Here is a 288,358-nt window from a genome sequence, read left to right as displayed (position 1 = left end):
GATTTTACTTAAGTCTTTTTTTTTTCAAGTGGGCATCACCAGCATTGAAATCCTTATGAACACTGAACATTGAAAACAACAGCTTTGTTGGGTTGGCCATGTTGCCCTGATATCAGACTTACATATCCCAAAGTTGGTCGTCTTGTCCCAGTTTAGCCAAACCAGCCACACCAAATGTGGGTAGACTTATTGTAGAAGCACACATAAAGAACATCAATATATTATATTATAATATATTACCACCCTTGACCAGACCAGAAAGAGGAAGAATATCTGGCATGAAGCTGAGTACTTTGAGACCTAAAGATTTCAGAATGAGGAAGCAAACAAAGATATTGAAAGAGTGTTCACCATGACCTAACTGCACCGTAAATGACAAAATATCTTCTAAGACAACATCCACTCACCCTAACAGGGAGTGTGTGCATCTTGTAGTTATTGGTGAAATGTCTTTACATATAAGGTTCTTAAATTTGATTATTGAAATTTAAGGATTTTTAAAGACTGAGATCTACTGTATGTTTAACATGGTGTTATATTAACACAGCAGATCTACACAAGTGTACTCTTATGTAGCAGAAAGTCCATAGTGATGTGAATGTCCATGAATCATTTTTAAAACATATTTACACCTGTTGAATAACTATTATACTAAGTATTGTCATACTGAAAATAACTACAGTCCTCATCAAGAAACAAAGAGAGTGTGAGATACAGTATACTGTAAATATTTCAAAAACATTCCAACATTCCAAGCTGATATTGCAGCTTGTAGAAGCTAAGCACATTATTTGATGGAGGCTACTGTACTATTTTGGCCAGTGAGTATAAATTCAATAGTTTTCCTTGCTTGAGTTCTTCAGACTTGTTAAAATATCACCTTTTCAGATGTTACAGTTTCTGCTAACCAAACTCATCTGAGTGATATTTAAACTTTTGCAAGATGGCCTTACACTAACTAACTAACTCCTTCTTGGAACACTGATTAGAAAACTAGTCAGCTATAAAACACCGGCTTTGTTCTTTCTTTTCTAAACAACCAAACCTAACCAAAAGTCTTCCTGATCCCAAAGGAGTATTCCTTTCTGTTCCTATCTTTCAAACTGTCTTTGAAGCCTTTAATTTTTCTCCCCACTGAGGGAAACGTTCTCTCTCACTTTTTTTCTGCCTCGCCAACATGCTTTGAGCTCCCAAAAGCCAGCATGGTTCTTCTTTCAACTGTATTCTTGCTTTCCATTTTGACAGTATGAGCCTTCCTCAGTCTAGGAAGGCAGAGGTCTTTTTCTTCCTGTTTTATAATGCAGTAATGACCTTCCACCTCCGTTGTCACATCAGGTGACTGGGTAAGATTCTGTAGCAACTATTGCCCACTCAATGTAGCAACTATTGCCCACTCAGCCACTCACTGTAAAAGCTGTAAAAGCTTTGTCTATGATATATGATATATGATATATGATATCCAGTATGATATATAATACAAGCTGTAAGAGCTTTGCCTATAATATGAACAAATATATATATATATATTACCCTCTCTTAATTAAACATACTGTACTATTTCGAATCTCAAGTGTTTTGTAAAAAATATTCAGATCTATTCCTCTTTATTGTGTCAGCTATCCTTCTGTAACTTGCTAAATAAACGGAATGGGTTGTTAACAAGTTGGAAGCTCTTTAAACCTGTTATGGATATCAGCTTTTCAGATGCTACAGTTTCAAAAGATGCCAGCTCCTCTCAGTGCTTGACCTAGGATGTTCAATCTGGTCCTATTGGCCTTACACCTCGTTACTTCATGTGTTTTCTTGGCAGCTTAGATGAAAGCTTTTTGAGACACAGCAGAGGATCATGTGCGGCAAGCGTGATTGGACTTCACGTCCAAAAAACATCACTTCCAGGGTAATTAGTGAAAGTTCCATGCTTTGAATAGGAGGTCACTGTTAATTTTTCAAAATCAGCTCAGCCTGTGATGACAAGGGCACAGGGGGAGGGTAGAAGGAATCTGCCTGGTGCCGCCAAGCGGAAACACTCACGAGCCGAGAATGCGTAAGCTCCTTTGTTACCCCTTGCGGAAGCCCCAGGATCATGTTTTTTAGAAGGACGCAAGCTGAACATAACATTTCCTTTCCAGTAGCCGGATGGAGAGGAAGCTCCATGTGCTTCCTGGTTTCAGAGGTGGCACAGCTGTCACGGGGTAGCCAGTGAAAGCAAATCATCAAAGCCTCACAGGATCTGCTGACCCTGCAGAAAGGAGTGGGGTTCATCCTGTATTGAAGCTATCTCTAATCCGGCACAGTCAAAATCCAGAACATGCACTGTTCAAAAAACCTTTGGACCTGATTGATGGGCATAAGATAAAACAACAAGGTGTTATAAAAGAGATTTTTTGCCCTGTTTTACTTCTGCAATACAGATGCCAGACATTACAGTTTTATAATACCATGGAGGCAAGTCATAAAGTCATCTAGTCAGCACGGTCATAGGTACAGTTTTTTTTTTCCTGAAAGGACATTAATGCTAGTTAAAGATACAAGATACGAGCTAAGAGATAAGAGTATTTGAAGTGCCTTTAAGAAACATTTTGATAATTTGTAGTACTGACTAACAATAATTTGTTTATTTTAATGTTGTGAATATAATACATACATGAGACATGTCTATATGTGGTGGTTGTACAGTTTTTGAGTATCCATTGAGATGAGGAACTACAGTACAGTACGTACTGCATCCCATGGCCGAACTCAATAGTTTCACATAGATAACTCATTGTTTCTCAGAGTTAACAAGGAATGTTTTTTGGTATTATGGATTAAATATGCTGTTTAGTCCTCTTAATGTCAGTGGTATATGCCTTACCTTCTACAATGTGCCATGGAAAAAAGTAGCAAAAATATAAGCACAGTACAGTATGTTTCAAGTTCTGTAGTCTCAACTGGAAATTACCGTGTTACCCTGTCTATTTAACAAAGGAAATATCATCCATTCTAGGCTACCTAGAATACCTAGAGAATATATAGTTTTGCAATAAGTAAGATGAGGCTAATAATAATAATAATAATAATAATAATAATAATAATAATTCATCAACAGAACACTGACGCACATTTCATTTATTCCACAAAGATCCACTGAAGCATTCAGAAACATTTAAAATTGACTGTAAGGGGAGAGAGCCCCCAGAATCTTACAGGAAGATACAGTACACAGGGTCTAGAGTCAAGGGAATAATTCCACATCAAAACATCATGTGGTTTAGTTTTGATGTCTTAAATTCTAGGGGGAAATGGTTTAACACTTCAATTAAGAAAATGGAGATAGAAAGCACTTTGTGAAATGATTAAAAATAACAGGACACAGTTAAAAAGAAGGAATATAATGAATTTCATGGACAGCTGAAACATATTAGAAAAAACAAGAGTGAAATACAGATTAATAAAGGATAAATGCTATGATTTTTGCAGTATTATTAAAGGAAAACAAAAGGATGATGTAAAATGTATTGGACATAATAATGGGAAATTTCTGGACAATGAAAGGGAAATGACTGACGTATTAAATGAATATTTCACTTAGGTGTTTACCAGAGAAGAAATCAACAACATGCCTCAGGCTGAGGAAGGGCAACGTTCTATATTAAATAGCACAGAAAAGGGAAATCTCTAGGGCCTGGTGGTATACTACCAATTGTACTTAAGAAAACAAGCAATGCTAATCATGGGCCGTTCACATAACTCTTCAGACAGTCTTTTAAGACAGGGTAGTACCCACATACTGGAAAATTAGTTAAGTAGTGTTCATTCATGAAAAATAGAACCAGGTAATTTGATGAATAAGATTGATCACTAAGCCTTAATTCTATTATGTGCAAAGTTAGTAAAATAATCATTGTAAGTACACAATAGAATCATCTTTATGGAAATAGGATACTAGGCAGAAAATTAGAAGGGGTTTAGAACATAGTATATGATATATGTATAGAGAAGACTTTTGGTAGCATTCCTCATGAAAGATTAATTCTAAAACTGCAGACAATAAGCATCCAAAGTAGTGTACTTGTACTGAGAAGTGGTTAATGGACAGAAAACACACAGTAAAGATAAGGGACAGATGCTCTGATTGAGGTGATGTAATTAGTGAGGTACTGTAATTAGTGGAGAAGTGGAGTCAATGATCTAGCTACTGGTACTAGGAGTCAAGTTTGCAGATGATGTCAAATTATCATGTTTAATCAAGACTGAAGCAGCAAATGCAGTTAAAACATATTGAGATAGAAATCAACACTGGTCAAAGACTTGGCAGATGACATTTAATGTAGACAAGTTTAATGTAACAAGTGCATGCTATTGGAGGCCATGGTGGTACAGTGGTTAGCATTCCTGACAGGGTTGGCCCTCTCAGTTCAATTCCTAGGTTATTATTTGTATGGAGCATGTTCTTCATGTGGGTTTCTTTTGGGTGCTATGCTCACATACAGTTGGTCATTGCAATTATGTACAGTGTTTTTAGTATGTATTCACTTACAGTGGTGTGAAAAAGTGTTTACCCCCTTCCTGATTTCTTTTTTTTTTGCATGTTTGTCACACTGAAATGTTTCAGATCATCAAACAAATTGAAATATTAGACAAAGATAACAAAAGTAAACACAAAATGCAGTTTTTAAATGAAGGTTTTTATTATTAAGGGAAAAAAAATCCAAACCTACATGGCCCTGTGTGAAAAAGTGATTGCCCCCCCCGTTAAAACATAAATCAACTGTGGTTTATCACATCTTTGGAAAGCTGAGTTCAATTTCTCTAGCCACACCCAGGCCTGATTACTGCCACACCTGTTCTCAATCAACAAATCACTTAAATAGGACCTGCCTGACAAAGTGAAGTGGACCAAAAGATCCTCAAAAGCTAGACATCATGCTGCGATCCAAAGAAATTTAGGAACAAATGAGAAACAGAGTAATTGAGATTTATCAGTCTGGAAAAGGTTATAAAGCAATTTCTAAAGCTTTGGGACTGCAGCGAACCACAGTGAAAGTCATTATCCACAAATGGCGAAAACATGGAACAGTGGTGAACCTTCCCAGGAGTGGCCGGCCGACCAAAATTACCCCAAGAGCGCAGCGATGACTCATCCAAGAGGTCACAAAAAACCCCACAACAACATCCAAAGAACTGCAGGCTTCACTTGCCTCAGTTAAGGTCAGTGTTCATGACTCCACCATAAGAAAGAGACTGGGCAAAAATGGCCTGCATGGCAGAGTTCCAAGACGAAAACCACTGCTGAGCAAAAAGAACATAAAGGCTCGTCTCAGTTTTGCCAGAAAACATCTTGATGATCCCCAAGACTTTTGGGGAAAATACTCTGTGGACTGACAAGACAAAAGTTGAACTTTTTGGAAGGTGTGTGTCCCATTACATCTGGCGTAAAAGTAACGCAGCATTTCAGAAAAGGAACATCATACCAACAGTAAAATATGGTGGGGGTAGTGTGATGGTCTGGGGCTGTTTTGCTGCTTCAGGACCTGGAAGACTTGCTGTGGTAAATGGAACCATGAATTCTGCGGTCTACCAAAAAATCCTGAAGGAGAATGTCCGGCCATCTGTTCGTGACCTCAAGCTGAAGCGCACTTGGGTTCTGCAGCAGGACAATGATCCAAAACACACCAGCAAGTCCACCTCTGAATGGCTTAAGAAAAACAAAATGAAGACTTTGGAGTGGCCTAGTCAAAGTCCTGACCTGAATCCGATTGAGATGTTGTGGCATGACCTTAAAAAAGCGGTTAAGGCTCGAAAACCCTCCAATGTGGCTGAATTACAACAATTCTGCAAAGATGAGTAGGCCAAAATTCCTCCACAGCGCTCATTGCCAGTTATCGCAAACGCTTGATTGCAGTTGTTACTGCTAAGGGTGGTCCAACCAGTTATTAGGTTTAGGGGGCAATCACTTTTTCACACAGGGCCATGTAGGTTTGGATTTTTTTTTCCCTTAATAATAAAAACCTTCATTTAAAAACTGCATTTTGTGTTTACTTGTGTTATCTTTGTCTAATATTTCAATTTGTTTGATGATCTGAAACATTTCAGTGTGACAAACATGCAAAAAATAAGAAATCAGGAAGGGGGCAAACACTTTTTCACACCACTGTATATAGTGACTGATTGTACAAATTATGGGATGTTTTTTTGTCAGCCAGGCTGGCTGAGGCATTGAATTTAAGATCCGATAGGTACAACCTCCTATGGATTTGAACCCACTTCTAGTACAGCATGTCTGAGTGTGGAACAAGTTCCCCAGCCATTTTGTTAAAAATGATACCCTGGCTTTCTATAAGAAAAGGCTGGAAGAGACTCTCAGATCAGTTACTAGAAACCCAAAGCTCTCTGACAAATGTGTCAGTCAGTTGTAATGTTTTATGTTCTGATGTAAAATGAAGACTCAAGACACTCACATAATGGCCTTTAAAGTTCTGACAATGATTCACATTCTTGCAAGTTAAACTGAAGATAAAACAGTCCATCTATGTCTAACAAGAAGACATGTGAAGATGTTAATTTCACATTCATAAAATAATACTGAATTTATATTATTATCATACAGTGCATCACACTGATCGAAATGAGCATCAGCATTCATTGACTGTGCAAAACTTTTGAAAGAATGGGTTTTTCTTTTTTTGTATTGTTTTGTATGCTTATAAAATGCTACCAAATTGCTCAAGCTCAATGCAATTATTTTCTATTCTGCATTTGCTTACATATCAACTTATGTTACAAATGATGTTAAGGGGGGCAGGTATGTTGACCAGGATGGCCAAGTGGTTAAGGCATTGGACCTAAAATCTACTGCATAAGTGCCCTTGTGGGATCAAACCCCACTCCTAGTATTTTGCCTTTGTGGGAATATTGGACAAGCTCCTCAGTCATGTGTGTCAATTCTGTCTTGATTTTTAAATGAACACACACTGCAAGTTAATCAAAACTGCAAAAATATGATATAACTTCATATGTTGTACTTGTTCAATGAACACTGGCATTTACTGACTGTATAAGACTTTTTAAACAACAATGTATTGTTTTTTGTCTCATTTTGCATGCTTATATAGCTCAATGATACTGTACGTTCACTTATATATCTACTGATGTTACAAAATAGGACTTGCTGTGTTGACCATGATGGCAGAGTGGTTAAGGTATTGAGCTTAAAATCCAGTGGATGAACGTCTGTGTGGGTTTGAACCCCACTCCTGGTATGCCTGTTTTCTGGGAGTATGGAGCAAATTTCTCAGCCATCTTGTTGAAAACAGATGGATGAGATTCTCAGATCAATTAGTACCAACCAAATGTGCATGATGTGTCTTTAATTCTTAAACTATCTTATCCATCCATCTGTTTTCTGCTTCTTCCAATTCTGGGTCACGGGGGAGCAGGACCCTATCCCAGCAAGCAATGGGTGCAAGGCAGGGTACACCATGGACAGGACTTCAGTCCATCATAGGGCAGACACACAGATACAAACACAAGCGGGCATATACTCACACCTAGAGCCAATTTTCCTAACAGCCAATTAACCTTCTTGGGTGCATTTCCCAAAAGCTTTGTAATGCTAAGTACTTTGTTAACTTCATCTTAAGATTCTTCTTTAATTAACGAGTGTTTCCCGAAACCCTTCTTAACTAAAGTAGTACGTAAACTCGCTCTTAAATTAATGACTAACCTGACCAATTCTTTACTCAAAAAGTGCTTCTTTATTTGGATCTTGCTTGACTCTTGGCCCCAAAAAGCCAGAGGCTGCTAATTTCGGTATGAATACTCACTGATGCGTTTGTTCTAGGCATGAAAACTGAGGGCAAATTATTATCATTATTATTATTGTTGTTATTACAGTATATTCATATATTTATTTTTAATGAATTTGTAGCCTATAATCTCTGTTATGCTTTTAAATGTAATAATAATAATTTAATTAATTGCTAATTATTAAGTCTGTAGCCCAATCGGCCACATTATGACTTAACCAATCAAACTCGCATGTTGAACTTTCAAATAAATAAATATGGGAAGATAAGTGATGATGATCATGTACCGCAGTGAAGATGGCGGCTGTCCAAAGAATACTGTTCTTGAATCACAGGCAACGTTTGAGATGACTGCGCTGTCCATGAAGTCGAGCCGTATGTCTTAATGCTGCTGTGCGGTCAAATATGAACCCCCTAGACCATCTCAGTGACGACGTGTTAATAGAGAGATACAGGCTGCCCAGGGGTGAAATAATGACCCTCCTTGGTGTGGTGCAGGAGGATTTGGCAAGAGGATCCAGCAGAAATTTTGTCCTTAATCCACCAGTGGTCCTCTATGCCACTGGTGGATTCCTGCAGACCGCTGGTGATGCCCATAGGCTTAGCAAGGCTGCTGTCTCCAAATCCATGCATTCAGTGACCACAGTACTGCTGCACCATGCACGCACCTACATAACATTTCCAATGAGTTGGGAAACCTTGCATGAAACCAAAATCGGTTTTCATGCCATTAGAATTCTGCCTGGTGTTGTAGGTGCAATGGTAGGTGTGCGCTCTGGGCATATGGAAGATGCCTACCGAAATCATCGGGGCACTTTAGTTTTCACCTGAACGCTGCTGTGCTGTTAATGATGTGTGTGCTATACTGCACAATATTGCAGTGCACGCTGACATACTGTACGTCTACCCCATGATGTATAGGAAGATGACAACGAGGAGACAGAGGAAGAAAACATTGCTATTGGGTTACCAGGAGAGTGGAGAGAGGGACTTCACCAGGCGGGTTTGGATGCACGAAGGCATATTATCACAAAACAATTTTTGCTTGATCTGTGTAGTGTTTTTATTTATGTTTGTAATATGTGCATTGTGTTTGTTATTTGACATTGCGTTAGTTCGGTTTTATTTGTTACATCATTAAATACACTGCATACCGATATGTTTCTTGAGTCGTCTCATGTTTCCACTCAATTCAAACTTTATTGTCTTTATGTCAGAGATGCAAAAGACTGCGAGGCAAAACAAGAAAAAGGACAACTGGGGTGTGGAATTATATTTCACGAGGGAGGCTCCATTTGATCTGTTGTGCCTGTGTCTGGAAACAGAGTACTAAATTAATGACACAGCCACAACATGTCATGCTATTGTTTTATGGATCTGTCAAACAGAAATCGATGTGAAGCCTATACATTTTTCATTTTTACTTGATTAAATAACTCACCTTGTTCTGAGGGCAATATATTTGGCACTGAAACGGAGGGCCTGTTGAATTGTGCCTCTGCCAATGTGAGCTGTTAAGCCAGAATGTCAAATTTTGCCTTTAGCAGAACCATCTCCTGATGGTGCTTCTCCTGCTGCTGGAGCTTTTCTCGTTCAGCTGGAGCTTGTCATGATCGTCATCCCTCCTTTAGAGGGTGCTCCGACCCACTTTGTATTTTAGTTTTATGACGTACAGTACACCTGTCCATGGTTTTTCCCCGTATTATTTAAACCCCGTGCCTCCAAAGCTCTGCGCTCAGCATTTTGAAGACAGAAGCCCGGAAGCCTAGGAGAGACCCGACGGCATAGGCTTCAGAACAGTGTTCTGACCATCTGAGTCCAGGGCTCGGAGCGCCTGTCTCCGATATGATTTTATCTTCTGTGTTCCTGGTTTCCTGTTCCCTGTGTTTGTCTTTGGCTTTGGATCTCCCGGTATTTGAATTTTGGAATGCGCACTGTTTTTACCCATTTGGACTCCCCTTGGACTCGTTTGCCTTCGCCACGCCCACCAAGTACCAGATCACTGCCATCACCTGTCTGTAATCCCATCCTGTTCCAGCTGTGTTTTCCCTGTTGCCCTTTTCCAGTCACTTCCGGATTATACAGTCTGCATAGGGTCCTAAACAACGCATTTTATGGGAGTCAGGACCAGCTCCCATGACAGAGCTGTTCTTTCTCTAGCTGAAGCCTATCTTTTTCCAGTGCTATCAGCTCTTGATTCTTGACCCACAAGCATTAGATTCTCTGTCCTTCTCAGGTGGAGCCCTTTGACTGGGCCCTGAGTGTGAGGGCCCTGGAGAGCCTGTACTGGGGGAAAGATGCACGGGAGAGGCAGGTTGTGGTGAGGTAGGTGGAAATCAATTCAAACACATATCTACCCTGTTGGCCCCAGTATACCCAGGACCCTCTCCTCCTCTGGGGTGAGGCACTGTCAGTAATTGCCCTCCACCAGGGTCTTAGACCTCTCTCTCCTGAACTCTGCCCCCTTCTTTTCGCCAAACTTGAACAGTCATGCCATTTTATTCTGACTTCTGTGCCAAATCTTCTAAAAGCACTGCAGCCACTTATGCTGTTTGCAATGTCGTCCCATTTCTTTTTTTTCTCTGCGTTTGTGAGACTTCCTCAAGCTTTTGGAAAACAGTACGTTTTTTTCTACCTCTTTCAATGGATTATTTAATTCTTCTTTTGAAAAGTGTTGTTTTCTTTTACAGCCATTGACATTCTTATTTATTTATGCAGGGAACGAACGTTTAATTTTGAGCCTATTTGTACAGTAGATATGTGACTGATTGATTGACTAAAGGATTTTGTGTGTGTGTGCACGCGTGTGTGTAGTTATTGCTTTTCTAATACTGGTATTAAAATGTTTATACTTTTCAGTTGTAACAGTGAGGACATATATTGAAGTGAAATCGATGGTTCAGTTTTCGACTGGCAATGCTTTTTCCCACACTGATGCAGGGGAGGAGTGAACAAAGACGTACTTTAAACTCAGTTGTTAAATTTCAAATTACGAAACCCTTCAGGAAACACTCAAAACCAGAGCAGCGAGAAGAAATCCTCATGAACTTATGAAGAAAATCCAAACTCCATGCTGATATACAGTAGCTCCCCAGGAATTGCACCTAGTGGCCCAGGCTATGAGGTAGCAATGCTAACCACTGCACCACTATGCCACCCATATTATCTTCACCTTCACAAAATAATATTGAACTGATGTCATTAGTTTTTTTTTGTAACAACAATAAAGTGTAGATTTTGTCTTGATTTTTAAATGAATACACACTGCAAGTTAAAGAAAAGTGCAAAAAAATAGTGACCTTACTTCATACAGTTTACAGTATCACACTTATCTGGTGAACATATGCATCGATTGACTGTACAAGACCAGATTAGTTTTTGTGCATCATTTTCATGCTTACATACTTTACCTCACTGCCTCGCAGAGCTGGGGCTCTGGGTTGGGTTCTGGACCTGGTGTGCTATTTGAGTAGAGCTTGTATGTTCTCCCTGTTTTCATTTGGGTTTCGACCAGGTTCTCCTGTTTCCTCCCGCAGTCCAATGACATACTGGTAGGTCAACTGGGAATATTGGCTCTGGTATGAAATTGTGAGAGTTAATGTCTGTGTGTGCCATGCATTTGACCGCCGTCCCATCCAGCTTGTGTCCTGCCTTGTGCCAGTTAATTGCTGGGATAAGCTCTAGCATTCCATTGACCCAGTATTCGATAAAGCAGTTATAAAATGAGTGGATGATTAGAAATTATCTTTTGTACAGTTCATCTCTGTTGCACTTCTCTGTTGGTTTACCTGTCTGACTTTTTTATCTTAGTGGTTTAGTCTTCATTTTAAATCTGAACATACTGTTTGACAGGTTACAAACGACTGACGCGTTGGTTGCTAGTAACTGATCTGAAAATATCATCCAGCCGTTTCTTGATGTAAAGCAAGGGTATAGTTTTCAATAAGATGGTTGTGGAGTTTGTATGATACTCCCCAAAAATACATATACTAGGAGTGGAGTTCAAACCCACATGGATTTTCATCCAATGGGTTTTAACTCCAACAGCTTACTCTGCCATCATGTTTCACACAGCAAGCAATATTTTGTAACTTCAGATGATATGTAAGTAAATACAAAATGGTAATACACAATTTTTTGCATTATTGATTAACTTGCAGTGTGCCTTCATTTAAAAATCAAGGCATAATTTATTCTACATCTTCTTGTTGTTTTTTTAAAAAAAACCTATAATATCAATCTCATTTGATGAATGTGAAGTTAAAATTTGCACAGTTCTTCTTTGTTGGACATCGTTGGATATCTGACTTCTTTATCTCCAGTTTTGCTAGTAAGAATGTAAAACATTGTCAATACTTAGACAAGTGTCTGAGTCTTTAATATCAGAACACAAGACAGGTTACAAACTACTGACATATCGAGGGGGTTAAGCAGCTGGTAACTAATTGATATGAGAATCTCATCCAGCCATTTCTTGAAGAAAGCCAGGGTATCATTTTCAACTGCATGGCGGAGAAGCTTGTCAAATACTCCTCCAAAAACAGACATATCAGAAGTGGGATTTAAACCCATGCAGATACAGTATTCATCTATTGGATCTTAGGTCCAATGCCTTAACCACTCAGCCACCCTGGTTAAAATGGCATGTTGGCACGTTGTAGCTTTAGACTATATGTAAGTGAATATAAGTAATATAACTTATATATATATATGTAATATAACTTATATTATGTAAGTTATTACATGACTGCACTGAAAGTAGCATGGTGGTGCAGGGGCTAGCATTGCTGTCTCACACTGCAGGGGTTCTGTGTTCAGTTCTGGACACAAGCTTCTTTCTATGTGGAGCCTGGAATTTCATCCTGGGTGCTCTGGTTTTCTCACACAGTCCAAAGACATACCAGTAGGTTAACTGGCTTCTGGGAAAATTGGCCGTGGTGTGAGTGTGTGTGCCCCACAATGAACTGATGTTCTGTCCAGGGTGAATCTTGCCTTATGCTTAATGTTTTCCAGGATATGTTCTGGGCCACCATGACCCTGCATTGGATAAGTGGTTGTTGAAAGTGATGATGATATTGTGATATTGTCAAGTGGCCTTCATGTGTTTATGTGTCTATGTTCAAAAGCGTTGTGCAGGTGAAAAGGTGTTTTTTTAGTGCAGTATATTCTGACAGGAACTATTGTATTATTTATTATACAGTATTATTTATTCTCTTTGTTCACTAAATCTAATGAAAGTTTCAAGTCATTCTTTTACTGACCGCAGCTGTCGACTGCTGGGTTCTTTGTATAACCAAATATGCTGTCTTCTGGAGCTCAGAACCAACAGAATCAAAGAAACAACAGTCAACACAGGAAACTGAAGTCTGCACAGTAGGGCTGATCCTTTAGGATCAGAAAGTCAGAAGTGCCCTTTTACTTGCTAGCTTCACAAACCAGTGGAAAGAGGCTTGCTTGCCAATTTATATAACCTTTTTCACTTTCACTTCAGACTTGACTTGGCTACTGTACAGTATGTTTTCTCCTCTGTGTGTGTTCACTGCAGGGAATCTGAGAAAAAGGATACCACTATCTGTTGTTGAATGGTATATTAAGTTACAAAGACATTCAAACTTTTAAAGAACATCAGTTCCTTAGCACTTTTTTCTTCACCTGTCTTTTCTAATGAAAATAAGATCTCCAGGTCACCTCTATAGGGTTTAGTATGCTGATTCTCTTGTTTTCCTCAATACTTCATACAGTATATAGCTTTTAAAAGCTGTTCTTGGTGGAAAATGAAATCCAATAACATAGAACTCACTTTGAATATATGAGAACAGTATTTTCTTGATAATGGTTCTGTTATAGCCACTGCGGTCGCCCTGGGAACCGAGAATATTCTCATGGCTCATGGTTTTCCAGGGCTCGCTGCTGTGACCAGGCCTTATTTCAGCCCGTCCTGCTAATTACCAAGCAGGACTCCAATTATTCCATCATCCCTTCTTCCCTTTAAATTCCAGGAGCCCCTCTGTTGTGATGCTTCATCATTCTACTTCATCATTACTACAGTTCACTGGCAGTACTGCCAACACACATCCCATCCCTCTCTCTGAAGCAGTTTTCACTATGAGCAGTCCACTTTTGCCCAGAACCCCGGACCTTTCTCCAGCTGTCTCACTCTCGCCGTAAACCTGTCTGCATCTCCGAGCAGCTCCATCCTTCCGGGGCTGCAGAGTTCTTTGCAGACTGCCTTCACTCAGTGCGGAAGCAACCTTCATTCTTCAAACTCCTCTCCACCTGCGCCGTTCTCACCACCCCCCTTGGCTCCATTCCGGAGCAGCTTTTCTCACTCCATCTGTATTCCAGAGCTTGTCCCTTGACTGTCTCTGCCATGCTGCCAGAGCAGCTATCACTCAAGCGGTCCTACCCAGCTCTCACTACCAACTGTCTTCGTTCCACCTGTAGTTCCTACCTAGCATCCGGGGCTCAACTCAGGCTGTCCCCTGCCCCATCGCTGGGTTAGCCTTCAGTGCAGGCTGTCCTATCCTGAGCTCACTGTAGAGTGCCTTCACTCCATCTGGCATCAGGGGTTCATCTCTAGCTGCCTTGGCCTCGCTCCAACCCACTTCCAGTGCACGGCTTACCATTTCTTTCTCTTTCCAGGGCTGCCTTCCAGGGTCCCAGTGGAGCCTTCCCTGTTTCCGGAATTCCGTTCCCCGGGCTCTGTTCTGGGAGCTCTGTCCGAGACTGTGTTGGCGCAATGAGGTGCAGTGAGCCAGCCTTTGCCTCTGCTGTTGTGCCTTAGCCTATTTAATTCCTTTCTGACAATCTGGGCTCCACCGGCCAGTATGGAATTATATAATGATTGCCTCTTCTCCTTTCACTTTCCCGCCCGTGTTCCGAAGTGCTCGATCCCCATACAGTCGGGTCTCTTCGGGCTTCTCCGGAACTCTCCAGTCTCTTGCACTTGGATTCTGACCAATCACACCCTCAGCTGTACGTTTGTGTGCAGCCGCAGCCGCAACATTAGCATCTCATGCTTTCATTTTAAAATAAATCACCACAAGGAGGCTTTTTCTCAGAGCAATCCTTAGGGCAAACTTAAGGTGTATTGTACCATACTGACACTTCCTGTGGCAGGTTTTCCCACCAAACTAAGCTGCTGAGCTTGGAGAAAACTGGTTAGGCATGTCACCATGTGATCAAGGGTGACTTTAAAAAGAGCTACAGAGTTAAATGTCTGACATGGAAGAAAATGACCCATCAAAGCCAAGACAAAGCTGCTGGCCAGTATGGCAGAGTGGAAAGAAAGAAGCCATTGCTGGAAAAAAAATGTCACAGAGTGAAAAAAATATTGTGGGACCAATAAGGTGTCTGGGGCTGCATTGATCTTCACTTTGCAAAGCATGGCTAGTGGCTCGGTTAAGGTAGTACACTTGTATTCCCATTGTTCAAAGGTTCTTGCTCAGACCCAAAACTGGACTCAGCGGGGGACATCAGGGTTCACTCTGTTCATAACAGTAGGACTGGAGAACATGCTTCAGAACCACCAAAGGAGCTACACAGTGAATAGTGTTCCTGGGCTTTTCCTTTTTTGATATGGAGTTCGGTACCTGGCATTCATGGGGTACTTGTGCTGGTCTAGAATGTGTGTCCCTTGGAGTTTAGTTTGTCATGGACTCTGGATGTTAGGTAAACAGAATTAATTGCTGTAACTGCTAAAGAATAAAAAGTGGTGTTATGTGAGTGCACTAATGATTCTGTAAGATAAAAAAACTGTTGTGGGGGTAAAAGGGTTGTAGCACCTAGTAGATTGTGCAGTTAGCACCAAAAAGCAAAAATTATTATTAAAATTGAAATGATGCATTTTGGGATCACCATTCAATGACAAAACATCATCTCAGATCCTGCATGGAGTTGGCAACAAAGCATATAAGTAATACTGCAAACGTGTAATGAAAACATTTTGGAATCAGACAGGACAAAACTGGAGCTTTTTATTCTCACTGCAAACCACAAACCCATAACTGTGCATCACCCAGTGCAAACCGTCCCTATTGTCAAACATGCTGGCAGCATTAATTCACTAAAAAAGTGAATATACATAAATGGCTCAGTTAAAATTCTGACTGGAATCTAGAAATTGTTTTTGTCCTTTAGCAATCCTCAACCAATTTGACAGTGCTTGAGTGCAAGATATACAGTACCAAAAAGAAAGATGGAAAGGTGCCATTATATTATACACATTATTTGGCCCTTTATACAATATGTTGTCTCAGAATCATTAGCAACACAGGACATGTTTGTTTTAGGTATTTGCTCAAACTAAAATGCACTACAATTATCTCAAGCTTTTTCAAAGGAGAGTTTTTCTAATGATGGAAGTATTCAGCAAAACTAAGTTTTGATGACTGTACATTTGCAGCACAGTGACCAGTATAACTACACTTGGAGAGTTGAGATGGAATTTTTCAGCTCCGCAGGGAAAAGCGTAACCTTTGATGATGGTCCAGGAACGCCACTTCCTGTCAGCCGTTTTCCTTAAAGGTTAAACCTGCTCTCTTGGGAATGCAGAAGGTTGACATGTACACCCCACACTTTTTTTTGTCTAATTGCATTTAGAGGTTTTATCCTGTTTTGTGACCACACATATCAGTACTAACATTTTCCCGTCATTTTTATGTCAGTGCATTTATATGATGATTTATAGACAGAATATATATACATCATATATATTATATATACCGTACATTATATTTACACAGTACGTTATATATACAGTACATACTGTATATACTGTACATTATATATACAGTACATTATAGTTTAAAAAGGCCAGAAATTCACTATTGTATTTCATCAAAAAAGAAAAACTCAACTAGAGCCATATATTTTTATCCTGTCTTGCACTTGGTCTACTGATTAACTTCAGAAATGGTGAAAGGGTCTATTAGGCTGTAAGTGCTGTAAACAACGGAACATTGTCAGTGGTACGATGCTCTTTTTGTTCTGTTTTGCACCACAGAAAAGTGAACCTGAAATTATTTTTATTATTATCACAACTTGAATGTTTTATGTTTCCTCTCTTGGACTCTCACTATCATTCTCATTTCTACTGTTTGTGTTGCTGTTGAATAACTCTAAAAATGTCTCCTAGCAGAAAGCTGCTGCACTGAGGCCTTCATAGTGTTTGCCTCAGCTCTGCTACAGTACGTGACTCTTGGTATGCAGCGAAAGCTTTCCCTTTAACTTGCTCACATGTCCCCGCTGAAGAATAAGCAGGCATATTTATTTTAAGACCTTGAAATTCCACCTCCCCCCTCCATCTACCCTCCACCCTTTCAAAAGGAACAGTATTCTGACACTTGAGGCTGTTTGTGTGTGTGTGTTTATGGTTTGCAGCTGAAACAAGCCTGGGAAGAGAGAGAGAGAAAGCCATTGAGAGGGCAAATACATTCTGTGTGATGTGAAAGTGACGTCAATTGGTTGGCTCACAGCCAAGAAAGAAAAAACTCCATTGTGGTGCAGGCAATTAGTATTACCCTACATGTTTCTGCACAAGCATGCTGCTTTAAAGTACACTTGGCCTCGCTATAGGAATAAAAAAAAAACACCCACTCCTGTTCTTGCTGTGTTGAGTTTAAGAACAACAGGGGACCTGATCGCTGTTGCTTGTGTAGGAGAGTTCTGGCACTTCAGCATTGTATTCAAAGTGTGTGGATGTGTGTGTCTGGTCTTGCAGCTGAACTCAAGCACAACAGAGCTCTGCCTTGCCGGTGAATTTCATATGAAAAGGAGGGCAGCCCAGGTACTTTGTCTTCTGTGTCCAGACTGTCGTAAACAAAAGTTTTTATATCGATTTCCTGACATCTCCTCACATCCAAGGAAAAAAAAATATTTTTTATGTTCTTTTGAATGTTTCATTTATCTTTCATTTCAAGAATGAGGTAAATCTAATTACATGTCATTCTAGACCTCATGTTTGGATTAAAATAGTGACCTTTGCCTGATTGGACAACATTTTTAATAAGAAATGAGGCTTCGGATCTGAGTATCCTGACTGGAAGAAGCATTATCATTCACAACATTATTCTGGTGAGAAGAACATTTACAAAACCCTGAAACACATAATGTTTGAGTCCCAAATAATAAAAAGGAAATAAATAAATAAAAAAAAATTTTTAGCCACTATAATATACAGTACTTACTGTATAAGCCACTGGCAGTAAAGCTGGTAACACATACTGTAGGTAAGTGGGCTGTCAGGGGAGGACAAAATACCCCACTGAGATTACCTGCAGACAACAATGTCCAGCCTCATTTCAGAGTTGTCTTCTTGTACTTTATTGTGTTCTTCGTGACACATTACCTCATCGTCTTTCACATGGTAGTGTTTTTAATTTTTTGTGTTGTTTGTCACACACTGTTCTGTCTGTTCTTTCACTTATGACCGTCATTCCTTGTTAAGGATAAAAGCAGTTCTGGAGATAATTGAGATAGATCAGGAATGTGGATAACTTGTGCCCTGGGTGAAATTGAACTTTTGCACACTTTAGACTCATGAAACAAGTGCACTAGGTTTTCTGTGTAGGAGGGCCATGATGTGCCTCATCTGTTGTTTTCAATGACAATATTGCGTGTGTGTTGAAAGCACGAGTTTGCTTGCCTCTCTTTGAAGAGAGTCATATTGTGATTTGTTAACTGTAATCTCCTCAGGCTTAATGTCAGGCCAGTGATGATGACTTTTCTCCCAAGTCAATCAGAGGTCATTCTTTTGCAAGTGCATGTGACTTAATCTAGTTTCCTTCTGAGGAAAATATTATTTGCAGTGACTATCTTTTATTAGATGTTTTTGGATTGAGAATCCTATGGCTTCAAAAGAAACCTTCCCCATAATAAATATGCATTGAAATACATTGTAATATATTATTCTTCAATAATAAACTATGCATCATTCTTATCACACTTTGTGATTTGCTTCATTCATAATTAAACACCATCTGTGCTGTTTGAGCACCTCTTTTCTATACAAGGTCGCATAAAAAGGTTAAAAGAATGTCTCCCCTTCTGTCAACAATGACCATGTAGTGTCAATGTTTCACAGCAAAAATCTGACATTGGGTAATGACATTCAATGTCGTGATTCGCTCAAGCTCAAAGTCTGCTGGCCTTTGAAGAGCACAAGCCCAGTAATAAAAAATAAGGGGATATTTAAAAATGGAAACAGGCATTTTTATTGTATATCTACCCAATTTCAAATTACTTGGAGAAACATCAATTACATTTTAAGACTCATCTCATATCTATAACTCCTGTATAACATGAGAATGAATGAGAACCAGCAGGTACTGTTCTCTGATATGCAACTCTTCCAAACAATCCATCCTAGATGACATTCCACCTTCCCTCACAGGAGGGATGATACCAATTAGAAGAGAGAAGCCTCTCTCTTTGCAAGTGCGAATAGTGCAGCACTGCTGTTCCACTGCCAGGATTCGATCATGCTTGCCACAGGATCAGAGCCACACTGCTCCACTGCATAGAGAGAAGCAACACCAGATGAATACATCTTCTGCCATGGGAGAATTCTACACTGTCTAGGTGTCGTAGAGGAACTGATATTACTCCTATAATTTACTCGGTGCCACTGAGCAATGTCCCCTCCTTCTCCTCAGCAGAAACCTCTGCAACTGGAGTGTATACAATATTGTGTTGCCAACTGAATGTGCTTTTTTCTACGAATATTTCCCTAGACAGATCAGGGGAACTGGTGTCCTTGATTAGAAAATAGCTATGGAATTTGAGGGGCTATATGAGGGCACCTCCGAGTATTTTTTTCTAATTGCTTGTGTTCTGTGCTAATAGCAAATGTATTCATTCATATTAAATTCAAATTTTACTTTATCATTGCTTTGTTTAACCACAGCAGTCCTGTAAGAATGATATTAAACGTCACACGGAATGTTACTGGAAATTCTGTCATTGATTCAATTATTGTAACATGAAAAATTATTTAACTCGTTAAATGCATTTAACTAGCTGCTATGTTTTTAAAAAAAAGAAAAGGAGAAAAAAAGCAAACTTGTAGGAGTCAGGTTTTACATATTTTAACTGAATGTAAGCATTTTGGAGATTCCTTCATCCATTGTTAGAGAATGTGATCTGGTTAGTTGTCAATTTTATTTTGCATTTTCCATCAAACATCTGATTCTGGTTTTACTTTGTAGAGTTACTTTGTAGAGCTAATAGTGATAATTCTGTATTATTTTCATCAAGAACCTACACTACCTGTAGGTTCGTAAAAGCTTTTGACAGTTTTCAACATTTTTACCTTTAAAACTGGATAGAAATAATTGCCTTTGTTCTTTGAAATGTAGAATGACCATCTGGATGGTTTGGTATCATGATTCCTGACTGCAAAAAAAGTGTCAGGATGAGGACAAAACTAAATGGAAACAGTAAGAGGCACACATTGGAAAGTCATTGGCCTAAAAATCAAATCAAACAATAAACCAAACAATATTTTGCTTGAATAACACAGGAAAACACCAGTAATCATATCACCTTGCAACTCACAACTGGCAACCCCCTGAAGCTCATCAGGTGTGGTCAGTACCTGGATGAGAGACCCCCTGGGAAAAACTAAGGTTACTGCTGGAAGAGGTGTTAGTGGGGCCAGCAGGGGGCGCTCACCCTGTGGTCTATGTGGGTCCTAATGCCCCAGTATAGTGATGGGGACACTACACTGTAGAAAGGCGCCATCCTTCAGATCAGACGTAAAACCAAGGTCCTGACTCTCCCAGGGTGTTACTTGAAAAGAGTAGGGGTGTAACCCCAGCGTCCTGGCCAAATTTCCAATCCGGGCCTCCTAATAATCCCTGTCTATAAAAATTGGCTTCATTACTCTGTTCTGCTCCCCACTGATATCTGATGTGTGGTGAGCATTCTGGCACACTATGGCTGCCATCACATCATCCAGGTGGGGCTACACATTGGTGGAGGTGGAGGGGAGTCCCTATTACCTGTAAAGTGCTTTGAGCAGAGTGTCCAGAAAAGCGCTATATAGTGTAAGTGTAAGGAATTATTATTATTTAAACAGAAATCCACCAGTAGTAGGTCACTGGCAGGAGGAGAGCTGTAAAAGGATACATGTAACCACTTTTTCTTGTTATTCAGGACACTAGGTGACCTTTCGGAATGTTAGTGCAGAGTTGGCATGATGCTTTCTTACGCCACTTTCTGTGAAAAAAAAAGAACATTTTGTTGAATTTGAAATGCATATTTGCAAACTCAGTTAATAAGAAGTAATATATCATGGTCTTAATCACAACTTTCTAGGTAATCTGCTCAAGACATCTTGAGAACATAAATGCTTATATTCTGAAAAATAATTCTGAGAAGAAGTCAAAATCTAGGAGATAAAGCATGAAACTCTTAGCTAATGCACTAAGTGTCCAATCCTGAAGGGCTACATATTAACAGGTTTCATGGTTTTCCCACATTTCTTTTAGTCAAAAGCATGTGAAGAAATCAGATGAGTTATTAATCTTTTCCTTTCTAAGCAATTCACAGAAATAGAAATTAAGATGTTGGTTAGGTAGTGTTTAGACTTTGCTCTTTGCCCTAATTTATTGCAACTCACTTGGTGTTACTCAATCTTCGTACTTGCCCTAAAGTTATAGCGAATACAACAAGAATTATGGAGTTTATCTTATAAATGTCTACTGTAAATACCCTGTCGAATTCAGTGATGCCCACCTTTTATTATTAAAAAATCAGAGCTTCAAATAATCACAAAATAATGTAATTATAATTATTTTTTTCCCTTTACATAAATGTGCATCGGTTTCCTAAAATATAGTTACTGTATATATGGTACTGTCATACAACAGCAAAGTTGCAAATTTTCAACTATGACTCACTTGTCCAATTATCTTTAAAAATAATTCTTTTGGGGCAAAAAACTCTGGATTTTATAAATTAAACAATGAACACTTAAGACAGTTAGGACTAATTTTACCTTTAATCAACAGAAATTAACATTTGAGAAAGTGTAAATATCTGCAGAACACAATTTCAGTCTTCATCACCTACCACACAATTTGCATTTTCTTTACTTAATAGATGGGTAATGCAAATAAATGTACAATTGATCAGCATCACACTTTTCACCAGAACAGTCTAAATTCTTTTACTCAAGCTGGAAAACATGGGTGCCTTTTTTCCAGTTAGCTATAAATTCAGTGTTGTGTTAAAAACAATTTATAAAAGTTCCTTGAAAGTATGCTGGTTGTTAAAATCCATCTCAAGGTTAGATCTCATAGTGGTCATGGAATGCATGTTCTAAAAGAAACAAAAGGGTTGATATGTCCATGCTATTTCAAAACTTACATGCTTTTCCTGATGTTTTTTGTTGTGGTCAAGAAAAGAAATATGTGTTTGCTCTCTCAGCAACACATTAATTAATTAAACCACTTTGCGCTCTTATAGTTGGAAACAGCGTTTCTAATGTGCTTTTGCAATAGGCTTTGTAAAGAAGCACCCAGTGACAGGTTTTTCCAGTCACAGTAACCTAAACATGTCCAAACTGATCTTTTTGTGGACATACTGTAAGCAAACAGCCAATAATACAATTTGTTACTTACAGCACTCCCTGTCAGCCATGTACAGTATGTGTAATGTGCCAAGATATCTGAAATCACAGCATCTTTTCTTCCTATCTTTCTAATAAGCAGTGCTGTTTTTTTTCCCTCCTGCACAATTAGGTGACTTCCCAAATCAGATTTTTTGGGGGGATTATTTACAATGTCATCCTTTATCAATGCCAATTTGGTGGGAAAAGTCTAATCTAAACATTATATTGTACACTATGAACTGAACTAAGGACTGTCAATCAAGCTCAATTCTGTATTTCTGTTGCTCTCCAAGTTATTAAATTGCACAGCAGGGTTTACTACATACATCACGATATTCTGAGGCACACTGTGGTGTAAGAGACCTTGGTTAACATGGTGTAACTCTCTTATTCCTAGCTCCTCTTTTTCCTCTTCCTCTGTCACAGCTCTAGTGGGTGCTCTTCCTCTGCAACTGGCCGTGAAACGCGATATTCATCCTCGGTCTCTGGCCTTGTTGGCTGTCAGGCCTCATTCCTGTCCCCTCTTGCTAATAGCAGTGGGTGATTTATTTCTTCCATCTCTGTCAGCGCTGGGAAAGGCTTCAGTTTCTAGGTCTCTGATTTTCTTCCTGCTGTAATACAGTGGCTTTTTGTAACAAAGTGGTGCTTCTATGCAACCCCTTCAATAACTACTGTACTGTGAGTTCTTTGGCTTCTTTCATGAAGAAACCCTGGAGGTATGTCTATACTCTCCACCATGTGTGATATCCTAGAGTTCCTAGTCACCACAGCCAGGCTCATTTCCACTCATCCTATGTTGTGTCAGATCCCATCTTCCACGCTAAATGGCAAGCAGAAAATAGCTCATCTGTGGTGCCTAGCAATAGTGAGTTGTCACAATATATATTTGTTTTAATCTTTTAACCTGAAAGAATCAATCTTTCATACAGCATTAAAAATTATTTTAAAGATTATGACTCTATGTTTGTGTTTTACTATGTTAAATAAAATTCTTCATGGTTTAAAATAATCCAGAAAAGACCACCCAATAAGATGAATCTGGGCCCAGTTTGGCTTGGCATGTACTGAAATACACAGAAATAAATGGAGCTGTCAAATAAATATTTATTGGAAGGTTTTCAATGCCTCATTTTTCATTGTGTTGACCTGTCAGAGATTTTCAGCTCCATATTTTAAAATTATAGTTGGAGTTTATTAATAAGTAGGAGTTTAGATTTTTGTAGTTCACTTGATTTCATCTGATTTCCTCTGCATTCATGAAAGCATTTCAGATGAACATAAGAAGAAGGCAAAGCAAAAGCAGGGATTCAGTGCAAAAGATTCAGTAAAGAACTGATGGTGAGGAAGAATAAACCAGACTAAGTACAGAGTTAGCTGCATTTGTTGTATGGAGTCTTTTATTAAAACTCCTGCACCAAAAAAGGTACATTTTAAGTGTACCTTAAGGTCCAATCTGTGCAATCTAGCAATGCTGTATATCCTATAAAATACTACAATCTATCTTTTTCCTCTAGATTGCCTCTTGGCCTGTTGTTATCTATGTCACTTTCTTATTTTTTTTTGCTCTGTGACACACAGTAAAGTCAGAATTTGGATTCTGATTTTACAGTATCTTGAGTAGCTAAGTTTGAAAATTAATGTTGCTACTCTGTGAATGTTTGATTCCACATGTTTTACATTTTTGTCATTTTTGTATGCTTTTTTCCTCCCTCCATTGCAATTGCACCCTTGGTTGTGATGGCTCTGAACTTTGACTGGGCTGTCATTTCCTCAGTCAGCAAGTTAATACCAAAGTATTAGGTACACTATCTCTTTATATTCAACATGTTCCATTGTTGTAGTACAAATTTGATTGATCTATTAAATTTTCATTATTCTATGTTATCTCTAATTACATTCAATATACTGTAAGAATGTAATTTTAACCTCCACAATGGTACTGATCGTACTGTAAATTCCTTATTGTGTGTATGTCATGGAAGAATTGATCTTTCATAATAGATTGAACTGCTTCAAGTGGAATATACGAAGGCAAGGGGATGAGAAATTTTCAATGCTACTAAAAGTTGATTCATGTTTGAACCTGCAAATAAGCAATCTGAAAAAAAAATACTGCCAGTTAAAAACAGAAAAATGACCAAATCCCCAGTTTGTTAATTCATACATTTAAAGGAACAGTGCAAATTCATTCCGTATACCTAGTAAGTTCTAAACCCTGAGAGACCTTCCTGTTCTTTTGTTTCAAGGATATGTAATTATCTCCTAGCCCATAGTAGGTCTTGCAATTCAGCCAGCACTTTTAAGCCCTGTCTTAAAACTAATGTTTGCACTTCCAATTATAATTTTACTGAACTAATTTATTATATTTAAATGTATACTGATGAATGTGCATCCAAGGATATTGCTTTTGTTTTGCTTCATCGTAAAGTGTCTTAAAATGATATACTGTATCATAAACGATGCTGTATAATTTGAAGCTTGGGTAACGATTATTTTTCTTATTATGACTACTATAATTTACTGTATTAAAAACGTGTAGTAAACACATTGGCAGCCTTCTGCGTTCCCATAGTACGGTTTTTAGTTGTTTAAGTTAAAAAGGTTACAGTACTGTACATGTTGAGTAATTTCGAAATGATCATCATGTACCGAATTTACACTAATCTGTAACCAGTGGGGGCGGTACAGTGGCGCAGTGATTAGTATCACTGCCTCGAGGCACTGGAGCCCTGTTCAGTTCCTGAGATGCTATCTTTCTGGAGTTTGTATGTTCTCCTCATGTTTGCGTCAGCCTCCTCTAGGTGCGCCGTTTTCCATTTCCTCCCACAGTCCACAGACACGCTGGTGGGTTAATCGGCTTCTGCGAACATTGACCCTGATGTGAGCGTTGTTTGTGTCAGTGTGTCCTGCAATGGACTGGAATTCTGTCTAGGGTGTATCCCGCCTTGCACCTTTTGCTTGCTGGGATAGGCTTGGGCTCCCCCACGAGCCTGTATTGAACAAATGAGTTAGAAAATGGATGGATGAATGCAACCAGTTTATTACTAATGTGTGGTTAAAGGGTCTGTTGAGAGCTAGAATTAAAATCTTTACAACCCCTGACCACAGATACTGTACATTGCAATGAATTCCTCCTACAACTAACAGATATACTGTATTAGATTTTATTATCTAACAATGTGACTGCTGGGAAGAATTTAGCAAGGAAACCTGAATTATAAAGCACCAAAATGCTATACAGAAATACATGATAAATGATTTAGTCACCTAAGTAACGATGTTTTCAGAATATGATCCTGTGCAATAGGAGATCCCATCCCAGGGCATGTTTAACTTATCATATTTTTAATTTATCATATTTTCTATTTGGAGCTTATTTATATTCAAAGTGGGCAATATGATTATATCCCCTATTAGAGCTCTTGAAGCTTTGTTATGTGTAGGCGATTGAAGACTATTTCTGAGTTTCCTCTGTGTTTTACTAAAACACAATATTTCCTTTTCTGATGTCTTTATATCGGCACTGTTTGTTCCTGCAGTGATTTTGAGATAGACAGAATCATGGAAAAAAAATGCAGACTGCTGGCAATTTGTCATCACTGCCAATTAATAACAATCTCCCCAGAATGTTAAGATAGGAGGAGATTGCTGACAGAAGGCTTTGAGACTATCTAATTACACCTAATCAGATACTTCCTGTTTTGGAAAAAAATAATGGAAAATGTGCCGCTTTGCCGATTCAAGTGGGAATTGGGAATCTGAACTGTGCCAAGTCCTGGCCTTAGGTTCAGGGTGTCTAGAAAGAGTGTTGTAAATTATATGCTTCACATCAAAAGAACTAATAAATCTAATTCTCTTGATATGAAATAGAACAGAAGGTTTGGGAACTTTTTAAATATGCATATGGTTGTGTAGAGCTGTGGTGTTACCTCAGAGGCATTAAACTCAATATATTTATATTGTAATTTCCTTAGTCTTTTAGATTATTGGATTTAAAATAAAACTTTCTCAAACTTTTCTGTCAGGTAAGCTGGCTATGCCAGTGCACACAGCATGGCAGTATTTTATCAAATACTAAGGATTTGTAAGCCTGGAAAGATAATAAGATACTGTATATTCAAATACATTTTTAGGTTTTATGTAACTTTTTGTCACTTATTTGAAACTTGCTTCATAAATGCATTGGAGAAATTCAAACTTTTGACAACCTACAGGAAAGAATGTGTATTTTAGTTTCTTGGGACATCATCTGCAACTTGTACAGTGCACAATTTAGTCAGAAATAATTTCCTAATACAGACATGGAGAAGCAGATGTATGACCTATGGGCCAGTTGGACTAATAGGATCCCAGCTCAGATCTTGATCTTGTGCCCAGTTGTGTTGTATTTCTGATCAGAGTTCGATGTACGTAAATACAAATCTGTTAATTTTCACTTTACTCTCAGACAAGAGTAGCCTTATTCCACTTTTTCATAGTCAAAAATCTCCATGTAACGAATGTACTGTACTTTGTTTACTTTGGAAGAGTAGGAAAGATGTTATATTATCATGATTTCTCTCATCAGATAATTAATAATGTCAGAGGATATTAAAATTATTGCTGGGGATCTTTTGATATGAAGCCACTCTATATTTTCACTTTAAAAACATTTTAAAGTGAATTTTCATTTGTGGATGGAAAAATTAATTGCCTGCAAAGTGTTCAGATCAGGCTTTATGTCAGAAATTCATGGACACCTTTTTGTCATAAAATAAAATGACCTCCTGGTTTGCCATAAGTGTAGAATAACTTATTTTGAAGATAACTTATTAGATATTTAAAGCTATTTACACCAGCCATAAGAAAAGGCTGGTGTAAATATACGGTATACTAGAATATAGAATAATACCACTATTGCACAGATAGGTATGATTCGAGCAACATGAAAATGCTTTAGTGTAGCCAAAGTTTTTACAGAATCATTTCAATATTAACCATTCAGTATAATTATTATATATAGTATAATTCTTATATTCAGTATTATTATATAAGCATCCATACACAGCAAAATAATAAATACTATAGGATAACAGTCTAATATTAATTAATAAAAGAGGAGGAGTATATACTGTACAAACATACAGTATTACAGATTACTATATCACTGAAAATGATTAAAATTAATCAATGAGTTCTTAACATTTTATTGCATTATTGGATTTTGAGTAGTGTATTTCCAGTTTCTGTTCAGCAAAGCAGGAGCATTACAGCCCCTTCAATATTTATTCTCACTGAACCCAGAAGTTGAACCGGCAGGGCATAGCATCTAGGCTTTTGCGAACTAGTTACAGCAAAAAAACATTTATGTAGCAGATCAAAATGTCCAGGCTTGTCCTGATCTGCTTATTAAAACACTCTTCTATAATCCGTCTCCCTGGAGTTATCCAATCTTGTTTTCTAGCCTTTTTATAGAACCGATTTGCTGCTTGTTTACTATAAAATCAGCATGTGAGCCTGGAATTATAATCAGGTCCAAGTCTGAATCATGTCACTTGCCTGCTGTGACCAGGATTCCGAAGGCTGTGATGTACAGTACCACTAGTGGAATGCTGCAGCAGGGGCAGGATGGGTATCATTCAGGTTTCTCTCGGCTCTCTAAAAAATGTATTCTAGAATCCAGAGGACTCCAGGTGCCAGTGAACAATATGCCACTCATCCATTCTACTCCAACTCTCCTGCAAGGCGCTGTGGACTGTGCAGAATGTCAAACGATGATAGGCTTTGCGAGTGTTGGAAGAGAACACCAACATGTCTCATTCTCTCTTGAGTGTGTTCAGGAGACTCGAACCAATTGGAGACTTCAAATTGGGTGAGTATGTAAAATAGAACACAAAAGAAAGGACAATTGTTCTGACATCTAATTCAAATTATACTGAATATTTTGTTACATAGCTTTAAATATTAACACCAACGGCCCTTGGCTTTGTTACTATGAAGGTGCTGTGATGTTTGTTTTCTTTGTCAGATTCAATTATGCCAGATACCTGAGAGAGTACTTCCAATTCCAAAGTTTGTCTTCACTGGTTTGTCTTTGTTCAAAGTTTGTCTCCTAGTGTAGCGTCACTTTTAGGAAGCTGCAAAGAAATCTTTTTAGATTTGTTTTTTTCATTACTTCAATATTCAGTTTTGATTCATAAAATACATTAACAATAATACAGTATGATTTCAGTGAAGAACAGCACTTCAGGCAGCAGCTCTGACCCTCTTCAGTGTTGTGTGTGCAGTAAGCATGGGAGACTGGCAATGTACAAGCAAAATGATTAACAATTAACAATTAAACAAGTTTTAAATTTACTGGTACACTTTTTCAAACTTTGCAGTTCAATTGATGGCATTCCTTCCTCTTTGCTGATTATGTCTGCTCCTCTATAAAGCTTTTTTGCCACTCCATCCATTTTCTAACCATTTCATCCAATTCAGCGTCTACAGTGTCACAGAGCCTGTCACAACAAGCAAAGATGGGTAAACTCTAGAAGGAATTGCAGGGTGCACAGACACACACAGACTCACACAAGGGCCAAATTTCCCAGAAGACAAATAACAAACAGCAGGATTATGTTTTGAAATTATGTGAGGAAACTGGCACACCTGAATTAAACCCACATGAACATGAATAAACAGCACATCCATGCAGATAACCTTCCAGATCATTAAAAAGATGCAGAATTGAAAGATGCAGGGCCAAGAGCATCTAAAAGGTAGCCTTTACATACTGTATTCATATTCTTGAAAAACTGGGCTCCATTATATGATAAAATGATAGTATTCATATTTAAAGTTTTAAGATATAGAATTCAGTAAACCTTAAATAAAAATAATAAAATAATATTACAAATCTTTGAGCAATGAAACACGACCAGATGTTCAGAAAAATAATAACATCACTTTATTAACCCTATACAATTTCTTGCATTAGGAATTTGTCTTTTCACATACCCCAGCTTGCTCTCCTTGAGACACACAGACAGGGAGAGAGCCTGGGGTCAGAGTGTACAGCACCCCTGGAGCAGTTGGGGTTAAGGGCCTTGCTCAGGGGCCCAACGGAGTAGGATTCCTCTGCTAGCTGCGGGATTTGAACCGGCAACCTAAAAAGCACATAATTATTTTATATAGGTTTATTCCATGCTGAAAACACCTGAAGAAGGCTCTGTGGCCAAAATGTTGTGTTTTCTTTCTTCTTTTTTTTAGCATGGAATAAACCTCTAACTTGTTCCTGACACAGCTACCCACCTGAATTATTTTATATAGCTTGCATGCACTATATTTTAAAAAATAGTTTTTTTGTTTTCCTGCTACAAGTTTTTCAGAAAGACTTTTTGATTATCATTTCACATGATTAGCCATACAAGTAATATTCTAAGCATCAAATGAAACTTATCACAATGAAGTAGTTCAGGTGGGAGTCCAAAGAAGGCTCAACAGCTGAAACGCTGTGTTTTCTTTCTTCTCTTTTCAGTATGGAATAAACCTATTACTTGTTTCTTATCACAATGAATGCATGTGTATTTTTTAAATATAATTGTAATTTCAATTTAATTAAATGTATAATAGATCACTTTTAACTGACTTATACGATTGAGTGACTTCAGTTATCAGTAAGCTCTACTGTATATCAAATCATTTGTGGGAGAACTGTGTAATGACAAGGCATGTTATTTCACTTAGAATTAAGTGTTGTTAAAGATTTATAATATTTTTTGTGTGCTTTGACCAAGCAGTCTGGTGTCTCTCTCTAAATGCACAGGAATGTAGCTTAATATGCCACTCTTTGTGATCTCAGCCACAGAATGACCTATTGGTCTTTGCACTTGAAAAAGTAAGGGAGGTGAGTTTGTCTTTGGAATAATGGTCTCTTCCCCAGAACAGTGACAATCAAAACTCCTGTGATGGATATCTGCTGCTGGCACCTGGGTGTCTAGCAGAGAGCATATCTGTACCTGATCTTAAAATCACAGGGCATCGTCAATCACCCAGAGGAAAATCTACCAATCAGTGATTAGCAGGGCGGGTACCAGAACCAAACCTGATGGCCTCTCGGCCAATCACCAACTGGTGATGTTGCCTCATATAAATTGTAACCCAACACATTCTGGATGGTTAACACAGACATGAAATCTCTCTCTCTAAACTAGCAAACTGGGTTTTTTTCAACCATGTGACCGCAAGCAGTCCAAGTCAGGACTTTTTCTCGAAAAAGCCAGATTTAGAGAGTGAGTCAGAAGAAATCTTGCGTTCGCAAACCCAGTATTTTTTCACCTGATCAACAGAATTAGACAGTTGGACTCTTTCTCGTAATTCTACATGATGTCACTTCCTCTTGTTCACATTTGTCTTTCTTCTCATTTGCAGTTACCCCTTTTTTCATTTCTCTCTCCATACAGTATGCAGGTCCTGTTTAATCGTCATATGCCCAGGTGGTTGTCCCTCAGGCAAGCAGGTTAAACCAAAGTCTTTTATGCACAGATCTTCAGTAAACTTTCCTAAAGTTAGGAGATGTTATTGCTTGTAACACCTTTTTTCTTTGCTTTCACATGGGAGGCTGAGGGCTGATAATAGAACAGACCAGCCAAATCCCCTGCTGTACAGATGCCAGCACAATGATCAAGGAGAAACAGGTGTCTCTGGCATGGTGTTGACAGTTTCTATTGTATTGGTCACTCTAGCAAATCCCCTGCTTCATCACAGTACAAATACAGTACATGTCAGCTATCCAGATCTATTATTATCTGAATGTTGTTGAATATCATGTTTTCTATGGGGTCTACTCATATGATAGCATTTAAAAACACTTCTGTGATATTCAATGGATTTGGCTATAAAATATAACAACAGACATCTGTTTTATAGATTGTAAAGAGAGTCATTAAAAAGGCAACAAATGATCTTAGTTTCAATACTCATTTGTAGTATTTTTAATGCCTTTGAGTACATAAATGTCAAATTACAATGTGAATCATATGCTTTTCTCATTTGATGTTTGGGATACCTATATCATATTATATACAGTATGCTTCTGAAACAAAAAATCTTCTAAGGATATCCAGCTGTTCATTTTAAAGGTACAATGCGCATGAAAGCTGTGGGAACAAAAGTCCTCAAGTATGCACAGTAGTTTAATTTTTCCCTTTTCTAAAACATATTTCATAACTACAAAACACATAACTAATGAACTGGTGAACCAAAGCATTCCAGTTTTTCTAAAAGGTTTGAAGTTAAGATAAATGGAAAGTGTCATCAGCAGTATTTATTGTATAACTTCTGTTCATATTGGAGGAAAAATAAAGTAAAATTTTAGTGAAAAATGAAAAGTGAAAAATGTATCAGCATTAAAATTATACTTAAACTTTAACTATTCAAGATAATGTGTGTGACTTAATTAAATACGTTTTTTTTTATTTTATGTGGTTTATTGAATGCCATTTCTTGGGAATTGTTCCTATAAAGGTATCAGGGTGAGTACTGTGTTTTGATATTTTCAAACAAATATCTATTTGCACTTTTGTTTTGCTATGCCCACCTAATTTGGAATTTTCTGTTATTCACGTATTTGAAATTGTGTGTTATTCACGTAGTTCAGAGCTGTGAACCCTGCAACCCCACACAGGGGAGAATGAGAAAGTTCAGACAGACTCTTCTGACTAACCCACTGTTGAGCCACTCGTCTTTTGACACAACACAGGCAACACTGCCTCCTACCAGAGGGTCAGCTCTGACTGGAGGCAAGCACACCCATCACCAAGAGCACTGAATGCCTACAAGTGCCTGGAAGGTGATGGGGGTCACTGTTTGCTATGAGCCCAAGACAGCCCTGTCACTCATTATTCCCATCCCTACCCTTAGTACTTTCAGGGAGTGTAATGTAGGAAGTTTAACCCTAAACATAACTTTAGTTTTCACCTATCTAAAGAAACTGTACTTCGTATAATACTGAAATGCATTTCAAGCTGGAATTTCTTGAGCAATTGATTAAAAACCTCTTTGGGTGCAGGTGTCATAGGTAATAATCATTCTGTATATAAAGTGGTTTTTAGAGGAATTTTTTAAAATTTTGTTAATACCTGGGATTACTGTTTCAATTGGTTTTAAATCAGCACTTAATCTACAGTAGGGTTATAGAAAGTGACTAGTTAGGGTTAGGGTTAGAAAAAACGTAAAGCTTTGACTTCACTCAACATGATTGGTTTCTTCCTCGTGGTTTAAAAAAGATAGAGTGTTGTAAGATTCAAGTATAACTTTTAATTTTTATGGTAGTGGAATGTAGGGTTTTGTCGTATATTAAATGTTTTTTAGAAGCATTTTTATAACTTTTGCTAACATCTTTGTCACTGGTGTTGTGTAGAATTCTCCTGTGGTGGACGATCTGGGCTTTTGGCACCTTGGAGTTACCCACTGTCTAGAGAGTGTTGCTGTATGTGTTCAGTGCCTGTGAGCAACCGGAATTGAATCCCAGCAGGAGAATTGAATCCCAGCAGGAGAACTTCACTTGTCATCTGAAGATGTCTGAAAGAATCAAATTTCCCTCTGCCATTACATTGAGGACAAGCTCCAGGTCTACAGTATAATTACCATCAGCCAAGAGAATCATTTTTTTTTAAATGAAGGTAAACAATCTATTGTTTAGTATGACCACATTTAAACATGATAAAGGAGTAATCCAAGAACTGAGGTTTCAATTTGTTTGATCAGTTTGCAATAATTCCTTAACACACTATACAAACTCTTTTTCATTCTTTCTGAGCAAGTAATGTATAGGGTATTTAGCACAAAATCAGTATACAGTAACAGAATTTGTTTCTATTTGAGATTTGGTTTGTAAAAGCTGTAGTCTGAGATTTTTTTTCTTATCCTTGTACTCTTTTAGGTAAAATGTTGTTTTTTTTCATCTCCAGGGCATTATGTTTGAAAGTCTTTTACAGACATGTTTCACTCTACATAACTGAGTGTGGTACATATTTTTAATGGCAGTTTATGAAACCCATAATAATAATAATAATTGCTTACACTTATATAGTGCTTTTCTGGACACTGCACTCAAAGCGCTTTACAGGTAATGGGGACTCCCCTCCACCACCACCAATGTGCAGCATCCACCTGGAGGATGCGATGGCAGACATAATGCGCCAGAACGCTCACCACACAGCAGCTATCAGTGGGAAGGAGAGCAGAGTAATGATGCCAATTCATAGATGGGGATTATTAGGAGGCCATGGTTGGTAAAGGCCAAGGGGAAATTTGGCCAGGATGCCGGGACTATACCCCTACTCTTTTTGAGAAACGCCCTGGGATTTTTAATGACCACAGAGAGTCAGGACCTCGGTTTTACGTCTCATCTGAAGGACGCCACCTGTTTACAGTATAGTGTCCCTGTTACTATACTGGGGCATTAGGACCCACATGGACCACAGGGTGAGCGCCCCCTGCTGGCCCCACTAACACCTCTTCCAGCAGTAACCTTAGTTTTTCCCAGGAGGTCTGCCATCCAGGTACTGGCCAGGCTCACACCTGCTTAGCTTCAGTGGGCTGCCAGTTGTGAGTTGCAGGGTGATATGGCTGCTGGCTGAACCTTAAGAACCTAAAGAACGATAAACAGTATCTCTTCCAAATCATAATGCTGGAAAAGAATTTGGTGCCATTGGTTTACCCATATCATACCAAAAATATTATTTTTTAAAAACAAAAAATGTGTCACGATCACAAACCCCTCCTCTTAAGGGCACTCCAGACCTTCCTTGCTTGCTTCATTCCCCGCACCTGTTCCTTGTTCCAGCCCCTTTTCAGTTCCCCTTTAAAAGCCAGATGCTGACGCTTATCAGGGCTCTGCATTGGTTCCCGCATCATGCGAGCCCGGGACCTGGATGCGTCTGGCTCCGTTATGGTTTTAAGTTTCTGTTCCTGTTCCCGTTCCCCCTGCCGGTCCTGACCCAGCTCTGGTTTTTAATCTTCTGTCTCGGATGGATTGCCTGGCCTTGGACTGATGCCCTGTTTTTGGATTTCTCTTTGGACTCGTCCCTGGATTGTTTGCCTCGCTTACACCTCCCCCGACCACCAGCACTCCTTGGACACGCCCCCCTGTTTTTATTCCCGTATCCTGCATGCCTTTTTCCCCAGTGTTTCCTCACTCAACCCCGGATCCTGTCGACTGCATTGGGTCCGGAAAGAACTGTTCCTGACATTATGTGTAACAACAAATTCTGCCATAAAATATATAGATAAAGATTCTCCACAAGATTAGGCAGGTAGGTCCCTTGTCAGGCCATAAAGGCCCATGGGGAATGGGGGGCACTGGCCACCATTTTCCTTGGCCACCAAACACTAGAGCTGGAGGTGATGTGGTCCGCATCACACTACAGCCAGCCTATTATCCCCAGTAGGAATAACCCCCAGTACTCATTTGGAAAACAGTCTGAGTGGACCTGGAAGCTATCTAGAAGGAATTAGAGCAAGCTATATTGCTTGCCCCTACCTGGGATTGAACCCAAGACCTTCCAGTCAGGAGCTAGACACGCGTGCTGTCTGAGCTACCACAGTTACCTGTATTATTGAGCCAAAATGAAAAACTACATACATTTTTTAACCCATATATTTTACCAAAAAATGATCAACAACGAGTTTTATCGAAAAATTAGGAAATTAACAAATTGAGAAATTGAGAGAATCAATTATAGAATCAATTGGACTTTACAGTTGATTTTTATATTCAAAAGAAGATTTATTTCCATTTCTTATATCAGTAACTGACGTCAGAAAGTTTTATTTTCTAATGTGATCTCCATTATGTTTTACCACGGATACCTTCCTTTCTCCACTTCCTTAATGATGCATGAAAATTTGGGATATACAAACTATATTTTAAAAGTGAAATTAAAATTTTGTTCTATTTATTTCAAACTTCCTCTCCAAAATAAAACCAATTCATGATTAAAACAAGTTGTCTGATGAGGTGTTCAGGGATATATTCAACACACCAAATTAGTGCAAACAATGTTCCTCACATCAGCTCAGTCAAAGGCTCAGTCCTTCTAACTCTTGACAAGTAACAGAAAATGTGCCACTCTTAGGCACACATTTAATATTTTTAAAATAAATACATTTTACAGAACACTTGTGACAACAAGTAAATAATCCCATAACAATTCTTATTTTATTGTAAAAACAAGGGCCTTTCTCAATAAATATTTGACATAACTTTTACTAAAGGCCTATTGTAACTGGAGCAACTGGGATGTGTTTATTCTCTTTGGCAAGATTGTTCAAATAATTACTGTTAACCACGCATTTATTCAGTGAATTGCACTAGTGTTCTGCAAATGTATGTAATGTTAGTGAAGAGAAGGGGAAAAATAATTGTTTTTAAACAAATATTGTATTGTGCACTTCCATCTTTAGCTTATAGTACAGTAGCTTGATTCTATCCTTATTTACACACAGATCCTGAATGATTACTAAACTATAATGACCTTGAGGTCCACTTAGGTATCTTGTCTCTTGAAAACTCCACAAACACAAACCATTAGTACAGTACAGAAGAACTATACTGTGTCATTGCTGAAGAGAGTCTTTATTTCTATTCCACTTTGTCTCCCAAATGTTATGCATGCAAGGGCACTCAAATGTCTCCTGTAATGGGGAATGTATTGTGCACGAGAAAGGCAAACTCGCTCATTAAGGATCATTTAATTTCCATGTCAAATCTATTTTCAGCATTTAGTCTTTTCTCAAACCTAAAACTTCCTTGTCCATTTAATGAAATATATTGAATTTAATTATGTGTTTAGAACTCTTGTTGCATGTTTAGTGTCAGACTGTACCAAATCAATGTGACTCATTCAAGTAATAAGTTCCCCTACTCTTTCATAACCTTTCAGCTCAAATTCTTCACCATACAATATTTAGCACTAATTAATGCCTGTTGGTAAATGTCAAAGAGAACAATGTTACAACTTCTGGTATTCTGCTCACCTATAAGGCACTGAATGGTCCTGTTCCAGATATCTTAAGTGCTTATTGCAAAAGTATAGTAAAACACTTAATGTAAGATCTGCTTATTCAGAACTCCTTACTATACTGAAGTACGGGTTCAAGCCTGATAGAGCCTTCTGTTGTGTAGAACAACATTTGTGGAACTGATTGCCCCAATCCTTTTGACACTCATAAACTATAGACATTTTTCAAACTCACTTGAACACTATTTCTCCTTGGCTTATAAAGTATAATGTAATTTTATCTTGGTATTATTAGCTCAATTTTTATATGTATTACAGCACTGTGCAACTACCATATGCACGTGTGTTGTTTGAAAGGTGCCAACAATAAATCCAGGGTTGGTAATAGAAGATATACAAACACAGACATTGCAAAAATGTCTTTGTTAATTTGAAGTGCTGTGAACAGTAAAAATATTTACAAAAGGCGAAAAAGACACTCTACAACACTAAATGGCAATCTTTCAAGACAAATTCTAAATAACAGTTTAAAGAAGAATTAACTAGCAGCAGGCTGTGTACAGTACAGTATAAACACACAAACCAAGTACAACAAACAGGCCAGATTTAGACAAAGATGAAATACTTGCTGTACAATGACAGCCAGGTTCAATACCCTGAGATCCACCCCTGGCTCCAATTCATGGACAGGAAGCCTCCGTTTAAACCAGGGGTGAGACGAGCTCTACAGTCCCCACTCAACATGTTGGAACAGATAAGGACAAGTTGTGGATTCACAACAACCATTACATTAATTAACTGAGTTACAATTATTCGAACCATTCAAAACTACAATGAAAGAGAACTTGTTCCAGGATGATAAGAGCAACATGTGAGCATGTAGAAAAAGGCTCATACTAGACCTCAGCATTCATGTGATAAGGGTGTGCACCAGCCCTACATCACAGCTGCTAAAGCACATTATATAGTTGCATCTTAGCTTGAAATTATCGGACTGTGTACACAATTCTCTTGCTTAATTATTCAGATTCTTCTTGATAAGTAAACAATGTGTATTATTACATTGATCAAAATATGGTATTGAAATAAATGGTTTGAGTTGTTTTGACAACTAAATGCTGGAAGTGTGGTATCAGAGTGATAATAAAGGAACTCAGAAATGCCGAAAGCTTGGAGACATGCAGCAGTCACATACAGTACTGTAGGTTATCCTTGCAAGACCCCAACATCAAGCCTGGGCCCTGATATATAGTCCCATACAGCTTTTCTGGAGGTAGTGTAAAAATCTGACACTTGGGGTGTCTTGTGGCAAATTCTGGATGCCCAGTCTTCCACCACTAGAAACAGTCCATTTATTTTTTTATAGAAGATTATGCACAGAATACCAGCTTTAAAACTTCCCCATACCAAATGCCATGGCCGTGTGTCATGGCCTGAGTGCATTACTGCTACAATTTCAATATTTCATTTTGGATCTGAATCCTGCACCTACAGTACATACTACAATTTAAATTTGCCAAGCTTATTTTTGCGGAGTTTATTACCGTTAAAAGCTGTTTCTGCATTTCTACAATCAATGCTATGATTGCTGTTGAACACATTAATCACTCTTTTGTGTTTGTCTTTCAGATTGAACACTGCTGATTAAAGGCTTGTGGATCTTTTGTCAGGAGATTTTATCTGATAGTACCAAGAATTTCAATATTTGAACATTTTTCATTTTCTAGTTTACAGGTAAATGTCATACTTGAATCCCTTGTTCATAACTTTAATATTTTTTTTACATTTTAAGCATACCTCACTGTAATTGACCACTGTTGAAAATATTGATATTTTTCTCCTGTATGAATCAACATCTGTCTACTACTTTTGACTTTACTCTAACTCTTCCCTTCAACTTATGGACTTTGTAGCTTTTGATGTTTTTTACAAATTAATAAAAATTAAACGTCATTATTCATTCTGCTTTATATTGGCTTTATTGAATTCAAGCAAAATGGCTTGGAGTTTTTTTTTTGTGGATGAAATACAAATGCCAATACATGAACGATCTTTGAAATGTATAAAAAAGAAAAGTATCACCAAGAGCATAAATCTAATAAAATCTGAGATGTGACATCCCTGTCTCACTGAATGTCATTGGACTTTATAGGGAAGATGTGTATGCTTTATGTAAATATGGAATCTGAGGTATATTCTCTATGAACATTTTAGCTCATTCAAATAAGACATGAAAATATTCATTTGAATACAAAAAAGACATGATAAATCATGTCTCTTACCTACAGTCTGTACCACAAGCTTTGGGTCAACAAAGCCAAAACTTATATTTGCTTTACAGCAGTGTTTACAATTCTAAGATTTATAAGAATGATAAGTAAAATGTAATAACGTATGTGTATTTGTGGGTAAATCTATGCATACATTTGATCATAGTAGAAAAAAAACATACTTTTTGTTTAACCCACTAATGATAAATAACCAGAACTGCAACATACTGTATTCACTTTAAGTAAGTTTGAGTGTTTAAAAGTCATTTTTTGTTTGCATATTCCTTTGAGACAATATGTGTGTGAAGTTTGTGACCCATTGAACTTATCAAACTCTTATGTAATCATTTGAGATGTTTTACCAAGTCTTTTCTCAGACACTTTGAGTCTTTGCCTGCAGTTGAAGTGTTCTAACTTTTTAGTTTTTCTTCAGCATGCAAATTGCATGTTGAATTCTATTTAAATCTGAAGATCGAATTTTTCACTTTTCTCTGAACTCCTCATTTATTTTCCAGATACCTTTATACAAACCATACATTTACAATCACTTATACACTCATTTTATTTTAACACCCACTTAAAAAGCTGGGTATTTTATTGGAACAATTTTGGGTGACATACTTTGCTCAAGGATATAACAGTACAGTCTCACCAGTGATTGCAACACACAAACTTACAAATATGAGTCTAGAACCCTATCCTGAAGATCTACACTGATTGATGTATGTCTTGTGTGTTTTGGGACATGCTTCATGATGATGAACTGCCCCATAAGTATGATTGCATTTTCTTCTCCATAAGAAGACAAAATGTTTTTTTTCTAAACCTCTAAAATCGTTTGACTACTTACATCTTCAATAAACACAAGTGAATCATTTCTAGGGGTGGCCAAGACATTACTGTGCCTCCATTATGCTTCAGGAATACAAATATGAACCAGGAGAATTTTGGAATAAAGTTTTAAGTTCAAATTACCCCATAAGCTTTAAAGAAAATGATAGGAAGGTTAAGGTGTGGAGAAGGAAATAAACTACAGATAGGTAATACCCTTTTACTGGAAAATTGATAATAGTTTGCCCCTTCATAAAAAGGGTGACAGATGAGAACTACTGTATGTAATTATAGATCAAAATGCCTTACTTCTTTCAGTTGTAAGATTATTCCCCATTCCATCCATTATCAAAAGGTCATTTATTCATGCAAAATGTCACAACCAAGAACCTATACCAAAAGTCTCATGGGAAAATGGAACTACATTCTGGAAAATTATGTCAGTCACAAATAAATACAATTTAGGGACACTAGTAAATCTATTTAGTACAGGTATATCTTTGTGGGATGAAACAGAACACCCAGAGAAAACCTACAGGAAATGGGGAGAAAATACACATGTAATATGTACAGATCTCACTGAGCACGACTGCTTAGACAGCAGATAACTGCCACTCCAAAAGACCAGGACCACTGTGACAGCATTTTTACTTCTGTTTGGCTTTCATAGGGGAGTGACGTCAATGCTGCAACCGCATCAATGCGAGAGCACTGTTACATTCTCCCTTTGTAAATTGCTCCTACTCTCCTGTGCAGCAATCTCAACGACTGATAGATGTCAGCATGTCTCCAAAAACTCCATAAAGATGGCTTCCCAAGCTAGAAGTGGACCAAGCATCCAGGACGTGTGAAGTAGCAGAACTAATCTCTGCACCTCTGTACCATATTCCGAACGAGTAGTTATGAACCCTGTGCAGGTTGCTGAGAGAGTCCAATGGCTACGAGTCCAAGAGGAGCGAGGCAGCAGAGTGGTTGGTAGTTCCAGGCTAGGTTGAATCCGGGTCGAGAAGGCCGCAAGGCAAACAAATCCAAAAGGGGCGAGATGAAAGAATTGTCAAGAGGTCCAAAGCTAGAAAGGTCTGTGTGTCGGTGGCCACAGGTTTGAGGACGATGCAAGCTCAGGTGGCGGATAGATTCCTAATACCGAGCGAGGACTAGGAGTGAACAGAGGGTTTAAATAGTGAGGGAAGAGGAGATTGAATAATGAGGGTTAATTGATGCCGGCTGTGCTCGTAACATACCACACATGTTACATTATGGAAATATTCAATTGAACTACAGTAGGGTAGCTGTATGTCTAATTGTCCCCAGACAATTGCATATTTATCATCTGTCTTAGGTGTCCCAATTTTTTTAATGTAACTATTTGTTCCATAGTTTGGAAAACGATAAAGTTGCTGTTCCATAAATTGAATTTCAGTAGTTTGACTAAATTCTAATGCCAAAACAAGGTGATGGATATAAGACGATAGCCTGCTGAATACTTTAGCTTTAACTCACCTGTCTAAGAAAAGAATACTTTAAAGTGGAAGTGCAAGATTAGAATCTGACCTCCTTCCAAACTAGACTTCCTATACTAGAGGATCGCCTGTATGGCAGTAGAATTCTAGAGGATAATAATCATGGATTTAGAAAACATAGGTCTTGCTTAACTAATGTGTTAGAGCTATATGAATAAACACAAGCAGACATGGATACAAACATAATTTATGGTATGATATACGGTATTTAGATTTTGGGATGGATTTTGTAAAAAGCCTCAAAAAAGATTAACAAAATACATGCGTTAAGCATTCAAGGTACAGTAATCCATATCTTTGGACGTAGAACAAGTTAATGCATTGAAAACAGAGAGTACAAATAAGAGGAGAATTCTGAAAGTGGTGTGAAGTAATTAGCGGAGTAACACAGGAATCTACATTAGGATGACTGCTTTTCCTGACTTATGTGAAATTACTAGACTGGTGTACTTAATAAAATAGTCACATTTTTAGTGGATACCTAAAAAGGAAGATTAGGAAACACTATAAAAGAAAGGAAATCTAAAAAGATTGCATAAATAATTGTCAGATTACATTTAATGTAGACGTGCAAAGTATTGCATGTACCTTAGATAGCAGAAATAAACATTACGAATATAAGATTTTACAAGTTGTTTGGAACATGTAAAAAATTGACCTTTTATCTCATTAAACATTATTTTTATTCACTATACATCAGAAATTGCAAACCTTTAACAGATTGTAGTAATAAAAAAGTATATTCTCATAATCATTAGTATTACTACTAAAAAAACAGCAGACCAAATAATTGATAATGCTACATGGTGCAGCAAATCTAGACTCATGCAGAGATGCCTCCAGCTGAGAATATCCAGGGAATAACAAAGCATGAAAAGTGAACATGCTGTTTGTAAAATATAAAGACATTACCAGAGCAGTGTGGGGAAACAAGCCTTTCACAGCCCTCATACTCTAGCTATGATCAGAACCAAACAGACTAAAATAAAGAAACCTCTTAGGGATTTAGATTTCATTGTCATTCCACTGACTCATGTCAGCATGCTGTGTGAATGCTTTAATGTGCTGATGTCCTGTGGAGAAAATCTGGACTGAAAGTTACTATCGCAGACATTGTTTAATTTAAACTCATCAGTGTGGCTTTGGATATTGTACAGCTACTATGCCTTGTTGTAGAACACTACAACATAAAAAATAAATGTAAAACTGGAGTGGAATTTCCAAATCCACTTACAGCACTGAACTACAATGAATAGGGAATCGTATGCAGAATGAGAGTGGACTTTATAAAGACTGCATTCATCCTTAAACTTGATGACTTTCTTCTGAAGAATACTTTAGACATCTCACCACATTCTTGTTTTTTCTTACTGAAAGCACAGAACCTGACCCAGTTTAACCTCAATAGAACACAGGGATATATTTTTCTGCAATCCAGACTGGGCTGTCAAACATTTAATGTTTAATCAAATGAACCAGATGTTCTTTCTCATCATGTTTGTAACAAATTTACAGGTCAGGCTATATTGTACATCATGTTTTGGTCAGCACATCTGTTACAAAACAGGTCAGTATCAGAATGCTTAAGGGCATTAAATCTTCTGTAATCCCATTAAGAAGGTGTAACGAGTTTCACAGTTTTCAGCTGTTAAAAAAATAAATATTTGTGTGGTACAAAGAACTCTACGATTATTCTTTTTATGTGAATGCATGCAAAAGTGAAGAATGTTTTATGCTACTGATACTCAACATGCATGGTGGTGTAAACATGAATATATGATACAGTCTTTAAGGCACCCTGTTTTGAACCAATTATTTTTGCTGCTTGTAAAGTCTTCATTTGGTGTCTCGTCTCTTTAGCAGAACAAGGTGACACGTCCTCTGGACTATTGCCTCATTTTCATAGTGTCCTGGGCAGTTGCAGTTTCTCTCCTGGGATATTGTTGTTCCAAAACTCAGTCACTTGCTCACTCTTGGCAAATCTCTGACAGCTATCAGTGATCTCATCTCAACTGGGAGTGCTGTTCCTGGCTTGAAAGACTCGGCTTTCAGCCAAATTTGTACATCAAATATTTTATTTACTTATTTATTTTTAAATTAATGTGCTGCTGACAGAGATCACTACCTGTTATTCTGATGTATACATTTATGTGATATACTGTATATATATGTGATACATAAAAGGAAGTCTGGGGCTGGCAATGTGATGATGTTTAATGTCATCTGTTTTTCTTCACTGTTTGGCCTTATTATTTGTTATCCATCATCACTACTATGCTTAAGGTTATGAGGATTATAAGCGTGTGATGACTAACTTAATCATAGTCTAGTATTCCCCTTGGCTATCAGGATAAAGGCCAATGCTTCATCAAAAGGCAACAAGTGGTTTGTGCCACATGACTCAATTGAGGACTACATGCATTCACAGTGCATCAAAAATAAAAACATGCTATAAAGAGTTCATTATCTGATTTCTTTTGCTTTGTTCTTACAGATTTCTCAAAAAATGTAAGATTGAATATTGAACAACTAATGAAATGTGTAACATTTCTGAAAAATATATTTTAAGAAATTTGGATATTTCTTGATGAATCAGTCATTTATGACTGACCGTGATACTCTTAAGTGGCTTTTAACTTGCGCCTCCTCATTAGTGGAACACTAATGAACAAAAGAACTAAAGCTAACTAAAGAACACAGAAAGGAATAAATATACCGCACTAAATGCCCTTTGCCCTTCGTCAGTGGTGTTCACTGTCATCAGTTTCTGATTTGACAAGGTCTTGGAGTTAAACATGGCCAGTCAATGAAAGGTCACAATCTGGGAGGCCATGAATCTTCTCGTTAATATTGATGGGTTCCAAGTGTAAAGGTCTGGGAAGAAGTGTCTAGTCACTAACGTACTGTACTCCACTTGCTATGATAGATGGCAACCTGACTGCACAGTGCTACTATACATTGATCGACTCCTGAGACCTTACTTGGTGCACTTCACAGGGGCTTAACGTGACGTGACAACACTACAGAAGGACAATGTACTTTTTATGGTGCAATTGTAATCACGGATTTGTTGTCAAATGAGCATGTGACAGTTACTGGATATTATGCACTACTCGCCAGATGTGAACCCCATTGAACATTTGTTGGATGAACTGACAAGACATTTGGCATGACATTTGAGAACAATAAACAGGTACATGCTTGTTCAAAAGCTACTGTATGAGAGAAATGGAAACAAATCTCTTAAGACAGCACATGCAATCTTGAAAGCAGATGTAAAAAATGTACAACTTTATTGCTTCCAACAGTGGTCACAAATGCTATTAACCTATGAATTTCAAAGTAGACACCCTGTGGTTCAACAAATGTTAATCAGCATAATGCCTGTTCAATAAAATGTCAGTTCAACTGTTGGAAAAAGACATTTTTCAGATAATCACTCTGTACTTTTGTTGCTATGTTTCTATTGAGACCCAGTATAATCATAATATGAAGATTCGTACCTAACTACAGTGTTACGAAGCGTCTTTCAGGACCCTATGTAGACAGCCCAATCTGGAAGGGAGTGAACAGACACGGGGAGGAGATGAGGAACTGGGCTGGTAGATGAACAGGGGGGCGTGACGAAGGTGCTTGGAGGGGCATGGTCCAGGCAAACAGTCCGAAGAGAGTCCGAAGAGAAACCCAGTACAGGCAAAAGTCCAGAGCCAGGTGATCAATCCAAGATGAACAAGACAAAGTTAAAAGCCGGAGCGGGATCCAGCGAAGGGTCGGGGAAAAAAAGGGGGAACGGGACCAGGCACTCCAAGTCCCGGACTCAGCTGGTTGGGACGCCGATAGGAGGCGAATGCCAGCCGAGCCGCGGACGTAGGGCGACTCGGTGGTAGGCAGGCCTCCGGATGTCCGTGTTCCAATGCAGAGCCCGGAACAGAGTGAGCGTCTGGCTTTTAAAGGTGGGCTGGAACAGGGAGGATGTGCAGAAAATCAACAAAAATGTGAAAGAGCCGGAGCACCCTTAAGGAGGAGGGATTACAATCGTGACAGTACCTCCCTCCTTTCCAGGGCAGCTCCGAAGCCCCAAAAGAAAAAGTCCATGGGGAAAAAAAAGTGGGGTCCCAGACTTCCGGAGTGCTGTCCACGTAGTTGTTGTTGGCTCTGCATTCTGTCTGTGGAGTGCGTTATTAAAGACCCTATGCGGACGGTATAATCCGTTAAAGCCTAGTGTCTCTGCAGTTCCGGGCGCAGTATTGGAAGATGGACACCACAAGGCTTGCCTATTTTCCGGGTTGTCAAAAAGCAAGGCTTTTCTCTGGCATCCTGACCGCCAGGGTCCGGGATTCAGAGCACCTAGTCCCGTTATGTTTTTAGTTCCTGTTCCTGTGCCGGTTCCGACCTGGTTCCCGTTGTTAACGGTTTGTCTTAGATGGATCTACCGGCTCTTGGATTACGGACTGCACCATGACTTCCCTTTTGGATTTCCTTGGAATTGGTTGCATTTCCCCCATGCACCTGCTCACTATAGTCACCACCCCCTGTCCTGTCAACCCATCCTAACCCCGTTGTACCTTACTCCGTCGTCTTTTACGGATTATACCATCCGCATAGGGTCTTTAATAACGCACTCCACGGGAGTCAAAACCAACTCCTGTGACATACAGTACAGTGCATGTGATATAGTATTTTAACTTTTTCATAAGCATTTTGTCTTTATAGTTACTGTATTTTAAAGATCTTTCAATAACAAAAGAGCTTATAAAGTGCCTGTAGAAAGTCCCTACTCCCTTAACCTTTTTTTACATTCTGTTTCAGTTCACGAGTTTCAAAATGTAAATCATTTTTTTTCTCTTACACCATACTCCGTGCTTTTAAAGGGAAAATGTCTTTACTGGGAAATACTTCATTTTTTGGATTTTGTAAAATATTAATAATTGGATGTGTCGCCCCTACCAAGTTAATACTTGGTTAAAGCACCTTTGGCAGCAAGATTTGGTAGGGGTGGTGTTCTTTGGGTGATGTATAGAGTTGGGTTTGCATTAAACATAGCACTTTGCTTTGAGGCCAGAATTTTTCATTCTAGTTTCGTTAGACCACAAAATGTAATGGCCTCCTTCTTTCCACCCTGCCATACAGCTCAGATTTGTGGAGTGTTTGGGATATTGGTGTCACATGTATTTTAATGCATTTTAATTCCAAGCTGTAACACAACAAAAGGGGAGAATTTTGAAAGGAGGTGTAGTGTGGCCTTGACACAGATCACCGCTCAGTCAATATGTACACAAGAACGCATAGATATAGACCACAAATACTCATAAAAAAGACAGGTAGCCAACTCAATCTAAGGAAATTTAAGAAGGAAGAAATAATACAAGATGTGCAGAAAGATATTACACAGAAACTAGATAAAATAAACAATATAGAAATGACTCTGACAGACACACTCAGAAGGGTACGTGGAATAAAGAAAATAGGAAAAGGGCAGATAAAGCAGATGGCCTGGTGGAACAACACAGTGAAAGAAGCTGTCAGAAAAAAGAAGTTATCCAAAGAATAGGTGGTATCAAGACAGCATAGCAAAAGAATTTTGTAAACTGCCAAAGAATCATCATGAAAGGTGTATGGTAAAGAGCTGAGTGAAGTGTGTAAATGCTCAACCAGAAAATTTGACAAAAGCGTGAAAACCGTGAGATTAGAGATTAGAGATATTAGCCAAATAATCCAACAATGGTGATAAATGATAAAAATAGAAAATCCCCTCGATGATGAAGACAGCTTCAAGAAAAGGTGGCAGGAGAACATTAGTGGTCTTCTAAATCCAGCCAACAAAAGAATCAATTAGCATCATTTTCAATCTAGATATCCAGAATTTGAAGAGCCTACAAAATTAACATAATTAACAACAAAGCAGCCGGAGTGGGCAGAATTACAACAGAAGCCATTTTAACATTTGGAGAAATCAGGATCATGTGGCTAAAATATTCCAATGGGAATGGAAGGAGAGAAAGGTTCTATTGGCTATAGAATATTGACTGTATGTGTCATGGTCAACATCCCTCCCCTAGAGGCGCTCCACTACTTTCTTGTCCCTAGCTTCTTGTAATTGTTTGTCTTCCCGGTGTGTCTTGTTTGTCTCTCTATTTAATCCTAGCGCCTCTAATGCTCAGGGCTCAGCATTAGCATATGGATGTTGTGGGGCCCACCTAGCATCAGGTCTCCCCATGTCTGTGGCCTAAGGGCATAAGCTTCATCCCCGACATTTCCCGCTTCCTGAGCCCGGGGCTTGAAGGACCTCACCCCGTGATTCCAATGTCTTGTCATGTCTGTGTTTCCCCTTTTAACCTCAAGTCGTCACAGGATAGATTTCCCGGATTCGGACCCCTGGACTGTGCCCTGACTCTCCTATGGACCTGTTTGGATTTGGATACCTGTGTCTTTTCTCCCGTTACCCACTGCACAAACTGTCCCTGTTTGCTGCACAAATAAACCCTTGTTTGTTTATCTGTTGTAGTATATGTTGTTTGTAGCACGTCTCCCTTTCCTCCAGACTCTACCGCTCGCATAAGGTCTTATTACAAATCTGAGATCGAATGTGGAGCCATTCCGTGACAGAATCAGCGCTCATACCAATTTGAAAAAAGAAGGGAAGCAAGAAAGGGTGTGGCAGGTACAGAGGAATATCATTACTGAGCCACACTGCAAAAATGTATGCAATAATAGTGGAGCAGTGCACTAAGTATAACATGATGTAAAGATGGATTTTAGAAAAGGAAGAGGATGAACAGATGCCATCTTTTTTCTATGACTACTGAGTGAGAAGGCAATAGAGTATAACAGTGCACTTAATTTGGTATTTGTGGATCAAGAAAAAGCTTTCGACAGAATAAACAGAGAGAAATTGTGGAGAATATCAGAGAGGTACAATGTGACAAGACTTCTGGATAGTATCAGAGCTCTCTATGCCAACAGCATGAGCTCCATACATACTTTAAATGGATTCTCAGACTGGTTTTAAGTCAAATCTGGAGTGAAACATGAATATTTGTTGTCACCTCTTGTGTACAAGGACCAAATTATCACAGAGGCAAATCTGGAACCAGAAGCCTTGAATGCAATGCTGTTTGCTGATGACCAAAGCCTTATAAATGAAGATGAGGAGAAACTGCAGGTTTATATGACCAGACTGCAAAGCATTCGTGAAGAGTACAATATGAGGATGAGCAAAAACAAGACCAAGATGATGAAGGTGAGCAGAACACTTAACAGCCTCAATATCTTGGGAGCATCTTCACAGAAGACTGAAGACTCAACAGAGAGATAGAGACAAGAATACAGAAATCAAATGTCCACTATGTAGTGTTTCATAGCCGTTCAGGGACGCCAAATATGTAATCATAGTGGCTCTCTGAAGGCACCAGTTCTGTAGGGTTTGGGCATTTACTGAGACAATTATCAATTGTAGCAGTAAATCACAAAGTTGATTCTTTTGATGGCTTTAGAATCCAACCATGCGATATAACTCAAACAACGCACACACACAGGTACTAATACACGAGGATACATTTATTAATACATAGAATATGCATGTAAACCTAACAGATCTTATCGTGAGGGTTATCAGAATACAAAAGGTATATATTCAATCAGTTACGAAGTGTTACACATCAAGAGGACATACGTTCAGTATATCATTCATTAAGACCGTTTCGTAAAGTGAACTTGGTTACAACTTCTACATTAGATACTCAAAACAAGTACATAACTCTTAGGAATTAAATTGATATCAACTGGTTGGGATAACAATTGAATTCTCGAGCTGTAATGCATTGAAGTTGAATACTCATCCAATTTCTGGGGATTCAGATCTCCTGCAGGCACAAAGAAACAGTTGCAGGCTTGTTGCTGTCCAATCCGCGCTCTCTGGCTCCGTGCCAGGCTGTGCTGTGCGGCTTGCGACGGTGCGCTGCAGATGCTCACTGACCGGCTAGTTAGTGTTGGCTTTAACTAGCAAAGTTTGTGCACAGGAGAAAAGATGACTGTGGGTCCCAGCAAGTCAGGAAGAGGACTGGTTCGTTCCTGATGAAGAGCTAGTTCTGAATGGTGATTCAGCTGTCCACAGTTCTGACCTGTTCACGAGGCCTGCTGCTGGTTACTCTCTGGCAACCTCCACTCTAGACTCTTAGAACAAAGGAAAGTTCTGGCACTCGGACACACTGGCCGTTCCGTGGTTGTCCGGGCTGAGTCTCGGGATGGTCAGGAGGCGCGCTGCGAGAATGTCCTGCCCTTGGGAGCCTTCTGCTCCTGGGCCGTCCTGCCCTGGAATTCTCCTTTGAATTCCCTTTAGAACAGTCCACAGAATCCTCTCCAGAATCTTACTGAATCTCCCGAATCTGAATCTTGTTGAATCTGAATCTTGTTGAATCTCTCAGGCTCTCTGTGTTGCCTGTTTTTACCTGGAGGAACTTCAGCTCGTTGATTGGCTGAAAGTTCCATGGGCATCAGAGTCCCACGTGGGTTACTCAGCCCTACCAGTCCCTGATTGGTTGATCAAGGTGAGATATGAGTCACTTAGTCCTGACACTTAGTAATGCAGTCCAGATGTCCATCCGGCACTCCCTAGACTGATAGGCGCCAGTGGATGACCATTGATCATGATAGCCAGACTTAGCTAAGTGCATCCCCCTTTGGGAGCTGTCCTAGGAAACCTTAAATCATCTTGCATGAATAGTTTCTCTGTGGCTGCACCACAGAGATGAACAGAGAAATGGGGCCTCATTTGGGAAGCTCAGAAACACTTAATTCTGCCTTATTATTAAGCCTCGCCGCTACATATCCCCCCTTTTTGAAGGTCACGAGGTCCTGAGGCGTTGTTGCCTTCAAAACAAAACAGAGTTAAGTGATGTCCCTTGCCATTAGAACATTAATCTTAAATGTCTACATTACTCCTCGAGAATTCATACCGGAACCAGCATTGGATACAAACAGGATGAATAACATCTGGAGTATGTATAAACACGGTAGGAGACATTATCTAAGTCTAGGAATTACACATCAGGAAGTTCACTGTCAATATCTGATACCTCTGTGGTAGATATTTGGGGAGAAGTCACTTCCTTTCTTTTGGCATGCTACCTTTGACTCATTCATGCTACCCGGAGTACATCTTGATGTGAGAGTACATCATTCAGAGTACACTGTCAGTCATGATCCAGCTACCTGGCAGTAGTGTTACAATAACAACAGTTCCTGTTCCCAGCCCCCCGATAAACCACAACACCTGTGTTGGGTATCTGCTAGGGTGGTTTGGAGGTTTGTTCCATTAAAGCATAACTAACTACCTGTACCTCTTCAGGGCTTACTGTTTCTTGGATTTCTATCCAATTCCTTAGTGTGGCACCTGAAGGCATCCATGACCTCAAGTTTGGTCTTATGTTGTCTGGTTCTAGACCGTACAGTGTTAAGTTACCATGCTGTACTATGGCCTCCTCAGGAACTTAAAGGAACTGTTTTATTAGGTAGCTGCATCATGCCTGTCACAAGTCACAGTGTCAGTTAAACGTGGTGTGCTGACCAGCCATTTACGTCCCACCTGCTCTTCATGGGGTTCATTAACCTCCCTCTGCCCATTAGTAGCTTTACACCCTTCATTGGTGAATCGTTTAGACACAGCCAATGGATAGCTTTGGTAGCCATACCCATCTCAAGATTTGGAAACGAATTCAATCTTGGATTGCCTTCTGGGTGAGCTATGAGCAATGGGGTTAATGTCACATACTCCTCTACTGAGAAGAGTGGAATCAAGTGGGTTGGGATTTGTGCCGTGGCTAGACTGGCTACAGTGGCACTAAACTCCCTTAACAGGTCTTGTGTCAACATTCTGGCCTGTTGCACACAAGCATAAACCCACTGTATAACACCAACAATCATGTCCACTGGTTGGGGAATAAGGTTTAACCCTGTTGCATAGGAAATTGCCTGTAGGGTTTTCCCTAAGCTTTCCAACTTTTGCTGCTGTCGATACAGTCTGTCACTACCCTCTGGTATCTCTGACACCTGCCTTCTTGGGGCAGTCAGGGTGAGAGTGCCAGTAGCACACAAACCTACCAGAAAAAGCAAACGTGCAACAGTGGCGGCAGCGATCAGTCCTCCCAAAAGTCTTTTCGGGTGGCTGATCCCAGTCATCTCCTTCTGAGTGACTGTCGCCTTTCTAAGCTGGCGCAGCGTGTACATGGTGTCTTTCTCAGTATGCCATGTGGCATCTTGGGCACCAACATCCTGGAAATCTGAGGAGATCTGACGCAGCTGCTGATGCTGCTCCTCCTTTTCCAGGGCATCTGCTTTTTCGATTTGTTCATGCCTGTGCTCTAGGAACCCTGCAGGGGGCGGTGCAGCGGTGGACCATGCCTGACCCTCGGCTGAGTGGTCATCTGGAGCACCTGAGTGATCTGGGATTGTTACCCCATTCTCACTGTTCAGGTCCACCCTGCACCCTTCCTGATTGAGGAATCCCTCTATCGGCATGTTTACAATCGTTCGCTGGGGGTAGGTGTAGGACACCTGCTCGCTCCCCCCTTCCCTCGCTAGGGGTTCAGGGAGCTGCCCCAGCACTGGGATAGCTAGTTCATTGTCTTTGAACTTACTATCACCCACCAGGCCCATGTCAGTGCAGGCGGGGATTCTGACACCCCTCTTTGCGATGTCCTGCACTGGCAGGCGGGTGACTTGACCATCCAGCTCCAGTCTGGGTGAACCACTGTTGGTCAGACTCAGACTGACAGACTGAGCTGGTGGCTGTAAGAAAACCGGCTCGGCTTTCATTCCCTGTCCCTTCTGGGGGACTGGGTGTGTTGGCAACCCTGCTGTCGAGGCAGGAACAATCAGGTCAGTCTCACTCACTACCTGGTAGTTGTGAGAAATAATGTTACCTGACTGCAGGTTCCCTGGGTCACAGCAGAGGGAATCGGCATCTGGGATCAGGTGTGTCCACAGCGCAGTAGTCTCAGCGTCCAGCTGGACCTCCTGTCTAACCTGTGAATGTTGCACCAGGGGCACCTGGCGGTGGCCCTGTGACAGCTGCTCAAGCAGATCCTCACTAATAGAGGACCTCTCAGGGCTAAGGGCGAGGGCTACATCACCAACCTGCTCTCCTGCCATCTGGATCCCTTCCACCACTGCAGGGTGGTGGTCCTGACCCCTCTTGGGTGCCAGGGTGCACAGGGAAAGCTCCTTTTCATCGCCAGGTGGGGAGATCTGCTCCTCTTTAGGGATGTAAAAGGTGTGTGCTTTACCTGGTGGATCAGGCGGCTGCTCGGAGCACCGCTCCTGTGGCATGGAGGCTGTTGGGACCTTGGCCAGGGCACGACTTCCCTGTATATCCGGGGAACAAGAAAATATTTTTATTTCTTGTCCAGAGGGAACAGAAGGAATCTCCGCATAGGCTTCTGTGTTCGGTGGGCACTGTGTAAGCACAGTCTGCCTCTTGGCCCCCCTTTCCTTCTGTACAGAAGGCTTAGGAGCCTTGACCTGTTTCCACACTTTGCCTTTCTGGTGATCCACCAAAGGTTCCACTCTGAGTCGCATACCCTTTTCTTTTTCTACCCGTTTGAGCTTGCCGTGTGACATCAAACACCTTTCAACCTCAGTGTCAATCAGTGTCTCACTGGGTAAGACATCTCCCATGGCAGCCTTGAGGTAAAAGCTTCGTGCTTTTCCTCTGTGTTTTACTGCCTGCTCTGTGACTTCAGGGGTGGAGTCAGCACTCGCTTGGGAGTGGCCGACCTCATCCAGGAAGGAACCCTTCCGCTCAATCAGATAGACTGAGAGAGGGAGAGGGGGCGGGTCTCCGCCTCCTCCAGTGGAGAGTATCAGCTCATTCACGCTTCCGGCAGCCTTGGGGAGCGGTTGTCCCTGTCCTAATAAAGCTTGTTCAAGCCTGGCCAGGCGGGTGGCTACTGAATCCTTTTGTTCAGCTTTATCTAGCCCTTTTCCTCCCCCGGTGTTCTCATGGCACTTAGGACGCTGGGTGCGGTCCTGTGTGCATGCTTTGGAACGGGGCTTAGCCAGCTCAGGAGCCTGTGCTCCTTCGAGCAGGAGGGAATTAACCCTGCTGGCTCTGACGGCGAACACGGTCGCTTTAGCAGCTTTTTGCTCAGAGCGACTTTGGACATCATACTCCCAGGCTTTCTGCACGAATCTCTTAATATCAGTCATTTTCATGGTCTGTGCATCTGTATGCATTAAGATCATCTTTCTGACTGATGGGTGGAGATTCGCAATGAATAAACCCTTGAAATGTGTGTTTTCTTCGCAACCCTCATCATTTCGCCCTGCAAAATAAGTTCGTCTAAGTCTCTCGTAATATTCGCGAGGGGACTCTGCTCTCTCGTGCTTAATGTTAAGGGCGGCGGCTATCGCGGCAGTCGGGTCAATAAACGCACTGTATTCTTCGATAAGTGCTTGACATAGCTGCTCAAAGTCATTACAGACTTCTTTCATCTGCCTAGCCATCCACTCATGTACAGCTCTGCTGGTAGTTTTCCTGACCAGAAACACTTTCTCCTGTTTTGTGGCGTTTGGCAGGTACTGCAGGGTATACCTGAGGTCCTGAATATAACTCTCGATATTATTCTCTGACACTGCGGGGTCAAATCTCTCTATGTCCTTCGCTAGCTCTCTCAGAGAATGGAGATTTATCCTTCTAGCTTCTCCGCTGACGGAGATATGGAAGAGATCGTGGTCAGACTTGCCGCTGCTAGAGAGAGTGCTTAATAGCGACTCGAATTCAGACCTTTTAGCAACCATCGTTAAACTTAAAGAGTATTACTTTTAAGCACGAAATCACAGTTTTACCACAGAAAACCACAAGATCAAGTATGCAATCAACCCGGTAGATTGCAAAAGATCACAAAACAATCAAGCACTGCTTAAAGAGCAAGGGGAACTTTTTTCCTTTCGGCTTTCAGCACACTGTATTGTCGTGTATGAAACCCGCGGCGTTTTATATGAATTATTCCGCTTGGTTGATTCATTTCAGTCTTGCCACGCCCACCCAGGGACGCCATAAATGTAGTGTTTCATAGCCGTTCAGGGACGCCAAATATGTAATCATAGTGGCTCTCTGAAGGCACCAGTTCTGTAGGGTTTGGGCATTTACTGAGACAATTATCAATTGTAGCAGTAAATCACAAAGTTGATTCTTTTGATGGCTTTAGAATCCAACCATGCGATATAACTCAAACAACGCACACACACAGGTACTAATACACGAGGATACATTTATTAATACATAGAATATGCATGTAAACCTAACAGATCTTATCGTGAGGGTTATCAGAATACAAAAGGTATATATTCAATCAGTTACGAAGTGTTACACATCAAGAGGACATACGTTCAGTATATCATTCATTAAGACCGTTTCGTAAAGTGAACTTGGTTACAACTTCTACATTAGATACTCAAAACAAGTACATAACTCTTAGGAATTAAATTGATATCAACTGGTTGGGATAACAATTGAATTCTCGAGCTGTAATGCATTGAAGTTGAATACTCATCCAATTTCTGGGGATTCAGATCTCCTGCAGGCACAAACAATCAGCTGCAGGCTTGTTGCTGTCCAATCCGCGCTCTCTGGCTCCGTGCCAGGCTGTGCTGTGCGGCTTGCGACGGTGCGCTGCAGATGCTCACTGACCGGCTAGTTAGTGTTGGCTTTAACTAGCAAAGTTTGTGCACAGGAGAAAAGATGACTGTGGGTCCCAGCAAGTCAGGAAGAGGACTGGTTCGTTCCTGATGAAGAGCTAGTTCTGAATGGTGATTCAGCTGTCCACAGTTCTGACCTGTTCACGAGGCCTGCTGCTGGTTACTCTCTGGCAACCTCCACTCTAGACTCTTAGAACAAAGGAAAGTTCTGGCACTCGGACACACTGGCCGTTCCGTGGTTGTCCGGGCTGAGTCTCGGGATGGTCAGGAGGCGCGCTGCGAGAATGTCCTGCCCTTGGGAGCCTTCTGCTCCTGGGCCGTCCTGCCCTGGAATTCTCCTTTGAATTCCCTTTAGAACAGTCCACAGAATCCTCTCCAGAATCTTACTGAATCTCCCGAATCTGAATCTTGTTGAATCTGAATCTTGTTGAATCTCTCAGGCTCTCTGTGTTGCCTGTTTTTACCTGGAGGAACTTCAGCTCGTTGATTGGCTGAAAGTTCCATGGGCATCAGAGTCCCACGTGGGTTACTCAGCCCTACCAGTCCCTGATTGGTTGATCAAGGTGAGATATGAGTCACTTAGTCCTGACACTTAGTAATGCAGTCCAGATGTCCATCCGGCACTCCCTAGACTGATAGGCGCCAGTGGATGACCATTGATCATGATAGCCAGACTTAGCTAAGTGCATCCCCCTTTGGGAGCTGTCCTAGGAAACCTTAAATCATCTTGCATGAATAGTTTCTCTGTGGCTGCACCACAGAGATGAACAGAGAAATGGGGCCTCATTTGGGAAGCTCAGAAACACTTAATTCTGCCTTATTATTAAGCCTCGCCGCTACAACTATCAGTGCACAGCTCTCCTGAAACACCCGCACATCCCCATAGAGACCATGACAAAACGAATCAATTTCAGCTTCATTCCCACTCTGATGTACCAGTGCCAAACAACGCCTAAAACGTAAACTCACCACCTGTGTAATGAGACACCTGAGATGAGATCAGAAATGAAAGTAACAGAGAAATATTGGGAGGTACATGAATCCACCACTATATACAACAGCAGATGAGATGGTTTAATCATCTTGGTTGCGTGGCCACTAACCAACTGGCATATACGGGCATGTAACAATAGTATGTCAGATTACAAAGCGAGAGGCTGGGCAAGAAAAACCTGGATTAAGTAGGTCAAAGAGATACTGAGAACACATCACATTCCCCCTCACAGGGCCTTCCAGTAGGCAGCAGACTGACTGTTGTTTCTCCCCAGTATAAGCAGATGGTTAAAGTAAAGTAAGATTTATCACCTGCTTAACTCAACACACTGCAATTTGTCCACATCTTTAGAAATTTGTGATGTGGTAACCAACAAAACCACTGGACTGGCCTCTCCAGAGACTACTGCTCTAAACACTACACAGCTTCTTCAGAAGGAGGTATACTGAACAAAATGGCACTACTACTGAGGAAAAATATTGCAATACTGGTCACTTACTGTGAAAGCATTAATCACACACATACAGTATAACCTCAATGCTCTTGGTGACCTGATTGTTTTTAAAAAAAATCAGCTACACAGCCTTGACAGCTTTACATTTAGAGAACACAAAGAACATATAATTCAAGTTGTGAAATGAAGTACATTTCCTGTTTTGTTTACATGTGGATATAGTAGGTAAGAGATAAGTGAAACTCTTGTTACTTAGAAAGGGGTATTTACTGTAAATGCCAAGCTGCCATTCATCTGAACTACAGATCTGAGTGTCTCAAGAAATATTATCTGCAGTTAGATCAGATAATATTATCTGCATAGAACTTGGTTATATCAAGTATATCTTTGAATATACTGCAGTAACTATGAGAAAACAATTAGTATAATTTTGTTAATATCTTCTTACTGTGTCTTATTTTTCTATGGCAGACGTACCGTACTTACAGTGATGCAGTGTTTAGCATTGCTGCCTCACAGCACTGGACACCTGGAGTGCTATCTGCACGGAGTTTATATTTTTTCCGGTGTTTGCATGGATTTGGTCCCACAGTACAAAGACATACTAGAAGGTCAATTGGCTTCTGGGAAAACAGTGACAGTGTGTCTATGATTATGTGACTATGGCCCATCCAGGGTGTAACCTGCCTTGCACCCATAGCTTGTCAGGATAGACTCTGGCTCCCATGTAACCCTGAATTGGATGAAATGGTCAGATAATAGACTGAGACTGAGATTAATAATAATAATTAATAAATAATTACAAAGTGTTTTAGTGAGGCTGCATGATTTCCGTGTTGAATTTATCGAGGATAAAAGTAATCCCAAAAGAGTCCAAAGCGTTTCACATAAAACAGCGGACCAACTTCTCTGAATGGCAACCTGGGTGACACACAACAACTACTGTGTACCATCAGCTCCATTAGATCTTTGAGTTACCAGGTAGTTAAGATCCCTGGGGATCAGTGGTGCAAACTACAGGTCCACCAGCACCAAAAACAACTGTTTCTTCCTTGAAGATCATGCACTCTAGTGCTGTCCTTTTAGTCAGTATATGTTGTAAAACTCCAGAAGAAGGCTCCACAGCAAATATGCTGTTTGTATTCTTTCTTTTTACTTTTCAGTACCTAATAAGCCCCTTCTTGTTCCAGCATAGAAAAATGTACTTTTGAAGTGTTAAAAGAAAATTACCTTAATAAAGAACTTCACTGTTATTACCGATGCATATAACTAAATAAACAAAATGAAAGGTTTATAGCCCACATGCCTTTGTTGGCTGATCTTATCATAACCATGGAGGTTGTCAATGTCTTGCCACAGACTCAAAAAGAGACATATCAGCACTCAGTAGCATTGAAATGTGATTCTTTCCCCACCCCCTCGTCTTCCTGACAAGCAAATGTCACCAGGCAACTCTAAGGCAGAAGAAAATCTGCCTGAATCACTGGCAAATTCTTCTCATAGTAGCTCTTTTAAATTAATAGCACATGCTGGGAAAAATCTAAGCCGTGGCTTTGACGTCACTATTGAAATGAGGAAGCATAAACACAGAAGGCTTCACCCCAGAACAGCCGCACAGTGTTGAAGCTCATTGGTCTGCCTCCCCTTGCCTCTGGCTACTGACAACACCTCCCAGCCGTAGCCAGCCCACTGCGAGCTGCTCACAATCATTGAGCACAGCCAAGACAGGCAGGCATGCAGACTGCATTAAACTAACACAGCTCCATTCTGCTCACACAGCCCAAGAGAAAGTGCCCTCTCGGCTTGTTGCCTCTGCTTTTAAATTCCACTCATCCTGGATGCGGTTGCTGGATTCTGCAGATCACGTCTTCATGAGCAAGCAGCACCCGTCCAAGATTTCACAGCATTTACAGGTCACAGATCTGCCACTATGGTTAAATGTCTTGTTTAATGGTTGAGGTATGTACTCTAAATCTTAAGGCAGCTTTCCAAAAACAAAAAGGGGAACTCAAAATGAAAACCCTTGTTGTGTTACGTCTTGGTTTGTGTTACTGTTAACAGGAGATTTTTTAGTGTTGCTTTTGCTGGTAATGTATTGCAATTTGTTTTGCACTGTTTCGCTGTGTCCTCCCAGTAACATTTGCATTGAAGCTAGTGGGAGTTCTTCAGTATAGTATGCAACAATTTTTAATTTTATATAGTAAATGCACAAAATAAAAAGTGTGGGTGTCAAAGGAGTTGCTAACTATATAGCTAATGCGTACATCTTGTTGATGTGCTGTAATTAGAGGTGTTATTGAAACACACCTGTATAGTTATAAGCATCATACACCTACAAAAAGAAGTAAAGTGATTTATTGAGCTTGGTTTCTCTATAGGTTGCTACTGTAGATGGTTTAAAGTTTTAACAATTTAAAAGCAAATTCTGTCCAGTAGTTGCTTCAGCATTTCAAAATTTCTGATTTGTCATCTTTCGAAGTTTTTCTATTAATGTTTAATGTGTGTTTTGAGAAATTTGTTATGTTTTTATGGAAAGTATATTTTTAAAATTGATGCAGAGAAAATCACTGGTGGAAGCTTATGAAAGATGAAAAATGAAGTCATACAGATGACTTGAAATTGAGTGATAGAACCAACAAAAATGCAGAATTCATTACAGTTAGATTTAATGTGATTGATCCTTTTATATTGTTATAGGCATGTATTTATCTAAGATATATGTATTGCAACATTGTGTGTTAAAGCTATAATATTTCTTTAAGTTAATGCCATTTTTACTTTTAAAGACAGGTCATCTTTTGTTGCATCGTTTGTGTTCCTAGAGAAATAAAGTAATTGTGTTTGCTGCACAGCAGTTAGAAATAAGCATTTCCTGCTTTTGTCATCTGTTGCAGCTCTGAGCAAAATATATTTGTTTAGGTCTGAAGTTAAGACAAAACTTCTTATCATTCCCTGCCTTTATGCACTGTACGTTCACAAACATACTTCACATAACATTATTATGTGCTTAGGGGCCTTTGATGAACTAAGAATTGAACTGTTAAGAAGTTGAGAACCTCAGTTCAAAGTCAAAGCACTCTTGTCAGGACATATATATATTTTTTTAAAAACGAGGAACTGCTTCATTATCAGAGTGACAGAAGAAGGCCAGTTTGCAGAATTTAGTGTTCTTTGACAAGCTGGTATTTGAAAACAACAGATAACAAGATGCAGCTTTTAACAGTTTCATTGGTCAGCTGCACCAATTTTCATAGAGTGCATCTTGTGCATTACAAAAACCTTTGTTCAAGCCCCATTTTTACTTACTGACTAGGTGTAGATAATTATCTATAGTGAAGGAACAATTTTAGGACAGATTCTTGCTTTTGAAATAATAAAAACCTTTATTCTATAAGTTTTAGTTTAAGTTTCACAGTTTTACATTTAAGACTTTAAAATATCTAAATAGTTGATGGCATATGCAGAACACAGCCACGGAATATAAATACTGCTTAAGTCTACAGAAACAATTAACCTTTGTATATTATTTTGAATTGTAAATATTTTTTTTAATCAAACTCAGGATATTAAGGATATCATTTGTATCATTATTGTGTTTTAATTATAAACCCACTCACTCTCCCAAAATGGACAGAAAATATTTTCCTTTAAACTGGAAGCAAAGGAGCACAGCTATGCACTGAACTTGGTCACCACAAGCTGTGGTGTGAGTACTAAGAGACATGCTCCCAGTCAAGGTATTGATATGGGCTTGTGGGATGCTCATCTGCTAACACTGAGCATCTGCGGAATGATTGGAGGAGGGTGTTTGCAGAATGCAACATACGGTATCTTTCAACTGCAGTTGTTAGATAATGATTGTAGCTGAAATTAAGTAGCCATACAGGTCAAGTCGTCCTGCTAATCTGTTTCAGAAGAAATCTTCAATATGTATGCCTTAGTTAAAGGAAACATCAGGCACTAAAATAATTTAACAATAATTTAATAAAATGTTAATAAATCAAAAGGGTTAACATCTACAGCATCATATGTAGTCTCATAGGAGGTTGCTTCCTATTGTTTCAGAGTAGCTACTACACTGCTTCTATTGAACAGACATACTGTAGATGACTGTAACTTTCTATATACAATACCATAAAATGTTAATATGCCACTCTTCATACATACAAATGATAAATTATTTTGCAAGCTATATAAGAATTTGCTGGTGAGAACAAAGCTATGGTAGAGGCTGAAATGACAATAGACTATGCTTTCGAGCCTAAAAATGTGAGACACATGGTTATACTGCATTACCATATTTGTATGTCTGGTTCCTGTTTGTTTGAGTTAAAACAGAACTTCCAGTAGCTATTATGAGATTCTGACATAGTTCTACAGAACCCACTGATTGTTCTGTATTGAAGTTAAGACAACACACCAGTCATCTGGTGCTATGGTGGCTGGAGCAGACCTTTCCCTCAATGCCTGTTAACACATGCAGTCTTTTTGAAAATTGTCCAGAATCTTTGGTTCCTGTTTTGGCTCACAACAAGCTCACACACCAGAGATAGGTGGGAGAAGACTGTATGCAGCATACACTTTGTTGTTCACTATGAACACAATTGTGAAGTAAATAAAGTTCTTTCTGATTGGCTAGTTCTCAGGAGAAACATAGGGACCTTATTTCCCCTAAGCATTATCATATTTTACTGAACACTTTTCTGCATTAAGCATTATTAAATATTACTAGTTACAGAGGAAATCTTTGAACATGATCATTTTCAGCACCAAATTATCATTTGATTATATTTACCTCTATCTTGGAGCACATTTTGTTAGGCCATATAATCATAACCCTTTTTAATACTTGAACATTAATATAAAATATCATAGATTTAAATATTTTTTTCTAATATGACTAAAATATTCAAAATTTTCAAAAGCACTAACAAAGTACTTACGGGTTAGATGGGCCAAATGCCCTCCACTTACTTGTAACCTTCCTTAAGACCTCATAATTTTCTCCTGAATTGACTGTAAATGATGAACCAGAGGACATAAAATGGAAACTAAGGGGTAGTGTACGTAAAACTGAGAATAGAAGGCACTTAAGCACCTAGTGTTGTTGCTGAAGTTTGAATCAAAAGAACTGGATCAATGAACTATTATGAACTAAACAAACTACTGTAGACAAGTAGAAAAATTGTCTCCTTTTATTTGTAACCTTTTATGATTTGATTTAAAACATATGTTGTCTTCATTATTGTCTATAATTTCAAAAATACTTTGAATTAAAAAAAACACATTCTTTTTGAGCTACAATCAAAAGTATCTCTGGCAAGTTTCATGTAGATTTTAAAGAGAGATTTTAAACCTAACAATGAAAGGTGTTTAAAGCTTAATTGAAACAAATATTACACAGCAAAGCAATCTGAGTTCTTTTGATGATAACATGACAGTGAACTAGAAGTAGAATCACAACCTATTATCAGCATTACATTCATTAACCTCTATGGATCTTTTTAATATATTTTCCTTTTAGTGCCCAATGTCCATGTATGTGCCACACATCCTGAGGATATGTTTCTGCTGCAGGTTTTTATGTTGTAAAAGCATTATTTAACTTTTCACATACAGTAAGCATGTTTAATGTGGACATGCAGTTCAGAAAGACACTTACTAGTATAGGATGAATAATAAAACAGAGTGTGATACAGTATGTGTTAGGGATTAAAAATCACATCTTTGCTCTGTCAATTGGCAAAACAACAACCAAGTAAACTTCAAATACAAAACCTGAAAGAACCTTAATTTTAATTTCTTCAGCTTCTGTTTTGTGTTTCCAAAGCAATGAGAATTGCCAGTAATTGTGCTCCTGGCGAGTACAGCATGAATAAGTTACTATACGTTACTATAAATTCCTCCTGGATCTCTTAAATATCTCTTAAATACTATCTAGAGCCATTCTGAACTCCGAATTTGGACTTTTTTTAAATCATGATATGATGATTAGAGAAATTCCACTGCCTCAGCTTTTAGGTGAGGAGTATTTTTTTTCAGTTTTTGGTTTATCATTAAAATATTGAAATAGAGATTAGTAACTCTTAGGCTTGAAAGTTTTTTTTTTTCTCACAATGCAATAACACTATAGCTGAAGGTGAACAACAATACTTAGATTTTAGATACTGTTCATAAAGCAGAAATGTGTTTTTATCACCACGGGGACATAAGTGTATTTATAGTTGTATTTTGTTTTGCAAAGGTTTGTGCCAAATTGCAATTGTAGGTGTGCTTCCTCAAATTGTGAGAGTGGTTCATCAAAAGCCTTTTTTCTATTTAAGAAATGTATTAATTGTATTACAACAGAGCACGTAGTGTGCATGTGACACTGTAACACTCCATTAAACACATCTCCCTCAGGTCTGCACTATGACCAATATTAAGAAAGTTAAAAATGCAGTCTAATTTTGGTCATGCTTTTGTTTGTGATTACAGTTTAGTTTTTTAAAACAGCTTTCAAACTGAGCAGAAAATTAGAACATACAGAATATGAATTAGACTAAGGGCAATAAGAAATGTCATGATTAAAATTGAATTAATATGATCATATAAACATAACTTTTGGAAATTATTTGCAGTGTATGTGTTTAATTTTTAATTAGCTTGTGGTCACTAACATATAAAACACTTAATAATGTGACGTCGGTTTTGAAGAGGAATTTCCCCTTTGTTTTAATAACTATCGTAACTATTGCAAAGTTTCGCATTATAAAGTGAAATAATGAGTTATTTAAAAATATCACAGATATGTCTGTCTTTATCATTGTCCTATAATGTTGCAGTGTAGTACTGAATAGTTAGTGGAACTGACCTTGAGCTGCAACACTGAATCACAAGCAGTTCATATTTCTGGTATACAGTATCACCCCTGCTTTCTACAGTGATAATAATAAAATGGCATTAATAATGAAAGTCTGAGTAAGTTCTAATTTTTCAGTATCCTTATGACCAAGCAAAACCATCCTCTTCAAGTACTTATGATCCAAAAGGACAGATATAATGTATCTTAATATTTAAAATGTACCTTTTCATTTATCCTATTAAACAACCCATGGGAAAAGTCAGCCTAATTAATTCACAGTTAAAGACCTATGTATGTGAAGAGCCCTCCTTGCTTTCAAAAGAGACTCTTATCAAAACATAGTTTAGCCTTTCAAAGCTTGCATCATGTTGTTGAGGTTTAATGGCATTATTTGTTCTCTTCATGCTAAAGCGTATTAATTTTACCAATCATAATTATTCTTTAATTGACATTTTTGTGGGGCCTGAATCCTACTGACATGTGATTACTGCTCTCTGTGTTTAGCTGTTGTTTATTAACAGAACACTTGGCAACCCCCAGCCTCACACTGCTCTCCGTATTGAGACCATTTTTTTGTTTATCATGACAAAACCGGATGAAATTAAGTATTTTCTAATTTCCTGTTTAAAAGACAGGAAATGCCAGCTTCTCTAAGAAAAGAAAGCAAGTGACAGCTTCCCTGTACAGACACTTACAGTCCCTCTGTAAGCAGGATAATGAGGATAAATAATTTGGCAGGCTTTGCTGATCTCAGTGATACATATGTTCTGACTCATGATAAAGCACTTTGAGATGCTCCTTACATGGAAATGAAAAACCTTTGAAATGAAAAACCATTGAGATTGGCATGAAAGGATGGATTGTGTTTTAAACATGATTGATTTTACTTTGTGCGTTCTTTACCTTTGCCACCAGTCTATCAAGAAATACAATGGGAATTGTTCTGTTCTACAGTCTGGCTTTTATAATGAAGTTAAAATGTAGGTCATGATATAATACTCATTATTTAATCATTAATTTCTGAATTAATCATTTTCTGGTGCAAAATCCAAAGACCAATGAACCTACAGGTATACTAAAGTATGTTGTTGCTGCAGATTTTTCATCCTATTTACAGAACTTTTTTATTAATTGGGGTGCTGTTACTATTACTATTGTGAGAGAAAAGTATAGCCCTTCAGTTTGTTGCTACTTTTACAATTTTTATGAAGATGGTATCAAAGGGCTTTTTTAAAAATATGGGGAGTGTGCATACATTTTGATTTATGTGCATATATTGATTCCACACTTTCTAGTGTATTCTAAAATTCACTCCTGCAGCATGGAAAGCATGATGTTGACCTTCAAAGACTGCATTTGACATAACTCACTGTCATAGGGAAATGTAATCCACACTGATGACCTACCTTAATCCCAATATTGCATGTTTACCCCATTGTAAAGACTATCTTTAACATAGGCAGAACTAGTTGCTCCTTGAGCAGTCCCTGTGCAAAAAAAAACAGTTCAACCTAATGTGAATTGGCCATGTGAGTGTCTCCTTGGGAAACTGATTCTTTTCCTTGTCTCAAAAATATTAAAATTAAGTCTTCCTTAGGCAAAAATACATATGAGTGCACAACAAAAGGCATCCATAATACCTTGATGTCTTTAGGTAAAGGTAGCTCAGACAATAAATCAAATAAGTAAGATAAACACAAGGAAAGGGTAGAAGACAATTCATAGCAATGCTGAAGACATCCTGAATAAAAGTACATTGCCAACAGAAACAGCTTTGTAGTTTAGAATCTAATAAACATCCTGGTTCGTACTCATACAGACTTGCTTGCTCTGAAAAGGCCTTTAGCTCAACACGTCATCTTTTACGTATTGGACAGAAATAAACTAGGCCAGATTAATAAACAACTTTGACCAACAGTTTAATTTGCAGCACCTTTTGAAAAAGTTTTCAGAATCCAAAACAGATTGTTCTATTTTGTTCATTTATTTCATGTAATTTGCATTGCTGTGATCCTTTCGTTCCCTATGTACTGTACAGTGCCCCACCAGATTGGTACCATAATGCATACCACTGCTGAAATGGGAACAAAAACATCATAGAAATTTAACAGTTATTGTATTGTATTGTATGTAAGAAAATCTAAAAAAGTGTTGAAAATGCTAAAATTAAATATGATAGTCTACAGTCTATAGTCACTTCTGTAGTTAACGTTTTTGTAGAATCTCTTCCGACATAGATTACATTAACAAGACACCTGTTGTGTTTTATGTTCATGGTTTTTTTTACCATTCCAGGCAAAATTGCTCTAGGTTCTTCAGACCATTTGGTTTTCTTTTGTGAGTTTGAACTACAAATGCTGAATTGGATTGAGAACTGGGGATATTGCCAGTAAAGACTATTAATTATGTGTGCATATTCTGCATATTGCATACTGTATGTGTCTATTCTTTGTTGATTTGAATATACATTGTGGGTCATTGTCATGCAAGAATATCATGCAAGAAATTTCATCAAAATTGAGCTACATAGCACAGAACACCAAGTATTTGGTCAACATGTCCTGGCATATATATGAAAATTCATGATTTTCTTCTATGTTATCAACAGCTTTGGGATTCTCTGATGCAAACTAACCCCGAATCATAATAAAATCACCTCTATATTTTAGAGAGGGCATAACACTATGCTCAAAGTGAGCTTCACCTTTTTTTACATAACTTTTTACATAACCTCTTTTGACCTTAAGGCATGACTCAACCTGTCCAGTTTTCACTTACGTGTTGTCTGGCAAATTTGAAGCACTTGTGTTCACCTTCAGAAGAGGCTTGCAGGCAAATGGTAGTCAAATCGCAAACGATAGTTTTGTACACTTTGCATCCTGAAGACGCAAGTTTTTGTTGGAAATCTCCAACTTTTGTTTTGGATATGCAGTTGCCTCCCAAACCATTTATCTCACAGCCCACAGTGGCAAATACACTTGCTTCCAATTCTTGGCCAGGTTGCCACTACACCAGCAGTGGCTTTACATTTTTGCAACTACCCCTCAACTTGTGGAGGTCAATAACCATCTTCCTTGAATGGTCAAAGTGTTCTCTCACTTTATCTATGGAGATGCTTAGTACTATTGAATGGATGTTGTCTGTTACCTCATTTTATACAGTACCTCAGGCAACTGGGAATCTCTGTTGTAAGTGTAGATTTGGTTTTTTTTGGATCTTATTTAAAAGTAAAATCTTATTAAAAATCTTATTAAAAAGTACTTTTAATAACACAAGGAGATGTACATGTAAATAAATGTGACAGTATAATTTGGGAATTAATTTTTTTATGACATACAGTACTTACCGTATACATGGTTTTGCCAATGTTATGATTACAATGCAGAACTTTTCATTTTTTAAGAAGACACATCCAAATGTTATTCTGTTGTATGATCTGTTTTGTTCCTATTTCATTTGAGTGTCTGAATAAATCTGTACAGTTTATATAACACTGTACATGTTAAAGGAAAGACTAAAACAACAACAGTACTGCAGTACTTAGCATGTACCTTGACTTAAAAGCTAAACTCCTTTTGATGCTGCTTTTCAAAAGGATGGCACAGAGTTCCCTTTAAAACATATTCTGCCCATTTACTGGATTAAAAACACTATGTTTTTAAATGTTTATTGTGTAAACCTGTGTAAGATAAATCCATTTCAGATGTTTAAAATCTAATAGTAAAAAAATACAGAGGAACAAGTTTGAAATGTTTAGCATTGTCACAAAAGCTAACCTAAGTCTCAGTTAGAGACCCAGGGTTTTGGTTATCTCAATAGCTTAGCACTTGGTTTATTAATTAATTTATATTCACCACCAGCTCAATACCTGTATTGAGGAAATAGAGTTAATATTATTATTGACTTTTGATGCTCTAAAATGTAGAAAAGAATCTGTCTTTCTGAGTGATTCCCATGAAAAATAAAATCTGAAGAAGTATTATTTTATTAAAAACCTATTGTGAAGCATGAATCAAGACAACTTAAAAGCAAAAACAGCAGCCATTCCACTCTTTCAATAAAGAACATTATACTGGTAATTCAGATAGAGTACCCAAAATGTAAAACTATGAATCTAGTATTAGCATAACCATTTATTTACACTTTTGTTTGCATTATAATTCAAAAGAAAAATTCCTTTATGTGCATTTGTAATAGCAAGACCACAGTTTCTCCTTTTTAAACCAACAAGTTTGGCACAATTTTCCATGCTGGACAAACTACTTTTCTTTGCAATGGGCAGTTTGCCCAAAGTCTACCCACACAGGAAAATATGGTCCTTTCAATTTAAATGCAGAGGCAAATGAAAAGTGAAATAAAATTGCTCTTTTACATCTGTTCCTCAACTTGTGTGATTTGCTTTAGTCCATATGCTCTGTTTAATTCTTCCAGTCTTTTTTGTATGGGCATACCTGTACATGAATTGAACTTCTGTAGTAAATATCTATAGACTTTGTACATACAGTTCTTACATAGATACTGTATATGAGGTTTAGAATAAGAGATAATATCTTAACACATTCCTTCTTGAATTTATTTTTTCTTGGTGATATTCTAAAGGAATTTCACTTGGCATACCAGCACCCACGAATAAAGTGTCCTGAAAGGATTATGGAGTGTTTAGTGACATTTTGGCATAGGCCGCTTGGCTGAGGGCTGACCTCCTTGCCACAAGATGAGGAGGCCAGGATCCCCATGCAGAGTGAGGAGTGACCAAGGGGCAGCAGCAGAGAAGAGCAGGAGGCGGGATGCAAAAGACATACGCGAGGGAGGGGGAACACATATGGTATTTATAGTTTTAGAAGAGGAAATGAGTCAGGAGTGACTGCTAATTACTGACACCCGAAATCTAACATCATTACAAAGAAATAATGTACACCCACATAACATGTGCAAGGTACCTGCCACTCTGCAGATACCATAGACAATGTTCCACACAGTATTTTTAAAGGAGATAGGAGCATCTTCTCCTCACAGGTTGTTGAATCCCTCAGAGCCATCAGCACACCCATAGACCATCACAAAACAGATTGAGTATATAATTGTGTTTTTATTCCTGTAGCTGCTTGCAATTCACACAACCTTTCATTTTATTTTCATATCACATTTTTCTCTTCCCTGAACTCCTTGTAGTTACTTTATGGATTACTGGCTGGGAACTGCTGCATTAGGACAAAGTCTTAGCATCTGATTTTCAAACTCAAAATTGTGAGGAAGAGTTAGCTGAGTTGTTGAGAGATTTTGGAAGCTTCATTAACATTCCTTTGTGATTTTGTTTTAATAATGATGCAAAGTGCATTAGTATCTTGTCTTTGCATTCTGTTAGAGCTTCTCAGGGAGACCTTTCTCAGCATGATTTCATTGTAAAACTAGTAGTATTTTACTACTAAGTAAAAATACTGGTGCTGAGCATGAACTGAAAGACCATTAGAAGCAAATGGCAAAATATGGGATTATACAAACTGTTAGGTATGGATTGGTTGTTTGCATTTAGTTAATATTTAAATATACAATGATGTACAAAAGTCTTAGACAGGACCTTTTCTACTTTTGCACTTAAATATTTTCATTCTTTATGTAGAAATATAATGATATTGTACTATGCTACTAAGTTTATTGAAAACAGTTTTTTTAATGCAACAATTCATACTTAAAATGCGTATTTTGGAATATAAAATGTTGTTTTAGCATTATAGACTTCTAGTGTGTAACCAATGGTAGTAATGACAAGCAACCCCTGACAAGTTAATTCTATTTGGCTGGCACATGGATTCAATTCTACAACTTTTCACACTGAATGGTCATGTAGAATTTACCTTGAGTTATTGCTAAGTAAATGCAAATGCTGTTGATATTACAGCTATTTAGCAGAACAAATTCAAGGAACTCCTAACTGTTACACCGTGGAAAACCAGGGACTGAGGCAGACAGATTTCACAGACGTCTGCTTTTTATTGTGCATAACCCGTAACTGACACAGAACAGCAAAAACCCACCAAGGCACCCAAGTGCCATAAAGCGGTAACCCCCAAAACCCAAAGCGCAACAGCATCGTAAACCCCAAACGGACGCTGGGTGCTACATAACATCCCCCCCCCCCTTCAGAGAATGAAACAAACAAGTTCTTCGAGACAGCAAAAAGCACTGCAGAAAGTAGGGCTGGCAATTACAATAAAAGCAATCAAAAATCAGTTATAAAGTCTTTAAGCCAGGCTGGTCTGGACCGGACCCCGGCTGGCCATGGAGAAGGGCCTGTGGGCTGCTCTCCCTCAGGAACGGACAGCTCCACCAGGACATCGACCTCGCCTGGGAATCAAGCAGGGGCAGCCTTGGCCTCCACGTCAGGGTGTGTGAGACCAAAAAGACTGGAGCCTGTGCTCCCAACAGGGCCTTCAGATCCGGACCCAATCCTGGACAGCGATCCCAGGCAGATTCACCCTGTGCGGCCTGTCATACTACTTTTTCATGTGATGCTGGCGTTCGGCCACCCTGCTGTGGGTATGCCCAGAGCCTGTCCAGGGGCAGTTGTAACTCACAGCCAAGCATGAGGAAGGCTGGAGAGCTGCCAGTCATGGCATATTGTGTGGCCCTGCAGTGAAGGAGCATGTGGAGGAGCATGACTGAGAAGGAACAGCCCTCGGATAGGAGGGCTCTGGTGCCATTTTTGAGAGTCTGGTTCAGTCGTTCCACACCCCCTCTGCCTTTGGGTTGTAGAAAGCAATACGAATGTGTCGAATGCCTCGGTCACCCAAGAAAGACTCAAACTTTCCAGACACAAATTGTGGCCCATTGTTGGTGGTGATGATGGTTGGCAGCCCCCAGGAGGCAAAGAGGGATTCCAGGAAATCTATGACTGCTTGAGTAGTGACCGATCCTGTGAAGGCTACTTCTGGCCATTTTAAATGGAAGTCATAGGCCACTATGAGGAAGAGCTGATGGGGCAGGACACCGTGCTGCTCCCCAAAGATGTCCAGCTGGAGGTGATCCCATGGCTAGGTGCTGAAGGTGAGGCAGAAGAGGCCCCCGTGTTTTCCCGCTAAGGAGGCAGGCCTTGCAGTTTCTGACCAGTGCCTCTATGTCCCGGTCAATTCTTGGCCACCACACCAGATCCTCTCACCATTGTTTGACCTTAACAATGCCCAGGTGGCCTGCATGTGCCATCTGGAGAACATGTGCTTAGAGACTGGCTAGAACAACCATGTAGGTCCCCCGGGCAACACAGGAGTCGTTCAAGCAAAAAAGCTCATCTTTGATTTGAAGGAAGGGGCCCAGTTCGTCAGGACCTTTGGAGGGCCAGCCCAAGCATATAAAGGTGCGGAGCTGGGAGAGCACCAGATCCTGTTGTGAGGCCTTCTGTAGTTGCTGTAGAGAGACTGTGGCCTGAAGTGGAGTGTAGAACATTTGAATGAGGTCGGGCTCAAGTGTGTCTGAATCAGGACCTCCAGGTAGGTTAGGAAAGGAGCGGGACAGTAGATCTGCAACTACATTCTCAGATTCTGGAGAGAACTTCAGTGCAAAATTGTATTGCTGGAGCCTCTCAGAACATCGGTGGAGTCTGGGTGGTCGATGCCCTGTTCCTGAAGTGGCGAGCAGTGGCAAGCAGTGCAGTGAGGGCCTGGTGGTCCACCCGTAGTGTGAATGCATGACCATAAAAATACATGTGCCACCTCTCACATGCCCAGATGCAGGCTGGGGCCTCCCGCTCCCCCACAGAGTACTTCTGTTCAGTTGGACTGAGCGCCCGGGAGGAGAAGGCGATAGGTCACTACACCTCGTTGTGAAGCTGGAACAGTACAGCTCCCATGGAGATGCTGGAGGCATCCCAGGTGATAAAGGGGGGGCTCAAGAGGTCGAAGGGTGCCAGAACAGGTGTGAGGTTAGCTGAGCATTCAGGAGATGGAAGACTTCAGAGCAGGGCGGAGTCCAAACCGAATGGGCATCCTTCTGCAGCAGCTGACGCATAGGGGCTCTAGTGGCTGAGTAGTGTGGCAGAAACCGGAGATAGTAAGCAGTCATCCAAAGGAAGAAGGCAACCTGAGGTGGCATAGTAGGCTCTTGGATGCGCTGAATGGCCTCAATGTTGGAGTGCAGCGGGGTGAGGCTGGCAGCTGTGAGACAAAAACCCACAAACTCGATGGCATAAACGGCAAACACACATTTCTCTCCATTGAGGGTGAGGTGGTTGTGGTAAAGCAACTTGAAAACCCTGTGGAGGCGCTCATCACGGGTTGGGCCATGAACCACAATGTCATTGAGATAGAAGACTACTCCAGGGATTCCAGCAAAGATAGCGGACATCACTTTCTGGAAACAGCTGGGGGTGGAGCTCAATCCGAAAGGCACCCTTTGTGTAGCGGAAGACACCGATGTGTGTGACGACAGCTGTCAAGTTCTGGCTGTCAGGGTGGAAAGGAATCTGGAGGTAGCCCTGACAAAGATCCAGTTTCATAAATACAGTGGAACCGGAGAACTGTGAGGTAAGCTCCTCCACTGTAGGGAGGGGGTACTTATCTGGTATGACAGCTTTTTTCACTGCCTTCAGGTCCATGCAGACTTGCAAGCCCCGGACTTCTTCTTCGCAGCCACCAGATTGAACAGCCATGGAGAGGCGTCGACCAGTTCAATGATGCCTGCCTCCTGGAGTATCTGGAGTCTGGCAGTGACCTTATCGCGGAGGACCAGCGGGATTCTGTGCAGTGACTGGATGACTGAGCGCACAGTGGTGTCAATCAGGGCCTTGAGGTTAAAAGCAGTGATGCAGCCAAGGCCATAGAACACTGCAGGCCACTGGGTCTGCCACGGAGAGCTGACAGTGAGAATGGCTGAGCCACTGTTGTCAAGCAGGGAGAACCCAAGGCAAGTGAAAAGGAGGTTGGCGCCGTGGCGGGACACGTGGAAATTGAAGACAGAGATAAATCTGGAGCCATAATGCACTGGTAAGCTGAGAGAGCTATTTTAGAACTGCCATAACTGGAGTGGGTGGTGGATGGTGCTGAGAGATGCAGGTGAGAGAAAAACTACTCCACTGTTGAGAGATTGAGGATAGAGACAGCGGCCCTAGTATGTAGCAGCAGGGGAATACACACATCATTCAGCTCAACAGTGCACGTTTTGAAAGCTCTGGGCACTGCGTTCACTGTGTGAACTGTGGTAGGAGCAGAGGACAGCGAAGCTGAAGCTGAACACTGCGGGCTGGCCGGCGCTGAACAGCAGACCTTAGCAAAGTGATTATATTTGCCGCATCGTCGACACTGATACCCTCGGGCAGGGCAGTTCTGAGCCCTGGTGGCATGAGAAGGTGAACTGCAATTCCCTGTGCTGGTTCCCTGTTGCGTTACGTTGAAGACCCAGGTTTGTGCCCCAGGTGTTGCGGGACGAAACAGGTGACGGAGGGCACAAGCCCGCGCGGAACTGTAACGGTCACATCGGCAACATTCTGATGCACAGATTCTCCTGGCAGCTGTCCTTCCTGCGGTGAATGACACTCTGGGGGGCAGCGAAGTGCATTTTCAGAAGCTCCAGAGCTTCAGCGTAAGTTCCAGCGGGGCCGAGAGTGTGGAAAATGCGCTGTCCCTTGGTCCCTAGGCAGTGTACAAGGATCGCTTTTTCCTGGCGTCCGGCATGTTTCTGAGGTCAAGTGTAGCCCAGTAAGTTTCAAAAGCGTCCACCCAACAAGTACAGGGCACTGAAGGCACACCAGGTAAAGCGAGGAACGGTGGGGGTGGTGGGAGTGAAATCTCCATCCTCGTCGCCAATGTTACACCATGGAAAACCAGGGACTGGGGCGGACAGATTTCACAGACGTCTACTCTTTATTGTGCATAACTCGTAACTGACACAGAATGGCAAAAACCCGTCAAGGCACCCAAGTGCCGTAAAGTGGTAACCCCCAAACCCAAAGCGCAACAGCGTCGTAAACCCCCAAACAGACGCTGTGTGCGACATAACACTAACCATGCTGCATCAGACTTGACAAAGAAAGTACTGTATAGATAGATAGATAATACTTTATTAATCCCATAGGGAAATTGATGTGTTACAGCAGTCCAGCCCAAGACAAGCAAAACAGACATCAGAATAGTTATAAAACAAAGGACAACAAAATAAATAAAAATAAATAAATACATAGGTGTGTGCAAAATGTGCTGATCATAGTCACTGTAAAAACAATAAAATATGTGCAAAATGTGCATAGGTTTATACAGACTGATTGTCCAAAAAGTACAATGGAGTAAACATGCTGTCCATAGAGGAGCAAATGAAGGGCTAACAGTCCTAGGGCAGCGTTATACACCCTGACAGCCACCGGCAGGAAAGACCTGCGGAAACGTTCCCTTGAACACCGTAGCTGGAGCAGTCTATTGCTAAATGTGCTCCGCTGCCCAGTAACAGTCCCATGAAGCGGATGAGAGGTGTTATTCATGATGGCTGTGAGCTTGGTCAGCATTCTCCTCTCAGCCACCACCTCCATGGGGTCAAGGCTCATCCCCAACACAGTGCCAGCCTTCTTGATAAGTTTATTGAGCCTATTTACATCTTTTGTCATGATGCTGCTGCCCCAGCACACAACAGCGTAGAAGATGGCCGCTGCCACCACTGATTCATAAAAAATGTGTAGCAGTGTTCCACACACACCAAAGGACCTCAGTCTCCTAAGAAAGTAGAGTTGGCTCTGACCTTTCTTGTACAGGGCATCAGTGTTACCAGACCACTCCAGCTTATCATCCAGTATAGTCAATATCTGCTCAGTAGCACAGATACTAAGGAGACAAAGGACATCATATATGTTGTGTGTTCAAAAACACGTACTGTACTCATAAATGCTGCTGTGTTTACTGCTAAAAAAATAACATACTTCTTAACTCAGCATTAAATGTTTGTTTAAATACTGCACGCTGTTATCCAATTAGTATCATCAAATGGTAGTTGATGTTCAAAACATTTTAAAATGATGTAGATATAGAAATACTGCTAATACTGGAGACCTCTAAAGTGTAAAATAATGTAGTAGAGCCCTCATGGTGATTTTCATTTGTATCTGGTATCCATGTCTTACTCATTACACAGTAGGAGGTCATTTACATTATATGCACTGTAGGCATAGAGGTGTCATGGGAAAAGTAGCAATTGTCTTAAACTTTATTGATCACTGTTAAAAAAAATCTTTAAAAACTACAACTTTAAAGTTGTAGCCAACATTTCTATCCTGCTCATATTCTAATAAATAACCTTATAAAGATAAGATTAATGTTAATATTTATAAACATAGTATATGTACAAGAATGTTTTTCCAGAATGGAAAACTTAATCTAAAAAATTATCCTTAAAATTCCTATCAATGTGGTAAACAATATATGTTTTTGCCTTTAGTTCAACTGAACACATAAAATCCTGATGCTCATGAAGGCAGTCTGTGAGCACTGGTCTTGTGACTGTCCTGCAACATTAAAACATTTTGAGCAGATGATACTGTAGGTAATTCCTTTGTAGCAATATAAAATTTTATTTAATGTCTTGCTCAAATTCATTAAGTCCACTCATTTTGCAGCAATACTGTATATTGTCTGTTGTCATTGTTAACAATAGTTTAAGCCTTCATAATGCTCTAAGTTTATATAAATGCCATAAAGTAGGATCTTGCCTTTCATGGACAGACAAACATTAATAATGGCTACATTTCTTGGAACCAAGAGACCAGGACTGAATGTAAACATAATTCATTTTACATAGTGCACATGTCTCATGCTTCTGCTGTTGCCATAGTGGGGCCATCTTAATCTAGTCTTTAATCACATACTCCTGTTTGAAGACTTGCTTGTATCACTTTCGCCCAAGTGTGTAAATTTAACAAAAACAAATAGAATTATGTGGAGAAACAGCAATTTAACCGGAACAGACCTGTATATAGACCTCTTATATAACTTCAGCTTTAATTCTACATCTGCAGGTGGTTCAATATATTAGCCACTAAGTAATTAGCTTAGTAGAGTAAAAAAAACACCACTTTAATTAAGGAGTTAGCAATACAATCTTTTAACCACAATGGAACATTTTTAAAAAGATGTTCTCATAAATATCATAATGAGTGAGAAAGCAGCCTGCATTGAATACCTGAGGTGATCAAATCTATTGTTGTTTGCTTTATTCTTAAAATGTGGAAAATGTTAGCATTTTGATCGTTCAAAAATCAATACTAAAACAATAATTTTAAATAATACGTTATGGTGCAAAAAACCCAATCTTCTTTTTTGTGCAGAACAAGTTTGCAGAGATGTTCTTGGATTGGCAACATAGGCTTGGAGTGAGACTGATCTGATTCTTTTCATAGTTTTGGTGTTAAGCTCTGGTACCACAGAAACTCATGATAATAATTTAAAGCTGTGATCACTGTACTCTGGAACTTGCTCATTTGCATGAATGGTTGATAGAATCTGTGTTTGCCTGTTATTCACTTTTTTATGCTGCATTTCCTTCTTGGTGGAAGGGGAAATGGTTTGAGAGCAGAAACAAGAGATTTAATCAACACAGATACAGTTCCCTTTTTCCAGTCAAAAGAACTGAATCAATCCAAACATTTGACCTCTCTATTAATATCAAATGTGAATCCCACTGCTTGGTTGTGTCTTAATGTCATAGTCAAGTGGTACTTTTGGAAATTAGGTATGAGTATAGTTTCATTTTGTCTCTGTCTCCAAGTCATACTGTGTAAAATCTCTAACAAGTTTCTCACTTACCTCTTTTGTGGTGAAACATTTGAATCTCTTACACTTCTTGTTTTGGTCTCATGTATATCATCTGAGAATGTCAATGGAGTTTTACAAATTTGTGCCCCAAAGAGAGTTTTAGATTTTGTGGAAATTCGTTTTTACTTTGTTTTTTTTATTTGAAAAAACTTGCTATTTTGCTCCAGGTTAAATCTAAACTTCATGGCAGATTTTCAGTGGAAAGACACAAGATGCCTCTGGCAAAGAAAGAGCTACCACCAAGGGATGTGTTTGGAATTTGCTGGTAGCAGAACCTTATATAACTTTTGTTTTCCTTTTTTTTTTAAATATCTTCAGGGTATAATAGTTGTGTACTCCGTGACATGGGTTCTGATGAACCCACCCGGCTGATATGATTATGGTACCTCAATGGTTGCTAATTGATTGACGTCCATGATAATGTAGTTACATGCTTTTCATCTTTTTGCTTGGTCAGTCAGTGAACAAGCCACTTTGAAGTAAATACCAGTACTATGAAGAGAGTACAGATAGCATTTAAGAGGAGTTTTCTCCTGGAATTTGAACAGATAAAATTAATTAACTCTGTGACCAATCTAGTATTCTTGTTATTTGATTTATGAAGGTTTTGAGTGTTCTGCTTTTTTATAGTCTTGATCTGGTACTTTTCACACTGTATGTCTGCTCTGTGACACCCCACTGTTTCTGTTTCATGTCTCATCGTGCATTCAGGCTTCTAGGTGTGAAGTTACACCTGAGAGAACTACAGCATATGAAAAAAGAGCAATACCAATTTTATTACCCTTATTTCTCTTACTTATCTCCAATTTTTCTTCACTGCAACTACTAAATAGGATTGTAGCTTAACTTGTCACTCGAAGGCTAGCACTTTCTATGGGACAGTGTCCTTGGTCACCATTCTCAGGAATTGGTTTGGAAATTGTGGTTCAGAGAGATGAGTGCTACTAACTGGTCCACCACTTACAGCAGCAAACTGGTTTTCATTGGAGATCTCCCATCCCAGTACTAATGAGTCCTTTCTTGCTTAGTTTCAGGAATCATGCTAGGAAATAGTAACATTAAATATCCAAATCATAACCTGTCATAGACTGCAGAAGGATATTCAGAATATAAATTGCAGATTTTCAAAGCATGCAGAAACAAAAACACAGAATGATTGTCCACAAGAAAACTTACATATTAAGAATAATAATTTTAAATAGTGGGAAATTCATAATTAATCTTTAAAGTGTAACGTTAATGTAATTTCAGTGTTTTTACATATAAACTCAACCTTGAATGATTTTTACAAAATCTGATTATTAAATTAAAGATTATGTTTTCTTATAGACGAAAAGGCTACTATTATTTTTTTACTTTTCTACATAACAGACAACAGAATACAAGGCACAATTTTGTGTTGAATGGTATTCATTTTTATGAGATATGCCTTTTCCACCTTTAACTGCCAATCAGTTAATCTTCCCAAAGTTTAAAAATAAAGCATATCTGCTCACAGTGCTATTGTTCAGCATGTGGCAAATGGTATGGAAACATTGTGGCAGGATGTGGACAACATATACATAAAAAAACACAGAGGATTTCCCCGTTCATGCTAATTCTAACAATACACAAAGAGCTTCCGCAACATCAAAAAATATGTAAGAAAAAAAAAGGATGACTTTGAATGTATGGGGGATGGGGGTGGGGTACAGTCATGGAGTCAAGCTTCACTTAGAGTTATAGTAAGGCATTTCACTTTGGTTTAAGGGGGAGAATTGTTTTGCACATACATATGTCAATGAAGATAGATTTTAAAAATTTGGAACTTCATACCAGATTTTAAAACTGCTGTTGTGCTTTTTATTCCATGCACAAGCTTCTGTGATTCCAAATGCACAAGGCTGTTCAATCCTTGCTCCCCTGCTAATATTCTGTGAAATAAAATAACAAGCAAAATCTTCCACAGCCTCATAAGTTATCGACAAGTTTCCACATGATTTAAAATATTTTTACAAGTAGTCCTCCTGCCAGATTGGAATTAAATATGAATTCTCATTTGAATATTGAAAAGCCTATAAACTCAAATAGGCCTTCTTAAGAAAACAGTTCAATAGGTGTTAATATGATACTTGCTGTGCATACTGTTATGGTGCTACAATAGGATATCCATATGTCATACAAGATGCATGAGTTTATTAATTAATATCATACCTGTATTAATATCAGCTTTAAAGCAATCAAGCCTAAATACTGTCCAAGTATATTTCTGAAGATTGATTCCTCATTTTGTCATATAATGAATATAAAGAAATTTATTACAGAGATTAACGTGTTGTGTCAATTCAGTGTTGACATCAAATAATCTAGCATGGGATCTGCTCTTCATTAAATTCTAGGTGATAATGAATGTAATTGGTACTTAATCTATTTTTGAAGATGTACAGTACTTTAATTTTTGTCTCCATTGTTATGTGTCTGTTAACATTTGCACATTTTTTTATTTTTGATTATGTAAAACCTTCATAACAAGGTTTAATTTGCAGGTATTAATTTAGTTATTTTATCAGATATTGAGTGTCGGGTTTTTTGACTGTAAAAAAAACATGAGCAAACCTATGTCATCAGGTGTAGTTGGAAATTAATCCATATCATATTTATAATGTTTTAAGTTGATGGTTGTTGTCCTGACCAGTAGATGGAGTTCAAAAGCTCTATTTCAGACACACAGAAATAAACAGTAATTTATTAATAGCAGGACTACATGGCTCACAGTTGGGATTTTTTGTACCAAGACATAAGATTAAAGTAAATACTGTATCATGACCATATGAAAAGATAGAGATAGATATAGATAGAGATCACAACATGATTATTTTGAAAACAATAATATAATAGCTCATATAGTGTGTATAATGGTGAAAACGATTAGATAGAAGTTTAGTTTTTGATTTATTTTTGCAGTTTTTGCTGGCATTTAACTTTCTTTCACCCATAAAAGTGTTCTGTTTGAACACAGGTGCACGGGGCTGATTTAGAGACATTTATTAATCCTAACTGCCTGCCTTTGGAAGTTGGAAGGCAGCCAGAACACCTGCTGAAATCACATGCAAACTCAAGACGGCAGTGTTAACATCCACACAACCGTGCCTCCCAATACTGAACGTGTAAAACGCTATGTTCAGCATTGAGTGTAGTAAATTCTTTATGTAGCTGGGGATAATAAATAGTACAGGTGGATATTAAATCAGTATTCCAGTTCTCATGATCTTCTTCAGCATTTTAGTATAGGTTTGAAATAATCCTGCATAACCAAGCTTTCTGTCACAGGCTGTCATAAGCATGAGGCTCAATGTGGGTTACACCCAGGAAGGGACACCAGTCCATTGCATGGCACACACAGACATAACACACGCTCACACCAGGGCCAATATTACAGAATCCAATTAACTTATCAGTACATGTCTTTGGACTGTGGAAAGACAACGGATCACTTGGAGATAACCCACACAAACACTGGAAGAACATACAAACTCCATGCAGATAGCACCCCAGGAATAGACCCCAGGGCCCTAGCAATGCGAGGCACCAGTGCTAATCACTGTACCACCTTGTCACCCTTAATTATTATTAGTAGAAGTATTGATAATATTAATAATGAATCCTTCTGATTGTTTTTACAGAGGTGTGGAGCAATCTCATTTGAAAGTCCAGATCAGAATTCCTTATGTGTTCGCATGCTAGGTAAGAAACTACTTCTTTCTTATTTCCTGGATTCTGCTTTCTCTCTTTCTGGGTGGTGATTACTGTTAATGGCAGTAGTGCTTTCAAATGATCAATATTTGCTGCATTTGTAAGATCTCTCACTACTCTATTTAGTTATTTGTTTATTTATGAGCTTTTGGTTTTTAAGCGGAGGAAAAATGTCAAAAGTTGTTCAAGATGGCATATATTGCAATGGGAAACAATGAAAAAGTGTGGAGAAAAGCTGAAGAGAAAGGCAAAGGGTTTAGATTCAGGAACTATCTTTCAAAAAAGCGCATCACCTGCTACTGAGACTGGATGAAAGAATGAGAAAGAATGGATTTTTAATGTATGCTATGTGCTCACACAATTTTCTTTTGATGACATAAGACTGCTTGATATCTGATTAACAGAATTCACAAGGCATCAGTCCATTACCTGGATTGTATCAAAATACAAAGAATTTTAAAAAGTGTTAGTCAGATTTGAACATTGTTGTTAATAATTATTTTTACACACCGCAGTACACAAATTCAAAAATCAAACTGAATTATTTCCAGTATTTTCACTACCAACCAGTATCATAACAATTCTGTTTGGCATTTTATTAGTTAATAATGCTGCTGTGCTGGTGTTTATAACAGCCTTTGTGCTCTATTAATTTTAAATGTGGTTATATAAAGAAAGAACACAGCCATATTACTACTGTATCATATTTGATCTGCACACACAAAATAAAAAAATACACTTTCTACAAAAGATTTTTATGAAAATACATTTCATTATTAAGAATTCAGGAATTTTTATTTTTTATTTTTTTATGTTTAAAACTTGAAGTGGAGAATAACCTCGTACTACTACTACTCAAAACTTTCAGTACCATTCCCTACCTGAAGTAAAACTGAAGTAATGAAGCACATAACTCATCAAGTGCAATGACACAGCCTTGTTCATAATGTTGTCTTCCTTTAGACGGACAAGTACTTACTGCTATGTGTCTGTGTTATGAAGTCTCTAATATTTGACATACTGTACTAGAGACTTCATAAGAATGTGAATGTGTTACAATTTTTAATGGCAATGGTAGTCAGGAATCTGGGAGTCACGCTTGATCTTTCTCTGTCCTTTGAGCCCCATGTGAAAAATTTGAAAATGTCGTCTTTTTGCACCTTAGAAACACCAAGGCTTGATTTCTGCACCTCTTTTGATCTATGGGCTCACTAAAACTCTTCTCCTTAAGTTGCAATATGTCCAAAACTCTCCAGCACGTCTTCTAACTCACATCAGACCCTGGCAGCATTTTCAATCCTACACTTACATCTCTATAATTGTTGTCTGTTAAGTCACATATTTGTCTTGTAATTATATTACATATACCTTATATACATATAAGATCTTGTAATTGTCTTGTGAGGCATTAAAAAAGCTGGCTCCATTATACAACTCTGAACTCCTTCATGTTTACACTAGGCTCTGTTCCGTTGAGGCTGGTCCATTGACCAGTGTACTGTATATAGGACTAAATCACAGACCTTTGGAGACCTTGTTCTATCACGGCTCCAATGTTATGGAATGCCGTCCGTCAGACTTTACAAGAGACAAAGTCTCTGCCTCTCCTCAAATCCAAACTCAAAACTTTACTACAGCCTGTATCTGATTGACCTACATCTGAATAAACCTGTATGATCGTGTTTTGTCTTTTTCTTCATGGCATCTTATTATTATTGTTGTTGTTGTTATTATTATTTATTAAGACAATAAGAAATTATTTTCAGTGGCAGATAAAATGGTATTTTATTGCACAGTACTTACATAAGTAAATTAATCATGTTGATCAACATTTCTTATCAACAAGGTGTCTATAGTGCAAAAAACTAGGCTAGTACAGGATCAGATTGGGATCTGTATCATTCCACTCCTAGAGCAAGGACAAGCATGTGCCTGTTCACTGGTTTCTAAGCCCTTGATGAGCAGCATGTGGTAGACATTGTCCTGCTGGTGTGTGGTCATGTCTGGATAAGCTTGACAGATCAATGCAGCACCATGCAGTCAGGTTGAAATCAATCAGTAAGAGGGATATCCCAGATACAGGTATATACAGATATATCCCAGAACAGGGATATACTTTATCTTTTCGTGTGTGTGACAATATTTTTTATTCAGTGTCCAATAACATGTATTTGCAATCAATCTGAAGTAATGTGTGCTTTGTATTGTTTTCCAAGTTATAACTACCAAACTGAATTTCATATACAACTGATGTACTGGACTACTATTATACTATTATATACTATTAATTGCTACCATATGTACCATGAAATACTCTAGAAATTCAGAGAAAAATTGGGCCAATGCATGATATTGCTCCTAGTTTATTACAGAGCAATCTTTTCTTATTACCATGTTGAACAATTAAGATTACAGTGACGTTCAGATTCCCGTAATAGTTAGTGGAGTGCAGATCAGATTAATTCTACACAGTGAATTTACCTTGACAGCAATAAGACTCCTAACATTGGCATTAAGACCCACATAGTTTTGTTGTCCGTCGCTGTCCGTTTAAAAATGTTTTGAGTTTTCTCCAGCAATCTTGGACATAGCCAAATGAAACACAGTCTGGGGATCCATCAGAAAACTAACCTGTCTGCCACTATCGTTGAAGATGTCATTCATGCTGATGTGAAAATTGTAATGATGCAGCCTGGTGATGACCCATGATGATGTTGCTTTTATGATAACTTAATGACTAAACAGGATATATAGTCTTTCATGGCATCCATGGAATATGTTGCTTTAATGTTGAATGTTGTAGTTGGGTTTATTACTAATGACTGACTATGTCTAGGGCATCCTTAATGATTTATATTATTTGGTAGCATTGCTGGAAGCAGATATTTTTTGTATCATCAATGCTTTGTCCCTTTTACATGTGTACACTGGTCACCTTTATAGGTGAAAACTCTGCCGCACACATTTGTCATCACTAATGCATTGTTCCACTTCTAATTTCAGTCTCAAGAGTTACCGTGAGGTAGAAATGGAGGACACTAGAACTAACATTTTCTAAAAGCATGTCCAAATATCATACTCATACTCAGTGAAGGCAGTAATCTTGTGTCAATCCTTAATGCCTAAAGTCATCTTGTACATTTCTCTGGTACTGCTTTCTAGAAAGTACCCAAGCCATTAAATGTGTCACATCAATTTTTTACCTCTCTAAGAAAAAACACGATGAACAAAATGATAACATTTAAAAAAATACTCTGACCTTAGCTCCATCAGAACCATCTGGGAATATCTTGCAAAGAGTTTTGTTTGTCAGCCTTGTAAAATCTCTGAATTACAGTAGAGTAGTGCAGATGTTGTAAGAGCAAAGAAAGGAAACTAATTTGACAGACTGGAACCCTGAGGTAAAAGTGACGCACTCAGCTTACTGTCTCACATGTCAAGGTCGTTTGGATAGAGCTAAGTATCATCAAGGAAAAAATATTGCAATTATTAATTATGTTTTCCTGCTAGTCTGTGTTATTATGAATTAAGAACGTCACTGGAAATATTATTTCCTTTTGAAGCCAGACAGCACTTAAAACTTAATAAATTACAAAACTCAAGAAACAGGAATTTTCTTTCATCGTTTTCAGACTTTATTGTAACGTGTGACAGACATTCAGAGACAACAATATGGCTCATTTAAATTGCATAATAAAAATCCTACATCTAGAGCAAGTTTTTTTTGTCAAATTCAAACTGCAAAATCCTACATATTGTATATGTATTAATAAAATCACTGAACTACTACATGCACACACACATTGCAACACCTGTATTCATATATGAGTTCATCTACTTCAATTCAGATCCAATTCAGTTCAATTTCAATCCAATCCAATTCAATTCACCGGAACATATGCCCATACTCTAGCTAGTCTATACATAAGAAAGAACGTTGATGTGTATGCATAAAGAGATACTGTACATCACAGACCAGATTTTACAGATTGAAATATAAGGCTTTCCCTACCTCTCAGATGCTTAAAGGAATTATCTGGTCTAACATAAAAAGATCAAATGAACTACACCACACCGTAGATCATAATGCACTTTGTCATTGTATAATACCTGCATGCACCAAAATATCACAGTGCCACCCTGCCAACAGCAAAAAGCATTTTCTACATCATAATTCAGTACAGTGGTTTACAGATTTCTTTAAATATAAATTCACTTTTAGAATCTAAATGCAACAGAACATGAGCCCAAATGCTACTTTCTCACCAACCCAAAACTGTTTGCTATGTAAAACACTCAATAATTAGTGTGCTACCTGTGAATGCACACTGACATAGAGTGCAGTGAGGTCTAGGTCATAGTGTGAATAGGGTAGTCTCATACAAAGCATTAGATGAGTATCTGTAAGGCAAGAATGATATTTGAACTCAGTTTTGGATTAGTTCAGGTGGGTAGCTGTGTCAGCATGCGTAGGCTGCAAAGGAACAAGTAATAGGTTTATTCCATGCTGAAAACAGAAGAAAAGAAACATGTTGATACCCAAAGAAGGCTCTACAGCTGAAACATTGTGTTTCTTTTCTTCTCTTTTCCCACTGTTTTTAGCATGGAATAAACCTATTATTTGTTCCTCAATTTTGGATATCCATTTGAGAAAAAAGCCAAGTCACAGAGGTTTGTGGAACCAAAGTTTATCTTCACTTTGAGTGCATGGGATGTCAGAAGAACGTACAGTACTTATCTCTGTTTCCCAGAGTCTTTGTCCTTTAACCTAGCTTTGAATTTGCTCATTCCAAGTCAAGTCGTGTGGTGATTTTCTCCATGTCAAGTCCACCGTTTTGCTTAAACACCTGCTCATATTTTGCTCTCAGTTTTCTGCCTGAAGGAAACAGCTGAAATGACGATGACGATTTGTTACATTTTGTCCAACTTCTGAAATCACCTGCTGAATACCTTCTCCATTTTTTTCAGGTGGTCACAGAATTTTTTGGGATAAAACCTTTTCTCTTTGATGGTTTTTACAGATCTGGGTAAAGGGCTCGTTCATGTTTAGCATGTTTTTCTCTAAGTGTGAAGACCACAGCTCCAGTTTCAGCACAAATACATTCACTGCACTCAATACAGTATGTGTGACAAGTCTCTGCCCCTCTCCTGTAGTTTGCAATTTAAATGGCTCATATTTGACTTAATGTATGTATAATATCAGACAGCTAGCTACAGAACTCATTTCTTGACTTTCAAAAGGTGACAATTTCAGGCATCAGATCTAAAAATATCTAGAGAACTTTTACCTAACCACCTCACATCTGCATGAAGAAATAACTCAGCATAGGTAGCATTAAGTTATTGCTGGTTGTCGTTGGATGACAAATTGGTAATTAATAAAGGAGGGACATTCAGGAAATTCAGGATGATTTTTGCAAAGTTCAATAAAGCCGGAATTGACCACTAATATTACTGGTGTGCCGTAGGCAGTGATTGAAACCAGTTTCTCAATTAGAGTGTTTTTCTCAGTCACATAACTTTTGAATTCATTGCAGATTCACCTCTCATTCACTCTTTGAATGGTAAAAGAGTAAGAAAGTCCTTCACAGTCTGCTAAGTCTTGGTGTATTTTGCCAAGATGTTCTTGGATAACTTTTCCACTCTTCTTGCTACTGTGCCAAACAGCATGTTCTTGACAGCTGTAATTTGTTTGTATAATCTTTGAAACAAATGTCGACAGCAACTGTCTTTGCGCCAGGGGTGAGAGCTTTCTTATGTTCTACCAGCATATGGCTAAACCAAAAAGATTGATGAGCTCTCAATAAACTCCTCAACTTTTTTTTGTCTGAATCCCACTGTCTAAAGGATTTTTTCTCTTGACATTTTGCATTCATTGAGTTCTGAAACTGTCCTTAATTGGTTCTTTTACTTTATAAGTCTTCACTTTAGTGGCCAATAAGAAATTCATTTTCCCATACCTGGTGTTAATGGTATGTTTTTGATGAAAAACAGTAAAAAATCTAAATTAAAATTCCAGTTTATTCCAAACCTTATAGTGCATTTTAACTGCATTAGCAATTAAAAGAAACTAGGCATAAGTGGCTATGTCATAGATGGATAATCGGTTGGCTTAAATATATTTGACTTTTCTGTCAAGCTGTCAAATCTACTGGAATTTACTGGAAAACATAACTTTTTTGTGTTTTTATAAAGGCACCCATTGTATCTTTTCAAACAACAAAGATATAATAATGGGAAAAGATATGATAAAACCACTGGGAACCTGTGATCACAATATGGTATCTTTCAGTATGAATGAAGGATTAAGGCAAAATTTACAAATGAATTGGAAACAGTCAACAAGGTTCTTATACTTCAGGAATTATGGATAATGATACATGCTCGAAACCAAAACACAGCAATAAACACAATTTAGTTGCCAAGACACAGAAAAGAATGTTACAACAGAAAACAGAGGGAAATATTTTCCAGTACTTCCACACTAAATGCACTGTGGAAAAATACTTAGATTAATCATGTGGAAGAATAATTAGATATAATTACAATATAACAGAGGATTAATAATAGAAGATGATGAAGAAATCATAAACATGCTAAATACTGTACATCCTAATATTTCACACAGGTTTGTACAGTCTAAACTATTAGTGTAGTTTAAAATGAATAGATTACTGGGGCCTTATTCATAGAACCATAGAAAGGATATTGGAAGCCTTACTTAACTGGGAGTGGTATCCATAGATTGGAGAATTGTAGATGCAACAGTAGTTCCTAAAAAGGGGAATGATATTCTACCAGGACATTTTAACCCCAATTAGCCTTACTCCTGTTACTGGCAACTTATGTAAATGATAGCTAGAGCTAAATTAGGAATACTCCTTACAGAATTATGGATTTTTAAGAAAATTCCAACATGGATCTAGTGTAGAAAGGGAAGATCTTGTTTAAGTATTAGAATTCTTCAAGCAAGCAATAAAAATAACTCTAATTGGACCACTGTAAGCTGTTGTGTAGAGTCAAAATTAGTTTTTGCACCATTGCTCATCTTGATCAACAGTTCAGATTCCAGTATAGTTAACAAACTGTTCATAGAATGAATTTTGAATTATCTGCAAATAATTCAACGAGGAGAGGTAAATGCAGAACCAGCAAAAAGGAATTTACGAAAAGATTCAACAACATTATGGATTACATAGGCACTTGTGAAATTTAACATTGTTTAGTGCAAATTGCTACAGTCAGGCAGTAGCAGCATAACCTGTTCATATTCTTTGGATCATTCTGAGCTGCAGAAAGCTATGCATGAGAGGAATGTGAGTGTTTATGTGTATTCTACTATGTTCTCATAAAGAGCATTCAATGCAGGGTAGCAACAAGAAAGCCATCAGAACTCATTAACATATTATGTTCTTTTTTGTTCACCATATCACAAAAGCAATGTCAGCTTAGGAACATTTGATACAAAGAGAGACAAAGCTGATTGTTGGTATGAGTAGAATTAGAGGCTGATGGGACCAGTTCTTGGAGTTGGCAACATAGCATTATCAATATATTTTTAATATATTTATATCTACAATAAAACAATACATTCTGCATTGAACACCAGTTTATTATTATTATTGCACTGGATTTCACCTTTAAATAACCCAGGAGACTATATGAATCAATTAATATCAGCTTCAGGTTTCCTTCATTTGGTTATTAAAGCCATTTAGATCACACATATACAGTCTTGTTAGTTACATTAACACTTTTGGCATAGGTAGAGCATATGTGCCAGATTTCTATTAATATAGTTTTACATATGATTCACAACAACAGGTTAATAATAGTGCTTGCTTTAATTACAAGATATCTCTTGTAATCCATTGGTCTAATTGAATTAGTACCTGATGTGAGGTTGGGAAGGGCAGTGGATGTAGTGAATATGAGGTACGAATATGAATTAGCTATTTTCCCAATCACAGTGCTAGAGGAGAGAAAACTGTCCTATGACTTCTATTTTTTTCATTTCCTGTAGTACTCTAATTAGACAAAGAGCTGATCAATACTCATATTAGTATGTCAGTTCGTAATGATGAATGATATAGTTCCCTCATAGTTCCCTCATTGGAATCTTCAGTAAATAAACACTATATTATACAATATTCTAATACTGAGAAACTGAAAAACAAACCTGAGCAGTATCAAAGAAGTATATCATTTTAAATAAATTGTTCTACTGTATATCACTATGTAATAATATTAATACATAAAGGACCAAGCAGAGGTTAATTTCACATAGTTGCATCTTGACTTCATCACCTTTGAAAAATATGAAATATGTTGATTGCTAAAGTATTCAGACCTGTGAATGCAAAATTTGACTGAAGCATGTTTGTCAGAAAATTACAAAACCATTTTTTTTCAGTTCCAAAAATGTGGAAAAGCCACATTTTTGGAGTGACTGTGATATTGTTCACCCATGGACATCTTCTCCCACCTCAAACACAGAACCCGTAGCCTTTCAGAGTCACAGTTGGCCTCATGGTGGCAGTCCGAACCAGTCCCTACCTTGCCTGGCTGCTCTGTTCAGACAGATAGCCTGATCTATGCAGTGTGTGGGTCGTACAAAAAAACTACAACTTCTTAATGATCAACTTCACCATGTTCAAAGAGGTATTCATATTTTATACAATTCTCCTGATCTGTGCCTTTATATATATTACAAAAAGCCAAGCTGGGTTTTTGTAAGGAGCATTAAGGAGCTAAGGAGAATTAAGCTCCTTAGTCTTCCTGGTTGAATCTTTGCTTGAAATTCACTACCTGTCTGAAGGAATTTATAGAGATAGGTGTATTTATTTTGAAATCATTTGAACCACCGTTATTACTCAATAGATAGAAGCCACACAAGTAATTATGTCTCGTTAAGATTATTTTGACCTTTTCATTTTTCTTTCATATCTATTTACTTCTTTCATTTTTTTTTGTTTTTTTTTGCTTTGAATGTGTGGAGAAGGTTGTGTGTAAAAAAAATATTAATTGCTACTCCAAATTGTCCTGACAGTAGGCATTACAGAAACACAATGTGAAAACTGCGCGAAGGGTTCAATACATTTGCAACACATTGTATTAATATGACCTAAAGTACAGTGTTCCTTTCAGAAGACCATGGTGTTTTGCTATTTGTTCAAAAATGTTTGCAGGAGCTATTTAGAAAGCAGTGAACGCCAATTGTCAGACCAAATGACTTGGAGCCAAAAAATTCTTGGCAGAAGCTCAAATTGCAACTTTGATTCTGTGTGTGACCTTGGACACTCTAATTTATAACTTTTGTATCTCTGTCCTCCCAACTGTAAAAGGGAAGCAAGACACTGACTTTGATAATTTTAATCTGCAGGACTTTTTTGTCTTTTACTGGAATAAGTTAAGGATGTGGAAATCCATTAAAAAGGTGTTTTCAGAAAAGGCTAGATTTAATCATTCAGAACTGTGTGATATATAGCTATGCCCTATTCTTCTAGTGCATTACACTGTGTGAAATCCACAAAACAAGTTACTCCAAAAGATGTTTTTCACCAAATACAGAAACATCTTCTGTGCTGTTCTGAATTCAGAACTCTCTTGATTACTTGTACCATATTCCGCATAATACTTATTTTTGAAATACATTCGTTTTTTTGTACATGAACAAGTAAACATGCACACAAAACAGAACTACCTTCCCACCATTTTATAAGAGGGTTTTGACAAAATTATCACACCATGCACATTTTAATGTCAAAACAGTTTTGATATGGATTTGGGATCCATGTCTTGAAGAACACTATTCGGGGCTTTTATTTAAGATCTCTTCAGGTGAAATGCTGAATTTTACCTCTTAGGGAGTGTCTTGTCAATGCCTCTCTGAGTACAAATAACAATGGCATCCAGTCCGAATCTGCTACCTCCTTATTTTCTTGTGTAACAAAGCTTATGTCTTATTTCATTACCATTTTTTCCTGCTGTCCTGAATGCATTTCTCTCACTTCTCTGAGTTTTCTTGAGAACTGTGAACCTTGCTAGACTCACCCAGAGATATTTTTCACTGAGAGCGTAATGGCTTGTGCTAGTTCTCTGTCTACTGATAGACTGGTGAAGTCAAGAATTACAGCCACTTGTCAGGACTTGGTTCAGTGTTGGTGCATTGACTGTGAGGAAGATTGACCTGACAGTGAGGTTGCACAGTACAAGCCATTCCCCTTCAGGAAAAGGGATATCTAGAACTCTCCTATCACTTGTTACCCACCCTGCTCCCTTATGATAAATTTCTCCCCTTTACCACTGTGGTGCCTCTTATCAAAGGGACTGTACTTCCACTGTCAGTAAGACTCATAAGTGTCAGTAAGTGTGCCATAACATGCAAAGCCAGACATTGGTATCACCTCCACAGGGTCTTCAGGGCAACTTTCTTTGTTATCAAGCATCCTTGTGTGGATAATGGACCTGACCGCACTCATATTTCAGTCCAAACTACAGGTTAGACCTACGGTACCTGACTGACTTACCTACCTGGCCCAGCATACAGTACTTTTTGTATAAGACATGGAAGCCACTGGTCATGGAGTCCTAAGTCCTAAGCATCAAAACAGTCTATCAACTGCAGAGTTCAACTGAGATTCCTAATGTTGACAATGAGCTAGCAACTCCAAATAAGTCCAATCAAGCAGGATTTTAAATTTTTAGATTTAAATGATGTGTACTTCTGCATTCTTGTTTTGTGATTTAGTATCATACTTACAAGCTCAGCTTTCTGTTGTTTTGTTTATCTCTTGCTCCTAAGCACCCTCCAAGTGTCTGGATACATTTTGAATACTGGTTAATGTCACAGGAGCTCCTAAAGGCATGCTTGACACCCTGTAGGCAGAAAAGCATTGTACTTTAAAATCTATGACAGTTTTACTCCTGCTGCTGGGCATCCTACATGCCTGGCTACTGCAAGCCTTGGGCCTGTGGTGGGCTCCTGTTTGCACCAAAGACAGATACTTCAGGATACCCAAGCACCTTTTTGCAGAGTTTATGGGCTCAGAGAGTATTCACTGCTCTAAGCTCTGAGTTATCTGAATACGTCTTGAGAGCTTCAGTCTTTGTCTTCTCAGTAGCTTGCAGTCTTACTCAGACAGGACCTCATTTACTGTACATTCTTGGCCATATATGATGGTTATCATTATAAACATATTAACTGAAAAGTACAGTAACATAACCTCAAAGTCACTTATCAAATCACCTCAGCAAGGTTCTGGTTTCGCAAAAACTGATGGTCCACCATCATATATTCATACTCTCATGAATAGTACTAAACTGATCAAGACGTTATTTAGCATTTATGACATTATGCAATTATGCTTGTGTCCTTGTGTATGTATGAGTTGGTATGTATAGTATGGACAAAATGTCGGGACAAAGATAGCAAAGACAAACTTTTTATAGATCAAATGCCATCTTCTTTTAAATCTTTTGTACAAGTACATAAAAATAGAAAGGGGGTTATTGTGAATTCTCCAGAAATATAGGAGTAAAAACATGCATGTTCAGAATGTGTCAGTGTGACTGTGGGCTTCTGATCTGAACCCATGCAGTTGTGTTACGCAATATAGCAGATATAAGAGATTAATTATCATTGACCTTACTTGCAGTTATCAGTTTAATTAGTACTGTTCATTCCATTTCCACATTATACAACAGAGCACTGGATTCTAGAGTGTCCTCAATCAGCGTATCTTTATCAATCTTAAATAAGCTTAATTTAGGGCCATCAGAACAGATGTCAAAAAACAACAATTCAATCATACATTGTCAACTGATAGCATTATCTAATCAGCACAATGAAAAACTTTACATCCTCATTGATGACAGGAAAGAATGTAAAGGGTACGATTGTGAAGCATTTACAGTCAATTATTTTTTTTTTACAAATGTAACAAATTCTTTGTCTGTTCCCAAATAGAGAAAAGGGAACTAACATTAAATTAAGGCATCAAATGGACTGGAGGTGTAAGAAAAAGGACTGATTTAAAAAAACAAAACAAGCTTAAAACCTACAGAGTGGTTGAGTACCCATGTTCACTACATGCTTTGCATGCAAATGTACCCAGGACTGAGTCTGCATTTTGTTTTTCGTTTCTTGGAAACAGTCCTAAGAAAATAAGACAGTCCATAAATTATTGTAATGTGGTTAAGATCTCTGCATCCACTCTCTTTATAAGAACAGCAGATGGCCTTCAGATGTGCCACCTTGTTTAGTCTAATTGTTCGATAACGTCTCTTTTACAGAACAAAAAACATTGCAAAAAATGTATTTTTTTGCGAATGTTTTTGAGGAGCTTTCTCACAAGGTATACTGCTGTACGGTATGGTTTTCCTCACCTCGCCTGTCATTATCTCCATTAGAAAAAAATGGTTTGCATTGAGATGGCAGTCAATTTAAAAAAGTTGAAATGTAGAGGACAAAATGTTCTTATTTACTTACAATATATTTTTTTGTAAACTTAATAAACTTTAAAATTTTCTTTAAAAACACAGTTTTAAAGAGACGCACTTAATTTAGTAGTACCATCATGTTAAGTGATACGGTATAAACAAGGACATTGTTCTCTGTCCTATCCCACATATGATTATTGACTGGGATGGCTTCTGAATGCAGTTTGGATGTTGACTCCATGTTTGTGGTGGTTTTCACCAGGTACCCAAGGTTCCTGGTCTCCTTCCACCTTGCAAAAACTGTTAATTAGTATATCTAAAACTGCCCTATGTACGTGTACAGTATGTGTACCCTGTGATCAAACTCCATTTGACCCAAGGTGTAGTGGTTCTCTACAGTTCAGGGACAGGATGTGACTTTCTGTAGGTCCATCAGGGATACAAGGCTCACTGATAAAGGACTGATAGTTATTTCATGAAGTTTATCACAAAAGATTGAGAGGGATGACAAGGGCCAAGTTCAATCAGCCTCAGTTGTCAGTAATTCCTAATCAATCGTGATGTGCATTATAAATACTGTACGTACTCCTCTTCTCTCCCCAACTTGTTTCCTTGTATCCCACCAGCTCCCTCTCTCCATCTTTGCAGCTGTGTATTGGTCACTCCTCCCACTTCATGGGGTCCTCTGGCCAGGAGGTTGGCCTTCAGCCATATTTATTAAAACTCTCAATAAACGTTTTAATGTGCTCAATTCCTGGATTTTGTTATTCCTAGTGAATTGAATCATTCTACTGATCTTTTGAGTGTTATTTACAACAGAGTATAAATTAATTGTTTTTGCACTTCAGAGTTTTAAGCACTCCATATTTTAAGCATCCCTAAATCTAAAAGTAAGCCAAACTGTGCATTTCGATAGAAATGTGCCCAGGTATATAGTTTTGTTCCTGTTCAGTCAATAAAATTGTAATGAGTAACTTTTTAACACTTTGGTTAGCACTTTGGTTTGTGACACCAACAAAAACGTGGCTCAGACGTTATAAAACAATAATGTACTTGCAATAATAATAATTTGACCCTAATTGTCACTCACTGACGGATCAGACTGGAAAAATAGATTTTAATTGCACACATTAGAAAGAGGAAACTTTTTAAAAATATAACGGCACAACTTTCCAATGCCCAGATAACGGTCAGATAAAGATTTATTTATTTAGCTCCAGCTTTTTCTTGGTTTACAGTGAAACAAATTAGTAACAGACCTAGGCAGAGACTATTACAAATGGCATGATCACAAGGATTATGTGAAATGTTATTATGTGAACTAAAAGTGAGCTTATGAAAACATTATTTCAAAGCTTTCTGGTCCTATGATGCTATGATCATCAAAGCTTGTCTAGGAGCACTTGAACTTGTGAGATGGTTGGTTAGTGAGCATACTTAACCATTACCCCGCATTTCAAGGAAAATCTCGACATAGCTATAAAATAGCATTATAGGAAAATGGAGGTAGAACCCTTTTGTTCTTTTCTGTTAAACAGACTAAAACTAGGTGTCCAATTTGACCCCTGTGCAGCTAGAAACATAAACTTGAGTAACATTAAGCTGATGAGGGTCAGTGTCTTTGAATTCATTCTAAGACATAAGAACGGATTTTTATGAGGCCTTGCAAAGGATATTTATAACCAAACCAGATCAACAAGTAAGTAGGACTTTTGAAAATGCAGTTCTTATTCACATCCAATTTAATTTCTAATTTTCACTGGTATTAATACAAAATAACAAGTTATAAGAGCTAACTTTTATAAAACTGTTAAACATAAGTTGCATGATGCATGTTTTTTCTTCTTCATTTTAATCAGAGAATAGTATCCATTAAATTACTGGACTTGACCTCCATATTGTATTTTCAATATATACTGTATACTGTATACAGTTTTTTCAATTTATTACTGAACCTGAATGAAAGAACATTCAATGATTAGCATTTTTTTAATATAGGAATAATCCAGACACTGGAATCAATTATTATTGATTAAATTGTATATTATTAATTTTCAGATGGCAATTCAGCAGATTGTTTTTTCAGTATGTTGCCTTGATGTCAAGTACTACTTTTTATGGATTCACACACAGAGCTCCAGTTCAGGTAGCTAAATACTGATGGCCAGACAGCTTTGAAAGCTAACTAAGGGGTTCATTAGGAATTTATGGAGGAGATGCACAGCGCCCTGAAGGGCTAGATCAATAAACCTTGGAAGTGTAAAATCCAGAAATCATTCTTTGTGCATCCCTTAAAGATTCCATTGACGGCTGAGAATATTAAGCAACAGGAGGGAGATTTTGACTAGCAAGAAGTTACTTTATGCAGCATCTAGCAATCTTTATGAAGATAGTCACAATTTACTGTATGGGTTTATTTCATGGCTTGTCTTTCAAAGCAGGGAAGGAAGAATTAAAGCAGGATCTACTAAGGCTGGAGAGACATAACCTCTAACCTTAAATTCACTAGGGACAACAATATCCCAGAATTGGATGCTTTGTGAATGTTTGGATTACTTGGAGATGATAGGTTTGGCTTAACCTGCTTGGTTAATGTATGTAATACAAAAGCATGTTTGTTTTCAATAGATAAAGTTAATTTCTGTAATGATAGTGATTAGGAACAGCTGTGTGAGATTGATTTGTCATTGTTATTTCTCTTGAATTTCTGTTACGCACTTCCATATAAAGTAGTGCTGCTAATCTAAAACAATGAAATGAAGATATACTTTGGACTAGTGAGCTTTGTTGGGTGTTGCTTGATGTCGACATTAATGAAAGGGAAAATGATGGTTTATTTTTCATACCCAAGCTTTTATCTGTAATAATGACTTAGCAATACTGGGTAATTGTTGTTTCAGTGTCACTGTCTGTGGTTTTAATTCATGGTTGTTTGAGCATGTGGAATCAATGCTGGCAAATCAAATCTCGGTGAGCTCAGCCCATTGGAGTTGGATTCTTTTTGGAAAGCCCAAACTAAATGAAATTCAGCTTGGTGGTATGCCTAAACTGTCTCCAAACCTCAGTAAGTTTGCTTTTTATTGAGTCATTATAATTTTTAATCATTTTCTGCTTCAGTGTTGTGCAGAAGCCTCTCTGTCAGCATTAAAGTTTTGTTATTTTGCCAACTCTTTTCAGAATAAAAAGTATGAGAGAGAAGTTGTTGGGATGGGTGTTTGAGGAATCGGGGTGGGAAGGGGGGTCATATTGTCACATTAGTCTAGGGCAATGAAAGAGTTTTCTTTTTGTATTCAGATCCTGTTGCTCTTTCTGCCATGCCCGTTGTTCAAGGTTCTCTTCAAACAAAAAAAGAACTGTTGTGCCTCTTTAGCTGAGAGAGAGACTGCTGAGTCTAGTGAGGTAATTTACTAACTCACACAATCCTCTTAGGACTTTAAAAAAGAGAATATGAAAAGAAAGTGACTTTGACCATTTTGCTCTGTTAACATATTCTTTCGTAGTGTGTTATAATATAACCAATATCAATGCAGTGCTCCCGAACAGCCAAGGGAAGCCAAACGAGAAAACCTGTTGTAAGCTGGTGTAGTGGGGCTGTTTATGTGATCATTGAATGTCCTTTAATCTTCCATACAGCACTTTGGGACCATTCCTTTTCCAACCATTTTTTTAGTGAGCTGAATATCATCATTTCTGCATTTGTAACATAGCCGATATTACACTTTATACACACTCTTAGCTGGGTATATGGGATGATCCTTTATAATCATGGCAAAGACCAATAGGCTGGGATCTTTCAAAATCACTTAGTCTACTGAAAAGCTGCAAGCTCTGATGGGCTGAATGGATTGTTCTCATCATAAAATCTTCTTACGGTCTCAGCCTTACGAGGCCTTATTATGCTGACTGAGGCATCAGAGAGGGAGAGAGAGAATCTGAATCACATTCTCTCTCTCACTCCTGCTCTCCCTTGCAGATCCACCCCCACCCTCTGGCTCTCTCTTTTCCAAAGAACTGTTCAGCCAGCAGGGACCTTGAAAGTGCTTTTGGTAGTTTTCTTTCCAGGGGAAATCGTGAAGGAAAAAGAGGAAAACTTTAGGTAGAGGACTGTCTCCAAACCTCTACTACTTTGGACTAGAGAGTCACAAAGAAGTCTTAGGGGGGAGACCGGGAATACTACAGCAGTAGGACCCCATCTGGACCTGTTCTGCAGCCTCACCTTGACTTCTGGCACTGCAAAGCACAGTCAGGAGGATGCCTGTGTTAAACAGGTTCTTGAGCTCAGAGTTTGGTAGGAGACTGAAAGTGAGCGAAGAACTACTTCCTACTTCTGTGTGGACCCTCTCCACCTACCAGCAAGGAACCTTCACTCTGGAGCTGCCTGAATTAATCAAACTGGTCAAACTTCTCTGGAAATCAAAGCACAATCTCCAAGGACCAAAAAGGAGAGGGGTATTTGAAAATGAGGATGCTCTGTCTAATATTCCAGGTAAAATCAGTATCTCTTCTCATCCTATTTTCTTATCTTATTGTTTTCTGCCTTGGGGTGTTGCAAGGACATAGATTTTTAAGTGTCTGTAAAGAACAAAAATTACTTCATTACAGTTCTAATGAAAACTGTAAAATATTTTAATTGAACACAGAAATTATTATCAGAAATGATCAGAAACACAGTTTTAGAGCTCTCTCTGGTAAATATTGCTCTGAAAATCCAAACTCTCATTATAAATATTTGATTTTCTTTGAGTTTAGTTTTTAAAATTCAATAGGTGGTGAGGTGGGTGGCTATTAGTGGTGAGAAGAGTGGGCCTGTATGACAGATCTTTAGATTTGTCAAAGTAATTTTCTAACATTAAAAGGTTTTTTTTTTAGATTCTGTCTTACTGTTGAGAATATGTTCATATATGTTCAGGATTCCATAGACTTTTTTTTCCATTGCTGTACATCTATAAATGTCCATACTGTATAGCCTGTTTCATTTCTATTTATTGTAGATTTCACTTTCATGCCCTTTCCGCATGGAAATACTTAATTTTAACTTCGCTAGAATGTATTTCAAAAACCACTATAAAATATATTTTAGTGCTGTATTTAAAATCAGTGCCATGTTCTCTTTATTTCTCTGCATTTTACATTTCATGGATGTCCAAATGCATGTCAAAGCAATTATCCTGAATTACAGCAGATATGCAACTGTAGCATTTGAGGAAAGCAGTTGATTGTGAAGTGGGGCAAGACGAAATGTGTGTATCATTACGTATTAGAAGTATTCCTTTTTGATTGGTGTATACAGAACACAGGGAGGAATGTTAAAAGAAAGTTTGTTCAATTATGTCCTTCTGAAGAACATTAATTTGGTCTAAGAATCCACCTTGACTGCTTGACGTTATATTTTGTGGAGATCATCAAGTTTATGACAGACCTACTGTAACTAAGTGCACATATGAAGTCAGCAAGAGCCACATTTTATTTTTCTCATAGTAGTGTCCTATTGTAGTTGTGAACTGTGAATTCCTGTTAGACATCCTTGAATTGGACACTCAGTATTCCTATTTTTTTATCTGTGGCCCACTTCCATTCTGCTGCGAAACGATGACCTATTTTCCAAAATAACTATGGGATCAAGGGACAAGGGGTGCTTTTCCTTCATTTTGTTTTCTGAACAGTCCACAGATTTACATGGATAAATAGATGTATGTTTAAAATATTACTCCTTTTTGTACTGGTTATTATATGATTAAATCATGTATTGATTTATTTTTACCCATGGAATACATAAGGTATTCTCTGCGGCTTCCATACTTGTGAAACGTTTTACAGGCTGTCAACGCACAGCAGCTGTGAGCAAAAGTAGGCAATGAACAACTTCCCTGGTATGGTACAGTGCTGGCAACAGTCAATCACAGAGCTCCGGGACTGCTGACGAATCTTGCAAATATATGAACAGAAATGTTGCCAGGTTTCTCTTGGTCTGAATTTTAAGGTGATGATAAGCTCCATGAACATCGATAAAACTATAGTACGGATGTGGTCTGCTTAGTCTTTGTGGTACCTATCTAAGCTCTTTAAATGTAAATATTGAGGCATCCAGTCTGCATTATTTTATTAGTATTACATAGATAAAAAAATAAAGTCCATACAAGAACTCATCCTGGTTTCTTTTGCATTAAACAGACTAGAGAGTGTGCACCCCCCATTGAGCCATAACTGTAATGCAGGGCTGACCCGCCCCCAGCTATGCTGGTCCTCATTTATATACAGCAGCTGGGTGGATTAGAGCAACCTCACTCAATGGTACAACAGTAGTTTAAGCAGTTCAAGCACAGACCTTTACCTACAGCCTGACAGTTACAAGCCCAAAGGCTACACTACATTGGGTCGTCCCATTCCATGTTTAATTTATTTACATTAAAATAAAAAAATTCTGACAATGGTAAAGGATTGTCAGACAGCAGGAGCTAACAGTAGAACAGTGGGGTTAGTAGAAGCATACTTTTAGTATCAGGATACAAAGCATTTTTAGCCAAGATAGCTTCATATATGCTTGGTAATTAAAGATGTTCAGCATATTATAATTTTTCTGACAGTGATACAGACAGTGAAGGTAAATAATTGACAGTGACATTTTAAAGATGTCCCCGACCCACCTTTTACATATGTTTTTCATTGTATTTATTTATTGTATTTACCAGAGGTGTCCTTGAAAATGGCGTTCTTAAAACAGGAATCCCTTGCTCTGTTAAGCATGTGTAGCTGCAAAAAAAGATTGAAGATTGAAAATTGCGGTTATGATTTGCATGCTGTTTATGGCTTTAAAAGGCAGATTGATTGGTTTGGAAAAAATACAGGGACAGAAGTCCAGAGTTCTAAAGGAATGGATTTCCTTTATTTAAGATTTTGCTCCAAACCTATGAAGTGAAGCAGAGATAGCAGTCTAACTAAGGGCAGTGACTTTCAGTGTCCCATTTACTTACACAACAGACTTGAGCTCTTAGACCTCCATTAACTGAATAAGAGTACAGGTATATCTAGATTTTTTAATTATGTATTTTTGTAATTTTAATTATATATACAATTATGAAACATCTAAGAATAAAATACAATGGATTTCTTAATGCTGGACATTTTAGTAGACATATTTAAACAAATATTTCATGGCTACTTCTCCTTAGTAGCATCAGATACTATGTTTTTAGCATTCTAAAAACAATACAAAGATATAAAACATAAATTTTACCCTTTCCTTTATACAAACATAGAAGCAAATTAGACAAATGGGCAAAACACCTGTGGGTATTGCCTTTAGACCAGAATTGGAAATGAGTTTTCTTTTTAGAATGGGAAAGAACATTTTCCATTGACAATCTTTGTCCATACAGTATTTGAAGAAGGTTAAACAGTCAAAACTTTGTTTTTCTTTCTACATTTCAGTGTGAAATTAACTTTTGGATGTTTTGATTAATATTCTCAATAACCTAAGCTGCAGATACGACTGAGAACAACTGCAGGGGAAAATGTCCTCATTTTGCCTTGAATGTATAATTCAATCCTGTCCTGGAGTGATTATCAGAGTATGTGACAGGGTCATTAATTTGCCTTTCCCATTAAGTGCTGGCCAAAATATCCAAACTGCTTCAGTGTGGTTTGCTTAGTGTATATGTGTGGATATTTTAATGAGAGATCACTGAACAGTAAACACAGTCGTCTGTTAAAGGAGCCTATTTTTATGGTATGTGAAATTAATTATATTTTCAGTTTCATCTTAGAATTGTTTAGAATTTATATGAATTGTGAACTGAACAGAGATGTTCGATATTCTTTTTTTCCAAAATAAAATGTTTGTATTGTAAAACATTCCTGTCTTAGTTTTACAATTACAGTACAGTTGATATTAGAATATCTGGTAACATAAACCATATTATTCTGTGTCTAAAGGTAGTACCACTGTAAAAACAGGGCTGTAAGTAGCTTATCATCCATCAAGAGTTGAAGCTTGGAGTGCAGAAAGTGCAGAAAGATTCATATAACCTGGACTTTGCCAGTTTAAAATGCAGGCCATGCCATGTTGCATGCTGGGGGTTGGAGCTGCCAGCAGTAAATTCTGCTAGCAGCTCCAACTGCTAGCTCCAACTGGTTACTCAGTCACCAATCAGGCAACTGCTAGACTAAGCATCATCGGTAAACTGTGTCTATCCTCCATTTGGCACTAAATCCCTGTTATTTGCATTCCACGATTATAATATGAATAAAAAGGGCATATTCACGCGCCTCAGAAAGTGAGTGTGTTCTCTTCATCTCTTCCTGGCTGGTATAGGGGGCAACGATAAGTCAGAGTGAATAACCATTGGATTTCCCTAATTGATAGATACAAATAGGTACATTTGTATAAGTACATGACTAAAGACTGCAATGTTTATTATAGAATAATGATCTGACCAGTTTTGTTATTTTTCTTTGTTTTTATCGCTAAATCCACCTATGTTTTTCAACTAAACGGTATACACAAGATGACCATATAAACTAAAGGTCTACATGGATGTTTCATTAACTTCTATACACTAGCAGTCTATAGAATATGCAAAACATTGGTTTTATAGGTTTTGAATGTAAATGATGACATGTCTGGCAGTTAATAAAGTAGATCTCAGAGAGTTATCCACAGCCTTGAAAACTTCAAAAGAGTAAGATATCCAGATAATCTTCCATACAGACTTGTCAGGATACTGCAATGACTTAATAAACGTCTCCACACTATGACCAAACCACATTATAAAATGTGACCTTGATATACACTGTCCATTCTGATGTTCCCAAGTATTCGAGAAAAAAAGCAAAAACCTCCTTATCATAATAATAATAAACTTTATTTTATATAGCGCCTTTAAAGGTGGCTTCTCAAAGCGCTTAATCCATATAATGCACAATTCCTTACTCTGTGGTTTTGACTGGATTTCTTTCTAGAGAATGTTTATCTTTCTTAATAGCTGTAGATTTGTACTGTAGATGGCACAGTGTGGTACTTTCAGAAAAAAGCAAGAACGTATATGTTTATATTAATATTTATGCATAATTTAAAATTGCCCTACAGATTCAACATCTGGACATTTGAGTACATCTGAAATGTTTTTTATCCAGATTGACAACAGGGCAGAAATTTAAAAACCGTAATGGGTGGATAGGCATGTCATTATCAGTATTAATATGAAAGGACCAAAAAAATGGAAAACAAAATCATTGGTGCTGAAATCTGAAGGAAGGTGTTGGTATAGCTCAACTATGTACTGTATGTGTGAGGCCACCTCTAAGTAAAACGTCAAACATAACAGCATCTTTGCTGTTTTTTTTAATGCAATTTAAGCAGAGCATTTCTGGAAAGACTTAAGAAACAACCAGCGACTCTGAAGGCGGACTTAAACAAATGGATGAAGAAATTAATTTTAAAAAGTTGACATGATTTCTTATAAGAGAAAAAATAAATATAGACAAAGAAGTATACTTCGTAAGATATACAATTCAGCAAACTGCTGAAATAACTGATCTGTTTTGTGTTCTTTAAGAGACAGTATTTGTTCTGGAATGTTTTGGCTTCTAGGAATTGCAAACAGATGGGTTAGCAAATAAGATCCTCATTTTAAATTTTTTGTGTATTCTTGCACGTTTCCCTCTATTTTCCATTTTCTTCATACAAAATAGCTGGCTGTTGGAAACACAAGGTATGATCTGTGTTAAAATACCTAAACAGAATAAAGTGTAAAGACAGATGGCTAGCAGGTGAAAAAGAACATTCTGTTTTTAGTATAGATTTAAAGCTATTGTAAATCTAATTCAGGAAAACTTTGGGAAGGCATGAAGATTACATTATGTTTCTTTGTAAAAGGCAGAGTATGTGAAAACTTTACTGGCTCAAATTAAAAGACGTAAATATATAGTAGATGTGTGAGGACTACGCTAGATAGAGTGAGCAGGAGCCTAATTGCTAGATGTAAACAATTTTTTACAGACAGTAGTACAAGTATATAATTGTACAAGTACAAGTAGTATATTGTTATAGCAAAGCCAATAGAGTCTTTTAAAATTTTTGGAAACAATGCTTATTTTTTGGAAATCACTCATTTCCAACTGAAATTATTTATTCATTAAGAAATATTGCTCACAAAACTATGCTGTCATCTCAGTAATATCCCTTGATCTGCACCTGATAATATAGCTGTTTTTCAACTGTCTTTTCAACATATTTAATCCTATTTTCTGGGATCTACAGCTACAGGAATTACAGATAGTATAAATATCAGTTGCCTTGTGCCCATTTTGTAAGTCTCTTGCATTACAAAAATGCTGAACTACTACGCTGCATAAATGCATTTAAACTGCAATGAGCATATATTCATTAAATGTTTGGAGGAATAAAGCAAACAGCCTAGAGCCATACACGACTTGATGCACTGCAGGAGATGGGTTAGGACAATATGTGCAGTATGACTTCATAGTTAATAGGCTTGAAATTACTATAAATAGCCCATAAATTCCACAATAATTTGTAATAATGTCTAAGTCAAGAAAATATCTTTATCTCTATCTATACGTACAAATAATTGTATTCCTATCTTTTTGTAGGGACTTTCCATTAACTCTCAATCTTTTTTTATTTACTTCCAAAGTCCGCTCAAATGAAAATAGACATGAATAAAATATAGTAGTTCAGGTGGGGAAAAAGAAAAAAGAAAACACAATGTTTCAGCCGTGGAGCCTTCTTCACACCTGAAGAAGCCTACACGGCGAAAAGTGTTTTCTTTCTTCTTTTTTCAGCATGGAATAAACCTATTACTTATTCCTTTGCATGAATAAAATATGTTTGACACTTTTAGATTCAAAACAATATGCCATTCACTTTATAAAAGAGATTTTTACATGTTCATGCATTGTCAGTTTGTCGGGAGTTACTATAGTTCTTGGGACCATTTTCACAGATTTTGTTCCCACATTGACATGCATTCAAAGAGAAAAAATATTGATTGGAGAAACACTTTTCTGCATCAGAACACCACACAACAGTTTTGGGCCAGGGTTGCAGTCGTACACACTTACAAGCTGACCGAAAAAAAAAGTTTAGAACAGTTTGATAACTGAAAATCAAAAGGATAATCATTTGTGCCCAATAATAGAAGAACAATTTAATCCCATGGATACAGTTTTCAAAGGTTTGTTTTTTTCTCTTGTTTTAGTTTGCTTGAGAATGCTTGCAATTTGAAAGCATACATTCCACTATCTTCACTATTTACTCTTCATGAATGATATTTAGTGAGAAAGACTGCAGTCCTTATTATCTTCCAATATCCAATAACTATCCCCTTTAATATAGAACAAACCAAGTCCACATACATCCATCTAGCCATTTTCTAACTGCTTTATCAAATACAGGGTGGAAGGGGAGCCGGATGAGTGGGCGCAAGGCAGGGTACACTTTAGATGGGACGCTAGACCATTACAGAGCACAAATACAGACACACACTCACACCAGGGCCGGTTTTCCCAGAATTCAATTAAATTACCAGTGTGTTTTTGGACTGTGGGGAGGAAACCAGAGCACCTGGAGGAAACCCAAGCAAACACGAGAAGAACGTACAAACTCCACGCAGATTGCACCCCAGGGATTAATCTTATCTGAATATAAGGTTACTATAGAGTCTGCTAGATCCACCTACTTCTCTCACATCATTGAAAATCACCAAAACAACCCCAGACATCTTTTCTCCACCATCAACTGCTCAAGCCAAACTGCCCCACCACATTACCTGCCTCATCACAACTTTGCAACACATTCTTAGATTTCTTTAGTTCTAAGATTGACAACATCCAGCATCACATTCTCTCCATTACGCATATCATTTCCATACCTCCTCCTTCCTCATCCAACTTCTCTGGTTCCCTTCTCTCCAGCTTCTCTCTTCTTGACTCAGCATCCCTCAATAAACTAGTTATACGCATGAAACCCACCACATCTATTTTAGATCCCATTCCCACCACTTTATTTCGGTCCTGTTTCTCTTCTCTCTGTCCCATTGTCCTCAATATTATACATGAATCCTTGAGCACTGACACTGTACCAATGGTTCTCAAAACTGCCGCCATTACCCCCGTGCCAAAAAAGCCTAACATGGCTCTCGACAATCTTAACAATTTTCGCACCATGTCCAACTTACCCTTTCTTGCTAAAATTCTAGAACGTGCTGTCACACTTCAGTTACATAACCACCTCATGACAAACAACCTTTTCGAACCCTTCCAATCTGGCTTCCGTCAACTTCACAGCACAGAAACTGCCCTGATCAAAGTCACTAACGATCTTTTAATAGCTTCTGATTCTGGTTCTCTTTCTGTACTCATCTTTCTTGATCTCAGTGCTGCTTTTGACACTGTTGACCATAACATTGTCACGATCGTTACTCCTCCTCTTAAGGGCGCTCCAGCCCTTCCTCGTTCTGTCCCATTCCCCACACCTGTTCCTTATTCCAGCCCCTCTTTAGTTCCACCTTAAAGCCAGACGCAGGCGATTGCTCGGGGCTTCTCATTGATTTCCGTGTCGTGAGAGCCCGGGGTCCTGCCGCGTCTGGCTCCGTTATGGTTTTAGTTTCCTGTTCCTGATTCCCTGCCCCGCCGGTCCCGACCCGGTTCTGGTTTTAACTACGGATGGATCCCCTGGTTTTGGACTAAACTGCCCGTCTTGGATTCCCCCTCTGGATTTACCCTTGGATTGTTCGCCTGGATTCACTCCCCCTGGACACTGGCACTGCATGGACACGCCCCCCTGTCTCCTGACCGACTCCTGCATGATATTTTTCCCTATTGTTTCTTCACCTTTCGGATCGTGTCGTCCGCATAGGGCCCGGAAAGAACTGTTCCTGACAAACATCTTACTTTCTTGTCCAGACTATGTTTGGAGTTTCTGACACTGCTCTCAAATGGTTCAAATCTTACCTCACTGATCGCTGTCACTTTGTCTCTCTTAATGGGTACAGGTCTGAAATTGGCCTTGTTAAGTCTGGTGTTCCTCAGGGCTCAATACTGGGCCCCTTGCTCTTCAGCATTTATATGTTTCCACTTGGTCAGCTTTTAAGATCACATTCATTTTTACGCTGACGATACTCAAATATACATCCATACTGCAGCATACTGCAAAACATCTTTTTTTCACCTCAGAAATATCACTAGACTACGCTATCACTAACTGTGGCTGAAAAGCTGATCAACACATTTGTGTTCTCTCAAATTGACTACTGTAATGCTCTACTCCCTGGGGTATCTAAATCTACTCTGAACAAACTTCAGTATGTCCAAAATTCAGCAGCCAGAATCCTGACCAGGTCTAGTGCAAGTGTTCACATTACTCCTATCCTGGAGTCCTTGCACTGGCTTCCGGTCAAATTCCGTGTAGACTTTAAAATCCTCATGCTCACCTATAAGGCTCTGCATGGCTTGGCACCTCAATACCTTTCTGAACTATTATTGCCCTACTCCCCACCTCGCAACGTTCGCTCTTCTAATTCTGCTCTCCTTACTGTCCCCCAGGCCCATTTACATTGTATGGGTGACAGGGCCTTCTCCTGTTATGCCCCTAAGCTTTGGAACTCTCTCCCCAAGGATATCAGAGAGTCACCTTCTCTAAACTCCTTCAAATCCAGACTCAAAACCTTCTTCTTTAGAAGAGCCTTTACTTAACTGGTTCCATTCTTTACCCCTCTGCTTTTCTTAGTATCACCATCCACGGTCTCCTCTATATATTGTAAATGTGTTTTATCTTGTGTGTTCTTCTTATTTATTGTTGTTGTCATCCTGTAAAGTGCTTTGAGAAGCCACCTTTAAAGGCGCTATATAAAATAAAGTTTTTTATTATTATTATTATTATTATTATTAAATCCCAGGCTTCCAGTGCTGTGAGGTGGCAATGCTGACCACTGTGCCACCGTGCCACCCCACTCAACATAGAGTTAAATGAAAATACATTTGTGGTATTGCCATTTTAGTTAAACTATACAGCTATACAGTACTAGTTCAAAAAGAAGAATATGTATCCAAAGAAGACAACCTGGAAACAAACTCTCAATAATTGAGCATCTGCATTCTTATACTACTTATCCAGCCATCTTTGTTTTTTGTCTGTTCTATAAAGTATATTGTATGGGTTTAGTCAGCTTGCAAGGTTAGGTATTATATTTGGAATTAGCAACCATCTGTATATTTTGTCTATCAAAATGCTCATTATGTACAATGTCTGAACTTGTCAAGGACACTTCTGTTGAAAAGTTGACTGTGACCTAGTAGCCCTTCCTTTCTTCTGATACATTTCATGACAACAAAGCAGATCTCTTGTCATTTTCTGGTTCTTACAAACCGCTCAAAGCAAAAGTGTATAGTAATGAATTTCAATTATGCAATAGGATTATCTGACACGGCCTCAATAATTTAATGTTTAAATTCCAAAAACCTATAACCTTTTGCCTCTTATTCTTGGCCAGAAATTCATTACTATAACCTTGGGTCTGGATATTCCCTAGAATGTTTATCATGTTGTTTGACATTAACCTTTTCCACTATCTTACTATTTGTGTAAAATTGGCTTGTGGCTAAAGCTTTTCAAGCCTTGTAGAATACATTGTATGTTTTACTGTATATCAGAAATCTCCTACCCTTTATAATCTTTTTGAATTATGCATTTATATCTCATAGCATCATAAGGAGTGTGGAGACTTGTTAACATTCCTTTAAGTTCAAGGACATTTTTTATGCAAGAACAATGTCCTTCAATTTGGTTTTACACTGGAAGTGTACCTTGTCTGTTTCTTTCAAATGATAAATTAACAACAACAAAAACACTTATTACAGCACTTAACAGAAGTTATCTGCTTTGGAAAGACGGACTCTTTTGGTAAAATACTTAATCTCTTGTCTGTTACTTGTCTGTTAATTCAATGTTACTGTGGTGGATACAGGAGGTATATCAGAAAAAAAGGCTCAGAGACAGGAGTTGTAAATACAGGTTGACTCATGAGCAGCCATGTGACTGTTATCCGAGAAGATCAGACACAAAGTAAGAGGGAGTGAACACAGCCGTGTTTATCCTTGGATGAACGAGGCCTCTTCAGTAGTTCTGTTTTCCATGACTTTCCCTCTTAGCAAATGTTCTTTCATCACGTGTCTGTAGTGCAAGAAAGGTCTTTGTGTTTTGTTTATGGTTACCCATAATATTATTAAAATTATAAAAGATGATGTATATAAAATGTATAGAAAAAATAGATTGTTTGGGGTAAAAGTAACTTTTACTGTCTTAATTAAAAAAGATTACAATTTTGCAATTACATTGCCTTGTTTTCCTAAATGCACACATGTACTGAAGTAACAGGAAAGTATTTAGACGTATTTTTCTCTACCACAAAATGTTTATACAAATAATTCTGTTACTTGTAAAATATGGAAATAGTAAGCAGATTTAGATAAAATACCTTTGAGAAAATTCCATGCAGTGTATAATGGTTAGATAAGCAAATATCTGCTGAAAATATGGGTATTGAAAACATCAAATTTGGAATAATTTATGATGTACCACAGAAAAAATAAATTTTTCAGTGCACAGACACTAATCTACTCATCCCTTTCAAACATCATCCTAACCATTTCAAAAGTGAAATGTGACAGATGTTATAGTAGGATTTGTACCAGAGATCAAATCAAAGGCCAAATACTGCATAGTTCAAGCTTGTTTCTCAGATGGAGCACATTTCAGACCACAAGACTTTTTCTAAGAAGAAAAAAGTTACATACTGTAAATATCCTTAGTAATTATGGCTCTAATCACATATCATTTAACAATGTCATTATAATTGTGAAAAAAAGGTCAATTCAAGCAGACAAATTCATAGACCTGGGCTATTTTTAAAAGCTCCCTCATTTCAGCAAATTCATCAATTTTGCCATGATAAATCTGGGTTCTGAGGTTGTGTTATCATTCTGTGCTTTGTTTATATTGCTCATTTTTACTGCTTCCTTGTGAAAAAATATAATTGCAATATCTCTTTGTGTAACCTATATAACACAATTATAAAGAATGCTGAATAGAATTTCATAATATCTTATAATATTAAGCAAAATGCAATCATATTATACATATATTTTTTTAATCATTGCAAACCTGCGCTACTACTTAACAAAATCCACATCATTTTAAAGGATAAACGGTACTTCAGGTACTGATACTACTGCTATCCATCCATCCATTTTCTAACCGCTTACCCATTAACAGGATCCAGTACTGGGTACGGGCTCCCAGGGAAGCTGGAGCATATCGTAATAAGCAATGGGCACATGGCAGGATACACCCTGGACAGGAAATCAGTCCATCACAGAGCATAAACACAGGCACACACTCACACTAGGACCAATTTTTCCAGAAACCAATTAACCTACCAGTATGTTTTTGGACTGTGTGAGAAAACCAATGCCAACACAGGGAGAATATACAAATTCCATGCAGCTAGCACCACAGGAAGTGGACCCAGGGCCTCACAGTGCTGCAAGGTAGCATTGCTAACCACTGTGCCACAATGCTGTACTGACATTACTGCTACCACTTTTAAAACTACTGCCGTACTACTTCTTCCTTATTATGAATAATAAAAGCATTACAAATGTTAGCACGGCCATTATGATCACAGAATGACTAGAGCTTACTGCCTACAGTATGTTGTTGATATCATTTTCTTATGCACTTACTGGTTACATGCATACAAGTGCCATGACTGTTAATCCCTGACAAAAGCACTGATTAGAGTGCGTTTCTTATTCCCCAGATGTAGATTTTCTAGTATTTAAGCCTGACTGAAGCCACAATAAGCAACGGCTGTGGAAAAAAAAACAAAGCAAATTCAAATGTACTTTTATGTTTGCCAGTATTCCTAGATTTTCTGCTGGTTTTGAATTCCCCTGTTAATGGCATCAAAGCTATGCAAATAACTAAAGCCAGATTAGAGGATCGGTGGGCATTTTATTAAAAAATTCTTTACTTACTGGGAGGAAAAGATTCTTAACTCTGCAGGGAGACAAGATGAAAACAAGTTTGTTGCATTACTGTTTGACCCTGATGGTAAACTAGAGATTCTGTATACGGTATGTTATAAACGAAAAGAACTCCACAGGTACTATTCATTGTATTTTTGTAAATGCCTCTCTAGGATCTTATAAATACTTTGATGAGGTGGATGTTTCAAAAAGACAGTCCTTTAATAAAATGTTATTATGGGATTATTCATAATAGCAGCTTATCTTGAGCATGTTAAAAGTGTACTAAGCAAGAGGGAGCTTAGTGAAAATGTAATCCTTATTGAAATATTATGAAAGTTTAAAGATGCTGCAAAAATGTTTTTTTCACAATACTGAAAGAGAAAGGGAAGTTATGCTGAATGCAGACGTATTCATTTTTTTGCCTCCAAAGAAAGGCAGAAGATAATGACGTGACACGAACTGGAGATAGTAGACTATCGGGGTCAGTAGGAAAGGAGGCACAGGAAGAATCCGTCTTCAGAAATCTGGCTTCAGGATGACTTGAAATCCTGAAGCTGAGCAAAACAATGCTGGGCAGATCCAAACCCTTGCAAGGATGCAAACACCTACAGTATACGAACAAAACGGACTTATCTGGTCTCCCAAACACTAAATCTAAATCTCTTGTATCGTCTGTCGTCTAATGCAAAGTGCATTTGTGCAGGAAAAGTTTCAAGCTGAGCTTTTTTTGTATCATAAAAAATGTAATGTGAAGTTAAATGTTTAAGCTAAAGTGTAATGCCTCTGGTTTTCATTTCAATTCATGTTTCTATCAAAAGATCAATCTTTTTTTTACAGAAAGATTGAATAAAAATTTCCCCTGTTGTTTTTGTTTATGTTGTTAGCATAAGTTTGGAAGGAATAGCTAAGGTGTACGTCCTTGAATGGTTATTCCAGGAACTGTCCTCAATCTAATAATAATACTCATTCTAAAAGATGCATTAAAGGCACCACAGACAAAATAACAAGGATAGAGCAAACATGAATGGGAAAGTCTCTAGCTAATCTGGAAAGGTCATTTCAACATTTGGATGCACTCATATTGCTTTATGATTGGAAGATGTACAAGAGATACAAGGGAAAAAATGAATTATGACCTCATTTAAATGTTTATCCGTAGTCTGTGGTTAACACAAATATGCACTAAAATTACACTTTCACATCACTGAAGCCTAGATTGAAATGTGGTCATTTTCACAAAATATGGATTGTTTCAACTCCATTACACACATACATAATCGCCAAAGTCCAGCATGTTTGTTTATATGACACTTAAACATTGATTCACATGGTGAGAAGCATGCTAAGGTCCTTCCTACCACCTTGTAGCCTCATCTCATCCGATTTTGGAGTACTGGGTAATACTGGGATCGGAGAACTCTGAGCAATAATATGTTGCTGCTGTAAAATGCTGGCAGAGCGGTGGCACTGTGGCTAAGGATCTGCACCTGTGGCTGGAAGGTTGCCAGTTCAAATCCTACAGCTCACAGAGGAATCCTCCTTTGTTGGGCTCCTGAGCAAGGCCCTTAACCACTGTAAAATGGCTAACCCTGCACTCTAACCCCAAGCTTCTCTCCCTTTCTGTGTGTCTGTGTCTTATGGAGAACAAGCAAGGGTATGTGAAAAGATCAATTCCTAATGCAAGAAATTGTATAGGGCTAATAAAATTATCTTATTTTATCTCTTAATATGAGTAAGTGGACTAGTAGATGGCACTCCCCCCTCTGGACCTGAATTCCATACCCAGGCCTTAGCATGGTGACAGGAGACACTGTGCTGTGTGTGGTGTTGTCCTTCACATGGGACATTAAACCGATGTCATGGTTACTTTGTCATTGATGATCCAAGAGTGTTGCAGCCTTTAGTGAGTTACAAAAACAGTATCAATACTTGCTGTTGAGAAAAATGTCATAGGTTCCCTAAAGCCCACAGTATTAAGCACCTTGGTTTACTTGTTCACATGAATGACACCCAGCTGCCTTCCAGAAAAAAGACAATATGTTAGAGGGGAATTGAGGCTCTTCTTCAACACCAGGTCTAGCGATCCAGCTTTGCATTAGCACTGTATTCTTTTATGAACTACTGGAAAATGCCCACAATAACACAAAATAATAATAAAATAATATGCAACATATATTTAAAGTCCATTATATATACTGCATAACGAATGCCCAGAACTCAAGACGTTTTTTGGAACCTCCCAGTCTCATTTCAAAAACTGAAACTGAAATTGTGTGTAAGCACTGGGCAAACTGTTTACTGTATTCCATTGCCTTTGCAAACATACCTGTACCCTGAAAAATTGGAAAAAGCAGCCAGCTGGCTCACAGTGTTGTTTTGGCCCAAGGTTGTGTAAAATCATTGTTTGTTTCGTTCAGAATTGCATATTTCAAAATTCAAAATCTATTTTTCATGTTGTAATAGACCTGGGAGCCTGTTTCATAGGGGGCAAACAGAATACATTTTTCTTGCGATATTTATTGTAATGTTTTCTTAAAGTCGGTACTTTTTGAATAGTGGTTAGCATTGCTGCCTCACATTGCTGGGGCCCTGAGTGACCTGTGGTGCTACAGTAACTGTGTGAAGTTTGTATGTTTTCCCTATGTTTCTGGCGGTCTCTTCCAGGTGCTCCAGTTTTCTCCAATAATAATAATAAACCTAACTTTATATAGCACCTTTAAAGGTGGCTGCTCAAAGCGCCTTACAGAATGACAACAGCAAAAAGAACAATTAAAAATAAACAATACAAAATACACAAAATAAACACAATGAGAATACGCAGTGGAAACAGTAGATGGTGGTATTAAATATAGTAGGAGCAGAGGGGTAAAGAATGGAACCAGTTAAGTAAAGGCTCTTCTAAGGAAGAAGGTTTTTTTTTTTAAACTTGAAGGAGTTTAGAGAAGGTGACTCTCTGATATCCTTGGGGGGAGAGTTCCAGAGCTTGGGGGCATAACAGGAGAAGGCCCTGTCACCCATAGAATGTAGATGGGCCTGGGGGACAGTTAGGAGAGCAGAATTAGAGGAGCGAAGGTTGCGAGGTGGGGAGTAGGGTGATAATAGATTAGACATAGTTCAAAGACATACTGGTAGGTGAATTGGCCTTCTTGGCCTGGTGTGTGTGAGCATGTTTGTGTTTGTGTGTGTGTCAGTGTGTGCCCTCCAATGGACTGACTTTCCATTCAGGGTATATCACACTTGCACCCATTGCTTGGCAAGATATGATCCAGCTCCCCCGCAACCAGAGTTGGATGAAGCAATCAGAAAACAGAAAATACAACACATCAATGAAGCACAAATGTAAATCATGCAGCCATACAGCTCTTAATATGGTTCTATTGCATTAGTTGCACATTAAGTTTAATATAAAGGTGAAATATTTGCTTCTGAGTTATGAGACATTTAACGGCATAGCTCTGTCCTCTATCTTAAAACAGGCTTTCTTCTAGACATATTACAGTATATTATATTACATTATATTTTTACTATGCTAAAAAGAACTTTTGAAGTGAAGCTCTTAACTTCTGCTCAGCCCAAGGAAGCAAGTAACAGGTGTTAATTTCATGTGAAGCAAAACTTTTCATTTTAAAGGGTAAATACTAAATTTGGTCAATTTGTACAGTACAAAAATTTAAATTCCAGAAAGAAGCCAATGTATAAAAATATAATATATTTTCATCTTTGAATATTATTTTCAATTTTTTCTTGCATTCTTGTTTTACTGTTTTTTTTTGTTTAATTTTTTGTTTTGTTTTTAGTTTTTCTATTTTCTTGAACAATGTGCTGATATCCTTCTAGAAAAACTGTTATTTCCTTTTCCTTTTAGAAATGCAAGCATGATTACTAATATGGTGACAGTAGGGTAGACCTTTGCAAGCCACACTTCACAATTCACATGTTGAAGTCATTTACATATAACCTGATCCAATAACACTTTCTCAAAAACCATTTTCTCCAAACAAAGAGAGTTCTGTACCTACAGTACAAAGTTTGAAATTAAAACAAAACAAGGCAAGTGATCAATGAACATTGAAAATGTGAAAAAAAGGCCAAAGTCAAGGACTTTACTTAAAAACATTCCTCCAGGGAATACCTATTTGTTAATGCAGACATCAGTTTAGCTCTGTAAAGGTATTTTTTTTGGGAAGCTCTGAGAAAAAAAAACCCTTTGCAAGAAAAGAAAACCCTTATTTTATTTTTTTTGTTGTTGTTTTTATCGCCTTATTTTGATTTAGCAAAAGATATTTTATCAGCCAAAAGGTGTGTTTGGAATAAAGTCAACAATTTAATGTTTCTTAGACATGATATGTTTTTATATATTATATTTATATATATATTATATATTATTTATACTATATATATTCATATATTAAAGCTGTTGCCTAATAAAATTAAAATTTAAAAATAAAAGAGTTGAAGCTGATGAAAATACTGCTCACTATAATAAGTCAAAAAAGCAAAAAAATCTGAAATTATATGAACTTCTATATGTGTATCTATTAATTGTGCTGGTATAGTTGAGAGCTTCCATTAGTAGCTCCAACTCTATATACACTATAGTGTGACAGTTTCCTCATGAGTCCAGGATTTTTTTTAAAAATCAGATCTCAGTGGTTTAATTAAACACTCAGCTGAAATTATGTTTTTCATTCTTCATGCTACTTAAAACTAATTTAAAATTTCCAATTTTGCAATACATTAATTATGAGATTTAATTAAGCAAATTAGGGATGGATTAGATCACCAAAAGCTTAGTTTAAATGAAATCCAGCACCATGACTTGGATAAAATCAACATCTCAGCACATGAACTATATACAAATTCTAAATTCAAATTCAAATTCTTAATTCACTTGAGCTTTCACCTGCCTGATAGCTACTACAATATATAACTGCAAGTTATTAGTGTTTAACAGAATGATATAAAGAAAGAAAAAGAATGAATTCAAATTAAAAAGCAAATTCAAAGTTAAGAGAAGGATTTCTTCTCTATTAAAAACAGACAAGGGTGAAAATGACTTAAAAAGTTTAATAACATATTTTAACGGAAATTTTATAAGCTTGCATTTTTGCTGCCGTGGTATAAAACATTCATACATACAATTTATCTTTTACAAATTTCTCAATATGGAATAAAGTTAATAGATTATGAAGTAAAATAACTATTTTCAAGAAAAAGAAGTTCATAAGATTAATATCTAATTGGAAAATCTCTGAAGTCAAACCAGAGAAATACTTTCAAATTTCACTTACACTTTTACACTTTTGTAGAATATGTATATAATACACCATTAATGACACTTCAAGCATAATTAGAAAATTATACCAAATGCAGAGAACAAAGTTAAAAAATAAAGAAGAATAGACCTTGATCTTCATATGTAGCAAAAAGGATATCTTTTACAAGACAGTATTCTTTAAAAAAGGAAAATATTGTATAATTCAAATATGGTAATAAAACTATTTTAACAGGCGTAATACACTTTTCTATTCTTGAAGACAGATTATACCCATATTTAATTCTCTCCAGTTATTAGCAATAGTTTTCAGGTGAGCAGTAGTTGATGAGTAAATGAGGGGTTTGCTTACCTGAAACAGTCATTAGATTAGGCAATTAGAACAGTCTGTTTTTCTCTCCTCAGAAGGCATTTGTGCTGGATTGTTCCTGGAGCACCCTCTACTGGAACCACTGTATCCTCTCAGCACACCTGCATTATAACAAAAGTTAAAATGACTACTCGGATCATACTTGCATTTGGGGATAATGACAATAACATACATCACACATAAAGTAAAAGAAAATTGATTGAAATAATGTAATTCCCCATATAATTTTGTATATCCTTCCCAAACATTTTATTGGGTCATATCAAATGGCTACTGCAGCAGAAAACTTCACAAAAAGGTTAAAAAACTGGCTTTCCTGAAAACCTTTAACATAGACACAAATGTTTGACTTTCTTACTACCCTGTTATTTGTAATTTTGCAAAGCCAGAACCAAGGAGAAAAATCTTCAGGAAAAGTCCAGGTGTTTTTCAGACACAAACATCAGGGCAGTTTAGAGAACAACAGAAGATTAGTTGAAGGGGGGGGGACTTAATTAAAAAATTAGTAAGGTTACATTGTCTGTGTCTTAATCTTTCTAAGCACTTTATTTGCAGAAATTGGGGTGTAATTCTGTGTCCACCTTTAAAATGTCACAACTTTCTTTTAAAAAAACAGATGAATTTGGAGTTCTCTGAAATACATTTTGGACCACAAGCATATTCCATAAGTGGATTTTTACTCTTGAAAGTTATGTATTTATTATAATTTTTTATTTTTATTTTTAAAAGCCCTTGAGGAAAATGTGGAGCGTGTCTTCAAAGTACAAACTTGATTAAACTGTTTTTCTTTTTCATTTCCATGAAAAACTGGTGAACTATTAGTACACTTTGTGCCACAGGCACAAGAGCACAAAAGCAATGAAAAAATTAAAAATAACAGCACCAGTGTGGGAATCAGCCATATGACAGTGCTCTAGGGATCAAGAGCTCAGTATTTATTTTGTCTGTCTTTAAATGCTGTATTAGTTTAAATTCCAGGAAGAATTCATCGTTTAGAATTTCTAACCAGAAAATAAGAAATATGAGACAAAACAAAATGGATCTGCCTTTAAATGATTTTTAATAGTTATACCATTGCACTTTTTTACACTGTTTTACTGTAGCACAATTCTAGCAGAAAAAAGAACTCCCGTTAAAAGTATAAATGGAATATGAGGCATTATTCAAATGGGGCTTTAGTAATTATTAAACTTCTTGCAGCCATTTAGCATGCTCTGTCCTGCAGAACAGCTGGTCCTAACAATTAGTTGTGCACGCTAGTATGCTCTCAAGTACTGCTTTCAAAGTTGGTAATGAAAGTTTCTTCACTTGTTTGTGTGACAGATATGATTAATAATGGGAAAGACAATACACCTGTGACTATATACTGTAGGTCAATTCATCCTATTTTATCTTAGTAACATATTAGAATACTGTACCTTAATTTTGGCCATTTGAAAGGGCTTATGACGAACAAAAAATATTTAAGTCAATAAATTTCAAATTTAAATGTTGAGTTTACAAGGAAGACTTCAATCTATATATATATAACAGTATTTGATTATGTTTAAAAAAAATATTTACTTCATAAAGTAAGAAACAAATGTGAAAATGTGTTTCAAAACACTTTTTTTTCAATCAATGTTTTGACTACACTCCTAACCCCAAAGACCGCCACTGTTTGGTACTGAGCTAAGCTGTACAAAATGAATACATACAAATACTAGTCAAATACTAGTACATACAAATACTAGTCACCACTGTTGACACAGAAGCACACTTTTCACTTACCGTAGCTTTCTATGGTGTTGTCTTCCTTGTCTTTTTGACTTTTGCAGGTTTATTCAAGAACGTTGTGTTCTGTTTAGTGTCTTATAAAGACTCACTTCCTTTCAACTCCTGATTGCCATTATCCCCAACTACTGCCAACTACTCATGGGTTTCAAGACAATTACAAGAATATCAAATCATCCAGAAATCTCATTAGTATATTACCAAAAAGCAGCAAAACTCATTTACTTAAATCAGTCATTCTGACTTAATAATAATGCAAGATCTGTTAAACATGATTTCTGTGTTGAACGTTTTGAGGAAGATCATAATAAACACTAAATATCCCAGTTGTTGTGAAGTTAACCTCTGTTTGTTTCTTTAAATATATTCTGTTTAAAGCTAACTGAGTTATTACATTTCATGTAATTCCTAAAGATCCATACAGATACTTATTTGATTATATTAGATCAGAAAACTATGAAGAACAACACTGTCAAAAATTACTAATCAATGCTTATGTTGTTGTTATTAAAGCAGTAGTGGAATTTCTAGCTTTTCATGAAGGTGGAATGGGGAAATATGGGCAAATTTCAGAAGACAGCAACAATGCGAAACCCAGTAAGATATACAGTTCTGTATATAGGTTAAATAATAAATCAGCTATATACGGTATAGTATATATTCATGTTCATCTGTCTTAACAAGGGGATTCTGGGGTTCCAGATAAACCAACATCTTGAATTTAGGTGTAGGGTTTTAGAATTATGTGATATGCAGTACCTACTGTGCATCCTCACACTCCCCCCACCACCACAGCTCATGCTCATTAAGGCACACCACTGCGTTGATGAGGGCTGGCCTGCTTTATCTACTTGCCAGCTCTGCTTATCAAGCAGGTTCTGTTTCCGTGTGTTACAGATATATCACCCAGCCTAACATCCTTCCAGGAAATTGCTCCCCCATGAAGCTCAGAGATGTCTCTTCTGAGGTTTCTTAGCTTTCTAACACAAAACAACACCGTATATCCTTTGTGTTTTTGACTGCTTGACAGCCTCTGGTGGAAAACTGGCAGCTGCTCAAATAACTCTGATTGGGAGTCAAAGGCGAACAGGAAGTCAGTGCACCTAATATACAATAATAAAGCATAATTCTTCCATTAGTAGCCATGGACGTACAGTAGATTTCAGCTATACAATGGGCAAGGGTTTGACCTTTATCTCTACCTCTTTGTTTTCTTTCAGGAGATGGAAGAGTAAGAGGGCCAACCGGGGTACTCTCCGAGCGTAGAGGGTCGTTCCCATTCATAGATTTCCGATTGTTGAACAGTAAGTTCAGTCCACCTTGAGTGAAATACCATTCAAAACAATACCTTGTGGTATCATCAACTATTCTTCAAGTCAAGACATCCCAGATGAACTATCTGCAATGAGTCAGTGATGACTGATTGCCACAGGCTATATAAATGTATCCAGGAAGGAAGCAATACTAACAAACTACAATGTGCAAATGTTGCTTATTGTGTGTTGCTTTTAAAATCACACAAGTAAAGGCCTGACTGTCAGCTGAACCATTCTGCTGGCCCAACTGCTGATAGAAAACTGGATTTGACTTCCAAGAACCCAGAACATCTCTGGGAACCTCTATATGAAAGACCTTAAGCAGGAGCAACGTTTACCACCCTGGTCCATTACACAATATTTCTCCAATCAATTCTTAATGCATCTGTAACTTAACGTTATGAGATTTTAAATATAATAATAATAATAAATTATTACTTATACTTACAGTATATTTATAACTTTTCTGGACACTTCACTCAAAGCACTTTACAGGTAATGGGGACTCCCCTCCACCACAACCAATGTGTAACATGATGCAATAGTGCGCCAGTACACTCACCACACATCAGCTATCAGTGGGGAGGAGAACAGAGTAATGAAGCCAATTCATAGATGGGGATTATTAGAAGGCCATGATTGGTAAAGGCCAATGGGAAATTCGGCCAGGATGCAGGGGTCACACCTCTTTTCGAGAAACACTTTGAGATTTTTAATGTCTCATTCAAATGATGGTGTATTTTTACAGTACATTGTCCCCGTTACTATACTGGGGCATTAGGACCCAAATAGACCGAAGGGTGAGTGCCCCCTGCTGGCCCCATTAACACCTCCTCCAGCACCATCCTTTGTTTTTCCCAGTAGGTCTCCAAACCAGGTACTGACCAGGCTCACACTTGCTTAGCTTCAGTGGGTTGCCAGCTGTGAGTTGCAGGGTGACATGGCTGCTGGCTATCTATAATATATATATATGTAGCCTGGCAAAGAATAATTAGCACAGAACACAAATATAATTTTGGGGTTCTTTATTTCTAGGTGAGTATGTGGTCTGATCTGTTCTTAGTTTAAAAAAATAAAAATAAAATAACAAAAGAAATGACATATAACAATACTTTTATATACACAAAATACGGCAGTGGTTCACGCAGCGCGTGCAGAAATAAGCCGCTCACAGGCTGCGCAGGTCACCTCTCAGCCCTCACTGAGAACGTTACAACTCTCTAGTAATTTCGGGTTCTTTTTAATGGTAACGCTGCTTCTTAGTCCCTACTGCCCATGCGCAGAACGCTGAAATCAACTGACAGGAACCACAAGCTAAGAGGTAGTGCCATCTAGTGGATTTGGCATAACAGGCCGCTATTCACCACTGGGTCACATTCTCCCCTGCTGCATAGTCAACGTCCCGGACTATCAACCCTTCACCCCCTTGACTGCCTCCCTAAAAAGGACAGCACTTAAGTTTGCTATCATTTGGGAAAAGACTTCTGGAGTTAAGGAGATCGCATTACAGACAGACTTGGGTTCATGAAAAGGATTAGTGTGCACCCCAGCATTGGCCCTACGACTTCTGCGTGGAACAGGAGTAGGTACATTTACTACACGGTCACTAGGAGAGAAGCTGGTAGTAGGCTCAGCCATAGAAGGCTCGGTGTCAGCCTCAGTCCTAACCTGCACAGCACCTGTAGATACAGGAGCGGGTTCAAACCTAAGAGGCTCAGAGAACACTTCTGATTCACTACCACAGGGATCCTCAGCACTAGCAACATCTAATGACTCAGGGAACACCTCCTGAGTTAATCTTGGAAGCGAAACCTCCTCCAACACTACAAACTCTGGCGGAGACTCTGAAAGGGTACTAACAGACGTTCCTGTGGGACCGGTTTCTAACACACCTGGGGGCTGGGACAGGGCCCACACATGGCCTTAAATTAACCCTGTGTACCCGCTTTATAGGACCACCTTCCAATGGTTCCACTGCGTGTGTCGTACCCTGCACCTCTACCACCCTATACACAGTAGGTCCCCAAGCATCCTGTATCTTATTTCTGCCCAACGGTCTGTGTCTCAGATAAACCAGCTGACCTACACTGACTGGGGGATAGAACACTTTGTCTTCTTGCAGTGCAACTCTTTCCGCAGCTTTTTGTTCTGCGTACTCTTTAGCTCGGGCATGTGCTTCGTTCAACCGTTCCTGGTGGACCACCAGCCAATCATGTCTTTTATCCAGCACCTCCTCCTGGCCCAGTAACACATCAACAGGTAAGTGAGGATGTACTCCGTACAGAAGGAAGTAAGGCGAATATCCCGTACTAGCGTGAGGTGTCACATTGTAGACATAGACTAACTCCGGCAGATGTTCTGGCCAACGGCTCTTCTTCTCAGGAGGCAACGTGCGTAAAAGGTCATGTGGGGTCCTGTTGAACCGTTCACAGTGTGGGTTTCCTTGAGGATGGAAAGGACTGGTGCGTGTTTTCTTCACTCTGTAAAGTTTACACAGCTCTGCAACTACCTGACCCTCAAAGGTTTTTCCCTGGTCACTATGCAACCTTTCAGGGCATCCAAATTTCATAAACCATTCTTTCAGGAGGACTTTCGCTGTAGTGTCTGCCTTCTGATCACGAGTCGGGAAAGCCTGTGTAAACTTGGTAAACACGTCAGTAACTACCAACACGTTCTCCCGCCCATCAGAGGCTGGCTCGAGGACCGTGTAGTCGACAGCGACAACCTCTAAAGGCCTAGTAGCTATAAATGGTTTGATGGGTGCCTGGATTTTTGGCTGTGGCATTTTGGTCAGGATACACCTTTGACACTTCTTGACCCACTGTTCCACATCATTATACATGCCCACCCAAAAGCATCTCTGTCTCAACAGATTCTGAGTGCGTTCAATTCCTTGATGACCCATCTGGTCATGTACACTTTCCAATATTTGATCTTTCATACAATCAGGCAGGAGGAGTTGGAAACATTCACCAACATGAGGATCTTCGATCACCCTGTACAATAGCCCATCACGCTCTCGCACCCGATGCCACTGTTTCAACAAAGACAAGGTAGATTTAGGCAACTTTGATCTCTCCTTATTCCCTGGTTTTCTCTGCTTATTCCAGAACATCCGGAAAGCACTGAGAGAGGGACCAGCATCTTGAAACCGACGAAGCTCCTTCTTTGTATACCCTGGGAAAGTTTGGGTGTTACTCTGTGACTTGTTCAAGTTATCACAATCCACTCCCGCTTCCAAAACACGGATCTGTCTTATTTTGCAGCATTTCATACCGGCTGCCACCAAATCTGGCTACAGGGGTGTGCCTCTGCTGACAACATTACAGATAGCCACACAATCATCATATTCGACATCATCAGGGTCAGGTTCAGGCTCCCCTGCAAATGGCTGCCTAGAGAGGGCATCAGCAGCAGTGTTGCAGCGTCCTGGGCGGTACTTTATTTCAAAATCAAAAACAGATAGCTGAGCCACCCATCTTTGCTCTATCGCACCTAGGTTTGCTGTGGAAAGATGACACAAAGGGTTGTTGTCCGTTATAACGACGAATTTAGATCCCAGGAGGTAACCTCTAAATTTTTCTGCCACAGCCCACTTAAGGGCTAGTAGTTCTAACTTCATGCTACTGTAGTTCCTATCGTTCTTTTTGGCACTGCGAAGACGCCTACTAGCATACGCGATCACCCTTTTCCTATCCCCTTGCTGTTGGGAGAGAACTGCACCTAAGCCAAGGCTACTTGCATCAGTTTCCACAATGAAAGGGCGGGTGAAGTCAGCATAGCCTAACAGCGGAGCACTGGTCAATCTATCCTTAAGCTTTTCAAAAGCACCTTGACACGCCGGGGTCCATGAACTGCTGAAAAGTTGCTTGGATCTAGTTGGATTGCCTTCTCTTAAACAGGAGTTGACTACATCGTGGAGAGGGCCAGTGATTTTGGAGAAACCCTCTATAAACCTTCTATAATAACTGCAAAAGCCTATAAATGACCGCAGCTCTTTGACTGTGCTGGGTACCTTCCACTGTCTTACTGCTGCTACCTTGTCTGGGTCCGTACCTATTCCATCTGCAGATATTTGATGGCCAAGGAACAGCACTTCTGACTGGAGGAAATGGCACTTGTCAAGCTTAACCTTCAGCCCAGTTTCCTTCAGTCGCTTCAGCACTGTCTCTAGCCTTTCTAGATGGCCACCAAAATCCGGAGAGAACACCAAGATATCATCAAGGTAGACTAGCAAGATCTGGAACACAAGGTCATGTATGGTAGCTTGCATCAATCTTTGGAACGTAGCAGGACCATTACAGACCCCAAAAGGCATCCTCAGGTACTCGTACAACCCAAAGGGGGTTGTAAATGCAGTTTTTTGTCTGTCCCTTTCATGCATAGCGACTTGATGGTAACCACTGGCTAGATCGATCGTCGAGAAGAACTTGGCACCGCAAAGTGCGTCAAAACTTTCATCAATGCGTGGTAATGGGAAAGCATCACGCTTGGTCTTTGCATTAAGCTTCCTATAATACACACACAATCTGAGGGTTCCGTCTGTTTTCATGACAAGGACTATTGGCGATGTATAAGAGCTGGTGCTCTCCTGTATCACCCCTTTCTTCAAAAGTTTGGTTATGTGCTCCCTAACCTCTTTGTACTGGTTTGGCGGAATCCTGCGATATGGCTGGTTGCATGGTCTGTCATCCACTAGGTGGATCTCATGCTGGACCTTGTTAGTATAACCAAGATCTTCATCTTCAAGGGCAAATACCTCAGCATAACTGGCTAGTAAAACACCCAACTTTGCTTGTTGTTTGGGGGTCCCACCCACATCAAGTTTATCTAGTATCTGTTGTAAACTGTTTTCCGATGGCAGTGATATCTTTTTGCTTACAGTAACTTGCTCAACACTAGCAGATACACGCTGAAAATGTACCTCACACTGCTGGATACTGTCCATCTGCTTGACTGGGGACAGAATACCTAACTTGGTTCTTGGCCTGAGCCAAACATCTTCCTGTGAGAAGTTTATGACTTGTACTTGCACCATATGACTGTGAGAGGACACAAGCATAGGCATGACAATCAGGCCACCCAGCAAAGGCACATTCAAAGGCTCTAACAGCATTTTTACATTGCTCTCTCTCATGGGTCTGAGCCTTTTAGCTAAGACAGTAGCTACTGACGTGGCAGGGACATGGACAGCGTCTCTCCCCGCTACACGTACCACAGATGACTTTTCAATTAGGCTCACTTTATGCAGCCGCTGAAACGTTTCCCTCCAATCAGAATCCAGCTCGCCACCCAGTGCAGAATCAAACTCAGCACAGACCAGCTGTCTGCATTTACTGATAATATTCATGCCTATGAGGCCTGGGACAGAGGAATGATAATCTTTTGGCTCCTTTACCACCAAAAACCCACAGTCTGATATCGTCATCCCCATCGTCTCCACATCCAATTCAAGATATCCTAAGTAAGGTATTTCTAAACCATTTGCAGCGGTTAATTTGAGCCACCCTGATATCGACAGCATGTCTTCGTACTCCCCCAATAAGTGTTCTCTGAAGAAACTCTCTGAAATAGTACTGACCTGGCTACCAGTATCTAATAGACATGACAGATTTACTCCCCCAATCATCAGGTCTACAGCAGGACATCTGCCCACAGCATGTTCCAGTAACTTTGCATGATAACAGTCAGGTTTGCTTGAGCCTATGGTTTTCCCCCGAATTGCCTGGCTCGTCACAACCGGGGGCTCTCGTTTTCCTGCACTACAGGGATATTTGATGATGGGAGGTGCTTCTGAGCACAGTTTTGCTATGTGTCCCACCTCTTTACACTTAAAGCAGATAGGCTTGCCATCCTAAACTTGGGTTTAACTTTTTGTTTGCTTGCAGTTTCATGACTGCTTCTCTCCCTCTGCATAGTGAGGTCTCTGACAGCATTAGTCAACTCCCCAATAGCTTTACCCTGCTCTACTACTACTTTAAGGACATCTTCTAAAGTGAGCGCTTTCTCTCTGTGAGCATCAATAGCAGAGCATTGTCTCAACCCATCTGTGTTACGGCTTTTAAATGCTTTGGAACTACAGGGCTTGTCTTCCAAAGTCCACATAACTGTTTCATCCCGTACGTTGATGAGGGTAGATTCCGGTTTATCTCTGATAACCTTGCGAAGTTCCCTCCGCAGAGATAAATCCCTAACCCCCTCTATGAACTGATCTCGGATAGCTTGCTTCTCATCCGACACTGCATCAGGTGATACCTTTAACACAAAGCCGAGCATGCGAGAGAGAGAATGAGAGTAATAGCAAAGATCTTCCCCCTCCCTTTGCTTACAGCCATAAAAGGCTTGCAACAGTTGGGAAACACTGTGCTTCTCCCAGAAAGCATGTCTGAGGTAACTGAATATATCACTGACCTGTCTAAATTCACCACCCATACGTAAACTTACTTCTTCTATGGCCGGACCCTTCAACAATGATAACACAAGGTCATACTGCTCAGCAGGAGTCTGTTCCCTGGCTCTGATTACTCGTTCAACTTCTTCGATAAACTCGTCAACAGAGCAACCATCTTCAGTTATATCACCACTAAAAGGCTGTACATTACATTCTCTAGGTACATACACATATGAACGTTTTGGTTCAGGACCCAGTGCAGCAATAGTGCCCATGGCTTGGTCATATTTTCTAACTAGGTCTTCTACTTGAGACCTCAAGTCATGGAGGTTGTCACCATTACCATTCTCCGTAACTACACGACCATCAACTGCTGCACTATCATCCCTGTCATCACCTGACATTTTGGGAACTGTTCACAAACACAGTCTCTGTGCAAACATCAATCTTGGAATACCACAGTTCAGCAGATGAGTCTGAAGAGACAAGAAGACGTCCTCCACTGGCCGTTGGTGTCGTCTGGTTCCCAGCACACTGGCCACTGGACCTCTGGATCTGGCCTTCTCCGTCCGTTATCAGCCTCCTTGGACAGCTGTCTTCACCACTACTGTATTTTATGCACTTCACTGCTTTACTATGAGAGTCAGAACCACCAGACTATCACAAACCCCACTCCTGGTACCAAAAGTGTGTATCCTGGCAAAGAACACAAATATAATTTTGGGGTTCTTTATTTCTAGGTGAGTATGTGGTCTGATCTGTTCTTAGTTTAAAAAAATAAAAATAAAATAACAAAAGAAATGACATAAAACAATACTTTTATATACACAAAATACGGCAGTGGTTCACGCACCGCGTGCAGAAATAAGCCGCTCACAGGCTGCGCAGGTCACCTCTCAGCCCTCACTGAGAACGTTACAACTCTCTAGTAATTTCGGGTTCTTTTTAACGGTAACTCACTGTTTCTTAGTCCCTACTGCCCATGCGCAGAACGCTGAAATCAACTGACAGGAACCGCAAGCTAAGAGGTAGCGCCATCTAGTGGATTTGGAATAACAGGCCGCTCTTCACCACTGGGTCACATATATAATATAATAAATATTATGTTTCCAGGACTTTTTGGTCCTGTGTTGCTCTACTGTGTAAACAAAACTTAGAAATAACAAGGAAAGGAAATAAACCCTTGACTTTCAACCTCAACAGTTATGATCCTAAATATGTAAAGGTTCCAGTAAAAGAATCACTATTCATCCTTTTTTGTTTGTTTGATTGCTGGTAGCTTTCTTTCCCACACTTCATCTCATTAAGTCTCTTCCTGAAGGATCACAGGGAGCGGACTGCAGTCAAATTCTGTGAACTTTTCAGTATTTTCTTTTTGTGAGTTGCAATCAAAACTGAACACTATGTGGACGTTTTGAACTGAAGTTCAGGGAGGATAACAACAAGTCAATCTCGCACACCCGCGCCTTATCCTCATCACCACCAAATTAACAAGAGAAACTGAACTTACAGTAAATGCCTCACTTCTCATCCAGCTCAAGCATCTCTCCTTTGCTCATCTCCACCTTGCAGTTATCCCTTGGTGCACTCAGTCTGAATGGGGTTCGAGCCCCTTTGTCCTATGACCAGAAGGCTATCAGTTAACCCAATGGGTTAAGCCAAACTTTTCTCACCAAGCATTCTACGCATTCACAAAAATTTAAATCCTTGAATGTTGTTGTCCCTAGGGACATGAACATAAACTCTCAGATTCTTTGTAAAGATTATCAACTTTATATTGGGTTCACAAAAAAAAAGTAAAACTGTGTTCATGGGTAGGCTGAAAATGAGTGCAGAATTTTCAGAGAACACTCAAATGGAAGAAATGGCCATATATTCAAGACAGAAATTATGAAGCACTCATATGCACAATGTTTCAAGGCTTCAGGATTTATTTCCTAACTATATTATTGTTCATATTCCCTGGGATCCTTGAATTAATAAGCTACTTGCAACAACACAAGTAAGACAGGTCAAATGGTCTCTCATCTGTAGCCTTTCCTATTAGGCGTACGTGACTTGCAGAAACAAAACTCCAACATACTATAAAAGCTCTGAACACAGTGAATGCTAAGCTCTGGCATAGATATTAGGACTATTCAGATCATTGTCAGTGCCTTATAAATCAGAATCTGAGCAACAGAGTTTAATTTAATCAGTTAAAGTCTATTTAATCACAGATGGGTTAGCTGAGATAGAACTTGATATCAAAAAGTAAACTCGTTGACAAATGTGTCTTTATCAGTATTCACCAAACATTAAAATGAAGTTTTAAAAATGTTTATAAACTAAAAAAAAGGTTTGGTAATGAACAATTAATTCACTTATTTATGATCACATTCAGGAATATTTTTGAAATGTTGTCTCAGAATTTACCTTCCTGAGAGAGTAAACAGCCAGCAAGTCCTAAAGATTAAGGCTCAAGGAAAAAACAACAAATTACAAATGAACCCGTGGATGAGAAATTCTTGTATGTTCACTCTGCTCTCACTGATTATGTTTTTATCAGTCCTAGAAAGAATACACTATTCAGGAACTCACATGGTAGTGTAATATACTAACTGGATGAATCTGGATTCTTGACAGCAGTTTCTTGGCATACTTGAGAAATTCATGACACAGAGGTACAGGAAATTTAAATTCCCTGTATTTACAGTACATACTAGTTACTTTGTTTATAGGAGCTAGGGTATTCGTTACATGTTTACAAGTAGTTGCACCATAATTTTGTAACTGATATGGTAATTACAATGTGAATGTAAATGTAAACAAATTTCAGTTTGTTTTTAATAATGTCACCCCTGGGTAAAGGAATTGATTGCATCAATAAATATCTTTAGATACTAACAGAGGCACACTTAAAAGTTTTAAGCTGCATGAAGAAAATGTTGATGTTAATGTTAAAACTTAACATTAAAGTTAAGCTAACATGCTATACAGTATACAGTATCTGATGTGTAATTAGTCTCTCGAATAGAGTGTTTGATTCTTTCTGTTTCATAAATAACTATAATGCATGTACTAATAATTAGGTGAAGGAAATGCAGTTCATTCTCTTTAGTACTTGCTCTTAGTTTCTTTGTTCCTTCCTTGCATTATATAAAATTGTGCCTACTGGTGGGTGGTTTTTCAGATCAAGAACAAACAACATTATTAAGTGTTTATAAAACAAGCTATTTATAAACAATTTAGAGAACAGATGGTGAAATGTTTGGACATTGAATGGAAAGAAATGACACTGTAAATTCTACAAATGCATGACCCCCAAATAAGCAAGATTCTTATCTTTAAAAAAATATTTGTTGATCTTCTTAAATTTTAAGTTAGCCTACTAGGAAAACATGGAAATCTATTAATTATTTAGGGGGATTTTGCTCTTGATATTGTTTGTTTAGTAGTTTAAGCATCACCATATTGTACTGGAGTTTCTTATTCTCTAAGAATATTTTCTTTTTCTTTTAAGAATTTTATTTTAATATAGCCTGCTTTAGAAACCCCCACAAAAACCCTTTTAAAGAGAAACACTGTGCACAATTTTAATTTCCATTTAAGTTTTACATAAGTAGTCTCACAATATACTGTATATGATTATTATTTGTTCAGTCTGGGAAGTGTTTGCTTTTCAACTGCATATCTTTTCCACATTAATCTGTCTGACACTTCAATGCAGAGCTGTAAAAATTCAACTTTGGCTACTGATAGCACAAATTGGTGGTTAATTTACATATAGTATAAAGTATCTCTAGTCCTCACATGACACAGCAACAAAACATAACTCAATAATGCAATAAAATTAGTCTGACAAATTCAATTGCCTCATCGGGTACAGATACTGTTTAGAGCTAGACAACGTGGCATGTAGGACTTCCAATCCTTACGAAGTGCTGGAATTTCTGAGAATTCTGCTTAGCTAAAAGGAGAGCTTAATTTCTGGGCTTGGTCCATCTGATGGCACTGATGGCACTGATGCTATGGCTAATTTTAAAAAGTTCAAGGAGTGAGAGAACATTTTACAGTACAGTGAAGAAGAGCTTTCCTTTTTGTGTCACGCTGATGTGACGAGGTGTGACAGAATGAGATGGATACAGATTTGTTAGACTCTAACAGCCTCTGCTGTTTAATTGTGCCTCTTCACTCTAAATGTCATGAAGGATCTCCAAAGTCTTTACTATGTTATAGAAAGGAAAAGGGGCTAGAAAAGAAGAAAAGTGGCTAGATGGCCTTTTCTCCTTTCTAACCTTTCTTATGTTCTTTAGAAAGTACAAACTTACAATAACAATCATATCAATACTTGATTCCATGCTGAAAAGAAGAGAAAAGGAATAAGACACAACGTTGTGTCTGTGGACCATTCTTCAGGTGTTGTAGTGTCTCTTTTCTTTTCAACATGGAATAAACTTTTACCTGTTCTTTTGTAGCCTACAGGTGCTACTTAATACTTGATTGATTCACAAGTTTCCCTATACTTACAGTATACATTATAAATGTTTCTAAACACAATAACTATTTCCTAGTATTTAATGCATTTTTTTAAATATAAACATTCTTTCATTTCTTTGTTTAATGAAAGCAAGTTAAGCAAGTTCTTTTGGTTAAAAAGTCTCTGTGAAGCTCTTTCTCCTCTTCTGTGAAAATTAATTTAAAAATGAAAATATTAAAGGTTCTCTTGTACTTAACATGCTACACAAACCTTTATAGTTTACTAACCAAATTAATTAATGATTTCATCTAAGAGAAAAGGCGCCGCTTTTGAACTTCTGGATCATAATTAGTTGAGAGTGAATCAAAAGAAAAGGGTGGTCAATCCAATGCTTCAGTGATTTTTGCACTGAAAGGTGAAAGTAAGACCATTGGTCATTTGCATTTGTATTGTGTAAAAGACATACATTAACACCACGTCAAAGGTGAATTATCCATTTCACCCTCCTGTGAGCTTTGTGTTTTCCAGAGCTGACACTGGCTGCTGAAAATCCTTTTTTATCTTTCACTGGCATAATAATAGTTTTGGTATGCCGTTTGTTTTGGAGGCCTTGTTGAAAACGTATCTATAAATACTTCCACTGTGTTCGATTAGAGGATTCTTTTAAGTGGTTCCTTTTTACTGTGACTCTTATTGTGCTGAAGATATACAGTAGGTACATTTAGTTTTCGTATTACTTTTGCACTAAGCACAAGGGTAAGTTAAAAGTCATTTTTAGCTTTAGAAAATGTAATGGTATTGAATTCATCACAGAGTTTAGCAGTAAGGAAATGCCATGTGTTCAATTACACCGGTTTGTTTTTTTGCGTTTAGGGGGTTGAAAAGATCTAACACATTCAGTAATAACTTATAAAGTTGTAAGACTTGATAATTCAGATATTTTTACACTTTAGTGTCACATACAGTGTTTCCATGCAGAAAAGCTAATTTTTTTATGAAACAAAAAGCCAAAACATGTGAGAATTATGTGTGTATGAGAGAGAGGTACTGTAATACATTCCCCTGTTATAGTGGTCAAAGGACACATATGTGACCACTCCAGAGTAAAAGTAAAATCTTAAGGAAAACATAAGGAGCTGCTTGAAGCTAAACACATGATGATTTTTCTTGCAAACAGCTTTTTTCCTGCTAAGTAGGTTTACCTCAGCTGACTCATTCCTATGGTTGTTGAAAATGCTTCATGTGTTTAGCTTCAAGCAGCTCCTTTTCTTTTGATTATATGGGTTTTTGGGGTTCTGAAATGTGTTATACACTTTTCTAAGAAACAACATCTCGTGCATCATTCAGTAATGAAATATACAATGTACTAAGGATTCTTTAAACTCTGAACTGAATTAAATCAAATGCTAAGTCAACAGGCATCCAAAGACCTAATCAAAGACCTAATTCAATTGTGTTGCCCAATAATAAGGAAAAACAGCGGCTCAGTGGTTAGCATTGTTGTCTCACAAAACTCGGGCCCTGGGTTCGATCACGGACCTGGAGTACTTTCTGTGTGGAGTCTGTATGTTCTTGTGGGCTTCTTCTGGGTGCTCTGGTTTCCTCCCGCAATCCATAAACATACTTTTAGGTTAATTGCTTCTGAGAAAATGGGTCCTGGTGTGAGTACTATATGTGAGGGTGTGTCTGTCTGCTCTGTGATGGACTGGTGTCCTGTCCGAGGTGTATCCTTTCTTGTGCCAAATGCTTGGCGTGATAGACTCCGGCTCCCCTACAACCCTGAGTGGGAAGACACAAGTGTCCAATAATAATTGATTAGTACATTTTTACATTTGACTTTAACGTGCTTTTATCAAAGAAAGACAAATATTATTTACAAGATGTGGCTTTACTTACTGATTTGAAAAGTAGCACATTATAATAAATATCCATCCATGCAATTTTTTAATATGTGTTCCATTATGTTTCTTGCAGCTACAGCACACTCAGGTGAAATTGGCACAAAGAAAAAAGTGAAAAGACTCTTGAGTTTTCAGAGATATTTTCATGCTTCCAGACTGTTGCGTGGAATTATACCACAGACTTCTCTGCATCTTTTGGACGAAGACTATCTGGGACAAGCCGCGGTGAGCAAGCGCTAAATGCTTGTGTGATTGTGAAAGTTTAACTCTTCTGCAATTGAAAGATTTATCCACTTTGTTTGGGAGATTTTGTAGAACATTAGTTACATAACCTTAGCTACATAATACAGGAACTTATCATCAGACATCTCACTTAGGAAATTGCTGTAAAAACCTAGTAACGGTGAATCTTGTTTTATTTTTGCCCTATATGAAATTTAATGTTAAAAACTGTTACTTCCCTGAAAAAGCACTTTCAGTGTACTAAAAATTTTATATTCAGTGTTATTTTTAATAAAAAACAAGAATGCTCTTGCATTTTAACAAAGCTAAGGTTAATGAATCCACTTAATGATTTGCAATGTTACATCTACATACATATTATGTTGATATTGCAAGAATGATGTATTATTTATTTTCTTTGCAGTTAGTATGAGCATCCTAATTTGTGCTCATTACAAAAAGTATTTCTTAAGGGTAACATTCTAATTTATTCTAAAATCTACACATGCTTTTTTGTTCCCTCCAGCACATGTTGTCAAAAGTTGGAACATGGAATTTCGACATTTTCCTGTTTGATCGACTTACCAACGGTAAAGAAAATCACTGCATGAATAAGTTAGTGAGAGGCTTGGATCCTTTGATTTACCACAGAAATCAATGAAGATCAGGGTTCAGTAATGTTGAAGATGTCATGTTAGAGTATGAAAATGAAGCTGCATTTGTTTTATTTGTAAAAAAAAAGCTTTAAAACAGACAGGGAAGAACTAGGAAACATTTAGCAATGCAAAGAATAAAATGTCATATATTAAGAATAAAGCACAACTAATGATAAACTACAGTGTAACTGCAAAGATTTTCATAATATTTTTTTCAGTAGTTAATTCAATGCATCAAAGTGAATATTATTTAACTATTATTTAACTTGGACCAAAGAATTCCATATTCCAGAGACCCTTATCAAATGATGTGGCTACAATTTAGATTGTTTTTGTTTGGTTTAATCTTTTTTAAAACTCCAATTAGGTTGTTTCCTGGGAGATACTATTCATGTTTTGCTTCATAGTAAGGTTTAGGAATTACTGTAGTTCCACACATCCCTAAACACCTAAATGTAGATCCTTGTCTTGAATGTTCTTGCACATTTGTGTTCTGTGTAAACATTCAGTTTGTCATTTCACTTTAGATTTATGAAACATGTATTGTAATCAAAATATCACTGATGTGTACTTATCCTTTTAAAGATCAATTGTCAAGTGATTGTATATCTTTAACATAAACACATCTGTTGTACTGTAGAATGGACATTAATTGTCCCTTATGTGTTCTATAATTAGCCAATAGCTTCTCACTATTTTCTTTTTTTATCTGTTTTGATACCTAGAGGCTTCACTGTTTATGTCTGTATGTTGGTACTTTTAATTCACTATAATAAATTCAACAGGAGCTTATGTATTAAATTATCTGGAACCTATTGTCTTTGCAGGTAACAGTTTGGTAACACTTTTGTGCCACCTCTTCAACAGCCATGGACTTATCCATCATTTTCAACTAGATATGGTCAAACTGTACAGGTTTTTAGGTATGTGGTCAACTTATAAAATATCACTCTTTAAAAATGTAAGGGTAATATGGTACTTCAATACATTAATTTTAAGGTATCTGTCTTTAAGATTTATTAGAAAAAGATCGTTGTCCTTGTGTCAGTTATGAAGACAGTTGCAAAAGGCTCCAATTATTGAAGTTTGAACGTTCCTGATAAATTCATGTGTTTGAGTTTATATTTCAATTTGTTTAATTGATTAATACATGTCTTTACTATGTTATAACCACATTGTAGTCTGCCAGATCACTTAAGGTCCCACACACACACTTTGGCTAGTAAGGTGGTGTTTTAAGATAACTGTGATTTGGAGAGGGACAGATATGTCCCTGCTAGTGAACTAAAAACATGAATCTAAGAGACGGAAGCAAAGCCAGTTTGCCCCCCCCCAAGATGGATAAAAGTCTGAGATGACCCTGCTTGTACAGCTTGTTTGCTGTAAATTATGAAAATGTATTAAATAAACAATTTTAGCACTACATAACCTAAGAAAGTGTCCTTAGACATGGCCCTCCGGCAGCCCTGCCACTTCATGATGTAGTTAATTTATTCCAACATTGATATCCATTACTAAGTCATTTGTTCCACAAGTTGTTTCTCATCTGTAGTAGAATAACTTTAGAATACACAGCTAGCCCTACAGCCTTGTTTCATATTTAGCAGTTTGCACACATTCTGTGTCCTAGTACTGATTGTGATAATCCTGTGTTCTAAATGTGGGAAAAAAAAACACTTTCTATGCCCTCTCAGCTAGTGGCCTTACAAAAATGAATGCTTTCTTTGTCATAATATGCATTTTAGAGCATTTTAGGTTATACTTAAACAAAGTCACCAAACCCACTATCAACAATTTCATTACAGAAAGAATTATTCCACTGGGAATTGATTACTGGGCAGAATCAGTTCAAAACAATCAGAAAACATGAGCTGATGTATAAAAAATATTGTTACTGTGCAGTTTCCAATTTTTCAGTTTTTACATTTCATATACTGTATTAACTGCACATGAGCTAAATGTATAAGCTTTAAAGATGTATCTCAAAAGAGAATGCTTCAGTGATGCTCAGAGCTATTTAACAGTTGTTATCAAGAATGGCATAACTTTTAAATATAGCTAATTTCACATGACATCTCTCTTCCATTGACCTTCAAGAGAAAAAGGGAGTTCAGACTGAAAAGAGCGTCAGCAGCAGATGACTAATTTGTATCAATGCCTGATTACCCTTCACTTCGCCAGTCAGGTCACAATCAATGCGGAATACAAAACAGGACACCCTGTCAACCATAAATATGAATCCTTTGATCATTATAAGTCAAGGAAATGTTTCTGACTGGTAAAGGAGCTAGGAGCTTTGCATTCGGAGAGGCCTTTTGTGTCTAACATTTTGACATTCATTTGGATAGTTTATATCTCCGTGCAGATAAACAATGCTTATAGCCTTTTTTCTTATTTCTGAGCAGTGATGGTGCAGGAAGATTACCATAGCCAAAATCCGTACCACAATGCCGTTCACGCGGCCGATGTCACTCAAGCCATGCATTGCTATCTAAAGGAGCCCAAGGTAAGAATGTCAACAGTTCCTCCAAAGGCTGAAGGTTAGCATGATGACAAGAGGGATCCCTTTTTGATGCCTGCCTGTCTGACTGATGGCTTAAATAGCTGACCTTGACTTAGAAGCTGACAGTTGCAGACCTGTCTACCACTCTTAGATGTGTTTACAGCCTCAGACTGTGGAAAATAATTTACCAAGTGCCTTCTGGTTGCCTATTTAACATAAAAGGGTGGGGGGCAACCCTTGATTTTGAGGTAAACTGAATCCCACTGATGTAAGCTTCAAACGAGCCAGAGGAATGGTATGTTCTCCTGTCGTTTCCTGTATTCCAAGCCAGTGATATACATTTAATTTGGTTTGAGAAGGAATCAGTCGCTGCTTTAAGCAAAGACCAGTTAATCCGTACAGTACAAGCAACAGAAATAGATTAGGAACTACAGTATGTACTGTTTTTAAAATTTAACTTTACTACAATATTTTTCCCCTAACATGGTCAGAGAGAAAAGGTTGCTAAAGCACATACTATCCTACGTGATTTCGTTCTACCTGTCCTGCAAAACTGTAGCCTATACTGTGGCATTGACCTAGTAAGGGCAGCAAGATTTACTGCTCTGAGTTCAGAGGTTCAGCAAGATTTGCTAAAGCATAGGATCAAGTGAATAAAGATTGGTGACCCAGCATCATCTCACACGTGTTCAAGCTTTCTAGGTATCTCACTCCCTTGGATATCTTTCTGGGGCTGATGGCAGCTGCTGCTCATGACGTAGATCATCCAGGAGTAAATCAGCCATTTCTGATCAAAACAAAACATCACCTTGCTAGTTTGTACCAGGTACGTTTGGCATTTGCAAGTGGCCCCTAATTTAGTCTGGTAAGTTATTAGTGTGTCTTGGTTAACATTTGATAGAACTTACAGAAGAAGAAGATTCTTGCTGTGTTTTGCCTTTCAGAATGTGTCTGTTTTGGAGAACCATCACTGGAGGTCCACAGTGGGTATGCTCAGAGAGTCAGGGCTCCTTTCCCACCTGCCAATGGAGACGACGTGAGTACTGTTCATGACAATCTCTTTGACACTCTTTCTAGCATGAAATCAATGATTATACTTCAATGTTTAATGGAAATCTAGCAGCTGCAAAAGGGCGCTTGTGTTTCAATGCTATCGACAGAACTCTGGGACAGTAGCCAGCTCCACACTTCTGTATAGACTGGCTGTTTTCCAAAAGCCAGCAAAACAAACACAAACCTCTCAGAATACAAGGCAACATTGATTTCTCCATTCTGCAGTGCCAATTAGAGGTTTGCAGTAGTCTCTGCTGTGCTAACATCTGTTGTTGGGGACACATTAAATTTGTTTTGCCTGTACCACAGAACTGTGTCATTTGGATTTGAAGCAGGTTTGCCAACAATGTTAATGACAGGATTTGCCAGTTGAATTCCAAGCCTCAACTGCAGCAAACGTTAAACCACAGAAGAAAACATAAAGTGAATTTTGTTTTTTTTTCATTCTTCTTATTTTGTAGTTTTTCAATTTTTTATTGTCAGAAAATAATTTCAGTTTTACTATGATTATTTAGTTTTACAATGGCAGGGAGTATTGAAATACTGGAAGTTGTCCCTCAGCAAAAGATAAACAAGTGGATCTTGTCATCATGTTACAACTAATATTAGTCACAAAACCAATTAAAATATGTTGACCCCATAATAGGCATCTCACTTTAATCCAATTTAATCATAATGTTTGTCCACCAAGGCATGGGCATTTAGGATGCAGACACACTGAGCCTTGGGTGGTTATATTGGTGATAAAATGCACAGAATGTCCCATTGGATGTTCCTTTATGAATATAAAGGCTTTCCCCTAGGTGGCGTGTTTTGTAATGCTGTTCCTGCCAAAAAGCTCCCTTCATGTAATGTGTCACTTCCTCTCCAGAACATCTATATAAAGGGGTACCCCTTCACTTGCTTGTTGCTGAACCATGGGATTTCCATTACTGTTCATCTGTGCTCAGCACCTGCTGTGTCGTAGGTTCTTTATGTTCTGTTTGATTTACATACCGAGTCTACCGATAATGAGTTCTGCTAAGACCATAAACCTTCCAGGAACACACATAAACTCCTAGTTTCTGCATCATTCTGGGGAGAGGGAAGTCATCAGCTTCAGTTTCTTGAGAGGGGTTGACCTCTAGAATAGATGGACATCAGCAATGATCTTCAGGTGGCTCAGTATATCAGCATCAATACAACAGAGCTCCGCACAGAGTGCCCGTATGAACACACTGAACAATGAAAGACTGTGTTGATGTCACACTGCATAGAACTTGAGAATAAACAACAGTTTCCTCAGTGACAACCAATGTTAGTCGGTAAAAAGTCGGACACTTACTGTACACAACGAATGGAAAGCCAAAAAAGACTCCTTTTTCTTACAACATCTCCACCAGTGAACAGCAAGCAGAAGAGCTCTGCCTTTGTGGGTTTGATAGAGCATGGGATGCACATTCTGACAGGCCATCATCCAGAGTGGCTGTAAGAGCCCACAGCTGTAGGGAGTTAGTGGTTTAATGAGCTACAGATGTGGGCAATGTGACTCATATGGCCTGCCTGCTCCTCTGCAAGACTTGCAGTCTCTCTCCTGTGCAGATATTACAGAGAGAAGGAAGATCTATTTCTCCCCAGAGCTGTGTCGGTGTAGGATTCTCTCATCCAGATGCTAGTGCGGTACGCTTCTGAGGTTGTGTTTGTCAGTGCACACACCTGGCACGTGACCTGGGTGGCCCTGAGCTACTGAAGTGCAGGCATATATGAGAAGCGGGTGGTGTGTGGCTGCAGTGCCTAAGACGCTGCTCGCCTGTGAATGCCACAGAAGCAGTGATTTACTGCTGGAAAGAATCCTTGCCATCCATCGGTGATTGTGAGAGACATCTATTCAGCAGGAGGATTGTGGCTGCATTACACCTGTAAGGTGGCAGGGCTTGACAGCGAGGTGCTGTGGTCAGTGCACACCCGTCTGAGTGAATGGTGTGAGAGAAGGAGGCTGCAGGGACCCAGAAGGGGTCTAAGCTCTTAATGACAGCCTGAGCTTCCAAAGGTTTTCCAATGGAACAGGGCCATCAGACTGCAAGACTCTCCTGTCATCACAGTGTGTCCGAGAGACAGACTGGACAGACATGGGAATGAGGTGTCGGCAGCTACTAGTTGAATGGTGAATCTTTTGAAAAGGAAATAGTAAGTGAAAAATATGGGGGGGGGGGGGGCTGATGAATTAATACAGAGGATGGGAGAACAAGGTTTCTGCCCGCAATGATCTTACCCAGATCTTACCCAGTGTGGTGGACAAGTGTCTGTGCCTCGGTTGCTTTTCTGATGGATGGTCCAAATTCAGAGACCTGTTTGCACCTGGTGGAGCAGAGCAAAGCTGGTAGGAGACAACATCTGGGGGAAATAGCATAATTCTGGCCGGGAAATCCAAGCAAGCTACACAGGAACAATACCTGCCTGGGGTCAAAGGCCTGTTTGAAGTAAAAGTCCAAGAAGCCAGCAAGCCCAGTGCAGATCACAAACTGGCAGATCCAGAAAACCCTCCAGTCTTGGGGTCTAGCCAAAAAGGTTCACCAAAGGCTACTTGATGAAAGCACCAGGACTCAGCCTTGGGTAAGCATGGAGTTCACACTGGGATGAAGAAACAGGACTCAAATGAAACAGATGAATACAAGTGTTGCGGCCAACATATGAGCTAACCCTCAAAATTGATGCTGAATGTGTTCATTGTGGAAGACATTACTATCATGTCCACTGACTGCATTTTCATTATTTCACTACTGACTGCATTGCTTATTGTGAGGTGGAGAGCAAAAGGGGTTTCAGTGGAGAAAACCCAGAAGGCTGAAGCAGATCTGTGGAAACATAATAAGAGAAGGCTAGGGAACAGAAACCAGCAGGAAGAAATTTCTGCCAGTACTTTTGAATGCAGCGGAAGGCATGAGTTGCAATGTGTTTGCTCCTAGTATAATGACCTATCAGACTGAGAAACAGGAGTGCACACCACAAGCACTCGCGTTTGCACAGACCAGTGGACCCATCATTCTGTAGGCAGTCAGACAGCACGTCCTGAATTTTTGGAGGAGCTGCAGTTGTGCCTGGAGCAAGCCCACCTCTTTACCTGGGAGCATATCTAGGATGCTGGTGTAAAATGGAGACGACACTATGACCTTCACGTCTTCAGGCAAATGTTCTTCAGAATGCAGTTTTGTATCACATTATATTAAAATACCTGTCATAGGAGGATGTTTAAATGCTTTTAGCAAAACTTCTCAGGTTTCAAGGTGAACAACTTCAAGGGCAGGATTTCAATATTGTGAAAACATACTAGTACATAAAGATTAAGTGATGTGTGCATCACATTATTAAAAATCAAGGGCAAATGAATAAAAGGAATGTCATATTCTTGGGTGTAAACCTGTTTTCAAAAGTGTTCTAAGGAGCCAGCATGTGTCTGCAATAGCCAGAGCTGCTGATCAAAATGCAGCTGAAATTAGCTCACCATAGACATTGTTAACAGAAGGTTGTTAACAACACTTTCAATTAACATAATGTTTTTCCTCAGGCAGGACATTGAACAGCAGTTGGGCTCACTCATTCTGGCGACAGACATCAGTCGACAGAACGAGTTTCTTGGTCACTTTAAATCTCATCTGGACAGCAATGATTTGAGTCTGGAGGATGCAGAACACAGACACTTCATGTTGCAGGTTTGTAATTCATTACAAACCGTTGGCATAATTATTTAGAACATGATAAACACGTTTAAAATAAGATGAGCCTGTCAGTTAGGTTATGGAAAACTGTCTGACACTTTCTTAAACTGGTTTTGTTATGAGGACTCATGGAGGTGCAGTGGTTAGCATTGCTGCCTCGCAACACTACGGGCCCTGGGGTCAATTCTTAACCTGGGGTACTAGTTGCGTGGAGTTTGTATGTTCTCCTCATGTTCACATGGGTTTCCTCCAGGTGCACTGGATTTTTCCCACAGTCCAAAGACACACTGGTAGGTTAATTGACTTCTGGGAAAACTTGTTCTGGTGTGAGTGTGTGCAGGTTTGTGTCTGTGCCCTGCTAGGGACTGGCATTCCATCCAGCGTGTACACTGCCTGGAGCCCATTGCTTGAGGTTTCAGCTCCCTCACGAGCCAAAATTGTAAAAAAAGTGAAAAAGTGGTTAGAAAATGGATGGATAGATGTTATGCTGTTGTGGCCAATGCAACTCGTCAACTGCTGGGATTCAATCACCACCTCTCAATCACCTCCCAGCTCTGAGCAACACAGCACATCCTCCCAACAATGTTGAACTCAGCTACATCAAAAGGCCACCCTCCCGTCACACGGATTCAAAACTATCAAGTTATCCAGGGAATTTCATCACTTTAAGAGGATCAAGAATAAGCCCTGCTTCGCCCTGCCAGTTTTTCACATTGATAGAAATGTTGTTAGAGGAGCAAATATTGACAGGGTAACTTGACTTTGATCAGTAAAGGCTGGTATTGGAAAACAAACAAAAGCTTACTTTTCATATTACTCCCGGGGTGCATTTCACAGATATAAGGGAATGCCAAGCCATTTCAAAAGACCAAAAAACTTGCATGAGAAAAGAAAATGTAATAAAAATTAATATACTTATACATACCAAAAAAGTCTGGCAATATTGAAAATCTATAAAAAGTGATTTCCAATCAAATTTAAAGAGGGATTCACCTTTTAACTGAGGTTCATAAATTTTATCCCATTAATTCAAGTTTTTTCAGGAAAAGCACAGATAAATATGCAAAATGTACTGTAAAATGTAAATATAAATAAGAATAATGGGTAACAGGCAAAATGTACCCTCATCCAAACAGAGAGAAGCCTAAGAGACAAAAGGCAGTACCTTTTTGAAATAGTACTGCAGTACTTGTTCTGTGTTGAAATTGAAGATGGTTTCCTCCTATGAAATTGGTAGACCCCTACATTTTCATAATGCTCTATATGATTCTGTTGATTTTCAGATTGCTCTCAAGTGCGCTGACATTTGCAACCCCTGCCGGGTGTGGGAGATGAGCAAGCAGTGGAGTGAGAGGGTCTGTGAGGAGTTCTACAGACAAGGTCAGCATCCAAGTATGGGGCTGCAGCTACTGTACATGTTCTTACAACCACACACCACACACACAAGTGAGGTGTTATAGGATTCCCAGTGTCATAAAAGGCACTGTTTCTGGACTGCGTCAATTTTTTGCTGTTTACTTTTGTTTTTCTGGCTCAGAAATGCCAGTGGGTGCCACTGGTCTGACTTTCCTGTCTGTATAGATGGTAGTGAGGTGCAAGGACAGGAAATAGGCTGATAAACAGGAAGACCACACTTCCTTAAAGACAGTGGACTGGTCACGTACCACACAAACGTGGGCATTTCTGAACAGACTGCCTTTGTTAATAAGCTGTATAACAGATGAGCTATTATTCTTATACACAAAATTATGTGTTTTGAGACAAATCTATTTCATATTCTTGTTTTAATGCCAAACTATTCACAGGTGTCACTACATCATATGCAAACTCTGGACAACCAAAAACAAACATTCTAGTACAAGTTTGTCAATTAGAACACCGTGCTACATCAGATTGATTTAAATTTCTTTATTCTCAATCGTAGTTTTTCACTGACATTTTTCAGCATCTAAGAGCTACACATGTACCTCAGCTAAAGGCTAACATTTTTATGAAGAATTCAGTTGCATCTATATCCTTATTTGCCTTTATTTGCACAAATCTGGAAAGGTACAGGAAGTCTATTTATCTTGTGTAGTTTAGCTTGAATGACACTAAGTAAATAACAAGTAAAGGTTTTTTCAATCTTTTTCCATTTCTCATGGAACACACAGGGGACTCCATCCATCTTCTAGCCCTGGACAGGAGGCTGTCCAATGCAAGCACACAAAAACAATCACACGCTCAAACCGGGGCCAAATTTCCCAGAAGCCAATTAACCTAACAGTATGTCTTTGGATTGTGGGAGGAAACCAGAGCACCCAGAGGAAACACTGGGAGAGCATGCAGACTCTATACAGATAGTGCTCCAGGTCCAGAATTGAATCCAGGAAACTTTTGAGTTCCCATGAATTGCGACGTGATGCAGCCCTTCCTGCTTACTAGTAACCATAATGAATAATAATAATAATAATAATAATAATAAAAAACTTTATTTTATATAGAGCCTTTAAAGGTGGCTTCTCAAAGCGCTTTGCAGAATGATAACAACAATAAATAAAAAGAATACACAATTACAATAAAACACAATTACAATATACAGAGGAGACCATGGATGGTGGTACTAAGAAAAGCAGAGGGGTGAAGAATAAGTTAAATAAAGGCTCTTCTAAAGAAGAAGGTTTTGAGTCTGGATTTGAAGGAGTTTAGAGAAGGTGACTCTCTGATATCCTTGGGAAGAGAGTTCCAGAGCTTGGGGCGTAACAGGAGAAGGCCCTGTCACCCATACAATGTAGATGGGCTTGGGGGATGGTTAGGAGACCAGAATTCTGGCTGCCGAAGTTTGGACATACTGCAGTTTGTTCAATGTAGATTTATCCCAGCGAGTAGAGCATTACAGTAGTCAATTTGGGAGAACACAAATGTGTTGATGAGCTTTTCAGCCACAGTTAGTGATAGCATAGGGCGTAGTCTAGCGATATTTCTGAGGTGAAAAAAAGATGTTTTGACAATATGCTGCACATTTGGGTTGAATGTTAAGCCAGAATCGAATATAACCCCAAGGTTTTTCAACTTAGGCTGAAGCTCAAGTACAGAACCATCTACAGATAGGGTTACAGGATTGGCTTTTTGGCATGATTCACTGACACGCAGCAGCAATAAAGTCTGCAGACTAAACACTACCGTATCTTTTCAGACCTCTTATTTGTGTTTATAATATCCTTGCTAGATTTAATGTATGGCCTTTTGTGTAATTATCTTTAGAATTAAGCTGTTTAGTGACAGGTGCATGTTGAAAAAGAACTCTTCAAAATGTTCATCATTCAATAATACTGTCATTCAGGTGCACGGTTTTTGGCTCACACTCCTTGATGCAGGAATTTTCCCCCGTGGAACAGGTCTAGCTGGTCCCCCCTCTCCACAAGAAGGGGCTGTCGCCTCCTTGATAAACTCTCGGAGGTCTTGAACAGAGCGGAGACGAGAATGAGGGTTAGGTGTGTAGCGCTGCATCATCCCAGCTGACTCGAGGAATAGAGGGACCTGGGCTTCAACACAGAGGGAAGTTTTAGCCAGGTGTGGATGCTGTACCTTGGTGGTGGTGGAGGGGAGTCCCCATTACCTGTAAAGCGCTTTGAGTGGAGTGCCCAGAAACGTGCTATATAAGTGTGAGCAATTATTATTATTATTATCATTTTAACTTTGAGAAACCTGACCCCTTTACAATTTTCTCATCTAATAAATTAGGGGGCTGCAATTAGCCGACAGCAGTAAAAATTAAATCCTAATATGAACCTTTAAATTTCATACCAAATATTATCAGGAATATTGTTATGTATTCAAAGAATAAAAAAAAGATTTCCATCGGCTGTCAGGCTTTCTCATAATATGTTTATATTGGGGATGTAGAGAGATGTACTGTATTCATAACAAAGAGATGAAACCATTGATTTTTTCGCCAGGCACTTTCCCCTGCAACAGAGCTCGCTGCATCACCTGCAAATATATATCTAACACCACACTCATTCAAGGCCCTTCAGGAAAATTCCCGATCACCCAGGTGACCTCTTGTACTGTACCTCCACCAACCTCATTTACTGTATCTCTTGCAGTAAATGCCCAGCTATCTATGCTGGGGAAACCAGAAGGAGACTAGGTGACCGCTTCAGAGAACATGTTAGGGCAGTGAAAATTAAAGATTTCTCCAAGCCCATAGTTTCTCATTTCACCTCTGACGGCCATATTCAAACTGCTCTCTCCATCTGCATTCTCAAAATAGGGTTTCTTAACTCCTGTAGCAGAAAGACATCAGAAACTAAAATTATCCTGAAACTTGGTTCACACCTTCCCCCTTCTCTCAATGACAGACTTGTTTTCTTCTAATTCTCTCTATTCATTTGTAGGTTTCATTTCACACCTCTCCTCACCTCTCTCGACTTGCACCACTTGATTGGCCACTCTGCCTCTCCCCTTCTCCTGCCTCCTCCACTCTCCCAGCTTTTGCTCTCCTATGCTATATAAACTTTGCTGACTGCCCTAGCATTTTTAAACCCGAACAAGTCTCCAAAGCCAAAACGTTGTGTTTTCTTCCTTCTCTTTTCAGCATGGAATAAACCTGTTACTTGTTCCTTATTGATTTTCTCAACTGTATCATATACAGTACTTCATATTCAGCATGTGCTTATTTTATGTGAAAAGGAATACCAAATTAAACTCAATATTCATAAAAGGCATTTGATGGAAGTGAAAATCTAATTAACTCAACCTTTAAATAAATAGAAAGTTGTACAGTTAGAAAAGAATGGTAAAATCACATTGCAGCTTATACTGCTACACTAAAGCACACTTTGGGATGAAAAGGAAAAACAGATCCTTCAGTAAATTTTTCATTTTTTTATTGTTGACATTTAGAACTGATTATTATTTTTTATTCCAATTTTTCTCATTTTAATTGTGCTCAGTTTGTTTTCATTCCACTCTAGTGATACAAACATACGTCAGAATGTGATATTTCATCCTTGCCACATTACAATAACCATCCCTGTGCATCATGGGATTGCTTCCATTCCCCACAGCACTTCTGAACTTGTGGCCTAAGTATCAGCTTCCCTTATTGCCTGATTTGGCAGGGTGTGTGTTTTCTTGCGGACTCCCTGTGAACTGTGAGGACACAGTTACTTCCATGCCAGTATACATGGGCACGGGCAGCAGGACTCCCAAGTGAGTACTGGTGTAAAATGTTGAGCCCACAGATTGGTCAAGTCACTAGTCAACATGGCTAGTAGCCCTCAAGCACTTGCATTCAATTGGCAGACTCAGATGAACTCTTGGTGAAACTGACTCCTGAGTCTTGGCAGAAGCCTGTAAGCATGCTTTGGAATCGGTACGAGATGTGCTAAATTAATTGTAACGCACTGGAGTTTGAAGTTACCTAATGATGAATGACTTAACAGGTATTCTGAGCTGTACTGTATAGGATTCATTGACAGAAAACAAACAATTCTAGAATGGTGGGTATACAATAAAAATAATTGCCAAATCCAATTGAAATAATAAAAGGATATGATAGGTTACTAAAGTGAGGTTTTACTGTGGTAATTAGACACATCTTCAGGGTATTCTACCTTTAAATAAATAATGAACATTTCCTTAACCTGAGAAGTGGCATGACAGTGTAGCGGCGAGGCTTAATAATAAGAAAGAATTAAGTGTTTCTGAGCTTCCCAAATGAGGCCCCATTTCTCTGTTCATCTCTGTGGTGCAGCCACAGAGAGACCATTAGTGCAGGGTGATTTAAGGTCCTAGGACAGCTCCCAAAGGGGGATGCACTTAGCTAAGTCTGGCTATCATGATCAATGGTCATCCATTGGCGCCTATCTGTCTAGGGAGTGTCAGTTGGACATCTGGACTGCATTCCTAAGTGCCAGGAGTAAGTGACTCATATCTCACCGTGGTCAACTAATCAGGGACTGGTAGGGCCGAGTAACCCACGTGGGACTCTGATGCCCATGGAACTTTCAGCCAATGAATGAGCTGAAGTTCCTCCAGGTAAAAACAGGCAACACAGAGAGCCTGAGAGATTCAGAAGGGGAGATTCAGATTCGGGAGATTCAGTAAGATTCTGGAGAGGATTCTGTGGACTGTTCTAAAGGGAATTCAAAGGAGAATTCCAGGGCAGGACGGCCCAGGAGCAGAAGGCTCCCAAGGGCAGGACATTCTCGCAGCGCGCCTCCTGACCATCCCGAGACTCAGCCCGGACAACCACGGAACGGCCAGTGTGTCCGAGTGCCAGAACTTTCCTTTGTTCTAAGAGTCTAGAGTGGAGGTTGCCAGAGAGTAACCAGCAGCAGGCCTCGTGAACAGGTCAGAACTGTGGACAACTGAATCACTATTCAGAACTAGCTCTTCATCAGGAACGAACCGGTCCTCTTCCTGACTTGCTGGGACCCATAGTCATCTTTTCTCCTGTGCACAAACTTTGCTAGTTAAAGCCAACACTAACTAGCCGGTCAGTGAGCATCTGCAGCGCACCATCGCAAGCCGCACAGCACAGCCTGGCACACAGCCAGAGAGCGCGGATTGGACAGCAACAGCCTGCAACTGTTTCTTTGTGCCTGCAGGAGATCTGAATCCCCAGAAATTGGATGAGTATTCAACTTCAATGCATTACAGCTCGAGAATTCAATTGTTATCCCAACCAGTTGATATCAATTTAATTCCTAAGAGTTATGTACTTGTTTTGAGTATCTAATGTAGAAGTTATAACCAAGTTCATTTACGAAACGGTCTTAATGAATGATATACTGAACGTATGTCCTCTTGATATGTGTAACACTTTGTAACTGATTGAATATATATCTTTTGTATTCTGATAACCCTCTCGATAAGATCTGTTAGGTTTAAGGCATATTCTATGTATTAATAAATGTATCCTCGTGTATTAGTACCTGTGTGTGTGCGTTGTTTGAGTTATATCGCATGGTTGGATTCTAAAGCCATCAAAAGAATCAACTTTGTGATTTACTGCTACAATTGAAAATTGTCTCAGTAAATGCCCAAACCCTACAGAACTGGTGCCTTCAGAGAGCCACTATGATTACATATTTGGCGTCCCTGAACGGCTATGAAACATTACAACAGAATGATAATATATTGCAAATGAACTGTAACAGTATCGACAAAATTCTGTTTTCAGTTACTTCCAAAAAGGAATTAAAATAAGGTGTCCTATGGATTACAGATTAAAGAAATAGTGATATGAATGTTTATTTGCTGGAGATGTAGACCACTGAAAATATTTTTAGCTCTTCTTGCATTTTATAAATTTATTCATTTTATCTTTAATTCTTTTTTTATTTTAGTTAATTTGATTTATATTAGGCTTTTCCAGGATTGCTTGATTCTGTACCTGAACTTTAAGGTATCCTTCTGGATGGCTCTTGTATTGAGTTAGTTGAGCAGGCTTCCACACGCAGTGGAATCTTTTCTAGCTGGCAGTGGTCTGTGATATATTCATTCCAGGAGGCCATGTAGGGAGGCTACATTTTAGGCCTCACTAGTCCTATGCACTCCAGTAAGACGAAGAGCACTCATTGGAGTTCAAAGGTGTCATTCTCACATGACCAAACAGAATAGTGTACTCAAAGACAATGGTGAGATAGTTAGCATTCTGCAGCTGGCTGAGGTTTACACATGAAAGAGAAAAGTCAGCAGGGTCAGGCATGCTGAAAAGGTTTTAAGGTTTTAAATACACTGAAATGCATCCCTAAGCCACATGACAGTATGGCATTATGCGAATAGACTTTTGTCATGTGATGCTTCCTTAATATCTGGAGGATTTAGCTGTTCTTTTTAAATGTATTCTTTTTTTTACAATCCCAATAATTTGCTTGTAATTTTGTACATCATTTGAAATGTACTTTTTTAAGAAAAAAGGAAAAAAAAGCTAATGTTTTTGTAAACATTCTGGAAGAAATTCACCATGTAAATAGATATTTTGGGAATGGAAAATAACTTGTAAATCATTTGAGACTGAAAGAAGATCTAAGCAAACAACAACTCTTCCTGCAAAAACATTTTAAAATGACAACAACTTCACAGAGATAATGATACACATTTTAATGATAAAACCTTGTCTGTGCCTTTTCTGTGCTTTTTTGTTACAAAATTAAAGAAAAAAGCAGTATTTGTTTTTTTTCCTGATGTATGGTTTGTGGCATGCAGATACACCGCTAAGTATTATTAATTGTTCAAGAAACTGATGGCTGATATTAAATTATTGCTTTTCATTTAGTTGTCTCAAAAACAACATGGCATTTGGTAGTTATATTTACTGACTTGCCTGTGAGATATTTTCTTCACACACTCTCTTAAACATGAAGAACTTTAAGTTAATTTTCAACACCCTGCAGGTATAAGAATTTTAATCCTGAAGACTTCTGTGACTTGCTATAATAAACAGTTTTACAATGACCTTTATTGGTTTATTCCATTTAAAATGCAAAGTTTTTTCTCCTTTTTTAGGTGACCTAGAGAGCAAATTTGACCTTGAAGTCAGTCCCTTGTGTAATCAGCAAATAGACACAATCCCTGGAATACAAATAGGTAAGTGAAGCCTGCTAGCAATTGATTGATGGTTTCCGCAGTAGGAAATGTAATTGTTATGTCAAAGGGACATCCTACAGTAGATCTGTATTTAAAACCCCGAGCATTTTTCAACATCAAAAGCAAAATGAAGCTTGCAACTACATTTTAAACCCGACTTGTTCTCTATTAATTTACAAACTACATTAATGCAAAATCTTCACTGAACTTTATTCTGGCCTGAAATATCAGTGCGAATGTAAACTGTGGCCTTTTAACCTTCCTCTCAAACCTGATCGTATACTGTATCCCAACATCTTTTTCCTTCATATTTTGTTCAGGTTTCATGACATATATAGTAGAACCACTCTTTGAGGAATGGAGCCGATTCACAGACAACAGTGCCCTGTCGGAAGCAATGATGAGCCACCTCAGGAAGAACAAAGCACGGTGGAGGCATCTGAGACACAAGCAACACCACAGAGAAGATGACAGCTCCAGTCTGTCTGTGAATGAGGGGGTGGAAGGAGGTGGACCATGATCAAGAAAAAAGGGCCTTTTGTCAACCTGGGAACAACAGTTTTTTTTTTCTCATGGTGATATCCATGATGAATTCTAGGAGCTGCAGGGCATACGTAGCATTGCCAGAGATAAAGGCAAAAGAAGCACCAAAAATGAGGATGAAAAGAAGCAAATGAAAGATCCAACCAAGCCCCTCATTTTCCTCATCTTCCTGTCTTACTATGTTCTTCTCTGGCCCATGGGATGGGAGGTTTTGAGGCTTCCACCAGCTAAGTGAACCATCAGGCGTTCATTTTCTGAAATGATACCATTGAAAAAAGACAAAGTGAAGGTGAAGGAAAAGAAGTAAATAAAGGCTCTTGGGAAAGAAGAGGATAAAAAAATCTCCACAATTCAAATTTCTAATGGCAGCTGGGCTGCACACTGGGAACTACTGAAAAGACATTAAGTGTAAAAACTCAGTTTTTTAAAGATTTCAGATTCTTTTTAAAAGTTACAACTCTTTTCACTTTTTTCTACAGTTTGCATCGGTAATGGATCGTCAGCCCACTTAGTATGAATTAAATTCCCTTTATTAAATCTGCAATTAAAAAGCACTTGAACACATTTAAAACAACTCTATTTTTTAAGAAACAAAAGGTATGACCTCACCAAGCACCATGTTCGACCTTTTTGCTTTTTATATACTTTTATGTCTGCTGGTAATGGTTACCATTGTACATTTTGCAAATGATGAAGCTACTGATTCACATGCCAAACTACTGTAGAAGATTGGTACCTGTATAAAGTAAGGTGGCAATTGCAACTATTAAATGAATACTGTTAACTTTTAATACAAAGGGTATTTGCAAGTAGTTTATATACTGTAGTTTCATAATTCACTATTGTGCACACACATAATGAAGCCTTAACATTATCATTCTAAATTGTTGCTTGTTAGCACAAACTTTTAAATTATTTAAATTGTATTTTTTTAAGAAATTCTAAACGCATGTTACAAAGGAACTGAGAGTTAAATATAGCAGGGCATTTCTAACCTCTCTGTTCTCAGATGTTCTCAGACATTCCTCTTCCTTTCTGTGCTCGTTTGTGTTTGCCTTACACCGACTCTTTTCAAGCCAGTAAGCTCACACGCTGTGATCATTAAATGTTCACATTTTTCTCAAATTTAAAACAGACTTTCATTATTAATCATGTTTTATTTCAAGTGAGTTAGATAAATGTTCTAAAATGACATGACGTACAGTGCCCTTTAAAAACATCTACATGTCAAAATTGCTTTACAGTGAAGCAATTTGCATTCGTGATCATGAAATTGATGTGAATGATAAGCACAATGGTTTATTTTTAGGGAATTCCATGCATAGAAATGTTCAATGATTTAAACTCAACTCATTGTGAACTAAAATAAGTACTTAGTGTTCAATCCAGCAATTTCCAGTTGCCGAGTATTGGGACACATTCACTTGAGGATTAAGTTTCATAGTGTAAAACGTGCTGATCGAATTTTATTTGATTGCCTGTCTCTTTGAGGCGATAACAGGATGAAAATCTACATCCCACCAGGCTTACCAAACTGCAATCATTTCAGACACTTCACTGCAGCCACTTTGAGATTTGGGCTATTCTTGCTCTGACTTCAATGTTTTCTTCAGCATGCAAAATGCACGCTGAATCGATTTTAAATCAGTCACTAGACTAGTAGCCAAGTAGTTTTCCATTTTTTGATTCCTGATTAACTGCTTAGTTGCATTGACAATATACCGTGTGTTACCGTATGCATTGCTGCATAGTGAAATGGCACCCAGAAAGTTTGGAAGCATTTTCTTCTACGTAACCAGTCATAACACTTCCGAAATATCAGATTCTGTCCTGCTACTGCCGTCATTATCAGTAATATAAAGATGAAGGAACCAGTTCCAGACACTACTATTACCTTAACATTACCTCCACCATGCTTCATAGATGAGGTGATGCTCCTGTCTTTCTTCACACTTTAACCTTGTTATCACTTCAATATAATTATCTTGGTCTCGTCTGCCCATAAAACTTTATTTCAAACTGCTCTTTCTTGGCTCATCTTTGCACTTCAGAGCAAATTCTAATATGGATTTTCTTGCTGCTGATGAGAGGTTTGCATTATGTGTTGTAACCTGCTGCCTCAATCGTCTGTAAACTGAATTTTGATACCTTCACCTAATATCTAGTGGTTATAAACTGCAGATGTTTTTTTCTTGGACAGTATATTCCAAATAGTTTTTAGTATGCAGTTTCTGTGCTGTGGTTCTGATTGAGTTTTTTTTTTATTCTTCAGCCTGCTTTTCTTTAATAGAAAGTTATTTGGTTTTTATTTAGACTTTTGACTGTGGACTCCAAATGACAGAGTCAAAGTCAGACAAGTTGATTGGATGTTCACAGATCTTTTATGACTGTCTCATTCCCCAATAACACCTGAGATAAAGGAAAAATCTGCTAACCAAATGTCTATAGCCCTTTTAAAATGAAATTCAAAACAATTTCATTGCCCTAGAAGGCAGAACTGACTTTATTAAAAATAAAATACTTATGAGTTGTGCTCATCAGTCATGTTTTTTTCCCCACAACAAAATGATTAAAGACAAAACTCTACAATTAACCTGTACCTTTTAGAGGGCACTATATAGTTGTCATGACAAACATGGTATTGGTTCTAGTACTGGTTTATTACAGTTTAAATGGCTTTTGAGACATGTATACTGTGCCCTCCATATTCATTCACTATACCCCACATATTGTGGTGAAAACCCCATCTCTGTAAAAAATATAATTTTAAGAGGAAGATGTGTCCTGCAGAAGAAATGTGTAATTCACATCAGAAGATGATTTACAAAGTATGAGCTACAGGGGTGTAAATAGGTCTCTCGTGTTTTTCTGGAATCCAGTTTTGTTATGTGCAATAGTGTTATAATTATGGTAAGAAGTATTCAAGAATTGTTGTAAACAAGACAGGTATACAAACCATCATATAACAGTAAGTTATGGATTGAATACTATTTTATCAGAATTAAAAATGTAGAGGGCACTGTAGATATCAGATGCCCTGATTAAGCCCATTGTGATATTTTCCCATATTCTATCAGCATTTACACTGTTTCATATTTTAATAGCTGCAATATGCCCGTTAAGATTGCTTTATATGATGAAGATGTTGATAGTGTCCGAAAGACAAAAGTACTTCAATCCCAACCTATCTAACAAATTGTCATACCTAAAACTATACATAATGTTTACTGTACATTTACACACAGGGCTGTCATGTTAAATACTTTCAACATGCAGAGCATGTTGTTGTTCCATCACACTGCATTATGTGCCTTTTTGTTTAAAGATATTGTTGAAGCAACACCATATTGCCATTATACACTGCACACCTTCAGTTGGTTTTAAAACCTTGAAACTTACACACTAATGCTGTCCTGGAAGAATGTTTCATTTAATACACACATACCATAATTACTCATACACTGTGATGTGAAAGTGTGTACAATTTGTTCCCTACTTTAATTCAACCTATTCTGAAACACTGTATACCATCTTACCCTACCTGCAAAAGTACAAAAATGAATGAATTACCCTTGCACCATATCAAGTTGAACTTTAGTGACATTTCAGGTACATCTTCGTTTGTCTGGGTCAAGTTAGACATTTTATATTTACATCCATTCAAAATGATGTTTCAGACCATCCTGAGTAACGTTGGGGTAACTACTCCTGCTAATGTAATATGAAATATTGTTATAGAAATGTATTTTACCGATTGCATTTTAAGTGCATCTCATTTCCCGTAAACCATTTTGTAAATAAACTATTTTGAAAATAAAAATCTATTTTATAATTTACATTGGCACAATAAGGCCATATGTAGGCTCTTTATGCATTATTTTAACAAATGTACAGAACAACACAGTGTCTTCTAACCTTAACCTTTGTTTTGGGGGGGAAAATTAAATTGTGCCAAACATCCCTATTCGGTATGAAGCAAACTGTCTTTTTAAACAAATTACTGTTGCCACAAGTGTAAATTGAGTCTATTATTGGACTGTTTGTGATTTTAAAGAACACTTTGTAAAACCATTTCAAGTGTGCATTGGTTTCCTCTTATGTGTAAACGTCCAGTGCTTTTATTGTTCTCTAAATTACATGATCAACACAACCAGGCATGGCCGTAGGCCTGTTGGTGTCATGATTTCTGTCATACAGTGATCACAACCATTTTCTGCCAGGATTTTCAGACAGGATTCCACCCAGAATAATATATTTCAGATGGCAAATTGAGAGCAGTCATTCAGCCCACCTAGCTTGGTAGGGCAGTAGCCAAGTTAACCTAACATCTGATCCTACCATTCCCTGAAAAAAAGCCAGGACATAACCATTAACAACATGGGGGGGGCAGTTATCTCCAGATACACACAGACCTTTGTGTAATAAAATACTTTTCCCCCAGTTTTATAAACACATTTCTATAGTTTTCTCAAATCCCAAGGTTCATATTTCACTGTTCATTCTGAAATAGTTTTCTGGGCTAACACTGTTAGTACTTTTGAAGATTTTTAAAACTTAGATTAGGCAACCTTGTTGTCATCTGTATCTAAGAAAAAGAAGTTCTGTTCCTTCAGCCTGTCAGCATTGAACATTTCAAAATGTGGAGACCACAATTGTACAGATTATTCTATACGAGGTCTTAATAGTGGATTTCACAATTTTAACATCCCTCAATTTAAATCGTACATCTCTATTATCCTGGCATTCTGTTTTTTACTGCTTGCTCACACTATATTTAGAAAAATATGACAGTATAATCACCCAGTTCTTTTTCATAGGTAGCATCTTTACTCTCAGCCTTCCCTACCTTATATAAATAACACTAGCTTTCACTGGTTTCAAGCCAGCCTTTCATGCCCATGTGAGGGAACATTCATAATCTGAAGACTGAGGTATGGCTTTAGTCGATACCCAGCCTGACAATGAAAACCCTCTTACACAGTGCCAGATGCAAAGGATCCACAAATGATATTAAACAATTCACACAATATGGGCTCAGTCTGTACCATTACATTTTAGTTTGACAGGAAAACAAATGAGCTGCATTATATCTATCATTGCATTGTTAGAACAGTTGATATTCTTCTATTCTGTAACAAATGTTCAAAGTTTTTCCATTCTTACAAGAACATTTTATACATTTCAAACCAACAACTGAAATTGAGCAGGTGATTCTACAGCAGTATGACCACAACCATTATACTAAATATCTTAACAGCAAAATGTACAGTCTTTAAAGGGCAGTATAGAATCAATCCTCATTACTTTATATACATCAAGAATAATAAAATATCTAAAATGCATGATAAAAGTTAAACAAGCCCAATAGTCGTGTGTAAAAACATTGATGTAAAAAAGAAGTACCGCTGGTTTAAGTACGATTAGCTCTTATTGTAGGAGTCTGATTCAGGAGGTCCGATTTTAAAGGTGGAAGCTTTCCAGTGCCTTTCGTGACTTGATATGGAAGCTGAAAAACAAAAAAGTCAGACTGATATGTAAAATTCTTCAGACACTAAGTGACAGCTACAAACATCAAACTTAAGAATTTAACAAAAGTCAATTTTTTAATTCGAAGCTGAATTAAAGAAAACAATGCTTTTATTTAAAGCCAATGCTGACCAAAATCACTGCGTTTTATAGTTTATTGTACAACAAACATTTTCAGAGAAGAAAACCATTGAAACATACAAATTCCTTTTGAATAGGACTTGCAAATCCTAAATTCAGGCACTCCATATAATAACTTAAAGACTAACTTGTACTGAAAATAAATTATAAATAAAATAAACTTTATGTATTATGGCAAGAACACACAGATTTATTCTCAAAGATTGAACAGAGAGGAGAATTTAAAGTGATATCCCAGAATCCAATGAAAAAAACTCTTAATGTAGACAATTACATAATGAAAACATGTTTACAGTGAACCCTAATCATTAAGGTAGGATATCACATCTGTTGTGACTTCACAAAGAAAGCTGTAGGAATCCCAAGCTCAAGAGATACACATCATTCTGTACGAACTATGCCACTAAAGCTCTTTATATTTTCCCTACAGGTTGTTTATGGCTGTGGAGCACCTGAGTTGAACATGACTTTTACCTATGGGGTTTTACCTTACAGATAATCCAAGCTAACATGAACACTTTTTAGGATTCAAATCAGCATTTGGAAAAGGACATGTTTTCAGTTTCATCTGATATGCAGCAGACAGTTAATTATGAACATTAAGATAATAGTTTGTGTTTTCTGGAAATATAAGACTATTCAATATTTTCTTATCTTGCTTAAAAGAAAGCAATCTGATAATGAAACAAGGCTAGCTGCTTTATACTTAACCTCTGAGCCACAGAGTGTTTTCTCTCATAAATCCCTCAAGCACAGTTCAAAGGTGATGCTCATCACTAATCCCACTGTCCACTCATTGTAGTCCTTCAGGTTACAAACTGATATATGGCTGTAGAGTTAGTTTTGCCAATATCATCATTTTCAATAGACTAAAGATGTATCTTCATCACAAGTACTATATTTAAAATATTGGTACAGAAAGGGAGGAAAATAGAGAGGGAAAATAAGTAATTAAAACCACCAAATATCAGGAATATGCCTGAGTGGTAGGTATAATTTAAAGCACCTGAGTTTTGTTCTCTGGTACAGCTTTGGCAGAAGAGTGATAATCAGAGGCTAAACAGAACAAAATTTATATTAAAAATAACACAAACTAAACATCGCAACACATTACGCAACACTACTTACAGTATTTTTCTACCTACATTATCCCAGAAAATCCAGAATATTAACCCTGTAACCTATGCACCTATGTATATCCTATGTCATTCTTTTCATCAGGATATACATAGGGAACATCTTCTTATATTCCCTTTCTTCCTTCTCTCTGTTGCTCTTTGTTCCATTATCTTCATTTCTTTCTCTTGCTTCTCCTACATCTTGTTATCCTGTCCTTCTGGGTCTTAAATGCTGATTAACCAGACTAATTCCATAGAACATTTCCTTTCATACATGTATTCTTGTTAGTATACAACAGGTAAACTTCCTATATCCATACACGCGTGCAATGTAATAGCTGCCAACTGCTTTTTAAAGGGAGTTTTGTGCTGCTGTAAAATAATCAGATAAAGCAGATCGTAAGGGAACATAAAACAGATTAACTGGAAACACTGCAGCTACGCTGATCGGTTTTCATGAAGTGAAATGAAATGGCTAGGAATACAAGTTCGTGTTTGCATATTTGCCAAGCAATATCATCTTTACATGCCAAGTAGAACTCCCAGAGCCACCACTGAACTTAGTCAGCAGAGGCACTCCTCAACATTATGTACAACTTCAACACCACAACTTCAGCTGAATAGGTTGTGAAGAGCGTTCTGGTGCACTATGGCTGCCGTCGCATCATCTAGGTGGATGATGCATATTGGTGGTGGTGGAGGGGAGTCCCCATTACCTGTAAAGTGCTTTGAGTGGAGTGTCCAGAAAAGCGCTATATAAAAGTGTAATTATTAATTGAATTAGAGCCCAAAGATGCAGTGGGAGGTTGAAACTACGAGGACAGGTATTAGAGTCTGTGACGGGGAAATGGTCTGTGATTGGTTTTGAATACTATACCACTCTTCCCTTCACAGGATCTTTCTTGCCAGGCTGCCAGCATGGTGGTCTTGACCATGGTGAGTACTGTGACTAAAGATGTGCAGCTGGAGTGCTGAAAAGGTCACTGTACAAAAGTAAGCTTGGTGTACTTAATTTGTGCTTGAGCTCAGCTGTGGAAGACCTCAGATATAGAGTCAGCACTGCAGGATCTCTACACTAGCTCTGCTGCCGAGCCTGACGCAGACAGCACTGCTAGTGTTAGCGAGCACCGGAAAATGGTTACAAGGCGGTACGATCCAAATTATCTTAAGTTCTCAGTGCTATTTTTATTATATGTGTGTGTGAGTGTGTGCTCATGTTGGTCATTGAGATTTTCTGTGGTTCCTATGAAAAGATGACTTGTAGGTGGTACTTGGTCCAAAAAATTTGAGAACCAGTGATCTAGTCTTTTGGAGGAAGCTAAGGGAGACACTTTAGCGCCGGAAATTGGTAATCTGACGATTATCCGCCACAGCCAGACTTTTCCTCACAGCTTGCAAGAAGTAAACAACATAAACCTTTTTATATGAACAAAAAATTACCAGGGATTTGTATAGGGTGGATTTTGCATTCCTATGTTGAATACACACACATTCAACTCAATTGGCTTCTTTTTTCTGACCAAATGTCAGAATATCTGGCAAATGTTAGATAAAACTACCAGTTTAAAGTGATATACACCATCTTGTACTTTTTTAAATCAATAAGGTGTTTAAATCATGTTTAAAAAAAAACAGAAAGACAAGATTTGTTTTCCCTTAAATTAAAATGCTTTAGCGGTATTGGCTATATATGTAAAGCTTTTATTTCTGTTCTATTCCTGTCAGGATCTGATAATAGCTCATTCTTGGATCAGAAAGTACTCGGCAACACACCTGAGACAACAATGAACTCTACTACACCTAAAGACTTTTGATTTTACGCATTTTATGATTAAGCACTATGTGCTATGCGATATGTGGTTTTCAACCTCTGTTTACTTGGCCCTGCAGCCTGATCAAAGCATCATCCACTTCAGTCACAGGATTTGAAATGACAGATCGGGAAAACTAATGCAAATTTGGCTCATCAGCACCCTTGGAAGCAGTGGGCAATGGCAATCATATTTGAATGAAAAAAAAATATATCTGACTGATGCATTTTTACACTCTAAATGTAGATGCGTATATACAGACTTGAAGCATAAAGAAATGTACTGTAACAAGATTCATGGTTATGCTTTGCTGAACTTCTGATGTACTACGCACGTTGCCAGTGTAGACTGCAGCATTGACTACAATAAGCACGTAACAGAAGGGGCAGACGGACACTAGTCACATGTTAAAAACATCAAAACTGCAGCTAGTGCAGATTAGACCTTAGTTGGATGGGTCTCACATGTGAATATTTGATCAAAGCATTGCCTAGAAAAACAGGTATGCTTCATCCTTCAGCCTCCAGCGTATATGTTCAGTTTCCTCTTAGCCCTGAAGTGATGCTGATGGGAAACGCCACAGGAAATCTAGCTGGTGCTAAGCTGAAGGCACCATGTCTTACATTAGTTGTAATTAATTACAACACTATCTCTTCAAGTCTTCTCCAGCTCAGATTAACCCTGCAGGTTGCAAAACTTGCATGAACAACAAAAGGCTGGAGCTAAAAAAGACGTTCTGGAGTATTCAGTTCTTCTACTCTCACTCCTATGCACCTTGAACTGTCCTGGAGAAGCAGTTCAATAACATCACTTGTAACCAAAGGACTCGATAGTTTGAAAAGCAGGCCCGTGTGCCAAACTATGTCATACACTGCTCATAAGATTTGCCAAAATACTGCTTGATCAACATTTAAGACTTTCTCTCCCCTCTTTCTATCTGGTGTTATGCTATAGAATTAGGCACTTCAGGGTCTTCAAATATCTAGTCACTGATCATTGTAGGTTAACTTCATACTTCATTTGGTTCTTTACCAGATTTTTGGATACAGATGACTTTTGACAACCACCAGATCTTTTATCATCATTGAAGATGACAGTCGGTTGCAGTACTTTCTACCCAGCTCTGGAACTGCAAAACGTTTACGGCAAGATCTGTGTTTCTAGTAACTTTTTCCAGAGATTCTTTCCTCGTGCCAAGCAGATAACTTGCTGGTTAGCATTAATGAAAGGTTGACTTGTCCTGTGCCACTGATTACTAAAGTGCTCCAAAGAGACAAAGTAAACTCCAGAATTTCTGATTAGGATGGGCTCTTAATTGTCTCCTCCTACATAGGGTGGTATCTCTATTGTATGGTTTTGGTAGGTGCTTTATACTTGGCTCTGCAGAAAGGCCAATAAAACCTGCTTTACTGGGATATGGGAGTGGTATCATTATAGTTGTATGCAAAAGTTTGGGCACCCCCGGCCAAATTACATGTTTCGTTGATTTTCTAAGTGAAAAGAAGTTAACACAACCTCTGCAGCGAAGAAACGTAAACTTGACATATGTCTTCAAATTTTAATGCAGTTACTATTTATTTGCTAAATTTAACAGATTGAAAAAAATAAAACAGTAAATGTGGCATGTGCAAACGTTTGGGCACCCCTCTAGTTGATCCACTAGTGTTATTTGTTTGTAAGGTCTCAGAACTTAATTGACTCGTTAGGCCTTAATCTAAGTCAGGTGATGACAATGCCAGGGCTTAATAAATTCTCTGACTCTTTGAACCTCTCAGGGTGTTGTGCTTACACTCAACAACCATGGGCTCCTCGAAGCAGCTGACTGAGGATCAAAAAACAAAGATAATTAACTCTTACAAAGCTAGGGAAGGCTATAAAAAGATATCTAAACGCTTACAGCTTGTAATTTCCACTGTCCGAAATGTCATTAAGAAATGGAAGTTAATCGGAACTGTTGAAGTCAAGACAAGATCTGGAAAACCAAGAAAACTCTCCGATAGAACTGCTCGTAGACCCCCATATCACTGCGAAGGACCTGCAGGAAGGTTTAGCTGGCACGGGAGTAGTGGTGCACTGGTCCACTGTGCCAGGTTGCTTATACAAACATGATCTGGAAGTGTCATCAGAAGAAAACATTACCTTCGATCTCATCACAAAAGTCAATGTCAAGTTGCAAAACAACACTTATAAGCCAGAGGTGTTTTAGAACCAAGTGCTGTGGTCTGATGAAGTAAAAATTGAACTCTTTGGCTACAATCACCAAAGGTATGTTTGGAGAAAAAAATGAGAAGCATTTGAAGAGAAGAACACCTTGCCAACTGTTAAGCATGGGGATGGATCTATTATGCTTTGGGGTTGTGTGGCAGCCAGTCGCACAGGAAATATTGTGCGGGTAGAGGGAAGAATGGATTCTACCAAGTATCAACAAATCCTGCAAGCTAATGTCCCACAGTCAGTGAAGAAACTGAAGCTGAAAAGAGGTTGGACATTACAACAAGACAATGATCCAAAACATACCTCAAAATCAACCATGAACTACTTCAAGAAATGAAAGATTAAGGTTTTGGAATGTCCTTCACAGTCTGCAGGCTTGAATATTATTGAAAATCTGTGGGTAGATCTCAAATATGCTGTGCAAGACGACCTAAGAATATTTCTGAACCTTACAAACAAATATCACTAGTGGATCAACTGGAGGGGTGTCCAAACGTTTGCACATGCCACATTTACTGTTTTATTTTTTTCAATCTGTTAAATTCAGCAAAAAGTAACTGTGCATTAAAATTAACAGAAATATGTCAAGTGTAAGTTTGTTTACTGCAGAGGTTGTATTAACTTCTTTTCACTTAGAAAATCAACAAAACATGTAATTTGGCCAGGGGTGCCAAAACTTTTGCATACAACTGTGCATTGCTCTGTTCCTATGTACTGTATTTTCTTCCAGTTTACTTTACAGCTTCTATTGTGTACTTTTGACAATTGGTCACCAAAGTCCAAACAGTGTTGCTTTGTGCTGGCTGTGTCGAACGTTGTGCAAGACTTGGCACATATTTCAAGATTAGATTATGTACTTATTACATGACATCCTGTACCTAACATCATATGTAGTCTTGAACTAATATTTAACTCACCCAACACAGGTGAGGTAAATAAAACTCTACCAAAAGCTTTTTTTTTTGCCATGAGCCTAAACAACTTGGTAAACAAGTCTGTAAAATCATGATATAAAGTCTACATGTAAAGAGTAAGATGCACTGAGAGTAGTAGGACCAATCGATCCCAATGAACAGTAGGAAGTCTGTAGACATTTGCATCTTAGAATGCACAAATTTGTTTCTGAATAATCAGTTCATAATCCGTTTCCACTAGATTATTAGCACCACCACGTGGGGTCTACTGGCATTACACAAAGAAGAACAAGATGACATTCATCAAGCATTTACTCCCCCTTGATTTTCAGCCCAAAAAAAAGTTTTATATTGGCAAAAAACAAAATGAGTACTTACTCTGGGAATCTCTGGACTGCCAAAAGGTGAGGTCTCAAACGATCGATTTTCTTTGTCAAAGGAGTCCTCTTTATATTTGTGCGCAAATTTTCTTTTCAGAGCAGCCGCAATCAGTGCGGCTGGGTCTGCAGAAGTGATTATTTTCTTGTCTTTCTTCATTACTGGCGTTCCTCCCGGGGACCTACAGTATAAAGGTAAAGAAGAAATAAACATTTCCCAGGGATCACAAATCGGTAAAGTCTAAAGCAGATGAACCCAAACACTCTGCAAAAGTGTACAGCAATCATTCATTGCTATATTAGTGTTTTTTAAAAAAATAATGAAGACACATATTCAATATCAAAACCTCAATTAAGGTATAAGTACATGGCCATATCATAGCACAAGATAAAGTTATCAACATTTTTCATAAATAACCAAGTTTACCACTGCTGAGGATAAATCTTGTATGATAGTTAAGAACAATCACGTTTATGTAAGTATCTCATCATATGCAGTTAACAATCAAGAAAAATCTCAAATTAGAAATCTAACAAATGAATTAGTCTTCATGTGTTTTCCATAGTACCTTAAATACAAATCTATCCCTAAAATTTTTCTTTTTTAATTTGAGTTTTAGAATCCACCAAAAAAAAATTAAATGGAGCTTAGTTCAGTGAATTAAGGCCAAAATAACATACTGCTCAATGGACCTAGAGAAGATTGTGCAATCTTAACTCCTGTCCAAGGTCTTGTATTTTAGCAAAATCCATAAGGTAATCACACTTCAACAGACTTTTCTGCTAATTGCTTCCATGCAGCAACTGTTTTGGAGCAAAAATGGTAGAACCATTTCCTTGCCTTTGAGGTATTTCTATGTGAACAGTATCTTGTTGCAAAATTGATAAGATAAGTACACTCTGGTGAACAACAGACTACCAAATGGCCTTTTGCAAAATGCACAACAAATAAATGCTGGAAGGGGTAACTAAAAGTCAGTTTGTTTAAGAAGTCCCAGAAGACAGACCTTATGGAACATAAAAGTGAATAACTTGGGGCTGTGATCATCACATTGAAGTTTCACTGAAGACCTGTCCAATATGAAGGGACTAGCGCTATACCAAAATCAAGCTGTGTATTAAAAACTGTGTAGTCCTTGAACCGCACACTATTTATGGAAGATATTTTAAACCATAATGTATCTGATATGTTAAACCTCACAAAAGGGATACTTGGGAAATCTCAGTCTAGGAAGATGGTCTTCACACCTTAGTGATTTTAATTCAATTAAAGCCCTAACTGACCTCACTAGATACTTCTTACGGAAGGGTATTTAAGAACTGGACAACACGTCAACAGTACCAGACGTTCCTTGCCTGAACGTTGATACCAGTATTAAGCAAACCTGAAACAAAAAGGGTAAAACTCTTGAAACATAGTATACCTCTCTACTGTCCGCAGCCGAACCTTATTCATATCCTTTAGGACGTCCAACATGCTGGGGAGACTGGAGGAGGAGGGTAATGCCCTTTCTCTGTGGCTCTGCTCAGTTCTGCTGGCTGCCCGACGCTGTCTGATTAAGTCAGTAACAGAAAGGTCTGGTGTCGCACAGCTGGGTGCTGGCGGCAAAGGAGGTGCCAGAGGAGGGGGAGCACGTGGAGGAGCTGGGACGGGAGTAGAGGTTAACACCTGAGGAAGACGAGACATCCTGGGGGTACCAGGAGCCAGAGCACTTTCATATTCAGAACAGAGAGGACCTGCAACACAAAAACAATTACTTGAACAATACTTTTCTCCTCCCAACTTCAATAAAACTTTCAATAAAGAATCCTGAAGTCACGTAGCAACAAATATTTGACTTTTACCATTAGTCAGTCCAATTACATAAAACACTAGTTAAGCATTTCTATTGCAGATACAATTGCTACAAGAATCCCAAAAGCATCACCCCCCAATATAAAATAAATATTAAATAAAATGGAGTCTAGCCAAAACAATGTAGTAATCTACTATTTATCACATTAACTGTTAAAACAAAAATTACAAAAAAAATCTTTGTAACACACGCAAAGCGGTTTGGTAAATGACAAGATTTTGCTATAGCAAAGCTATAAATGGGAAGTTTAAAAAAAACAGTTTGAACACAACTCTTACCAGGTGGTGTGGTTACGATCATAGCAATTTGTGCCCGTAGCCTGAGGAGCTCATCCTCCAGGGCTGTGATCTTCTTTAAGGCGTCACTGTTTGTAGGAGGCTGGGTTGTTTTTTTCTCTAACACTCGCTGTGCATGGTGGGATGGAACTGATAAACAAGTTGGTGGGGCGGTGAAAAATGGAGCTACAGACTTGTCATCAAGAGGACGAACCTCATTCCTTGAAAATTAAACAAACGCCAGGGTTAGATATTATCATATACTGTACATCGGAAAAAAAACTGATAACTGTATCAAGTTCACACAGTTGTCGGGAAAATGGCTTTTTTTGTGGCCAATTGGTAAATGCATAATGCTGATTAGCATTTGTAATTAAACACAATATACCTGAAATTAAAATGAGGCGTATACTGTGAGTCACAAAGTAGCAGTGTGTGCAGCCACAGCAAAAGACGCTGCAACACAATTGTGCACCAGGTTGCACATGCGGTCTTGTAGGATTCCTCTCTTAGAGCCTGGACAAGCATGTGCCTCTGAGCTCTGTACGTCACGCGTTGTCCCATATCACCCAACAACTATGGGGTGCATGCCTGGCAAGTAGAATATCCATGGCATGGCTGTCAGGTCCTCATGCTGCTGCTCATATAAGAACAGCTTGCGGTGACAGGAGAATGTGTGATGCCCTGCTGAAATGTTGTAATATAAAGATGAGCCTGCCGGAAGGAAAGCAAGTGAGGATCCAGGATTTAAGTTTGTGTAGTCAGGTTGCCATCAATCGCTGCAAGTGGAGTTCTGCAGTGACTAGACACTCGTGCTCAGACCACAAGTTTTAACAAATCTTGAGTTTTTTGATAAAATTATAAATGGTTTACCGCTTTTTGATATTCCTTAAAAAGCCTATTTTAACAATAAGAGCTGCTTATTAGGTGAAAATCTTCATTGCACTAGTAAGAGCACATATTTTGATAATTGCAGTTTCTTGACAAGTACTGTGGCGCACTTACTCCTGTGTGATCTTCACTCAGAGAATGCAAATTGTGTGTTAAATCATTTATATTACTTTGTACATAGGGCCATATTGTACAGCCAAGAGTGTGCATCATTTTATAATGTCTTTAGAAAACAAATTAGAACCTTTTATAAATAGTGTAAAAAACTCATTATTTACATAAAATAATCTTATAGAAAAAGTTCAACTGAGAACATTTGGATATACAGTTAACAACTACAGTACATTCATCACTGAAGTTATACAGCGCACACGAAAGGTGCAAAGGTTTGAGAAGCCTTTTGATTGGTCCCCATCCAGATATTTTGACCTAGAACAATTGTTAAAGTCTTGAGACAAAAAGTAAATGTATGACAAAGATATATATTTGGATTTAATTAAAATGGCTCAACAATAAGCAATGGCACCTTTGTGATCAGCAATGAATTTGGCTTTTCTTGTACAGTAGCTGTTCATCAGTCTTTTGCACCAGCTTTTAGGAATTTTGGGACACTCTTACTTAAAGAACTTCTTCAGGTTTGTGACATTTGAGGGTTTCCTTGCATGAAAAACTTCAGGTTCTGCCATAACATATCAATGGTATTTAGATTCTAACTGAGATGGCCAATCCCAACTGCAAAATGGCTTCAGGCATGTCTTCCATAGATTGAAATCACGAATCAATGAGTAGAAACACTGAGGCATATTTGGAGATTATCTGTCTGACATTGTAATGGTGCCCCACATTTATTGAAAAGGCTTTGTAACCCACTTCAGCCATGAGAACCACTGTCTTTTTCTTTGGTTCTCTGAAATCTCCTTAGATCAAGGCATGAATGGGTCCTCAGCCTGAGCAGTGCATACAGTAAATGACTAGCAACCATGCAGAGACCTCAGGTTCCTTGTTATAGTCTGACTCACATGTCGCAGATATGTTTTTCAATTACCTGAGCCTTGCATACGATTCACCCTCATCATGTGCTACCCACATCACATCTGCAAAAGAGGGTACAGCACAGTTCTCATCTGAAGAGTTGAGAGTGCTCGGTCGCGCATGTGCCTGCAGAGGGATCTGTTCAAGAAAAAGCACCTTCAAGTTACTAAGTGTTTCAATCCAGTACCTTGTATTTTGTAATTTAGCTGTTGGTATTTTGAAGAGATGTTTTCTTAAAAAAAACAGGATGACCTCATTAAGCTGCCTTTATGTTGGATGACAATCACACAAAGACACAAGTAGGCAGCAACTGTCATTTACTTGTTATGAAAGAGTTGCTTGCAAGACCTAGATTTTAGGCAACTACTATGTCCAAGTAGGGAGTGCCCAACTCCTGTACTCAAGAGCTGTTATCCAGAGGAGGGTCTCTGTAAATCTCTAGCTTTTTAATAACAAGGAAAGGTACAGTAGATTGGCAACTTTTCCTCCAATTAATTAGGTAATTAAAAGCTCAAATGGAAGGAAAACCAGAAACTTTCTGACTCTTCTGGATCAGAGTTGTGTACCACTGGCCTACATCAAAAAACTATACAAATAATTCTAAAGAGTTCATGAGTACTTAAGATTAAGAATGTTAATCAGGAAAGTTGTAGAAGAGATGTCACCTCATGTTAGTGAAAACAGGAGTTTCAACTGCAATTACATTTTTTTAGCCAGGTAAAGAAATACTCCATGGAAGCTACAGATCCAACTGGTAGTGTCACATACTCTTTTAAACAACAGCAATTCATACTTCTTCACTCCTGACTGAACTGCTGGTACCAGAACTGCTGATTTCAGACTCTTTTTCGAGCAAATTCTTAACCTAGTGATGTCAGTTCTGTATAACAGCATGAGGCAAGCTTGAAACAATATTAGGCTCTTTGAGAACCAAGCATGTTTAATGGGTATTTAGGTAAAGGTCTTGCATTTTCATTCTGTACACAATAATACCCCCAGCAAAGACGCTGGCAGTCACAAACTCACTGGCGGGGAAATATGTCTGAATATGAGGCAAGACCTCAGTGAACTGCGGTTTTCTTCTTGTTAAAAAAATCATAAAAGACTTTGTAAATAAAAATGATACCAATGAATTTTACTATATTGTATGGCACAAGAACAAAGCTTAAAAATAATAGAAGGCCATTCTACCTGCAGCATTTCCCCACAGCAATGGGATTTCCATAATCCACAAACAAACAGCACTTCTATAGTATAACAGGTTTTATGGACCAGTTTCCCTAAGCGTTTCAGATACATAATTCAGGTCCATGGGAATCACCACATGAAAGCTGTCTGTAAGAGGACTGTAAAAAGCAAATGCAAGTCGTTCCTGTCAACCGCCTTGCATTTGATTTATTTTACTTCCTGATAGTGTTGAAGAATAATAACACAAACCTGAAAATGAACCCTTGGACAGGGACTTAAAGGAAGATTTGTTCCAATCATACGGATAATACTACGGTACTGGCCACAGAGTTGATTCTCCCATACTGGCAGGAGCTGGGGAGAAAAGCAACCAGAGACAGAATGCAATACTCTAGAAGCAAACTTTTGCCAGTTGAAGCTATTTACAGTACATACAACTTTCATTTTTTTCACCCTATTACTATAATATTTGTCAGCATGAAACCCTTTACATCTCTCTCCTGGGCTTTGTCACAAAATTACAATAAGACAACGACAAACAAAATGGAATCTCTGAATTAATTTGTTTAATTTGTTAATATACAAAGAGTAAAGCAATCCCCATCTCTATAGGCCTTTACTTTATGAAAAGTTATTACTATTTGTATGCAAATTCGACGTTGATTATAAACAACCGCAAAGATCATTACGTAAAACGTTATTTTCTGAACAATGTTTTGTTAATTCTAACATTAGGGGAAAAGTTAAAAGATGGTGAAAGCTTACCATATCAGGTGGAACTCCAAAATAATCAAGTATGTATCGTAAAATGTCTAACAGATCCGCAAAGAGAGACATTTAAAACAATGGCAACCAAACAAAGTAAGAATTTTGCTCCCTGCTGTGACACGGGAAATCTTCGCCAGTGCTTGAAAGAGAAGGAGAAGTTGGCAAATTAATTTCATCATCCGAAGGTTAAATATGAATGAACAAAAGGCTCCGAACAGAAACATAACTGTTTAATCAACTGTTCCGATTACACAATGAAAGTAAATTTATCCGTGCCTTGCTGAGAGGCGTAGAGAGGAATCGAATTAATCTAATGTGTAAAAAACACAAAGTGTAAATCCTTTAGGGTGTAAGAATAAATACATTCACATAAAATACTTAAAACAAGATACACAAACCAATATAATATGTCCTGAAAGAAAAGTCTACAAGCACGTTTCTTAACAACCCGGTCTCTGGCTTTTTGCAAGACAGGGTCGCGGGGAAAGCGGAGACTGCAATAACATTACCAATTCAATTGTTTGTTATGCACAGCTTTACATCCTCAGCCTAAACAGTCCTCATTGGATCAGGACCTGACAGTGCTAGTCCCCAGTTTGCACATGCTTAAAAACATCAGCGTACAGCACATGCATTGTTCAGCTATTCTTAGACTGTTGCCGTTGGAGGTTTCAGAACTGAAAATTGTTTACCATAAGAATATCAAAAACTGTTAGAAACATGATTTACCATTAATCACGTTTACAATCTGTTAATTTGTTAAGGTTTCTGAAAATATTGTGCTTGAATATCAATGCCATTTGCAACGAATAACTCGTGCTTAACTATATCCTACACTTACAGTGACGATCAGCCAGCTGCACAAATAAAGTTAGTTCCGCAATTTAATTAATGTGAAAAAACGAATGGTTCTCAATAACCTCATATCTAAGTCACCTAAATTACAATATTAAAACCTTTGGACTTTCTAAATCAACCATTCCGCTGCGCTCAAAAAAAGTGAAAATCATTATATTAGTTACTGTATACAAAGCACCATTGCACAGTACTCACCTCACCTACACCTTGACAGAACTCAAATAAAGCCGCGTCAGCAAAGCTTGTTCTGATTGGACAGTTCAAGTTAGTAGTTCGGAACGACCAATTGACGTGCACGTCTCTGACACGTGGCCTTGGACTGCCGGCCAATCGGTTTATGTTTCTCAAAATTTGGATTTGATGTTGCTCGTGGCCCTGAAGTGCTGTGCTGTGGGTAAGGTCTATATATTTTGTGTTATTTTATTATATCTAGCCTAAAACATTTTAGTTTAAGATTTCCAATTTGAAGTGGTTGTTTTACTGATTGTGCGGCTAATTTAGGTTATACAAGTTTGATATCTTAAACTACCGTAGTCATAAACTCGACTGTATATAGTAATATCTAAGGTCTCTTGTTTCGCACATTTGGATTCGTAATCAGTACAGTGATTAGACTTAACATAGTAAATAAAACATTTTAAGTCAGGATTTGTACTATTCACAGAGCTTTACTTATATCGTCTTTAATTTGACTGTGTGACAATAGTTTTTGCACTGAAACCAATGCAGTAAACAGTAGCTGTTAGTATTTTAAAATTTCGTTACACTGATTTTTAGCTTTAAGTTTAATGTAGGTATAGTTTTACAGAGAACCTGTATATTAACGGAAGAGTTGATTAGAGTATCTCTGTTTCTGAGTACCAAGAATAAAAGATTAACAGCTTTGTTGTTGACATCAGCGTCCGGAGTTTCCGAATCCCAAACTGATCTTGAACAAAGGCCGAGGAAAACTCGCTGGAGTGGTGGAACTACTGTTGTACCATCGCCACACAAGCATATCCATTTCTGACAGGCAGAAGGCATAGTCTCTATTCGACTGCTAAAATAATAAAGGTATTATTGATATGAATATTGAAATATTTTGAGAAAAGCATGATGTAAGTTACAATTTACTGCATTAATACACGGTATAAAATGCTGATAAACAGAAATTGAACCGGGCAGGAAAACATCACTCTGCAGGGTCACTCCGTATTTGTTAGATTTAGATAAGAGATGGCACAAAGTTGGTAAAAGTGATTTATCCGTCTTTTGAGAGAGCAAATATATTACTAACATATTCTTGAGCTATATCTGTATCTGGGTTTGTATCACAGCCTTTTCAGTTCTGAAACAATGTATGTAGACCTTTTAAAAGTAATCACTTTTACAACAATAATTTTCCACCTCCCCCCAATTTCTTTTGATCGGTCTTGGGGCCATAACATGCTTGTTAGTGAGGTATTCAAACTACTTTTTTTTAAGTTAAATGAAAAACATCTTTACCAAAACTTTTCATGTGATATGATGAAATCCAAGACTGAACAAGCCATTTTAGAAATTATTAATTGTTTGTGCTACAGAGAAGCTGAAGGAGATTGAAAGCTTCAGCATTGAAAATACAGTATGTCCAAGTAATCTCTAATGTGCATTTCTGCTTGTATGAAAAAAATGCCGTAATCATAGGAATATTCAGCTCTGTGGAATCTGATGTGCCAGATTTGACTAAATCAGATTAAATGAAATTCAAAGTAGAGGTGTATGGTGGGGACGAAGATACCATTGATTGAAATTGAGCACTTGCATGCTGTTAATGGGGTAACACTGAATAGGGACCCCCACCCAGGGATGGATTTCTTCTCCTGTGAGCAGCCCCCAAGCTCTGGAACTCTCTCCCCAAGGATATCAGAGAATCACCTTCTCTAAACTCCTTCAAATCCAGACTCAAAACCCTCATCTTCAGAAAAGCCTTTACTTAACTGGTTCCATTCTTCACCCCTCTGCTCTTCTTTCTTTTTAGTACCACCATCCACAGTCTCCTCTTTATAATGTAATTGTGTTTTATCTTGTGTGTTCTTCTTATTTATTGTTGTTGTCATCCAGTAAAGCGGTTTGAGAAGCCACCTTTAAAGGCGCTATATAAAATAAAGTTTATTATTATATTATTATGAATAGGAAAGGTGCTGTATGTTAGTGACAGTGGACATAATACAATTTATCCGCTAGATTGTAGGTGGTGCTATCCCCTGACCATGTATAAACACTTATCCAGGATCTATTAGGATTTGATGGCTCAAATGAGAGTTTTCGATCAAATCACTTCACTAGTATCTTTCATCTAAATCTGAAACAAATGATGACATTTTTAATTTTGATTGACACATGGAATGACTCTCCGTGTCATTCACTGCATCGGTGTTGAAGCTTTATTCAATATTTGTATAAAACTAAAACCACGTCGCATGTTTTTTTTCTTGCAGTTGCAGTATAAACGAGACCCCTAAAGATGATGGACGCACTGGCAGTTGTGACACAACTGAGAGATTTGGCCTCAGAGCCACAAAATAGGGAAGCTATAGTCCGGGATCAGGGATGTCTTCCTGGACTAGTCTTATTTTTAGACCATCAAGATGCACAAGTGCTGTACTCTACATTGCAGGTTAGTCTGACATTAGTGTTTTTGTATGTGTTTATGCTAGTTAAAGGGGAACTGCAGTTTTTAGATTTGAGGATTAGAAAGAATTGACATTGATAAGTGCATTTCAAACCACAGTGAAAGTAAAATGTATATAGTAACATGTAAAGCCTCCAATTTACATCACAAAAAAGCCAAAATTTCCAGGTATGGGCAGTGCCATATTCTGCGGTTCAGAACAAGGCAACAAAACCTCCCGTGACATAAAGTGGCTCTATTACACTGTAAAAAGCAGGATTGTGAATACATCTGTTTTAATCCAATCGAAATATTGCTGCTGACTATGAGACAGTTTTGCTGACAAATACATCTTACTTGTTAACTCTGCCTGCAGATCACGTTGGAACACATTTACAGTGAAATGTCTGCTGCACAACCTGTACTTATTCGCTGGTACATTGCATTACATTAGTCGTTACAGTGACTAGTGAGCAGGAAGGGCACTTCACATCACAATTTGTGCGAACCCTTGCTCTCACTCATGGCTAGACCAGGAGTTTGTGACAGGATGTAGAACACACTGTACTTTCACTTTCAAGTTCAAGATTTTGTGCTTAATTCGAAATTTGTCAAATGTTTCTATACCGTCATTGAATTTATTTTGTTACTGACATTTGATTACCGGTCTAAGAAATTGGGAATGCAGTTCTCCTTTAAATACCATTTGTCTGTAGTGCTGTTATACACAATGATAGCAATTCATTTGAAGTCTGTATATTTCAATGTTTAGGTATGATTTAAAATAGCTATGCTTACTTATATCCCTCTAGGGATGTAATGCTTCCTATTACTTAAAACCTGTGACAGAACGTGAGAACCCTTTATTTCCTGTCCTCTCTTATTTCATTAGCTCAAGATTTGATCCACTGGTTAAATTGAATCTAGCAGTGCCATTACCTTATTCCCTTGTGGCAGTTCTTGAATATTTTAACTTCAGTCTAATGGAAAATAATGTAATCCTTTAAAATGAAACCTTAATGCTTTACATATGTACTATATTCACCTAAGGTTAAAGTCTTTGTACATCTTTAAAAGTAAGCTAGAAATCCCAAAGGTTTCAATTTGAATTCCTGGAGGGCAGCAGCGTTTTTTTATTCAAATTCTGTATCCTTATTTATCTGATTTAACTCATCTCATAACTTTAGTAAAACCATAGAATGTTGTTTTTAAATATCTTTAACTATATTAATCTATCTAAATATAAAATGTACCGATGAAGCATATTTCTTGACATTCTTTGAGATTTGTCTAAGCTAAAAGTAACAAAACAGACAAGATGTGGCCAACAAACATCTTTTTTTGGACATTTTTGTTCATATATTAGAAGAGAGGGGGTGTAAGTAGTAACAGTCTGAGTTTAAATAATATTTAAAATGTTTAGTCAGTCCCTACTCCAGTGTAAGTACAAGCAGATTATTAAAGTTTAGCATTCAAGTCAGGGAATGCCAAAGATGGTCTTTTGCTTCTTTAAATTTCTCTGAATAATTTGGTGATGTAGATATAAACAGGCAAGAGCATAAAAGACAAGTACTAAATTAATAAACCAAACCAAACACACATACTAATACAATGCCCTCCAATTTTATTCTTGCCTCTGATGGAATACGAACAATAAACATAACAGCAGAAAGACTTACAGATTGGATAACGTTTCTTGCTCCAAAATTCTAAAAATCTTATACAGTAGTTTTAATAACATTGTACACAGGTCACAGTTTTTCATGCCCCTGTCGTTAGTGTTTTATAAATTCCCTTCTAGCTGGGATTACACTGACTAGACATCTCCTCCAGTGTGCAATGAGTTTATGGCAATTCGGAGAGGAAATCGATTAACTTTCCCTAATGTAGACTTTAGTTTAAAGCTTTAGTTAAAGAGTTAAAGATAATCATCTCTCTAACTCACTATTTGCTTTTGGAGGGCATGGCAGTATTTCCATGTCAAACATAAGCAAAGCTAGGGAAAAAGAAATAAATGCAAAACCACACACTCCCCGTAACATGTAGATCTTAACTGTGTGTGAACGTGAGTGAAAATAATATTAATAAAACTGCATATAAAGGTTCTAAAGAAAATTATTTACTGTAACAATCTGTAATATATCATTTGGGCCTGTGGTAAAGTTGCCCGTGCAAGATTAATTATGGAAGTGAGAACTGTGATATATTAATCACAATTAATATATCTGTATACTACTGCATATTGATGACAATCGAAACAAGTTCTTAAAGATGCACCTCTTTTATTGACTTTGGGGTTTTGCATTTTTAAACACATGTTCATGTTTGGTTTCGACACCATGAAATTTAAGATTTACTGTAAATGTAATAAGTCTTCAAATTTTGATTTTTGAATGTTGTTAATGTGAGAATTTACAGAAAAAGAAGTGAAACAGGTGCTTCATAAGACTGTTCTTATAAGGCTTTTGAGCCATCTGGTCTCATCAGAAAGGGCTTCTGTCAGATTAGATTAACTCTGCTATGTCAACATTTTAATTGTTTATTTCATTCTCTTTCATGTGATTTCTCTTTTCAGTTGTCTGTGTACATGGTGCCAGAAAGACTGAGAGGCGATGTATTAATACATTAAGCAGGCATAGCAGATACCTGCAATACATTACATTATGAATGTTGTGAAACCTTTATATGTAAACAAATATTGTTAAATACATCTTTGCTTCCTTGTTTAACGTTTTAGACTCTTCGTTACCTAGCAGAATGTCCTTCAAATGTAGACACAATGAAGAATGAACTTGGTATGATAGTGAGTTTGAGGAACTTAATGGAAAGGTAAGTGATCACCAGGCTATAAAAATGTTTCATTTCATTCAGATGGAAAGTGACAGGATTTTTTTACAGATAAATATATGAATCATGGTTTGTGATGTATTATTATAAGGGGAAGGGATTCATAATTAAAATGGATTTCTTTCAAAATATTACTAGGCATTTTTGGGTGCCGAATTGTACACAGTAAGCTGGCAATTGAAATACATTTTCCAGTTAACGCAGAAAAAAAAAACAGTAGAAGGCACCTATTGTTGATTGCTTCTAAAACCACCCTGCATGCCGATTTCAACAGTCCACAGTACTAGAAATTTGAATATAATTGGTAGAAGAGAAAAAATGAGGTATGAAATAGTAGAACTTTTATGCTTTTTTGGAAATGAAATTAACCATATATTTTGAAAAAAAATATTCTGACAAAATATTTGCTGATTGTGCTGAGTGAATTACCCTGGATGAAATTGCAGACCACTTTCTAAAGTGTGTATTTTAATCTCAGGAGATTCCATATTTTCCAACAAGACTCAAAACACATCAAACATTTTCCCCACGTCTTAGCACTCATGTTGACAAAAACTGTAAATTTTTTGTATTTTGTTCACTATGTATGGCCATTAATTAAACTTCATTATAAAAAATGATAAGGGATGTAAAAGCACAAAATGCACCCCAAAGCGTTTTGTGCTTTTTTTTACCCATTCGGTGCTACGTTATGTATGAGAACACCAAACAGGTATCTATAACTGAAATTAATAGAATTAATTTAACAAGTGATGCACAGATGTATGGATTTGTCTGCAATATCAATTTGTCAAATTCCTAAAAAATGGGTCCTGATTGATGGCCTGCCTGAATTAAAGCAGACCTTTCCAACATGAGCAATTTATATAATTTGTCCATGTTTATTTAAGCTTTCTGGAATCTGTAATCCATGTTGAGACATTTTCCTTTTGGATTTCATTGTAGGGAAGGCCCCAAGGATGATATTCCTTTTTTAGCAAAGGAAGTTTATGAGGTTTTGAACAGTCCTATTAACACTGAACCTAGAACTCCAGATGGACCCAAAAGGAAAGCGAAACCACAATTCTTCATTAATAGTTCAAACAAGAAGGCCAAATCAGTCACCCTTCATATCCAAGGACTGGACAGTATGGTATGTTTTTTTCTTATACAGTATTGACAGAACACATATCTTCTTTCAAGAGGTTATTCTTATTTTATCTTGGAGGAAAAAATACATACGTACATTAAGGAGACACTTTAAGGTATTATTACTAATACTTGGCTTCTACATGGGGTTCATGAAGATGGTGAATTCGGTCAGTGATGAGTGACTACATTTTTACTGTGACTTAAGGATTTTGGTTGTACTATTTTTGTCATTGTTATAGTTTGGAATCTAATCTTTTATATTGGCCCACATGAAACTGTTTATACTAATGTTACTAATACTAATGTTTAGGATCACAGAGGCCTTTGTGAAGAAGCTTTACTGAGGGTCAAAGGAGTGATCAGCTTTACATTTCAAATGGCCCTCAAGAGATGCACTGTGCGGATTCGGTCTGATCTGCCTACTGAAGTAAGTACTGCAATTGCAGGCCTTATTGCTGAGATGGGGTGTTAAAATTTGACAAGACTGTATGTTTGCTGAAACTCCTTTTGAATCAACAGTTTCAAAAACCTGTTGTTATTTTCAATATCTGATAATAAATTAATCTGTTAATTAGAACTAATGATCCTCCTTGCTGGGGTGTGTGGCTGTCCATGCACCAAGTGAATTATCTGTCAGTCAAACAAAGGGATTAGCTTCCTTTTAAGTCTTCTTATTGCATACTTCATAAAGCCCTCGCTGGAAGAGTAAATTGTGATTGAGGCATTTCCTGGGACAATATTTGGAATAATACAAATTCTGCCTTGGAAAATCTCAACTATAAGAACTTTAATGTTCCTTCAGATGTTCCTTCATCTTCTGTAAAACCTGTCCAAGGGATGTTGTGGGCACGTTTGTAAACGTGGAGTGTCTTGAGGTGGTTATGTTCTGGAACTAGATATCATCTTCATTGCTGATTATTCTAAAAGGTGTAGTTCTGTGTTATCACTAATCTGGGCCTCCCACAGAAGTAGGAACAGATCTGGTTGTCTGGTGTGACAGTGACTAAAAAGTTGCTGGTACTTTGTTGGAAGCCTCTCAATCAATTTTTATGAATCATTTTTCTGGTCTATCTGAGATCCGTTATGCCAGTAGGGGGCGGTAGAGGCTTGGAGTTCTACTGCTGACAAAAAGCCAATGGGAGCTCCATTATTGTTGACTATATTTGTAGTTGTAGGAATTGAAAAATAGTCAAAGTATAGACTTTGGTAGAAACTTGGGAGGAGAATACAATTAAGGGACTGGGTGGGTGGCCTTTTGTGTATAGTGGGGAAGTATCTTCTTTTATTGTTGTATTTTGTTTGAAAAATTAATAGAATAAACATATTGCAGTTTTCCATGATTTTCTGATTTAGAACATGCATTTCTGTCTACAGTCTTTGGCGTCAGCTATTGCAGCAACTAAAGTGCTTACAGCGCAGCAGATTGTGAAAAATGAAACTGGAGAAGAGGTAAAAAGTAATTTTTCTTCAGAATAAAGAAATCTTATTGATTTGGGAATCTTAGTTGTCTGGGGGTAATTCCTAGGCATGAAATGGCAGAATGAGAATTGCAGATAAATAACACATGATACTGTCTCTAGTTATTGAGAAAGCTTTGGGCAGAATTCTCTTTTATATGGGTTTCTCTCCCCACCTATTTTCTTTCTGCTAAGTTCTTTTGACTTAGTGATTCTGCCTGAACTCAAGTCCTGCACAGGACTAAATTTGAATCCCACTAATTCTGAATGTGCCCATGATATTTTAAATTCTGCATTGGCCCACAATGCCACCCCTACACCCTTAGTCAGTTTTTAATTTAGGAATGATATTTACTATTTCAGTATTGTAGGTATGTCTAAAAGCACACTAATCCACTGCATAATTAATATATATATATAACATTTAATAAGCTAATTCACACTTAAACATCCACAGTTTTAACAGTTAATTACAGCTCTAAATTACAAAAAGCAAGTTATAAACAAAAAGCAAATCACTGACTGTGCCTTCTGTACTGGGTTCTGCCACATGAGCACTGGTGCTCTCTCATACTAGAATGTAGTGCATGTGTTACATCATAGTAGTTTTGTGTGACTTCAGTCACAATTTGTGTGAAGAACCTCCATAAATCCATTTATCTTTTCGGCAGACCTGCTAAATTCTTGGTAATGAGGTGTGAAGATGAAAGTTAAAGTTTTAGTTTCTTAATTCACCTGGGTGAGTGATCAACAGCAGGTCCAGTCAGAACCCCACTCATTTTACATGGAATGAGCCAGGGAGCTGCTACAAGGTGTATATTGGATGTAAAATGATAATGCACAAGTAGGTCACTAGAAATGTGAAACATACTATGACTTCAGAAAGTATTCACCCCCCATTGATTTTTTTTCTCGTTCTGCTGTGTTGCACAGTTAATTTGAAGCATATTTAAATAGGATTTTTTTCCACTCCTGTAGAAGTAATTCTCTATAATGTTAAAATGAAATAAAGTATTTAGATGTCTTCAGAATCTTCACATAAAAGTGAAGATTCACATACTTTTCCAACCTAGACTGAATGTCTTATACGATGTGTAATTGTTTGTGTGTTATTAGTTTAAGCAGATTGTGTTTGTCTATTATTGTGACTTAGTTGAAGATCAGACCACATTTTTATGAGTGAGTAATGCAGAAATTCAGGTAATTCCAAAGGGTTCACAAACTTCTTCTTACAACTGTATATTAAAAATACAAATCTGATAATTACTTAATTGATAAGTATTCACCCCCTTTGTTTTAACAACATAAATTGGGTGAGGTATTCAATTATCTTGAGAGATCACACTAAATACATTAACAAGGTACATCTGTATTCATTTCGAATCCACCTGTGTTCAATTCCTTGATTGCACAATAAATATCACTGACTTTGTGAGGTCTCACATCTAAAACAGCAGATCAGGTCAGTCCTGCTGTCATGAAGACCAAGGAGCTGCCAATGGAAGTTTGAGATGAAGTTGTTAGGAGGAAAAAAGCTGGAGAAGGTTATAAAAAGATTGGCAAAGCTTTGAACCTTCCTAGGAGCATCGTGAAAGTCCATTGTAACAAAATGGAAAAAACATGGCACAACCCAGACACTACTAAGATCAGGCCATCCTACCACAATGTGCAACCGGACAAGAAGGGCAATTGTTAGAGAAGTGACCAGGAGGCCAGCTACAACACTGACAGAGTTGCAGAGCTCTTTGGCTGAAATGGGAGACACTGTTCAGACATCAACAATCTCTTCAGCACTTCACAGATTCAGCCTATTTGGGAGAGTGGCTAGAAGGAAGCCACTTCTGAGAAAGGCCAATATTAAGTCAAGCCTGGAGTTTGCTAGAAGCCATGTGATAAAACCTTTTGAAAGAAAATTTTGTGGTCTGATGAGACTAAAGTTGAGCTCTTTGGCCTGAAAGCAAAGCGATATGTTTGGCGCAAACCAAATACAGCCCAACACCCAGGTAACACCATCCCTACTGTCAAGCATGGTGGTGGCAGCATCATGCTCTGGGGTTGCTTTTCAGCTTGTTGCTATCAAGGGCAACATGGATGGAGCCAATTACAGGCAAATCCTTAAGGAGAACCTGTTCCAGTCAGCCAGAGATCTGCGTTAAGGGCGAAGATTCATTTTCCAGCAGGACAATGAAACCAAAGCACACGGCAAAAACGATCAAGGAGTGGGTTTTAAAAAAGAAGGTTAGTATTTTGGAATGGCCCAGCCAGAGCCCAGACTTGAATCCAATTGAAAATCTGTGGTATGACCTGAAAATTGCTGTCCACCGACACTCTCCATACCCAAGAAGACTCAAGGCTGCAAATGCTGCTAAAGGATTATGTACAAAGTATCAAATCGGGGTGGGTGAATACCTTAGTAAATGAGACCTGCAAGTCTTTCATTCTAGAGAAACAAATGTTCTTGAATAAAAAATATTTTTGATTCATAAATGTGTTGAATTTATATTATAAAAAAATATTTCAATGTGTTAAAATTTGGAGGTGTAACAGGAACAAAATGTGAAGAAATTCAAGGGGGTGAATACTTTCTGAAGGCACTGTAGGTGAGTGGAAGTGTAAGATCTTCCCAAACTTTAGTTTAAGATTCCATTAAGTTAAACTAACATTTCCATGGAAACTAGTTGTTCACAGGTTTGTTTCATTTTGGATGTAGGTTTTAATTCCCCTCAGAGCTACAAATGCCACAGTGCAAGAGAACTCCTCTTTGCCAGATTACCTGCCTGAAGATGAGAGTCCAGAGAAAGAAGCAGACAAGGCCATTTCACGAACTGGAGCAAAGGAGGATTCAAATGGAAGCTGGCTAAATGCTGCTGCAAGTTTCCTAAACAAAACATTTTACTGGTGATGTCAGAGACATTAATATTTTTTGTTTTTCTTTAGTTTTAAATTGTATCTGTTTTGTCTTATAGATTTCAGTATCCAACCATGATGGATATTTATGTGTGTACAGTTGTCTTGAAATTTCTATCGCTTTTAACTGTTTTTACTTGTAAATATTTTCAATACTGAGATGTTTGGAACAAGTCAAGAGTAGGTTTTTTAAGTTGCACTTGGAGGGAAAAAAAACAGTACGTTGTTTTATAGTCAGTTTAATGCATTGGAATTGCTGGATACTACGATAGTGCAGCTTGTATGCAGTACCAATTCATTTAAAAGCCCACATATAGAATGAAAACTGCCTTCCTCCTTACATATATCACTATGTTGTGAACAATACAATTATATGGGAAGTAGTAATGATGCAATATAAAAAAACTAAAAACATTCCATAAGAAAAACTGGCACCATGTGAGGAATACAGGATAAGAGGAACTAATTTCTCCTTATATTTGATGGTATGCCTATGAAACGAACTGCCTTTGAATTGAGTCTGGACACTCAAAATTCATGTACATTAGCCGTTAATATTTCACTTTTGCAAAACCTGTTTAAAGAATGCCCTCAGTCTACTTAAAAATTCTGTAACTGCACAATAAATTGTTTGTTAAAAACTGACATTCACTTCAAAGATTTCTTCAATACCACATTTGGACTAGCTTTTATAAATACATGAAACTATTTTCATGTATTTGAAAATTATGGGAAACAATTATGGGTTTCCTCCAGAAATTGTTTGGAAGCATTGTGCATTTTTGCAGTTGTATCTCCCAGGTCCTAGGTGAGTTCTTACACCTGTGAAGGGCCACCATCTTCTTTGTAAAACATCCATATACCACTGAAGTACTCTCACAAAATAAGTTTTCTGTCAAATCTACACTGTTTCTATCTTGGGAAAAGCTAAACTGGGTGCACTGACACTTTTGTACCTTGCATGTGCAATAATACTGATTTTATCTTCTTATCAGCTTATTATACAGTGAAGTATAATAAGCTGGACGGTCCTTAGCAGCTTTCAGCAGTGTTCTGCAGTACTAAACTGCTCTGCAGCTTTACGAATCATGCTCCAAGACTGACTTAAATGAATTCAAGCATTTCATAAAAAAAGAACAAGGTTAGAAAATCATTTACATATGTAGTGCTGGATAAGATGACAGTCTTATCCAGTAAATGTTAAATGTTCAGAAAATAAGTGTTCCTATGTAATGCCACGTGTACAAAATGAATTCTGATTACTTAAACACCAGTTAATTCAGAATACATTTAACCATACCACTGAGCTCTTTTTTATGCTATTGTGATGAATGAGTACTCTGTTAATCTTTAAGCAGATGCAAGCTGATGTATTTGATCAAAACATAACTTATGGTAGGTTCACAGTTCAGTAAAAACATAGAAATACAAGAAACTGTTATAAGATTTTATTAAGTCACTAAATCACATTGAATTCAACTACTTAAATTCTAAAAGTGAATTCACAGATTTAACAAATATGGTATCTAATTTGTTGTTGTTGTTTTTTTGGGTTACAGTTAACATTCAGTCTAATATGCCAGATACAGGAAAAAGCATATTTTAAGGGGTGAACTAACATTCACTAAAAAAAAGTTCAATACTGATAGAGAACAGAAATCGCAATAAGAAAAATGTTGAACGTGATTGAGTGGCATAGAAGACTTCATGTTTCATTTTCTCGGTTCAACTTGTCACTCCTGGGAAGAAAAGAAGTACGTAAGTTTTGTTTCCAACTTAAATACACTTTCCATTGAACATTGTCCAATATGGGGTGTGGACTCCACAGCACTTCATCCGCTTAGTGGTCAAGTGATAGCAAAATGAGGATGCAGCTGTTGTTTGCGTTTCAGTTATACAAAAGTGAAGCTTAAACTTGTCAACTATTCTGAAACTGGACTCCTAGAAACTAAAACACTAAATGATTTTCACATGTAAATCTCCTTAATAACATTACAGAAATTGTACGACCCATAATCCACATGCAAGATGAAGGCAATGGGTTAACGCCATCCAAAACCCCATGTTTTTTTTATCTATTATTTGGAGATTAATGAAGGTACACTTTCATTGTACTTAGATTTAACAAAAGCACTGCACAATTATTCAAAGAAAATAGATTTAGTCACCTGAAGCTGGCAGTAAGAAATGAGTTTTTAAATTCCCTCTGACTCTACCTTCTCATCTTTTCGTTTATCTTTCCTCTCTTCGTCGTTCTCTACATCATCATCATCGTCTTCCACATTTCCCTCACACTGATACTTATCATGTGTCCACTTGGGACTGCTGCTGGACTTTTTGAAACTGAATCGCCCTCTGCCTCGCTGAAAGATGCCACGTCCCCTTCCTCTTTTGGCCCAGTAATCGACACCATCATCCCTGTCATCATGCTATAAGACAATACAAATGTGTGCATTCAATAAGTGTAGTGCTAATGTGCATTTCACCTACTAAAGAATAGCATCCTCTTTACATTCTTCTATGACAAAGATATCAGATTCACGAACACTATACATTACACACAAAAAATCAGTATAATTCAGACCTGTACTAATTACTTTACCATGCATTTAGTCAAGTTCTATCAGATATAGTAGTTCAGGTGGGCAGCTGTGTCAGCATGCGTAGGCTGCAAAGGAACAAGTAATAGGTTTAGTCCCTGCTGAAAAGAGAAGAAAGAAAACACAACGTTTCGGCTGTGGAGAAGGCTGAAGAAGGCTCCACGGCTGAAACGTTGCGTTTTCTTTCTTCTCTTTTCAGCATGGAATAAACCTATTGTTCTATCAGATATAATTCCTATAGTTCTAAAGGCTATAATTCCAGATATTATTCCTTTTATCAATTGGTTCCAATGGGAACAAACAGGGAGAAGGAAATAAAATAACTTGCCAATTCCTTTGTGTATAACAGGAAAAAAAACAAGAATTACTTATCAGAGTCACCCACCAGAAAATATTTTTTGCTTTTTGGGGTGTATTCTGGATCCCATTCCTCCTCCTTGGGCCTCTTCTGGAAAGGGATGTTGGGAACACTGGGTCCAGGATTGGGTCCTGAAAAGACACCACGGCCCCGACCCCTTGAGCCTCTGATGCGAAATTGCTAATAAAAAATGAGAAAAGAAGTCAGCAGGTAACTTGAACTAAAAATCCAAATAAGCTTAAGTAAAACGCACAATATGAACATCAAAAGCAACAAACCTCAAATATGTCCTCGCAGTCTAAAAAGGTTCCCACTCAAACTTGTTTCAATTATCTAACTTTGCTTCTGCAACGGCCTTGAGTACCACTGCACACTTTTCCAATTTCTGGTACAAATACTCTCATGGCTTCAAAGCAGCTTTTCATTTTTTAACTGCCTGACTTAGACATGGTCAAGGCACAATCTGTTCATTTGAGCCAGTGAAATAGAAATATGAATTAAATGATAATTTAAGAGTACTTTCCAGATAAATTAAAAGCAAATGAAGGAGGAGGTTCTTATTCCAAATACTTACAAAAGTCCCCCGTGCCCGGTTTCCTCCTTGGTAGCCCACATAGTCCTTCTGCTCGTGATGGGACTTGTACTCTTCATCCCGTTCTTTCCGGTTATCCTTGTTGTCCTCTCGAGACAGCGATGACGAGGAGGAAGATCTTGAACGCTCTCTTTCCTTGCTTTTGTGTTTGCTGGGAAGGAATCATTTCAGTAGTTACTGTTCATGAAATGTTACAGGAACTTGTAATGTAAACCATTCTCCTACTTGGTGTCAACTGTATGGACAGTTACACAAGTGACATCATATCAACAGGCAACCTTATGAACATAATTCAAGCACTAAAAATGACCTCAAAATAAAACATGTATTTTTGTTACAGAACACATTTACCCACTACTTATATTGTCACTTTTCATAATTAGTTTAAGCCAAGCATGAGGAAAATTTGTCCTCTTGTGATAAAATTAAAAATACATGTATATACCAACTGAAAATTATTCACAGTTCAGATGTACCGCATAACCTCTCAACATTCACCAATTCCTGTCCCGTTATAAAGAAGAAGAAAGAAACAAAATGCAATATCAAACTGCAGCTCTTACACAATAAGTTTAAGAAGTGCACTGCAATGAAGTCCAACCTCTTGCTGTAGCCTGGGTTATCTGACATTTTATTTTGTCATTTTTGTTTGCTAATCCGAACTGTCCTCATCCAACATAAGGCGCAAGAAAGAAAAGATTACTGCTGTAAAACAAAATTTTATTTGCATATAAATATCGCAGTAAATTTGCAGAAAAGAATGATTATATTAAAAAAGTCTGAAATTAGAAAGAATAAAGGGATTGGTGGACAAGTGTGTGGCCAGTGCTTACCTATCATCCTTGTAGGACTTGTAATCTTTGTAGTCCTTGAATTCTTTGCCCAGCTTGTCCAGTTTTCTCGATGGGCTGGGCTCACGGGAACCCCTGGAGTCGTCTCGATCTCTGCTCCTCTCCTTCCGGCAGCGATCAATATCATGCCTCAAATCTGCTGCGTCGCACCTTGATTTTTTTTCCCCCTTCAGAAAGCACAACAGTATCTTCAGTTTTTCTGACCTGGATTTAACGCATCTTTGGAAACAGTCAAACCAACTGACAATGAAACTTTTAAACACTACCTGTATCTTAAACACCAACAAACAGTACTCTTTGATAAATGAGTATTATCTTTCACATGATCTTGCATTTGGAAGGTGCAAGGATGACTTTCCCCATCTTCAGAATTCAAATCTCGCAGCGAGAAATCCTTCAACCATCCAAACAATATTACTGTTACAAACAGGAAGTGGGATAATCAATAATTAAAATAATCATAACCGTCAATTGTCATAGATATGCCAAGAATATACCCAAATGGCTGGCCAAGTTCTTTATTCTCTGGCATAACTCAGGCAGGAGAATAATAAATTCAAGGCAAACTGGGATAAACAAATATTTATTAACTCCAACAATAACACAAACTAAAACAACACACAACAAACAACATACAAGTTACCCCATTTACAAAGCAAGGTGTCTCAGAGGACTATGTTCTGACACCCAGAAAAACCCAGACTGCTAACCCAGTACTCAGAAATCCTATATAAAACCAAAACAGAGAGAGTTAAATCTTAAATAATCTTTAAGGTTGGTCCAAACAAGGTCCTCTCACCTGGCATGCTTCTTCTTTTCCTCTCTGTCTCTCCACTGTCCTCTTATCCTGTCTTTCTGAGTGTCATAAGACCACCTAAGACTCAGTTAACAACTCAGATCCTACTTGATGCTTTAAAGTCTTGAGAAGTGCAAATGTTGACTTTTATGATTATTGTAAAGATATTAAGCATAATGTATCTATTACACAAACTTGGATAAAGACATGTTTTCCAATAAGATGAGACCATGTTAGCCACACATTTTTCATTCATTCCTCATTTCCAAGCAATCAAGCATGACTGTATTTATGATTACCTTGTGGCTATCTTCTTTTAAGATTCTATCCTTCCTAAATGCACTGGGGGAGATGTCAATCCTCCTTGAAAAGGAAAAAATAAAAGACTTTCTTTAATTCATATAATTTGTATGACTTCTATTACTAACAGGCTGCTGAAAAGCAGTTCCGGAAAATCCTAGTAACTTTCAATTTTTCCAAGCAATTTTATAAGGTCTGTATTTTACATGTTTAAAACCAAATTAAGTATCCTTATCAAGAGCATGATGCTGAGGAAAAACAAAAAAGTAAAGTTTAGTTGAAAAAATAAACAGTGCAGACAAACACTGTTACAAATTACATTGCAGACATTACATAGGTCTGTTACGGACTGTAGTTCTAAAGAGTTTTTACCTGTGGATCTCAGGACTCTTTTGTCTGACTTCATGCCCTTCAGCAGCTTTCTGATAAGCAGTGAACCGCTCATGGAGGCTCATTCCTGTTGACTTGAAGTAATGCTCTGTTGGTTGCAGAGGAGAAATACTGCCCAGTTAGTTTTAATTCCACCTATTTACACGTCTCAATAGTGGTCAGTGGAGACGGATAAAGGAAAGAACAATCAAGATACCTAGCAGAAGAAAAAAAGTAGACAAATTACAGATACTGAATTTTCCCATTACAAGGCTTCAAAAAGTGTGCACACATTACAACCAGTGGAAAACCCACAAACTATATAAGCTCAAACTACCTACCTACTGTTCAGTGATAATTTATTTAGGTATAAAGACTGGTAATTAATCCCTATTACCACAGCTCACTTTCAGAACCTGAGTGAAAAAAAATAGTCTGAATAATAGCAAATTACTATTCCTTTTTAATTTGACAAAAAAAGTATTCAAAATTTATGCTTAACTACATTCTGTTATCTATTAAGCAGCAACAAGGTATTGATCCTCAATTACTTTTATTACTTTGTTAAAATCTTTTATGAAAACAAGATAACTAAACAGAATATCATATCACAATAAAAAAGTTTTTCCCTTCAGAAAAATGGATAAGAATATTGTTAAATGATAAAACACAAAAGTTTACCCATCTAAAAGTTTACTGTGATCTCCAACCTCATTAGTGCCGTAACACAAAAACATCAATTTAGGATCTGTTATCACAAATCACTGACTCTTAAGTTCAATCATAACATTATAATTACATATACTGTACCCAAAGAAAAATCAGTTTTAATCTGAGACAACCTAATGTGCAATCTTATATTTCAAAGGCTTAGGTTGGAGAACACAACTGTAATATTGCTTCAAAAACAGAAAATCGTTTTTTTTTGGTAACAAATACATCCATATTTCAACTTACCGCCTCATTTCCAGAAAATGTCTCATAACCAATCACTAACACGTGAACCAGTCACTATAAGTGTAGTGACTCAATCAAACCCAACTTGGTGAAGAGAGGGGTATTGGAGCTAGTAACTGTGATTTTACGCCAGGAACACAGAAGCTTCAACTTTGCCTGTTTTGGCATCTGTATCTTTCAAGTGTAATTACATTGTAACATGGAACTTGGCAATTCAATGCACATTCCAGGACTGCCATGACCTATTTATAATGAAAAAGAAAACATCACTGGGCGAACTCAGCTCTGTATAAGCTATGAGTTTTTGCACATCACCACTAATAAAGTGTAGCACATTTTTTTAAAAAGCCCTCTTAAAAAAAGCTAAGTATTCAAACAGTGCTGCACAAGCTCCTATTTCCAACAAAATAAGAACAATTTCAATTCTGAAAAGCAAAGATTATACTAGTCACTGCAGAAGCATTCATTACATAGTTGCAAAATAACATTAAAAACTTTGTCAATGTTATTCTTAATTATGCTTTATTTTAATGTCATTTTACAGTTACACTGAAAAAAAAAACGTTTAATAATTAAAGATCCATACCTTTGACGTAGTGAACCAAGGAAACAATGTGCTGAATAAAGGACTCTGCTGAATTTTTGTACGCCTGAGGTCTCTTAATGTGGTCAAAGATGGAGCGGAACCCTTGCTCCCTCTTGGTGGAATGGACGAGGGCACTTGCAAGCGACCTGTCACTTGTTAAAGAAGTGCCTGGACTGAATTGGGAAAAAAAAAACAGACAAGAGCAAACAAAATACTAACTTCTTGGACAGCTGCAAATTTCTTTATCAACATTAGGAAAAAAACGTAATAATTTACCTTGGGTCATCATACGCCAAAGATGCGATTTTCACTTTCACCTCAGGCCGAGAAGCCTCACTGGGCACTATTTTCACTCTAGGTGGGCTCTCATCCCTGAGGGCCGCCTTCTCCCTCATGTCCAAAGTCTTTTGAAGCAGAGGACTCTGGTCAAAGAGCTCTCTGAACCTCTCAGCTTTGGCCTGCTGTGGTGACTCAGTCTCCCTCTTGATGGTGATCCTTTCATCATACTTGTCAGTGCCCTTTCCTTCCTCGCCATACTTGTCTTTGTTTAGCCTGTCTAACATATAGCCTGGATTCTTAAACTTGAACATCCTGTCCTCCCCAAACCTTTCATAATCCCTTTCACCCTTAGATGTTTTAATTTTGTATTTACTGCCTTCTTCCTGGCTCTCCACATTCCAGCGGGACTCCACTGGGTAGTTTTTAACCTGCTCTGCCTGAGTGGTCACTTTGAATTGATATGGCTGTCTATAAGCTTGGGATTCATCCTCCTCAGGATCAGGAGAGTCCCCAAGGAAGGGAACTTTTTCACTTTCCTTTTTAACTCCCGGATCTATGCCACCCTGATCACCCCAGTCTCCCTCTCCTCTGCCTTTCTCCTGCAGCCTGTCTTTCTGATGCTCTTTGTCACGCCCATTTCCCCTCTCATGAAGGTATGCTCTTCCTCCATCTTCTTCAGTATACCTGAAAGAAATGAGTCAAAGGTTAAAATAGTACAGTCTTCTTAATATAGGAGGTAGCCTCTTAGACATTCTTTACATATTATATGATCAGTTTCTAAAAGGAAAAGCTATGAGGAAATCAATGTAAAAGAACATACATATAGCATTTCTGGGCATGCATTATTGTGTGGTTTTATGTGATAAACCTTATTATTTTAATCATTATAAAAATATATACGATAGGCAATTGGAAAAGAAACATTAAAATAAACCCCCAAAATATTATATACCAACAACTATAACTATAGTTACACAATCAGAGAAGTGAGAACATCTATGGAGTTTTTTATTCACCTTTTGAGGTATTTACCAACTTTTGGGAAGTCCTGCTCATCGCTGTTGGGGAAAAACCCTCTGCTGCTCTGAACAGTAGAGAACGCTTTAGCAGGGCTCCTCCTGGGGGACGTTTGATATGGAGGACTGTCATGGGAGGGACTGTAGTGACCGAGGGGGTCATCAGGACTGTGCTGCAGAGAATGTAAGCGCAATGCAGGGAGGGAGGGGGGGCTGATCTTGGAGGCCACCTGGTGCGCCGCCGTATCAGAGCGGGAAGAGCTCTGACTCGGCGGAGTGGGGATGGGAGAAGGGCTGCGATGGGGGCTAGTGTCATTATAAGCCGAAATGCCAATCCAGCTTTCAGTGATTACAGCTGGTGTCCTCTTGAGATCCGATTTAGCGGAGGGGGCAATAGCCGGCTGTTCAGCTTTGCCGTCCCTCTTCGCCTCCTCCAACTGCCTGCCCGAGCCCTCCTCTTTGGCCCCTTCCGACTTCTTGGAGGCTTTGTCCTGGGAGCCACGGCTCTTAGCGGGGGCGGGCGAGCGGCTGTAGGGAGAAGACGAGCGGGAGCTGGAGGAGCGACGGGAGGCGGAGGAGCGTGCCGAGTGGTGGGATTTGCTGCGCGACCTCTGCGACGTGGACCTGCGCTTCGGGGAGCGGGACCGAGATCGCGCCCTCCGGGGGCTGCGAGAGTACCGCCGGTTCTGCCAGTTAGGCCGGAACCCCCCCCTGTGGTGGAAGCGGCCGCCACCCTGATAGAAGCCTCTGCCCCGGCCGCGGAATCCGTAAGGGCGCCTCATCCCCCTGTTCATGCGGTAATCCCGTCGGTAATCCCTGGGGTAGATTCGCTCACGTTCTCGACTTCGGGAACGAGAATACGACCTGGTGCGAGATCTAGAACTAGAAATACAACAACAAAACGTGAAAAACTGACTGTGCTGCTCTCTACATTGTCTACACTTCCTGCTAGAGCAGAGATCAATCAATTCACTGCATCATGTAAACATCATCAAAAATGTCAAACAGTTTGTAACAATGGAGGAAGGACACTAGAGGAAAAATGACCACTGTGATTCCTGGAATGTGTTTACTTAACCACCTATGCTTGCCTGCTCTACAGCACAGCAAAGTGCAACTTAAAAATAATTTAAAAAATGACTCAGTGCTTGGAAATGTTTTTACCAAGTTACCACACCTTCAAAAATACAAATACATCTCTTACAAAAACTTGCTGAGCTACTGTGGAAACAACACATTATTTGTGAGATCACCTAGCAAGACGCTATCCACCAATTAAAATAAAGCTGAAAGCAAGTCCTCTCTACCCATGTGGATAAGTGTTCTACAAATACTGATTCAGAAACTTCCATAGTGAAGGAAATCACAGATTTGGTTGTGAATATAACCACATCAAATAATAACCTGTGTATTATGTATTACGCAAAGTTATTGTTCTTTTTCATTTTTTTCCACTGATGTTAAGACACTGCTAAGAAAATGTATATTAAATATTTAGTGAGGAATATAATTTAATACTGTCAACACAGAAATGTTCATATTAAGAATATATTCACATTTGCCAATGTTAAGTGATCAAAAATACACAACCCTCCAATGCAAAGCTGTTACACATGACATGAATCTCTGACTGATTTAAGCACCAGGCACCCTACTGTGAAAATTTTCACTCAAAATTACAGAACGTTGGCCTTTGCCATAAACAACAGTTTTATGTTTGGTTTGAAGACCTAGGTCCTGTACCTGTATCTCTTTTTCCTTGACCGTGATCTGGACCTTGATCTTGAGCTTGAATGGGACCCAGACCTTGACCTGGAAGTGTGTGATCTGGAGTTGGACCGCACCATTTCTGAGAACTGAGCGTCCTTCAACCTGAAAAAGACCCATATGAAACACATTGAAGCTTTTCATGTCACTACACTCAAGCTCTATATTTACACTTGAGCTTTACCCAAAGGAACCTTCCAACATCTATCGTACGAGTATTTGTTTATTAGTAATGAAGTAATAATTAAACGCACAAAGGATATTAAAACGCTTAAAACTGTTAGTACTCGATATATTATTTTTTGTATCTCGGTCAAATTCACTTTTCACCAACTAACACTTTCTTGATAAGCCCCAAACGTGAAAAAAACAAAAAGAATTTTCAGAATTCACGGAATCAAGAGCCAAACTAATCCTTGTTTTATGTTTGCTTGTTTTTTTTTTCCATTTGCAAAGGCTATTAATCCCGATATAAACATATAATGAAAATGCAAAAGATCTTGTAAGTCAATACTGTATATATTTCATCATTTGATCGTGGTCATCCCATGATCGACAGATCTGATTTCGGTATGCTATTTTCCAAGTGTTGTATTAAACGTTGCCTAAAAGCGATAGATTGTACTTTAACTTAAAGTATAGTATTCTTATGCAATTCCACTGATGTAGTTGTTAAGAGCATGAAACTACCTTGTGAAACGTCATGTGATTCAAATCCGTTCGAGTGTAATAACTGTTGTGAAGGGGCTCCAAACAGCACAATAAAAATAAAATGCCAGAAATGTAGCAATTCGCAGCTAATTATAATTTACTAGGCTGATTTGGGGGGAAAAAACTTCGATATGTACCGTACATTTTCTTTCTATCTAGACGTAGCTTGAAATCAACTAATTATTCTTAGCTAAATTAAATAACAGACATTCTTTTCATTTCTGTTTACGCTTTTCACACTGCAAGTCATAAACTGTAATTTAACACCGCGGGCCATTTTGCGAGAAATCGGTTCCCCATGAGCACTTAGTACCACCACTAACAAAGGAAAAATAAACGTCGACAAAAAGCAGTGATTCATATTTTTTTTTCTTACCGCACAAATCCTTATCGTTTGTTTGCAAAGCAACCGTATTTCTCTTCTTTGCTTCCAATGTAATCTCCAGTCACTAACCTCTTACCCTCACTAATATGTTTTTCTTCAGACGCAAAATTTACTCAATCAATCAAGCGGAAATCCAGGGTCAAAGGAGTCATCGCATCACCCCTGACAACCGAACAATTTCCGTTTTGATATCCATTCCATGTTTTTTGTTCATTGCGCCACCTGTCGTGCGGAGGCCATGGTACATAAACCGTGTTCGGCGCTATTTAATTTGACTGTTAAATAACGCTGAACAGAAACGTCAGTTCCAGCAACGTAATTAACACAACAGGATATACTAGTTAATACAAGATTAGGATGCTAAAATAGACCAGTCCTAGCTTCAGGAGATGTTATATATTTTTCAGCTATAACATTTATACTTATAATATGTGAGGACAAATTCGACGAATTCGTGTATTCATTCACTGATTTTGTCCTTTACATTTTTTCTTCAAAAAAGCCATTAAACTGATTAGTGCAAAATACAAGCATAAATTCACAAAATTAAGGGATAACATAAGAAATAACGTCTTACGTCCAAAAGGGTGGAAATATGTCTTTGGCATAACCATGCTATACTACAAAAACAAATGACATCATAAATAAATACACATTAAAACAAACAATAGTCTTAGACATGCAACGACATACACTACCAATTCACATAGTCCGACAGCTCGATACAAGACACAGTTTACGTTTAATATACCGTTAATACAAGAACAATAACAAACTATGAACAGATACCAGAGATACCAGGTATAAGATACCAAGAAAATAAGGCTAAAAAATGAACCTTTTGAGGGGACAGAGCAGACTCCGAGGGGATCCGATCCAAGTACTCTTGAAAGCCATTTAATCCCAACCCAGTGGAATCGATCAGTAGGCACAGAGAACCTCAAACCAGCGGACACAAATGGAAACAACTCTGTAAAACTGGATTTAAAACCGAGAACAGGAGACGCTTCTTTACACAAGGGGTTGTGGTAGTCTGGAAGAAGCTACCCAGCCAGCCATGTTAGTGAAGCCGGTACACTTGCTTCTCTAGTCAACAGTTGTGTGAATAACTTTAAATTAGATACTATAACCAGCACGGGTCCTTGTTTCTAAACCCTGTGTTCTTTTGTTTTTCATTTTTTATTTCTTGTATGCTTGTTATGGGTCTTTTTCAACCAATTAAACAATTTTGTAAACGTAATGTCAAGAGTATTGATAAGAAGATGAAGCAGAATTGTACCCTATTGCTCGAGCGTTGCTGGCCCGCTACTCCACCTGCTCCTTTGTGCAAACCGGGCGAGGTCCTGGAAGAGTAAAGTCACGTGATACAGGTGAGCGCCGTGGTGCTGGACCTGTCTGCAGGGTGTCGGAGTCTGAAGAACTATGCAGACCCGTTGTGAAAGGCACAGCTGCGACACAAACGGCAAGATATATTTTTTTAAGGAGCTCCCTTAAGAGCTTGCGCACAGAAAGGTAAACTAAGGCACTTTCGTTTTATCAGTACCGTTGTTACCTGTGCTATGTGGAGCTTATTTTAATCAGAATATGCTTCAGAGCACATCAGCTCACCACTGTGAGCCACCGTAGAACAAAAACAGTCATCATTTAAATAGCACCTTGCATGCTGAAACTGTTGTTTTGTCTCCGTTTTAACTTACAATTTGTATATTTCTATCGTGTAGCTGCTACATGTGCATCACTGAATCGTCAAAGTAATACTATTTACGTTGTGTGCACCACTTATAGTTTTTCTAAAGCCTGAACCAGATCTGTTAAATTCTACGTTCGTTCTACGTTATAAACAAGTTAAAATAAAGCTCCGAGCTATTAAATACATTCACTTAACATAAGACCGCATATTATTGAGCTAAATCTTTTTATTTCAGATGGGAAGTGGACAAATTTGCGAGCGGTGCGCACAGCTACTGAAGGATTTCGTTGCTTTTGTGAGACGAATGTCGGCTGATCTTGCGCAGAAAGTCAGGGACTGTATAACGGCTATTTCGGAGTGTTGCTGCCTGGAGAGAGAGGCTACAGGGATCGGGAAACTGTACAAACCTGTACTCCAGCAGCACGAAAGAAAGGCAGCACAGGAGTTCCTGCAGCACCTGGACACAGGTAACCTAGCAGCACTGCCAGATCATGGGGAGCAGCAGAATAGCTGCCCTTTATTTCAGGAAAATAAAAGGCGCACTTTGTATCTGATACCTTTGTTAACGTCTCAGGAACTGTTTCATGCGTGCTGCCTTGTCTATGTCAATAACAAAACCGGTACTTTAATAAAGGTTTAACATGTGTAGACTTGCCTTAATATATTGCCTTAATTTAATCAGACCTTACATGAATCAGCACTGAGTAGTTTCATTTTTTTTAAGTAAATACATTTGAAAATGAACTTTGTGTAAAAATTAACACAACTCCTATGAGGGTCAAACATCCAAAGAAGATCAAAGTTATATTATCCTATATTATACTGTAATTACTTTAGGCTTGTTTGCATCATTACAATGATGTGTATATAATCTCTTTGGATTGTCCCAGTTAAGGTGCACTGTTTGTGGAAATGTAAAAGTTCCCGAAAACATGTCCACAGTCTATTGAAACTTGGTCCTTGAACTAGACCATCCAGGGAGCCACAAGAGTATCGGAATGAGGTACAACATAGCGTAATGTGATGATTCCCAGATTGTCACAGTGCAGCAACATACTTTTCTATCACAATCTGCAGCTGTTCTGTGATTCATTGGAGGGGTGAGAAAATGGCCTACTTCTAGTAGAAAGCCAACATAAAAAAAAAAGATGAGAAATATTTTACCTTAATGGGCAGAGAGTGCTATTGTAAATGTAGAGGAATACACATGACTTGAATTAGGACGTGAGCAACCTGAAAATTCAATTAACAAAGAACCCTTCCATATACTTTAATGACATAACATGCAGAGAAAAATGAGAGTTTGGGTAAAAGAAGGAAGTCGTAGTAGAGTTCATGTGCATCAAGCCCACAGTAGGTGGGTGAATCAGAGGCTGAACCCAAATCTAATGTCCATACATTACAGTGTGACCAACCAGCAACTTTCTTGTTTAATAAACAAAATCTAATTGCAGTAATTCATTAACATACAGATTTAAAAGCATTACTATCATGGGCCCTATTAAAATCCGTTTCATGTAACAGTTTTAAATGACATTAATAGCAGTACCAGCAAAGACATAGTTTTTGTTGTTTCTTAACCCGGCAAAGAATCTAAGGGTTTTTTTTCCCACTGTCGTGGGAAAAGTAAAAGCAGTTCATCCATTATCAGAAAGGTATTTACTCCTGGAAAGATTCACGGCAACCCAGAGCTTATACTGGAAGAGTAGGCTACAAGGCGAGGCTACACCCTCAAGGGGATCAGGCTATCGCAGCACGCGTGCACGGATAGATTCAAGATCCTGATTCATCTCGCACATGTGTCTTCAGAATGAGGACAGAAACCCGAGGACCCAGGGAGAATCCACTTAGGCACAGAGAATGTGCTGACTCTACCAAGGCAGTGCCACAGCTTGGAAGTGACCTAAAGGCCCAAGAGCTGTGAGGCTGTAGCGTTGACCACTATGCGTTTGAGCAGCCTGAATTCTTAATAGAACACAGTTCTCAAGATGTTAAAACTAAAACACCCTTTGTTTCACTTTCAGGGAATTCTACTTGAAAATCATCTTTATAATTCTTATTTATATGTATTTGTTGTCAGGTACTGAAACACCACTCCTGGATAGCAAATGTCTGCAGGCCCTGAGGACTTTAGCAGTTTCTGAAAACTCTGACTTGCAGCGGTCAGCTGCGCTCTACTATTTACATATTAGTCAACAGTGTAAGTATGTCAGGTTGCTTATGTATAAGTACAGCAAAATTGATGATAATGGTAGTTATCGATGTTATGCGTAATGTACACTTTTAAAAGTGAACGGTAATTTAACCACACCTCGTCCCCAGGTTACATAAGACTCGACATGCGTAAATTTGACTTCAAGTAAAACCTTTCTCTCATAATAGATTTTCTAGTTCTGAAATGTTTACATTTGTTACACAAACTAACATTCTGCGGCAATGAAGTAGCGGACTGTTGGTCTTTATGTAATGTGAAACTTACCACATGACATAAAGAGCAAATAGCGTGGCGAGTTCCTTTCACACATGAATAGTGTTGAGTACGCAGTCATCATCAGCTTCCACCAGACCTTCGTTTTCTTCTCAGTCTTTACTCTCAGGCATTGTGCGATGTTCTCTGTAGGTCATCTCACAGTTTCTCACCGTGACTTGTGAATAACCCATATTAAATCATATCAGGGAGTTTATAATTTGTATGAATTACTATTTTCTATATGCTCTTTAAATATATGCTATATCCATCCATCTATTTTCTAGCCAATTCAGCCAGAACAGGTCTGTGGGGGAGCCAGAGTCTATTCTGGCAAGCAACTGGTTCAAGGCAGAATACACCCTGGGTGGGATGCCAGTCAATCACAGGGCACACAGACAGGAAGACGTGCATATTCACACCAGGACTAATTTTCCCCGATGCCAATTAACCTGCCAATATGTCTTTGGACTGTACCCGGAGAAAACCCATGCAAGCACAGGGAGAACATACAAACTACACACAGACAACACAACAAGTCCAGAATTGAACCCAGGGCCCCAGTACTGAGACGCAGCAATGCTAACCACTGTGCCACTCCAAAGTGTTCACTTTATTTAGTGTTTATTTTAATTATGGTATTTTCAAATATTTTTTCATGTTTCAAGTGAAATTTTATGTATAAATTATAAATTGTAATTCTCTGTACAGTATGTGTTCACCCAACAGCTAAAAACGGATTGCTACTGGTTTATTTAATATTGGATTATATAGACTTGTGAAACAGAGCATTTACATAAGTTGGGAGATGGGTGTGTAGTTCTTGAGAGACTGTCCAAATTTCTAATTTCTGTGTTCTTCCGTTTATATCTTGTTTACTGTGATTATGATTTGTATCCCCTAATCTTTAAGGCTGTAGTCACCTTTTAGGGTTTTTCTAACACGCTTTGAATTGTTTTAGGGTAACCCTTTTTCTGAGGGTGTGGTTGGGATTCAACAATATGCCAGTATTAAAAGAAATAATGTTGTCTTGTTTTAGGTTTGTGTAAGTTTGAACAGAAGGTATTCAAATCAACAGGTTTGCATGGTTTGCTCTTCTGGTTATCTTGTAAACCGCCCCCCCCTCTCTTTCGGAGTGACAATCCCTGTGAACGGTTAGACTCAAAGTAGTATGGAAATTTAAAACAAAAATATCTTCATGTGAAGTAGGAAGTTTTTTTGCTTCTAATATTATGGAAAAAAATATTTTGTTATATGGTGGACCTCCTCTAAATAGTGTGTGTAAAAACGCCTTAGCCTTTTTAAGTCATATTTGAAATTAAATTTCCTTGTTGGGTGATAAAATTTTAAATTACTTTAAAAAAATCAAAGTATTGCCTTAAGTTAAGAAATACTTAACTCATCAGCTTATGAACTCATCAGTTTTCAAAAGTCTGGAAATGTTCCATGCTTCCTGAATTGGTGCTTATTGTCTTTTCTAAAATATGAATACAGTTTTGGGACTTCGAGACAGCAGTGTACCAGTCACTGGTGTTCTGATTTTAACCAAAGCATGCTGGGTGTGCAGTCTGGTCTGAACACGTATGTGGGAGTCTGAAGTTGAATGCTTACCTTTTCAAGTATTGATGTTGGACTTTGTGATAGAGACAGCTTGTTTGTGATTGTTACAGGCATTTATTTTATCTAATCTCCCAGAGTTGTGGGCAACTCTGTGTATTACTGCAGGTTTCAACACCTGAGGATTCATGAAACGAGTTTGCAGGAAATTTTAATATGCTATTTTCAGTTGTCCTTTCACTGCCACTTGAATCCACTGTGGCACCATGATGATCAGACTGTTCCTCCTTTGTTTTAGCTGAGGTTCACAGGGAATAACTCGCAATAAGAAACTGTGCTGAAGAGTGCTTGTTGAAGAGTTAGGCAGAAAAAGCTTTGGCTTAACTCACCTGGCTGAGGGCCAATCATAAGGCCATAGGATATTGAAGTTAGGCCCCTAAAGAAACAGACCAAGTGAGCCCTCAAACTACAAGTGGAGAATGAAGAATTAAAGTGCGAAAAAAGTGCATGCACCAACTTTCTCAAAGAATTATTAGGCATTATATTTAGGAAACTGAAGAGTAAGTTTGCCATTTAATCTGTGTAATGGGGTATATAAGTAGCACATATTGGTTGCAGGTAGTACCCAGTTAACAAGAGGCTGATACTGTGTTGGGAGCCACTGCATTTGTTCCACTGGCATCGCTGGATGCTGTCCTGTCTTCACATTTATATGGAGCTTTCCATCTCCTGTACCCAACCAATGAGGAGTCTGCTGGATAGGTTCTTGGTGTGCTGCCACTGATGCAATCAAATCCTTGTTGTATGATTTTGCTGTTTGACTTTATTTTATGAGTTTTTTGGTAGAAACCTACCTTTAATGGCAGAGTGTGTGTGGTGCCATTTTGGGAGATGAGGGGAAATGATCCTGTAAAATTAAAAAAGGAAATGTACTGCAAGCAATTACCAAAAAATAAATAAAATTACAATGCCGACATGTACACGTTTTAAAAGTTTACCACAAAAACAAATCAGAAAAAAATAGTAATAAAAAATCAAGCATATACCAAAGCACATAGTAAATCATTTGTTTATTCCATGCTGAAAAGAGAAGAGAGAAAACACAACTTTTCGGCTGTGAAGCCTTCTTCAGGTGTCGCTTGTTCCTTTGCAGACTGAGCATGCTGACGCAGCTACCCACCTGAACTAGTAAATCATATTCTTAAAATCTTTGCCTAGGGATCATGATCTCATGGAAATTCGGGAATGGAATTGTAATAAAATTCAGAATGGATTGTTTTCTTTTCCAGTGAAAACCCCTTTGCCCACAGAGTTTCTGGAGCCTTACCATGCATTGCTGCAGTCTAGCGATCTGGAGGTGCAGAGAATCGCTTCCCTTTCTCTTGTCAATCTTCTGGTGGAGGAGAACGGTAAGAGCAAGACCCTCAGCACTTTGAAAGGCAGGTGATTCCTTCAGCACTGCCTCGGTTTCCTGTCTTTACCATTAGGCTTTCAGATACCGCTGAAGATTCATCCAAGAAGTTCATCCAAGATTCATCCTAGATGAAGCGGTGGCTCTGTGGCTAAGGATCTGTGCCTGTGACTGGAAGGTTGCCGGCTCAAATCCCGCAGCCACCAGAGGAATCCTACTCCATTGGGCCCCTGAGTAAGGCCCTTAACCCCAACTGCTCCAGGGGCGCTGTACAATGGCTGGCCCTGCGCTCGGACCCCAAGCTTCTCTCCCTGTCTGTGTCTCATGGAGAGCAAGCTGGGGTATGTGAAAAGATGAATTCCTAATGCAAGAAATTGTACAGGGCTAATAAAGCAACATTATACCATTAAGTACATTCTTATTTTATGTAGAACGATGTGTATTTTTCCGCAAAGTGGGTCACAAACTGGACTTTGCATAGTCCGTCCACTATCATGAATCCTAAATCTTTACAGATTCTATGATGCATCGAGTTTAGTGTCAGCTGGAATTTTTGGTTGTTTCAGTGAACAAAGAGCTGGTTGTTGAGCTGGACATGGTGGATCCTATCTTGGAACTGCTCCAGTCTGGTGATCATACAGTGCAGTGCAACTCCTGTGCATGTGTGGCCACATTGGCAACTTCAGGTCTGTATGATTTAATTAAGAAATATAATCTGGCACAATTTTCAGGATAAAGATTTTGTGCAAAAGGGTTTATCTGTTTTGCTTTATGTACAACTGATACAGCATTTTCAGGCTGAACTGAGGGATCTTAGTTAACTTTTTGTTGGCTATTTTATTTGCTCTTTAGACTTTTTGAGTCTCACTGGATTTGTTTTTGGTAGTGCACACCACATTGCTTGCCAAAAGTTTTGGGACAGTAAAGTCTAAACTGACATTTTCATTATGATCATTACAAGAAATGAAATCACTGATTTAATAGACAGTTTTTGTCAACTGCCCTAAGTATTTTATTTTTAATTGACAGAAAGTTAGTTCAGCTCTTCCCAAACATGCTGAGACAGTTGGCTGACAGGTGACAGGTGTTGGTCTGGTGTTTTTGTTGGGTAATTAGACTATAAAAGAATGGCAGACATCCTCTCTGTCTCACATGGATTTCTGTATTTTATAACTGAAAGTCAAAATGAGAACTGAAGACCTTTGTTAAGGAAAAGAATGCAATTTCCAAGTGTTTGATTTTGAAGAGGCTGAATCAAAATCATGGCACAGAAACTTCACATACCGAAACCAACAATCTGGAGTGTACGAAATAAGAAAAAACGACTTAACATAGTTAGCATTTCATGTACAGGGTTACATCCTACATTCATTTAAGTACTATGGATTTGGATTATTTTTTAACGTAGTCCCTCAAATGTGTGTCTGTCATGTTAACTTTCTTCAAAACAGATCATGTACATTGTTTGCCTGTAGGTTCTGCTGTCTTGTCTTTGGTGAAAACATGTATGAAATATTAATTTAGTATTTGTTGTGCCCTTTTTATCACCCACAACTAAACAATTCCTTTACTTCACACATATCTCCAGTATCTCTCATTATTTTAGTACTTTAAAAATAATCCCCTTTAAAGGCTTCAGCTGTATGTTTGTCATTTGGGAGACAGTTTCCTAGATTTTCAGTATTGATTTTTTAAGTATAATCATATTTGTTCATTGATTCCAAGAGTCTATAGGTGTTTGTTGTCCACGGGGGCCAGGTTATATATGGACTGATGTTTTAGTCCGTTTTGTCGATAGCCCATTTTGTGATACAGATGTAGTTAGCATCAATTGCAAATACTGTATCCATTTGTGCATTAGTGGAAACTGTATTTCAGCACATAGGATTTAGGTATGTCAACGTGATCGCCATGTAACACAGCAAGCTTTCTGTTTCCATTTTCAAGAGAGATGTTAAGAATAATACTGTGTTATCAGTTTAGACATTTGAGTACAAGAGCTTATGAACTACTACAACAGAGCACCAAAACTTTGATGTTGAAAAGGGGCATAGTGAAATTAGCATAACAATTTCATTCCCGAAGAGCCAAAAGGATAAACAGGCACTACAAAACGTTTATTTTTCTTCTAAGGTCTGTCCTGGACATTGTCTGTCTGGCCATGCTCTCTCAGCACTCTTTCTCAGGCTCAGGTGTCTCTCGCAGAACCCAGGTGTGCAGCGCGGCTGGTTGGCACAACTGCTAGAAAGGGTGCACACTTCTAAATAGAGAGGAGGGCAACCGTCAGGTATCAAGGTCGTGGGCAGGGACAGCTATCTCCTCTCAGATGGTAAATTAGCTGATTACCTGTCTCAGTCTGCCACCACACAAATTGCATTCTTTTATCAATTAATGAAATTTATGCACGTAAGTAGATGGTGAGAATTCCATTAAATGTGTTGGTACATCTGTGTCTTTATTCCAATTAAGGAAACTCCCTAGGGATCAGAACCAATTGACACCTGATCGAACGTGCTGAGCTCACGTTCCATTCCTTGTCTCGCTGGCACCATGGAGTGGATCAAAAGACAGTCAAGAAAATAACTTATTTTTGTTGTGTGTTTTTGTTGTGCTGCACAATGCGAGGTCATCCCTGTTTGACTTTGAGTATTTATTAACCCACTTCTGTTCTTAATTTTAGATTCAAACAGAGAAGCAATTGTGTCTGCTGGTGGAGTATTGCCAGTTCTCATTCTCACAAAGTCTTATGACCCAAGAGTCCAGCAGAATGCTGTTGGGGCCATTCTGAACCTCACCAGATCAGGTAACGTTTCAAGTACTCCTCTTAGAGAGGACTATAGGTTTTGGTATTTCATGCTGTATGTATTATAATACATATTATATGTATTATAATAAAATATGATACATATTTTTTAAAATGTTTTTGATTATCTAACAATGTAGGAAAACAAATAAATGCTGAATAATATACTGTACAATGCTATATGCCATTTATTTTTATTAGTTTTCAACGATTTGGAAATATTTATACTTTAGAATTTGAACTAATGGTTTTATATAATGTTAAACAAACATTAGCATCTTTATTCATTTAATCATGTGCTGCATTGTAGAGCTTGGTAGAGGAACATGTTTATATTCAAAACTCTTGTAATTCTGCATCTACACATACTGTAAGTATTAGTTAATTGTCTTTAAAAGATACACCTGAGCTCAATTTCTCATTTAATATTTGCATTTCAGGTCCCATTCACTAAACAAATTTAATGTTTTTTTTAATGTCTGTTACTCAGTAACCTTTTCATAGCGTGACTTTTGAAATGATGTATTTTGTGTGCTAGAGAGCTCTTTAAGCGTTCTGTGTCGAGAAGGTGCTCTTCCTGTGTTGGCACTCCTCCTGCAGTCTGCCGACTCAGAGATTCAGGTAAATAACTCACACCCTTTCCTTTGCTCCCCATGCCACTAGAAAGCTGCCATTAAGTATGGGGTTGATAACAGGTTTTCTTTTTTTATTAGTAGATTGGTCCAAGTTTGATTTGACCTGGGCCCAGGTAAAAAAAGAGGAATCCAGGTCGGTTGTTTGTTAACAGTGCTGTAAAGTGATGTGAAAATGGTTAATCAATTATCCCATGCTGGTGAAGTCAAGTGAGGGAAAGAAAGATTAAATGAGTGTGTTGAGAATATGGTTATTATGGACATTATATTTAATAGCATGTCTAGAATACTCATATGACCACAGGTGTCAGTAATGATGCAGGAGCAGGCAGCATTCAGGTTTGCTTTCATCCAGGCATGACTCATTGTTTTCCTTTGCACATATACTGATGGAAGAAAGAAACTTAACATTTTATGAGAATACTATAGTTATTGCTTATGTACTTTCACAAAAAGTTGTCAATTTGTTTTATGCCCTCTGACCAGCAAAACAGCTTGTGCAGTGAGGCATGGCAACTTGCCAATCCCACGAAAGCTCGTTAGGTGCACTTTTGCCCAACGAGGTCCAGGTGGAACAATGCCTGATTAGGTCACCTTTAAAAAAGCCTTAATTCAAAGCTTAGGTCACTGCAAGAAAAAGGCCACACTTAGTCAGTTTTCTGTGCATTCCTTAATGCCTCGATTGTCAACAGAAGCAAAGGAGAGGGCCATTGGCATGCTGTCGCATGCAGGCATGTCATGTGCTAGCATTGCCAGACACTATGGAGTAAGCTGCTCCACTATGTCCCGACTGCAGAGAAGGTTTTATTAGACTGGCAGGACAGATGATCGTCCAAGATCCGGTTGCCCTAGAGTGACTACACCAGAGCAGGACCAACACATCAGACGGGTCCTTCTGAGAGATCGTTTCAGATCTGCCACCCGTACTGCTGCTGAAACTGCCGGCAGACACAATGTCTGCATCAGTGACAGGACAGGGAGGCTCCAAGCTGCTGGCCTTAGAGCAACACGACCTGTCAGAGGCCCTCTGCTCACACCTCCTAGACATAACACCCAACTGGCTTGGGCCAGACAGAGGCTGCGATGGACTCGTCAGCTGTGGCATCAGGTCCTCTTCACGGATGAGTCACTCTTCAGCCTGTTTCATGCAGATGGGAGGGCCAGAGTGTGGAAGAGGTGGTGTTGCATTTCTTTTTTCCATCAGTATATATTTTAAAGAAAGGTAACGAGAAGGAAAGTTATTTCCAGAAACTCCCTCTGTGTGCTTTTTAAAAAAAATCTTGAATGTTTAATATATTTCATTTGTATTGGTCTATTTTATGATTTGTCATAAAAAAATCAAACGCCTTTGACTTTTACTTTTGACTTTTGGTTAGGAAGACTCAGCTCAGAAATACACTGTTACCTTAACTATGTTGTTTTTTATCTGTGCTTGTCTGCAGTACTACAGCTGCTCTGCTCTAACTAACATTGCTACCAAGCCAGAGTACCACCGTACCATGCTGCAAATAGGGGACTGTTTCCTGCTCAAAGCCCTGCTTTCTCTCATGTCTTCAACCGTTCAGAAGGTACTGGATGAAATATTCCTTTTTTTAGCAATTTAACATCTCAAAAAGACTCAGTTTCAAAGACTCTTCATATCTCTTTGGCTGATGCTATCTTACGGTGAAGTCAATCATTAAGATGTAGAAGACACCCAGACACTGCCTACCGTACATCAGGCTGTCCAAACAGATTAATCAGACGTGGAGAAAACCGATTAGGGACACCTTGAGGCCAATGGTGATGATGAAATAGTTCCAGAATTTAGTGGCTGAGAATTTAAGTGATAATGTAAATGTGGCAAAAGGTTTTGTGGTCAGAGAAGAAAAAATTGAACGTTTTGATCTAAATGCAAATAATTTTATCTGATGCAAATCCAGCATCATGCATTACATGCATTACATCAGTCAATACCATTTCAACCGTCAACAAATGGCGGTGGCAACATTGTCATCAGATGGTACTAGGAATATTGTCAAGACTGGTGGAAACATACACTGCTATCAAAATTTTATCTGTGCTGTATACTCAAGCAATTCAGATTTGAGATGAAAAGGTAAAGCAAAATGTATGGAATGTCACCATTTATTTCTGGGTATTTCCATATCTTGTCCTGTTTTATGATAATAGCACTTTTTGTGTTAAATCCCCCAATTTCAGGTGAAATTATTAAGACAAATTAATGTTAAGTAAATTACATTATTATGCACTCAATAAGTGCATCATGCCTGCGACCCATTGACAATCACCAAAACCTTGGTTGGTTCTTTTGAGATGCTTTGCCAAGCCTTTGCTGCAGCTGTCTTTTCATCTCAAATCTGAATTGCTTGTGTATACAGCAAAAATAACTATTTGGATTTCACTATCCCAATACTTATGGAAGGCACTGTAAAGTAGTACTGCCAAATTGTAGAGGCAAACCTGCTTCAGACCTAAAACTAGACAAAATCCTCCTTCAGAACAACAATGACCCAAAGTACAGGATGAAGTTACACTGGAGAGGCCTATGGACAAGAAAGTGCATGTCCTTGGGTGGCTCAGACAAAGTCCTGACTTATTATCTTATTGTGAATCTGTGGAAAGACTTGAAAATTGATATCTATGAGTGAATCCCAGGAACCTTGAGATATCTTGAGGAAATCTGCCAAGAAGAGTAGACAAAAATTACACTAAATTGGTGTGTAACGTTGGCAGTGTCTGGCAGCTTGGAGAAGAGTTTAAGTCTAGACCCGGACTGCTTGGTCACAGGGTTGAAAAAGTCAGATTGACAGTTGGATGGAGAGGAAAGAGGAGCCAGTTAGTTCACCAATGAAAAATGAGAGCTAACTTTTAAGGTGCAACATCACAGCTCGTGATTGGTTGGTCCGCATATCCACCCTGTGGGTCCCTCTGGTGGATCTGCCTTTGGTTGGAGGACAGTGACCTTGGACCTGTGTCATAGGGAGAAACAGACTACAGACTCTCTGCAGCTCTTTGCAGCCCATTTCCACTATACATCATTAGATGGTTCAGCACTGGATGCAATTTTATGATGTCTCTTATCAAAGGGGCCTCTATGCTACATTCTGCTGCATTTACACAGAGGCCCAAGCTGCTTGGTCAATGCAACCCAAGGATTATTAGTAATCTTTAATTCTAAGTAAAATAACACTTAATTCTAAGTAAAATAACATGCCTTGCCACTACACGTTTTAGTTGTTCTAATAAAACAATATATACAGTACATTCCTTGTATAAAACCATCATTTGCCTACCTAATAACATCAGAGTATTATCAGATGCATTAAATTATAGGAAGCATTCCTGTAATATATACATACTCTTTTTTGCACATAAACAAAAATTTAAGCCATAACACCCTCTCATTTGTATTATGTGAGCCAAGCTCTGCATTTTTAATGAACTATCATGAGTCTTAATCGTAAATTCAGATTTGAGATTAGGTATATTTTAGGTCTCTGTGAATTAATCATTATAAAATTTTCTAATTTTAAACAGAATTCCTGTCAAGCTTGCAGGTGCCTCAGGAACTTGTGTGTGAAAGGTACAGTAAATCAATCAATTTTATGTAAATTAGAAATATCTTGTTTCTGTTTATGGTGACATTGCAGTGCTCAGGATAAGTCTGAGTTGATAATAAATTTACTTGGATTTCTTATATCCACACAATTTCAAAACCACACACACAGCAGACATGACAGGTCAAAAGTATTGTTACCATGTCTTTCCATTCTTAATTGCTCACTGAAGTGGTGAAGGGTATGAAAAATTCAAGTACTGACTAGAATAAGAGTACAGTATATAATTCAAGTAATGTTGAATACTACAATCTCACTTCTCTTTGTATAAAAGAGTGACAGTCTTATAGTTTGCAAAGGCAAGTCCATAAATTCTGCTGATCAGGGGAGTCTTAGCCCATTAACTTGATTATTGTGAAACGATTTACAATACCAGATGAGGATGGTTTGCTCTTGAGCTGGAGATAAATGAGTTAGTTTGCCTTTTTGAATATTTCATACTGAAGCGCACAGGTGTGAAAAGCTTTTTTTCCCCAAAGTCTGGCTTTTATGTAGTGTTTCTGTCTGGGTCTCCCTCATGCCAGTGAGCACACAGGAGGAGCTGGTGTCTCTGGGCTGTGTCCCTCGGCTCAGAGACATGCTCCAGTCCTCCACGGAGCCTGTGGCAGAGGCTGCCATCCCATTGCTCTGTGCCTTATCAGAGACCTCGCCCAACAGGGTAAGCAAATCACCTCTTCCTCTTATTATAGCAATACAGTTCTCCAATATGTACATCATTAGTGATGCAGTGAAGAAATTATGAGATAATGAGAGCTAAGAGCTGAAGGCTTAAAATTTAGTCTGTAGTCCCTCATGTCCACCCTCAGATCTAATTAGTACTGATTTGTCTCTTCAGCCAATTGGTAATTTGATTTCTTAGTTCAATGTACAGGCCACATCCACTGAAACCTGACAGTTAGTTGTTAAAAAGTCCCCTGGATTAAAAATAAACCTTTAACTGTAAGCTTCTCATGTAGACTTCATAGAACTGGAGGTAATGTTGCATTAGCCTGCAGGCACTCACTGAGTTAATCATTTTGCTGTTGTTTGCTGTTGTATAACCATGAGGTTGTGAAATCTAATTTAGGTTAATTAAGACAGCATTGGTATTTGATTAGGATTCCTAACAAAACAAGTTTTTAATGTCCTAACTTTTATAATGTATATTTCTTTCTTAATTTTGAGCGTATGGTAAATATACTTAAGGGGCAGATTGCTTGTTATTCTCAAATAAGAGCAACTGTAGTTGGAGCTACACTGCAATGCAGCAGTACATTCGTCTTTGGATGGTATTATTTTACATGGTTACCTATCCTCACAATGTAGAGATATCCAATAGCATCCTGTCATTGTCTGGACCACTGGAATTTGGAGACTCAGTGAATTTTATGGTTCATGGTCTATACAAGCTAGAAATTGAAGCACTTTCACCTGTGGCAGGACCGTAGGCATCTGGCTCTCACTGCTGTTCCTGAGGAGGTTTATTTAAGGTGAACACCTGCAAATATTTAAGTGCGGCTTGAATATACAGTATGTGCAACAGCTGAAACATACTGTACGTGCAAAGGGGAAACAAGGGCTCTGGCAGGACACTAGAGGGCACCTATGTTTTGTAGTAAACTGCCAAGATTTAGGTTAATGAATAAGTATTCAAGCACTTTAGGATACTTGGGTTTTGGGCTTGAAGTTTAGAGAAAAACAGTGGGTTTTTACAATTACAAAATTAATTATGATGTCATCATGGGGTATACAACAGCACTCACTGTTTGAAGGAAGAATCATTAGATTATTTGTAACTGTTTTTTTCCCATGGGGCAAAACTGTTGTAACTGTTTTTTTCCAGGAAATCATAGTGGAAGAGGGTCTTTTGAAGACTCTTGGAGAGCTACTTCTTCATCACAAAACCAACTCTACTGTCCTGAGTCACAGTGCCATCACAATACACAACCTGAGTCTCAGTGACAATGCTCAGGTAATACAGAGCTTAAGTACACTTGTAAGACATCCTGAAGCTCTCTTGGAAGACTTTATATTATAAGGCTCTAAAAAATTACATTTTATTTATAGCTCTACTGTTGTCTAGAAAAGATATAAAAGGTACATTTTTACTGTATCTCAGCAGGTACAGTACAAGAAGAAGAGAGTTTGTCTAATTCTATAGGTAGAACAATAAAAAAAAATCCAGACATTGCTGAAACAGGTTGAAAGCTAGTTGTTATAATATGTTTTATAAATTTTACAAATTGAATTATTTGGATCAACTGCCTTATTAACAGTGCAGTTATCCTGGCTTCTTTTCACTTATCTAGGTTGTGATTGACAGTGGGTGTTTGAACGGATTGCTTCAGGCCCTTGTTTCTGCTGATACAGAAGAAGCCCTACTTTGTGTGACTGCATGTTTAAATAAACTCATGAGAATAGGTAAATAAAAAAAAAACTTCATTCTGAATCTGTATAGACACTATAATGTTATGCTATAATCTATAAACTAATTTTAATTGTTTATAAATAACAACACAGAAGTAGTTTGCTACCTGCCTGAAGAGGTGTAATTGACTTTTCATAGCCTTTAAAATGTTATTTAGGCTGATACCTTCACAGTATGGTAATTATTATATGTCTGATAAACTGATTAGTTTAATATGACTTACAATACTTTGATAAAATATGACAACAGCAGCATATGGGCCAATATATTATTTTGCTCAGCATATCATCAAAGTATGTCTTTCCTAGAAGTTAATCACAAACAAAAACATAAGCAGGCTTTTTTAAATTTAGGACTGGAAGTTCCTTTTTTCTTTTTTACTCTTCAATTTGGTACAGACAATCAAATTCTGACACAGCTCTTGAATGCTCCTGAATGAGATGTCCAGGCAGCTTGCAGACATTCTGAGAGATGGGCATCTTCAAGCTATCCACCTCTATTCACACTGCAAGCCAGGACCACTAATGTGGAGGACGAGGCTAAGTGTGGTTTGCAAGTAAAGGACAATGCTGTTATGCTGCATGCTAAGGAATCCCTTACTGCACTCAGACTATTCCTAGCAACACTCTGACAATTGTCCACTGCCCCTAAGGGCTCCCAGCCATAGCAAATGCATGGTCTAAGTCTGTCATTTAGTAGGTGAAGTTGGTACTCCCAGCTGAAGCTCTGGCAAAATGAGTCAGTGTACTGTACATCCAGACACACAATATAAAGTAAAGTAAAAAAACACAGAAATTTAGGTTAATGTGAATAAGCCTTGTTAGCCCAGACTTTTTAAAGAGTTAAAACTCTTGGAATTGAAGAGTTAGGCACAGTTCCTTTATGTTAAGAAAGCAAAATGATGAAAGCATGGAGCACACCTGTTGTTCGCCAGTGACTAATTGAGTGACAGTTTGTAATTTTCTCAGACAGCAGGGCATCAGAATATACAGTACATTAGGTGTTGGTGTTTAAATTATTCCTACACTGTTCCTTTACATCATTGTTATTATTGTTTATATAAAGTATATTTAGTTCTTGTCTAAACATGACATTTAAGGTAACGCAAGAGGTTGACTTGGGATGTGCTTGGATTGTAAAAGGCACTTGAAAATGGCTATTTTAGAGCAAAGAAGACACAGCATTTGTTCTGTTCCCTAGATGGCCATAGAAATAAACTTGAGTACTGTATACTGTACATTGACATCTTGTCGTTGTTGGTGTTCCTTGGAAACGAGTGGTCATGTGTCTGCAGTCTGTTTAATTTTGTTTTTCTTTGAATTTAGAATTACTGAAATCGCACATATGTGAGAAACTGACTGCTGAATATATCTCACGTCTGAAGAGTTTGGAGGTTCAGACGGAAAATGATGAACTTTCCCTCAATTCGGCATCCATTATTAGACAGCTGGAGTTACAAGGTAATGTTTTTATATCTCTATGTCTAATATGAACTCAGTAATGTTCATTACCATTAATGCATAGAAAGCATTTATACTTTCAGATTTTGGGAATAAAATATGCCTTCAAAATTTAAAAATGAATTGAGTGCTATAGCAAAGGTATTTACTGTGGTCATGCACATACAGTACATTATATTACATTGGTGCAGTAGTGAGTGCATGTAATCCTGTCTGCTTGTTGTACTAGGTTTTTTCTAGCTTTGATTTTTGCCTAAGCTGAACTGAGTTAAGGTGGTTTTGTGTTGTTAACAATTCGTCCTAACTGGTTGAGGTGGAAGTATCATCACAGAGTGTGCGGATGCAGTTTTTTGTATTTTAAACTACAACAGTGTCAAAAGCAGGTGATACAGGTAGAAAAATTAAAAATACCTTGGGTTCCTTAGAAGGAAAGCACTCTAATCAAGTGGATAGGAAAATCCCCAGCTGTTAGAAACCTGGAGGATTAATCAGGACCCAAGGGAACCTTTGCTATCTTTTTACTTCTTGTTTTAATTCTGCGAAGCTTTTGAGTCTGATGTTGAATCAGCTGGTTTCAGGTGTTAATGAAACAGTACCTGTAAAACCTGTAGACCTCCAGGGATGAAGTTGCCTTTCCTTACCACAGAGAGTGACTGGCTCACTTCCCACTGATCTGTGTAGTCCCTTTAGAGCTGTGATCTGGTCCCAAGTCCCATTCTAGATTTCAGTCTTAATGACCCACTACCTGAATTGATTTACTTAACTTGTGTTCATTGCAACTCATCCAGAGCTTCCCAGTCTGCCCTGAGGAGCACAGGTTCCCTATAAAAACCTGGAGGGCAGGTAATTTGTGCTGGGCTAAACAAATGCAGGCTCAGTGCATTACACCAGGGGGAATATGTCCATATGTGCACTCAAGGAGACCGAGATGGAGGCTTGCTTGCCTTCTCCCTGCAAAAGATGGTGTGAGGGACTTTTCTTCAGTAATCTTAAGAGGAAATTGATACTGCAGTTTATTGATTGTACCATTTTTTGCAGAGGAGACCTAAAACCAAAACTGACTTCCCTGACAATCCAGAAGAGAGTACATTGCTGACTAGTGGTGATTACCACAACATGAAACACTTTTTTTTCAACTCCCTGTTTTTATTCTTTGTTTTATTGTAGTATTATTAATTAACAAACCCTGCACAGTTTCTAATAAAGAAAACTTAAAAAGATTTCATTGTTTAATTTCATTGTTTTGTCTGTTTTGTCATGTCCTTGTATGTCATATTGTCTGATATTAGTGTATATGTGCTCATTTCTGGCTAACAAGTCTGCATGCCTCTCCCACTTATACTCTCTGACACATTTGGTTCCTCAAAGGAGAAAGGTAAGAGCTGTACAGACACTAATATAAAACTACTCAAGCCAGGAGGAAGAGACCCCTTGCTCCAAATTCAGGATCATAAAACTGGGGTCAGAAAATTGAGAGGGCATGTTGTGATGCAACAAGCAGTAGTGAAAGGATGTCGAATTTAGAACACAATATTCCAAATTTAAACCACGTGGATTAAGGGTCCTGCTTAAAATACCTAGTGAGCCCTCTAGTGGCTTAATGAGGTACAACACCTCCTATTGCATGTATAGCAATGAGAATTTAGAAGCAATAGGTCATCCTTTAAAATACTGGATGAGTGGCCATATCACTTACTTCATTCCCTCATAAAAGGGTAAACTAAATCACAATTACAATCCAATATTTTGCAGAATATTAAAGGAATATACTTGTTTGGTATCAATTTGTTTGTTTGGAATGAAAAACATGAGTAGTTCAGAAATGTAAATATCAAACCTGAGAGAATCGCATATTCAAAAAAAAAGTTATGGCTTTTAACAAATACAGGACATTTTGCCAAGATTTTCTGAAGGAAGCAATTTCTGAAGGCAAAAATATGCTAATCCGAGATTTGAAGTGGCCAACTAGAACTCTGGCAGACAAGACTTTGGGATGTCTTTGTCTACGACTAATAAACAGAGAAACCCAGAATTTGAAAGCGAGGTGTGGAAGTCAAGACCAGGGAAAGCTGGAAGTCAAGAAGGAAAGCAAGGAGCTCTACAGGACCAGGGAAGCAAAGTCAGATGCACTGCCCTACTCTCTCCAACCTGCAACCGACTAAGGGTTGCTCCACAGAAACACTTGCTCCAAGCCAGTTCATACATGACTTGCACAGAAAAAAGGATCAGGTAAAGCCTACTTCCCCTTTACCCAGACCATCAGCGATGGGAACGCACCAAGTCTCTAATCTGCACACTTGCTAAGGGAAGAGTAATTCACTTTTGCCTTGTGTTTGGTAGTGATAATGTACAATCTTTACCTTGGAAAATAATTATGATGATTCAATTACTTTTGCCTCAAATTAAAATCTGAATTTTTAAAAACACTTGTAATATATCTTAGTAAATTTCACTTTTTGTATCTTTCCCCCTTTTAGCCATTTCTTCAATTATTTCCATGTGTCTGTTATTTGTAGCATTATTTTATAATAAAGTAATTTGTTTTGATAAAGCAGTCCTGTATTGGATTCATACAAATCCACTTCACCACTATCTTGAATTTAGGTTAAACATTGTGTTAATCATCATTTTAACCTGATTGTGTTTTCAGAGGACATAATCATTTAAAGGTTGGTGTGGTGACTTGACAATCACAAGTTCTATTTAAGACTGTACCTTCTCTGTGTTTCAATAACAGCTGTATAGCGAACCCACCTTATACTGTAGGTCTTGAATTCTAAAGAGCTTACAACAGGGTCTAAGGTTTAGTCGTGTGTGCTGTTCTCTTAGAGTACATGATTGTATGAGCAACCCTCCTAAACCATCAAATCCTAATCCCACCACTTGGTTAAAGAGTTTAAAGCTTTAATGAAACCATTCTAATTGTGCCCCTCAGGAGGTTACAGCCTACAGAAACAGGAGATCCCTACAGTGCAAGAGACTTACTGAATGATCAGCTGCCTGTCACACAATTTAAAAATAAATAATTTACTTTATGTAGAAATTCAGTCTTTTTTTAAATGCTGTAGAGACTGTATTAAAAAACCTATTATTTTGTAGATATTGTAATTGTTTTCCAAATATGTATTGCTATTATGAACATCCTAGAAAACAGCTTCAGACATGTTATGTATTTTTACTTGGATCATTGGATTAAAAGCAGGACCTGGAGGTTGTCTGTAAATAATGTCTTGCTTTATTTTCTTTAACTTCAGAAAACATGAGAAACTGCAGCTTGAGTATAACTCACTTCTATAGCAAACAACAGACAGGTAATTTCTCAAACAGTTTATTTGAATCTTTACATGCTATACAGACTGAATCAATGAAAACTACTACAGTTCTGACAAAGGTCTCATTATTAAATTTCTATGTACATGGACAGGAGTAGACTGTAAGGAAACAAAACAGAATCCAATTAGAATTGTTTAATCACTTAAGTTTATTACTAAAACGAACCACTGAATGGCTTTAGTATTATTCATCTTCTAAGTGTAGTGGATACATTTGTCCTTTGTTTTCAAAGCTTTGTTATTAATTTTAATAAAATATACATTTTAACCTTTTGTATTTATATATCTCTATATATGTATTTACTCTCTGCACATTTTTAACAAGAGACGTAATAAAAGATCCCTGCATAAATGTTTTTTTTCAGTAGTTCTAATCCACATAACTGGTCAGGTGATTCACCAGTAATCATTTGTACCATAGAAAGGAGCTTCAGTAGTTCTCTAAAGAACTATGTAAAAGTGCAAAGCTTTGAGAACCATGCTGGATAGCAGCAATGCGTATAATGTGATGGAAATTAACATTTCAAGTGTTGCAGAAATAATGAGTCCAAAAATGTGTGAAAGTCATTTTAGGAATGCATTTCTTTAGCTTTGTGTCCATTTAAGCCCTTTGCTCTTAAACGAGCAAAAGTCATTGACTTTCAAAAATCATTCAAATCTCATTTATTCTCATGATCTGATAAGGCAAAGGAAATTCATAAAGTAGCAGCATTTCTTTAAAGAAATTTTAATTTTTTGTAGGTTATAAATCTGTTGGACCATATGATTTAAATCCCACAATCATACTATTTTGGATATTGAATGCATATATGATACATCTCATGGCTGCTCTGCCAAAACAATAACGACTTACTTGTTAAAGCTGATGGCTTTAGTCATAATTGAAAATATTTCTCCTATTTTCAACATTTTACATTGAATTAAAAAACTATGAGAAATCTGCACTTTACAAACTGTTCTTGGTTTGATGAGAGAAAACAGCAAGAGTCTCTTACCCCAATGCACTTAACTTCTCTGCCATTACAGTTAAACCACTAGGTTTCAAATGTAGCTTCATCCATTGCTATTTCTAGAGCATGAGGTGTCTTCAAGTATTAGATTAGAGGACATTATAGCTGGTTTTCAATTTACAGTAATTAGTAACACCCAACAAAATCACCCCCGTCTCCACATCACAGTCACAAAACGCTTCATCTTATTTTTCTGAGGAATTCAGAAAATATCACCTGTCAAAAGAAGCATGTTGGAAAAGCTGTTTTAACACAAAAGCACACAAAGCATGATTAACTACTGAGAAACATTTTCTGGTCACTGAAAAATGATAGATCGACGGTTTGCTTTAATTCCTCTTTGATACAAAAATGTGTTTTAACGTTTTCTTCCAAAGTGCCAGTCAAAGTAAATAGCTGCAGTATTTTCTCTGTAGAAAAGTCACAGCTTCATAATCCAATTCTGCATGCTCTCTCTCAGCAGACGATCTCAGATTACTTCTGAAATGGAGGGAGTAGAAAAAGTTTAGTTTTATTTGGTATAATTTTTAAAAAATGCATATCAAAACTATTCCCATCAAACTTTTGCATTGAATCAGTGTAAATGGTTTTGCTAGCAAAACATCGCAAGAGTCCCAAAAATCGCATTGTTTTTCAACATATTACTAGAGAGAATAATAAATTCATTTCACCTGCTCTCTGATGTGACTGAACATCATCTACATTAGCCAGGGTTCTTAGAGAGCCCCTTTCTTTGAATGCGATGACAGGGATGAGTGAGCCGACATCCTCACTATCTTCGCCAGTCATGTCAAGGTTTGACCGTTTGGACCCCACAGGCAGGTTGATCACCTCCTCAAAAGTGTCACTCTGCACAGAAATACCATTTTCTTTTGGTTGTGTTACAGCTGCTGGAGTGCTGAAGAAAAATAAAGCAATAACTTTTCAGTGTAATTAAAAGAAACAGCAGCTTTAAGTATATTTAAGTATATTGTGTCATCTTATTAAAGGTTTTATAGACACTGCTTTAACATGGAGTGTCCTAGATACAATAATGATAGGAAGCCTCAAGAAGCACATATAATTTTATTATAATTTGCTTAAACCAAAATATTTTGTGCTACATCCTACAAGTTTCTATTAATAAACTGCTGCAATAAATAAGGTGATTAATATTGTTTAACCCCCAGGCTGTAAAGACTTTTCTATATTAGCCACACTGAGTTTTTTTAATAGCAACAATGCTTCAAGTCCTCTATGAGCATTAAATGAAGGTTAAAAACATCAATTAGTTTTATAGTATAATGTCTTTTTATAAAACGGATATGGTGTCCACCAGCCTCTGAAGAGTTATTGGAGGCTTGCAGAGGTGCAGAACAGGACGATTGCCACTAGCTTCCTTGTGCTGTCATTTGACACCCCACAGCTCAAGTGTCAAGGTCATGGGCAAAGTAAGCAAACCACATCTGGCTTTGATCTGGCTTGGGGAGGAAGTGGTCTTGGATACATATGATAATACAGGAATAAAACAGACACCGTAGAACTGAACCTTTGTGATAAGTCATACAGCTGAGTGCCGGATATTTCTATCAGTGCAAGCATGTAGGTGCATGTCATTCCTATTCTGTCTCGCTGTTTCCTGTGTCAGGGATCTGGCTCCTGAGTCAGGTGAAGGACTCCACTTCCACAGCACAGCCCTGTAGTGAGACTTGTGTGGGAATATTAGTACCATGTACACCCACATAGATCTTGGTTTCGTCCCAGTTCATCTTCAAGTCAAACTGTTTTGCTTCCATGATGAAGACCTTTTGAGCCAGGAGAAGAACTTCCAGCATAAAAGCCAGAAATACAAGATCATCTTTATAATGACGTTCAGTGAATATTTCCTTCCCCATTGTTGCACAGAATGAGTTTTTTCTGAGATTGCATACTATGCAACAGCAATATAACGACATTAAATTAAATCAAATGGTATAATCTGTTGATGGAGACAGATATTAAATATGTTTGATTATACTGTTTCGACTGTGTCTGTGCTGTGCTGTTGACACCACAGAAAGAAATGGTGAAGCTGATGCGTTTGGGAGTACTGTACAATAGGCAACAGAACAGAATAGGATTTAGAAATGGAACCAGTGTAAATAACCAGCTGTGTAAAATAAACTGTGTTCAGAGTCCTGCCCAGTGGGCATGCTCACCTCTGTCCAGCTGTGTGGAGTGGCAGTCCAGGGCCCAGGGCCCCATGACCATTGCTGCCTGCGTACAGTGTCCCTGGACCCTCCTCTGAATGCTGCTCTGTCACATTCACAGACAGTGTTTCCTTCACTGAAGGCTGATAAGATGCTGCAAATACAAAAAACACCCCACTAGCTTCATTCATAGGCGAGAACAAACCCAAACTTCACAAGTAACAAAGATGAATGAGAAATATACTTCTGTAAGTAAGCCATGCACAATTGCCAATATCGGAAAATATGCACATACTGTATATTTTAAAATATTCAACAGATGGAATTTGCAAAGACAGTGGAAGATATCTATGTGTTCTATTTTTGTAAGAAAGAACTAAATAATGACTGTTGTACTAAATCTCAGATATTAGATATAAATTATTTTCCTTATTTTTATATAAAATGTGTACTTGTAACATATACTGTATGCATGATATTTAAACCAAGCAATACTTTTTGCCTGAATATATTATATGTATAGAATGTAAAAAATAATAATATATTGCTACAATACATTACAATGTATCCCATTGGCCTCATTACAAGTAGATAAGAAAATGTGATCAAGGTGTGTCCAAAATGTATTTGACAGATCCGCACAGATGCATAACATACAAGGATGCAAATATCTCCATTGCTGCAGGAACAATCTACAATACAGGTAACCAATTAATCAGATACCTGTTTCGTCTGCTTTATTCTGCTGGGATACTTCACCATTCCTTTGGGAAACAGGCTTCTAAAAGAGTAAAATGAAAGCATAATCCTTTGAGAGGAACAGGATAATCAATGTGTAATAAAATAAAAAAGGCTAAAAACAAGAGAAAGCAATTGTACCCATCTAGACCATTTTGTTAGGGATCTAACAAAACATTTCATACAGCCATTTCTTGAAAGAAGTCAGGGTTTCAGTTTCAACAAAATGGCTGGGTAGCCAGTTCCATTCTCCTGCAACCCTTTGTGTGAAGTGCCTCCTGTTCTCATATTTAAATGTACTTCCACATAGTGTCCACCTTTGTGCTGTTATTACCTTATCAGCAGTATCAGACCTCCTTGTTCTCTTCATGATTTCCTCCAGACGCTAAAAAACAGAAGCAGAATAGATTAAAAATAATGCAATTCAAAACTGGAGGTAATAAACTAGTCTGCTGTTTAAATAACCTACAAGTAGTTTAATATTTTTAAAACAATCATTGTATTCACTGGATCTGTAAAACTGGATAAAAAATCCGGTCTAAAATGAGATATATGGATTTTGGCAAGGTTTTCTGGAATAAATGGTAATTTAATATGTAGCACTGCCATGTTGTATCTCCTCTCATTACAAGGACACTTTCAGGGAGGTCATTAGCCTTTATGAACCAACATCTAGTAAAACAAAAAATGCTAATTTGAATTTCAATTATACCACAGTCCACCAGGCACCACTTCAAGCCCAGAGAACAATCTTCCCTTCCCTTCCTGAACAGTTAATATCGGTATCAAAACAGCCTAAAGATTAGCAATAATCACGGAAGATATGGGCAACTCAGTTGCATTTAACACCAAAAAAAGAGAAAACTGATGTCAATGTATGCTTCAAAATATAAATAAGTCAAAGACAATCACACACATCTTAACAAAATGTGTCAGTTCTGTGAAAAACCCATATTCAGAGATTCTAAATGAAAACAGCTTTACTTTTGATGTACTTTTAAAAACAGAAATACCTCAAAACACTTAAAATCTGAACAATCCTTCTTTGTACAGTCTGGTCAAATTACCAAACTGATGAGGTTTTCCCAAAGACAAAACCTCAAAGACCCCTGCAGGAGGTCCTCGAACAACACAGTGCATACCTTCTTCCTCTCCAAGCGTTCCTGTTCCTCTTTCTGGAAATGTTTCTCCCTTTCCAGCCTCAGCCTCTCTGCCTCCTCACGCAGGCGAGATTCTTCCTCCTCTTTCTGAAGAGTGAAAGCAAGTTTGAGTTGAATATACTTCTGAGGCTTCAGCTCTTCAAATCACCTTTTCCTGGCAGAATAAGCATTTTCTGATCTATTCAAATTATTTCATTATTATTCGTCTTTTAAAAGTGTCATGAAACCATGAAAGAGTGGCATTTACAGCAGGCTTTGCACTATTCAGAGAAAAATGATATAAAGATGCCACATTACAGCTGAATGCAAGGGTTTGCATTTCAATAGGTGTGGCTTTACTACTGTTAACGCAAAAACAGCAGGACAGATTTCTGAAGAGGAAATGAGAAATTTCTGTAAATGACACCTTTAAAACATGAGTAATAATCTGTAAGTAAAGACATCTGGACTTTACACCTCGATAGAGACTAAACTGAGAGGCAGGAATCATTCAAACCTTTCTATACAGAAGAGAGAAGATGAGAGGGAGGTCCCTTTTTAACATTTTTACTGTCCAAATAATGGCAAACATCCAGATTTAAAAACAATGTTCCTTTCTATTGGTGGTGGTTTAGTTTGGCTTTACACTTTTTTCTGCTGTCTGACTTCTGAACCATATAATTTTTCTAAGGATGTTTTTTTTACAAACTTCTGTACTTTATGACAACACCAGAAACTGAAGAACAGTTTCAGGCAGATGACAAATTCTAGACAAATCAGAGGAACAATTAAACAGTTAAACAATTTACTGCAGCAGCGAATAACTGCTAAATCGGTCCGATTCTCTTTATTTCTAAAATACTACAGTCCTCGGCCCATTCTACTCCCTCCTGCGGACTCTTCCTGCTCATCTATTTTCCTTCCAGCTCACCTGCTTCTGGAGGCGCTCGGCCAGTTCTCTCTCCCTTTGTGCTCTTTCCTCTTCAGCGTGTTTCTCCTCCTCCTCCCTCTTCCTCTTCTCCTCTGCCAGCCGCTGAGCCTCCTCCTCCCGACGCGCTTTCTCCTCTGCCTTCCTCCTCGCCATCTCATCCCTGCTGCGCCTGTGCAGGACAGGATCCGCACAACAAGGGTTGGCAAACCAAAACCAACTTCAGGGAACAGAATGAACGAGAGACAGACGTAAGTCTGCCTTGGCAGAAATGTCCCTAGGAACAAGTAATAGGTGTATTCCATGTTGAAAAAAAGAAGAAAGAAAACACAACGTTTTGGCTGTGGAGCCTTCTTCAGGTGTGAGGAAGCAAGGTGCTCACACCTGAAGAAGGCTCCACGGCCGAAACGTTGTGTTTTCTTTCTTCTTTTTTTCAGCCTGGAATAAACCTATTACTTGTTCCTTTGCAGCCTACGCATGCTGAAGCACCTACCCACCAGAAATGTCCCTATGGACATTTGGAAATGACAAATCTCCAAGGAACAAAATACTGTATAATATTAAATTTGAGGCAATTTCAGAGATTTTTGTTTGTATTTCAGTAACACTTTTGCCAGTTTCCGCAAGCAATTATTAAATATGCGTTTCTGCGGCACGATTGGTTGAAGCAATAAACGGTTACCCGAAAGGATGGCGATCCCTGCCTGCCTAGGCAGGAAAAGATCTTAGATTTCTTGTCTGGCCGCTGCAAGGAATTGTGCGTAGGGCTGTGACCTCTGGATTGGAGGGTAGCGTGTTCAAATCCCTGGTGGGTCACCCTTGCGCAAGACGCTTGCTGCCGTAAATGCCCTGCTGTAAGATGGGTGCTCTCCAGGTCGTCATTGTAAATGAGAATTTGTTCTCAATTGACTTATCTAGTTACTTAAAGGATTAAAATGATCTGCTTTTACACAAACATCACGTTACACTTTTCCACAGTGCTTTCCTGACTACGAATAAAGACAAAGCCCTTTGTAGTTCAGCCACACCCACAGCAACAACTGTGAATTCTCCAGTCATTCTGTGGAAGCAAACAGGAGGGTGGTAGAACTAGGGCGCAAAAACAAGCCTTTATGTATGACTTAGAACCGGGGGAAGGTAGAATCAGGCAGCCACCAGACCCCTAACTGTGCAAGAGCCTTCTATTCTACCTTTCAGCCTCCTCCATCTCTCTGCGCTCCTGCTCCTCCCTCTCTCTCAGTTCACGGGCCTGGCGCCTCTTCTCAGCCAGCAGACGAGTAGCCTCCTCAGGGTCAGTGGTGCCCGCCGAGGGCTTGGTTCCACCGGCTGGGGAGGTTCCTGCAGCGGGCACGGCCTGCAGCTGCGGCTGAGCTGGACCAGGCTCTGGCGAGAAGAAGAATTCCTTTATTTTTCCTTCAATGGATACCTGGAGATTACTTTGCCCAGAGGCTTTTCTGCAACACGAATAAAGGTTTTCATTTCTATATACTAAAGGGGAAAGACAGTTATTTTTTAACCACTGTTTTACTGAGCCGGCTGTCTCTGTCTGAATGCCAACCACGACAGAAACAGGCCAGTCGCACTGTCTTCCAGCCACACTGCCCAGTTAAGCAAACCTAGGTGAGAAATAAAGAAGAGCCGCTGAAAGCACAGGCTCTTACCTTTAGCGGGCTCATGTTTAGGTGCAGAGTCTTTAGCAGGTGAAGGCAGCTCAGGATTTATTTCTTCTGAAGTTTGCACATTGTCTGCACTTTCAGCTCCGTCCTCCTGCTCCTCCGTCTGACTCTGCAGCACGGTCCTCAGTGGCCGCACATTCCCAGGAGACAGGGGGCGGCTCTGCCCAGGAGATGCCTGGGATGGATCAGGGGGAGATCTCACTGGCTTTGGAGTGCTGATCACTGGAGGTGCCCTGTGGACCGCTCTGTGATGACACATACAAATCAACTTAATTTGTTATGACTTACCTTGACTATTTAATAAGATTCATTTAGAAAATGCAGAAGTATGAGACTGCAGAGGTGCTAAAATACTTTTGGAGCATTCACCTCTTACCTTTGTTTTTTAATTACTGCTGACTAGAATATTAGAATTAGTCTTTTATGAGGAACTTTATCAAAGGCCTTCAGAAAACCTAAATACCCCACATCATATGCTCTTTGTTTTTCCATTATAGTTGTTATATGTTAAAATTTGTGTACAATGTACTAGTAAGACCTTGATTATTGTGCAAGATTTTGGCTACCACATCACAAAAAATATACTGCTTCTCTGGAATCAGCCCAGAGAAGAGCAACCAGACACATTATCTGATTTAATCACATGTCTTACACTTACAGGCTTAAATTACCATTTTTTTAAACAAAAGAAGACTACAAGGGGAACTGATCACATATTCAATATCCTCAAGGGCTTTAGGAAAGCCAACCCAGTGGACTAAAACAAAAGTGAAATATGAACCAGAAGACAGGCATTTAAACCTGAGATTGGGAGGCACGGTTTTGGACAAAGGGTTGTGTGGGAACCTGAAACAAGCTTCATGTCCCCGTTGCTGGAGCCCATACCCAAGTTCCTTTCAAAAAACGACAGATGAGATCATTGGATCACTTAGCTATTGCCAACCTAAAGACAGGTTGAATGGCCTTCTCATTTGTTACCTTTATGTTCTTATAAAGATGTGCAAAATTAAAACAGAACTGGTCTACATTGCCTTTCTTCTCGCTTTTGCTAGCTGTGTGGGCAGGTGCAGAGTGACAGGCAGGAGCAGCAGCTTCAGGCCCAGTCGGGTTTGTTGCCCTTCAGGATTACCGGATGGGCGAGGCACTGTGAGTGCGGGTGTGAGAGAGAGGGAGGAATACTCCGGGCAGACATGTGGACAAACAGAGGAGTCTGGCTAGAGCTGACAGGGTGGGGTCATGGGACAGTCCAGTGCCAGGAGGGGCGTAATGCTACAGTATATTTATAAAAACAAATTAAAGCTGGTGTTACTGCTTTGTGCAAACAAACATAATAATAATTTGCATTCACCATTTGCATTTAAAGATACAATCTGAACAGGTAACAGTGTGATCAATTTAGCTCCTGCAGCACTTCTCCCATCACTACTGTATACAGCTTTCTGAAGGCAGTACAGAAATATGCATCTATGTAATTACGGAGTGAAATATTTAAAATTCATTACTATTTTCCTTATAGCCTTGGACTTGATAGAACTCCAGACTTGTATTGATCCATCCCAATGTTTTATTGTAGCTTATGTGCACTGATTGTAATGCAGCTCTCCTGTCTGTCTTTGAATGAACTTTATAATATATTATACTGCACCTCTTGTGGTACATTATCATCAAAACAACCACTGATTATTGATTAATATCTCAAACCTAGACTTGTCTGTAAAGAGCACTTGTTTCCAGGTTTCATCACCTCATTGTTTAATTCCTGCTGCAAATTGGTGTCTCTTTTGTTCTGTGCAGCTGGACACTCACTGTGAATGTTTTATGTTTATGTGCATCTGGTTGCTCTTGCAGCAAGACCATTTACAAGATTTCTGCTGGAATGTAACCTGTCATGTAGACTATTTACACAGGAACATATTAAATAGTTTGGATTTTCTTTCTCAACCACGTTTATTGTCAACAATACCAATTTTCTGTACTCTCTTCAGGGTCTTGCTAATGGCACAGGATGAAATGAGTCTGGTTGCAAGTCTGTTGAAGGGAATTCACCTGTTTTGGCTAAAACATTGATTTTTATGTGCTTTGCACATGTGGCTTCTTTCCCAGGAGCCATCATATTCACTGCAAGTTTTAAACTCTAAATGAATCTCTTATCTACACTTGTATGTTGGTTTGGCACAATTAAGTTAATCAGGCAATCAATAATATATTGGAACACTGCATTAGGCCACATTTAAGTTAAAAGCAAAATATATTATTCTACAATTTGTCTTTTGTGTTATATGCCATATTTATCCTGTTTCCAGTATGATTATTTCCAGTATTTATATATACAAACCCTAAAACATTTTATATTGAACAGTGGAAGACTATTTTACAATAATACAGTATAAGCCATTTAAGTTCAAACCACATTTCTCCAAACTGTCAGATATGTCTTCAACTTTGCACTGAAAAGCTTACTAAAGCTATTATTCAACCTGTCTCTATGTTCACTTTTACTGGAAGAAAACAAGTTCCATTTCATCCCAAAATATAGGGCATCCAGACAAGGGCATCTGAATATTTTAAAAGACATTAAAAGGTAAAAGCACTACATCACATGATGTTTTTGAAATGCAAGTGTGGCACCTCCATCTTAACAACTGCAATTCAAGCAGCTGGACAATATTTGCAACAAATATACAATTTGCAATAATCACAACATTGATGGAACATGAGGATGGATCTTTTTTTTATGACACTTCTGACTGCAAGTTTCGATTGACTGCAGTAATCTTACCGTACTGGAGAGGGTGCTGTTGCTCTGCTCCTCACACTAGAGGGAGATAGAGACCTCCTGCTTGTTGTAGGAGTAGGGGTAGAGAGGTTGGTCCAGGATTTATCCTTTTCTTTTTTAGCAACCTAAACCACAAGTTTAACAAGTTAAAAGAGGTAATCGGAAACTTGTATTTACCATGTAAAGCATTCTGTCCCTGGCCTTCTGGAATCATCTGAACAGAATTATGTAAAAGGTTTCATAGCTCGTGACTAGCTCTAAAAACAGTCTTTGAATTTTCTATTTAGACCAATATGTTCAGCTTGAGTATGTGGTACTAAATTGATAAAATTGATAAATCTTCCCTCATACATCAAAGACACCAACCACGCGCTCCAACTTTTTAATGATTTCCAATTTCAGGGTACCGAATGCTACATTTTTACCATGGACATCACATCTCTGTACACCGTCATTCCCCATAATGACGGCCTTACAGTCCTCAAGCACACGCTGGACAAACGCACAGTGCTTGATCCACCCACCCACCCACACCCTGGTACGCCTTGCAGAATTGGTCCTCACACTGAACGCATTCTCTTTCAATAATCTTTTTTACCAACAGGTCAGTGGAGTTGCCATGGGCACCAGAATGGGACCCAGCTATGCCAATATTTTTGTCGGCTGGGTAGAAGAACGCTTCTTCGCTTCCTACACTGGCTATGTCCCTGACCTCTACAAACGATATATTGATGACTGCGTCGGTGCTGCCACATGCTCCAATGATCAGCTTGAGTTCTTCCTGCACCATTTCACCAACTTCCACCCGTCCCTCAAATATACGGTTAACATATCTTCCACTACTCTTCCGTTTCTAGACATCAACTTCTCCATCAATTACCCCCGACTGTCCACTTCAGTTTATTACAAACCCACGGATTCACACAGCTACCTCCTGTACAGCTCATTTCACCCCAACCACACTAAAAACTCTCTTCCTTTTTCACAGTTCCTTAGGCTATGACGATTATGCAGCGATGACATCGACTTCGAGAACCAAGCCCTCGAAATGTATTCCTTTTTCATCAACAGAGGATACCCCAGCAGTGTGATTGACAGGGCCCTTGCCAGAGCCAAAAACACCCCCCGGACCATCAACCCGATCAGGAACTCCCGCCGTAACAATCGCATTCCTTTGGTGCTTCCTTACCACCCTAACACACTTCCTATCCCCAGGAGCATTAACCACAATTTTTCCATCCTACAGGATGATCCCTCCATTGGGGCCCTCTTTCCTGATCGCCCTATCATCTCATATTCGCCGACCACCTAATCTGCATAACCTCCTTGTTCACAGCTCCCTTGACCGCCCTCAACAACCATCCACACCAGGCACTTTCCCTTGCAACAGAGCTTGCTGTATCACCTGCATATACACATCCACCACCACATTCATTCAAGGCCCCTCAGGACAATTCTGGATCACCCAGACAGCATCTTGTACCTCCAGCATCCTTATTTACTGTATCTCTTGCAGTAAATGCCCAGCCATCTACATTGGTGAAACAGGAAGGAGACTCGGAAACCGCTTCAGAGAACACGTCAGGGCTGTGAAGATTAAAGATCTCTCCAAGCCCATTGTTTCTCATTTCACCTCTGACGGCCACGACCACTCTAATCTCTCCGTCTGTGTTCTCAAAGAAGGTTTTCCGAACTCATACATCAGAAAGACCACCGAAACCAAAATTATTCTGCAGCTAGGATCACACATTCTCCCTTCCCTTAACGACAGACTACTGTTCTTTTACATTTTCTCCATTTATTGGAAGTTTCATTTCACACCTCTCTGCACCCATTCTGACTTCACACCTCTTGATTGGCCTCTCTTTCTGTCCCCTGCTCCCGCCTCTCACTCCTTCTCCCTCCCAACCTTTGTTCTCCCGCTACTTTACCTTTGCCTACTGCCCTGTCTCTCTCACACCTGAAGAAGGCTCCACGGCCGAAACGTTGTGTTCTCTTTCCTCTTTTTTTCAGCATGGAATAAACCTATTACTTGTTCCTTTGCAGCCTACGCATGCTGACTCAGCTACCCACCTGAACTAAATTGAATAATGTTACTTAATATTAATGAATAATGTTTCATGACCTAATTCTCAAGATAAATGGTAAAAAATGGTGCTTTAATTATAAACAATAATTGTACTAAATAGTGGCTCTTATATTAATCCTCCCACTTAAATTTTGAAATTATATATGTCAGTAAGTCCTGAACATGATCAAAGTGCAGCTAACTGGAAATAGACTCACTCACTGTTCCATGAAAGAAGTAATAAGAAATAAAAGATCTGCAAAAATACAAAATTAGTATTTTATTAAAATTAAAGTTAGAATAATATAAATAGAATAAAGCGCAAAAAGGGATTGTGGAAAAACTGCATTTCACATTTCAGTCACATAGTGACAATCCAGATGGAAAAAAAGGCTGCAGAAAATTCTGACTTTGTAGAAATAAACAAAATTCAGTTGAGATACTATTCATGATCATGTTCCGATTCATTAAACACAATATTGTTTGATAAACTGTATTTGTCAAGTATCATTGTCATTGATCCCATTAGTAAAAATGTTAAGGGAATCAAATATTGTAAGCTAAGAAATAAGGTGTCATTATGTTTGCAACAGTATATTGTGTAAATATAAAAATGGAAAAATTATAGTCTTTTCTTTTGCAGTCGAAACCACTCTGAACAGATGCGATGAAGACTGTTTGCGTCACCCACCCTACACTGATTAATAGGGCCAAAATCCCATCCCTAAGTACTTAATTAGCTAAGCCCTTCCACTTAGACAGATGGACTATCAGAAAAGCCTTTTGGAGTTGAGCTTACAGTATACCCGTAGCAGGCATTTGCAAACATACAGCTAATAACCTGATCTTCATCTTTTTTTTCCATAAAGAAAGCTCAGTTCACAAACAGTGAAAACAACAAATCATTATTAGTTTTTAAATGAGTGGCATTACAGAAATATTACTAATTTGAAAATGAACTGTTCTTCTTCTGTGCTCCTTCACACCTAATGTGTCCAATAACTACTGTTCTACAAGTCTGATCTTCCAGGTCAGGGTTGTGTGCGTTCAGAAAATGATAAAATCTGAACCTTATCCCCTTGCTTTAATGCAGAGTACCCTTAAGACTAGTTAAGACAAAATTGCACACCACTCGCTTTTTTGTCTTGCTGAAGGTGAACATCATTTGAAGATGCACAAATACAAGAATAAATCACAAGTATTTATAGAAAAGTACATCTCAGTAAGGTATCATTCTGTTTCATTCTAGTTTTAAACAAACTAGAAAAGGAAACAAACTCTGAGGCATAATTAAGTCACATGACCATCCTGTTCATAATACAGTATAACAGACTACTTGTGAATGCCTGCTGTCAGAAGCTGTCTTAAGGAAATGGAAATATTCAAAATTATTTCAGCTTTGTAGGGCATGAGTTGAACAATAATTAATGAAAGGAAGGGAGCTTGAAAATGAATAGCACAGGACTTTACAATAATGTAATAGGTATGCAACCAGAGTCACAGGTCAGCGGTTTCCAGTGGTTCTCACAAAACAAGAGCAGGGTAAGCATTTTTCATGAAAAACACTAAAGACACTGTCTTATGTTACTGTAAAGAAAAAAAGGAAGAAGGAAAATATAAATGACGCTTACATTTTAATAATTCAGTCTCACTTAGTTATGTGTATACTGAGTTGTTCATGGTTGCTTTTCAATTTTACCTTAACATAGCTGGACTCAGTGTAAGACAATTCTTTAACTAGGACCAGACTCTCCAGGACTCTGGAAAGGGGGAAGAGGCTGGCTTTTTGTCATAGGGGGTCAGGTGATTGAATCCAAGGCTAAACCAAACACACTGCATTGATGTGGGTCCGTGAGCACTTTTTAAATTAACAAGCAACATACCGTATAAGAACAAAGGAATAAGATTTAGAAGTTAAATGCCTGAAGAAACTAGTATTTGTATACTGTACTGTAAATTATCAATCATCCCTTTTGTATCTGGCACCGGGTAAACAATTTGGTTATTTATATACAGTAAATGTCTTAATTACACATCACCCTTTTATATTTGGCACGGGTAAACATAATATATTAAAAGCAGGAAAACGTCAAGCTGTCAGGGGGGCAGTTTTTATTGCCACATTTTAACACATCCAACTATGCAGAAACATGTCTTTACACTCATTCTAGTTATGAGATGCTAAACATTAACTGGTTGAATATGAGAATTTGGGGGTTAGTTTAACATTAAAAAAGCTTTACAGGAATTCACATCCTCACAAATATGTTTTTCCAAGTCCAGGAATATTCCTCAGAATATTCTATGCTGACTAAGCGCAGACATGAGACAATCTTACCGTTGCCAGATGGACAGTTCTCCTGCGTGAAGCCGTGTCAGAGCTGGTTATGGTCACTTTTGGCCGCTCAGTGCTTCTACAGTGGACAGACTTGTAGGACACTGGGGTCATAGGACTGCAAGATGCTGAACGGGGACAAATGGGGATAACTGTACAGTGGGGTTTTTTTTTGAGTAATGGAGGAGAGGGAGTGGAGATGAAAAACCATCAAAAGGGAAGAGAAAGAGAGAATAAAGCGACTATTAGATTAGCTACAAAATGCAGAAAGATGTGGGTACCAGAACCATCACTTTAAATCTCTTCTCGGGAACAATTGAGAATTTAAAGAACAGGATAATGCATGTCTTTGGACATCTTTTTTTGATGGAATTGCTGTTTTTCCTGTTTTAAGATGATTAATGTCTTGGAAGGAATGAAGCCATTCCATCTTCATTTTTTTCAATGAACACCTACTTTCATGCTCAACTTTGACACATTCTGATCTGAATTTTGGCATCAAAGTACACTGAGCTTGCCAGAATGGGTCTTGTATAAAAACTGAAAAGCAAACTGTAGAAAATGCCAATGCAGATTTTCTGACAAATCATTAGATTTGTCATTTATTACCAACAGCATTTTTGGATGAGCCCCTTTAGGAGACTGCTGTATTCCATTGCCAGGTTCTACAAACATTCCACAGACTGTACCATCTCCAAATCTATGTACTATTTTCTTTTTTGGAGGGGGTTAGGTTCATAGCGATGGCTGAGTTACACATTGCAGCTGCTGTGGATTTGAAAAGTGTTAGTAATTAAATCAGTAACAGAACTGCACACTGGAAAAGAAATGGCATGCAGGTTAAAGGTTGTTATTGATGGCAGGGAATAACTGGAGAAAACAGCCAAGGCAACACCAGCACCAGCAAAGCAAATCCCCCTTAGTTGACAAGAGAAACAGAGGAAAGGCTACACATATTTCTTCCTCTCACTCCAAACAACACAATTTCACTCATTTCAAGCATTAGAAAACGCAAAATGCTGAAGTTACCAGGCATGTTATCGAAGTGCACAGCAAAGAATTCATAACAGGAAATGTACCAATTTTGTCTAGTAGACTGCTTTAAAAAAAACCCTAACAATCTCATCTAAATTTGCTCAGAAAGAGGACAAATATATAAAAATATCAGCACTTCTGAATTACCTTTGTTAGAAACATAAAAGAAGTCATCTTACATGCAAACCAGAATCAGTGAAGGCCAATATATATAGTACACATTTGCACAGACTCTTCAAATTCCCAGTTTCATTAAGTTTTATTCTGCTGAATTTTGTCAAATATTGTGCTTCTGCAAATGCACTTCCTAAGAAGTTCTATATTGGCAGTTTTCTTTTAAAACGTTTTCCAAGTTCACCTGCTCTCAAAGCCAAAATGAAACCTGCTCCATATAAAGAAAATACAAAGAAAAGCACTTCTTCGTCTTAACAACCCAAGCTCTATGGTATATGGACCTATCGTGCCGTTTGTGAATACAGATGTTAAAAAATGTTTCCGATTTAGTCATCACTGCCAGGAACCAGAATCTGGAATGTCAGTTTTGCTTTCCATGCATGTATAGTATTAGCCAGTAAACATATATTCTATTCACACATGGGTCTCAGACAACTGCAACCAATGGGAAATCTACCTGTCTCCCCGGACAAAGACACAGCACTTCTGCTCCTGGCCAGGTAGGAATGGGTGGGAGTCAGCAGCCGGCTGACGATGGAGCTCTCCCAAGCACTGAGCTGCAGGCGACGAGCTGTGAGTTATAGGACCCATAGACACATTAGACACAGCAGGAGCAGCGGCATGAGAGCTCATGACTTGCAGCCAGTCAAACAAAATATAAATAAGCATTGACGGTGACCAGATGAATCCTAGCTAGAAAAAAAAAGGCAGAAAGAAAGAGCTAGTATTGCAAATCATACCCTATGCAAATAGAAATGTTTCACTCGAAACATAAAATATCGTGCAGTATTCCACACTTTCACATTTGCTGAGCTCTATCTTACATGCATCAAGTGATAATGGATGCTCTAACTGCAGTGCACAAATCATAAATACAAAGATGCACATTTTAGATAAATATCTTCCCAGTAGTCTGGCAAATCGCTAAGCTTGAGGGTTAATGTGGGCAGCTAGAGTAATTTAAGAATTCCTTATAGAAAGCAGTTATTATAGTCTTGAGAGCTACCACAGCCCAGCTACAAAATAAGGAATGCAAGCTTAGCATCTGCCCCGGTTAACGTGTGGTGACAAAGAAAGCAATTGATGGTTTCAGCTGACAGATTATCATTGAAGGCTTGTGAGGTGAAACTGAGCTGGAAATTGCATACACCTCCCAAAAGGGCCAGTTAATCTGTTAAAACAAGTGTCTCAGACATTCCTTAAATCTGCCAAAAGACACTTTGAAAATGCTGAATGGGCCTTCATTAACTGAAGTAATCCTTTTTTTCTGTATACACTGTATTGTACACATTGTTGCTTTTGATTGTCAGAGCCAAAACAAAAAAAGCAATCAGAATCCTAATAAAGACACTGATCACTATGATAACAAATTAGTTGCAGGAATTCCTTGGTAATGATTTGCCTAAAGCTTGTAATACAGTAATGACAACTGTTACATCTAATACTTCCATCATGAAGAACAGATGTCGATTTTCACTTTTTCTCCAAAAACTACTCACAGCAAAGAATATGAGCATATCATTAAATAAACCTAAATGTATTCATCTAGAATGTAATAGGCAATCTCCAGCCAGTTTAATATTAAACCTTTCAGTGATTGATTTAGAAAGCACTTTCAAATTTGCATCTTCCTCAGAAACACCTGGCCGTCGATCCTGAGGGGGCTTTTCTCTGGAGGAGGTGCGTGGCTTTGACTGAGGTTTATTAAGGAAGGGAGTTCTTTTCTGTAAGGCTGTGCAAACAAACCAAACAAGTTATTGAATCACCACACTGGAAGGGAGTTTTAGTATGTTCCACATTCACTTTTGTAAGTATCCGATAACTGAAGAATACCTTGTGAAAAGTTCAAGTTCTGTATTTCCTTTGATGAATATTCAACACATTAGGAACCTTATGAAATAACCTTTACAGACTGCCTGATTGCTGGTAAAGACTGTCATTGTAAAAGTAATATACAAGGAAACTCACAATGATTTTCATAATTCAAAGTATTTAGTAACATAGTATAAGTATATACAGTAGTAACTACATTTTAAAAAATTGAAGCTTATGTGCAATATGTACAAAGATTTTGCTCCTCTTGGGTCTTTTTTTTTATAGTATAACACCTGTAAAGCAAACAAGAGCCTTAACATTGTAAAAAATACACAAAGCAATTCTCATCGTAGATATGCACATAAAGATGCTGAGGTTCAAAAGCTGTTAAAGAAAAGGTTAATCTCATTCTCTTTGCAAGGGCTTGTACTATTGCTGCATTATTTTTCTTCATGGTTCCATAATTTCATCTAAAACAAAAAAAAATATAAGACCCAAGGAAGGTCTCAACATGAAACAAGGCAGCAGCAACATACAGTGTTATGAAAAAAATGAACAAACTGCAAATGGATGTGAGGTGATGATGATAATAACACAGATGAGTCATCAGAACTCGACATATTACACCAGTGTTTCCTGACTCATAGTTAAACAGGCAATATGATGGTAAAGACAAGCCTTTCAAAATGCAGATGTATAACAGATAAAACAGTGTATTTTAATACACTGTCCAAATTTGAGCTGTCAAACTATGTACTGTATATTCAAAGAGGGCTTTAAAAATATTCTATCATCTGCTGCCGATATACAATATATGTTCTCTATTTTCCACCAAGATAAATTGCACAGAAAATGTATGTTGAATGCATTTTATTTTGTTCTACATTATTAATAAACTATACGGTAGGAGGACAAAGACATGGTCTTCAGAAGCCCAAGAGCAATGTGGGACAGGTAGGTGTCCATTTCCCAGCTGATCACCCCAGTTTTTTAAGAAGGAAAAGGGTAAGAGAACGGACAAACTTTTCACCTGGTCTTGTCCAATGCAGCTTCTAATGACTGTACAAAACCGATATACCCTTACAGGACTTTTTAAAATAAATCTTAATGATGCCAGCTTTCTATGCCTGCTTCATGGTCCTAAAAAGGATTTAGCTGCTCATACATAATCACATATTATTCTTCACGCTGAAAGCGATCGGAGGAACTGTACCTCTGTCTGGAGAGTTTAACAACGTTGCAGACGAGGAAGAGAGCCGCTTGTTAATGACAGGGTCTGCATGTTTCGAAAGATTCACAGTGGAAACTGACCTCCTGTCTGCATCTAAAACAAATGGAAATATTGGCAAGTGACACCCTGATGCAATAACTCAGCACTTGCTCTATCCTACTCATCAGGAACTACTAGGTATTATGGAGAAAGCAATTTAGAAGAGGTGTGAATTTGCGAACAATTGCAGATTGGCCTTGTCTATCTGACATAACAGCCCTGCTATGGACTTAAACTGTAGTAAAAAGAACTGAAAAAGAACGTATCTACAGTGCGGCAAACCATGACAGTTTAAACACACAGTGAATCAAACAGAAAAGAGTGTCGTTTAATAATTTTCTAAAGCACAGATTAAATGTCAATCAAGGAGAACCCTCACAGGAAAAAGAATACACAGTTATTTAATCAGATTTTGCAATTTAATATGAATCACATTTTCATGGCTTGATTATGTGTCTTCCAAAAAATTCCATTCTGTGGTCAGCATCTTTTGTTGCAGAACATTCATTGGGGAACATTAATGCTAACTCAGGAAACAAGCATGTGTTCAAACTGGACTGCATACAGTTTGTTCACAGATCTGCGCAGTTATGTCAAATAACATGAGCCAATCTGCTTTAGGAGGTAAGTTTATTATGCTTTCTATAGTTCTAGTCTATGGTATCTAATGTAAATCATGCACAGTGTTGAGATGCCTGCTACCAGGTGACATACTCCTACATGGTAATATACATTGATGAGGAATCGATATTCACATTGCATTTTTGTACCATATCTGCGAACACCAAAAGCACCCTGGAAGTGGTGCTCCAGGCCTGCTATATCAAGATGAAAGAGGAAAGCGGATTCAACAAAACCTGGACAAGAGAAAAAAAGGAACAGCCAACGCAAGACAATGAATGATCCTCAGAGCGACTAAGCAAATCATAATCATGCAACAGAATGCGAAATAAAGAAGATGGCGATGGACATTAATGCATTAATGAAGTACTAATGAACCATAAATGACTGCTGCTGAAAGCATATCTTAAAAATACAAAACACTAAACTGAATATAAGACTAATGTTTCAAAGATTTCCAATTTTTTAAACTTTTACTTCAAAGAGTATTTCTCATGTCTTTAATTACATGACAAAATCCCACCACTGAGGTTCCTGAAATTAAGAATCCTGGGGGGTGGTTTTATACATTATAACATTAAAGGCCAGGAAGGCCCTCCAAGAGGCCCACAGTTCCTCTGAGATGTGTTACCAGCTCTGCCTCTTTGGTTCACACTGGAAAACTGGAATTTAAATGGGGGGGGCTTAAGCGTCAATCAGAAGGCAGGTGCTTCATTCACTGGCATTATCCTGCCCTCAAGATGAAAACCAGTCAGTGATGTGGGTTACACTTGCACAGCAACACGAGTGTTCACCACCAGCCTGTGTTCACAGTCTACAGTGTGGCACTAATGGGGGCTTCTAGTCATACCCAGTAAGAAACACCACCAGTTATCATCAATGTAATAAATCCTGCTGCTGTAATTCAAAAGCTTCTGAAATAAAGGACCCCCCAACAGTGCCAATGTGTTGTTTTTGATGCATCTTCTATACAAGAACATCCTATTTCAAACTTCTTTATTCACAAGTATTTGTAAATGTTACAGCAATTTGTTTTTATTTATTCCTTACATACAAACAATTTGTGTATCAGGGAATCGTGGTCACCAAATTCTTATTTTTATAACTCATGGCATGTCTATTTGTGTTTTTAATTTCACTGGGATCTAGACATCCAGGGAACAAAATTAACATTACTCCAGCAGATAGAACATAAGATCAGCTCAGAACAGAGATGCACTTTACATAATGTAATGTATTCTTCAAAGCAAAGGGCTCAAGACAAGTTGCAAGCAAGCGCTAGAAACATCATTTGTCATCTAGTTACCAGCCTGTAAACCTAGTGAAGAATCCATGCTTTATTAAAAATGCCAATTGTTGGTAAAAACCTGGTAAAAAAAAATCAATTTAAACATGCAGGACAGGAATATTCTGCAATGTTTATGTTTCTTTAATCACATTAAAAGTAATGATGAGTTTGTACTGATTGAAAGCACACCTGTTTCTTTACCTTCCTCTTTGATTTCCTACACATTCTGAACAAAAGGATTGCCCTAATGTGAAGAAGAGAGACATTAAAAGCTTCTGAGGTGTTATTTACCACTGGAATGGATGCCACCGCTGTGAACAGCCCCTCCCCATGACCAGCGGCTGGGCTTCTGCTTCACCTTTTGGCTTCTCTCAATTGTCCGCCGAACCACGGCTTCATGACGCTCCTGGAAAAACACACAGGAATTCCAGCTGGCAGTTGACATGTGGAATTAAGTTAACAATGCTCTTTGAATCCTTCCTTTCTGCCTCAACTCCTGAGATCATAATCTGCAGCTAGAGCCCAGCCATATCCTTACTATGTACAGTACATTATTTATGACAAAATGATTGCTATTGAAAGTAAAAATAGAAAAACAAGTACTAAACTAAAAAATGGTACTACAGTGTTATTTGGTGTATAAAATGAGAAACAAACAATTTTATTGGAGCTGTTTTTTTATGGCACAAACACATAACTTCGGACTCTTAACAACAAGCTTACAGAAGCTTAACTTTGAATGCAACTGGTTGGTAAATATGCATTTCTCTGGAAAATAAGAACTGAGTATTGAACATTGTAGCCTATATGCACTGACATCACATTACACATGTAGGATTGTGTTCAACCTCTTTCCCACTTAATGAAATCATTAAACCTCATTTGTACCACATGCACTCAGGAAAAGTGACAATGAAACAAATACCGATTTCTTCAACAGATATAGAATATACAGTATGAAAAAGACAACGGCTGAAAGGATTATTTCAGAAAATGTAAATACAAAGTTAAATGGAGCTCTGCTTTGAAAATGATTGTTATTATGTTTTTTTTCTTTAGATCTGTGAACTTGTAGAATTTCTTTTTCCTCTTGGAACAGCTTTTGCAACCTATGCATCTTACAGTAGTTTCAACTAAACGAAAGCTTTAAATAAATTCTGAGAAGTGTCGAAATCTGTGGAGTATTAGTACAGTATATAAAAAAATTACTGCAGTCATCTCATTAATGTGTCTGCAGCCATCCAGGAACAGTCATACTTGTGCAATACTGCAGCAATAGTCCGTTTGCTAGACATCTACTGTATAAAATGCCCTATGGCTACTGGGGCCTGTGCTGCAGTAGTTTAGCCAGATAGGAAGCTGGTAAAAGAGTTGCCAAGCCACATTAGGGAAAATACAAAAGATCATGTTACGCAAAGCAACACAGAAGCCACAAAAAAAGAAAAATATACATTGTGTGGGTTTTCTATTAATTCCAGAATGAGTGAGCTCTGCATACTTTACAGATATGCAAAACTCCTGTGATCATTAATGGAATTTGTTAAGAAAGATGTTAATTAGATTAGTCCAAAATAATACTTAGTTTATCATATGCTAGTCAGGGATGAAATTGATTTTAGTTGAATATTCTTTAATTTAAGGCAACATAAATCCATCGTTAAAAAAACTGAAACCACCCAGGTCAGTTATTCAAGTTTAATTTAAAATTAATGTTTGTTTAATCAGTAACTGTGAAAATTAACTAGGGAGTAAAGTCTACAGTACAGGCTGCTGAGAATGTTCAGGAACTAAAAAAATGTAACACAATGCAGTGTACAAGGTTTCATATGGAGAGGTTTATTATAAAGAAGACATTGTAATTGTGATGTGATTCATCATAATCCATTGAAATTTTATTTTGCACTTCTATCAATATACTTAAACACACAACGGGCTGTGTGTCTTTCAACATTAGAAAATATTTTATACTAAGATCTGGCATGATGATCATATTTAAAATTTTAATTTGCTCTTTATTTATATCACATCTTAAAAACATCCACTAAATACCCTGCATCCACCCCCGAATCATGTTACTTTCTTCTTTATTAAAAATGGTGTCCTACCAAAGACTAACATCATCATCACTTATTCTCATGTGGTAGAGCTCAGTTTAAGCTTCTTGTTGCTTCTTTTACCATTTAAATACCCCTCTCTCTCTTACAATATTTTCTCACAAGTCATGTTAGCGGTCTTATTTTCCATTTGTATTATGTTGAGAAATATTCACACCCCTTGCTGCTGGCTATAATCTTTTCAAACCCTGTCTTCATCTAAGAAGACTGTTGACCGATTTCAGACATAACTCAAGAGACAGAGAGCCCTAAAAAGTCAAAGGATAATTCAAGGACTTGACACACATTTCTCTGACAAAAAGAACTAAAGAAAGAGTGGCTAACTCTAAATATTGAACAGAACAGAAACTATACTAGACCAGGCAGCAGTTTTAATGTTTTGTTTGAGGATTTAAATAGTAACAATACAATTAAAGCTACAAAGCATCCTCTCAATTGCTGCATCGACTGACATGGCAGATCAAAACACAGTTCTTCTGAGTATTTCTTCAGTATTATTCAGTATTTCTTCAGTTCTTCAGAGTACTGAAACAAAACTTTTACACTTTTCACTTATGCAGTTAATATTAATATTAACTTATGTATGTTAATAATGCACTGATAACCTCCTACACTGGTATTTTCCAGGATAAATTATGTAATAATGCAGAAAACTGTATTGAATAATGCACTTGATAACATTTGAACATAATCAGATGCATCTCTTTGATAGTGGGTTATTTAATTGTCAATTCTAAATAAAAAATATCATCTTATATTTGACTTAACTTGAGTGGGACTCATTTAAAACCGCAAAGAGAAGATATTACAAAGTGCTATAACTAATTTACAACTGTTACGGTTCTTTGTATATAACTATTTAACTATATTTATTTTACAACAGTTAACCTTGATACCAGAAGTGTTAACGGTAATGCCCCAAGTGATGATGACTGTAGCTAGGCTTACATTTCTAAACGTTTGTAATTCAGATTCATCAAAAGCCTTTTGTGAAAAAAACAGCCAGCCAGTCTCTGAAACTGAGTGCAATGCTCCAAAGCCAGCTTCAAGACCGCAGTTTGCTCCCACTCTCTAGCCTCAATCCCTCTACTCCTTTTAATAGATATGTGCCTTAAAGAAAACTACAATAAAACAATGCAGATTTAAACGAACTAAAGCTATTTATTTAGCAAGAAATGCTCAAAAGGACTAGAGAAAATCCATCAAGACTGGACGCTGATAAGCAGACCTTTTCTTCTTCAAGTTTCTGTCTCCGTTTCTCCTCAACGGCAGCTCGCCGCCTCTCTTCTTTCACACGCTGCTCCTCGAGTTTCTTTTTGCGCTCCTCCAGATGTTTCTCATAGTACTGCTTCGCCCGCTCCTCTCTTTCTAACAGCGCAGATTCCCGAGCAGCTGAAAAGAAACGGAAAATGCAGCTATTTCTTAAATATTAGCAGTTAAAAAAAGTTGAAGGCTGTCTTAAGACACTAAAATACAACACAACACCTGGCTACTCAATAGCATTAGATTTTTACAGTTTTAGGTGAAGCTCTTCGCTAATTTGTCTTAAACTGGTTTTGAAATATTTTCAATAGTAACAGTGAGGTTAGGATTCACGTAATGCAGACCATACTTTCCAAACCACACCCCCATAATTTTTTAAAACAAGACACATACCCTTTAGTGCAACAGCGTTGAAGCTGAACCATAACATTTTTCCAAATGATGGGCCTTCAGACTTTTAATATTCTAATATTTACTACACTGCTGCAACATTATAGTAGAAGACATATCCACACATCTCTAGAAAGCAGTAAAATATGCACTTTTCAATTATCATATTACCAATAATAACATCGAACTTCTCTAATTTTACAGTACCTTAGATTTTTTTTTAAAAACGTGGCTGTGAAGGATGCAATGTGAAAAATAATTTGACACATTCTAGTTTGTGCTTATTGCATTAGCAATTCACAGCTTTCCTTGAATGGTGAGGCTTTTCATTCTCGTCTTCTTTAAGACTTGTGCTGTGCACATTAATAAAGAAAGGGGGCCTAGTAGAGATCTTGCAGGTACTGTGATGAGTACGACTCTAAACCAACAGAAAACTCAGTCCTTAATTAGGATGCTTTGTATATTGCATATGTACTGATTTTAGGACCTTTTTTGAGCTTCGCTTTACAAATGAAAGTAGAGTGTTTTTCATCATTTCCACAGGATAGGCTTAACTACACACTATTAAATATTAAGTACTGGCACTGGAGATGATGCTGGTGAAATAAATAATGTCAACTGCACTGTGCCACATTAACGGAGATAACAGACAAAGCATATCGTTCACAAGACTTCAACTGAAATAACAGCAATCAAGAGCTTAGCCTACCTCAAATAACAAAAACTAAACATTTGCATCAAATCATCACTATGACATTACAATCAAAGAATATGACAACCAATTCTGAATTCTTTTAAACCTCTCCTTTAAAAATACCTGGACGAATATACTGAGGACAACTTCTTAAAGCAGGATTATGGCCATTGTGCAAATGGTTAGGATTTAAATGGGTTAAACAGGCAATGGGTATGCTCTTGCACCCGATTTTAACATGGTCAGATAAGAAGAACAGGCATTTCCTGTTCCAATGGACATTGGTTGGAATTGGTGGTACCTTAATTTGGAATTAAAACAGTGCAGATTTAACATTAATTATATACTACATTGGCTAACAATAATGACATGAAAAGAAACATTCTTGTTGTTGAGGTGTCTGTGTAACACATTCCTGATAAACTAAGATTCTGTTGTTCTCATTACAAAGAGAATTAGAAAGGGAAAGCTACTGTACAGGTACAGTATATACGAAAGGCACTGAAATGCACCTAGACAAGAATGATGTGCATAATTAAATAAGAAATTATATGCCAGGATTAAACTATGTTTAATGAGGTTTGAGGGAGCTGTGTCAGCATGTTGACTGCAAAAGAACAAGTACAGTAGATGTGAAATCCAAGTTAAAAAGTAGAAAGAAAAAACAATGTTTCGGCAATCGATTCCTATCCAGGTGTTTCCTGAAGGCAGAATTTGCCTCTATTTTTTCATTTACAATAACCTCACTAATCCAAAGGATCCCAATACATTTTAAGGAACCATTTTCTCTCACCACTGACATGCACTACCTACCTGGGTCATTATGCACCAGCAGCCCTAACACACATGAGATCTGGTACAGAAGTGAGAAATTGCTTCACAGATTGAATTAAGGGGAACTTTAGACAGGCCTGACTGCGAGTGGAATTTACCAAGGGGCATGAGATTAAGACCCCTATATTGAGAATATTTAAAAACCAAGCCATCATGGCATCAGGTTTCGGAAATTCTGGTCCAGAGGGAAGAGTGCCACCTACTGGTTCACCAATATCACTTAGATCAGCAACCTGTTTTTCCTTAAAGGTCTCTCATGCCAATACTAACAAGGCCAAAACCGTTCTTTTAGCCTGTCAGTGTATTACATTAGCCCACTAATGTGTATGGTCACTCTTTTTTAGACTGATTCCAAGCAGCAATGTCTTTTTTAAGTGGTGACCAAAACCGTACACAATATCCTACATGCATAAATTGGTACATTTTTCCATTGTTGATTCTGTGAAATCACAGAAGGGGTTATACTAACAACAAGAAACATTAATTACAAGGGAATTGCTGTGTTGAAGGACAAATGGGCAAAGTGCAGTGAGACAAAGCAGGGTAATTTGAGAAATAATTTCTATAAATCTGTGTTATGAAATACTCATAAAACCTCAGACATACAAGTGTACGTTATTCAAGCTGCTCAAACTCAACTATAGACATTGTGTGATGAAGCAGATTTTTGTCTAAACCCGAACACCTTTTTAATGCATTTGATGTTAAATGAAATTAAAGTGCAAATTTTCAAAATGAGAGGTTGGCAAAGACACTGCAAGCAATAACTGTACTCTGAGCAGTCTCATTCTCTGCCATTAGCAGAAAGTTATGTGACCTACTGTATTCATCATTTTGCCCTAGAAAGCTGCACTATGGTGTTAATACTTATCCTTCTAGTACTAGAGAGGAAACAAAGAACAAAGGTCAGCACAAAAGGTTTCTGCAATTACTGCCAGCAATGTTTGTCATCAGTGCCTGACAACCATTAATTTACATTCGTCAATGTGTTGTTGGCATCAATTCTTGTACAGTAAGTGCAATACAGTGTTTTAAGTGGGAAAATAAAAGGGTATTATTTTAGATTTCACCAACTGACCTGAAAACAGGGATTAAGACTTTACATAATTGCATTTATGTAATAAGAGTTGAATAATGTCTCTATTGTTATATTATAAATAATATAGCAAACAGTTAATATCAATTTATTTACATTTGAAAATGTAAAAACAATTATTGAAAACATTAAAAATTACAAAAAATAAAATGTGGCAGATCAAGGCAAAGGGAAGTGGACTGACCTTCTGTAAAAGTACTCTACCAGGATTACAGGCATTGAAATGAAAGAATCTCATTTCATCAGTCATTCAATATTCAGGGGAAAACACTAATCATAATGCATTTAACTGGGGATCATTTTTATTGATTTTGTCAGCCTATTTAACCTTATATACTGTATTGTCCCAGGCCATGTGGAAAGAAGTCTTTTATAATAATAATAAACTTTATTTTATATAGTGCCTTTAAAGGTGGCTTCTCAAAGCGCTTTACAGGATGACAATAACAATAAATAAGAAGATTACAACAATAAATAAGAAGAATACACAAGATAAGACACAATTACAATTACAACAATACAACAATAACAATAGAGGAGACCGTGGAAGGTGGTACTAAGAAGAGCAGAGGGGTGAAGAATGGGACCAGTTAAGAAAAGGCTTTTCTGAAGAAGAAGGTTTTGAGTCTGGATTTGAAGGAGTTTAGAGAAGGTGACTCTCTGATATCCTTGGGCAAAGAGTTCCAGAGCTTGGGGGCATAACAGGAGAAGGCCCTGTCACCCATACAATGTAGACGGGCTTGGGGGACAGTAAGGAGGGCAGAATTTGAAGAGCGGAGGTTGCGAGGTGGGGAGTAGGGCGATAACAGTTCAGACAGGTATTGAGGTGCCAAGCCATGCAGAGCCTTATAGGTGAGCATGAGGATTTTAAAGTCTACACGGAATTTGACCGGAAGCCAGTGCAAGGACTCCAGGATAGGAGTAATGTGAACACTTGCACTAGACCTGGTCAGGATTCTGGCTGCTGAATTTTGGACATACTGCAGTTTGTTCAGGGTAGATTTAGATACCCCAGCAAGTAGAGCATTGCAGTAGTCAATTTGGGAGAATACAAATATGTTGATCAGCTTTTCAGGCACAGTTAATGATAGCATAGGGCGTAGTCTTGCGATATTTCTAAGGTGAAAAAAAGATGTTTTGACAGTATGCTGCACATGTGGGTCGAATGTTAAGCCAGAATCGAATATAACCCCAAGGTTTTTCAATTTAGATTGAAGCTCAAGTACAGAGCCATCTACAGATAGGGTTACAGGACTGCCTTTACGAAGTTGATGGGGGGTACCAATAAGCATGACTTCAGTCTTGTCGCAGTTAAGATGAAGGAAGTTTTGAGTCATCCAACTTTTTATGTCAGAGATGCAATTAGATAGAATAGAGACAGCCACATCAGTGTCAGGTTTGGTATGGATGTATATTTGAGTATCGTCAGCGTAAAAATGAAAGCTGAGGCCATGTGATCTTAAAAGCTGACCAAGTGGGAACATGTAAATGCTGAAGAGCAAGGGGCCCAGTATTGAGCCCTGGGGGACACCAGAGATGACAAGACCAATTTCAGACCTGTACCCATTGAGAGAGACAAAGTGACAGCGATCAGTGAGGTAAGATTTAAACCATTTGAGGGCAGTGTCAGAAACTCCAAACACAGTCTCGAGACGAGAAAGTAAGATGTTATGGTCAACAGTGTCAAAGGCAGCACTGAGATCAAGAAGGATGAGTATGGAAAGAGAACCAGAATCAGAAGCTAAAATATTAGAATATTAGAAAATTAATAAAATGTTAGATGCATGTTAGATTAATTCTAGGTATCCAGAGTAGTTGAACTGAATGTTAATAAAGCTAAAGAAGCATTCAGAAATGCATTAAAACCTTTTTAAATTAGATATTGCCTCCCTTTTTTTATAGAATGGATAAACTGGAGAAAAACTGACCATGCCCTATTAATGATTTCAAATGAGTTTGATTTCAAAAAAAGTTAATACATGCTACATTGATCTGGTACATGAAACAGTCAGAGAGATCCTGTCCACATGGTACTTTAATGATTCAGGAATTTTAAATCTTAACAGCCAGAAAGGTTCCACAGGAAACAGGTACTGTATAGTGTTAGTGGTATACAATAGATCCCCAAATTCAGTTAGGAATTTTAATGCAGTTTTATATAATTAAACCATAAACATACAGTATGTGTATTTATTTTACTTATATACACTGTAGATTAAGAAGCCCCAACAGAGACATCAACCACTGAAACTGAAGAAAAGAAAAGACATGGCTAGTGACTCAGATTGTCAGAGAGCACCTACCAGGACTCAACATATGCTTTTATTGATATATTGATCTTGCTAAATATTAATTAAATAATTAAGGAATTGGCTTTGGCAAAATTTGGTAATGAGAAATGGAATGGGACAGATACAAGATCAGTAGATAATGTATGATAATGGTTTAAAGAGAAAGGCAAATGGCTGGTGTATTTAGTGAATATTTTACTCCGGTAAATAATAAAGCGGAACTCAACATGCTTCAGGCTGAGCAAAGTCTAAAGTATATTAAATAGTACCAGAAGAAGTGGCAGAAAGAGCAGTGTGTAACAGGTAATGGAAGCAGTTACATAAATCTCCAGTGCACCAGGTTATTCTACTAATTGCACTTTCGGAAATACAAGAATATTATCTGTTTTATCTACAATTGTTAAAAAAACACTTCCAGCACTCTATCAAACCTGGGATAATATCCAATTTTTTATAGGAATTTTCTAGTGTAGCACCTACAGTATGTGTAGAAGCATGAAACAACATTACAGAGATTACCTCAATATTTTGCAAACATCTCATGTGACAATAATCAGACTAATAACATTTCTTGGAAAGGTGTCTGGAGTTTCTTTTACAATATGAAATTCTACCCTGATACACTAAAATACTGTGAATCTTTATATCCCATTGATTTTCTGAAGGTGTCCAACATTAGGCTCTAATGTGGCCTGTATTTTACAATTTGTGACTGTGTTGCTTTTCATTTCCTGCTTCAAATTTACAAGCATATTACCTTCTTCAATAAAATAAGACCTTTTTGACACCTTTTTGAATGGTAGTTTGACTTCAGTTATGCTCAACAATCATAACTGAAGAAGCAGTGCTATTTGTCTGATGAAATTGTATACCGTTACATACAATTGTTTATTTTTCCTGAAATAAAATTTAAAAAAACATTAGGAATTATTTTAAGCACACAGAAAAAGCTGTTGCCTTACTGAGCCCCTGAGATAAAACACGTCTGGACTGATAAGGCGGTGTCACTTACCAAGCTGTTTCTCACGTTCCTCTCGCCGTTCCCTTGCTAGTCTTTGCCTTTCATCAACCTTTAATACTAGGGGCTCTGGAGACAGATGACAAAAATCATTAGGTTACACACTGAAGGAAAAGAAAACAACAAAAAGCTAAAATCTTATAAAATATTGATTTGACTCATGTTGCTTAGTGTTCGAGGTCAAATATGTTTATTACTTGTGCATTGAGAAATCCACACACTTGGCATTTTAATATCACAGCAAGAACTTAAATGAAATGGCAGTAACAAAAGGGTAAACATTAATTTTAGCCATTTCTTAGTGCTAGATGCAGACAATGACAAAAAAAAAGATACCCAAGAGCAGAAGAATAAATACTGCACACAGAAAGATGAGGAGTGGGGGATTTGAAGGCAAGTAGAGACTGTATTTTACCTTGTTTATTTCCAGTGTTACTGCTCTGTCCTGATGCAGTAGAAGTAGGGCGATTAGATACTGGGGCTTTCTTCTCGTCTAATTTAGCCTGTGAGTCAGCTGCTGTAAAAAATGTAAACGAGAGAGAAACACAAAGAATGGTTGAGTTTTAACTAAATCAAACAACCTTGACCTTATACTGTAGATATACATGTTTATATAACAAAATAAATCTCTGAATAAAACCATTTATAATTCCAAATGTATGTTTAAGTGAGAAACATTAATATCATCAAGGATTTGTCTCCAGCTTATTATATACTTTTATAACTCTTATTCTGGGGGAAAAACAAAGCTTTGGAACCCAAGCCATATTTTAAAAGTATTCAAGCTCTTTTCTTTTCCAAATTGCTAATTGTCTTCTGAGCAAATGAGTTCTGTTGATAAAAAGGCATCAAACCATTGGACAGCATGTTAAGAAAAGCCCTCAGTAAACAAAAAACATTTATTATGCTTCATTAGTTCAACCTACTCTTAACTATATTAAGACTCACTGGGAGGCTGTTATAAAGCATGAACACGATATTTCCTGCACAAATAAACAGAATGTAATGGTCATAATTAGTGGAGTGGAAAACACAAATATTTTTCAATAACACCCATCCTCTCACTTTATTCCTTCAATTATTACTGCTGACAGTTTCGAAATTTTGTAAATGAGCTGCTGAAATATACTCAGTGTCCTTACTTTTATGTTTACAAACCAATTGTAGAATAAACTGGAGTTGTCTCTTGGCGGTCTGTGTTTGTAAAATAATTATTCCTCTTTCAGAAATCACACTCACTCACATGTACCCTCAAGGTGCTTGCTACAATATTGTTTAGATAGTTTGTGGCTTCTTCAGCTATTTGTTTCCTATATCCATTCATGTTCTGATAGTACAGTCAACCTGACAGCCCCAAATCAGCAATGTATTCTTCTCTTTCTGGACACCTAAAGATGGCAATTTTAACTTCAAACAGAAATAGTACAATTAAGCAAATCACCATTATTAGATTTCTATAAACGAAACAATCTTTATAACACAAAGAAGTGAGACCTTGCTTCTGTCTGATTTACTGCAAATTAGAGTCCAAGCACAGTCCAAGGCTAAAGAAAAAAAGTTTAATGGTCCTAACTCAGAGGAATGTGCTTATGCTTAGCATAATTTGAAGTAAAGAAAAACTTCACAGGATAAAACTAAGTAACTATGGCTTTAAAGGCTTGTGTGCCTCAAAAGCAGAAGACAAAGCATGAATAAAACTCCCTTTTTGTTCATTGTTCTATTCATATTGGATTCCCATAAAAGGGAAACAGGATAATTTCCATGGTAGCCTACTTTACCAATTATGCTTTAAAGCAACTTAAAGACACAAAGGAGAAGACTATACTCCTAAAGATTCACTAATAGCAGCGCTTATGTGTAGTGCAAAAGAAGCATGATTTGCTCAGAACACAATGAGTCAGTAGCAGAACTGTTGAATAGAGAAGCTTACGGTAATAATAATTTGTCCTTTACAATCATACCACCTACTACAGCTTCCAAGGTTCAAGAAGAACAAATGATTTGTGTTTCACAATTTGCAAGCTGGAACCAGCCAAAGTCAATTTTAACGTTGTATGTATACCTAAAGGATTCAAGCTGTACGATTCTGCAAAAGGCCTGGTAGTCCGCTCTCACATCCTGAAAGTCAATATAGGAAATAATTGCTCTGAGTGGTAACCCAAGGTAAGGATTACAGAGGGGGTAGTCAACCTGATATGATCTTTCAAAAGCTAAAACGCCTCCAGTTACACTGGGCACACTACCCTCATCTGTTGTGAACAAGTTAATGTGTCGGTTGATTTCCAGTCCACAGTCCCATCATGATGAAAAGAATTTCACACCAAGTCCTGGAAAAAGAATTGTGGAGCATACAAATCATTGTGTAGCAGCTGTTTCTAAGGTCATTAGCTGTTCCACTGACTAAGGTCTACTGAGAAAGCACTTAAAAAAGATGGATAGTGTTTTCCTCTAGTATACCACTTCCCCGCGACAAACAACATGCATCGCTGACAAATGCTAATAACTTGGAAGAGAGCTTCTGCATCTTTGAATGGGATGCATCTGTCCTTGACTGTGTGGTACACTTTTGAAGAGTCCAAATACACTTTTTGGTGATAACACTTTTTACTGTGCATGTATATACTGTATGTGCATGCAATATTACTGGCAGAAAAACTCAACATACTGTACGAAAACCAGAACACCTCAAGAAAACACAAGCAAACATGGAGAGAATGTGCAAACTGCACACAGAAATAACCCCCACCCCAGGATCAAGCTCAAGAGCGGCGTAGCAGACACTCTGACTGCCATAACATTGTTGCCCTCAGTTGATATCATGAAAAGATAAAGAAGGTATTGTTTCTGCAACCAAATAATGTAAAGCATTAATCCAAGGTCTCATGATATAAACAATCTTACACAAAGTTGGAATTACAACTTTCAAACACTTTCGCATAAGAATTGAAAACATTTGGAAAAAACCTGCAGCTTTCAACATGAATTTCAGCTTCTGAAAACGTTTAATTTTCTAGAATCTTCCAGTAACCATAGGATTGGATAGCAACATGAATCTCCTGTAACACTGCAAAGGACATTTGGGGATGTACAGTGAATTCAAAATGCAGTCAGGTGAAGTGAAACATGGTCCATGTGAGTGAAACTGTCGGCATTCACAACATTAGCACTCCATCAGCCAAGCATCAGACATACCAACGTATCGTATATTACCAAACTAAACCATAGCACGTGGAGAACATAGTGAAACGTAGATAAAACTGTGATAAAATAGACTTTCAGCTTTTTCAACTAGTAACACATATGTTCTAAGAAAGATGCACTTTTAAGGGCATAAGAAAGGATGCAAACGAGAGCAGGCCATTTGGCCCTTCTTGCTCATTTGATAGAGCAGCAAATAAATTTGATCCATTTCTTAAAAGTGCTCTGAGCTTGGCCCACAATTTCCTGGATCCTGGCTGAGAAAGCTGCTCCAGATACCCCCAACTCTTTGTGAAAGTTGTATTGCCTGTTTTCCACCCAAAATAAATTTCCTTTTAGTTAACAATTGTGTCCCTGTGTCCTTGGTTTGTCACTGAGTGTGAATTAGTATCTTCACTCTTAGGATCGTATATACAGTACTTGAGTCAAATCGCCTCTCCATCTTTTTTGTTCTGACAAAAATAGCTCTCTTAACCTCTCTACGTCACGGTCAGCTGAAACCAGGACTAATTCCTGTTGCTCTTTCTAAGCCTATAATATATTTTTTCTGCCCCATATTCAAATTCTATATGCTGTGACAAAACATTGATATTTTCTTACTGCTTCCAAACACTGTTTTATTTAGGACATAGACAAACTTATATAAGCAACCACATTCCTTTCATACTGTATGTTTCAGCATGTTCCTACTTTCTGTATGAATAATGTATTTACTGATTGGAATTTGTTATGTGTCAGTTCAATCCCTAATCACTGCTGTTTAATTAATTAAACAGTGATTTAATTGCTGTTCAACATGCTACTAATATTAAAATATTATCGACATCTTCTATTGAAAAACCTGTGTGAATGATTTATTTAGTAGGTCTAGAATATCATTATCTTTAACCATTTATGTTTTGAATTTTAAGTGTAAAAGAAGTGCTAATACAGTATATTGCAGGAATGCTTGCTTTTCTAGAAAAATAACAGTTTTCATTGATGCACAACAATATCGGTGGGACTAGTCCCTATTGATCCTTCTACACCTTTACTGGATATACCCATGCTGTAGAATATATTCTGTTCATGTTACTTGGTTGCTACATGATTTGTTTTATACAAGGTGTGCATACATAGTTTTTTTTAATTATTAGTTAAATACATTTTTGAAGGATAAATGAAATATTTAAAGAAAAATGATTCAGCTTCAAACAATGACTTGGGATCAATGAAAAAATATTTTGTGATGAAAAAAACAGTTTATTCATGGAAAATAAAAAGCCCACACTTCAGATAAGGATCAACACCCTGACAACTCCTATCCCATGTGTTTCACAATGGACAAGGTGCTCCACTGTGTACATCATTGAGGGTTACCAGCCATTTGGTGTTGTTGAGCTACCAGCATTTAAAGACCTGAGTTACAATCTGCAGCCTAATTTTGCCATCATATCAAATGCTACCATTTGTGCTAAGATCTGTGAGACTGCTTAAAGCATGAATATAAACTTTGGTCGTGTTAATGTAAAGCGGAATGCTTTGCCACCATAACAGATGGATATTGGGCACATCTGGTGATGAAATACAGGCTGAATCTAATGACGCCTACAAAAACTTGTCCAGATTGCTGCTGAATCATGGAAGCAGAATGCAAGCTGCAGTTCATTCAGTCAAAGCAGTCAGGATGGAACACTATGTTCATGGCTGTGGAAGGAATTTGCACATAATGAATGAACAAGGAGAGAGGGCCATCAGGAATGTGTGTACAGCACTCCAAATGAATATGTGAGTAGAAATTCTGTGCTGTGTACATTTGCCTTTGCAAACAAAGTTGATATTAATGTGTATATACCGTATACTTTCTATTACATGTTAAAACCATCAGAGACAGCATTTTAGACTGAATATACTACTCCTAAGGACCTTGTGGCAAAGGCACTGAGACAAAAGAAGCAGTTTGGATGGGTACTGTCCGCACTATACCATAGTGAGAGGATCAACCTTCCCTCTAAAACTCTGCATCCGATTGGTAGATACCCTTCAATGCGGCATGGCATTAAAAATTGTTTTGGCAAAATGCTTGAGGAGTTGATCTTCTTGCTGCTTAAGTTCAAGACTGCCTGGAGCAAGAATAATGGCATCATCAAAAACAGTGAGTGAATTTGTATTTAAGGAGCACAGAAAAGACAGACCCCAGACTGGCTATACCATGTGATGTATGGCAATGACTGTAGTGAAGTGTTCCAAGGCAAACAAGGCAGTAACGAAAGTCCATATATAACACGATAAAACCACTTAGAGGGCTCCATTGCTATTGGAAAACTGTTGCCGTTTTCCAAAACTTTATATATTCATTTACCTTGAACTTGTGATATTTTGCCCAGTAACCAACGAGCACTGCTTATGAATCACATGCCTAAAGATAGGGAAAATTAGATTAATTTTCAATTGACCTTTTTCCTGATGCTGCAACTGGAATTTTAAACTCACTTATTGTAGTTGCGGTGGTCACACAAAGAGAAAACTGTAACACACCTTAGGGGTATCAACTTGAGTATGAACTTGTTTTGGAGACGGAACATGTAACTACGGACTAATATTAATACACTATATTCAAAATAACATTTTCTTATGCTTCGGGGAAAAGCAAATTTATGTACAAATTTATAATTGTTAAAATGTGACTCAGCATTCTAGCAGGCCTATACTGTATGGACAATTGAACCCATTGGATCTGAAAGCTGATGGGCTAACGGCACTCACTCGTTTCCATTTCGGAATGTTTTTCCATGTCATAGCTGTATAAGATCTGCAGTGTATACAGGTTTTCAGCAGGTATATAGACTGTTTATTTTATAATAGAGGTCTTCACATATAAAAGGAATGTAATATAGTTAAAATAATTGGTTTTAGGATGCATTTGAGAGAATTTATAACGTAAAATTACAAGAGAAAATCTCTCTCTATAGGCCACCTCAATGAAATTCTGCAGAGGTCATTGCAAATATGACAACATTAAAGTTTAGCTTAAATACAATACCTTATATTGATTGTTTTAAAATATAAGGAGCTTACTGAAGGAGAATGTGAAGCATACTGACAAATGTAGCATCTCTGCAAGTAGAACTGAAAATGGCTGTCAACCAACTCTATTGATCGGCAATTTAAGAACTTGGCTTTTCTGTGTTTTTGATTTTGAGAAAGTGAAATGATCGGACACAGAACACTAAAGGACATAAAAAATGTACTTTTTCATGTTTGCTTTCTCAAATATTAGCGATGCGTTTGCACTGTGGCTAAGGATCTGCGCCTGTGGCTGGAAGGTTGCCGGTTCGAATCCAACAGCCAGCAGAGGAATCCTACTCCATTGGGTCCCTGAGCAAGGCCCTTAACCCCAACTGCTCCAGGGGCACCGTATAAATGGCTGACCTTGCACTCTGACCCCAAGCTTCTCTCCCTGTCTGTGTGTCTCATGTAGAGCAAGTTGGAGTATGTGAAAAGACAAATTCCTAATACAAGAAATTGTATATGATCAATAAAGTGATCTTATCTTATATAGGCCTTGTTGTTGGTATTGCCTAAATTGCCTAAGAATGCAGTCACAGGTACTAAACTTTCATTATGTATTGAATGATAATTCAAGTATTGCTCTGTAGATATTTAATAATATTCATCCATTTTCTAAACTCTTCATCCAATTCAGGGTCATCAGACAGCCAAAGCCTATCCCAGCAAGCAACGGACAGTAGGTGGGATACACCATTAATGGGATGCCAGTCCATCACCAGGCACACACAGGATGAAACCCCTGTAAACATGGGGAGAACATAAAAACTCCAAACAGAAATTCCACCAGCACCCCAGGTCCGGAACTGAACCCAGGGCCCCAGCCATGCTAACCACTGCACCACCGTGACAATATTAATTATTCGTAATTACATATTATTTTTGTCCCATATGTCATACTGTAGAACTAGCATCACATTAAAAAAATAAATTACTAAAATTATTAAACTGTACTTATTATCCTGGAGTCCTTGCACTGGCTTCCGGTCAAATTCCGTGTAGACTTTAAAATCCTCATGCTCATCTATAAGGCTCTGCATGGCTTGGCACCTCAATACCTGTCTGAACTATTATCGCCCTACTCCCCACCTCGCAACCTCCGCTCTTCAAATTCTGCCCTCCTTACTGTCCCCCAAGCCCGTCTACATTGTATGGGTGACAGGGCCTTCTCCTGTTATGCCCCCAAGCTCTGGAACTCTGCCCAAGGATATCAGAGAGTCACCTTCTCTAAACTCCTTCAAATCCAGACTCAAAACCCTCTTCTTCAGAAAAGCCTTTACTTAACTGGTTCCATTCTTCACCCCTCTGCTCTTCTTAGTACCACCATCCACGGTCTCCTCTATATATTGTAATTGTGTCTTATCTTGTGTATTCTCCTTATTTATTGTTATACTCTTCTTATTTATTGTTATTGTCATCCTGTAAAGCGCTTAGAGAAGCCACCTTTAAAGGCGCTATATAAAATAAAGTTTATTATTATTATTATTATTATTATTATTTAACTGAATTTAATAAACTGAAGAGCTTCAGTTTTAGGTTTCTTGCAATAATATTAAATGTGCGCTTGGGGTTTTAAAAAAGAAATGATTATATTGTGGTTCAGTATTGTGTTAGTCCCCCTCTAGAACACACAGTAGCACAACAACCTGCTTGAGGGTTGTCTCAATTCCCACTTCAGAAAGACGCCTCAACTCCTTGAGGTTTCAGGGCAGATCAGGCAAGGACACCCCATGTGCTTAACAGACGAGAGATCAGGAGACAAGGTATTCCATTATTATACGAGTACAGCGAGCTTAAACAGTTCTACTTTTGAAAATGAAGTCACATGTATGATCTTACACAAAAAAAAATGTTATGCATGAATGTTATACCAACAGCATACACTGGTGACATTTACCCTGACTGATGAGAAGATCAATGCTGTTGATCACCGCGATAAGAGTAAAGTTAAAATATAGACAACAAAAGTTTGCCCGCCAGTCATTTTGTTTGCAAAATTCAATCTACCACTGTCTTGGGAACTGCTGTTTTGTTTGACTTGAAACTTGGCACATTTCATCTCACTCAATAAACAATTTGCGTCAGACATGCATCTCGCATCAGCCACACTTTTTATGTCCACCGCGGGCTTTCGCCTGCTTGGGAAATGTGCCTCATGTCACCGTTAAAAAACTGTTCAATCAATGAATGTTGACCATCATAGGTACTGTATCATTCTAGTACCCCCTTAGAAGATAATTTGTATTTTATATAGTCCTTTTAATGACATATTTTAAATAAAACACAACAGGATAAAAGAAAGAGGAATAATGGATTAAACATTAAAAAGCTTGTCAACAGAAGAGAGTTTAGAGACAGTGTTTGAAAGTAACATGCAAGATCTAAAAACAGGCAACAGGACAGAACGGTGTTCCATGGTTTAGAGTTGGGGTCGGCAAACTACAGCACTCCTGCCATTATTGGCACACAAAGGGATTTTTAATGGCACGAGGAATGAAAGCGGCACACGCATTAAAGGTCTAATAAACCATGAAGAAATGTAGCAAAAAATGATTAAAAAAACTATGCCTACCTGTTCTGTAATTCTCTAAAATACACTACCCAATGAAAACTCTTTAGAAAAAAAACTATAGCAGTGCTAGCCTGCTGTTTTTGTACAGGAAAGCTCACAAATTGTGCCACTGATAACCTTTTTCACACTTACAGTAGGCTTAAAGTAAAACATTTTGGACAAAACTGCAGTTGTTAAGAAAGCAAAGTTAGGTATTTGCTCATTCCAGACCTTTCAGAGAGAATAGAGATTTGTTCAACCTAAAGGCTGCGCTGTTTGTGCTCTGATTGCGTGGATATAAACTACATACTGTACCTTGATGAGCAATTCTTCCAAGATACTGTGATGCAGATGGAATTCAAGAAGAGCTGTGCTGCCTAAAACCCATGCATGGTACAACTACAGAGGAAGATACAGCTTTATGAGTTTTATTAATCATTTGAGGAAAGAGAAACTGACATTAAGAAATTATTTTCTGCAAGGAATGAATGTGCCCCTGCTGACGTTGGAAAAGAAAAGGATTTGTAAAGATCACTGCAAATCACATTGACCACCCCCACTAAATATTCATTGTATTACAACCTGACCTTTGTGCCATGATTTCAAATTATGAGCTTAATAATGTGATGACTACAGTGGTGAAAAAGCTCATTTTCTTGTTGCTTGATCTGCCTTGATGTACAGGGAGTTTCAAACTCTGCTTTGGGCCTGAGATTGGAGAGAGCAGTGTGGGAAACCAAAGGCAAGGATCACACTTAAAGTTAAGATGTGCATATTAATTGATTCATTTTAGATATAGGATTTTCACATTCAATTTTTATTGATCACAATGTAAGCAGGTCTGTTATAGACATTAAATAAAAATATCAATGGCATGCAAATCCATAAAAACAAATGCATGAGCTAACTCCGGGCACCCTCCTCACTAAAAGAAGGTCAGAATCCTTTTTCAAATCCTTTTTTCAAAATTTAGAATCCAGAATAGTGCAACTGGTGAGTAGATTTATAGGAAGTTAACAGATCACTTCCTGCAAGAAGCCAGTTGCGGAGGATCTCAGATTGAAAAGAATCAATGCCCACTTTGAACACACTGTTTTCTATCAGATTTAAACCAGAGAGTTTAAGTCAAAGTCAAAGAGGTTCCAGTCATATCATCAACCCTCTCTAATTTATTCAGTGGGGCTATATGGCCAACAGAATCAAAGAAAAAGAGGTCCCGCAGAACAAAACAGAACCAGCAACCATCAATGGATCATTAGTAACATTAACAGCTGTGCAAGTGGATAGGGACTTAAATGATAAATGTTAACTGAAACAGTTTTCAAAAATACATCATGTTTCATATTTTTCTACTCTTTAAAAGACACATGGTTTTTGCTGAAGAAACCCGAAGAGACAGACCAGAACTGCTATAGTCAGCTGTAGGTGAAAAATAAAATGAAAAAGCAGTCTGCCTTTGAACACGAGCTGTTACAGAGGCACTCCATAAGATCATGGATAAGAGATTATAATTTGTTTTCCCTTTCATATTTCCCTTTTTATATGCTTAATGTCAGGCCTAAAAGCTCAGAAAAATAACAAAGGCTTCTCCCCCACCACAAATAAGATTACCTTTAGTAAGCAGAAAAAAGGACACAATGACCTTCATCCACAGCATGATCCATAAAAATAACTATCAGTTTTCTTTTTCTTTTTCCAGAAGCTGGAATCATTACTTTAGTTAGTGTGCTCAGTTCATTATACCAGAAAGATTTTAATTCAAATTGAAGACTGAAAGTGATTCAATGAAATGGATTGCAGAATGACCTTCCACCAGTAGGTCACCATTGCATCAGGTCTTAATATTGAAAATAGTCAGGCCTTTTAATCTCTCAGACAGGTTGTAGGTTGAAGAGTACAAAAATGCCTAGTAATTCTCAAAGGGATTAGGGACACATCAGAATCATAGCTCATATTGGATTTTCAGCATTGTTATCATCCACTTCTGCTACAGACTAGAAGTCTATACTATAGACTTCCTATAGTTGTAGTATATACAGATACAGAACATGCCACAAGAAATATTTTGGAACAATACTGTACAGGAGCATATAATACCCAGAAGACGGCAAGCTTCAAGCATAAAAACTACACTAAATAAATTTAATAGGACTAGGCAGAATTTTAATAGGACTAGACTTTTAAACAGAAAACTTGAACCATCAAAATTAAAACAATTTATCTTCTCAAAATACAGATTCATTAAATACTGTAATTATGGTATTATTCCAATTGAGGCAAAACCATATTAGTCATAATAAAATGTAACAAGGAATTGGGAATTCAGAAATTCAGAAGTACATTGGAAAACAAATATAAAACCTATGTATAAAATGAGCACATTTGTATCAAAGGTACAAGCACCTACTGTATATACCAGTCTGGCTGGTATCTAGAAATATGCCACTCTTACAGTCTGACTGATTAGGGATTCACAGAGCAAAAAAGAAAGGTATCATAGATTTGTTTAGATATAGTTTTGTGGTGCATCAATATTTATCTCTATAACAATCTCATTTATTCAGGTAACAGGATTCTATTCAATTTGTGACCACCTAGTTAGTATTGGACTGGAAGACTAGTGCATCCTACTACTTTAATAAATAATTCTTAAGAAATTACAATTGCCTCGTCCTACTACAGTAGAAAAGCCACTAACTTCCTCATTTCTTGGCATGAACAGTTTTTTTAAATGAAAATGAAGTGTTTAATAAAAATGTTTCTGTAAAAAGATGTGCAAAGCAAAAATAACTGGAATGCTGTATATATTAGGTAAAAAACATTTAGTTTTTCTAGCATGTATCATTACAGAAAATCTCAATACTTCATATAAAAGAGCTAAAAGTAAAGTCAGGGAACTTGAAAAATACTAAGAAGGGAAAAAAAGATAGGAAATTAGATAGTTCACAGTACTGAACAATGTATAGGCTTGCTGGTAGGGAAGGGTTTTAAAGTCTCAGTTGAAACTACTTGTCTGAGTAGTCACGGAAGCTATTCTATTCCACAATTAGGAACATACTGTAGATGGAGAAGGCATGGCCACCCACAGTAGTTTGTAGTAGTCTGGTTCTAGGGGCCTACAGCAGATTAATGTGACCTCCAGAAGTCACATTAAAGTCCAGAAATTGGAAAAGAATGTTAGGTGATGTTACTTTCTCCCCGCTGCATCAAAGCCGCAGTCAGTGTCCAGTGCCTGTACATGTACTTCCACTCTGAACCGAACGCTGAGGCGACAGGCTATGCAGAGCACCTGGCTTTAGTGAGAAGTCACACAGTATGAAGTGCCCTGGAGTATTTAAAACTGTTTAGCCTCTCCTGGATGATCAGGCATTGACATTTCCAATGATGGGACTGCAGTTACTAGTGCTGGGGATCTCATTAGGTGCTCTAAGTAGTATGGTCTCTGGTTTGGTGCTATTAAGCATGAGAAAACTGTGGCTTATCTATATCCTGATCTCTTCCAGACAGCTGTTTAAACTTTCCAAGACAGTGGGCACATCAGGCTTGATGTTAATATACAGCTGTGTGTCATGAGCATAGCTGTGAAAGTTAATGACCCAATGCTGCATGATCTGACAGAGACAGAGCATGTAAATGAAGAACAGGGTGGGTCAGTATGATACAGTGGATCAAACTGACTGCTTGGGGAAACTGCAAGTCACTGGCAATATCTCTGATCTTCTTTCCCCAATAGAGACAAACTGCTGCCTGTTGGAAAGATAGGAGGAAAGCCATTTCAGAGCTATGCCTTGCAGTCTGACATCCCTCAATCTCTGCAGGAGAATATTGAGAGCACCCACAGTGTCAACAGTGGGTGAGAGATCAAATAGAACAAAAATAGACAGTCAGCAGCCAATAGCAGATCATGAGAAACTCTCATAAGGGCAGTCTCGCTGCTGGGCAAGAGTCTGAAACCTGACTATAATTGAGTTGGTGGGAACTTCTTTTGAAACTAGAGCTGAGTACATAATGACTTCTCGAGAACCTTTTAAATGAAAGGGAGGTTGGAGTTAGGCCTGTAGCCGTAGAGAAGGTTGGGGTCAAGTTTAGATTTCTTCAAGAAGGGAGTAACAGCAGCTGTTATAAACAGAGATGGCACTGCTCCAGTCTTAAGACATTTATCAATCAGGTCTGAGATAAACAGAATCAGAACAGGTAAGGAGGACTTGAACAGAGGTGTAGGTGTAGGATCCAAGAAACGCATAGATGTTTTCTTTTTAGAACTTGTGGCCGACAGATACACATTTCTTCTCACATTTTTATCTCACACCTGAAGAAAGCTTAATAGCTAAAATGTTTTGTTCCTTATGATTTTCAGCAAGTAATTAACCTCAACTTATTTCTTATAATTAAACAAACTACTTCATCTTCCCCAGCCGTCCAAACCCCAGTGCTGCCTAAAGTAAATTGTTTAATCAAGGTACATTAAAAATTAAACTCCATTAACTTGTCTCCCTAATTATAACCTTTACTCGTAAGGCATCATTGCTATTAGACAGGTTACTTTAAAGTATTTTCATTTCATAATTATGAATGAACATACCTTAAGAAGGCTCCACAGTCAAAAATGTCCTTTTAAGTCCCTAGCGCATAACTTAACCTCTGTATATTCCTATTTGGCAGACAGTTTAAGCCAGAAACAAAGACTTCACAGAACCACATACAAAGTCGGGTCTTCTGCCTCTTAAGGATTTTGATTGTACAGTATTTGTATTGTGTTCCACTGCAGACAAGATTCTTACTATTAAAGCCGTGTGAAAAGATCATTTAAAATGTTTTCCACAAGGCAATTAGTGTGAAAGTAATGGAAGCCATTAATAATTAAATCTCAAGAGCATCCATACAGTATATGACCGAAATCAATCAATACATTGTAGACAAAATTAATTCACCAAACAATACAAGAGCAGAATGCACCAGTATTTTTTTAGATCTAGTTTGATTTGCAAAAATGTAAATTAAATAGTTTTTGTTTGCATAACTGGAATAACCTGACATGTCAACAGGAAATAGAATGCAGAAATGATCCTTAGCTAATCAACAAAAATAAATTATTTACTGCAACTCCTCTTTTAACTTAAGCCACCATGCTTTCCTCTACATGTGGTGCATGGGTCACTGCTGAGAAATATCCCCTAAATCTGATTGTCAGCAAACACTAACCTCCACTCCCCTGTGCCACACAAACTAAAAAAAAATAATACCATCTGAATACAAATTCCAGGGATTTCAAGTAACATTATTCAAATACTACAGCAGGGTGCCATTCACCAAGGACACTTTGGTATGTACAATCATGTTTCAAAAGGTGAAAATGATACTAGTATTTCAAATCCTCAAAGGCATTAACAAAGTCAACCAAGTGAATTTCTTCAGAATGAACAGTGAAACACAAACCAGAGAGCACAAGTTGACAATGTGTGTAAGTGCATCATTGCAACTGAGAACAGGAGGCACTTCCTTACATAAAGGATGGTAAGAGTGTGGATCAAGCTACTCAGCCATGTTATTGATACCTTTGTTTCTTTGTTCTTGTTGGTAACCTCTCTTATGTTATCAAAAGCACATTATCTTAGAATATGAAATAGCCATTCTAATAATGTACAGTATGTATACATAAGGTTTAGTCATGTGCTTAATATAATGCAGATGCATTACTATCTTGAAAAGGTGAAAATGAAAATTGAATTTGATGAGATTCAAATACAGAAGATTTCATTTTAGAAGCTACTAATAAAATTAAAAAAGTGAATGTAGGACTTTCTAATTAAAACTTGTTTTTCACAAATATCAGAAGTATGTTTCCCAATACGAATGAGATGCAAAAATTCTATTCAGGCACCTCTGAAATACAGTATGAATGTAGAAAAAGCAGGTTAGCATCTTTAATAAGCTTCAATCTAAATTGAAAAACGTTGGGGTTATATTCGATTCTCGCTTAACATTCGACCCACATGTGCAGCATATTGTCAAAACATCTTTTTTTCACCTCAGAAATATCGCTAGACTACGCCATATGCTATCACTAACTGTGGCTGAAAAGCTGATCAACACATTTGTGTTCTCTTGAATTGACTACTGTAATGCTCTACTCGCTGGGGTATCTAAATCTACTTTGCAGTATGTCCAAAATTCAGCAGCCAGGTCCTGACCAGGTCTAGTGCAAATGATCACATTACTCCTATCCTGGAGCCCTTACACTGGCTTCCTGTCAAATTCCGTGTGGACTCACCTACAAGGCTCTGCATGGCTTGGCACCTCGGTACCTGTCTGAACTATTATCGCCCTACTGCCCACCTCGCAACCTTCTCTCTTCTAATTCTTGTCTCCTTACTGTCCCCCAAGCCCATCTACATTGTATGGGTGACAGGGCCTTCTGCTGTTATGCCCCCAAGCTCTGGAACTCTCTGCCCAAGGATATCAGAGAGTCACCTTCTCTAAACTCCTTCAAATCCAGACTCAAAACCTCCTTCTTTAGAAAATCCTTTACTTAACTGGTTCCATTCTTCACCCCTCTGCTTTTCTTAATACCACCATCCACGGTCTCCTCTGTATACTGTAATTGTGTTTTATCTTGTGTATTCTTTTTATTTATTGTTGTTGTCATTCTGTAAAGCACTTTGAGAAGCCACCTATAAAGGCGCTACATAAAATAAAGTTTTATTATTATTATTATTATTATTATTATAAATAAAGGTATGGGGATAAAACTGGATCAGAACAGCTCCAGCTCATAATGTAAAGTCTGGACTACAGTTGCCATCTGTTAGGCCTTCATACTCAAACACTTCAGTCCTCTATGCTAATGACTGGATGTTGTGGGGAACTGATTTAAATCTTCTAAGAAAAATAACAGGTAATTAAATCTTTTAACAGTGTTTTAAAACAAGAATGAGTTGCACTTCTATTATAAAAACATTCAAACTGAATTGAAATTATGGTAATAAAGAGTAGCCAGTGCATTTGCAGAGTACATATTAGAAAGGCAGAGAAAATGAGACCAGTGAAAAGGATCAATACTCTGATATATGGCCTTGTTTCTTTTTTAATTTACTCTAAAGGACAGTTGCTACAGGATACAAGTCTGACATTAATTTGTGCTTAAATGATGTATAAAACCATCCTAATGCTAATCTACCTTTTATTTAAAAAATTAAAAGGGATGGAGGAAGAGTCATTTTTATGCACTTTTTCAAGAGTATAAAAAGTAAAATTAATTCAAATTGCTGATTCTTATTTTTTAGGCCTATAGATTTTTACGAAGCAGATTTGGTTTTGTAAACACTGCAATGATTATGCCAATAGTATAAGATAAATTTATTACTCAGAATATTAAAAGACCTTGTTGAAAACCTATGCTACAGTTTACAGATTGCTATACAGCTGGTGCACAAACCTTAACCTAGGCCGAAACCTGCATGCAGCTATTTTTGAAAAAGTAGGTTAAGGCGGATTTAAGAGAACATCCGCTGCATTTGTCAATGTGACACAGTATGTATCTCAGTTTCAGCTATATCATCATCTTCAGTTTCTGTTAAAGGAAATAAGACTGAATGTGCAAAAGTGTATGTGCAAAAGCCTACATTTTCTTCAATGCATTTTACTATCGGAACAAGATCTAAGAAGCATACAATGAAAGGCTTTTTTATCTTAATTTTATCTTATCTTAGGTAATAGATTAAAATAAGAGGGTTTCAGCCACTATCGCCCTGACAGGAATGGAAAATGAAGAATTCATTTATAACAGACATTACATTGTGTTTCTGCTACCATGTTCACTATGAATCCAAATGTCAAAGGACGGGTCACCTATAATTCGCATTAATGCATAGATATGTTAATGGGAATTGCAGCTTTTATTATGCAAGTCCCTTCTGAATGCTTGAAAGGGTCAAAAAGCAAATCAAATATATAAAATCCTCAAAGAAAAAAAAAACAAGATTGAGGTAAACAGACTTTCAAAAGTTTATAATATAGTTTAGAATATTAAAACCCACAGATTCTTGTTAATACTACTAATTTATATGGACACATGCAATCATTTTAGCCAAGCAGACATCTCTAATCTTATGTTTTTTTCCCCTCTGATACTGGCAAAATATTTTACATGAATCCAGAAAACAAAAGACTTGGAATCTAGGACTATACAATATGTAACACACAACAGAATCAGGCATAATCTGATCTGTAGGCAACCTAGTATCCAGATATTTAGGATTTTTCCACTTATTTTTCTTTATATCGCACAAAAGCTGCTATTTAGTGCATTTTAATTTTTTCTTCCCTAACTATTGCTCTGCGCGCAGTGATCAAAGTTCAGCTATCTAGATCTGTTCACGTTTGTCATGGAGAGGCCCCATAAATTTATGCACATGACGATCTAGCCTGCTTAATAATGCAGAGATAATCCCTGACATGACAAGCCTTTCTCCATTTTTTTCACCCCCTCTCCTCCCAACGTAAAGGATTGTTTTATTCTAATATTTTCACATCAGTTCAACAGGCAAAACAATCAAAAGAGAAGCTACCACTAAATGTGCAATGTTCAAACAAAAACAAAGATTCAAAACTACAAATTTAGCAACTTTTGATACTTAAACCATCTTCTAGATTTAAGGCACAACCAAACGAAAGCAGTTTGTAAGTTGGGAAAAAAGCCCTCACCTGGTTTCTCGGTCATCATTTGCAGTCTTTGACAAGAATTAATGCCCTTTTAATGTTCCTACGTCGCTTGATATGATGGCAAGCGGCACTCAGTGACAGCCTACATTCCAAAATTTAAAATAGAAATTTCCAGCAACGCAGTTTACAGAGTGAAAAGAAAACAACAAAGCTATAGGAGAGCTATGTAAAAAAAAGACAAGGATACAGAAAAAGGCAAATTGTTTCAAGCTGTACTTTCCTCTCTCTCTGCTTGAAAAAAGCCAATGAAATTCCAGTGGACCTTTTGGCGCAACTATCGAAGTCACTCTGTGTGATCAGATTCGTAAAATGAAATTTTCATCAAGCGATTAGAAAGGAACTTCCAATGGTACTTCGGCGTGACATACTGTGTTAGTGGTTTGAGCAGCTTAGCTACAGCTAAGCCAAGAGTAACTGGTCAGCAGTGCCAGCAGCCGTCTGCCACACTGCTCTATTTCCATTACAAAGACAGACAATAGAGGGGCTTCAGTCTGTCATCTATCCTGTAACTCAAAGAGCAAAAGGACACAATAGCCTTTGGCTTTTGTTATTGTTGCCTTCCTTGCTATATATTTAACTATTTAGGCAACAATTACATTTTTGTTAATTATTTTTTACAATTTTCCATTCTATGCATTTTATTCAATTTCCATAAGTAAAATAAGAAACTAAGTTTTGTTTATACATTTCTTCAGACACTGGACAAAAGGTTCCAGGGCCAATTACTTGAACTGTTCAATGTTCTTTTTTCAATGCAAGCATGTGCCAATTTACTTTGCAACTTGAACTCCAGTCATACTACAGAAGCATGTAATACTCACATTATAAATTATTATAATTATATCAACTTTAAATTACTTAATACACTTACAATACAAGGTCCTAGTTTAAAAATAATAATTATTTGGGACTGTTCTGTTTTCTAAATTAAAATATTTACATTGAAATGGGTTTTTCAAATTCATTTTTCAGAGATTATTTCCACTTCTTTCCTTCTTACCGAAAACAGAGACTTGAGTGTTTAAGCCAACACAGGGGTCTGTTCACATTTTAAGCTTATAAAGAGTTAACAGAAAACAAGTTGCACGTGTGTGGTTTAGAAAACAGAATGTGCTTCACTAGGGCCAAACAAATTGCTTGTATTCTTGGAAATTTGTGAAATCCTTTTTTCACACACTCCATCTCACTCCATTAACTGCTGGAGAACAAAGACATTTCAGATTGTGCTTAGACATGATCTAAAACACAGACAATTAAGATTCCAAAACAATATAAATTGGATTCAACATGCCATACATTACGGCAATACTTCAAATTGTGATGCTTTGGATTATGGCTACAACTGAAAATTTAATGACAGCACAGAACCATCGCAGTGCCATCTAACCCAGTATTAAGCACCACCCAGCTCATGTTAATGCTAGATCTATGCTTCTTAAGAATTTTAAGCTTTTCCTATATCTATTCTCTGTGTACTTTGGCAGGTAAATGGGAAAACTTGAAAATCTATTTAAAAATGGGCTTTTTTGTGTGCTTTTAAGTACCACCTACCAACTTACTTAGCTAAAATAGTATTCTCGAAAACCTAATTTGGTATGCTTTGAACTCACAACCCGATTTTATTGTGTGCCTGTGTTTGGTTTTCTGTTTAGTGCTTTGAGATGTACTGTGCTTCATTAAAAAATATTCTTCTCTCTTAAGTAATTTCAAGTTATTATAATGTTGAAAATCAAATCCTTCACTCACAGGTTGCCTTCCAGAAAATGTTTTACAACTGAGAAAAACGCATCAGTGCTGTTCTTTCAGCAATGCAAAATTTTTAACTATCTCCTGTTATAGCACTAGCAAAACAAACCTGAACCACATCAATGTTTCATCGCAGGAACATCAGAACCAACTTTCAAAAATGGCTCATCTGTTTTTTCTTTCACATTTCTTTTAGAGAAGAGAAGGCCAAGTACTGTTTGACCAATCTATGCTCTTTGTTAGGTTTTCAATAGGATTTATTAGTGTCCCAACATTTTAACCTCCTTTAAAAATGACCATACAAGGAATGAATGACCCTATTATTAAATGTTTTCAGATTTTATTACATATAATAATAAGGTGTCTACAATGATGTATAGCTTCCAACAACACAATTAGGCACTGTGACCCACTAAAGAATACAATCTAACAGTCACTGAAGCGTACTGACTGGCTTTCAGCAAATCAACCTCAGGGCGTCCTAATGGCCCTCTGTGCCATTTCCTGCATCAGTAAGAATGCAGCACGAGACGATGCTCACATAGGTAACTAATGACTTTTAAAAAAGTAACATGCGGTTTACATGGATTGGATAAAATATCCAAACATTTCCAAGACAGCAAAGAGATAAAAGCAGGGGCAACAAATGTCGATTTAATAAACGTAGAAGAGCAGCAAATATGTTACATTGGCCTTACAATCCTAATAAGCCCCAAGCCTTATGAAATGAATTTGAATGTCAGTCTACACACTAGTTTACAAGATATATACTTTATGTGTACCTCTAATGAAAATCAATCACAAGTGCTGGTCTAAAGCAAGAATGTAATCCAATTTGTCTTGTCCTTTGAAAAACAATTAAGTTGAATTATGCTTGGGGAAAACAAATCTCAACAAAACCAAAAAAAAAAATGTCAGCTCTTTGAGGACATGTGTGTCAAATTTTTGAAAATTCTCTAGCAATTTACAAAGAGTACACATGAGTTTAGACAAATATACAATCAATTCAGGATAAAAATATTCCTTTCTTACACCATGTACTTTTGTTAAATGAGGACTCTTGGTCTTTCTATGCACTAAAGCACATCTGACTGACTGGCATTATCAGGAACCTCAGTCTTCCTTTCGCTGGCATCACTGGCCTTTCTTGACTTCCTGTAAGATTAAGGTGCTGTTGCCGGCGAAGGGTACAGCATTGGTCATACCATATCACTCTGCAGCTCACAACTGGCAACCCACTGAAGCTCAGCAGGTATGAGCCTGGTCACTACCTGGATGGGAAACCTCCTGGGAAAAACTAAGGTTGCTGCTAGAAGAGGTGTTAGTGGGGCCAGCAGGGGGCACTCACCCTGTGGTCCATGTGGGTCCTAATGCCCCAGTATAGTGACGGGACACTATACTGTAAATTGGCGCCGTCCTTTGGATGAGACGTAAAACTGAGCTCCTGACTCTCTGTGCTCATTAAAAATCCCAGGGCATTTCTCAAAAAAGAGTAGGGGTGTAACCCTGGCCAAATTTCCCATTGGCCCTTACCAACAATGGCCTTTTAATATTCCCCATCTATGAATTAGCGTCATTACTCTGCTCTCCTCCCCACTGATAGCTGATGTGTGGCGAGTGTTCTGGCACACTATGGCTGCCGTCACATCATCCAGGTGGATGCTGCACATTGGTGGTGGTGGACGGGAGTCCCCATTACCTGTAAAGCACTTTGAGTGGAGTGTCCAGAAAAGCGCTATATAAGTGTAAGTAATTATTATTATTATTTTTATTTATTGTTCTGTATGTCTACCACCCATGTAAGATTTTTCTTCATGGGTCCTTTGGCACGTGGCATGTAAATTATCAGCAAAAAGGGTGGTAGTGTTGAGGGAATCTTTATGTTTAATTTGTTCAAAATCTATCAATTGATTTAATTGAACTGAGCACACAATCCATAGATCTGACAGAAAGGCACCAATTATCGTTGCTTTTCTTACTAAAACAACTCACTTTTTCAAATAGGCTACTTGTTAGTGCACACTATTTCAAATGTTTGGAATAGGTCATTTTTATACACTATTAATTTATATATTCTGATACAGTTCCTCAAAATTAATAAGTAAAAAAGGATGTTAGGAAAGCTAGCTGTAAATTGTAATTTCAGCCAACCTGAGGGTGTGTACCATGTGTGCAACTGCAGTGGGCTCAGGTTCAATCATGGCTCACTGATGGAGCACATGATGGAGTCCGTCCCTACACCCACCTTCCCCTAGAAGTTAATAGAATGGCTCCTTCCCCCTACACAATGTGAAACATACACAAGAGGCCCAAGCACAGCAACTTATTCCAAGGTCTATATACAAATATGGCTCTACTCAGTATAGAGAGTGAGTGTATATTAATGATTACATGAACTACTAAGTGAAATAAAATCTCATCAAGTATTCTTCAGTAGACATTTAACAATCTCAGTAAAGTAATATCTTCATAGGAAAACTATAATATTTAGTTTCAAACAATAAAGGTGGTAGACTATTAATTCATGTAAACCTTGTAAGACCTTGTTGCTGCGCTGACACAGAATTTTGAAGATCAGAATTTACTCTGTTTATACTGTGTTGTGATTCGCAATTATTAAATATACATGTCAACTGAACTACCAAGTCTTCTAAATGGCCTCTCAGCACCATACTGTATGCGTCTTTTGGGTCATAGATCAAAAACGTCAACACATAACGGGTTTTCTAATTGAATTTTACTTGCACAAATCAAATCCAAGCCTTTCTTTGAAGCATACTTTGTTTTGTTTTTGTATTCAGAATGTGCTAGGCTGAAATGCTGCCAAAACCATCCTAATTAGGGCACCCACTGAGCCAAAAACTGTGACAGACTTCAGCTGACAATGATCCTGGAGGGCAAGTGCACTGCAAACAGCACTGTCAGGTCCATCTCACAAATATCAGCCTTTCATTTGTAAATCATAACTCTGCCAGACACAAACCCCTAAGTAGAAGTCACAGTGATATCTGTAAGGTATAAGTCACACAGGTTCATTGAGGTTTAACAAGCAACCAGACAATTACCATGTCATAAAATCCAAGAAGAAAATGTGCTGCATTCCGTATGAACTACACTGTGAGTTGCACATTTATAAAATAATAACCATAAACCAATTAAAATTTTAAACATAGATAAAAAACTGTTGTTGACAAATTCACCTTACCTGATTTCAAAAAATCTATTTAGGAAATCACAATGCATTTATAGTGATAGTCTAAATGAAGAAAGGGATCTTCAAAACTGAGTATAGATACTGTAAATTATAAGCTATTCATGCCAAAGAGCTGGAATATTTATATTATTCGGTGAGATCGGAAAAGTATTTAGACTTCAATTTACATGCATAAATGCACATTTATGAGCATGCACCCTATTGATCAAATCATTAAATGAAAGAGGAAAAAAAGAAATGCAGAAATCAATCTGATGCTCTGCTCCACATTGGAAGGAGGAACTGGGTAAACATATACAAGAGCCAGTTCAGTCTGCTAAGACAGCTGTTGGTCTGCTGAGGAAAATGCTTCAGGACCATAGTCGTCATTTAAAAAGATGAGGGGACCTGATTTAAGCATTCAAAATCAAACCTTTGGACTTTATAACAGTAAATTACAAACCAGAGTGCAAACACGGAAACTATGGTGAATTTGATTTAAATCTGAGAAAAGGAGGCTCTTTCTTGAAAGGATTATGGGAGCATGGAACAAGACGCGAAACCACATTGTTGAGGTTCATGCTTTTTTCAAAAATGTCTGGATGATATCCATGGATCAATTAGCTACCAAAAAACCAAACAACCTAGAGGGGCTGAAAAGCTTCATCATTCATAACTTTTCTTATGTTAAAGACTGGAGAAGGACTAAGAATCCATTGCATTGAACCTCTTGCAGTATGTACTATATGTGACTTGTTCAAATGTTGCAAACAATTAGCTGGAGCCAAAAGATGTCCTCTTCATTTAAGGGAAGATTTTTTCCCTACTTGAAAAACATCTTACTGTACATTAACAACTGGGCAACTATGCAAAAACATACCAGACCAGTACATTGGGGGAGAGAGTCTATTCATTTAAAATATGAAATCTGATCAAAATTGTGATCCTGTGTCAGTGAAGATGGTGCTCTAACCTACATATTAATAAATCTTTTAAGAGTTGTCTTCATATGAACTGATGCGACAACAGAATTGAAACGTTAGTGCTTGACAGTAGCAATGATGTAATGTACTGAGGTGAGGTGTACCGTGATCTTCGCAATAGATGCAACATTTTGCATTCAAAATCAGAATGTTCCAAAATGTTATCTTGCTCTGCCAAACAAATATTATAGTATCACTTAAATGGTTTGTTGAAGAGCAAGGGCTTCCTTCTTGCCACTCTGGCATAAAGGTCAGCTTAGACTCACGGACCTTATTTTCCCCATGTCAGCCATTGAGCTCTGTAACTTGTTCAGTTGGTGCTAGCCTCACAGTGTCCTCCCTAACCAGATGCAAGGCTTAGATCAAATGGCATTGATATTCTTGACCTGAATCCTGGACTGATTCAAGGAACAATAAAAGTCAATCTAAAGATGACACATAGCAAAAAATCAGCATAAAATGTGTTTTCAGAGCCGACATATAAAACATTTACATTATTTACATTATTTTCATTGTTTACATTAAAAATAAAGGAAAAGCAGAAGCTTACCGCCTCACACACTTAGAAATTAAAACCGAGATAAAAAATGATATTCGCTTTCATTTTTAGTTTTAGAAAACTACAAAAAATTAATGGACCAACTTAAAAGGCTTTTCGTAAGAGTAGTACTTTAATCACCTTGTCATAATCAAGAACTTTAAATTCAGAATAAACAAACATGTATAAACAAATTGGAACAAACCTCAGAGTTTTTAACAGACATGATGACCTTAAGACAACATTTTCACATGACAAAACTTTACTATTAATACTCGGAGACAGTGACTTGCTCATTAGGGACAAACCTGATTCTGAAAATGTTTTCATTTACTACATACAAACTGTAGAACTGTAAGGGAATTTTAAAGAGTTTTCCATTAAATTACATAATTCATCTAAACCTCACTCATACGGTATTTTCAATGATTTCATAGCAGTAAAGTAAATACTACTATATATATTATATAGTAGTATTTGACTAGTAGTATATTTGTTTGAAAATCTCAAATGAGCCTCTTAAAATCCAGTTCAACGATGATCCACTTCAAATGTAGTAATAAGATGTGTTTAATACCACATTAAAGAATTTTTAATGCAACTGGCTTAATGGGAACCTTCTTCCATCAGGTGTAGGAATTTCCAGAGGATCACTGATTTTGGGGTAAAATCTGCTTTTCTTTATATTACTTGAGAGAAACCTCACCAGTTATCTACAAGTTTTCAAGAGCAGGTATTACAACAGCTAAGAAGAAGCTCCGCACTGGCTCATCTTGTACTCTTCCCTGGTGTCAATGGTCCCTTTCATTTGTGGATGATTTGTGTCTGGACCTTGCCATGGCCTGTATACATGGGGTTGGATACCACACTCTTCACTCCTTTACACAACAGAAATCATGAATTAAAAAGGCTACAGATGAAGCTTTTTCTTTTTCTCTAAATCTTATGGCATTTCCTCTTTCTCTTAACCTCATTCTCTTATACTGGAATTTGCTGTTCACTCAGCTAAATTAAACTGTTCTCTATCTTGGTTCTATTTGATGATGATTAGTATGAGGAGTGGTTGTTTTTCACTTGACTACTCTCCTTGCAGATGTGCGATGCTCTGTTAAAATCTGCTGGATTATTAATAAAGGAATGTTAAAAGAATCACAGCAGACAAAGAGTTCAGGTTTCACAAAAGGAGCTATTTCCTTTATTTCTAACAGTGATTTGACGGAAAACCTTCAATAAATTCTAAAAGTTCAAGTTGTTTTCTGCTGTGATGTGGTGTTTTCAGAGGAAAGTGCTGAAAACATTGTATACTCATAGATGCAATATGCACACAATCTCCATTTATATCCAGCATGCCTCAACCACTACCAAAATAGCTGAAGTCTTAGACGATTTCTATCCCTGTGTCCAGCCATCTTTGGTCAATGGTGTCAATACTTCCCACAGATATCTTAACCACCTTTTTGGCACTGAGGGGAATTTTCCTGGTTTTGGTGAACATCATTATGTTCACCATACTTTCTTTTTGTCCACTAAAGCCTTGACACCAAACAGCAGAGGTCCACATTCAAGAGGTTGACCCGTTTCAAAATGTCACTAAATCCTTGACAGAAAAAAAGGCATCCACTCAAAATTCTTATCATGCTTGCTACATGTCATCTTAATAATGTATCCATGAAACATTGCTCATTGTAAAATATTACAACCACACATCCATTTGCTAAAAAGCTTTATCTAACACAGGGTCACAAGGGATGTCGGAACCTGGGCACACACTCTCACCAGGGTCAATTTTGTATTACAGAAAAAAATAAAAAATTTACCACTACATCTTGGACTATGGGAGGAAAGTAAAGCACCCAGAGGAAATACAAATAATCCTGGGGATAACATAGAAACTCAATGCTGATAGCACACCAGGAATTGAAAGTGTCAAATGCACTGCAAGGCAGCAATTCTAACCACAGTGCCACCCACTTGCTTTTCTTTATATTTTTAAAGTTGAGCCAGTATTTTCTCAGCTCATACTAATCACGTAAATGTTTTTGACATTGTGAAAATATCTAGCTCAAAATCAGGGTTTTTACCTTTTTCAAAATCATTATTCTTGGGTAGTATAAGTTTATCTAAATCCACATTTTTGAGATAAGTTACCATTCTACAACAGAATTGATCTACTATTTTGAATGTGTAACGTCAGTGGTTATACATTTCCAGCAAATGAAGAAAGTTTTAAATGGTTTGTGGGAGTTAAAGAATCCATTTTTAAGGTGAAAGCAGGTTGAGTTGGCTACTTTCTGTCTTCCTCTCAGGTAGTTGCTATAGTCTTTATTTTTTTAGATATGTTTTGGATACTACAAAAAATTTAGATTTTTTTGCAAAATCCAAAGTAAATTTCTGTTTAGAGTATTAACTTATAAAGTTTTTCTTTCATTATTTTTGTTTACATTCTGTTAAGAGCATTATTAAAACGACAGTATGTGCCACTGTTACCATGAATGGCTGCAGATGCACATACAGTTGGTTGATTTATGGGTTAAAATCATTTTGCTGAACCACAGAAATGCAAGCTCAATGAATTACATTTCTGCTGACTCATGAGGAACATTTTCTTAGCTAGTTGGAGTCTAGCAGCAATTATGCAGCAACCAAAATGTTTCTATAGTCTACAACAACTCTCCATAAAACAATAACAGTTGGTTGTTAACAGCTGATTGTAATATAATATTCTTTGTACAAAATTCTAGAAAAGGCAGAAATAAACTAGGAAACAAAGTCAACATGAGCTTTATTTCACCACAACAGATGTAATCTGTGGAAAAATAATTTGTAATATAAATTTAAAAAAGAGTCTAAAAATACTGCAATACTTTATTTATTTACTTATTTATGTACTGTAAAAACATTACTTAGCATGCCCCCTACTAATATACTTCTTATCTGACTGTATTTAAAAGTTATTGTAGTTCAGGTGGGTAGCTGTGTCAGCATGCTTAGGCTGCAAAAGAGCAAGTAATAGGTTTATTCCATGCTAAAAATGCAATATTTAGCATGGATACCTATTACTTGTTCCTCTAAAAGGTATTGTTACTTGTTATTTAAAATTCTTAATGACAATGATGAAACCATTATCTAAATCTTCCCCCATTACATAAGTGACTTCCATAGAAGAAAGAGGGTATTTTAAACAGGTTAAAGTAATTCTGAAGCAAAATAATATCAGAAAAAAATAAAGTTCAGACAATTTTGCAAAGGATTACAAAAATATGCTTGACTGAAAGAGTACATTACACACAAACCATTTGTTTCCATAGGAGAAGAAGAAGTGAGGAATTGTAATCAAACAAATTAAAGGTGAATTTAGTCCAGACAATTGGATTAACAATCCTTGTCTTTTGAAAAGTACCAATAGCTGTTTAATGACCAAATATTCTGGGCCTCAATTTAATGTTTCATCTTTAAAATGTCATATTTTACAGCAAAGTGTCTTCAGCCCCCATACTGGGTTTGTTTGAAAATTCTGGTCCAGAGAGAGCAGCACCACCTACTGGTCCATCAGCGCCACCTACAAAAGCAACTTGGTTATCGTTTAGTACTGATAAGACTTATCCTTGCTTAACTTCTATGGTCAGTCAACAAGGCAGTAACACTACTGCTGTTTATAAGGAAACAGTCATAAATATTTAACTGCAGCTTGGACTACTGTTCTCATTTGAATTCTGTTTGCATCCAATGGTGGAAGAACGCCAAGGCACAATAAAAAAACCTGCATGATTAAAGCAAATAGAAAAGCAGGTGTAAAACTAATTTTAATATGCTTCATAACTATAAAATACTGTACTACACAGTGCTCATTCTTTGTGAATTCCTCTGTTGTTGCCAGGAGACCCATGACTCATCAGAACAAAGAGAAAAATGCAGGGTCATTGTCACTCCCTGTCTTACTGTACACATCTAAACACACTGTTCAATGCAGATGTGCACTGTATATGGTGAAGCATTTACAGGGAGATTAGCAGAGTCATGGCCCTGATATGTTGCACTTTCATACTAAACTAACATCATATATTTTTTCAATGTGTGGCTATCATTCTATTCCAAGGCTTTTGTCAGGGTTAAGCTTGTTGCTTGTATAGATGTTTCGGTAAATTGAAAATCCTAGCATTAATCAATACCCATCAAAATTTGGGAAAGGCAGATCAAATTGTAAGATAACAATAGAGAAAATGGTACCTTCACGGTTACAGCCAACATTCCAGAATTAAGCTTCTGTGGGATTTTTTAAAAAGGAATACAAGACCATTCAACAGGTCAGGCAGACTAAACACACCAGTGAAAAGGTATTATAAAACTGATTTTACAGGCCATGGTTAACAAGTCGTGATAATCCTCAAGCTAAGGGTGCAAGTCTCCTACAGGCAACTACAGAAAACACTACAAATATGCATTAACCACATTATTAAAACACTTAAAATATAGTCATTGATTCTATAGTATATTGACTATAGAATTAACACACCATTCGTCCTAATTAGACATATCCTATAAATATCCTAAAATACTGTATATCATACTTCTATTGTAACAAACAAATGAATGAGTTAATTAGTAGTACAGTATTTTGTTTTAATATGCATTCTCAATATTTCTAGAATTTAAAATATATTGGAGATTAATATTAGATTAATATTTAAAGATAATTTAAAAATATTGGTATTTTCTAAACCCCTTGTTCAGTTTTCATTGTTACAGAGGGGATGGTTTTATATTACTTATGAGGAACATATGAGTACAGCTCTGTGCAGAATCTCTACATTTGCTCCAGGTTGTGTGTCCTGCACCTACAGTATGATCAGCTTTCTTTAGCTCATATCATAAATCTTCAAATTGAGACTAATAATCTATCGAGAACACTGATCTTGATACTCTGATCCTTTTGGATATTGAGACTGATGTATGCTTTGTATTTTTATTCTGTTGTAAAATCAATTTGAAATGGGTTTTAGCTAAAATATCCTAGTAAACTTTCCATCCATTTGTTATTAGTAACAGGACACCACAAAATGTTTTAAAAAAATCTTCAAAAAATAAATGATATTCTTTTATCAACAAGAGGTTCATCTTACCACACTTACCATACTTCTGATGAGATGTAAAAAAATCTTTAAAAAACTCAGTTAAAAATCTTAAACGGTTCTCTAACTTTCCTCATAAACAAGGGATACTAAACGTTTTGCTTCTGTATTCATCCTCCTTTGACAGTGAAGCACCTGTAAACATTTTGCAGCTTTGTGAAACTACCGGATGACTACACAACGTTACAAGTTTACAGCCTTTCCTTGCATAAATATAAATGAACATTGTGTATTTAAACTAATAAAATATTATATAGCAATTGACATTGAGTACACCTTCACATTTGGATCACATTTTAATCCACAATTGTGGAAAAGAAATTACCCAGTAAAGCAACTTTCAGCTAGTGCACAATAATAACTAAACTGAAAAACTCAACAGTAGACTACCTTAATGTAATTTGTCAATGAAGAATGTTGATATCAAATTACATTAATGTATAATTTCTTGTAAAAAACAAGAAAGTACCAAAAGATAAAGCCATTAATTATTTTCTATAATTCCCGCTTTTACAATTGTGCTGCATGTCATGTTTTCTGCTTGTTCCATTTGTACAGTATTGCTATAGCATATCCACATGCTGACGTGGCTCTTGCACTCTTTTAAACAACGTTTGCATCCAACTCTTTCCTATCAACAATGCAAATCCACCAGTCAGCCAATTTAGCTAAGATACACGACACTGTTTACATACTCGTTCTGTCACGTGAACATCAATACATTCTGGCTAAACTTGTCAGCTGTCATCTTTTAGCCAGGAGCCAAATGTTAGCAAACGCTCCACTCCCTCATAGCAAACAGTAAAGGAAATACAAACATAGACTTCACAGATCTTGCCACCCCACCTAGAAAGGCACTATGGTCGAGGCAGCAAAGTCAACATCCTCCACCTCTGCACAGCCCAGCAGTACAGTAAGAGGGCACAGCGTTAATGTGCACTCATGGGATTAACAGAGATTCACTTGTATTTTCATATAGCCACACAAATATTACAGGATACAAAACATGGCAAAAGCAGATATGATACATCCCTGAAGCAGACATGTTAAGACAACTTATCAAGATGCTTTAAAACACAGCAAACACTTTGGGTTTTTCTTAATACTGTTTGGAAGGGTAAATGAAATCACAAATAAACATTTTCAGAGGTAATACTTTTACACTACAACACCCGCAAAAACAATAATTTATTTTCTATCTCAGTGATAAAAGGATAATGATCAAAAGGAAATTCTTGATTGAATCGATTGATGTCTTGCAATAATTTTAGGTGATGAAGGTTCAAATTGTTGACAGATGTATGACAATTGCTTAATCTTTTGTAATTTGTAGGGCTTGGTCTACTTTATGGTGCTGTCTGTTTGCTCTCTTACAGACTAACTAATGATAATTTAACAATGACATTATATCAGGGTCAACTAGAAAGTAATGCTGCCAATGTATTTAAAATAATTCTCACAGGACAACAATTAAACCTTTGGTGCTGAAAGATTTAACTTTCCTATTTCCTGTTGCAGTGCTCTGAAATAGTCCCCTTGAGCACCATGACAAATAAATTTTGAACTAGAAAAAAGTGGGGCATTACTTTCTGTGTTAATCTTGTAGAAAGGTGACAATTCTAACAGATCTAAAAGTCCATGAAAGATTATATTTTACTTCTGGTTTTCATGCAAAGCACTGAAGGCTATATAGCAGCTTCATAGCTTGTATAAGAGAGTTATACAACTCACAATTGCACAATATTACATTATGGTTATTATATTAAAACTGATGTGGCAATGTCTAACATTACAGTGAAACTGAGCTATAACTTGGGAATTATAGCGACGTCAGTTTACTTCTTCTATGAGAGTATGGAGTACATGTGACATAGCATTCAAACTACGCAACTACAGCTTGCACACACAGTTGTAGCCATCTAATTAATCAAACACATTCAATTGCATTCCAAACTTACATATTCAATTACCTCCTGAATTTTGACCGTGAAACCTTTCTTGTTGGTTGTACATGTTCATCCAGTCGTGCAATAGTCTCTTGGTATCAGAAAATGTTAATGCATTACCCAGGGATCTATTTTAACAATAAAGATCGTGGAAGCTCCCAAATGGCTCATCTGGTAAAGATACAAAACTCCATGCCAAGGTCACATTTGCCATCAGTGACAGACTGCACAAGAGGCTCAGTACAGCTGGCACAGGTCGTGAATAAGTTTGGGATAAGCCCATGTAACTTTTTGAGTGATATGTCAATGAGGGACACATGTCTTGCAACCCACAGTGAAGATCCTGTACATCACTGTGGAGCTACAGTACTAGCATTAAAGTCCACAGAGTGGACAGGCTGGGGAAGCCTCATTCTCCCCGTGTGAGCACAGCATTTGTTGAGAAATAAAGATGTCTGGGAATTCCAAAGAAGAGTGAAAAAGTTAGTTGAAAAGTTAAAAAATGAAAAATGTGACATAGTACTCCACAAACTTCATTGCAAGAACAACAGATAATGGAGCACTTAATTTACTGTTTACCAAGGTACTGTACAGAAAACATCCTAACAGGATATTTCTCTTTTACCTGTGGAATTGTATGGATCCAGACAAACACTGTTTTAAGGAGGGATGGGTGAAAGAGGAGCCTGACTAGGATGTATGGGCCATTAGAACTGTATTTAGAAAAGCTGTCCAGTGTTTGCAATGAAATGTTCCAAGAATAGTAATATAAATAGAAGTGAAACTCTCTACCACACCAAAATACCAAAAATATGGGCACACTTCCACTCTATTACCCTGCCACCGGGATGTGTGAATACACTAGCAGGTTCGACCAATATAATTGCATGGACCTTCGGCCTCAAGATTTATTATTTTGCCTGTGGCCTACTGCCAGGACAAGCTGCAAGTTAGATAGTCAGGCTGTAATATATGAACAGCTTCATTAGATACTCAATAACAAGATTGACTGCCCACCCTGTTTGGCAGCGACTCGGCCCAATCTTCAAACAAAGGGAAACCTCGAAAACAATCAAGTCCACCAAATACTGTAATTTACTTTCATTCGATCCTCAATTTGCTTTTATTCTTTCCACATACAGAAAGAGCTCACCAAAGTCTTTCAAAATATATAAGCCCCTCAGGGACAAACCCCTCTGCCCTTGACTCCACATTCACCTCAATGACATTTCACTCTGCACATGCTTTCACACAGAATGCTACCACATTCCACCTGATCCTGTATATACTGTAGCTGTGCGCTTGTCCATGGATTGCATCCCTATTAAATAATATCCAGGCAAAGCCCTTCAGATACTATAATTTATATTCCAGCATCATTCCTTTTAGCTACACCACTGAAAGGACAGCACTGTGACGTGATTACAGGTTCTATTTCTGTATATAAAAAATAAATGGAATGAAAATACTTATACCAAAGTACTGTCTTGCAGTGAAAACCGAAGCTATAGAACTAATTAAAAACAGACTTTGAAATGAATTTGTTTAAAAAAAGCCCAAGGCTTGGATGCTTTCATTTATTTGATCCAGCAGTTGGACTCTCTCGCACCACTGGAGTGCTATGTTTATATCATGAACATCAGGGTGTTATGCCTGTGAAAGCTGCAGAAATACCATGGTAAACCCCCTAAACTGTTTGAAGGCAGAAAAGGCCTAAATATACAAAAATGTTCAGACACCATTAAAAACTGTTCACACCATGTCATGAAATTCATAATTGTCTATTTTGCTGAGGCAGAACAGAAATATATATTTAAGAATCAAGCCACTTGTTATTTAAAATAATCATTCTTTAAAGGCCTGCTAGACAATGGGTCCAGAATCTTTGTTTAAGCTATGCTGATGCAGAAATGTGAAAGAAGCTGTCCTGGTCCTGGCCGATTCTAATGGCCTGATGAACTGATGAGTGTAATAAATTAATCCATGACGCTTACGTTTGTATTTGTTTCCAACATAACTACTGTACAATTTATAGTGTAGCAATGACTGCAAATAGGGATGCAAATGGGGATAATCACTTGTTATTATGACAATAGACAATTGCCAAACCACACTTAAATTATTCCCTCTGGGCAGTGATAAATAAGGACTGAGGTCATGGTTACAAGAATTACTCCTTATTCAGTTTAAACTGTAAGAGATTATTTCTGAAAGGTAGCTTTTCTATAAATAACATTTTGACAAGAAATCCCCTCTCCCAAAATAAATTGTGCTAATTTTCATTACACATAACTGTATTAATACATGAATATGTAATTAATTTGTATTCCTTGCTGATAAAATATAAACAGATGTAGTTAAGTGTACATTATAAACTTTTGGGCATTTAAAGACTACAGTGGAAAACAAACATGAAAGGCTCTTTTGAAACCACAGGCCTAGAGGCAGGTTTAAAAACAGCAACAGAGACTTGAATAATCTAATGTGTCAAAGAATAACAGAGAGAGGGAGAAACTGTCCTTGTATCCAAACTGTGGCCGACATAGGCTTGGTCTTATAAATATCAAGTATAAGCAGGGAATTAGAAAACATCACAAGCGAAGCAGACCCTGTCAAAACAGGCTGTGTCAAATACAATCCCTGAGATTACAAGGTAAAAAAAAACTTTAAATCGCTAATGTCATTTGACTAAATGTTCCTTTTAAAAATATAATGAATTTGATTTCCCAATGAATCAAAACAGTATTGCTTGCAAATTCATAAGACTGCTCACTGTGTATTACGTGTTAGAGGAACCGCACTGGCAGAAAACTCTTTGCTCAAAGCCTCTTTTATTAGACCCTTAAGCCATTAAACAGACAGTGCTTGTCACCAGAGGCTACCAACATTGAGGTGAATAGAGCCCTTCAAAGCCATCAGGGTGAATGGCGCCTTTAACAAGGTACAGTATATCAAGGATTCTCTTCTGCTTTTTGCTGAAGTTACACAACTAGAAGCTGATTCCCCTCATCCAGACAGCAGTTAAACTTTCAAGTCCTTCACGTGAAATGTAATCAGAAAAATATGAAGGTATTGTACAAGATCAAGCAGAAAATGTACATATATACAACCTTAAAAAACTGCAAATACTAAACCAATCTGTACAGTACACACCATTTTATCATACCAGCATCAACAAGCTTACAAACTTTTGATTAGTCATGAACAGCTGTTAATAATTAAAGGATAGTAGAGCATATATCACATATTAGAGCAAAGGATATTAAAGCGGTATTACAGATCATTTAGATGCCTCATCAGAAATTAAAACTGCAGCAATACCAGACAATATAATTGGGTATTTTACAAACTATGCATCTTTGAAGTAGTACAAATACCTTTATTATATGTTCTCTTACTAAAGAAATATTCTGAAATTATTCCCAATGGTCTATTTTATAAGTAAACATAAATTACTAAATACATAGAATTGTGCTAAGTCTAATGTTTGCAAGATGTGGTTCATGAAAATCTATGATGAATGTCTGAATATTTCAGTGAATTGTGATAGAATTACATTTGGGAGTATTTGAGAACCTGGCATTTGTACAGCTGATGCCTTAATGAAGATATTAATGGGTCTAGAATTTCTTCCACTGTACTAGAATTTCAGGGGTTCCACAGCAACCACACTAACAGCTTAGGCTGAAATGAAAAGAAATCAAAGAACTGAACGACTTAAATTGTTATTCAGCATTTTTCCAAGAGCATGTCAGATTTTGGAGAAGAAAGTGTTCTTTTAAACATACAATTTAGTAAAATGCATTATTGCTGAGCTAAATAAAATACATATCAATTTACTGTCAATGTTCAACAACTGCCACAATATGCCATTTTTTGCCATACAATTAATTTCATAGACAATTTCCATATTATTGGCACAGAAAAAGAGAGATCAGAAATACTACATAGTGAAACTGTAACCAGAAAAAAACCACATCACACATGGATTTGGCTTTACATTTACCACTGCTAAAATGCATTTTATGCTGTCTGACAATGGCTTATCTGTTCATATTTGGGATACTGAGGTGGAGAGTGGAATCATACTGTCTGATGCTCCCAATGGCCCTTTGAAATGACAGAGAAAACAGAAATAGGCTGCCTGCTTACCTTTCTGCTTCCTGAAATTGCCATTCTTTTGCTGCTCATCCTCTTCGTTAATTGTAAACAGACTCGGGAGGTTTGGCCTCGCACCTGGCTTCTTAAACCTCTCCTGTCGGACTGTACTCACCGAGCCAGGCATACTGCTGATGTATATGTATTTTTCTTTAAAAAAACGCTGATCCTTCAGCTCCAGCGAAGCTAGCTAGCTAGCACTGTAGCAGCCTGTTCATTTGTGCATTTTAAACAAAACCCCTTTGGGTAAAGCACGAGAGCAGCTGACTTGAGCTGACATCCAGTCGATGAGCATGCAAAGCAAAAAAAAAAATCGGGCCTTGCAGTTCTCTCCCAGCCCAGAGGAGAATCCCTAATCCAGCATCACCGTGGCAAGAGGGATGCTGCTGGTGTGCTCCTGCTGCAGCAGATGCTGCTTCCTCCTCAAGGTCTGGCCTGTGCAATCAGATCCTAGTGCACCAGCTTCTCCTTCCTGCCAGAAGAATCCCTGCTTTTTTTCTTTTCGTGCCGCCTGTACTTCACAATTCATTCCAGCAAACAGGGAACTGAAATATTCAGCATGGCACAAAAGGCAGGAAAATATGATACGCCGTTGTAAACGGTTGCCCGGACGACAGCGACATGTCACTTAATGAAAGGGTAGAAGCTGGAAACGTCTCAGTCAGGTGGGTGGAACAGTCCGCAGGAATGCTTCAAAATGTACAAACAGGGTACCATAGATGCAGCTTCTACAGTGCGGAACAATACAGCAGCCTTGATAATATCACATGGCTGCAAGCTCTGCTCCTCTTTCAACAGTTGTGAAATGTGTCCATTCCCATATACTGATGTAAAGTTGATGGAAGTACTCAGCAGACTGAGAATCTAAGTTACAAGCCGCACTTTCAGAGCACACACCACTCGGTGGGAGTGTGGCTGAGCAAACACTTCTAGGTGCTCTGCAAATGAAATGGTTTGAAGGCGTAACACACCCATAGTTACCAATTTAAATAGTCTCCATCAATAAAGATACGGTAACTGCCTGCCTCCCCCCCACTCCCAGCATTCTCCTTGTCTTCTGCCGCCTTTCCATCTTTGCTTATCATATTATGCAAAAAAGAAACCTATTTACATGTTTGGAATTCAGGACCTAAAATATCACTTTAGGGAAGATTTTTATTTTCTTTTAACTCATTCCACCTCCTCATGTTAATTAAGCTTACATTCTCAATAGCCTTGGAAAAAATACATTTCAGAAAACTAGGAGCTAGATATTCTAGGGAATATTAACTTCATGACAGCAAGAAAATTAAAGAGATATTAAAATACACAACTTGACAAAACACTGTTTTGTCTTATTGCTTTAATGTTTCCTCGTTATTACCCTTACTGTTTCTTAACCCAGCTTCTAAAAGCCAATGTTTACAAACTGAAGGCGATACTTGAATTATTTTACAAGAAAACTCCCAGAGCTTATCACTGAGACAGAAGGATCTAATGACAACTTATAGTATTCCCGAGGTTCATAAGATCAAATCATACTATTAATGACTGAATTTCAATTATCTTTAATGAGTGAATTCTTACAAAGCAAGCAGAAGGCAGCTTGTATAGGACTATAGCTAAGCCAGCTCAAAAATGATCATATCTTTATACACTTGTCTTAATTTTCCTAAGACAACTGAAAGGTTTTTTTTAGTAACATTAACAGTTAACCTCTTTGAAGATTTTACTTTAAATAAACTGACAATAAAATCAAAAGCTGGCAGGATCAGGTAAAGCAGTGTTTTGAGAATTTTTCTGGGTCTTAAGGGACTCATTGTACTTTGAAAATTAAAATGTAATGGCAAAAGAACTGCGTAATGCAAAAGGATAGAGCTTATTCCAAAAAGTTTAAGCATGTTTAGCTGGACACATTCGTAAAAGCATGCTTTAAAGACAGAAAAATAGAACACAAAGAGGGGTCAGCCTAGATGAAGCTCAGTTTCACAGTCAATGCTCCTTCCAAATGTGCCTCGTCTGCTGCTTGTTTATAGGATAGGCTACTTCAGCTCTTTTAATTGCTACAGCAGCTTGTGATCCGTTTTTAATCAAAATCAGATCAGTGCTGTAAGCTTTCTTCTTCTGGGATCCTACTGAACTGGATACGTTTTGCTACATCTGACATTTTTGTTCAAAACATAGAAGTACCTTACAATCTTCTTTCAGTAACCAAAGAATTACCAAAAGTCCTTTATGCAATGTCTTCTAGAATAAATATTTCCAAAAAATACAAAGCTGACAAAATGGACATCACTCTTCAATAGTAGAATGCTATATTCAATACTACATACAGTACAGTTTACTTTAAGTGAGGCTTTAGCACAGAGTACATTTTCAACACTATACAAAAGGCACAGCAAGTCATTTAAATGAAAAGTGAGGGAATTATTTTCAAAATGTTTTTATCAGGTTTTAAAGTTTTTGGGTCAATGGTCTAAGAACTTGATGACTAAAGAAGACCCATGTTTTCTATAGATATTTTCTTTAAAAAAACATGAATCGTAACCTGGTAAAAGCTTCAGGAACTACAGTATTCAACAGCATCATATCTTCACAGATATGAAAAAAGACTAAGATGTAACACACTATAGCACACTGTTAAAGCTGTGGGTTGCATCTGCATAAACTGCTATTAACACTAGATGTAAACCTGGTTTTGGTAACCAAAACCAAGGATTTTTTATTTAGCTTTAAATAAATGTATAAATCTGACTAAATCTTAGCAATGAATTCTTTAAGCATGAAGAAAGGGCTGGGAAAAACAAAGAAAACAGCTTAGCAATGGAAATACGGTCAGCAAATTTTGAAGAAAATAATTTGCTTCAAGGTTCACCATAAAATACAAATTAATATTGGAGGTTCATAAGTTGAGTTAATAACTGAAATCCTTAAAAAAGGTTTTAATTCTCTATGACAGGGTGGTACATCTCTGATCCAGGTCAGATGTGTTTGCTGGTTTGCATTCCAACTTAGCTCCTAACAACTAAATCAGTTCACTATTGGCTTAACTAGACCAAATTTTCCTAGCTGTTAAGGTGTTGCTGCTTTAAAGAGACACATTGGCTCTCTAGTACCAGAGATTGCAGCCTGTAACCTTACTAATCCAGTGTAATTTGCTTAAATTTATCAAGTGAGCAAAATGTAATTTTAATTCATAATGATTCAGGCCTTTGTGCTACAGAAAGCTTTCAAAGCTTTGGCCACTAACCAAGAACTCAGGGTAGTTCTACACTTTTGAAAGGTTAGTAGGTAGCCACTAAGTTCAAACAAATGTATACCAAAATGATTTAATAAATTCAGTGGGACATAAAGTATTCATGAAATGCCCCTGTGGTCAGACAAATACAGACTGACTGTAGTCAGTCTGATTGTTTCACCCGCCTGTTTTAAATAAGGCCCACCTACCATCTCACATAATGGAAATGATAAGTCATTTCATGACCTCCCATCCTCTGTACATCTATGAAAGACTGGAGGAGGTGGTTTATTTACTTCATTGTTTGACAGAAATTTAACTGGCTGCCCCATAATCTGGCAAATCTGAAGGGTTTTTTTCTTTGATATAAAAGGTTTACAAAACAAAGGCCTCTTATATTCATTGTTCCTGAATGGCTGCAATGTGAATGGTTAAAAAACCGAGCAACCCATGTCTGTAATAGGTGTAGCAACACTACATATAACAAATAGCACCAATTAACAAATGCATCTACTTAAATGTAAATTATGGAATATAATTACTTTTTATTTTTAAGGGGCACATGAGCTGTGCTGAGTATGTGGATTACCCATAACGTTATTTTAAGCCAAAAATGGACATCAATAAGGTTCTGAATCAATTTGGATACATTATTAAAAAAGAAAAAAATATTTTCTTTTGTTGCAACCTTTTTCACACAATCTATAGAAGCTAACAATTCAGTTCTACAGAAGCAGACATTTAGGAAGGATACTTCCTTTTAAAGACAATATGGAAAGCAAATGGACTCAGGAGACTTAATTAAGTCATGTCTTAATTCTTGCAGAGATTATTCAACTCAGCAATGTCACACTGGAAATTAACTGCTGAAATCTTCATACATTTTACATTCTTTGTAAAGGGGAAAGTATTGTAAAGCAGAAGCACATATGGTATATAATACATAATTTAAAGGCAAAGGTAAAAAGGCAAAACCCTTTAAACAAATTAAACTTGATTAAGAACTAAGAATTACACATTTCTGTTTTGAAATGTTATGACTATAAACAGATACTGTGCATGATGCTTTGTATCATAGAATAGGAACACATTGCTTGCAAATGAAAACTGGCCATATGGCCCATCTTATCTATTTGTATAAAATCTTTGTATAAAAAGAGGCTTTGGTTTTTGATGCAGAAAGTGACAATATAAAAGGTTAAGACTCCTGGAACATCAGCTTGTCTTATTTCAGGAAGACTAGACTCCCCTGAAAAGTGTACTGGTTCATCACTGGGTACCACTCTAGCACCTGGCGGGTGTGCATTTATACCGGTGAACAGACAGAGAATCATGGCAAGACCCTACCCTCACGATTTACTAAACACACTGGAGACTTTAACTCGTCTGTCTCTGGACTGGTGCAGAGCTCTATCCACTACTTACAGTCGCTACTCCATGCAACATAGTGTTGCAAATGTGAAGATAACATTAACAGCTGTTAACAGTAAAGGGCGCTAGCAAAAATCATAAAAAGCTTTTAATTACTCAAGTTTATCTCCAAGTGGCAGCTGGAGAATTATTCATTGCATTAGCAATCAGAAGATGGTAGGGGCATACAACAGAAATGTGCAAATGTAACATTTCTACTGTGGGAAAACAAAGCTTTGTTTAATGCTTCAGTCACCTCGCAAGCTAACCAAGCATCTCTAATAAGCTAGCAGGCAAACACTGCCAGACAGGGACAAGAAGCATCCTTATTTATGTGGCAAAAAGGCACCTTCCTATGGATGATATGTAAAACTGAGGTTCTGACTCCCTGTGATCATTAAAAATTCCAGGGCAGTTCTTGAAAAGAATAGGAGTGTAAGCTCCAGTGTCCTGTCTATAAGTTCCCTCTGGCCTTTATAAGTCATTGGCCTCCTAATAATCCTCATCTATGAAATGGCATCATCACTCTGTTCTTCTCCCTATTAATAGCTGTTGCATGGTGAGTACTGGCACAATGTGGCTGCCATCACATCATGCAGGTTGGTGCAACACATTGGTGGAGGTCAAGAGGAGTTCACATTACCTGTAAAGTGCTTAGTGTCTAGAAAAGCACTATGTAAGTGTGAGGATTATTATATGCGATGCCTGTATTGTATCTGTATTTTAATAAGCTCTTCACCAATGGAGGCGTCCTGTTTTTCATGGTGGTAAAACTAAGATTTTTCAGTTTAAAAACTGAAGGCAAAGCAAACAGAAATACAATGCAAAACCTATACTCGATATACCAAAGTACCACATTCGGGTCTAATGAAATTTAATGTTTTAAGCTAAGATCTCAGAACAATCATAGAAAATGTGAACTCAAATTAAATGCAAACTGGTTACAGTGCAGTACTGGTTAAAACATGGTCAGGCCAAAGCTCACATTTCCATTATTAATTAAATTTGTCTCAAACACTTAGAATAAACAGTACAAAGCACATCAGTGCAGAAACTAAAAACATGCAGTGGAGAAAATGAGAAAAGGTGGGACTCCAGCAGCATCTTCAAAGGATACACACCGGTTAGTGAGGTAAAGGTAAAGTTAGGTGGCCGTGACACTTTAAGAAGTATTAAGTGGGGTGATGGGTTTCTATATGTGCGGGGGACGAATCTGAGATCAAGAAATAACAGGATTATTTGAAAACAGTTCCTGATTACTACTTCCTGGATGTATTTCCTGCATTTTCAGATATCAATATCTATTACAATAATACCAATAATATTATTACCAATAATACCAATAATAATATTATATATCAATATATCACAGGGTAATTTAAGCTATAACATCACAATCATGAATAGTGCTATAAATAGGTTTGCTCCCTTTTGGACATTTATATTTTTAGCACACAATACACAGTGTAGTAAAAACCACCAAGCTTTAATTTTAAATGGTTTATGTTAAACTGCTTAATTTACCCTTTCTTGGTACTGTCAGATGAAAAGTTTGCACCACATATTCCAAACAACATTCTTCTAGACAATGGCACAGAATATATATGTAGAATGCTCAGAGAAGCGGGATGGAGAGAAATTATGCACACAAAGATGTAAGATCGAAATGTTTAGGTAATTTCAGGGAAGACAAAAGTTTGTAGTCTCCCCATTAATCAGAAAAACAAAACCAGCTACAAAATTAAACATCATTCCTGAAATCATAAATAACTATCCTATCATAAAGTTCAACAGTCCAGTGTTTTGTAAAAACAATTAAACAATACAAGAGAGACAGAGGGGATTGTGCAATTATTTCAGAAGTAGAGTCCCAGCAGCAAGTAAATAGAGCTTTCTGTGATGTCTATTTACAGTGTGTTGGAACGGGATACAAAGAGAATTAATAGAAGACAAATCCTCTTAAATCTGATTTAAATCTTCTAATAACTCGAAGTGCACAACACTGATGCAATACACTAATGCAAGATGGAAGTATCTAAATCTTCTAACAAGTTGTGGCATTGTCTAGCAAAATGGGGAAAACAAGACCTTATCTTGCAGTGTGGTCTTTTTTGCTATGGTGCAGTTACAGTCCATGATCTATAAAAGAACTACAACTTTGGCACATACACAAAAAAAACATTCTCCTGAAGGGACTTCTACTAGTATTTGTTAATGATATTCAGGTCCAAGGGGGCAGTATTTTAAAGATGATCTTTTGCCTCATACAATTATGCTATAGAAAAATGGAAATATGGGCATCAAGCGTTTCCATGGCCTGGCCTTTCTGGTACTCTTCCAAATTGTTTGCCAGAGTGAGGCTGCAGTATTACAGGTCTCATAATCTTGTTCACACAACCACGCTTAGTGTTTTGCAGCTTTTCATAAGGCAAAGGTCAACACCACAAAGAATGAACCTTAGTCTCTTTTTTTAATGCCAGGTACAGTTCCTGAATAAACAAGTCTTTCAAGCCTTGGGAACACTTACCGTACCTACACGATTCTCTGCTAGACGAGATTCTTTACATGTGTGCAAGCCAAAGTTTAATTTAAACATTTTTGCTTTGAAAAGTCTTCATCTATTTTAGAATAGGCATGTTAATGTTTGCGTATAAAAAATAAACATTTCCCTAGATATTAAAAAAAAACCTTTTAAGACTCCTCCAACTAAACACCAAATCATAAGGTTGGAAACACTTAAACTGTATTCTGTCTAATAAAAGACATTCTAATTAATAAACAAATAATATATTTTAATCTAGGAATTAAAGAGAAAAAGATATGGTTTCTGTCAAAGACAAACACAAAAACAGGTCCATAGATGAAAACCTTCAAAACCCATGTCTTTGGAAAACAATTCCTCACATACTAAATGGTATGAAAACAGGCAAGAAACAAAGTTCAGAAAGTTTAGTGTGGAATGTAATGTTTTCTCCACAGTATAATGTAGTACATTTAATACTTTTGTAACTGTTGTAAAAACGTTTATATAAAAAAGAGAGCAAATATCTATCATCTAAACGGTTGTTAAATTAGTGCATGAAAATTTGAATTGTCAGTAAAGTTAAATACAGTACATATACCACCATTTGAACTAACCAGTATTTAAATAAACACACGCACCGAAACAACACTCCTTGTGCTTCATATAGCAAACGCATTTGAGGAAAAAAGAGTCGGTTTAAGTGTCCCGACTGTCAAGACCTTACTAGTTTGACACTTATTTTTCTAAACGATTAAAAAAAAGGAGTAACTGGGACAAAGACGGCAGGAAGATTGCTTTACAAAATTTAAAATCAATCCCGAAAGAAACTTTGAAGAGAAAAAGGAATGTAGAAGTTTAAAGCAATTTCTCTCCTTTCATCTATCTCTTGGAAGAAAATAGTACTCTAAAGAAGGAAACCCCATACACGAAAACCCTCGGATGATTTCCGATGGCACCTGATTACACTGCATTAGCTTTTATTCCAACAATCATTATTCCCTGTGCAGAAACGACATCAGCTGAACTTCAGTTAATCACGTCGAAGCGCACAGATAAAATATTTAAGCTTAAATTCACAAATAAAAAAAGTGTTTTCCCATTTTTAATTAAAAATAATTATACACTTTCTTCATTTTTTTTCTTTTCAATCCGCTGATGCAGTGCTCACAATATAATCTAAATCTTGTGATTTGGTTATATTACTTCTAGTTACTCTGAAACCCCTTTTTGCCGGTTGGCTCCGCTCACGCGTCTTGAACATTCCCTGCGGTCCCGAAATACTCTTTATCATGACTTCATAATTTTGCTGTGCATTTTCCAAAATATTAGAGAGGATTCAACTACTTCCTAAATTAAAACACTCACCTTGAAACCTGACCAAAGATGCGCCTGCTCTCTCCGGCTCCGCCATTTCTCCTGACGTCAAACCAGGAGATCAGTTGTGGAGCAAGCAGAAGAGCAGAGTGGAAGACTACACCTAGCGGACAGGTAAGGGATAGCTTGTTTAGACAGCGCTCCTGACACCTGGATGGAGGTGGAAAACGTGGAATATACTGTAAAAACAACGCTGTAGGGTGACCCTATGCAATGAAATCCACTGGACTCTAGCGAAGGATACTTGAACCAAACCAAATTCAAGTTTAAACTTCTTTTCACACAGGTGTGTTGTGGGATATATTAGAACTACCACCCTTTTTTCTTTAGATACCTGGAAAACAAGTGCCTGTTCTGCAAATATGCAACTGTAATTTAAAAATCATAAATTTATAATGACCCATAATTACTCGTTGTTTTGGTACAACAACACACCTACTGGGTGGGATGGGGGTTTGATCAATCAGCTTGATATGCGCCTAAAACGGCCATATCGAGAATACACAGTAAAAGGCTAATTTTTAAAAATGGGAAAGCACTGAATGTATGTTTCAATGAAGCAAAACTGATTCGCTGCTCACGGTATTGATGTTTTCTCTAATTCATGCGGGTCAATTCTTAATGAAGGCAAAACAATTATATAAATATAAATTGCCTTAAAATATACACGTTTCTAATTCTTATTGATTTCATTAAATGATCAGGCTCTTTATATAAGTATGCAGGTGTCATAGCCAGAACCGTTTGTGTAAATACCAGTGACATTTCTGAAAACAATTTCTTTATCGCAGTGGTTATAAGATTCTGGCGCGCTGTAGTGTCCGTTGTCCACTAGATGGAGGTATTTTCTAATAGACGTTCACAGGTTTTTGCCAAAGTGCATTTTCTTCACTTCTTCCAGTTTGCAGAAGGTAAAAAAAAATCATATTTCGTTTTCCATAGCTATTTTATTTTTTGTACTATTTAACTATTACAATTTTAAAAGGATTTTTTGTTCCTCTTGTTGAGCAACAGCTTTGAAAATCATCCATTATTTATATGAACTTTGGAAAACAAAGATCAAAATCGTTTTTGTGTGTGATAAGACTCCTGTGGTAGGATCTGCTCTCAGTGACTTAAAACACAAGATGAAACAAACCACAATGTTGAAAACAATTTTGGTTTTTTAAACTTTCACGTTACTTGCAGACAACCATGAAAGGCAGTCCATTTGCAAAAAAAAATCAATGTGTTGGTAATCAATGCAGTACAACTGCATTTCTCCTCGAGTTAAATTCCTTAGTGCTCCTTTTGCGGTGTGCCAGTGTCACCTCCAATTCAATATTCCCTGGAACTCTGTATTCCCTCCTAAATGTGCATGGGATACAAACCACTGGTTGTAGTTCCCTTAAATTAATTAAAACAAAATTGTATTTTGTTGTATCTTCACATGAAGCAAAGAATGGCACGGAGGCGGGTGTGGAGCAATGAACTATATACTGTATAGTAAAGTTTGGTTGTGCAGAACATCTTACTCTCATGCTAGCTCTCTTCAACTGTCCTCAAGCTCCCCAGTTCTTCCCGGTTTTCTGCTTCGCTTTCTGGCGCAAAAACTATAACAGCCGGGTGACTCCAACAACTTAGAAAAATGGGGTAGAGCCATCTGATGGACTGTGACTTGTAATTCCAATATTACTTATACTGTACATTTATTTTTATATGTATATATCACTTTACTTCATATTTCAGTTCATAAACTTAAGTTTTCCTCTATGACTTTGCACAATGCATTTATAATCGTAATTTTAACACGAGACCATGAATGACATCAACACTTTATCACAGAAAGTTTCAAAGTACTGTCTATTTTTACTTACTGTTTGGAATCATAATAGTTCTGGGTGGTAGTTTACCTTTCAACCAAAGTTAACCTGAAAATGTGCACTGGATAAGGAACAAAAGGAACTCAGAAGGCTGCTGTCACCTTACAGAATACTGTATGCTTCAGTCTTATATGACACTATCAGTCCAGTCATTAGGAATTCAAACAGAACCCTGACTGAAGTTAAAAATTTACAGATTTTCTAACCCTGACCCAAACCACTTTTTCTAACCCTATATTCTATGTTCATTTGTCACTAGTTGAAATAATTGTCCAAGATATCAGCAAAAGTGATATCAATTCTGCATTAACTTATTAAATAAAACTTACTTTAAATATGCTTCTAAGATGTCTTTCAATCAAATGATCAAACAGAATTCTGCTTGAAATGTATTTTTGCATTCTTTTAAATTGAGCATATTCGGTAGGTGAAAACTGAATCTAGTGTTGGGTTTAAACTTCCACTAAAACCTAGGGTCCTAAAAATGTTACATTTACATTACAAATGGAATACAAATACAGAAGGAGTTGTGTTTTATACTTGACTTTATGTTTTTGGTCAGGCGCATTGAGGAAATAGGTTGTATAAATTTTTACACATAAATTCCACAGCCATAAAACTTTTAAGATACCCTTGAGTTTTATATTGCATTATCTGAGTTCAGATATAAGGAATTCAACCATCACCCTTACTGAAGTAAAAATTTTAGTTTTTCAATCCCAAATCCCTAACCTGGATCTTTTTCCTTGGTCCCATGCTCATTTGTCACTGGTTGAAATACTGTAACGTATAGTAATACTGAGTGACTGAGGTTGACATTGTGATGTACTGTATATAGAAAGAACTTTTAATGTACAGAAAGGGCTATAGCCAATGACCAGTGCAGGTCAGTCCTGGCACGAACGCACACAGTTCATTGTATTTCCTTCAGCGTCCCTTCATTTCCTAGGCAACTGCACGGTTCACACCCCCCACCCCTTCACTTCTGAAGATATAACAGTCCTAACCCCAGTGTGTCTCCCTGCCAAATGTTACGTAAGGAAACTGCTACGCTGCCCTCTCCCACTCCCTGAAAATCCTTGCGGGACGTCTCTTCCTGAGCAGTTTAGGGTGCGGCCAATTGTATCAGTCAATTGGTCATCTTAGGCAGTCTCCATGCTGTTGTCTCACTGGGGGACATCTCTCCCAGTCAGGGATGAAGTCTGGTTGAGCTCAGTAGGGCACCAACCGATCCAGTGATTATTTCCTGCACAGGCAAACCCAGTATACTACGTCTGATAATCTCTCCAGCACAGTGCAGGGTCCCTTCCAGGAAAGAGCTAGTTTGGAGCACAATCCCTTTTTACCCCTGGGGCAGAAAACCCACACTTGATCCCCTGGACCAAAGGCTGCCCC

The 288,358-nt window shown here is 37.9% G+C and overlaps 6 protein-coding genes across 19 annotated transcripts; 3 read left to right on the top strand and 3 right to left on the bottom strand.

Moving 5' to 3' along the window:
* Positions 1-57,897: 57,897 nt before the first annotated feature.
* Positions 57,898-151,571, top strand: LOC148839539 (3',5'-cyclic-AMP phosphodiesterase 7B-like). The gene is made up of 13 exons (XM_088933725.1): positions 57,898-58,109; positions 79,439-79,499; positions 117,637-117,720; positions 130,557-130,708; positions 131,232-131,295; positions 132,189-132,284; positions 133,767-133,867; positions 134,559-134,690; positions 134,809-134,900; positions 138,462-138,606; positions 139,896-139,992; positions 147,112-147,192; positions 147,513-151,571. The coding sequence occupies exons 1-13, from the start codon at positions 58,089-58,091 to the stop codon at positions 147,710-147,712; spliced, it is 1,326 nt and encodes a 441-aa protein (XP_088789851.1). The 5' UTR covers positions 57,898-58,088; the 3' UTR covers positions 147,713-151,571.
* Positions 151,572-153,100: 1,529 nt separating this feature from the next.
* Positions 153,101-165,935, bottom strand: mtfr2 (mitochondrial fission regulator 2). Its single transcript, XM_088908841.1, has 7 exons — positions 165,844-165,935; positions 165,328-165,432; positions 163,904-164,028; positions 161,971-162,188; positions 161,261-161,573; positions 159,838-160,018; positions 153,101-153,241 (listed from the first exon to the last, which is right to left on the bottom strand). The coding sequence occupies exons 1-7, from the start codon at positions 165,913-165,915 to the stop codon at positions 153,146-153,148; spliced, it is 1,110 nt and encodes a 369-aa protein (XP_088764967.1). The 5' UTR covers positions 165,916-165,935; the 3' UTR covers positions 153,101-153,145.
* Positions 165,936-167,070: 1,135 nt separating this feature from the next.
* On the top strand, positions 167,071-178,323 carry armc1l (armadillo repeat containing 1, like). Of its 2 annotated transcripts, none has more exons than XM_088908446.1 (7): positions 167,071-167,098; positions 169,164-169,342; positions 172,074-172,165; positions 173,129-173,315; positions 173,625-173,741; positions 174,689-174,763; positions 177,482-178,323. In XM_088908446.1, exons 2-7 carry the CDS (start codon positions 169,190-169,192, stop codon positions 177,671-177,673), a joined length of 816 nt encoding a protein of 271 aa, XP_088764572.1. In that variant the 5' UTR covers positions 167,071-167,098; positions 169,164-169,189; the 3' UTR covers positions 177,674-178,323. The 2 variants fall into 2 exon arrangements, with proteins under 2 accessions (XP_088764572.1, XP_088764571.1); XM_088908445.1 differs by lacking the exon at positions 167,071-167,098 and adding an exon at positions 167,694-167,757.
* Positions 178,324-179,111: 788 nt separating this feature from the next.
* LOC148839536 (bcl-2-associated transcription factor 1-like) lies at positions 179,112-189,386 on the bottom strand. Of its 5 annotated transcripts, XR_016094727.1 has the most exons (13): positions 189,237-189,386; positions 188,126-188,254; positions 186,383-187,264; positions 185,364-186,050; positions 185,088-185,260; positions 183,548-183,653; positions 183,175-183,238; positions 182,062-182,246; positions 181,792-181,933; positions 181,211-181,379; positions 180,664-180,816; positions 179,895-180,107; positions 179,112-179,417 (listed from the first exon to the last, which is right to left on the bottom strand). XR_016094727.1 is itself a non-coding variant. In XM_088940159.1 (12 exons), exons 2-12 carry the CDS (start codon positions 188,227-188,229, stop codon positions 179,412-179,414), a joined length of 2,742 nt encoding a protein of 913 aa, XP_088796285.1. In that variant the 5' UTR covers positions 188,230-188,254; positions 189,237-189,386; the 3' UTR covers positions 179,112-179,411. The 5 variants fall into 5 exon arrangements, 4 of the variants coding, with proteins under 4 accessions (XP_088796285.1, XP_088796293.1, XP_088796279.1 ...); XM_088940159.1 differs by lacking the exon at positions 181,792-181,933; XM_088940167.1 differs by lacking the exon at positions 181,792-181,933 and having other exon boundaries at positions 179,256-179,418; positions 179,985-180,107.
* A 1,242-nt stretch (positions 189,387-190,628) lies between these two features.
* LOC148839535 (uncharacterized) lies at positions 190,629-208,502 on the top strand. Its single transcript, XM_088938172.1, has 14 exons — positions 190,629-190,757; positions 191,171-191,402; positions 193,016-193,135; positions 196,249-196,368; positions 196,937-197,056; positions 199,051-199,173; positions 199,712-199,794; positions 201,248-201,373; positions 203,346-203,391; positions 203,950-204,083; positions 205,248-205,376; positions 205,714-205,825; positions 207,158-207,292; positions 208,331-208,502. Exons 2-14 carry the CDS (start codon positions 191,171-191,173, stop codon positions 208,339-208,341), a joined length of 1,491 nt encoding a protein of 496 aa, XP_088794298.1. The 5' UTR covers positions 190,629-190,757; the 3' UTR covers positions 208,342-208,502.
* Positions 208,503-210,607: 2,105 nt separating this feature from the next.
* On the bottom strand, positions 210,608-285,145 carry map7b (microtubule-associated protein 7b). 9 transcript variants are annotated; one of them, XM_088933678.1, is made up of 19 exons: positions 285,093-285,145; positions 241,781-241,882; positions 241,360-241,434; positions 235,008-235,171; positions 231,957-232,071; positions 230,512-230,574; positions 229,700-229,810; positions 227,129-227,242; positions 225,466-225,614; positions 221,063-221,184; positions 218,269-218,528; positions 217,798-217,990; positions 216,611-216,779; positions 215,683-215,787; positions 214,875-214,925; positions 214,526-214,583; positions 213,812-213,956; positions 212,306-212,532; positions 210,608-212,114 (listed from the first exon to the last, which is right to left on the bottom strand). In XM_088933678.1, exons 1-19 carry the CDS (start codon positions 285,136-285,138, stop codon positions 212,104-212,106), a joined length of 2,280 nt encoding a protein of 759 aa, XP_088789804.1. In that variant the 5' UTR covers positions 285,139-285,145; the 3' UTR covers positions 210,608-212,103. The 9 variants fall into 9 exon arrangements, with proteins under 9 accessions (XP_088789804.1, XP_088789765.1, XP_088789774.1 ...); XM_088933639.1 differs by lacking the exon at positions 285,093-285,145 and adding an exon at positions 276,571-277,247; XM_088933648.1 differs by lacking the exon at positions 285,093-285,145 and adding an exon at positions 276,571-277,247 and having other exon boundaries at positions 225,466-225,590.
* Between the last annotated feature and the right edge of the window lie 3,213 nt (positions 285,146-288,358).

The sequence above is a fragment of the Atractosteus spatula genome, chromosome 2, assembly GCF_055471065.1.
Source record: "Atractosteus spatula isolate fAtrSpa1 chromosome 2, fAtrSpa1.hap1, whole genome shotgun sequence".
Taxonomy (NCBI): domain Eukaryota; kingdom Metazoa; phylum Chordata; class Actinopteri; order Semionotiformes; family Lepisosteidae; genus Atractosteus; species Atractosteus spatula.
The sequence above is the reverse complement of the archived record's forward strand: the minus strand, read 5'-3'. Positions and strand labels throughout refer to the sequence as shown.

What these genes read in the sequence shown, in the direction of transcription:
- LOC148839535 (XM_088938172.1), top strand. Translation starts at nt 191,171, where the DNA reads ATGGGAAGTGGACAAATTTGCGAGCGGTGCGCACAGCTACTGAAGGAT. An exon ending in CCTGCAGCACCTGGACACAG is followed by an intron (nt 191,403 to 193,015) that starts GTAACCTAGCAG and finishes ATTTGTTGTCAG; the next exon opens with GTACTGAAACACCACTCCTG. An exon ending in TTTACATATTAGTCAACAGT is followed by an intron (nt 193,136 to 196,248) that starts GTAAGTATGTCA and finishes TTTCTTTTCCAG; the next exon opens with TGAAAACCCCTTTGCCCACA.
- armc1l (XM_088908446.1), top strand. Translation starts at nt 169,190, where the DNA reads ATGATGGACGCACTGGCAGTTGTGACACAACTGAGAGATTTGGCCTCA. An exon ending in TGCTGTACTCTACATTGCAG is followed by an intron (nt 169,343 to 172,073) that starts GTTAGTCTGACA and finishes TTAACGTTTTAG; the next exon opens with ACTCTTCGTTACCTAGCAGA. An exon ending in TTGAGGAACTTAATGGAAAG is followed by an intron (nt 172,166 to 173,128) that starts GTAAGTGATCAC and finishes ATTTCATTGTAG; the next exon opens with GGAAGGCCCCAAGGATGATA.
- mtfr2 (XM_088908841.1), bottom strand. Translation starts at nt 165,915, where the DNA reads ATGTCTCTCTTTGCGGATCTGTTAGACATTTTACGATACATACTTGAT. An exon ending in GATCGTAACCACACCACCTG is followed by an intron (nt 161,574 to 161,970) that starts GTAAGAGTTGTG and finishes TTTGTGTTGCAG; the next exon opens with GTCCTCTCTGTTCTGAATAT. An exon ending in CGGCTGCGGACAGTAGAGAG is followed by an intron (nt 160,019 to 161,260) that starts GTATACTATGTT and finishes TTTATACTGTAG; the next exon opens with GTCCCCGGGAGGAACGCCAG.
- LOC148839539 (XM_088933725.1), top strand. Translation starts at nt 58,089, where the DNA reads ATGTCTTGTTTAATGGTTGAG. An exon ending in TGTCTTGTTTAATGGTTGAG is followed by an intron (nt 58,110 to 79,438) that starts GTATGTACTCTA and finishes TTGTTTTTACAG; the next exon opens with AGGTGTGGAGCAATCTCATT. An exon ending in CAAACTGTACAGGTTTTTAG is followed by an intron (nt 132,285 to 133,766) that starts GTATGTGGTCAA and finishes ATTTCTGAGCAG; the next exon opens with TGATGGTGCAGGAAGATTAC.
- map7b (XM_088933639.1), bottom strand. Translation starts at nt 276,703, where the DNA reads ATGCCTGGCTCGGTGAGTACAGTCCGACAGGAGAGGTTTAAGAAGCCA. An exon ending in GTTAAACTCTCCAGACAGAG is followed by an intron (nt 227,243 to 229,699) that starts GTACAGTTCCTC and finishes TATAACTCACAG; the next exon opens with CTCGTCGCCTGCAGCTCAGT. An exon ending in GGTCTGATACTGCTGATAAG is followed by an intron (nt 214,584 to 214,874) that starts GTAATAACAGCA and finishes TTACTCTTTTAG; the next exon opens with AAGCCTGTTTCCCAAAGGAA.
- LOC148839536 (XM_088940153.1), bottom strand. Translation starts at nt 188,229, where the DNA reads ATGGTGCGGTCCAACTCCAGATCACACACTTCCAGGTCAAGGTCTGGG. An exon ending in CTTGGTTCACTACGTCAAAG is followed by an intron (nt 183,654 to 185,087) that starts GTATGGATCTTT and finishes TGCAACCAACAG; the next exon opens with AGCATTACTTCAAGTCAACA. An exon ending in AAAGCAAAAAATATTTTCTG is followed by an intron (nt 180,108 to 180,663) that starts GTGGGTGACTCT and finishes ATTGTCTTATAG; the next exon opens with CATGATGACAGGGATGATGG.